Consider the following 277,207-nt stretch of genomic DNA (forward strand, 5'->3'; position numbering starts at 1 on the left):
CATTTATGACAACATACATATAATGATCATATATGGTTCCAAACGGCATTATATAACCCTAAGATGTAATTCTAAAATTTCAAGGCTTTTCGACACCGAGCCTTTAAATTAGCCTTTAAATTTTGGAATTTTTAAACTTTATTTCGCCCGGAAATAATAATTGTCGAAATGTTTACCATGGTCCCTAATATCCTTTAGGAGTCCAATTGAGTGGGAGGAACCATCCAATACGCCTTTAAGCGGCCTATTTACCGGTTTATAACTTGCACCGATTTCATTAACTCAATCCTACCGCGAACATTTATGACAACAAATAATTATCATATATGGTTCCAAACGGCATTAAATGACCCCGATATGTACCCCCTAAAATTTCAAGACTTTTCGACACCGGACCCCGAATCCTCCAAAATTTCTCAAAAGCGTGGATATTAGCCTTCAATTTTGAAATTTTTGACTTTTTTTTCGCCCGAAAATAAAAATTGTCGAAATATTTACCATGGTCCCTTATACCATTTAGGAGTCCCATTGGGTTGGTGGAACTATCCAATTTGCCTTTAAACGACCAACTTACCGATTTATAATTTGCACTGATTTCATTAATTCAAGCCTACCACGAACATTTATGACAACAAATAATGATCATATATGGTTCCAAACGGCATATATGACCATGAAGATGTATCCCTTAAAATTTTAAGGCTTTTCGCCGCCAGGCCCCGAAACCTACAAAATTTCTCAAAAAGCGAAGATATTAGTCTTCAATTTTCGAATTTTTTGACTTTTTTACGCCCGAAAATTAAAATTGTCGAAATGTTTACCATGGTCTCTAATACCATCCGGGAGTACAATAAGGTTGGTGGAACCATCCAATTTGTCTTTAAGCGGCCAATTTAATTACTGGTTTACAACTAGCACGGATTTCATTAACTCAAGCCTACTACGAATATTTCTGACAACATATAATGATCATATATGTTTCCAAACGACATAATATGACCCCGAGATGTATCCCCTAAAATATTAATACTTTTCTACATTGGGCCTGAAACCTCCAAAATTTCTCAAAAAGCGTGGATATTAGCCTTCAATTTTGATTTTTTATTTTTATTTTTTTTGCCCGAAAATAAAATTTGCCGAAATGTTTACCATGGTCCCTAATACTCTTCGGGAGTCCAATTGGGTGGGTGGAACCATCCAATTTGCCTTTAAACGATCAATTTACCAGTTTACAATTTGCACCGATTTCATTAATTCAAGCCTACCACGAACATTTATGACAACAAATAATGATCATATATGGTTCCAAACGGCATATATGACCGCGAGATATATCCCATTGAATTTCAAGACTTTTCGACACCGGGCCCCGAAACCTCTTAAATTTCTCAAAAAGCGTGGATATTAGCCTTCAATGGAATTTTTTGACTTTTTTTCGCCCGGAAATAAAAATTGCCGAAATGTTTACCATGGTCCCTTATATCCTTCGGGAGTCTAATTGGGTGTGTGGAAGTGTGGAACCATTTAATTTGCTTTTAAACTGCCAATTTACTGGTTTACAATTTTCACCAATTTATCGGTTTACAACGGGCAATTTGATTAGCTTGCACCGAACCCGACTCGAACCGAAATTGACCCAAACCCGTTTTAACCCGTTAAAACCCGAATTTAACCCGACTTAATTGTTACTAACCTGACCTGAATTCAACCCCACCTGTTCCTAACCCGACCAGAATTTAACCCAACCTGTTACAAACCCGACCCGAAATCAACCCGATTTGTTATTGACCTGACCCAAATTCAACCCGACTTGTTATTGACCCGACCTGAATTTTACCATACCTATTACTTACCCAACCCAAAAATTCAACTGCATCTGTTACTAAACTGACTCGAAATTAACACGACTTGTTATTGACCCAACCTAAATTCAACCCAAATTGTTCTTTACCCGATTTCAAATCACCCTAAATGCAATTTAGACCACCTTATTATTGTTGATCTAAGCATTTTGTCTATGGAGACCAAGTCGGGCCAGGCAGCAAAAGAAAGGAGCATCATCCTCAAATTTAAGAGTTAAATATAGTATATATTTGTTATATGGTCAAAGGAGATAATTATCTTCTTAAATTATAGACTATAGTTCCCTAGTATATTGCCATATATATTATAGTCAAAGGAAATAATTACCTTGATAAAAATGATAATTATCTATTTATAGTTAGTTGAACCCGAACATGACCTGACTTGGAAATGACCTGACCTGATTGTAACCTGCAAATTATTGACTTAAACATAACCCGGCTTGAATTTGAGAATGACCCGGCTTGAAAATGACCCAATCTGATTATAACCCGCAAATTATTGACTTGAACCGAACCTGACTTGAACTCGAGAATGAACCGACTTGAAAATGACTCGACCTGATTATAATTCGCAAGTTATTGACTTGAACCGAACCCGACTCAAACCCGGGAATGACCTGACCTGATTCTAACCCGCAAATTATTGATTTAAACCGAACCCGACTTGAACCCGAGAACTACCCTAACCCGTTTTAACCCGTGAGAACCCAAATTAAGCCCGACCTATTGATCACCCGACCCGAATGTAACCCGGCCTGTTATTAACCCAACCTAAACCCGACCCAAACCCGACAAGAAGTATGACCCGACTCAAGCATGAGTCAACCCAAAACCGACATGCATAGGTTGTGGAATTAATCTAAAGTGACCCGACCCGACCCAAACCCAACCCGTTTACCCGAATTGACATCTCTACTAATTGCACATTTGCACCTTCTTCTCTTTTTAAGGTTGAATAAAATAACTTTTTATTTCCACCCATTTTATTTATTTATTTATTTAAGATCTTGTTAGTTTTTGGAGTGATGACAAAAGATTAATTAAGCAAAAAATGCAGCATTTGTTCAATCTTAGAAAGTAATCAATTATTCCACAGTATCAAGTACGAAGTACAAATTTGCATAATATCTGTGCATCCATGTTTTTTGCCATTTATGTTACTAATGAAAAGCTGAAACAAAAAGATTAATTAACCAACCTCCTCTAATTCTAAGCATACGGAATGAAAAACTTCTTAATCTATATAGTATATACTACAACCTTCAACGCCTAATTAAATAAGGGAGCATCGCTCTTGATATAAAAGAATAGATTGACTATTCAAAGAACATATGACTAAGCTGCTCATCTAGTCATCCTAAAAATAAACTGCTAAGCACCTCAAGATGTAGCATCAAAACAAAACTCAACAGCCTGAAATCAACTTCGTTTGAATCGATCTGGGTGTCATTTGAACTCGATCTGGGTGTCATTTGAACTCTCCATAGGCAGCTAACGGTTGGGTGTGATTTCCTTTACAAAGCTTAAGATACTCTTGTGAAACTGGAAACGGCTCCCAAAGGTTTCTTAGTCAAGATTTCCAGAGGAAATGGCAAAATGGAGAGGGGAGCAGTCTCCCATCTGCTAACTCTATGGCACTTTGATAGGGATCCCATTCAATGGTTCATCAAGGGTTCCCCAACAGCCTGACACCCTCCCCTGTGGCTCCACAACCTATGTAGCCTTAGATTGTAGAATTCATTGGCACACAAAGACCTATATGATTTCACATTTCAAACCTTACAAAAAATTCAGCCCTGGGAGTCTGATTTTGTCCCTAAACGGTCACTGGAATCTGAAGCAGCACAAAGCGCCTTCCAAATTGGCAGCAACATCTTAAGCGGGGGTTGCAATGTCTGGCAAAGTAGAGCAACAATAAGTGGCACTCAAGAAACAATACTACATGCACAGATAGTATTCAGAGATTTTCCATCACTAAAGCTAAAGAATGAGCGAGAGGCCAGATATAGCATACCTTAAAGACTAACATCAATTCATCTTCTTCACGTAAAAGTAATGCCAAGCTCCAATAACATGTCACTGGAGTCACACATTCATTCAGAATAGGCTTCAATATCTTGTCAATGGGGACAAAGCAACGGACAGCTCTCCCACTATGAGCAAAAACAGGAAAAAAAAAATATGAAGACAGATAAAAAACAAAAGAAGTAAAGTTCAAGCTACATAAGATTCAGCCAAAAATGTTAACAGCTACAGCACAAGATAATGCGATGTAATAAGTAATTTCATCAGTATTACGTCTAATTTCAAAATACAGATTTAGGTAGAAATCTAGTCTAATCTGCACATTGCAACCTTTTTCATTTATTTGCCCTCTGCTAAGCGGACCAAGCTTATACTGTCTCACTAGTCATTACCATGCAAAGTATTGTCCAATTACAGGAAAATAAAATATGATCCAACATAATTTCAGTCTACATACTGTGTGAACTTGATTATCCTGTATGAATTTCATCAAATTAAAGATTATATTCTAGACTTTTTCAAGACCTCATCCTCTTAACATAATGTTGATTACACAACTTCATATAATCTGTGTTAAGTCAGGAAAGTACCTTCTATAATGGGTTTCAAGTTGGACTCCAAATGATGGAATGATCACGACAGACTCTGCCACATAAGAAGATGGAAGTTAGAAGAAAAGTTAATCTTTAAGAACCTGTAAATTACGGAAAATGTCCTTCCAGAACTTCAGACATCAGATAGAAGCAGCATTCTCTAAAACAACATTATTTTCTTTGCAGGATTCACATACCCAACACAAGTAACATGCAGCATTTCAAAGAAGCAGAACAACAAAACTTATACTACTCCTGTCAATATGTCAATTCGCTTCAATAAATGAAACTCGTCTAGTATTTCGAGCAAATATATCAATCCCATATGGGATAATGCAATCTAAGGGTGCAATTCACAGAAAGCAACCAAAAGAACAAAAATCGAGTGCATCCTCAGTTCCCTCACCTTTCTCAACAATATTCTTACGCAATAATCTGAATACGACCACACCAGTAATCAAGTACAATAGAAGAACAGAAACAAGCATATCCTGCAACAAAACCGGAAATCAATTCAAAATCTTTAATTACAATCCAATCTTAGTCCAACATAGACTAAAAATTGCACAACAAGTTGACAATTAAAGAAACACGAAGCGACGTAGCTCGAAAAATACAGCATCATACCTGTGCTAGTATAAGATACAAGGCATTTAACAGTAAAACAACAGCTGAGAAGCAAGCAAGCATAATCCATCGACGATTTTTCCTGATAATTACATGATGAACATCAATTGTTTGTGAAGGCCATTTTCCAGCCTCATGAATGTACATGTATTTTGAATTGACAATGCGTTTCTCAGCCATTGCAAAAATCTGTAAATTATTCAACACTTCATCAATTTATTCCGGAAACTCAGCAAATTCAAAATCTGAACACCGCGAAATCGATTAATCTATCAATCTAATTGATTATGAGTCAATTAAATAGCTCGATTAGTATGAAAATTTCGACCTAATTTTGTTGATTTCTGGATTCATACATCAATTGATATTGAAATGAATCAAATGAAAATTAGAATAAAAAAATTGAGTAATGAATGTGATACCTAGAGGTTGAAATTCGGCGGAGATTAGAGAATCAGTTTTCTGTCAACAAATCTTGACAATGAAGAAGCCAATGGAGAGGCGGAAGTGCCTGAGTAGATCTGCGGACGACGGCACCACCGAGAGCCACCGTTGGCGTAACCGCGTTACTACCTACTTTGGAGAATCACACTTGATACTTGACATACACCTTTTCTTTTTACCCTCTTAGATTAGGGGTGACAATTCAAGTTAGCTGCTCCTCGCGGTCGAGTTCGGGGTCAGATTTTAGGTCGGCTTGTGTTTAAAAACTATTAAAAATAATGTAAAACTAATATTAATACGAAATATGAAATTTGGATCAAATCATGTTGAATTCGAGTCGTTCGAGTTACTCTAAATAACTTCAGGTCAGGTTCAGGTCGAATTATCGTGTCGGGTCAGGGATTGTCAGCCTTAATATTACATCCTCTAGGCTCTCAGTAGGTGCAAAAAGATGGTTTTGTTTTTTTTGTTTTTTTTTCATGAATGAGATGGTTCCAAGCACTTAATGTGTAACTTAATCGAGTTTAAAAGTGTTCTTTGGACACTAAATTTAAGGCTAATCACGAAATTGAACTATTTATGAAGATTTTGATATCTATTGTTGAAACCTCAAATTATGATAGGAGTGAATTATGGGTTCATGTGACGTTGCTTGGAACTACACGGGGTCACTAGTCAATTACAGAAAGTCACAAGGGGTGACATTGAGTTATTGAAAAGAAACATGTATGTAATCGACTAAATTGATAGTTAAGAGGTAAAGTGGATGATTTCAACCACCAAAATTGTCACTTAACTATCAATAACGCAAGTTATGTACAGTCTCCGTTAACTCAAGACCTCCATAGACCCTTATGTGATCAATAGTCATAGAGAAGTGTGTCAATGAAGGGTGAATGTAATAACTTGTGGCGCCACCAGAGTCCACAAAGTAGTATCCTTCTGTAATTAGTTAATTACATACCCATATAATGATTTACAAGAAACCGCAGTCCTAAAAACTGTGTATGAAAAAACAACATATAAGAAAATGATTTGGGAAGAAACAGTGCAAATCCATTGCATTAAAAACCAGCACATGGAGTACAAATATATAAGATAGACACAAGCCACACCACTCTCCACTTCTCCGGTTAGCGGGGAGTTCTATAAAACAAAAAAGTTGTCATGATTCTCATGAATCAGCCAAGGAAATATACACTTCTAATATATCAGACTTCAAATACTGAAATTAAATCCATAAACAAATTCACACACAAAGTTTGATCAGCTGTATCATTAGACTTCAGAAGAGCAACCGTGAACTATCAGGGCGTTGTTCCAAACTCCAAAGGTTCCAATTACTTTCTGAGGGGTGTCACTACTGCTACCTAGCTCAGTAATCTCGGCTAGAGACCCGGCTTGGCTTCAAACTGCAAACATGGTTTTTTCCATGAAAATTAAATACTCTGGTATATTATAGCACAAGGACGAAGGATAAAAGTCAGCCAGTCATGCTGTAGTCCTCTGTTGACTGATAAGAGTTATAACTACCGGGCACTTCAATCTTACCGATCAAGTCATCAATTCCTGCATTTACAAAAACAGGAACCCATAAAAAGTTTTTATAAGTACTTTGTCATAACTCAAAACTAATAGCAAAAAATTCCTTAAAATTCAAGCATATCAACAATGTAAGCATTTGCCACCAAAAGTTCTCATACACGAGCTCAAATGAAAACTCAACAGTGAAGGCACAAGCAATAGCAGCAAACTGGATTACTAGAGCCAAGATTGTTTTAAAAGGCCAAAATATTAGACTCTCCAATTTTCCGCTGAAGTTATACCAATATACCCTGTCGTTTCAACATCAGAATTCTATCTTCTTTCAGACAGACGATGAATAGGACACAAAGTACTATCCCCATTCAAATATATGAAGAGCTATTGGAATTTTTAGCCAATTAAAAAAAGAGCATGATATGACTAAGCAACAATAAACTGCCAGGGAAAGAAGCAGACACAAAAATATTTGTCTCAGCTTTCCTTGTAGAAGCAGCTGTTAGCTGTGGTCAAATTTCTGAAATAAACAAAAAAATTAACAAGAGAAGCAAAATTGAAGTATAGTCAAAACTCAAAAGGAATTTATTAAGGGGAAGTAACAGTTTGGTTTAAAAGAAAATTAAGACAGGGAAAAAATAATTCTCAACAACCCAATGCCAAATATACAATAATCCTAAACACAATAGAAAGACTGAAGCACAAGGTGAAAGCTGTGACTCAAGATCATTGCTTAAATGTATGGCACGACTAAATTTTTCCCAATTCTACTTCTTGAAATCTCAAGTAAGATAACAGAACGGACAATTCACATCATCTTAAACAAAAGAAAAGCATTACAGTAATATACTTGGCCAACATAAGCTCTTTTATATATATATATATATATATATATATATATATATATATACAGTATATAATTATAAACAACAAAAAGGAGCAAAAAAGTGAATTTTATAAACAAGCAGAGGGTGGGGTTGGGGAAAGAACTTATTGAACATATATAGGCATATAGCATTCATGTAACTACATACTTGGATTATGCATAATGCTTTCATAAAATCCTAGGTGGCTGAGACTCTGGCTCGATTTTGAGCTGCCATCAGAAGCAAACACAGAATCCATTTTGCCCGACTGTGAATCGATTGTGTGCATACTAGAACTCATCTCCTGATTCTGAAAACAAGAATCATCAGTCCTCAGCATCGAGTTAGGCTGAGATTGGAAATCCTCAGGCTTTGTCTTTTTGTCTTTGGGTGATTCTGCATCTGTCTCCACCTCTGATTCAGCATTGTTTTGTGCATTATTGTTTAACTGCTTTCTTTTTGATCTAGCACGCCTGTTTTGGAACCAATTATAGACATTTGTTTCAGAGATTTGTCCATGCTGAGACAATTCAATAGTAATTTCTTTGATCTTCTGTTTGCTTGGAGTTCCTGTGCCTTGGTCAAAGATGCGCTCAAGGATCTGGAGTTGCACCGGTGTTGGAGTCCATCGTTGCCTAGCAGTAATTTTGTGTCCCATAGCTGTGACCAATGGATCACAGTACATATTTCCTAGCCTAACTCCTGTATTATATATAAACAAAAAATGTATCATGAAGCTATGTAATTAAGGACACAATCATCCAAACCAGCAACTCAACCAACCTTGGTACAAGTACATTTTACAATATCGATCACACATGATATGATTTCTCAACAGACATGATTTCTCAATTGAAGGACTTAATGGTACTAGTACATTTTACAATATCGATCACACATGATAGATATCATATCATGACAATCCAAACTGATCCAATTGACATATGAAGAACATTGTTTGATAATTATTTTGAAAAAACATTTAGATTGTATTTCCTGTCTTTACTTTATACAAGTAGCTTATAACTTGATACACCATCAATGGAAACCTGGTCTGAATTAATTTTACTTGAAATCTCAAAAAGTTGTTAATTTGGACAAATGGACCAGCTTTTAAAGATCTACCAGTTCATAATTAATGCACACAAAGACCAGAATCCAAAAATAGGCATGGACTAGAGTATACTTAATCAATGATGATCTACCTTGACAATTGTGCCAATTTAATTCAATTAACAAAGTACAAACATACCATAACATTTATCACATGTACACAATCTCTGAACAAGTAAAACATTCCCACACCTAATTCACACTCTCCTTGTCAAACTACAACGTCACTCATCGCTATATAGTCGTCACATTACTAAATCAAATTAATTACCATATCAATGTAACTGTTAATTCTAGAAGGAGGATATTACAAGATGGAGTACAAAGATCACATGAAAAGAAGGTGAAAACAAGAAGTTTAACATGATCAATTCCTACTTTTCACTGACAACTGACAAGAATAACACCTAACCAAATTACTAGAGTATAAAATTACAGCAGAAAATTCCAAAATTAAGACTTGATCTATAAACAAATACTCTAAAAATGCATATTGCCAGACTCATAACCCAATGAAATTAAAAACCCAGAAAAATAAAAAGTCAAAAACCCAGAATTTGCAGCAGATAATCAATAAAATTAAATATAAAAAAATACCCAGTTCAATAAATGAAGTAAAAAAAGATGAAATTCTGAAATAAAAACAGAATGAAGAGAGAGAAAAACCAGCAAGATCTTGTTGCGCAGTAATGGCTTTATGCATATCAACAAGCTGCTCACAAATTGTAGCATAAACCGCAATTTGAGTCCGAAGAATTTCAAGCTGTTCATCAGTCATTACTTTGACATACAAAACCCCATTAATCCCACCATTATTACTCGCATTTCCGTCAACTCCGCCATTCATCAACCCATTTCCGGCGTCGTGTGGCGGCAATTGCGGCGGAATTTGCTGGGGATCCATCATTTTCTTCACACAATTTTCCAGTAAGAGTAGTAGCAGTGGTAGGAGGAAGACGAGTTGAATTGGGAAAAACTCGTTTTCTTTTCTCTCTCCTCAAAAAAAGACAAAAAGGAAAGAGGAGAAAAAAGGGGGGATTTAGAATTATTTTTAAAGGGGATTATTAAATAAAGAAAGAAAAGATTTGGAATTTGTTTATACTTTGTACATTTCTACTTTTTCTGGGTTTGCTGCGTATTACACAATACACACTATATAGTGGTAGAAGAAGAGGAGAGGATGTAAATTTTTTATGAGAATGAGGGATCGTGTTCGCATGTGGTTAACTTAAAACGGGCATCGAGGTCAGGGTGCAGCTTTTGTCCGTTTCTCGAGAGATTTTGTTCTTCTCGAATGGGCTTGACAATACTGATTTGTATCCGAATTATTTTATTCAATATTGCGTGTATCCAATTATTGTATTCAATATTGCGTGTGTATCTGTATCATCATATGTGTAATTTAGTAAATTATTTTGCGGACGTTAGTTATTTTAGACTTGCGATCGTTGTATTTAGATCAAGAATTGAATTTGACATATTTGATTCTCCAATCGAGTACATAATAAAGACTATTATCGGTTGAATTACTCAAGCAATCACCTTTTCTTGTAGTGCAATTGTTTTCCTAACAAAAAAAAATGATTTTGGTGCATGGTTTACTTTCAATCGTTTGTCTATATCCAATTGTCCAGCATTCGTTATGGTTTTAAGTTTTCAAAATAATCAAGTATAACAGAAAGGTACTTCGTACTGAGTAATTATTGTGTATCTAATACTTATTGCGCGTAGTAAGTTATAGTTTGTGAAACTCGTATGAGATTTTAATCATGTTAAATCGGCCAACATAATAGTATTCTTGACTTACTGTTCCAATACGCACACACGTTCCTGATACAATGCACCCAACACATCAGTCTACTAATCAAACATTAAACATAATTTTGACATGAAGATAGAATATTCCAACTACAAAACTATAGCCTTGTTAGTTATTATGCCCATAAAATATTTGTTTTAATGTTAAGGTTATTTTCGAAGTGTTCGCAGTAAACCGACAAATCATGTGCTTCTCCAATCCTCCGCCGTACGCCAATTGTTATTTGGCCGAATAAACCTGATCATACATGTTTTTATAGGACTATAAAAAACATACCAAGTAGTTAATAATAATAGCAATTAGCAATTATGTAACCCAATCTCTCGACTACTTAAATTACAAAACATGTTGTAATCGGTGTTGACACCGAAATTTTGTTAATTATTAGGTGTCAGATATATGTAAATAAGGAGATAATATAAAAAAATTATAAGATATTTATCTTCAGAATCTCATAGATTATTATCTTTTACTCTACGACACTCTATATAAAGAGGGTCGAATCTAGAGTTTAAGTAGGCTCAGATAGAATAAGTCACAAAGACCCCATCTCCTCCCAGTCGTCGTTTCTAGGTTTAATGATGTTCAGATGGAATAAGTCACAAAGACCCTATCTCCTCCCTACTACCAAACATTGTAGGTTGATAAGAGAGGAATCAAGAGATCTTTGAGAGTTGTAACCCACAAATTATCAATAAAATAATTGTTCCCGTATATTTTTCTACCTCTTTAATTATATATTGCAGGTTTGAATTTTTATGGTTTACAATCAGTTTTGGACTTAAATGGGGGCGCATGTTCTACTATTATTTTACAATTCGAACACTGCAGCTAGGGTGGCGTATAGTCTATTATTCAATTAGGCACTGTGCAGCAGTGTAGGGTCGCGTTTGTGCCACACGTGTAACGTGTTTGACTACTATATGGATTAAAATATATCTTAAATCAATTAGCCCTCTTCAACAATTATTATGCTTATGTAGTCTCGCTGCTCAAAAAATAAGGTGTACCCTAGTTAAGATGAAACGTAGTCAAGATATACTCGGAAACAACAAAGAATTTAATTTACATGTTTAGAGCGGCAACATGCTGACCAAAATGAAACATAAACTAATGTAAGATACAGGTAGTATAATACATCATGATATGAGGAATGTGAGGATGACAAAGTATATGTAAGAAAAATATATCCTCCTCTTTTTGCAAAGTTGACTGATGGATTAAAGTTAGCTATACCAAAGTTTAAAAAAGCTAGTAATGTGGAATTATTATTTGTTATCCACTTCATGAGTCCCTTAAAGTAGAGCCCTTGAAAGTGAAATGTTGGGTCTTAACTTGACCTATTGTTTTTCGGGTCTCTAGACTTCCCTTGAACAGGCCCAAGGCCAACCTTTTCATATCTTTACTTCTAAGGGATACTATCATCTGCAATTTATACTGTCAATGCCAAATTAGCTGGGGTTTAAGAAATTTCAGTGATTATTATTCCTGATGTTTCAATAGGCTACCCAACTAAAAGAGATTATATGTGCACGATCTTTACAATCATCCCATTTGTGCATTATAACTTTACGTGAGATTTCATCATATAACTGGTTGTACCTTGTACTGTTGTACATGGACAAAGAAATAACTTTAATTGTATGGGATATCATACTTAAGGTACAGTTGGTTGTACATACAAAATTATTATACAAGTACCTTTAAATAAGTTATGTATATAAAAGAGCCATGTGAGTGATACAACATCCAACTTAAAAAAAAAAATGTTTTTCTAATGTACATACCAAATTTACACGAGGATGTAGGAGATGGAAGGATGGTTAGTCCTTAGTCTCTCCATCTCCCCCCCCCCCCCTCCAAGTGGTTGGGTGTTCGACTCCTCATCCTCCCATTCCTATGATAGGGTGGGGGCCCTTCCCGTGTACCTTACAGATTAAAATAAATAAATAAGTTTACGCTTTGCAATTTGTAATTGCTACAAGAAAAAAAAAAGATGAAATTTCTTTATTTGTTGGATGGAGCATCATTTAATGCGTTTATTGCTCAAGTCTACAAAGTTAGACCCCTAAAAAAAAAGTCTAATAGAGAAATAGGTAAACCAACCTTCGGCCGCCCAAAAAAATGATGAGTTGCCTGCAGATAAAGGCAACTCTATTCATGAGCTCGATCAAGTCTTCTTATTTTTTTGATGGTCCTCTTTACCAACCTCTTATGTCACTAACACACAATAAGCTAGTCTTTGGTTATCTTATTTGGTTAGGTCCATTCATTTTTAATGTGACTAGGATAAATTAACTTTGTTTGTGGTATATGTTCACCAATTTGTACCAATTATATATGATCTAAGATTGAAACAATCAATAAGTTTTGTGTCTTCTTACAGTTTACTTTTGCTCTTCCAAGTCTTTATATCAGTTTGTGGGCCATTTGGTCCATCTTCTTATGTAAGACTTAATAAGGCCCAATGACAAATGGAATTTGATGAGATTGGCATTGTATAGACTGTATTGAGGGGTTTTCAAGTCAATAGGTGGGTAAACGGGGTTAATCGGTCAAGGTTGAACTTAATTCATGGTTGGTTTTATCTCAATCGGGTTTGGTCAGATCGGGTGTGATTTAATGATATTTTTAGCAGGTTAGGCTTGGTTTTTTCAATCTGAATTTCGAGTTTGTATTGCAATTTGAAGCTAACTTGTCTAGGTAAGTCAATTTAATCAGATTTTTCTTAGTTGAGTTTGGGTGGATCAGACCAATTTAGACAAGTCATCAAGTCAAGTAGTCAGGATTTGGGTTAAGCTTTGGCAGAATAGCAGATTTTAATACAGTATTGATAAAATGTGATTACTTTGTTTTGCTTCAGTGAAAAAAGTGAGAACAGGTTGCTGAAATGTGAACTGTATGAAAAGAGCAAATTTCTCAAAGCAGCAAATGTTAAAGTTTCCTGGAAAAAGTTCTTGCACATCCTTCAGAAAGATAAAGCAATGTACAGGACAAATTATTCAGAATTTCACTCAGATTATCAGCATTTCCTGTTTTCATTGTATATCAACTTGTCAGGAAAAAAAATAATAATTAGTGATACATGAGAAAATTTACAGTCATTGGTTAAATCCCCTACCTATTCACGAACACCTACAATCATCGTATGACATATACGTAAATTTACGAACACTGATCACAGCATTGGTGAGTCCATACTTCACCCTTATACACAACGCTATCCCACGAGTTAAAACTGTGGTATCTGTACACAATCGTCACAACCAAAATTTAAAACTACATATCCATCAGAAGCTCTTCCACAAGGTCCCCTATAATTTGATATTCCAGCTCTTTACCCATATCACACATCTCTTCGTCCAAATGACTAGACCAAGGCATAACATTCAAATCATGAGCCACCAAATCGTCGAATGAATAACAGGATGTGTAGCTCGAGGGGTATAAAAATTCACATACCATATCCCATACCTGCTCCAATAGTTTTCTGCCCCGAGGGTAGGGCAACATGGCAACTTCAGTTATCTTCCTCTTAAACTTGGACAATGTCCTAGGGGGCCCAAGTACAATTGCGAGTGCCTCATTCAATAAATCAAACAATAATTTATGCTCCAAACTACTGTCATTGTAGCTTGCAGCTTCATATTCGTTGGTTGGTTTTTGGTATGATTCTTCCACCTTTTCGAAGACCCAATTTCCCATGGGCTTCACATATGGATCCCATCTCGAAAAAGATTTAACCCACGATCCATCATACAAACCTGAAGCAACAAGTAGGTTCTTGATATAGACTTCTGCTTCACTTTCCAATTCAATCATCTCTGATTCTGAAGAATCCTCGGTAACAGTGGTGATTTGACTGATTTCTGATCCTTCATAATCAAGTTGATTCAACTGCTTTCGCAACTCTGTTGCACATAAATTGATGAAGAAAAAAGATGATCAATTTGAGTTCTTAAGATGATGAAATACAAATGGCAAATATCAAAATTTGTCTACAAATGGAGAGTGGCATGCACAAACAACTTCCTGATCAGACAGCTTATTGGCCAATTCATCTATTAAGTTCAAACATAAATGCATTTCCAAATTTCAGCAGCAATGTTCCTAGATTAATTTCTAGGTAGCTAATAACGATCAATTAACTTATGCATGGACATTCATTTGACAATCAATAGGCAAGCCTCTATGCAGATTCAAATGATAAGAGTGATATGATCGTATTGGAAAAAAAATTGGTATATACTCATCAAATTCCAAATGAAGACACCAGAAGTGGATGAAGACATATTTGACACAGCTATGGTATACCAGGATAGTTTCCTTCTTAAAACAATGAAAACATTAGTCTGACAGATATAGCTAAAATACAATGATATACGTTGACTATGGTGTCGGTAATATTAACATTAACCAATCACTAGGCAATGATGTACTTGACTATACAACTGACAAGAAATTGTATAGCAGTGATGTGATATATTTATTCAAAGAGCAAAAACCATATGTACTTTGTATTAGAAACCAGGAACATAGTAATTTGCTACCCAATTATTGACCATAATTATAAAATATAAAAGGTATCTTAGTATGTTCCAACCTGTAAGATTGGAGCTGATGTCTTTAAAAACATTGCCCACACCGTGATCTTCTACTGAGGTCACGTCAGAGATTGATGCTGGACTGGTATGGTCTATTGGCTTCCAAAATTCTTCTTGATAGCTACTGCATATGGATGCAGGACTAGGCGGAAGCTCAGTTGAATTGTCCTACAATGACAGCAGATGAAACAAACATGAATTAATGATCTTTCAAGGTGAGCCACTACAAATGGTATTTATCTGAATCCTGAAAATTCAGGCATTAATAAATACTTCAATATTTGGATAAAACATTTACTTACATTTCTGTCATTAAAACTTGATATAACTGAGGGTCCATTCATTATATCTTTTGTTGAATCAAATTCGTTGCTCTCAGAGAAATCCATTGACTCGAGCTTTTTGCTAAACAACATCCTTCTAAGAGACAGGCTATGTTTGAGACTAGAAACCTTTTCTCGCAAATTAAACCTTTCTTTCCTTTGGTCTTTATTATCAAATGAAAATTTATCAAAGGCCTCGTGCTTCCTTTTAATATGTGCACCTGGTGAAACATATCTGTCCTCTAGAAGAAGCTTCCCAAATGACATTCCTGATACCGGAGCTGACAAAGATCGGATAAGATTCCTGGGAGATGGCTGTTCTTGAGTATTCCCATCGTCTTTTAGCTCATACCGGAAGGACCTAGCTCGTGTATCTGCACCATAGTTCCCATCACACCAAGAGTGCTTTCCATGTTCAGCATTCAAGATATCCCTTGCTTTCTCTAATCGTACCCTAGCATCGTCAAACAAGGGTTCCCTGGGAGAACCACCAGAGGTGAGATGATGAATTGGGTGTTTTTCCCTATCCAAGATATTCCTCAGTCTCTCTGACAAGAATTTTTTGGTATCTTTGTTCATGTACTCTGGCGATGATGGAGCCAGCTCACTCATCAGACTTTCATTTTTATAGAACCTTGCTGATTCTGATCGAAAGAACTTCCTGCCCAGGTCACCATTGGTATTCTCTATCACACATTTAGCAACTGGTTGACAGGTTTGTCTTTCATATGCTGGTTTTTCCTTAAACGGAGTCTCAATCCCACCTCCTCTAACCATGGAACCCTTATTCAAGGCATTACCCTGCATTTCATATCTCAGCCTTTCCCTCACTTCCTCGAGAAGATCCTCAATACAGTCTCTATCATCCATTGAGCTAGAAGAAGTAACCCAAGACTCATCATTGGCACTAAAGCTATCAGGACCAGGCTTTAAAACTACAATTTTTGAGGGAGCAGAAGATTTCTCCGAGTCTATATCAGAATCCCTTAAAGAGAGCTGCTCAAGGTCTCTACCTGAGCGTACTCCACTGAAAGAATATGATTCCTTGTGCTTAGGTAAGAATGCATTCTTCTTGTATCCAAGGCGCTCAAAATCATCTCTATGTAGAGACCTACATCTCTCAGAGCCTATATCAGAATCCCTTAAAGAGTTCTGCTCAAGGTCTCTACCTGGGCGTAATGCACTGAAAGAATATGATTCCTTGTGCTTAGGTAGGAATGCATCCTTCTTGTATCCAAGACGCTCAAAATCATCTCCTTGTAGAGACCTTGATCTAATTGCGTCCCTCTTGTGCTCCCCAGATTTATCCATAGCATCTTTTCTGGAAGTTTCATAGATAGACATCTTTTCCTTCGTAAGATCTAACTGTGCAAGCCACTGTTCAGGAATATTGCCGAGTTGAACCACCCTTGCACATTCAAGGAACCTGGATGCCTGCCAGGCTTCAAAGTCTTTCTTAAATTTCTGAAGCTCTTTCTCTTGAGGATGTATTCGAGGACGTGGCTTTCCAAGATTTTTGCTACTGCTCCAGTACCTAAAGTATGTGTCTTTATATGAACGGTATTCCTTTTTGCTAGACGACTTTGACTTTTTAGGGGCACGAACAGATGATACCTTTTCTACGAGCTGGACTTTTTTGTCAATGAATTCGACCTTGTCTTCTTCATCCTGACGAGGTTGAACTACAGGCTCGGAATCCACTGGCAATAGATCCATCCCCATCAGCCTTGCAACAATACTTGGTGAATTCTGTTTATTACTTTGTTGCTTTGATAAGTCCTTGCTAATCAACTTCTTCATTGAGGCATCGGTTGGATAGTAGCTCCTCTTGGGAAAATCCTGCTGTTTTCAATGAGTATTGAAAAATGAACCAATGCAGTTAGCAACAAAATAAGCGAGTTGAGCATTTGAATTATGGTCGTGAAAAACTAAAATGTGATACTCTTGCCTAATATGCTACTAGAATTTTCTTTGTTTTTTGGATGGGGTTGAGAAGAGACCAAGAAAACTGACAGCACCGGATTGATTCTTCATCGAGCTATGTAAAATGAGACCACTGACAACAATAGAATACGGTGTAGGCTGTAATCACTCAATAAGGAATGAAAGCTCACTGACAACAAAGGACATTACTCATCAGAAATTGAAGGCAGGATCATCTTCAAAACAAGTGTGATCGACTGATCTGGCTACAACTGACTGAGTACCCTAAATTAACACTTCATTCTGAATTGGTCAGATTTAAGAATGTGTAAGTTAAAATGCAAGCAATCATAGTTAACTTCAAGTTCTCATGTTAATGAATCATGAACTAAGATGAGGAAAGACAATCTATGCCAAACTGGCAGGCAACATAGCTACTCGAAAGGTCATGTATCGTTCTTAGAAAAATTGCAATACATTGTAAGGAATCAGGGCAAATCACCTGTTCATAGCTTTCGGCAGCATAATGATTCCGCAAAGTTTCAGCTGCCATCTCTAAACTATTGCGAGGAGCTGCTACATCGGCTACATACATAAGCCAATTTACAAGCAATAATGCAATATCAGTCAATTCTGTTTTGATAGAATTACATAGATCACAAATGCCATATATACATGTTTCTAATTCTTAGATTTAGCTAAATTTCTAGCCAATTTCAATGCATAATCAAGTAACAATATCAAAACAAAAACCAGTACACAACAAATGCAACGATTTCGTGTATGATGAGATTGAACACATACCACTCCCTTGTTTCTTATGCCTCCTTCCCATGGACCCTTGATGAAAATAAAAAAGGTGCAATAATCCTCCCATGCAGCCTCCAGTTTATCAAAATCCAATTAAATCCTCAAAATCTTAACAATTCATCAACCCATTAAAACCTCGAAAAATCGAAACGTTTCCTCAATGTCTCAAGCATACCACTTAAGTCAATCATATAATCTATACAACAACATGAACACAAAAAATTACAAATAAGCTTCAATGCTTTTGGTAAAACCATATAATATACAAAAATTAAATATAAACCCACATAATTAAGGATTGTCACACTCGATATATCTCAATGAATTCATAATCTCATTACTCAATCCCAAAAAAAAAAAGTATTGTAAAATCTCATAATCTTTCATGTCTAACATTAAATCAAGTTTATTGATTAACCAGCAAAAGGAAAAATTACCTTCGTTTATGTTCAGATTGTTCCAGATGATTATGATTTCCAATTGCAACTTTATCAAACTGCAGATATGAAAAAAAAAAAAAAAAAAGAAGCTTAAATTAGAAAATTGTTAAAAGTATCATAATCGACTAATCTGAACTATCATACTCCATACTAGATAATTTAATTATGCTCTTAATCAATGTGATTAATCATTAAAACATGCATTAATCACCAAATTGTTAGTTTACAGATTCTTTAGCAACTAAATTGATGAAGACTAAAATATTGAAATAAAATCCAACAAATTACAAAATTGAGAATTAACGCACCCAATAAATGACAGGAAAATGTGTTGAAGTTAAGGAGAGAGAAACTGCAACAGAAAATGTTGCTGAAGTTTAGCAATTTTAGAGAGAGAAAGTAATGAAGAGAGAGAAAGAATGGAGATCGTGGGGAAGAATTGAAGATTCAAAGCAGGTAATGGTGGATATGAAACTGTAATAATAATTTAATAAATGATGATAATAATAACAATAATAATAATAATATGTTAATAACGTTGAAGTAGAAGAAGATGATGAGAATAAAAATTAATGATGTAATAATAATATATTATTCGGGGTTGAGAGAGTAAGCTTTTTCTTTTGTTTGAGTAAACGAATATTTAAAAAAGTGTTAATATCTCGTGTATTAGTACGGGTATAATTTAATTAGTGTATTATCGTGGGGATTAAAGAGTGGAAAAGTAAAGGTGAGGTTGAAGGTGTAGAACCCCACAACCAGCTAAAATGTGGGAGGCAAGGGGGGGTTTTTTGCATCTTTAGGAAGTTGATTATTGTTATAGGAGAAGTACTCTTGCTGTGTTTTTTATGGGTAGTTGTTAAATGGCCCACTAATATTTACTTCCCTAGGTGAGATAGACATAGAGAGGTTTGTATCATGAATGTGATTTAATGGCTAACAAACATGTGCCACGTCATTTTTAAGGAGAAGTTAATGATTTACAATTCTATCATAAATTTGAAAATTTGAAAAATACAAAGTATAATTAGATTGAGCTTACTCATACTAATGACTTGTACTTATACTATCATACGTCGTTGTTTTAGATCTTAATGTGTATTTTACTGATTGAAATTCAATTGAACTTAATTAGACTATTTAAACAGAAGTTAAGTCATCCTGCACCTTAATAGTACGATAACTAAGGCTATATTCAAATGCATAGATCAATCGAGATGAGTAATGTACATGAGTAATGAAATCATTTTTTTTTTAATTAAAAAAAAATGGTTTTAAGTTTGAACAACCCATAATTATGAAGAAGTGATGAGGATATGAGCAACAACTCAGAAAGGTCCATGCATGTGATTAAATGATGGCAGTGCTATATATCCTTGACCATTGACCGCAGTTTTTACAGTTCTTAATTTCAACAGAACTAGAAAATCTGTCTGGTTTAATTAAGCCAATAATAATATTTTGACTTAAATTAAAGAATAAAAAAAAAGGGGTAGAGTAGTTGATAAATTAATTAAACAAGAGGTGTTTAAGATTAAATTAATTAATACAGCTAATAATTAGACAGTTGGTTTAACGCACGAAGTCATACAATTGGAGGAGAGAGAAAGAGAATTGGAAAGAAAGAAAAGAATATGGACGACGTGCTACTCTTTTTTGTAATGTTAGCGTGTGTGCCGTAAACTGGACTACCAGTAGTATTTCATTACTCTTTCACTTAAATTTCAATTAGATACGAATTATTATTAGTTAAATAAGGAGCACTTTACAGTTAGCAGTTTGCACAATTAGTCACCAGTAGAGGTGGTTATTGGACAGGGTAGTCCAATGATAATAGGGTCAGGGCCAAGTTTATACGGCTTTTAATGGATAGGGCTATTAATGAACAGGGCCCTTATTGCCTTATTGGGTAGGGTCAATATAGGGCCAACATGTTTTTCCAATTTAGTTGATAAAGAAAATACAGTGTAAAAATAATTGTATAGATTAATTTGTATTCATATGTATTTAATAATGGCTTTATCCAATATTTATTTTAATTGATATTTTGTAGGCCCGCCCATTATCATCCCGCGACCCGCATTGGCCCGACCCTATATTGACCCTATAAAATGTGACCCTCTTTGACCCTGACCCGCAACCGACCCGCACCGACCCTGACCTGACCCACCCAATAACCAGGTCTAGTCACCAGACTCACCATATAATCGCACCTCTATTTTGTTTCTGGGTATAAATAAGGCCTATAAGTAGACTTAGGTTCTGTTCTTTTGAACTGATCTGCTCTGCTGAAATCTATCCTATCCTGCCTTGTTTTGCTCTGTATTGTGTTGAAAGTTCTGCCCGACCCTGCTCTACTTTGCTAAAATCTGACCTGCTCTGCTGTACCCTGAAACTCAAAAGAACATAGTCTTAAGAACTTGCACCAACTATTGCCTCCTTATTAGAATTTGTAACCGTGGGTATAATATTAGGAACCCTTGGTCATAAATTTGTAGGCCCGATTCACCTTAAAAATTTCAAGGTTTAGGAACAGTAATTGTTACCAAATTCAATGCATATTTTGAAATAAATTCCTACAAGTATTAAATAAGTAATGATTTCATGTTGGATAGATTTGGGGAACATGATGAACCCTTATTAGTTATTATGAAGTACTCTATTAAAAAACAAATTACAATATATTCATATTTAGAAAAAACTTAATGTGAAATCATTAAATTCAATGTCTACCAAAGCTTTACTTTTTTTATTATTTGGTGATGACTTGGTGCAAGTGAAGGGCAAGGCTCAAATGAAAATGGAGTACAAACTAAATTAAACAAGATATTATACATGGCATAATCGAACACTAAGGGTCTGTTCTCTTACGTTGAAATTCAGTGCAGTTCAGTTCAGTTCAGTTCAGCTCAGTTCAGTTCAATTCAATTCAGTTCAGCTCCTAATTTCCTTCTCTTATAAAATATTCAGTTCAGTTCAGCCGAGTTCAGTCAATGAGAACAAGCATTATGCCTTTCTAATTTAATTGCCGGAGATTCAAATTAGAAGAGGATAATGAATGACAATATGCATCTTGTTTGTTTGAGTATGAGTAGTACATTAATTCTCTAACCAATGCTATCATAGAAAATATTACACACTTGTTTGATATAAATAGATTGATATGTGTTTGTTTATAGCTTGTTTCCATTTTAATTTGTTTATGTTTGGTTTTTATCCGATTAGTTTCATATGTAGGTCTAGTTCATTATATGCGCTTTTCTGGGTTCACGGCGCACTTTCTATAAGAGCTTAAGAGCTTGATTTTATATGTTGCTTAGTTGTTTTATGTTCCGTTACATCAAATTAAAGTCGATACAGGCTGATCAATGCTATAATTAGCGTTTCACTACTCTTTTGTCTTACTGCCTAGAATTTGTTATCTCAAAACGTACGAATTTAATTCATACAAAAGGACAATAATTCAAGCTATCCCGCCTTTGCTTACTTTTCTTTCTATAACACCGTCCCTTAATCCAAGTAATCTATTGTACTAATTGAAACCTAAAAATGATGGTAAAATGAAGTCCAATCGTAGGGTAACCCTTAGGTTGTGATGAATGATATAGGAATTAGTTCATATATGTGAAATGTGAATGTCGTAGTTGGTTGGCTAAAGTATTAGCAACATTTCACTATCTGCATTTGGACAAAAGTGCTTTAATCACATGCATACTCAAGTGTACTGGTCTACATGCAGACTCTATATATACTATTCATCCATGTAATTATTATTACTATTATAGAGTACTAATTACTTTGTATAATGCACAAAATTAATGATTAATATACTTAGCAACTTAGCACCATAGTTTAAGCTTCTTAATGTAAGAATGGATTATTGGAAGTAGAGAGTATATAATAGCAAGGGGAGAAGTTATAACATATTTATTTATTTCTTTTTTTTGTTCCACCCGGTTTACCCATTAGGTTAATCTGAATTCGGGTATCAGTTCTAGGTGGTTCCACTAATGAATAAAACAAAAAAACTCCTAGTTTTGCAAGAGATTATTTTTCCGCCTACTAATGAATTTTTTAAATCACTCATCGAAAAAAAAACACTGTTTTCAAGAGTAATAATCTCCAATATTTGTCAAATTCTAATTAGTAAGGGAGCGCACCCTAGTCCTCACTAACAAACAATAATTAAGTGCAACATCATCCACAAATAAAAAACATAAAACAAAAGGGTCAAATCAAAAAAATGAGCTAACGAGAGAACACTCTAACCTAATACGTGGTACTTAAGAAACAACTAAAAAAATGCAATAATTTAAATTGGTGAAAACTCAAATGCAATAATGAACAAGCTGTTTTATTGGTGGGGTTTACGTTGTTAAAGGCTAAGATGATGATATAAAGTGGGCGGAGTCATGTGCACAAACTCCATCGATCATTCATTGAGATTTGAGATGCAATTCAACAATTTGTAGGGAAAGGTATGATTTAGCCGTCTCCCATCATTGCTATACATACGTGCTACATTGCTTGTCATTGCTAGCTACAAGAGCTTGGTATCTAAATCCGATTCGAAAAATTTCGAATATTTGTTTGAATGATTCTTCTAAAATTTAGATTCATGGATTGGATCTTTGCTATCCAATATTCGGATATAAAAAATATCTGATAGGCGTGTCGCGTACCTAACAAAAATAAACCTAACTAGACCACTACTATGTAGACGGGCAAGCAAGGGTCGGATCCCAATAGACTATGGTTCAACTAATTAAATAGACTCAAGCAATTACTAAGCAAGTAACCAATTCAAATAAGTGAGAATCAATAACTAAAGAACTAATTAAAACGATTAATTCAAAACAATATGACAAATCAATGCTAAAAACATCCAAGATCAAGCTTCACCACGAATACAATTAATGCAATAGTCGTTCTACCCCTAACACATAATTCAATTGATTTAAGAGGAAAAGTAATCCATGAATAATACCAAAGGTCTCTCTCGAGTTATCAATGGCTTCTCTAATCACAATCAAGCCTACTTCCGTGGAATCATGTAAATTAGAGACCTTAAGCACATTACTCTGACTTCCTAATCATCCATTCAACTACTCCCGTGATGAACTTCAAACCCTTAATTGATTTATTCAAATCCGTCAAAACCCAACTCCCGTTGTGATTAAAACAAAGGATTAATAACAATACCAATTATCTCTAATCTAGTATTGGCATAAGCATAATCAATTAAGCATATCAATTACAATTATTATCAGAGAATTTAAAGAATTAAATCATGCATTAATCATATTCGGGTTCCGCTAGATCTTGGAATAAAGAACTACTCACACATATTAATGGAAGCAAAAACAATATTCAATAATGAAGAAAACATAATTAATAAGCAATTAAAAGTGAGAGAAGAAATAAAGATGAATACCAATTGCTTGAATGAAGAAAAGTACCAATTGTTGATGAATAAAGATCAAAACTTGAAAGTGCAAATTAATCTAAATCTAGAGAGAATATTAGGGTTCTAATGAATGTTTAAAAGCTAGAAAATAATAACTAAGTAAGTTAAGTCGAGGTTTACAAAGGGTATTTATATCCCTTAATTAAGAAAACCCGAAAAAAAATAGGAAAATGCGGTTCGCGAAACTCCGCCCGGTCGGGCGCGACAAACAATTTGGCTTTAAATACGATATTATGTTCGCCCGATCTGCCAGGGCAATGCCGCCCGGTCCGGGCGGACGGGGGCTGAACTTCTTCGCTTCTTTTCTTCTTCGCCCTGGCTGCCAGGGCAATGTTGCCCTCAAGGGCGGACACGGGTAAAATTCTCCTCCATCTTAATAAGCTTTCGTGGCTATCTAAAACAAGTCCAAATCATCCGGAAATCTTCATATGCCTACAAAATCAATCAAATAGACCAAGCCACACTAGAGAGGAGGATATTAGCGAGAAATAGCTCCGTAGAGCTTAGAAATCATACGAACATAGCTATGAAATGAGGGTAAAATATGGTATAGAATGTGTACATCAATATCTCTCTCAAAATTGATATCCAAATTTTAAAATCGAACATTTTAAATTATTAGATTGGATACAAATTGAATTTTTGGATTGTTTTACTCAACCCAATTAGCTTTTTCAAAACGATCCATTATCCATTATATTTTATCCGATATAGACATTTCTAATACATTTGTACCAAACAAACACCCCTTACCTTAGAACAATCTGAAAAAATGATTATTAATTTAATGATCGTTTGATCAATATAACATTGCATATGTTTGTATAAATATAATTTTGTATCAATAATTCAATATAAGTATATAACATTGCAATGTTTTTCATTTGTCAAAAGACATAAAGGGAAACTTTTCACAACTAAGCAAAGGAGATTCCCCTTTTTCATCCTTTTTGAGGTTAGGAAATGATGCAAGGCTTGGATACTGTCAAAGGTAGGGTGCTCCTAGGGTCATGGTCAATCAAGGCCATACGAAGATGGTGCCAGTCATGGCGGGGAAAGGGTAGAGTAACTACACCTACACCTCCCCCTCCACCCCATAATACAATCACAGTGGAACTTGATTTTATAACCTTAGGTGCCGAGGGACAAGCTTTGGTCCTCTAACCATCGGGCCAAGGCAAGCTTGGTACAGAGACCGAGTATAAGTTTTTATGTTGTTATTAATAAGTTTGTGGACTGGGAGTCAAATATATAGAGTGATATTGATGTAGCACATTTGCTCATAAATCATAGTAAGAGAACCTAAACAACTCCACAAAGATCAAATGGACTTTTGAGCCTTGAAGGCTTTGGGCAGGACGGATCAAAATTGCTAACCATACATCTTGCTTTTTCCCAACAATATAATATGAAGTATTATCTTTATTTTTTTGGTAAATTAAACTAGGCTTTGGTTATGCCCTATTAGGCTACTATCCTTCCTTCTACTCCTTCAATCCCTTTATTTTTGCACCATATGACTCGTAAAGTGAGCCCATAATGTCAAAAAAAAGGATAGGGAGTAGTCAAGCCCATACACCATGAGGCAGGGCGGGCAGACAGGTAAAGAAACCCCACCCTAAAATGTTCATAGTGAAACATGAACTTATAATATCGCGCTCTTGAGGAACAAGCTCTAAGGCGAGCTTGATAAAAATGACCATTTATCCCAAATAAAAAGTGTTCTGAATCTACCCCTGGTCTCTGGGGCACATCCTGGCTCAAAAATAAGTAGTGTTGGATTGCCTGCCATCCGCAGCAGCCTATAGGGGAGGCCGGGAGGGTATAGGTCTAGGATTCAGAGCTTCTGGATCTCCACATTATGATTACATACTTCACATTTTTGCATCAAACATCATTAGACCGAATATATGAGCAATGTTCAATGAGCCTACAACATTGCTCATAAAAATTTGTCAGTCCAGATTTTAGTATACCAAGCCTCACCAATGCACCATGAATCCATGATTCACTTAGTTGACTGCACCATGTATGAGTGAGCCTACTGCCTACTACATTGCCTTCATATATTTATTGGATAGCACTAAGATAATGATTTACAAAATTGATGACGTACACAAATATGCCTACATCATTTACATGTACATACATACATCACACTCAGATGGATAAACCAACTTTCAAAAATATAATTTTCAAGTCCATAACAGTAGGGGCAAGCATCGGAAACAATTGCATTGCTGCTGTTATATACAAAGTTTCCTGTTGAGGGAGGGCGCGGTTCTTCAAGAATATATCAAGCTATACATGAAGTGCAATAATAGTATTGCTGCAAACGCACCTTGATGGGCTGAAAAATTGATACTTTATCGGTTAAACTAAGATGGCTGTCGAGGACGACTGCACCATAGGGAGCTTAGAGCCCTTAGACGCTGGAAGTACTCTCCTAGAGCTAACAAGCCTCGAGCTGCTTGACGTACAGTGAGGATCCGGTGCATTTGCTGCAGGGTCTCTCGTCGAAGATGGTCTGCCTGGTGGACAAAGGAACAAAGGTTAACTGACCTACACTGTTGAAACAGGAAGCGAAAAGGGTAGATACTAGTTCCCCACCAAAATAGGCAGAATGCAGTGGGCAGGAAAAGAAATTGTGAATAAGGTATGGAGGATTTTATGATGAAATTATAAAGTTATTACCTGGTTTACAAAGCTCACAAGAGCTTCAAGTTTCTCAATTGCATTGTTAGCCATTTCTGAAGTGTAAATCCCTTCGCCTAATCGATCTGTACCTACGGTTTCTGCCAGAGTCTGCTGGAGTTTATCCATTCCCTGTGACAGTGCCTCTTCTGCTTGCTCACATGACTGTTTGAGGTTGTATACATCCATCACTTGTTGATTTGTCAAGGGTTCAAGCTGAGGCCCAAGTACCTATATGTGTCATGAAAGCAAATATTGTCAAATTTCGTAATATTTAAGAAGACTAACCAAAACAATCAGCATGACAGCATTACATCTTTCATGTACAAAACAATCCTAAAACATGACCAAGCCTAGCACATCTCTCTATTTTTTAAAAAGGATAGAAGGGAAGTCAACTGATTTAATCTGAATTTGTTAAATTTCACCAACATATTGGAAGCATAACATGGAAAGAAAATGCTTCACCTTTAATAAATCCGATGGACGGAACCCCCCAATCCACAAGAAAAAGCGTTCAGTTGACGTTTTCCACATCCCAGACATGAGATAGAATACGTCGGCCTTTGCTGCACCTGCCTTCAATTGAAAAAGATCAAAATAGTGCTTCATGCCACTATCTACCAGAATCCGAAGTTCAACATCGGTTATATGGGTATTCAATGCATTTCTGAGTTCGCAAATCTGTTTATTCTGCTCTTCAACCCAATGTCCATACTCCATCTCAAATGCAACAATCCCTAAAAAGAAAAAAAAAAACAATTATTAAAGAATGCATAAATCTCATGTTTTAAAATAAAAGTAAGCTTAATAGGTATGCACTAAAAACAACCCCATATTGGTAAATCCGGATGAATGCATAGGATCTAGTAATGGAGATAGGAAATGAGATCAAGAGACACTTTGGAGTCACAAGTTCCCAATAGTCTGACTCTTTTTTTCTTTTTTTTTTTGGCAGCAATATAGTCTGACTTTACTTCAGTATAGTTTCATAGTCTATCTCAATATCAATTAACAATAAAAGGCTATACTCAGCACTCCGGTTACAACTTTCAAATGACTTAAATTGATCTTGGTTGAAAATAGATTGCTGATATATCAAGCTATGAAACAGTACCCACTTCTACAATTCAACAAAATAAGAAGGCTATTTATTCAAAAGACTCCTTACTTTTAATTTATTAAACCTTACTCCACTTAGCAGTTTTTTTTATTTTTTATTTTTTTAAATGATTGAATGAGCAATACGTGCATTCTTAAAATAATGATTTAATTTGCAGCTATATATTACACAAACAACTAATTGAAATAGCAATTTATCAAAAGACAAAAATTTTAAGTAGAAAAATGCTAGAAGCAGACATATTGGAAGGCAAACCTGAATTTACAGTGGCAGAGAAAGGAAGCGGATCAATACCACTGCTCACAAGCGTACCCTGGAATCGACCATTCAAGGATGTCTTTAGCATTTTGATTAAAGAGGCAGTCTTTAGGAAACACATCTATAGTAGATAAGAAGGGCAATGAGAATTATGTCAATTATCATCATACCTGTTGTCTCACTCGTTCAAGCTCTTGCTCCATTTGCATCAATTTCGAACGGCTCAACTCTAATTGCTGAATATAGACCTATAAATAACGAAGTTCCAAGATGCATTAGATCATCAAAAAACAAGTACCACAATTCATTAAACTTGTAACACTTCTCTTCCCACCTTTTTTCGCATACGACTTTTGCGAGCAGCCTCACGATTTTGTGCAAGACGTCTTTGTACCTAAAAAAGGCAGAATAGTAAAGAAATTTTCACAAGACTGGAGTAGAAAATGCAGATCAGCATCAAAACCATCTGTCTGGCAAAATGCTCATTTTAGTGTCCAATCCATGTTCTCCTCAGGGGCCAGTGAATGGCAACACATACAAATGTTACTAAAACATAACTAGTAGTGTCACATAAACTAATCGAATATAATCTGATAGCAACAAGATGAATTGTGTAATCACAGTTTGCAAGCAATTTTGGGAAAATACTAAGCAAGGCTTTGTCTTAAAACCAATTGGCAACAGATAAAGTGACTTCCTAGAAGTAGAAAATGGTGATTTTGCTCTTTTTTTCCAAAATGTGGAACAACATTCAAGTGCATATATGGGATTTGATTGTTCAAAATCCCCAAATGGGAATACAAATAAAATGGGGGTTACGACTGAGGGAACACATACCCTGTAAAGAAAATATGTACATCATAGTGAATTCTACACTTAAGGACGACCATTTAATCAGGAATGTTCAGATTTCAAAAAAAAAAAAAAAAAAAAAAAAAAAAAAATCACAAAAACAAACTTGATTTGTAGGCAAGACTTTTGATCGTGTTATTTACACAGGAGTTATATATTTTTCAAGGGAATGTACCAAAAGGGAGTGTGCAATTGAACTCTCAAAGTAGCCAGTAGAAAAAGTAAAGAACATGATATTGTTTTGACAAAGAAAGCGGACATTCAAGATCTTCCGGATCAAATAAGAATAAGAAAACAACAATTAACAAGAAGTGGAATCATTAAATCAAGTTAAGACAAACAAAATCTTGAAAGCCAACATGTTATCTTAATAGAACTCTGGTAAAACACTAACAGTAATTATTTTTACCTTGTCAGTAGGTTTAGATGCTTCCTGGTCATATCTGTTTGAAGGTACCTGTCCTCCATGAGATGAAGTGTCCTCTGACTGTGAATTAACGAAAGTGAAGGTTAAAAAAGTGCCAGAGAACATTATGAGATTAACAATTGACCAGAATCAGAATGTATGAAGTATGAAGAGAATAATGCTGATCAAATGTACCAAGGTGTCTAGTCTCTCGTTTACTTCTACAACAGTGGACGGAGATACATTTGGAAAGCCATCATCTCTGAAACTGTCTACCCATGAACTAATCTGGTGAAGAGGCTCGTATATATTCATCCTTCTTGACACTAAAAATTGAGCAGTAGGCGAATTCATGTTCATATGAAGTAAAAAACGACTATCAACTTCTCTAGCTACTAAAATCAAACTTCAACAACCCAACAAATCTGCATTACCTGAAATGCATGCCTTACATCAGCTCAAGGTATATATTAGAATAGATTCTTGTTTTTTTAATGGAAATCATGTCATTAAGTAGAAAACACATGTAATTTGCAAACCCAATACACAGCAATATGTAATTTTAGCCAAACTATCAAGTTACTGCTGTAGTAATTCTAAGTAACCAAGAAACAAAGTGCAAACTACCCAAGCTTTATCGCACAAGAACACACTTTAGGTGATCAAATCTTTTCCGCTCAATCCATCCTGATCGAAAAAAACGAGCACCAAGGTTTCACTGGTGACACCAATTCTAGTTCACAATATATTGCAATGTCACTTGAGCTCCTGATGAAACATCCACCTTAAACAGCAATCTTTAACGGAAATTAACTGTCTCAGTTAATCATTTATCAGTTACTACACCAACATATTCCCAATCAAGTTAGTGTATGTCCCTTTGTGATATTCCAAATGCTTCCATAGATACATGCTATAGCGAAGTCCTTCAAATCTTGAAAACCACCATCAAACTCATCACATAAATTAAACCCTAATCTAATCAATACAACACAACACAACACAAGACACTTAATTCGCTCTTCGGTCTTCAACACTAAATTAAACCCTCATCTAATCAATACTATTCCATGTGTATATATGCAATCAAACTCACATGACTAAGATCATGATACACATACATAAAATCGCCGGTGCAATATTTGATGTATGGTAATAATTATACATCAAAATTAGGGAGTACAAAACAAAACATTTCTAAATCCTTGTAATATTACTCAAAATTATTTCCAACAAGATTGAAAAATCAAACAATATAACTTCTAACTAAATTAAGTATATAATATGAATTATAGGATCACATCTAAGAATAAACATGTATTCATATAACATCCCATCAACTGGAATCAATGATTATTATTCCCACTATATTATGTTCTACTTCACCATTGATTTAATATCATCCAAATTGACAACAAAAACATAAATATTTTAACAATATTTACCATCATCACCTTCGAGTCAGCTCGAAGGTGATGATTTAAATGTACGCAACTTTATCCTTAACTCGCGTTACAGCGAATAAATACATAAAGTAACGATTTTTAGGTAAGAAATCTGAAAAACAGCAAAGGAAATTTACAATTCTAATAGTAGCAGTATTTCTAATTGTAGTAATACAATAGAAAAAAGCAAAAAATAAATAAATAAAAGTAAGTACAAAAATTAAAGTCTATGACATGCTATATCAAATCATAAGACAAAAGCAAATCCAAAAAAAAAAAAAAAAAAAAAAAGAAGAATTAAAAAGAAAAAAAGGAATCATATTATTAGTTAGCTAACTAACTAAAATAATTATCAAATTTAAGGATAAAACTTGTATTAATGAAGTAACAAATTACCTGAAACTTGGAATTATCTCAAGAACATCGAGAAATACAAGGAGAATTGGATTGTAGGAAGAAATAAATGTGGGAGAATCTTCCAACGAAACCCAGAAATGGAATCCATTTTTTTGACAAGTGAGAGAGAATTAATAATAACAAGACGAACGCAAGGTTAGCTTAAAAGATACCATCATCATTATTTTATTTTATTTTTCGGGTTTATTATAATCGAGTATTCTATTCTACTCCCTTCGTCTCTTAAAAATAAGTAGTCCCGACTTTAAGTGGTTTCAACTATTCAGATAAAGGGTAATAAAAAAGAAAAATTAAATTAATTAATAATTAATAAGTAGCAAAAGTAGGAAGAACTTTATGAAGCGATTTGAATGAGAAGAGAAGAGTACTCGTGGAGTCGTAGTAGTTAACGAATGAATAATTGTTTAAAAACTGATTTGTCGTAAACGAAGAAAATAAGAAATAGGTGGGATGTTGTAATGTAATTGGACAAGTAGTGATAATATATAATAATGTTTTATGAGGAATTTAAAATGAAGAGGATTCATAATACATAATAATAATAACAATAATAAGTGGACTGTTATATATTTTTGAGTTATTATCATTTTGAATGATGAAGTAAGCGAATGAACATATGATACATACATCGTTATTTTCTCTCTCCTAATTTTATTTTTATTTTTTTCGTTGTTGATAGTAGTATTAATAATTAAATTGCTGTTGATGTTGATGATGGCGTCATATTTCCACTTTGTTGGTAATATTTATATGATCATATCATGCGCACCAGGTCATTGATAAAATATGGTGTTATCCTACGCGCACTAGGCGCATGTTAGATGACCCTACAAAAAGGGTTGACGTTTTGGCGGGTGGATAAGACACTTATCCACGCGCTTATTTTGGCGCGTGACTTTTTATGTGGTTGCCCACGTATGTTGTGTTAGCTTTTTTACAATTGTTAGGTTTCGTGATGGATTGATCGTACGTATTGTTGTTGTTGTTAGTTTCGTGTTAAAGATACTAATTAATTAAAATAAAGTGATTGTGTTTGAGTTTTTAACTTTTACAAGTAATTTATTTATAGATTTTGAAGATGTAGATAAATCATTAGTTGATTGTTTATTGTTTTATTGTATGGTGTAAAAGTTAAGGTAAGTTTAGTGAAAGTATTGATAATGACTACAAGAAAAATTTATTTATTGTGTTTTATGGTCTCGTCTTTATTTATTTTCATACTTATATGTTAGTTCTTGATTGTTTTACTTTGTGTGTGATGTGTGCTGTCTATATTGTATTGTTGCGGTATATTGTTAAATTGTACTCGGCACATTATTATGTTTCATTACTCTCACGTACTTGTAGATAAGATGTGATATAGGCTATTTTTCTCCTAAATAGGTAAAAAAAAATAAAAATTATGTTATTGTGTAGAGCTTTTAATTTTCTCATTAATTTTTAATTAAATGCAAAAATGACAATTTTTGTGGGACTAAAAAATTTCAAGTCACATATAAAAGTTTACAAGAAAAAGACAAATAGAATTCTGTGGAACATTTTGTGGTAATAACCCTGATGATACTTCAGAAATTATAATGTACAACAAGACATGTCATGTGGTACGTTACTATGGATCTGTTTTGATCTCTTCAGTTTAATTTCAAAGTTATTAAAATCCTAATTTAAATCTTAGAATCTTATGATTTTACGATTCATGTATGTCATCCGATTTGATTTATGTTTCTTCCCGATTTTACATGTTTTTTATTAACTAGCGAAATCCTTACAAGTTAAAAACATGTTTATTATATAGGTTTTATAATTATATATTATCAAGTATTGATTGCTCAATGGGTAAATAACTATTATCTATCAATAGTTAGGTTTCAAACTCATAATTTCAATATATTTAATTAAATTTAGTTTTGACGTCTTGATTATGCATGTCGGTAGAATCTTACGATTCGATTCCGATAGCCCCTTCCGATTCAAAGTAGAATCCCGATTTTAATAATTTGGTTCAGTTTAATTCCTAATTTCCTACTCTCATAAACAGTTTAATTCAACTCAGTTCAGTAAATAAAAATAGTCCTTATATCATACAAACTAGGCAAAGAAAAAAGCTATAGCTGAATTATTATCATTACCAAATCGTACAAACTAATAATCGTAGAACCTTAGAAATTATTTGCACCTTAATACTTTATCCAAGTATCAAATTAGTTGCCAAACACTTCATAACTACTCATAATAATTCATAATGAGACAAAAACTTTACATACATGTATTAAATTTTTTATATATTTGTATATATAATCTCTCAAATATCTCCTTTATCCAAACGCCAAATTAATCTAGCTTAGGGGGCAAATAGACTTTCAACACCAGCTAGAGTATTAAACAATAGTTAATTAATAAAAATAAGTACAATATTAGCTAGCTTAGAAGAGAAAATTAAAAAGGTAATAGGTGCGTGAAAATCACGCATTAAGATGTGTTTAGTGTTTGATTTGAAGCTTTATAACCTAATTCTTTATGTAACAGTAATATTAGAGCAATGGTAGTAGTGTGAAAATGGGGGTAACGGATAGTGGGATCAAAGGGCCAAAACCTTATATTCATGTCACGACTTTTGAGTGCACAGAAGCGTCATTATGTCAATTGATCATTCTTAATTTCTATTTTTATATATGTGCTTATTCATTATTGGTTTTTCTTTTTTCCTACCGGATCAAGTGAATCATCATGCACTTTGGTTTTCTTTTTTGATTCTATAAATAAAAAATTCAATTATTTACGACGTAATACTCCTTTACCTCGTTCTTAAATAAAAATCTCGTTTTTCCTAGACATAGAGGAAGTATAATTGGACATGCACTGATGATTATGATTAAGGTTTAATAAAGAAAGACGATAATGAAATAGTTTATAGAGACAATACTTCACTCAAATTGAGAAATAATGTTTTAGGGTGCGTTATATTCACTTGATTGTTTTTTAATTTACTTGAACTTAATTGAAATAGTGAACTTATTAGGTAGTTACAATATAAACTTGGATAAACCTTCATAAAACTTAATCAAAATTTAATTTAATTTTTATAAATATATTTTATCTGGACTAATTAACTCTTAATTACTTGAACTTATATTTCTTAAATGATTAAACTTAGTAAAATAAAGTGAATGATACGAGAATTTTAGTGACTTTTTGACGTTAAAAAAGTTTTAGGATACGTAAATTTTTTTTATGGACAGTTGGAATTTATTAATTGTTTTTTTACTGCTTCGTAACCCAGTTAAGCTACGAGGGGTCATTTCTTATCATTCGTGGTCTTCGGCTTCAATCTACGAAGAAAAACAACAAGTACAGTTTTACTTTATATGTTAGTTAATTAATTAGGTGGCCTGACTTTTTTTTATATTATACTCCACATAACAATAACAAATTTAAAAAGTCCAAACTTTATTGATTCTTATTATAGTGTTCTGTATTCTATTTGTTTGAATCGAATCATGTAACAAAGTCTTTATAATTTTTATTTCCTAGTTGTCTTGAGAATCAAGTTTTCTATTAGTAACAGAAATATGAACAAAGTTAGCTAGTTGTACAAGGGAATAATGCCAATCCACTTATCCACCTCTACTATTCTTTACAACGGTCCATGTTAAGTTACAACTTCATGCCAATAAGCCACGTCTTTTAGGTTGAAGATTGATAAGTTTAAGTTAATTATAACATTAGAGTATAAGTTCGACATGTACTCTGTATTAAATATATAATGGATTCGATTTCATTAATTTATTATTATGTTCGTTCTTGAGATTGATGTTTAATGTTTCATAATCTTTCATGTTCCATGATATATTGATTTGATTCGAACGGGGATTAACTCTTAATCATATTTTAATTGTAGCAAGAACTTAGCCCATTAGTCATCAAGTCTTGTACAGATTATATATGCTTTGCAAAGTATAGATATTGAACAATCTTGCATGTAATATGATTGATACTATATATTCTTGGGGATAAAAAAAAGTTCTTAGGCATAGGGCCTGTTCACTTTTAATAGCTTAAGGGTTATGTGTGAGAATAAAAGTAGATTGGGTCATATATGTGTAACTTTTGATAGTTTTATAGTAATTTTGTGAGAATAAAAGCAACTGAGTAATAAGGATAGCTTGTATGGGATTAAGATTAACTTTTATGATAATATGGGTAACTTTTGATATACAATAATTTACATTAAATTTACCTTACACCCAATGCATAACAAAATTAAATGGGAAGCTGAGACCTCTTACATGCAACGATGCAAATGTGAGTCTTTGGGTCCTTTGACCATTGTCACATTGCGAGACATGTGACACCTATTATATTGTGATACATATACTACTATACTAGTTAACATTGTTAACTTGTATCCAAATTTTAGTTGTGGCCAACTTTAAAATACTACCTCCGCTTTTTATTCCAAAGTTGCAAATAATAAAAATCGGAGGTAGTATAAAGAACCATGGAGTTGGGCCATGCATGGAGGCTTCCTTTAGGATTTAGCTTCACCCTTGGTTGTGGTAGGATCATATATAATGTGGTATAGGGATTAGACATGTGAAACATGTATGAGAGTGTGCCCTAGGTTTGGAACTTTGAATTAAGGGCGTGTTCTCTTCAAATTATTTTCAGTTTAGTTCAGCTCTAATAAGTTCAGTTCAGTTCTTAATTTCCTTCTCTCATAATATATTTAGTTTAGTTCAGTTCAGTCAATCAGAACATGCCCTAAGTCTAAAACTACATAATCCTTACAATTAGTCAAAGTCCATATCTATGCTTCTTCTCTTTATAAAAAAAAGTACAAATCAACCATTAAAAGTAGGTGGATCTTTTTCGATGGAAGGTGGCATTGGTTTCAATTACAAAGGTTCTTAAAGCCTTAAAGAAAAATATTTAATTTTAGAGGGATTTTCCAAGATTATGATGCAATAAAATTGCCCAAATGTGCCAACTTTTGACTAGGACTTGTACGAACATCAAACACAAAATTTTGAGCATTTGAAAGTGCTCAAGTTCCTAGCTTAGAGTGTAAAGTTTGATATGCATCAAGATTGGATTTGGCCTCCAAAGGACCCTTTTCAAATTCATGAATTTGAATTTTTTTTTTCCCCTTCTTTAATTTTGAGCTTATAAGTGGTGTACATTATATTCTAATGGAGTAAGTAAGACAATGCTTTCTTCAACTTACTTATGTCGAATTTAATTTATTTTTTTTTTAAAAAAAATTAATTCTATGAATAAAAAAACTAGTAGCTATTTTGTTAAAAAGTAACTACTATTTGCCAAACTTTACTTAGATTGTTGAATTATTATTACTCTTTATTAAATTAGGCTCATATATGCCCAATTAAGCACCAAAATTCCAAATTATGAAAATATTCACATAAACCTAATTAATGTACATGAGTGCATCTAAACAATAAAACAAATATCCCTCTAAAAAATAATAATACGACAAAACAAGTAGGGAAATTAGTAGAGTTTACAAAAGAGGCTTCAATTTGATCAAGTAAACCCAAACTTTAGAATTTAGAAAAAGTTCAACGCTAACCTTAATTTGATACTTTTATGCATAAAAATGAAAAAGGTAGTTTGAGACGAGACTTGACCACGTTAAGATTGCAAATTTAAGTAAAGATCTTTGTTAAGTCAAGGCCTTAGGGAGATGCATGTACACCTAAGTAGATCAATTTGTATCAGTTTTATTCGGTTGAGGAGTCATTGACTTAGGACATGTTCTCATACGTTTATTTTCAGTTCATTTCAGTTTAGTTCAGCTCCTAATTTCCTTCTCTTATAAAATATTCAGTTCAGTTTAATTTAGTAAGTTAGTTCAATTCAATTTTATTCAATTCAGCCGAGTCCAGTCTACGAAAACAGACCTTTATTAATTACAAATTGGAGTTATACTTGATCAATAAGTCATTCATTTTTTGGTTTTAATTTCGGGTTGGGTCATTGACGGGTCTATCTAGACGTCTACCAACTGTCTAGTAGCAAGTAGGTGAATAGACGAATAGTTCGGAGCCGTATCGCATTCCGCCAACAACGTATTCTTTGCGTTGAGCAACACACTAGTTCCGAAACACAAGTGATCGGGCCGTTGAATCCAAAATTCAATTCATAACATTTCCGATTCTCTCTCATCGGAAAACAAACACAATCACACTTTCAGAGGAGAGAGAAAGAGAGAGAAGCTTCGACCTTCAAGAAGCCCGTCAATGGCGGGCAACGCCGATGATGATGATGCTGCTCCTCTCATTATGTCGCCGCCATCTCCCATTCTTCCTTCGGCCGCGATCGACATTGAAGCTGGTCCTTCTGAACAAATTCAATGCCGTATTTGTCTCGAAACTGACGGTCTCTTTCTCTCTCTATTTCTCCCATTTTTTAGGGTTTCATGTTGATAGTCAACTTGGTCAATTTTTTCCAATTTTGCTTTGGGTTCACTGATCTTTTTACAAATTTTCGATTGTTAATCTGGAAATTGGGAGTTTTTAATTTCTTAGTCGTTGGAAGTTGCAATGTGTTTGAATCGTTGTTGTTTAGTTTTTTGGTTGTTGATCTGTGGCGTAATTTAGAATTGAAATTGGTTGATGTTGGGTTGATTTAATCTATATCTATAAATGGCATAAATTCAAGAATCAAGCTTGATGATTTAGTGGTATGATCATGATGTTTAATTTTCTGGCATGAATTATGTGAAGTGATGTATTCTTTATGGTTGTTTTGCTTGAAGCTTGTGATTTTGTTGATTTGAATGGATAATTTTGGTTTGGATTGCTTGGATTTGTTTGTTATAGAACTGAAATGCGTTGATTTTCTCAGGTCGAGACTTTATTACTCCATGTAAGTGCAAGGGTACATCAAAATATGTACACCGAGAATGCTTGGATCAATGGCGAGCTGTGAAGGTATGTCTAATGTCTTGGTTGTTGAGTGGGATTCCATTTGTGTAGTGCATGATGCATTGTACTTCCAATTTGTCTCATAATTGTCTTATGGTCTTTTTTTTAATTTTTTTTTTTAATATCTTTACCATTACATCCTCCTAGAATAAGCTTTATACCATGAACATCCCCACCATAAATGTTACAAGCTTTAGTATACATGATGAGTACAGTTTGTCTTCACTAGAAATTGATGTGAATATTTGTTGCTATTAGGCATTAGTTATATGCTTAGATTCGTAGTGGGAGCTTGTTTTGGATTTTCTATTCTTGTATAGAAATTGTGATATTTTGTATCCACAATTTTGTTGAAGTATTACATAATGAAAATTACTATTCTGGCTATTCTGATAAAAAATGCCCCCGAGGCCATCCCTGATTCCCTGACACATGTATGAATTTATAATTACTTTGGGGCAGATCAGAATCACACCCATGGGCCATAAGCCCATAACTATGAGTCTTCTCAACCTGGTCTGATTAGAGGCAAGTCAAGGGTGCTTCCCTATAACCAGCTCTAGTTGGGCCTATAACTTTTGCAGGCATGGTGGCTAATTAATATCCAAACTGTAATTGGGAGCTAGAGATATCCAAGTGGGGGAATTGATTATAATAGCCATGGTATGAAGAAAATACTTGAGTGAACTTGATTTCTTCAAGTTTCTATCAAATTTACCTTTACTTTTAGGATGACTTGCCCTTTGTTACACCTCTTCGATCATTTTCTAGTTGTGTTTTCCATCTCTAAATTAATTTTGTCTCATGTAATTCTCCCAGTAATAACTCTTCGTTCAGTGAGGACTTTTTCTTGTTTGACTTAATGTTTGAAGTTTTGAGTTTTGCTTCCATGTTAGAATATGGGCATTCTATTTTCTGAGCACCCAAAAGTTTACTTATTAGTGAATTAAGCCCAGGAGTATTTAGTGGCATTTTATTCATTTATCTGGATTGTTCCATACTTCCATCTCATATTGTATGCATTTGTTGTTTGCAGGAAGGGTTTGCATTTGCCCATTGCACTACTTGCAAGGCTCCTTATTACTTAAGGGTTCATGCTCTTGCTGACCGAAAATGGCGGACCTTGAAATTTCGGTTTTTCGTGACAAGAGATATTCTGTTTATATTTCTAGCCGTTCAGCTTGTAGGTCACCCAGTTGCTGCATCTTTTTTTTTTTTTTTTTTTTTTTTTTTTTTAAAAAAATAACATTTATGATCTTTACATGTTCTACTTTTGTCCAGGTAATTGCTTCACTGGCATATATAGTATATATGATTGATGGCTATCAAGATTTTTGGCTACAGCTTTATTGGGGCTTTGATAAACATTTCAGCTTTTACTACATTTGTGGTAAAGTATCTGGATTCATTTGCATTCTAGTCCCTAGAGTTAATTATTTGCTTATGGGTTGTCATTATATTTCGTATGTTTTTTGGGAATGGAATTTTGTACGTATGTGCCTTGTTTTTCTTTGATGGACTTTAGGCAAATAATATATGACAATAAGGAGACAAAATTTGACATGTTTGAGACTTTATGTGTATGTAGATGGCTTCCAAAAAATATTTTAGTCTATATGTTATATATTAATTATCTAAGTTGTTGAAACACGATTATATTTTAGTCCATCGTATGTGGCTATTGTGAAGATAATTTAGTAATTATGGTGGAAAATTGTATTGGAAATGGCATTAATATTTAATTTGGCGATCAAAATTAGGAGGTAGAAAGTCATTGTGAAATAGAAGGTGACACGTAAATGAAATATAAATTGGCTTAATTCGTAATCACCATTACTCAGTGAAAGAAATTTAAGGTTTAAACTAGAATTTCTGCAGCTTCATTCACCAATGGTTGATTTAGATTGTTTAGATTGTTTTATTAGATGCACTCACCTATTCAAATGAAAGTAATGGTAACTTTTGTGAGGATTCACTCTCGTAAAGCAAGGGTACTTTGTATTTTGCTTCACTTATAAACACAAAGGAAGACAAACCAAGCCAATACTTAAACAACTCTAATCTGAAGTATTGACTTGATTAGTTGATTGTCATTTGATGGGTGCTTAATTAACTACTTATCATTATTTTTTCAATACAGTTCTTCTCTCAGTTCTATTTCATATTTCCTTGTGGATTTGGTTTATGTACAGACTCTTGTCGTGGGAAGTTTTCTGGGTTTTGGGTTATCTGGCCATTATGGGCCTTGCATTGCTAGTCTTAGCAGTTTAGTATTGGTCTCTGCATGATGCTCCTTGCCCCACCACCTTTAGAATTGAAACGTAGGCCTTGGCATGTGACAAGTTTGGTGGGGTTGATTTCATCATCTCAGAAAAATCAGTTAAAAGGACACCCTCATAACTGAATCTTGCTTTTCTATGCACATGAACTTGAATTTAATATTCACCATCTCTTTTCCAATGTATGTGAATTCTGTACCTATATTGCACCTCTTCACGATTTCAAAGTCATGGTTGAATCCTATCCAGTGGATTGTCTGCTGTTGCAATATGACTTGCTAATTATCCTGCTGAGGGACAATATCTTATATGCAGCGAGGATCCTCTCTTCTTTTTTTTTTCCATGCCTCTGCATATCCGCGTGAGATCTCTTTAGTTTATTAGATTATTACTCTGCAAACCTATACTCATTAGCACATGATCAATGTTGATACCTCTATCTTAAAAGTCTTGCTTTTCTTTTATTTTTATCATTATCTTTGTGAGAAGGCAAATCATGTTTTCTTTGGATATTTAATTATCTAGAATTTGATGTTTGCATCTTTCTTTGTCGCGTTATTAAACATGTGCAATATATTCTGCTTATATTATGCTTGGTGGTTTTCAGGTGCACTTTTGTTTTTTGCTTTGCTTGGTTTGTCGGGTTGTTTCATAACTTGTTATGACAGAAGGGTGCGGAATGATCTGGCACAACCTTGTAGAGAACTTTGTCTTTGTTGCTGCCATCCAGGGTATGCCCATTTTTTTTCTTTTTTTTTTAAAAAAAAACTTGTTACACTATTAGCTAGCGGTCTGTGGTCAAATTTTGCTGATTTTTTAAACTAAGTTGCATAGAAAAATTATATGGAAATATAAAGTTAAAATACTGTTTTAAGTAGTAGTTGTGCCTTATGTACTCTAAACTAGCCCTTGAATGCCTTGATAGTCCGTCAACAAAGCCAGTCATTGTCAGTAGTGGACTAGTGGAGGTATTAGTTACAATCATTCACTCATTTGTTATCTAGACTTGGATTAGAAAACTCTCATTAACTTGGGAATAGAGGATATACATGGTAAGAGGGACCAAATATTTATAGGAGTCAAGAGTATATAAAGAAAAGGAACCCTAATCACATGCTACCCACTTATATGCCAAAACAAAAGTATTTGGAAATTGTGTGCCCTCCACAAAGGCATCCTTGCTAAAAAGTAGAAATTAGTGGAGAGGTTTCTTTGCTATGAAAGAGTGGACATGAACCTGAACCACCGTTACCACTCCAATGTTCCGAAAAGCAATCTTATAGGCTAGACAATAGCTTTTAGTGTTTTGACTTGGTGAAAGTCAAACTACTAAATACAACTTTATAAGTCACTACAACACAAATCGTTAGCCTTGCTATTGAACGCATGCTCATTGGGATTGAAGGTAATGGACACATTGCATATGGGAGATTGAAAGCCTGGAAATCGTGGCCTCAAATTACATCAATCTTTAACATGAAAATCTAGGAAACCGTGACCTCATATTGTCTCTAAAATTTTGTGTTCTTTGAAGGGGGAAAAAACAGTTGATAACTTGATATATTTATTAAAGGAATCAGAAGTGGATTACTTTACTTGGTTTCTGCAGACTGCAAATATAGCAACTTTTGCCTGTCAATATCATTCAGTATTTTTTTTTTTTTTGTTTTGTAGATTATGCGCGGACTGCCATTTACCTGGAACACTTTGTATGTGGACCGATTGCACTGCATGCTGCCAAGGCTGTGCCAGTTCAATTGGTGAGTGTGGGAGCTGTTTGGGAGGTGCTGGAGAAGCCGGATTACCGTTGTTGTTTATAATGGCTCTGATTGTATTGGGATTGTTCACGGTGATTGGGATATTCTATAGTGTACTTGTTGCCACTATGGTTGGGCAAAGAATTTGGCAACGACACTATCACATTCTTGCTAAAAGGATGCTTACAAAGGTGACATCTCCTTGTCAATTTAGTGTCGCATGTGCATATAATGATGTTCATTTATAATTTTGATAAGAAACAGCTAATTGAATATTTTGCATTTACATTATGCATTGGATCTTTGCACTGTTCTGCTGACATCCTAGTTAGCTTTCTTGCATGTATTCTTTGTGCTAGAACTCACCTAGAAATCAATAACCCATGTAAGAGGTGTTGCTAATCAGAATTTACAGTTTGTCTAGTTTGGTACAAATGCTTCTTGATGGAATATATTATGCCTTTTTTAAGAAATGGTGTTAAGTTGGTTTAGGTCTAGGCATGCAAATCCCGAACCTAATTATTTTCGTTATTGAGAAGCTGCTGTTTGTCTTGTGTTTCATGTTGCCAGTCTATTTTTTTCCTTCTTTTTTTAGTATTTCTCGGTCATTATTTTTTTCTGGTTGGATTGGGAATCTTGGGATTGGAGTGCGTTGATTATTAAATTTAATGAATTGTGGACATTTGCAAATAGTTGGTTTACACACTAACTTGAGGTACACACATACACAATGCCATTGCCTAATAGATGAGATATTCAAGGCAAAATTACACAAACTCATTATCATTATGATGATTTATTTGTCTTCCAAATATGCTGTTAGTGTAATCCATTCTATTCCAGGAAAATTTTGACTTAATTGTATGGTTTCGCATTTGTGTTTGGTTGTGTGATTAACTCAATGTAATCCCCTGATAATAACTTGTTCCTGGGAAGATATATTATTTCTGAATTAGATCATTTTGTTTTTGTGTGTTTAAATTAGTGGATAGAGGTTCCTGAGGTTATTCAGGATCAGGATAAGGAATCAGGGCAGTGAGTGGCTTCTGGAAATTATCTTGTTGGTTCCTCTAATGGCATTAAGCACTTGAGCATATATGTGGTGATGAAGATTTTTTTTTTTTTTTTGAGGTCATTGAAGAATGGAATATAGAGTGAAGGAGCGATATATGCTTAATTGGTAGTGGGAAACAGGCACCAAATGAAAAATCTGTTTTGTAATATTCAAACTGTTTAAATCCCCTATCTTGAATAGTACTTGCCTTGGCGTTGATTTTATATACACGAGTAGTTTTCAGCCACGTTTTTTGGTTGCCTTTTGATTATTAGGCATAAAGATGAGGCTAAGAAATGTGCAAATTTCAATAATACTAGAGTTCACATGATGAATTAATGTACACCATGGCTGATATTAATTGCAACCTGTAAGATAATACGGGTAGATAACTACAGCTGATTCTTAAGTGATACATACACATGGGACTTAAGTGGGGTATCTATCCTAGTCCCTAAGACCACCTGAAATCCATATAAGCTATGAGCACGCAACTTGTTGTTATCTCAAGTTCGGAAATTGGTGGAACTACCACATCCCATCTTATGGCTAATGCATCTGGTGGTTGATAGGATGGTTGAGCATAGCTTTTGCTTGTTAACCTCTTATGTAGACTAATTTACTTCTCTGCAGATCGAAGCTTTGTTTTGTTTAAGCTCTTTTTTGTTTTTGCTTTTGTTTTTTTTAAAACCTTTTTCTTGAAATGGTTTCCAGGAGTATGTAGTTGAAGATGTAGATGGTGAGTTGCCAGGATCTGATTGGACTCCCCCACCTCTCCCACCAGAGCATGTGCAGCAGCTTAAATCTCTTGGGCTTTTGTAAGCTAATTTAAGAGAAGCAGGTAATGTTGAATTAGAATGTACTCTGAAATATGGATAGGCAGTCAACTGATATTTTACTAATTCGTCATAGTAATGTGCTTCTGAGAGAGCTTGACATTTATTTTGTTTGACATATGTTAGGTGGTCGAATGATCCTTTATGGGAGCAAACTTTGGTGATGGTTTTCGCCTGCTCTACTGTCTGTACAGGTATAATCTGTTTCCATGCACATACCGAGTTACCAATATGCATTACAAAATGATAGATTGTCATCATTTGGCACATGAAAGTGCGATATGTTTTATAGGAGAGCATCTGGTTTGGAAATACAAATGTAATGTCTTCTTTATAAAACCAAACTGGCTCACCTTTGGGTCTTTTCTGAGGGGTTAACAGTTCAAGTCTTCTGGTTTTTGTTTCCCCCTTATCTGATGCTGACAACTCCTGTAGATGTACATGTAGTCTATTATTAACAACCATTGTACAAGTAGATTTTTCCAGCCAAACGAAAGGGAAAGTAGTGACTAGTGAAATATGCACTCAAGATTTACCAATATTATGTATCGGATATTTTATGTATTGAAGATTTGAAATCAGTAACCTGCTTCAATGATTGCATTTCCTCTACGTTTACTTTCTTGAACTCCTATTAGCAGAGAGGAGAGAAGAGCCGGGGGAGAGGGGAGAGGGGAGGGGGGAGGATTCATGTTTAGCCCGTGGACCAATATTGGCATTACATTCTTTCGATTTTGTAGGAACACTATCATATCAGACCGGAATCTCTCATAGAAGTACAATGCTGTGTGACTTGTTCAGTCATATTCTGAGAGCGATATGTTAAAATACAACCGTGATATATGCATGTTGACCCACTGACCCACAACATGGCAAATGAAGAAAGAGGTGCAGACTGCACTCTCCGCAGATCAACATTAAAAATCATACGTACTGTTCTCGTATGGAACAAATCGAAGGGATCAAGTTCATTAAACAATCATATGATTCATATCAACTAATAGTGGTTCCCAATTTCCCATCATAACAGCCCACTGGAAAGCACATGCAACTGCTCCCAACAGTCTCTATCCATTCAAACATGACCACGTTTTTCCTTGCTTTCACTAATTACATCAATTTTAAGTAGTTTGAGCCTTTGAAGTGAGGATTAGATATTTCCACCCAAAGTGCCCTAACTGGAGTTTGACCACAAGACTTTATAATTGTGAGATAATTTTCACCCAAAGTGCTCTAAATAGACTTTGATCACAAGACTTTATAGCAGTGAGATATCACTAATTGGATGTTAGTGTATTGGTAATTGAGACTACACGGATGTACTCCCTCCGTCCCATAATATAGTTTCTGCTTTTCTAGTTTGGAGATCCAAAATGTTGTTCCCGTTTTCATTTTCAGATACGGAGTAGTATGTAAAGACCATTATACTCTCACTTTTATAATTTTATTCATTGTACGTCCTATTTACCCTTGAATTTTGCACTTGTTTGTACTTTTTTCCATTTTCTCTCTCTAACTTTTGTCTACGATTGTACTTTTCACTTCTATTAATGTATTTTATCCACTTTCTTCTCCAAAATTTTAATTACGTAAAAAAGTATAAACAGAAATTATATTATGGGACAGAGTATAAAAGTTAAACTGACAGCACTTATAAAGACAGTAGTCAGTGCTGAGTGGGTGTAAAAACCTTATCGATGGGCATCCACCGAATAATGAAGAACACGTTTGACGTCATTGATAACATCCACTGTATGCATGCACATTGCCATTGGTAAACAAGAAAATGGGCGGATCACCAAAACCATTATCCAAATACCATTGTCCAACTAGCAATATAATAATATACCAAATTAATACAAGTAATTGAGTGTACGTTGAATCTTTCCAACTTTTTCTTAGTCTTATCCATAATATTCACCGACTATATATGTACTCAACCAATTTGCTTTGTTTCCTTATCATAGTACACACAATTATCTCCTAAACAAGTTTTAAACAAGTAATTAAGTTTGTGTTTAAGCTAGAAAAAAGAAAGATATGGCAGATATTGCTATGTTAGTTGCTGAAGAGTATGAGAGAAGGGTGAAGATGATGAAGAAGATAGGTGCTGATGAAGCGAAAACGACATCGTTTTTGGCTTCAATTGAAAGGTTGAAGGAATACAAATTGTTCCATGAAACCCACATACAAATTAAGGTTGTTGATCCAAAAAGTGAAGTGGGTGTTGCTGCTCTTGATGGATCATTTTCTGCTTAGTTAAGAAATTATTGTTCTGTTTTTTTGTTTTTGTTTTCTTTATTTTGGTGTACGTAGTTGTAAACTTGTAATTAATTGTTCATGTTAATATGAAATCTTTGAGTTGTACGAGTATTGATTAGGTTGTTGAATCTTGAATCTGAAGAAAAGGGTTGGATTAATTAGTTTCATACTTTCATCTTTGGATCATTCTTCAGTCATAAATATGCTGTCATATCTTTCTTTTCTTTCTTTCTTTTTTTTTTCTTTTTTTTTTAACGAAAATATGCTGTCATATACTCATATAGTCATATATGTAGAAAGTAGTACATTGATTGTGCATATCAACATTCGACATTTAATTTAGCTCAATCCTTTAAACAAACCGCCAAAATAATGTATTACCTCCGTTTTATATATATTACGATTTAACATAGGGTAGAGATAAAAATGTCTAATCATTGCAAATAATATGAAATAGGTATGATACTCTTTCGAGTTAGCTTCTTCGCAGTAGTAGTCGATAATGGTTTATTCGGCAAAGATTCGACTCTATCTACATTAATTCTAATAAAAATAATGAGAATAAGATAGATGATTCATATACAAATGACAAGTCTAATGTTACATTAATAATAATACTGCCCAACACATAATTTTGTGATACTCCATAATTCTTTTTTTTGAAGGCAATACTCCGTAATTCTTAAACTAATAATAATTATATTGTTTTAAACAACGCTGTTTAATCTGAAACCTTCAAAAATTTTCAAAAAGTATAGATATTAGCCTTTAATATTGGAAATTTTTTGACTTTTTTCACCTGAAAATAAAAATCGCGGAAATGTTTAGCATAGTCCCTAATATCCTCCGGGAGTCCAATTAGCTGGGCAGAACCATCCAATTTGCCTTTAAACGACCTATTTATCGCTGTACAACTTGCACCGATTTCATTAACTCAAGCCTACAACGAACATTTTTGACAACAAAAAATGATCATATATGGTTCTAAACTGCATTAAATGACCCCAAGATGTATACCCTAGAATTTAAAGACTTTTTGACACCAGACTCCAAATCTTCCATAATTTCTCAAAAAGCATGGATATTAACCTTCAATTATGAAAATTTTGACTTTTTTTTCACCCGAAATTAAAAATTGCTGAAATGTTTACCATGGTACATTGTTACCTAATATCGTCTGGGAGTCCCGTTGGGTGGATGGAACCATCCAATTTGCCTTTAAACGACCAATTTACCGGTTTACAACTTGCACTTATTTTATTAACTCGAGCCTACCACGAACATTTATGAATAAAAATAATGACCATATATGGTTCCAAACGGCATTATATGACTCCGAGATGTATCCCCTAAAATTTCAAGACTTTTCGACACCTGGCCCCGAAACCTCCAAAATTTCTCAAAAAATGTGGATATTAGTCATCAATTTTGGATTTTTTTGACTTTTTTTCGCCCGGAAATAAAAATTGCCGAAATTTTTACCAAGGCTCCTAATACCATCCGGGAGACCAATTGGGTTGGTGGAACCATCCAATAAGCCTTTAAACGACCAATTCATTTACCGGTTTACAAATTGCACGGATTTCATTAACTCAAGCTTACTACGAACATTTATGACAACATATAATGTTCATATATGGTTCCAAACGACATTATATGACCCTGAGATTTATCCCCTAAAATATTAATACATTTCTCACCGGGCGCCGAAACCTCCAAAATTTCTCAAAAAGCATGGATACTAGTCTTTACTTTTGAAATTTCTAATTTTTTTTCTCCCGTAAATAAAAATTGCCGAAATGTTTACCATGGCTTCTAATACCATCCGGGAGTCTAATTAGGTTTGTGGAACCATCCAATTTGCCTTTAAATGACCAATTTATTTATCGGTTTACAAATTGCACTGATTTCATTAACTCAAGCCTACTACGAACATTTATGACAACATATAATGATCATATATGGTTCCAAACGGCATTATATGACCTCGAGATGTATCCCATAGAATTTCAAAACTTTTCGACACCCAGCCCCGAAATCTCCAAAATTTCTCAAAAATTGTGGATATTAGCATTAAATTTTGAAATTTTTTGACTTTTTTTCGCCCGGAAATAAAATACATAAATGTTTACCATGATCCCTGATACCTTCCGGTAGTCCCATTGGGTGGGTGGAACCATCCAATTTGCCATTAAACGACCAATTTACCGGTTTACAACTTTCACCGATTTCATTAACTCAATCCTACCACGAACATGTATGACAACAAATAATGATCATATATGGTTTCAAACGACATTATATGACCCAAATATGTATCCCCTAAAATTTCAAGAGTTTTCGACACCAGGCCTCGAAACCTTCAAAATGTCTCACAAAGCGTGGATATTAGTCTTCAATTTTGGAATTTTTCGACTTTTTTTTTCGCCCGAAAATAAAAATTGCCGAAATATTTACCATGTTCCCTAATACCTTCTGGGAGTCCCATTGGATGGGTGGAGCCATACATTTTGCCTTTAAACGACCAATTTACCAGTTTACAACTTTCACCGATTTCATTAACTCAATCCTACCAAACATGTATGACAAAAAATAATGATCATATATGGTTCCAAAAGACATTATATGACCCAAAGATGTATCCCCTAAAATTTCAAGATATTTCGACACCGGCCCCCGAAACCTTCAAAATGTCTCAAAAAACGTGGATATTAGTCTTCAATTTTGGAATTTTTTGACTTTTTTCGCCCGAAAATAAAAATTGCTGAAATATTTACCATACTCCCTAATACCATCCGAGAGTCTAATTGGGTTTGTGGAACCATCCAATTTCCCTTCAAACAACCAATTTATCGGTTTACAACTTGCACTGATTTCATTAACTCAAGCCTGCTACTAACATTTATGATAACAAATAATGATCATATATGGTTCCAAACGGCATTATATGACACCGAGATGTATACTCTAAAATTCCAAGACTTTTCGACACCGGAACCTGAAACATTTAAAATTTCTCAAAAAGCGCGGATATTAGTCTTCAATTTTGGAATTTTTTGACTTTTTTCGCCCAAAAATAAAAATTGTCGAAATAATTACCATACTCCCTAATACCATTCGGTAGTTTAATTGGGTTGGTGGAACCATCCAATTTGTCTTTAAAGGATCAATTTATTTACCGGTTTACAAATTGCACGGATTTCATTAATTCAAGACTACTACGAACATTTATGACAATAGAAAATGATCTTATATGGTTCCAAACGGCATTATATGACCCCGAGATGTATCCCATTGAATTTCAAAACTTTTCGACACCCTGCACCGAAACCTCCAAAATTTCATAAAAAGTGTGGATATTTGCCTTCAATTTTGGAATTTTTTTGACTTTTTTTCGCCCGTAAATAAGAATTGCTGAAATGTTTATCATGATCCCTAATACCTTTCGGGAGTCCCATTGAGTGGGTGGAACCATACAATTTGCCTTTAAACGACCAATTTAGCGGTTTACAACTTTTAACGATTTCATCAACTCAAGCCTACCACGACCATTTATGACAACAAATAATGATCATATATGGTTCCAAACGAAATTATACGACCTCGAGATGTATCCCCTAAAATTTAAAGGTATTTGACCCCAGGCCCCGAAACCTTAAAAATTTCTCAAAAATCATGGATATTAGTATTCAATTTTGGAATTGTTTGACTTCTTTTCGCCCGAAAATAAAAATTGCCGAAATGTTTACCATGGTCCCTAATACCATCCGGGAGTCTAATTGGGTTGGTGGAACCATCCAATTTGCCTTTAAAACGCCAATTTATTTATCGGTTTACAAATTCCACGGATTTCATTAACACAAATTAAACCTACTTCGAACACTTATCACAATTAATAATGATCTTATATGGTTTCAAACGGCATTATATGACCCCGAGATGTATCCCATTGAATTTCAAAACTTTTCGACACCCGGTCCCAAAACCTCAAAAATTTCTCATAAAGTGTGGATATTAACCTTCAATTTTGGAACTTTTTGACATTTTTTCGCCTGAAAATAAAAATTGTTGAAATGTTTACCATGGTCCCTAATACCTTCTGGGTGTCCCGTTGAGTTTGCGGAACCATCCAATTGGCCTTCAAATGACCAATTTACCGGTTTACAACTTGCACCGATTTCATTAACTCAAGCCTATTACGAACATTTATGGCAACAAATAATGATCATATATGATTCCAAGTGGCATTATATGACCCCGAGATGTATCCCCTAAAATTTCAAGGCTTTTCGACACCGGGCCCCGAAACCTTTAAAATTTCTCAAAAAGCGTGGATATTAGTCTTCAATTTTTGAAATTTTTTACTTTTTTCGCCTGAAAATAAAAGTTGCCGAAATAATTACCATGGTCCCTAATACCATTCGGGAGTTTTATTGGGTTGGTTGAACCATCCAATTTGCCTTTAAACGACCAATTTTATTTACCGGTTTACAAATAGCACGGATTTCATTAAATCAGGCCTACTACGAACATTTATGAAAACAGAAAATGATCTTATATGGTTCCAAACGGCATTACATGACTCCGAGATGTATCCCATTGAATTTCAAAACTTTTCGACACCCGGCCCCGAAACCTCCAAAATATCATAAAAAGTGTGGATATTAGCCTTCAATTTTGGAATTTTTTGACTTTTTTCGCTTGGAAATAAAAATAGCCGAAATTTTTACCATGGTCCCTAATATCTTCTGGTAGTCTCATTGGGTGGGTGGAAACATACAATTTGCCTTTAAACGACCAATTTACCGGTTTACAACTTTCAACGATTTCATTAACTCAAGCCCACCACGAACATTTTTGACAACAAATAATGATCATATATGGTTCCAAATGAAATAATATGACCCCGAGATGTATCCCGTAAAATTTCAAGACTTTTTGACACCGGGCCCTAAAACCTTCAAAATTTCTCAAAAAACGTGGATATTAGTATCCAATTTTGGAATTTTTTGACTTTTTCGCTTGAAAATAAAAATTTCCGAAATGCATGTTTACCATGGTCCCTAATACCATCTGGGAGTCTAATTGGGTTGGTGGAACCATCCAATTTGTCTTTAAAGGATCAATTTATTTACCGGTTTACAAATTGCACGGATTTCATTAATTCAAGACTACTACGAACATTTATGACAATAGATAATGATCTTATATGGTTCCAAACGGAATTATATGACCTCGAGATGTATCCCATAGAATTTCAAAAAACTTTTCAACACCCGGTCCCGAAACCTCAAAAATTTCTCAAAAAGTGTGGATATTAGCCTTCAATTTTGAAATTTTTTGTCTATTTTACGCCCGAAAATAAAAATTTCCGAAATGTTTACCATGATCCCTAATACCTTTCAGGAGTCCCATTGGGTGATGGGTGGAACCATACAAATTGCCTTTAAACGACCAATTTACCGGTTTACAACTTTCACCGATTTCATTAACTCAAGCCTACTACGAACATTTATGACAACAAATAATGATCATATATGGTTCCAAACGGAATTATATGATCCCGAGATGTATCCCCTAAAATTTCAAGACTTTTCAACACCGGGCCCCAAAACCTTTAAAATTTCTCAAAAGCATGGATATTAGTTTTCAATTTTGGAATTTTTTGACTTTTTTTTTGCCCAAAAATAAAAATTGCCGAAATGTTTATTATGGTTCCTAATACCGTCCAGGAGTCTAATTGGGTTGGTTTAACCATCCAATTTGCCTTTAAACAGCTAATTTATTTACCGGTTTACAAATTGTACGGATTTCATTAATTTAAGCCTACTACGAACATTTATGACAACATATAATGATCATATATGGTTCCAAACGACATTATATTACCCCGAGATGTATCCCCTAAAATATTAATACTTTTATACACCAGGCGCCAAAATCTCTAAAATTTCTTAAAAAGCATGGATATTAGCCTTCAATTTTGAATTTTTTGATTTTCTTATCGCCTGAAAATAAAAATTGCCTTAATGTTTACCATGGTTCCTAATACTCTACGGGAGTCCAATTGGGTGGGTGGAACCATCCAATTTGCCTTTAAACGACCAATTTACCGATTTATAACTTGCATCGATTTCATTAATTCAAGCCTACCACGAACATTTATAACAACAAATATTGATCATATATGGTTTCAAACGACATTAAAGACCTCGAGATGTCTCCCATAGAATTTCAAGACTTTTCGACACCGGGCCACGAAACCTCCAAAATTTCTCAAAAAGTGTAGTTATTAGTCTTCAATTTTGGAATTTTTTGACTTTTTTTGCTTGGAAATAAAAATTGCCGAAATGTTTACCATGGTCCCTAATATCGTCTGGGAGTCCAATTGGATGTGTAAAACCATTGAATTTGCTTTTAAACTGCCAAATTACCGGTTTACAAGTTGCACCAATTTACCGATTTACAACGGCCAATTTAATTAACTTGCACCGAATCCGATTTGAATCGAAATTGACTCAAACCCGTTTTAACCCTTCAAAACCCAAATTTAACCTGATTTGTTACTAACCTGACCTGAATTCAATCCGACCTGTTCCTACCATGACCCGAATTTTACCCAACCTGTTACAAACTCGACCTGAAATCAACTCTATTTGTTATTGACTTGACCCAAATTCAGCCCGACTTGTTATTTACCCGACCCGAATTTTACCATACCTATTACTTACCCAACCTAAATATTCAACCTGATCTGTTATTAACCCGACTCGAAATTAACACGACTTGTTATTGACCCGACCTAAATTCAACCCAAATTGTTTCTGACTCGATTTCAAATCACCTTAAATGCAATTTAGACTACCTTATTTTTGTTGATCAAAACATTTTGTCTTGGGAGACCAAGTCGGGCCAGGCCAACAAAAGAAAGGAGCAGCATCCTCAAATTTAAGAGTTAAATATAGTATATATATTTGTTGTATGGTCAAAGGAGATAATTATCTTCCTAAATTATAGACTATAGTTCCCTAATATATTGCCATATATTGATATATATTATAGTCAAAGGAAATAATTAGGTTGATAAAAATGATAATTATCTATTTATAGTTAGTTGAACCCGAATATGACCTGACTTGGAAATGACCCGACCTGATTGTAACCTACAAATTATTGACTTGAACATAACCTGACTTAAATCCGAGAATAACTCGACTTGGAAATCTCCCAACCTGATTAAAAGCCGCAAGTTATTGACTTAAACTGAACTTGAGAATGACCCGACCTGATTATAATCCGCAAATTATTGACTTGAACCGAACTCGACTCAAACCCGAGAATGACCCGACCTGATTCTAATCCGCTTATTATTGACTTGAACCGAATCGGACTCGAACCCGAGAATTAACCTAACTCTTTTTAATCGAATTAAACCCGACCTATTGTTCACCCGACCTTTTTATTAACCTGACCCAAATCCGATAAGAAGTTTGACCCAACGTGACACGACTGAAGCATGACCCAACCCAAACCCGACTCACATAGGTTGTGAAATTAATTTGAATTGACCCGACCCACTCTTACCCAACCCAAACTCGACCCCGACCCGTTTACCCAAATTGACAGCTCTAGTGGTTATACGAAGCATTTTAGTGTTGCACAAAGTTTTATAAGTGACTAGTCACACCATATAGTCGGGTTTACTTGAAAGATTGCTTGATCAAGAGTTACTTAAGCAATTACTCACACCAAAAAAAAAAAAAAAAAAAAAAAAAGAACTTGAGCAATTACTCAATCAGGGAATTTACTTGTGTTAGCCGGCCACACTATATATAGTGTAGCACAAAGTTTTATAAGTGACTAATCACACCATATCATTAGTTTCATGCCAGATGAGCTTGGGAAGATCCTCCAAGAGGATGCTAGAGAGGGGTATCAGCGTATCACTGCCTCGCTTAGTTCCTCCTTAATTGCTTTGTAGTTTAGTTTAAGATGTTTGTTTTTTCTGCCTTTTCGTTTCTTCTTTTTCTGTTCTGTCTTTTCTAGTCTTTTTGCTTCTGTTAGCTAGGGGTGAAAGTTCGGTATTCGGTTTGGATTATACCCCAAACCGAATCCAAACCGAATTATTTCGGTTTCTGATTCTTGGAACCGAATCCAAACCGAATTTGGATTCAATCCAATCCAATCCAAACCGAAATAATTCGGTTTTGAAAAATGGATCCAATCCAAACCGAATTTTTTTGGGCTGTTGATTTGGGCCTTAAAATTGGGCTTTTAATCGGAAGTTTGTTTTGGCCCTTTTGTAGGCCTAAATTGGTGAATTACAATGGTTGGTCTTTAAGCCAAAAATTTGCCAAATTAAGGGAAAATCATAATAAAAAAATTTGTCCAGCCACTAGAATAAAATTACAAACACGATAAAAGTCTTAAAATGGAATAACAGTCTACAATGAGTCTACATGCAGCTAAAACCATAATAACATCAACTAAAATCAATATGGTAGATTGACAGCAGCTAGAATCAACATGGCAGGCAGCAACTTCTTCATTTCTTCAACATGGCAGCTTCAAACAATCAAGCTCAACTATATCTAACAATAAAAAAAATAAACATGTTACATAATATATATAAATAAATCAAAGGAAATCAATATAATCAAACAAACAAAACATCAATGTCGCCAATTTAAACATTATAGCATATCAATGTCATCATATTAGCCAATTTCGAACAGATCGAACAACAAATTAACGAATTCAAACAGAACAGAACTATTGAATGAAAACTTGAAAAGAGAAGTGGGAAATGAGTACACATCTAAGAAGAAGAAAAGCAGGAAAAGATAAGTGAAATTAACAGAACGAAAGTGAAATTAATAAGAAGAAGAGAAGCAAAAAAGGAGAATTCTTACCCTTGAGTGACTGAGTGAGAGGAGATAGTGAGGGAACGCGAACACGAGCGGCGCCGCGGCGGTGAACTGGTGGTAATTTTAGGGAGCACAAAACCACGAACACAAGCGGCGGTGAGAAACGAGATCTGCGGGAGCACGAAGCCACGAACACAAGCGAACTGATGGTGATAGACGTTGACCGGATATGTGGTGAGCGGACTGAGGAAGGTGGTGGTCGGAGCTACTGAGGTGGTGAGGGAGAAAATGGGGAAATTTTGGAGGATTAGGGTTTGGTGAGGAATGTGCCGCAGAAGAGGGGAAAAAAAGACTGGGATAAGAGAGGAGTATTTTAGGGCTTTAGTATATATATGTAGGGTAGGAGAAATGGGCTGGGATATTTGGGCTTCATAAATTTCGGTTTGGATTTTCGGTTTTCGGTTTTTGGAAGCCCAAAACCGAATCCAAACCGAAATATTTCGGTTTTGATTTTTTGAAACCGATCCAAACCGAAAACCGAAAAAAACCGATCCGAATTGCTATTTCGGTTCGGTTTGGATCGGTTTTCGGTTTTTATCCAAATTACTTTCACCCCTACTGTTAGCTTGTTTTTTCTTATTTCTTGTATGTAATTCACTAATTCTCATTTGAATCAAAAAAAAAAAAAAAAAAAAAGTGGGGCCTAAGAAAAAAAAAACAATTTTAATTAAAAATAATACTGTGTCAACATCTTCAACAAGAAAAAAAAAATATCTTCTTCTTTCTTCCTCAAAAACCTTTTATAAAAATACGCAATCAATATTTCTCTCTCCTCCCATTTTAATGGCGGACAATAACCAACAACAACAACCACCAGTAGTCCTAATCACTGGTTGCTCAGATGGCGGCATCGGAAACGCTTTGGCACGTGCTTTTGCGGCGGAAAACTGCCACGTGGTGGCCACCAGCAGATCTCTGACAACCATGTCATTATTGGAACAAGATCCTCGTTTTACAGTCAAAGAACTGGATGTGTTGTCGGAGGATAGCATAAATCACGTGATTTCCAGTGTTTTGGATAAGTTTGGAAGGATTGATATTCTTGTTAATAATGCTGGTGTTCAATGTGTTGGTCCTCTTGCTGAGATCCCTATTTCTGCAATGCAACGAACATTTGATACCAATGTTTTTGGTATATATTATATACTTACCTTGTTAATCTATCGTATCGAGTTTTTGTGATTGTATATATTTAACTAACACGACATTCTGTTCACTTTTAGTTGTAACGTTTGGAATTTGTCATTTTTATTTGACCGCATTTGGTGATTTATAATATGTTTGACTAAACATAGTTTTCTTAGATTCCTTTCAATGATCTTTATAAAAACAAATTTTAATGTTTTTATTTTTACTATTCTATCACTAGGGATTGGATATGAAGGATTTAAATTATGTATTGGCAAGCGTGGAACTCAAAACGTTTGCAACTAAAAGGGGGCGGAGGAACCGAGGAAGTATGAAATGTAGTAAATATGTGGGTTTGATTGAGTAATACTTGTGTATGTTTTTTATGTGAACAGGTACGATGAGATTGATACAGGGGGTGGTACCAAACATGGCGTTGAGAAAAAAGGGAAAGATAGTGAATGTTGGGAGTGTTACTGTACTGTCACCTTTACCATGGGGAGGTGTTTATACAGCGTCAAAAGCTGCTATACATGCTCTTTCAGATTCTCTAAGGTTTGTGCTCATATAAAGTCATATTTGTTATTCATTTGAGCAGATTACTGAACTAATTAACTGCTATCATATGAGTGAAATTTTCTATTAGATACTCTAATGACCTACAGATTTGTTAGAAGGGACCCTTATTAGATCAGATGCGCGGATATGGATAGGCCGGTTAGAGGGTAAGCTAGAAAAGATTATAGATTTTTCTGACAAATTGTACTTGCAGGTACTGATATTCTGTCTGAAGTACAGTTGAAATCTCACTTTCTCAGACAAAATTTGGTAGAATTCAGAGTTAAAGCTTTAGAAAACAGTAATATGGACTTCATAAATGATCTAACTGTAAAACTTGTGAGGAGTCACTTATGGTCAAATCCTTAAACTTCCAGAAAATACACAGATCAGTAATGTGAACTTCATAATGTGATCTCACTGATCTGAATGTAAAAACTCTTGAGCAGTTTGGTATTCTCGGAGGTCTGTTGGCCTTCTGATGTTCGAGCCTAGTAACAAGTTTAAAAGGTTCCTATCGCGTGATTCAAATAGGATCATCAGCCTTGATCCTGTATTATGAGCCCGTTTCCCATGTTTGTAAAAATGTGACAAATTTGATGATTATAACTTGTAAATCTTGCCATTAACAGCCTAATAGAGTTTGATGTCAATAAACTTGCTAGAAAATACAAGGAGAAGAATTTGTAGAGCATTGTTTTGCTTTAGTTTTCTTTTGGGTTATGTCTGTTTGTACATATCAAATGACTGCTAGAAAACAATTGTATTATTGGCCTAGAAAAAGTTGTTCACTATTAACTTCTAGTCTTCTACTCCATTGTGCAGGTTTGAACTTGGGCTTTTAGGTATTGATGTTATCAATGTTGTACCTGGTGCTATCAAATCAAATATAGGGAAGGCCGCCATTGCTACCTATAGCCAATTTCCAGAGTGGAAGCTATACAAGCAATATGATGCAGCTATACGCGAAAGAGCTACCATTTCCCAGGGCCCTAAGTCAACACCGGCGGAAGAGTTTGCAAAGAAAACTGTCACTCAGATAATGAAGAAAAAAACGCCTGCTTGGTTCTCCTATGGCCATCAGTCCACTGTGATGAAAATTATGTACTATATGCCAATTTTTGTCCGGGATTTCATTATGCGGCTTGTAATGAAATGTTGATTTGTTTTTATAAGAATTTTGTATTACTTCTTACTCCATGTAACAGTTGATTGAAGCCTCCATTAATCATATCTATGGAAGTCTGGCCTGGTATTCTGCTCACTCAAAGTTTCTCAGCAATCTTGGTATAATCATCCTGCCTGATGGTGAAACGCCAGCAGACTCAGGTGTCATTCGCTTCACGAACATTGGGTTACCTTCGTTGCCAATCAGGACAATAACAGAGTATCAAAGGAAGTCTAGTATTCTGCTCGCCCAAAGTATTTTGCTTGATTTTTACTTTTTTTTTTTTTTTTTTTGAGGGGATGCTTGATTTTTACTTTCTAATCTCATTTGTATATACTTACACGTAGTATGTAGATTTTTGGAGCAATTAAGCTATTAGTTTAACGAGTTATAAATGAACAAATTAATTTAGGACCTCTAATTAACGAGTGAGTCAAGTTTGAACAAACGGATCCCAAATTTAGCTGAAGATCAAGATTTAAAATCAGAAAACATGGACATTAGATACAATTTTAAACTCTATATGAGAGTGGTAATGCGAGTACATAACTTTTTTTTTTTTTTTTTTTTTTTAACACAGTAAGATACAAGGGGTACCCTTCCTATCACAATAGGGGTGGGATGAGGATCAAACCCAGGTCACTCCTGGAGGAGATGGAGGAACAAAACGTCCCTCTACAAGTGATAATACGAGTACAATACATAATACGGAGTACTATTTTGCTAATGCTTTTTCCGGGCAGGGCCAGCACCATGCTGTTTTCCATCAAAGTTAAACTCTTCATTAATTTGCAACACCCTATGGGATCTGTGAAGCTTTGATCATTACGATCATTTGTACTCTCATCACCAATCACATCAGTTGCCTTGCTCAGATACTTACATATTGGGTGAAGAACAAAATTATTCAAATTTAAAACACATAATGGTTAAAAAAAAATGCCACAATTTTCTTAACTATGAGAGCAAATCCAGCACCAAATAAGTCAACTTAAGTTTTCCAAACTATGTGCTATATTTCCCTATTATCAATAAAACTACCTAACCAGAATATGCTTTTTATGCATACTAATACTTAAACACTAATTAAGGTTAGCAACTGGGAAACTATAGGGACCGAAATCCTAATCAGGCTTAATCAGTAATTACACATTACACAGCTCTACCTGCACTGAATCAACAGTCAAGAGCTACTATCCTATCACCATTATTCCTTCCTGTATTAATGTATTAATAAAAGCTCAACCTTTTTCCTACTATTATGCCCCCTTCTGAATGGGGACATTTCGAACAAGGGAATGCTTCAATAGGGAAAAAAGGAGTCCATCTAAATAAATTATCACAAACTAATTTGAGAATCCCCATCATTGAAGCTGATGGGTTTGTGTGTAATACACCATACCAGGTGGTTGAAGCGGACGAAAACTTGGAGGAGCTGGTGGTTGCTGTTGCATCAACATCATCGATTGTTGCTGTTGTGACAATTGAGCTGATTGTTGTGCCATTGGCATCATCTGCTGTTGATTCATTTGCATTTGGTTTTGAGCCATAGGCATCATCGGATGCATGACATGAGGTGGTGGTGGGCCTGGTGGAGGAAGGCCCCCATAACCATAAGAATTGATCCCTCTTGGTGTTTGAGCATATTGTTGGGAAGTTGGATTTGAAAGTAGCTGATACTGGGTCTGAGGGTTTGGGCTCATATTTTGCATGTTTTGCTGGTTCACCAACATTGATTGATACTGATTCGGGGGAGCAGCTGCCAGTGATACTGATGATGGCTGTTCCTGCGTCGACATAGAATTAAGGGCCAAACTGACAGATTGTGAGGGATAAGAGCTCGAAACTGAGTTTGGTTTAGCAAGGCCAGCTTTCTTCTTAGCTTCTTCAGCTGCAAATGTTGACAGGACAGAAGTCATGATCAACTGAGATGAGCTAGAAGCAGTGAGTTTGTCAGCAACCTCAGCTGCAATGTCTGCAGCAGTCTTCTTGGATTTTCCCGCATTGGCAATTGGAGTCGCAACATAATTTTCATCATTGAGCCGCTTTCGCATGTTGTTAGCCTCCTCGGCTTGTGCTTGTGCAACCTGAACATGAAGATAAACCAATTATTATTAATGAATTTACTTTCCAGAATCAAAACTATCAAATCTCTCCACCAACAAAGCTGCAAGTCTGCAAGTAATAGTTAGTATTGGCGTGATAGGTAAGGCTACCAACTTTTCGTTTATATCTAATATAGAGCATAAGAAAAAAAAAAGATAAAAAAAAAAAAAAGTCGAATTATACTGAAATAAGAGAACACAAGGGGCTTCCAATTTTTCAAACATCAGCTGCAAGACATCGATTGAGGGCCATAGAAGCAGAAGAGTAAGGCTCTGTTCTAACTAATAAGTTATAACATTAATTTCAGCAAATAGGATAAGATATGCATAATACTTCAAAGAGTTCACACCAAGAGGATCTGGGATGAAATATACAGAAATACAGAATACCCAATCAAGTTCTCACCAAAAGGATTATTGTTGATAAATACACGATAAGCCTAAATTCTGTAAAAGCAGAGGCGCTATTTGCATACAAGTATTACTATTACTGTTACTATTATTATTGTATCAATCAATAAATCAGAATTAAAATCAAAGTGTACCCTTTCCACCATTACTATTTGCACAACCATGTAAAAGAAAACCTTACTGAAGCAAACACAATCATCATAACTATGAGAATTAGTGACAAGAGCACTAGCAAGTACCTGCATTTGTGTACGAACATTCTCCAATTCAGATTCCTGTCAATGTCAGACACAGTGATCGTGTGTTAGACCAGCTAATAAAAGACCAGAGCTAAGAACATGGTATCCATTTCTTTCTGATTTTTAAATTTACTCCTCTTTTCAATTAAAAAATAAATAAATAATCAACATTTCTTCTGCCTACTGTTAAAAAAAAAAAAAAAAAAAAAAAAAACCATGATTAAAAAGCCTTAATTCATACCTGCTCTTGTAGCGCTTCTTTTAGCTGAGTAACAAGCACTGCTCTATTTGCTTCAATAGACTTCAGTTTCTCAACACACTCTTTCAAAATAGCCTCTTCCTCCTCCAATTCTTTAGCCAAAGTTTTTCGCTGAGGATCCTTGGCTGAAATGTAAATTGTCACGCTAAGCTTTCCTTATAACAAGAAATGCATCACATTCCACTAATAAAACAAATTTGTTCTATATTAGACACCAATCAGCATTTATTTTCATAATGGATACATCAAATTAATTACAATCCCGGCAAATCTACACTTTACCTTGAGCACAAGCTTTTTCAACATCATGATCCATTTTCCTCACACGGTTAACTGCAGACTTGCATCTACTCATCTCCGATTCTTCTGTGAGATGTTCATTAAGAACTGAATGGAAAGCTGTCACAATTTTCTCTGCGGGGCCCCCAATAGATAATTTCTGTATCAATAATTGTGAGTTGCATGGTGATTAAAACTTGTGTTATAACAAGAGAATAAAACAAAGTATGGACCATCATCTGGGATGCCAATGGCCTCAGCACATAACAATAAGGAAATCGAAGTAAAAATAGATTATTACAAACATGAAAGCAAAAGGACAGCAGGATCTCACCGTCCTTATGGAACGTGAATCCCTTCGTACAATCTTGACTGTCCGTGATCGCTTCTTACTGAACTCAAGAGGAGGAAGTGCCTCATCTTTAAGCATTATATCTATCAGATTTTGTGCCTTGTTCCCAAAAACTTTTCTTTCATCCCAAATTGTAACCTGCAAAGCAAAAATTAGAGCTTGGAACTACACATGTTCTAACTCAAATTAAAAATTCTATCTAGCTTATTTAATTTAGTAGTATAATGATTGAAAGTAAACTTAAGATGTTCAGATTTCAGAACGAGAAGATAATTTATTCCATACAAAAGCAATTTATCATAATTGTAGAGGCAAGAATGTATAAGGCATACCAATCTGGAGACGACCTTCTTTCCTTGATCATCACCTTTGTTATGGACATCCTTGAGAGCCTGAGGAAGTACCTTCCAGAACTCAATAACAAACTCATTACCTTTACGTTTGCTGTTCTGTAGTATGTCATTGGCAAGATATAGAAGGGGAACTTTCAGAATCATCTCAGAACTATGGAACTGTTGGTTCCATGTTGCTACAACCACTTCAGCTTTGCTTCGATGAAATATACACCAGTGCGACAATGCTATTTAGGAATTAAGGTGACAAGTATTCTAAACGACTTGCACAAACAATAGATGAGCTATTAATCTAACCAACAGTCTTTTAGCACCATTATGGAGATGACAAAAACTTCCAAGACATAGCAAGATCCAAGCAAGAAAAACATACAATCATACATAAGGTGTAACAAACACAACTAACAGATTTGAAAGAAACCGGAAATTTATGCACTTCAACAGTAGTTGGCATATCTTATATTAAAAAAATAGAAAACTGTTAACCACAACTCTCCATAACCTCAATCCTCAAAATCTATTTATTCTCTCCTAATAAAAGTAACAAAACTCTTTGTACCAAAAAGAAAATAAATAAACTTCTCATACACCCAATATAGCCCATGTTTACACCAAAAATGGGCTACCACCAATAACTTCACCTTTTGCTACCAAGATTGGCTTACTGGACTACCACAGGTTCTAATTAAGCCAAAGAAAGAAATCATACACCGTAAAGGATATTCCTCATATGTACAGTATGGTCTCATTTTATGCAGATTATTCATTAAGGCAGTGTCCAACAAAGTGCATTCTTGTTGCAAAACGGTATTGGAAGAGCTTAACATAGTAAGTGCTTGCACCAGAAGAAAAGGACCACTAAGGGGAACACTAAAATATTACACTAGAAATCATTAATCTGGGCAACCTTGCCGATTAAGCAACCACACTTACATTTGTTTTCTAACATGAGGACTCAGCCCTCAATGGCATGGTATAAAAATTATATATGTCAGATAGTAAGAGAGGAGATTACAGTATTAAACAGTCATATGAAAGCAACACTTCAGCTGCCAATCATCATAAATTGCTACAAATGTCCCAAAATCAACCACATCTTAAATCAAACGATCTCCTTGTAGCTTATCAACTTGCTTGAAGATCTTCTAGATGGAAAATTCAAGTGAAAATTTGAATACAAAACCCCTTAACAGTTTCCATGGTCTTCCTTTACAGTTTACACCACCACAATCCTTTTCTAGAATGCTAATTGTTGGCACAAAAATGTATATCTGGATTTCTCTCATCAGCTTGAATGTCTTAATCCCATAAGTGGGGTCGACTACATGAACCAACATGAGGACTTCACAGTAAGTCACCCGTCAAGTACTACTCTCAATTATTGTGGCTCATGTCAAGCGATGTGACAAGGTTTTAAGTGTCACGGGCCTAACGTAACTACTCCATACATATAAATTCATAAAATCCAAGATCCACATCACCAAATATCTAGATAGAACCAAATCATTCGGTGAAGTAAAAAAAAAAAAAAAAAAAAAAAAACTAACGCATAAAAGGCATGAAAAGATGCTCTAACTTTGAATGGCATTGAAGTCCACCCACAGTTGATAAATATCTGCAAACCTTTGATTTCCTTTCAAACTACACAGCCTAAACGTGGAATCAAGTTTATCTACATACTCATTGCCTATAGTAATCAATAAAAACAACTCAACATCCGCAAACCGTTGACTTCCTTTCAAACTACACAGCCTAAACATAGAATCAAGTTTATCTACATACTCATAGCCTATAGTAATAAATAAAAATACCTCAACAATCGCAAACTGTTGATTTCCTTTCAAACTACACAGCCTAAACGTGGAATTAAGTTTATCTACATACTCATAGCCTATAGTAATCAATAAAAACACCTCAACATCCGCAAACCGTTGACTTCCTTTCAAACTACACAGCCTAAACATAGAATCAAGTTTATCTACATACTCATAGCCTATAGTAATAAATAAAAACACCTCAAAATCCGCAAACCGTTGATTTCCTTTCAAAACTACACAACCTAAACGTAGAATCAAGTTTCATCTACATACGCATTGCCTATAGTAATCAATAAAAACACCTCAGCTACATACGACCATACATCATCGTTTCACAACATAAAACTATCCACATATAGGTCGGGATTATCAAAAAAATCCATTGCCTGCAATGATCACAATCGAATATAGAATAATAACACCTCCACTACACGTGCCATACGTTTTCATTCCACAACACTAAATATTTGTCTTGTAGACTAGAAACACAAGTGACGATGTAAAATTAAAACATCATCATTTACTACTGGATTGGCCATAAGTAGTACCACTACAAACATATCGCCATTACCACCATTTATAAATTTATAACCGCCTACCAAACGAGCTGTAAATAGATTATACAAATCAAATAAAAAAAATTCTGAACAAAGGTATATCAAGTAACAAACAAATGAATTCATATCATTAAATTAAACATTTAAAACTTCAAAATTTAAATAAAAAAATGGCATTAATTCCAGCAAAAAAATAGAGAAAATGAAGGATACTTTCTATACATTGTTGAGTGCTATTGAGCTTGGATAGCTTATCAGCTAATATCTGTTCACTGAAAACACTATTCATCCCAGCAAACCTGAGCTCTCAGCTGTACAAAAATGAATAGTTTTTACCGCAAATGAAGAGCTTTTCGGGTGAAAGTTCTTCGATTTATTCGCTTACAAACTTTCTTTCTCTCTCCTCCTGGTTCAATTGAATTCATGAACCAGAAAACCTAATAAACCCTCGGAATTGAAGCAAAACATGGAATTCCAACATCAATTATTTTTCGATTTTTTCAAAATTTCAACAATGGTATACAAAACTATTTCAATACACAAATCAGCACATTCGATTTATACAAAAAAAAAATGAAATTAAAAATGAAATTTGGACAACAAAGAAAAGAACAGCAAAATTACAGAGGAAAATTTGAGAAATGAATTAAAACCCTTACGATTTCGAGCAAAGACGATTCCAATGAAAGCGAAAACAATGCAAAAGGCGAAGAAATCGATTGACTGAAATCAGTATTAATTCAGTTCAACGATGATTGAAAAAAAAAATCAAGAAAATTTTCAGAGATTCAAGGAAGAAGAAGAGGAGGAAGAAATTGAAAGGGAAAGGTAGAGTTGAGGAGAAGAATGAATTTGAGAGTGAGAAATGAATCGAAGAATTGAGATTTCGAATGTTTTTTAGAGCCGCAAAAATGACAAGAGTTGAGAGTGTTGTTGCAGAGGAGAGAGAAAGAAGAGAAAAGAGGGGAATTTTAGATTTTAAAAACAAAGACTTGAGGATGTCTGTGAATGACTATGGGAAACTGAGAAAACTCCTGTTCTTGCTACTACTTTCAGGGCATTTTTGTGTCAAGGTTTTCAACTGGAGTTTGGATCTTCTCATTCATCATAATTTGTCCCCCTCTTGTGCTTGTCATAAGGGTTTTTATGATATTACGATTTTGCATTTGTGAGATTCACCAAAAACACCGATCTTGAGTTATGCGGGATTTTTGAATTTACACTGTGTTAGTTAAATCTGTTGTCTCGTAAAATTATTGAGATTATGGTTTTTGAGCCAAAATAGGGGGATTTACTGATATAAATTACGACTTGACACCTACTAGTGAATAAGCTGCTTTCTGACAACTAAACCACCGTATCTATCAACTAAAGCATATGAAAAAAAAACTTTAAAAGCTTTTATTGCAACGAACTTTTTAAGTTTGACTGTTTGGAATATTTAATTAAATCAAACAAAATTTTGATATTAGCATTTTATATCATCAACAAACAATTGAAATGAGATTACAATTTAAGTGACATGATTTTGACAATATGAATAGTGGAACTACCTTAAATGAAACTTTGTCCGTTTCATTAGTCCCATGTGTCCCATATAAGTCAAGTTCGAAAATTTTAAAACTAAATGCTTGGATTGATAATACGAAAATAAATGCCCATATCACTTGAATCTTTTTTTAAAAATAATAGTCAAATTATTAGTCCCATACAAAAGATTAATTGATGATGAAGCCAAAAAAACTACTCTTACTCAGTAGCACTCATATGAGCCCGTCAGTAGTTTTCCTACTCCTACAGGTTTATGATTAATTGAACTTCACAAGAAACTCCCGATAATCATAAATTTGAATAACTATATATTAGATTAATCTACTTTACATCTGATTTTCAGAGCTCTTATTAGAGAATTAACTGGTTAGGGAGGTTTAAAGGCTCCAATCTACCACCCATAGTGCCATATATACATCAAATTCAACAACAGCAGGAAAGGATGCCATTCAAGCAGATACGGGGATTACAAGTTTATCACTCCCGCAAAAGACCACATCAACCAGCAAACAAAAAACAATTCACCTTTGTCGTAAACTTTAGAAACCAGTAAGTAAACTTCCCAAGTTGATCTGACTGTAAGATCAAACAGGAAATGCATGTTGTTGGACAGATAGATTCTGACATACTACTTGAGTATGAACATACCACTGTATATAACAAACTCAAATTCTTAAACATCTTAACACAAGTAAAATAAAATTATGTCCTACAGAAGGTTTCAAGAAAAACAGAGTAAGCTGTTCAATAAAAGAAAAAAGGGAGACGGGCCAAAGCCACAATCCAGCCCAAAGGATGAAGGTTCATTCATATGGGGTTCGCTCAGACAATTTTCTCAACTCGAACAAAAAACTTAAGGGAGACCCCAAACAATAAGCAAACATCCATCAGGATATCCTCAACTGGACAAGTTTCATCCTAATACTAACTATTGTGTTGACCAAGAAAGCTGCAAATACATCATTTCTTCCTCAACATTTACATCCTAACACATGAGCAACCAGTTACCAACCTGGGTCCTACTGCTTAGAGTTTCTACTCCGAGCTTCAAGTACAGCAGCCACTTGCTCATCGGACAAAGGCAAGTAGTAGATCCGAGGTGTTGCCTTTGTTTTCCTAAATAAATCATCCAAGGTCACTATAGGAGCCTCTACTTTTTCCATTGGTGGGGGTGGAGGTGGAACAGCCCATTCCCTAGCCTGAGGCGGGTTCGTTAAAGGAGGTGGCGGTGGTAGAGAAGGTTGTTGTGCCATCTGCTGTCTAAGGCTTTGTTGGCGGGGTGAAGGCTGCGTCACTGTAGGAGATAGTTCAGCAACAGCCGGGCCAGAACTCACAGGAGCTGCTGGAGATGGAGCTGGCTTCTCTGAACGAGCTTTAACCTCCTCCGGATCAACAAACTCAGCTAAGAGTTGGCGTCCACCATTTGGAGGCCACTGTAAGTTGTACACAGCATTCCTTGTTTCCATTGCCTCTTCAATGGATGAATACTGCAAATGAATAACAAGAGCAACAATTACATCACTGATAACAGTCAACTGCACCAAGGTACATCCAAGTACAACACAAAGGATAAGAACTTACTGTGACATAGCAATGTGTTTTAATGTGGTCCATCCAGAAACTAGTGACAGTCCCTGTTTTGGACAAAAGTTCTTGGACAGCTTTCAAGGTAAAAGGACGCAGAAAACGATCAATCCTCAGAGAATTAGTAGCAGGTTTTGACGAGGGTGGAACTGTAAATAATTGAACCAATATGTTAGTAGACAAAAATCTGGGTGTGTGAATGATGACAGAACTATTTACCACAAAAACATATTTGCCCAACCTTCACGCTCTTTAGGGGGCTCATCAGCACCACTAACTGATTTAGATCCAGAGAGATTACGTTTCAAAACAGCAGGTTGTGCCACATCCTTAACTGCAGCGCGGGGTGAATTGTTCGAGATTTGAGGCTCCTTAACCTCATTGCTTTCAGTTTTCCATCTACGCTGCCTCTTTGTGGGCTCATTATTCAAAACTGCTTCTTGATCTGTATAACAGAGAACCATGTTGAGATATCATATTGAACACAAATACAAAGACTGGTGTAACAGAGCAACACAAATGAATCCCCTATCAATTATCACAACTCATATAACATGTTCTCGGTTTTAGAGATGACGACCAATACTTCAAGCTGTTGCAAACTTCAAGAAAATACAATCTTTTAATATTAAAGGAGCTCCACCCTGTGGTCTCCCAAAACTGGGGTGGGAATGTGGGATCTATCTGACTTACCTCTATCCAAAAAAAAAAAGGGGGGGGTAGGAACCCGCTTAATATACTTCTTCCATTCCTTTTTATTTAACACCTATGCTTTCTTGGGGAATTCCTTTTTAGTTGACACACTTTAGGTGAGCTTTGTAATGTTAAATGTCAAATCTGCCCTTCACTTTTCTCTCTCCTCCTCACAATCGACCCAAGCCTCTCTCCTCCATAAACCCCTCTCTCTCTCATAGTCATCACCACACACAAGTGACACAACACCTTAGTTTATTTCTCCTCCCTCACAACCACCACCATCCCATTTCCTCACACATACTTTGCCATCGGTGTTCTCTCTCCTCTCATTCCCGCCACCAACTTGCCTCCCCTCCATCGCCATCTTTCTTCTCTCCTCCCTCTCCTTTCATTCTCATCGCCTAATCACTGTATTCCTCTTCCAATGGCTGAGTAAAGCAAATTTTGATGCCACATCGCCGCATCTTATAGAGATCTAAAAATTGTAATATGTTGGTGTCAAAGAGAGATTAATCTAGGGTTTAATCCTTAACTGGGTTTTGATGTGGTTCAGTTCACTTCTTTGCAGAAGGTTGATGATGGGAAAAGGGCTGACGAAGGGGTCTAGTGGTTACTAATTGAAAGTGGTGGGATTGAGGAGTGGGGTGGTGGTGGTGGTGGTGATGGGCCAAGTGGCTGGTTCTTCAATCGTGAGGAAGGCTAGTTGAAAGGGGTAGGCACTAGGCAGGTTAGTTTGGATGGGCAAAATAGAAGGGGTATTTTTGCAATCTCTATCTCTCTCACCTCACCTCCTTATTTTGTGTGCCAAAACCAAACGAGTCAAAAAAAAAATAAAAAAATAAAAAATGAGAACAAAAGGCATAATAAATTGTTATCTATATAATGCCGATCAACAAGAGCACCAGGGGAGGTGGTGCAGAGGGACCCAAATGAATCTTGCTCCTTTTTATTCACACATCCTAAAAGATATCAGTGCCACTGCCACTTGTAGCTAAGCAATTCAATTTTCTGAATAACAACAGCAGCTGCATAATATTACATACCTCCATCTCTCTTCGCTATTATAGCTTAATCTACCCAACTTAATGCCATCACCCAAAAGTTCAGATACAGGAAACTCAGTTCTTACCATAACTCCAACCATTGGAAAAAACTAAACTATAAATAATAAAGATTGATGACGATTGAAGAAATTAAAATCTCTAGATATTTTGAAAATAAACAAATCTAAATTTGGATGCAGTAATGACCAATAAAGCAAAACATTATGGATGGTAAAGAGGATGCAGATCAGCACCTGTCATTGCTATAAAGGCAGCAATATATATATTGTTCATAGTGTAACAGTTGAATATCAAAATTTTACTAACACTAGAGAAATGAGAGCAAGGTTAATAAAACGAAGGATATACCATGACCAAATTCTCACCTGCAAGCTTTCTCTTGTCAGTTGAAGCAGCAGCAACAACATTATTTTCATAATCAGTACCTTTTTCTATAATAGGAACATCAATATCCATGGTTGCAATAGGCCTTTCTTCCTCAATAGTAGTGACCTCAATTTTCTCATTCTTTTCAACAACTTCTTCAAATTTATAATTTGAATCAATATGCTTACTTTCCAAAGCATCTTCTTCCATGGAATCATCACCTGAACTTCGATCTAAGTTTAATTTTTCAGAAGAACCCAAATCTGCACTATAAATTTTCTGGCTCACATCCGCATTTGTAACACTGTTATCTGTCTCTTGAACAGAAACCTTGTTTTCGTGTGGCTCCTCAACATCACTTGGATGTGAATTGCCACCGTCGGGGAATAAATCGCTTGATGATGGTTGCACCATCTCAGGCTTAACATCAGATTCTAATTTAACATTATCAGCAATTATGTTATCCTTTAGGTCATTCTTTTCATTAAAAGACACAGAATCAGTAGAAATAGAATTAGATTTTACGGGAAACCCTAAACTAGAGCTGACCTCAGATACCTGGTTGTTTGCATCAGAAGATTCCAGCTTCTCATCATCATGTAGTGGCTTTATATCCTCCGATTGCTCCTGCGCTCTTGAACCCTCATCAACCCTCTCGATATTACCATCTTGCGAACCCTTCCCGTCCACTGCTATATCAGATGACAAACTCTCACTAATCTCATTGCCTAAACCAACAGAAGGTACATCATTTGCAGCTAATGCACCCACCTCTGGAGGTTGATCGTTCCCTAGAACTACCACAGATTCCTGCTCTTCGATAATAACCTTGCCCTCGACTGGTTGTTCAATACTAACCTGTCCCTCAACTGGTTGTTCAATACTAACCTGGCTATTACCCTGAAGTGACACATCATCAAACTTTGTGATTTCGACATCAGCAACACCCACATTAACCTCAGCATTAACGGGAATGCCTAATCCTAATTCACCGATTACACTACCAGTTTGTTCAGTTACAGCGACTTGAGATACGTTATTTGGCTGTATATTCTGAGCACCATTGTCAGCCTCTTGTTTCTCAGCTTCCATTTCATTGCGCAGAGATTCATCCAACCGTCTCACTAGTTCTTCCTTCAAACCCCTGGTGGTCAGCTTTCGCCTTTTGAGTTCTTCCTTCAATTCCGTAACTTTCCATTGATCAATCGATCGGTTATCCAAAACAGGGAACCCCGACGAAGCCTTCATCTTCAAGCCTACCTTATAAGATAGACTATCTTTCAGAACAACAGCAAGACAACACTGATAAAAACAAAACCAATAACTTATCCACAATATAAACTACCCCTAACAAGATCAAACAATAATCAGTGCAAAATAATTAGACCAGTGACAAGTTCCCACATGCAAAACCCTAATTACAAAAACACGAAACCAAATAACAATTAACCGACATTGAAACCCTAAATCAAAAACCCCAGAAAAAATTGTCTATACACCAAATCAAAATTCCAGCACAATTCATTTTTATTTCCTCGAAATTAGATAACGGAGAGCAAAATGCGATTCCTTCCATAAATTTTATTCCAAAATAAATAAATAAAATAAAAATCCAAAATTGATAATCAATTCACGGAATTTGAGTTTTAGTCAACCAATTCGTAACAAAAATGTAAGCAAATGAAATACGAAAATTTAGGTTTTCTGGAAAAAAAAATTAAAAAAATAATAAGTAATTTGAGAAAAAGAAAAGAATCTAGAAAAATAGGAATTGGAGAAACGTACCAGAAAAAGGATGAATATAGGACGTCGAGAAAGGAAGAGCACCGATGCGGCGGTTGCGGTGACGGCGACGGCGGTTGTTGTTCGGCGGTTTCTGTTCGACGACGACAGCGGCGGCGACGGAGAGAGAAATGGTGAAGAGGATTGTAGAGAGAGAAAGTAAATGGAAATGGGAGAAAAGGGGAGGAGGGGTGTTGTGAAGGCTATCAAGATCCGAGAGATCGTGACCGTGAATTTCACACTCTATTTGGTCTTACTTCTTGTGTTTGGGAAAAAAAAAAAAAAGTAAAGGCCTAAAGGGGCAAAGGATAGGCAAAATAGGGTTTTCAGATTTTTGCGAATATTACGGAATTTTATAATTCGTTTTTTTTTTTTTTTAAGTTATTTCATTCGTCTTTTTTTAGTTGATTCGTCTCTTTTTAGTTGACACTTGACACGGTTCTTTTTTTTTTACAGAAACGGAGCTTAGCATTTTATTAAGTAAACAAATTAGCGAGATCATTACAAACCGCCTCTTGAATTTCAAGAGGGTACTCCTCTAACCAAATACGACTTTCATTAAAACTGCTACTAATATTTGCTAAGAATGTGATTTCGAGTTATTTTGGGAAGCTCTTCGCTACTGACTATCCGACCAACTTTGAGGCTGCCATCGAGGGTATTAGACCACTCGTGTCTGAAGAGATGAGGCTTGTGCTTGAGAGAGAACCTACGGGGGAGGAGATTAGAGCTACACTATTTCAAATGCATCCTAATAAAGCACCCGGGCCGGATGGAATGCATGCATTGTTTTTTCAGAAATTTTGGGGGACTGTGGGAAGCGATATTATTTGTTTTGTGAAGGAGTGGTGGAGGGGAGAAGTGGATCTTCATGAGGTAAACCGCACTTGTATTGTCTTGATTCCGAAATGCAATGACCTTATGAGAATAACTGAGTTTAGACCGATAAGTTTGTGTAATGTAATTTACAAAATTATTTCTAAAACTCTTGCTAATAAGATGAAACCGATGCTAGAGTCAGTCATTTCTGTGAATCAAAGTGCTTTTGTCCCTAATCGTCTGACTACGGATAATGCACTAATTGCTTTTGAGGTGTTTCATTATATGAAGAGGAGGGGGGAAGGGAAGAATGGTACGGTGGCTCTAAAGCTTGACATGAGTAAGGCGTATGATAGGGTGGAGTGGGGTTTTCTTGAGAGGGTGATGAAAAAAATGGGTTTCCCGACTTCTTGGATTGCTCGAATTATAAATTGCCTAATGAGTGTCTCTTTCTCATTTAAATATAATGGTAGCATTTTAGGCTCTCTTATTCCTACCCGGGGTTTATGTCAAGGTGACCCTATGTCTCCGTATCTCTTTTTAATATGTGCAGATGCTTTCTCTACGTTGTTATCCAAAGCAGCGGAGGAGAACCTTATTCATGGGGTACGTGTGTGTAGGGGGGCTCCGAGGGTTTCCCATCTCTTCTTTGCAGATAATAGTATTTTATTTGCTAGAGCTACATTGCAAGAATGCTCTAAAATTGCTGATATAATCAGTACTTATGAAAGGGCTTCCGGTCAGAGTGTCAGCCTAAGCAAGACAGAGGTAGCTTTTAGAAAATGTGTGTCTGCTAGTCGTAGATTGGAAATTGTTGCTATGTTGGGTGTTAGGGAGGTTGAGAGACATGAGAAGTATTTGGGTTTGCCTACCGTCATTGGAAGATCGAAGAAAGCGATTTTTGCCGGATTGAAGGAGCGTATTTGGAAGAAAATGCAAGGGTGGAAAGAGAAATTGTTGTCTAAGCCGGGTAAAGAAGTGCTTATCAAAGCGGTCGCTCAAGCAATTCCCACATATATGATGAGTATTTTTAGAATTCCGGATGGTTTGATCGACGAAATCCATTCAATTCTTGCAAAATTTTGGTGGGGGTCGAATGGGACGGAACGTAAAATGCATTGGCAGTCATGGGATTCCTTATGTCTTCCCAAAGCTATGGGTAGGATGCGGTTCCGGGATTTGAAGTGCTTCAATCAGGCGTTGTTAGCCAAACAGGCTTGGCGCTTGAGTAGGGGGTGCAACTCTCTACTTGGGGGAATTTTGAAAGCTAGATATTACAAGAATACGGAGTTTCTTGATGCGGCAAGGGGTTTTGATCCGAGCTACAGTTGGCGATCTATATGGGGTGCAAAGTCTTTATTGCTTGAGGGACTAAAGTAGCGTGTGGGGAATGGGTTGAACATCAGAGTTTGGGATGTTGGGCTGGATTCCTGGTCAAGGGGCTCACTTTGTTCCTAATCCAAATGCTAATAGTGATCTGAATATGAAAGTGGTTGACTTGGTGGACTTCGCTATTGGCAATTGGAATTTAGAGCTGCTCAACACTACTTTTACAAGGGAGGATGTACAATCTATCCTTAATGTTCCCCTGTCTGTTTTTGGACCGATGGACACGCAATATTGGTGGCCAACTTTGTCAGGTATGTACACTGTCAAGAGTGGGTATTGGTTGGGACACATGGGCAGGCTGCGAACTTGGGAACTTTTCCACGAGCAGAGTGATAAGGATGTATGGAAGGTGGTGTGGAATGTTCGTGGGCCTCCTAAGCTAAGTCATTTTCTTTGGAGAGCGTGCAAGAGTCAATTGGGTGTTATGGATGTGCTGTATAAACGTCACATTGCTGGGACAAGTATGTGCAATATTTGTGGCCATGGGGTGGAGTCAATTTTGCATTCACTTTTTGAATGTAAATACGCATCTATAATTTGGAGCACGAGTGATTTTGGTGACCTTCTAGTAAATGCTCCGCAATCCTCTTTTGCTGATAGACTTATGTGGATGAGCAATTCAATTGACAGTGAGTATTTGCGAGTGTTTGTTGCGTTGGCTTGGGCTGCTTGGCATTGTCGCAACACACATATATATGAAGGGGCTGCTGGCATAAATGCAACTATGGTGGCTGCAGGTTTTGTGAAGCTATGCGCTGATTATGTGGATAATAATCAGAAGATTAGGGGGGCTGCTGTGGTTTCTGCAACAATCTCTCCAACGTCTTGGTCCCCTCCTCCCTCAAATGCCGTAAAGATTAATGTGGATGCCCATATTATCAATGGAGGGGGAGTGCAATTTGGTGTGGTTATGCGTGATAGCAGGAAGGTTTTGGTGGCAGCAGCTGTGAAAAGAGTAGGGGCAAAATGGACCCCTAATCTTGCGGAAGCTGGAGCAGCACGCTATGGGGTGGAACTGGCTCGTAGGCTGGGGTATGTGGATGTCGTACTGGAAAGTGATGCTTTATATGTTGTGCGCGCGATTCAGAACAAGCAGCAAGGGGCATCTCCAATTTATCTTTTGTATGATGATATTAGGCAAATGTGTGAAAGCTTTAATTACTTCTCTTGCTCTCATGTTAAGCGAGCTGGAAATACCGTGGCTCATAAAGTTGCTAGATGGGACACGAGTATTTCCTCTGAGCGTGTTTGTTTAAACTCTTTTCCCCAAAGCCTTATTACTCTGGTGGAAATTGATTCTATATAATTTAATCACTCGCTTTGCCTAAAAAAAACGCTATGGGCTACAGCATTGCCGGAGCGTTTGACGAAAGAGAAGGAAGCAGAGCGACAGTCCCTCACCAGCCTTCTGATATCCCTTAGAACATTGCCAAACTCATTGGGTGAGGAAGTGCCTTTCTTCAAGTGATGGAAGAGTTTGATATTATCCGTTTCAAGCACAAGATCGTTGAAACCAGCTTCCCTTGCAAACAATAGGTTCTGTCTCATGGCAATCGCTTCCCCTACATCCACCTCGAAGGCACCGTGAAGGCACGAACAACAGGCCAACACCACGTCTCCTACAGCGTCCCGCGGAACACCACCAATACCAAGCACCTGCTGCCCAAATAAGCCAACATTTGTGTTGAGTTTGTACATCCCACTGGTAGGTGCTTTCCAAGTAGAATCGAACTGCGATCCCGGGGGTGAGATTGCAGCCTTCTCTAAAGCGGACAACATACTCCCCAACCATGCTAGCCGCCTTGTGGATAACTTCAATGACAAGTTTCAATTTTCTTTCAAACACCCACTTGTTTCGCCTATTCCAAACCCCCCAAGCTAGAGACCAAAATTGATCCCACCAAGCCGAGTCTTTAATCATATCCTTCATGACATTGCACCAATTCCTGAAACCACTTTCCACCATCATAGTTGTATCAAGTCTGAGCACAGAGTATTTCCAAATTGCATCGACAGACGAGCACTCAAAAAATAGATGCACCAAATTTTCCTCCGATTTACCACACATTGGACATCTGACATCAATCTTCATACCTGTTCCCGCAAGAACAGCCCTCACAGGTAGTCTTTCTTGGACACATCTCCACGCAAAGATTTTGATTTTTGGGGGAATAAGAGAGTGCCAAATTGATTTCCAATTGAAATTCTTCTGCCTACCCGAACCAGATGCTCTAGATCTTTCTTCCTCTTCTATCAACATGTTGTATGCACTTTTAACATTATAACATCCATCTTTCGACACATGCCAAGACCACCCATCCTTATCATCAAACAAGGGAATAGGAATGCTGCAAATTTCCTTCACTTCCCGCTGAGAAAACATTTCATTTAAGATGTTCACATTCCACTTCCTGTCGTCCCACAACTCTTGAACCAATACAGGAACATCAGCCCCCTCACCCTTAGGAGTCAAAACACGAAAAGCAGGAAGGTTAGGTACCCACGGGTCTTCCCAAATGTTAATTGTATTACCCATACCAATGACTTTCCTTGCTCCTTTTTCAATGACAACCCTCACTCCCAATATAGACCTCCATGTGAAACTCGAGTTTGATGCTAATTTTGCCTTAAAATTATTGGTCGAGGGAAAATATTTGCCCTTTAACACACGAGACATAAGAGATTTTTCGTTTGTCACCAATCTCTAAGCTTGCTTGGCTAGCATTGCTTTGTTAAAGAGTTGCATATTCCGAAATCCCAACCCACCATTATTTTTTGCCCGATACAACTTATTCCAAGCCACCCAACATATTTTCCTTTCATCGCCCTTTTGACCCCAAAAAAAATTCCGACACATTTTTTCCACCACAAGTAAAATGCTACTCAGGATTTGGAAACATTGCATCGCATATGTGGGGATATCTTGGGCCACCGACTTAATAAGAATTTCCCGACCTGCCTGAGATAAGAAATTCCCTTTCCAACCTTTGAGCTTTTTCCATACTCTATCTTGGATACTTAGAAATACGGCTTTTTTAGACCCCCCAATATACATTGGAAGACCTAAATACTTTTTTGTCCTTCGACAGCCTTAAAAGATAACTTCATCTGAAGCAAATTTTTCTTTTCTTGATCAACATTTCGGCTAAAAGACACCTCCGATTTCTCCATATTCAGTTTCTGACCCGACGTTATCTCATAAATTGCAAGAATATCCAGAACTTTATCAGTTTCATCCTCATTTGCCCGAACAAAAAAGAGACTATCATCTGCAAAAAATAGGTGAGAAATGGGCTCAACATGTCTTCCGATCTTAACTCCATGGATGATCTTCTTTTTCTCAGCATCTCGCAGAAGAGCAGAAAAACCCTCCGCACACATAATGAACAGAAAAGGGGATAGAGGATCACCCTGGCGAAGCCCCCTACTTGGTCTGAATTCCCGAGACGGTTGACCATTCACCAAAACATCGAAAGAGGCAGTAGTCACACAATTCATGATATTCATCACAAATCTCTCCGGGAAACCAAATTTTTTCATCATTTTTTCTAGAAACACCCACTCAACTCTGTCATATGCCTTGCTCATATCTAACTTTAATCCAAGATAGCCCTGTTTGCCCGTCTTTTTCTTCCGCAGATAGTGAAAACATTCATAAGCCACTAATATATTATCAGTGATTAATCGCCCCGGGACAAAGCCACTTTTATTCTCACTGATAATAGTAGGAAACTTTTTTGAGCCTATTTTCCAAAACCTTCGACACAACTTTATACAAAACATTACATAAACTAATAGGTCTATAATCAACAGGAGACTCACACTCTTTTTTTTTTTTCGGGATTAGAACAATGTGAGTCTGATTAATAGCACCTACATCACCTACATTATTCAAAATATGCAAGACTTTTTCCACCACATCACAACCAACAATATTCCAGAATTTTTGGAAAAAAATTGCAGACATACCATCGGGGCCGGGAGCTTTTGTTGGGTGCATTTGAAAGAGAGCTTCACGAACTTCCTCACCCGTAAAAGGTTCTGCTAAATCAGAGAATTGCGTTTCTGAAATTACAGAATCCACTGTATCAACTACATTTTTTGCTTCCACATGGCCACCGGACGAGAATAATTCGGCAAAGTGATTAACAAAGACCTCCGAGATTTGCTCTTCTTCTTCGTAAACATTCCCAGCAGCATCTCTGATTTCTTTTATATGATTTCTCGCCTTTCTTTGATTGGCTTTTTGGTGAAAAAAAAGATGAGTTTTTGTCACCATTTAAGAGCCAATCTTGTCTGCTTCTCTGTCTCCAGTACAACTCTTCTCTATTTTCAAGTTCATCCATCCTGTCATCCAAGGCTCGCATTTGAGAAATAACCTCGTCGGTTTGATTTCCCCCCATTAAAGTTTCCATACGGGCTTTGCAATCCTTTAGCTCTGTGAAAAAATCACCAAATTTATTACGACTCCATGCGCTCAAATTTATCGAGGTGTGTGCAATTTTTGAGCAAATGTCACCTTCTTGACTCCAAGTATTTGCAACAATGTCTCCACATGATTCATCCCTAAGCCACATTTCCTCGAACCGGTATAACTTCCTCTTTTTTTTCTTCTTCTGTTTACCAATATCCTCACTAATACACAAGAGAAGGGGTAAGTGGTCTGACTTGCGTTTCGACAGGTGGGAAACAAAAGAAGCACTGAACAACTCCTTCCATTCTTTGTTTGCAAGAAAACGATCAATTCTCTCCTGGACATTCTTATCTCCCCCTCTATTGTTGGTCCAAGTGTAATTATGACCAACGAACCCCATATCTTCGAGCTCACATAAGTCTACAGTTCTTCTTAAAATTTCAGCCTCTGCCATGTTAAAATCTCTCCCTCCCTTTTTTTCATCTGAAGTGAGCATAAGGTTGAGATCACCACCACATAACCACAGCCCCCTATGATTGTGGTGTAAATTCTCAAGTAACAAGCCAGTCTTATATTTGTTTTCCTCCTCTGGGAACCCGTACAGCCCTGTGAACCTCCATTTTCCTTTCTTTGCCAATTTCACCCATGCATCAATATGATTAAGGGAATATGACTTTATTTCCACATCAACCCCGTCCTTCCACATCAACACCAAACCTCCACTTCTCTTCCTCCCATACCCTTCATAGTCCACTGCTATCATATTGCTAAACTTGATCTTTTGCTTTATCTTCTCAATCTCATGTCTTTTTAATATAGTCTCACTGAGAAAAATAATTTGGGGTTTTTCAAGAATAATTACATTTTTAAGAGCCGTTACCGCCGAGGCATTCCCCAAACCTCGACAATTCCATGATAGGATGTAATTCATTGGCCACCAAGAGCCCAAGATGTGGGGCCCGCCACGTTTTGAGAAGAAGCAACTGTTTTGCATTTCTTGTTCGGTTCATCCATATCATCATTGTCAACCATCATATCCTCATCATTCCCTTCCATCTCAAAATCATCACAACTTCCTGACAATTTCATTCCTCCTCAACCTTCTTTTTTCCTATCCCTCAAAATCATCACTTTCCTCAAGGATCTCCCAGGAGAACCTACCAATCCCCCCTTCTCTACCTTATTATTAATAATTTGCCCCTCCTTACCAGATACAACCCCCTCATTACACTCACCCATATCATTGCAACCTTCCTCACCTTTCCCAACTGTTTGATACTCTCCTTCACCGCCACTTCCCTTATTGTTCTCACTTATTTTTTTCCCTCTCCCATACTATCCTCCTTCCCCTGTCCTGCTTCTCCCACTGCTCCGAATTCCCTATCCTCCCTCTCTGCTTTCCCCATTGTTCTCAGAACAAAATTCATGCTTCCTTCCCCCTTCACAACCCTTAATTCAGCTTCCCTTTTTCTCACTGGGCTCTTTGGGATATCAGGTTTATGATGGGCCATTGTTGGAGAAAAAACAAGCTTCCTCGCTGCACCAACTGGTCCCAATTTGATGACATTAGGATCGTTGTATGAGGGAGCCTTCTTACTGCCTGCCGACTGTCTAAGCTTTTCAATCCAAGCTCTTTCAAACTCCCTCTCTGCCATATCTATCCTGGTTTTCTTTTTTGGAGAGGCACGTAGCCATGGTCCGTATTGATAAACCATCATAGGTTCGCTCCCTTTTGCTTGTTCTTTATGTTGACACTCCTTTTCTGTATGATCAAGCCTTCCACAGAAAAAACAAAAATCGGCCAATCTTTCGTATTTTACATCAATCCATCGAGACGAATTTTGGTCAGTTGCTAGGAACAATCCCCTTCGTAAAGGCTTATTTATATCCACCAAAACCTTAATCCGCATACTTTCACTCCATCCTAGAGGATCCGATTCATCTAGTTCTATAAATTCACCAATGTCATACATAACTGATATTGATCGTTTATTCAGAGGTACATCCATCAGGCGTACCCACATTGGAGTATTTTTAAAGCAGATTTCAGAAGGTTGTTCTTCGCCATACACTTCCTGTAATAAGAGCAATTTCTCATCGAAAAACCAAGGTCTGCCTTCCAGAACACGAGCTTTGTCTTCCTCGCAAAAGAATTGAAAGGCGAAAAGATTTGTCTCCACTACCCTAACTGCGAACTTCTCTTTCAACCTCCAAACATTCATTAAAGTGCGCTTCATTGCTTCCAGATTATACGGTTTAACAGTCCACAATTTCCCCATTAAAGTAAGGTTCAATTGCGCTTTGGTATCCTCTGTCACCGTCTCGATATATTCACCTCCTAACACTACCCCTTCATCCTCTGTCAATCGTAACTTCTCCCAGTCTTTCACAAGGTCATCCTCCATCATCGAATTAGGCAGAAGCACTGAAAGCAGGATCAAATTTGCGACAAAATTATTGAATTTTTGTTGTTTTTTGGAACTCACTCGCAAACCCTAGAACGGGACTAACTCACCCAAACGAGGGATTTTGTTTTCCGACACGGTTCTTTAGTTATGCACAAATTCAATCGTATATTTTTTTTTTGACACAATTTATATCTTTAATTACCGATAAGTAAAAATTATAAAAAGATTAAACTTTGAAAATATATACTATAACAAATCTAACAAGACCCACATGATTATATCTTTCATTATATCTTTCTTTAGGTATAAATTACACAACATGATAAAGTGTGTGAATATTAATAAAGTCAAAACGTGTCAACTAAAAATACGAAAGTAGTATTACAAACACAATAATGCATTTATGGTTTTTTTCACTTTATTTTTTATTTTTTTATATATTTTTTATACTTATTGATATCAACTTTGTACGGAGTATATGATTAAGATAAAACCAAAGTGTATTAACATGTGTGTTAAGTTTAGTTGTATCATATTGTCAACAACAAAAAAAATTACAAAAATAAAAATAAAAATAATTGTATCAATTAAACAACACGGTCGTGTTTTAATAGGTGTAAACTGGGGAAGGGGTGGTTGTAAACAGTGGCGGATTTTGGGCGAAAAAGTTAGGGAGGCCAAGGTTTGATCCCCTCACCTCTTGTTCAAAAATATCAATATTTAACTAGTATGTCATAACTTTTTATATGCAATAAATAGACATTAAGTTACTTATAATGAACAATTCAAAAATACTTAAGGGGGACAGGCCCTTACCGGCCCAAACAAAGGTCCACCCCTGGTTATAAGGGATGTCGAAGGACAACTGGTAGCGGAAACGTTCTTCATGTTGTGGAGATGGTGGATAGTGGAATAACTCTTATTCACTTATGGGTCGTTTGGTTCATTAAGCTGGAATTGATAGGTGTGGACTCTTATACTTAGGTGGTATGAATTCTATATCTCATACCAATCTAAAGTTGTTTGATTTAACCATTGAATGGATTCTCATACTTGAGAGGTGGTATGGATTGTGAATCCTTGAGGGGAGGTGGGTTTGAGATTCTAAGGGAATGGGTGAAGTTAGAATCATCCAGATATGATATTCCATACTTGAATAGCTTAGCCAAATAAATAAAATTAATTCCAACACATTCGAAGAAGTTAAACCAAATAGCCCCTTAGTTTATGTATTAGAAATGCTAGCATACTGTTTAAAGTAGCTCATGTATGTACTTTAGCTCATATTAAAACATCATGTAATATGGTCACTCACCTAGTGGCAAGGTGGGATACTATTTGTAATTCCGAGCTTGTTCATATAGGTTATTTCCCTCAAAGCATTATTTCTTTCACAGACTTGGATCTCAATTAATTACATAACATGGCTATCTTTATTTTTTTTTAAAAAAGAAATATAACTTCATTATTATTTCACTGCACTCAAATTGTTAACCACACACTACTTCAAACGCTACCATTAAATAGGATCATAGTGTTTTTGTTGTACTCCCTTGATATTTAATGTATACCAATGTAAAGTTTTAACGGATAATATTTTTAATTATCAATAAGTAAAAAAATAAAAATATAACAATTGAATATTAATAAACTATTTATTGAGATGATTCCAACAAGTACCTTGTAATCACAAGATTGTATATATTGTTATGAATAATTATATAATGGCAAAAGCTAACGAATGTCTTAGGGGCGTTGGATAAGATAACTAAAAGTATAAATATTGACTAAAATGAATATTAATTACATCGATCGACGCGTAAATTTGACATGCATTCCTAAATTACTACCACTTTAGAAATTATTTTAAATGCTTATGTAACGCCGTCAACAAATTTGTTAGTCAAAGTGAATCCGTATACCAAATGAATAATGCAAAAAATCAAAACGTTTAGTAATTTCATATTTAGGAAAAAAAGGGGAATTGAAGTATTGAGCAGAATCACTTAGGCCCTGTTCTCTTCACCGTAAAAAAATAATATTAACTAAAAATAATTTCAGTTCAGTAAAAATAAGTTCAATTTAGTAAAATTAATTTCAGTTCAGTAAAAATAAGTTCAGTTTAGTAAAATTCAGTTTTCTTAAAGAAGAATTATAATAGAAAATCAGTAAAAATAATTTCAGTTCAGTAAAATTAAGTTCAGTTCAGTAAAAATAAGTTCAGTTCAGTAAAGATAATTTCAGTTCAGCAAAATTAAGGTGAATCAAACAGGGGCTTACAACTTGTTCTCTTCATATTATTTTCACTTCAATTCAATTCTTAATTTCCTTCTTTTATAAAATATTCCGTTTAATCTATATCTATATCTATCTATACTTAGTATTTAAAAACACAAACCATAATTTTTCATATGACACATGTCATCACAAGTCACTCCCTACCACATATGACACATGTCATCCCTTTTAATCTTTTTGTTTAAGTCTTTATACATTCCATAACTTGCAAATTCAATTAAGAAAATGAAGTGTTTCATTTCCATCATAATAAAATAAAGTTGAACCAATTAATATACATTACATAAACATATGAATTGAATTATATTAAAATTGTCTTTTCAACTAACAGACTTAAAATATAACTTAAACCAATATGTCATTTCATATCTTATAATCTTCATGTATATATATGTAACTAAATTCTTTTATCTTTTTTCCCATTTCTACCCTCATTCTTTTTTTCCATTTAAGTTTTAGCAATGAAACAATTACTTCGTATTTCATATCAAAAGTTTCAACTATTGAAAAACGTACCTACATATGAAATAACCTAAATATGAACCCGTGCATCGAACGGGCCAAAAGACTAGTTCAGTTCAATTAACGGCCCCTGAATTTTTCTCACATTCCCACAAAAAAAAAAAAAAAAAAAAAAAAACGGAAGTGCTACCCTTCCATCAGCAAGCTAAAAAGCTTTTCAGTTTCGAGTCTTCTCGCGTACAAGGTTCTTCCAATTTGAGTCCCCAAAGATAATCTGTGAAGATCGCTCAGTGATTTGAATTTTTCAAATCCCCAAAATTTAGGGTTCTTATATGTGTTAACTTGTTACCTTTGATAATGTTGCGAAGGTATGATTGAAATTTTGGTGTTTTTCTTCTCTTTTGTATTTCAATCTTAGTCTCTAATATCAATTAGCTTTCATTTTATTAAGTAAGGCTCTATTAACTTAAATTCGCCCAATTTTATTTCACTATCTTCGAATTTTGTGTTGTTTTTGATGTTATTTCTTTGTGAAATTGTGTTGAAGGGTCTTGCATTTTTAAGCAATTTCTAGTTGATGCATATGATTTTGACTATCAATGTCGATTTTAGTTGAAGATTGTGTGTTTGCAGGTCTGCTTTGGCTCTTTCGCGTCGTCGATCGTTCATTGGGAGAGTATCAAGGCAGTCTTCAACTCCTCAGGCAAGTCTATAATTTTTGCCAAGCTGTTTGCATTTGGGTTAGCAATGTTGAATATCTTGGATTAGTGCAGGTTTTACTCCCTTTGTTCTGTAATGTATAGAATTTAAGGCTGGAAGTACAATGTACTCGTAATGAGGAGCAGTTAATTATGGATTTATTAATTCTGAAATGACAAGTTCTATTGGTTGGAACAGCCGCTTTGAATCGTTGCATTCGGGTAATTCGATGGTAATAGGGGAATATAAGGGTGGGAACCAGGAATTAAGGGGTGTTAGCAATTGGGAAGGATCAAACCTTAGATTTTCTTATATGGGTTTATATAATGGAATAGAGGGAAATAGGGAATTGATAAAAGGGTATTTGTTTTGTTTAAATTGATACTATCTTGTTATTACAAGTCATTTTGGCCATGGGCAAGCCCTGGATTGGTTGGTTCAAAGTATTGGATGTCCAATGTAGGTATATGGCGTATCTGTTGTGTTCCTTTTAATGGCAAAGCTACAAGTATAAGAGAGGAGGGGTTGGGGGTGGAAGGTGGATGGGTAGAGAAGTTTTTGTTTGCAATTGATGATGGTGATGATTAATCAGTTAAAGGATGGAAGATAATTTGTTTTTGCTTGTATAGTTTAAAATTTAAGGCTTAATTCATTTTATTTGGAGTTGATTTGTGCATTGTTTAGGGTGTAAAGGGGGAAAGGGAAGGTGGACTCATGACATTTGTGGTTTGTGCTATTATATATTTGGTATAGATTTCTATTTATACATTGCTCTTACATAAATAAATGGTATACTCGTCAAAATATCATATGTAGTAAATCAAAAGGCATTATATGCCCCTTATAACATATGATTTGTATCAATATGGGTATGCCATAGCTGTACCATGTTGGCTTGTATTGCTTTTTATGTAATTGACTTGTATTATTTGAATGTGCTTAGTCATTCCTGTTGGATAGTGAAACATAGTGACTGAACTCTTTGAATTTTCTGACTTTGAGCAGATACATTCATCTGTATACCCTAGGAGGGAATTTTCCTCTATTCCTCAGCAAAATGCATCTCCGGGTCCTAGCTCAAAAACCAAGCCAATTGGACTTTTTATCGGAAGTGTTGCCTTTGGTGCGTGCTTCTATGCAGCTTATTCCAGAGGATATATTAATGTTTTATTAGGCCAGAAGGAGCAGAATTCTGATCTATTGAAGGTTGACAATGGGAAGTCACCAAAAGGTGATGAAGGCCTTGATTTCCAAAACAATAAAGATGCTACACCTGTACATACCAGCAAAGACTCTGAAATTCTCAATCATCATGTGAATGATGAGACTGAAAGACAGTCCACCATGGACCCTATTGGAGATTCTGGCAAATTTGAAGGTGAAAATGATTCAATTGTCAAAGATTTATCAGAATTGGCCAATGAAGCATTTACTCATGCCAAGGAGGAAGATTTGCCAAAACATTCTGGTGATGAAATTGCAAAAGGAGAACAATTGTCGAAATCTTCTCTGGAGGAAACAGCAAAGGATGAATATTCAAGCTCTCAAAAACCTTTTGCAGATAGTGCAGACATGAATTCTTCAGGGGAGAAATCTCACTTTGAGCAGCATGAGACCGATGTAGACCGGCCGACGATTACTAATGTCGATGCTGTTCTCCAAGGAAACAATACGGATAAAGACGACATAACAGAGCTCAAACCACAAAATGAACCTAAGGTATGTTCTTGTTTCATAATTAGTCTTAACTCTCTTGTGCTTGAATCCATGCTTTGTAGGACTCCAGCAGTCCACGTAGGTTGTTGATGATGTATCTTGTTACAATTAAATGTGTTGAAAATTTGTTATGTACTTATGTGTATGTGCTCATTCATCCTTATGCTGTTCTTTTTCATCATTCCTTCCCTGTTAAGATTTTATAGGACGAAAGATTTTTCTCAAAATTTAGTCACATATAAAGAAATGTATCCTGGAAATATATTCATATATATGAAGGAAAAGTCTCTAGCCTTTTGTTGTTGTTGTTGTTGGTTTTTATTTTTAAATTTTTTTTTTTAAAAAAATATTTGTTCCTGTAAGTTGAAGTCATCCTTTCCAGGTGGAGTCATCATCATCCCTTTTAGATACATATCATCTGGAAGACAAGGTTGATGATGGAGCTTCAACCACAAGTGGGCATGCCAGTAATAATTCGTCTCCTTTGGAAGAGGTATACATATTGGATACATCTTAATTTAGCTCTATTATTATTGTGTATGATTTATGTGAACATTTATGGTGTTTCAATGCTTGTTCTGTTTCTAATTACTTGGGCTCTTGTGATTCAAGACTTCATCCAGTGCATTAGGAGATTCAGAAGATGCTTATGTATCTAAGGACGGAAAGCTGATTTTGGATTTCCTGCAAGCCATCCATGCAGCTGAACAAAGGCAAGCTGAGCTGGATGCACGTGTCTTTGCAGAAGAAAAGAGGACAATGAAGGTGATATCTCTCATAAAATTCATATAACAGAGCTCTTATACTTGGATTAAGATGTTAATAGTGCTGATCACCTGTTCAGTCAAGTGTTGATAATTCTACTCTATTTCTTTTGGCAAGATAAAGTTAATTCTGTTAACTATTGCTACATTTGTCCTGATTATGGTTTTCATTATTTTCATGGAAAATGTAGGACAAATATGAAAAAGAGCTGAAGGATGCAAGGGCGAGGGAACTCATGTATGCTGAAGAAGCAGCTATGTTAGAAAAGGTTATTATGATTTCTATTTTAGGCTTGTATTATATGGCTGTTCTGTTCTTATTTTGCAATTGCTTTGCACTAGACAGAGCGTGTGTTTCTATTTTATGCTCAGCTGTTACTGTTAATTAATAAATGTGTTACTGCTGTGTGCTGTAGCCTTAGGGCCTTCTGTTTAGGACCTTTATTCACAAAAAAAAAAAAAAAAAGGTAAGTACAACCACTGTATTTATTGACGTGTTGGTGATGAATATTGCCTGAAAAGTAATAATTAGGAATTTATTTGTGCGCTCTGTTTGGCCTCTTTATTATGTCCACTTTGTATTACTGATTGTAATGTTGTTTAAATAATAATTTGGATCTTTTCTTGCTGTCTGTCTTACCCTTGATGTAATCATTGACTTGTAGGAGGTAAATAAAGAAAAAGCTAAAGCTGCTGCAGCCCTAAAGTCACTTCAGGAAAGGGCTGAAGAGAGGTTAAAGATGGAACTTGAAGAAAAGGTGCAATATTTAATCTTCTACTGCGTTTCATTGCAATGAAGCAATTGTCAATTTCTATATCCGGATAATTATCTTGTGCATTGCAGGAAAGAGAAGCAGAGTTAAAACAGAAAGAAATCAAGGATCTCGCCAAAGCTGAACTAGCTGCATCAATTGCTCTAGAAAAGGCAGCGCAGATTGAGAAGATGGCTGAAGCAAATTTAAATGTATGTAAGCGGCTTTTTGCTGCTATATATTCTGTAAATTTATTGAAACATGAAGATGTTTTATGGTTCAGATTCAATGATGCTGATAGGTGTGCACAAAAAGTATGTCAGATGCAATTTTTGATAACTGATACAGAGCATATTTTAAGCTAGTTTCTCAGTATGCTTTTGATTTAACTAACTGTTTTGAGCACTCCTGACAGTACTTGGCATGGATCAAAACCAACATACTATGTAATTAATTTGATAGACAATTTAATTACTCCTGAAAAAATGGAAGTGGTTCTTGAGTCCTATAAATAATTTTTTGACCCAGTTCCTTCTTGCTCGGGAAAGGGAAGATCTATTAGATTCTGTATTTTTTTTAGTTGTAGATCTGCATCTTTAGAAGACTAAGTTATCCTGGACTTCTAAATAATGGTGTTTATTACCATATTAATGTATTGGAGAGTGGAGACTCCAAGAAAGTCCTATTTTGGCAGTTTAAAATTGTAAAATAGGCTTCGGAAACTCTTTTGTTAAGTTGTTAGTTTGTTACTGACGTGCATGTTGATGTATTTTGTGTATGTAGTAATTTCTGTACTAATTGGAAGCACTTCTCAAATGTGTATGTTCTCCTGCTAGTATCTACTTCGTGTTGCAATTGATTATAGCTTCTTAAGACAAGGGTATTTGTAACTGGTAACCTTACTTTTGCAGATAAATGCCCTGTGCATGGCATTCTATGCAGGATCTGAAGAGGCTCGTCAAACTCATTCCATGCACAAGCTTGCTTTGGTAATGTGCTTGATTCCACTTCTTTTTTTTTTCTCCTCTTATTGTTTCCATCTCCTGGTAGTGGAGAAAAGAATTCAGCATATATATCGTTCACGTGCTGCTTGATGAGAAAATTATATGCTCTACTGGCCCTTGATCTATGTACTCTGTCATGTTCAGGGTGCACTTGCATTGGAAGATGCACTATCAAATGGGCTACCAGTTCAGTCAGAATTAGATGCATTGCATGTGTGTGTAGATAATGTTGATAAGGACCCATTATTGCAGTTGGCCCTATCATCTATTCCTGAAGATGTTCGCCTTCATGGCACCGATACTATTCTACAATTAAATCGGAAGGTAACTTTCACTGTGTGTTTGGTTAATACATTGAGGGGGTGGGGGGGGGGGGGGGGGGGGGGGAGGGGGCAGAAGTAGAGGAAGAGGAGGTGGAGAGGAAAGGGGGAGAGTGCTTCTCTCCCATATTTTTATTTCTTTTTTTTTTCTTTTTTTTTTACAAGCTCCCATATTTTAATTTCAACATTGGAAGGATTTGGTTTATTTTATACAGAAAGAAAATGGCTCCCTCTGTTCCTCTTCACTTTTTATTTTATTTTATTTGTTATTTGTTATTTTTTTTATTTAAAAACAATCTAAAATGGATATCCCTTCTCTTCCTCTCTACAATATCTTTTTTTGAACAGTAAGACTCAACTTTTGGATCTGTTTGCATATCACCGAGGTCTGGGGAGAGTTTCAATGCCATGTGCTTCCCTCCCTATTTTTCTTTCGATGTTAGCATGTCCATTTCTCTTCTTACTTTATTTTTCATTTGTATATATATGCAGTTTGATGACTTGAAAGGGACATTGCGGCACTTCAGCTTAATTCCACCAGATGGTGGTGGTATTTTGGCACACTCATTGGCTCATGTAGCATCCTTTTTGAAGGTGTCAATCCTAACATTAAACATTATGCTGGCCGATACTTCCCACAAGAAGGGATGATAAAAAAATAGAAAAGAAAAAATTATGAGCAGAAGCATTTTGCTATGACATTACTCTTTTTTCACTAGTGTACCTCACATCATTTTAATTTTTATCATTAATTTTCAGGTCAAGGAAGCTGATCAATCTGGGGATGGTATTGAGTCTGTTTTAAATAAAGCTGAGAGCCTACTAGCCCAAGGGAAGCTCGCAGAGGCAGCTGATGTGCTTGAAGATGGTGTCAAAGGCAGCAAAGCCTCTGAAGTTGTAGGTGACTGGTTGAGAAGAGCTAGAAACAGAGCCATTGCTGACCAAGCATTGGTTCTCATTCAGTCTTATGCTGCTTCTATCAGCCTTACGTGAAGTTGTCCTCACTCCTCACCAACCCTGAAGACTCACTGAAATAGTGAGTCATTTGTAGAAGACAGTGTTTGATCATGATTTCTTTCATTTATGAGAAAATAACAAAATAGAACAATTATACTTTACACAGGTACTGTATAAGGCTGCAAAGAGTTTTGTGTAGACTCACTGAAATTCTTGTGTATCATGACAGTGTAACCAACATGTAATCAGCGCTGCTGGTTGCGATTCAAGAAAAGGGAAAAGAATGAAGTTTTGATTCTTATCAGTATTATTCCCTCCTTTTGGTTGTTAGTTCTGTTTATTTTGTTTAGTATGAAAGAACAATGTTTCAGGTAGTTGTATTCTTGCTGTCAACTATAGCATCATCACAGAGGCGACTGAGACTGAGTGACATGATGAGATGGGATAACTTGTATGGTGAAGTATAGCTTTCTTTGTTCTGGTGAGTGACATTGACAGGCGACTCAGTCCATGAGTATTAGTTGAATGCTTACATACTGTTTTTGACCGAAATTAACAATGCAGTATTAGTTGTGAGCTTATGACTGCCAGTGTTGATATTTGATAAATTGCTTGCCATGCTTGGTATTTTAGGGACCTGAATGGTTTTCATTGTCGCTCCGAGTTTTGGGTTTTCAGTTTTGTTAGGGAAACCAGTGGTAACTTTTCATGAATTTTTCTGGCTGTAATTTCCTATATTTAAGAGGGTTTGTACTTACCATGAAGCAAAAATGATTAGGCTGGAAATCGTTGATAATGAGAATTAACAATGTTATAATACTTAGATTAATGAATTGTTTAACGTGGTTGATTATTATTAAACAAAGGTCTCAATGATTAAGCTGAAGAAGCATGATTAGCACGTGAAATAGTGCAGTTGACAACTTTAAGTTGGCTGGAACACTATTATGTCAATTATGGTAGCGGTCTAGCGGACAAAATTGTTGGAAACCATATTGATTTTGTTTGTCATTAGCTAAACTTGAATGGTGGCAAATCAACTTCATTTGCAAGTAATTACTAGTAAGTTGTTATACTACTGTACTATGAAATAAAAATCATTTAATTAGATTTTGTTTTGCAATTGGAATGTAGCAACTCATTCTACAATAATGACTATTGATTACCCACGAAGGAATAAAAACGACTTGTGATTGAACTTTGTATTTTCAATTACATTAACGGCTCATCATTATAGGACGGAGGGGATATGAGGTATTCGTAACATTTAAGCCATCATCAAGTTTACTTAATAACTACAATATGAAAAAATGGACATGTATACACTAGATGTCTAGTACAGTAATAAACTTTTATTTTTGGAATTAAAGCAAAACAGTATGAACTTCAACAAAATTATGACTAATAAGACTCCTTTACTACAATCACTTGCAACATATAATAACTCACCTTTATGCTTTATCCTGAGGAATATGTGAAATATTCATACAATAATATTCATTACAGTACTATTTATACAAATCACAATTAGTAAACTTTTGTAATTCACAAGACAATAAACAATCATATCAAATCTTCTTTTTTTGTGTGTCCAACTACCTTTTATAATATTTAGACAAAGAAGTTTTTAACCCATAATCTTCTCTAAAGTGGTAAAATATTTTAGAAGCCGATTAGTAATTACTTGTAAGTGATTCGACATTAAATTTTATTTAATACGAGTATAAAACAAAATTGGCAAAATTATACAAGTAATCATAGAAAAAATAATTATAATTGCAGACATTCGGATGGTGTCGGTGGCGTTTCTGTAAAACTGAAAGCTCAAGCTTCTCTGTCAGTAGTCTTTTCTCCCACTCGTATGCATGTGTGTTTCTTCAACTACACCCCCCCTTGAAACTTTTTAATTTAACTACAATTAATTTTCTCTAATTTCAGATTCTCTCTTTCTCTCTCTTCTTTTTTCCCCCTCTTTCTCTCTCTAAAACCTCTACTAATTTGGTTTCTCTTGTTTGTTACGCAACAAAGTTTTCATTATTACTACTTCTAGTGGATGCTTCATTTTGCTACTTCCTCATTTTCTCACTCTCTCTCCAGGTTTTTACTCTTCTGCATTCAATTCATTTCAATTCCTTGTAATTTCTTCTGATCTGCTTATTTTTACTCAATTTGTGTTTGATTTTGTTTGTTTGATTATGCTTGTATTGATTTTGATTTTGTTACTGCATTTTTGCATAATTCAATGATTTAAGTTCGATTTTAGTGATGAACTTGCATGATTTTGAAGCGAAATGCGGCTCAATTTACTCGATCTACTCGCTTTTGATTCAGATTTGGATTAGTTCGTTTGATTTTCTATTGAATTTTGCTTCGTTTTATTGATTTTGGTTTGATTTGTGATTTTTTTGTTTAATTTGATTGGCGAAGTAGTGGAAATACCTAAAAATTAATGTGAATGAATAGGATCTGGAATTGATACTGTTTGAGTGATGATGATGTTACTGGAGTTTACTTACTGAATTATTTTATGTTGCTGGACTTTACAGGATGCTTCTAGATTAGACGCAGATTCTGCATCTGGAGAGAGACAGCTGAAGCTAATATCTGCATCTCTGTGATTTATTTTAAAGCCTGTCAAGCTGGCGGCCGCGACTGCTTGGAGGTTTGCTGGCAACAATGGCAATGGCCATGCTGCCAATGATCTGGTAATGCTCCAACTGTATTTGTAGTTTGGACTGAAATGCTGGTGTCAGTGAAATTAAGAAGTTTGTTTGCAGATCTGTTATGACTTCTAGTTTGTTATGTATGGGCACACTATTAAGTCCATTGTGGCACTTGTCAGTGTTGTGAACTCTCACTTTTTCGTGGCTGTTTTTTGTGGCTGCATTACTGGTTTGCATAATTTGATTTCTAGCAACAAGGATTATGGTTCGATTTACACCATCTTTAATTTGATTGGAGCCTTTTGTTCTTGTGTAACATTAACAATTATGCTTTGATGTGCTGGCGGTTGTTATACTACATCAAGTTAGTTATTGATCTTGCCTGCATATACCTTTTATTATCGAGGCACACTAGATTTCTGATTTTCACAATTTTGTTTCTGACATACGTGATTCAGGTTCTTTAAATGGAGTTTTGGACAGAATAATTGGTCTTATGATTTGGGTACACCTGTATAGGAGTGTAATATTGTAAGAATGATATAATCCTGAAATTCGGTTTCTGCTGACGTTGATAATGAAGAAATAGTTGATGTAGTAGTAATTGTATTTTTGAAAGTTACTACTTCAAGCTAGGACTGTTTGATATAATATCAACTCATGACAGATGCCATAGTGGGATATATGATCTTGAGGTCATAGGCGTTGAAACCTATCATTGTTTCCCTGTGTCTATCTTTCTAAACTTGTTCAACAATTTAAGTTAGTTAATTTTGTCCAGTTATGTCATCAACTCTGTTGTTTTTCCTTACAGAGAAAGTACCAATTTTCTTGTTTCTAACGTCTGTTGCTACTAAATCTTTTGATTTATGCAGGAAAGAAATATGGATGGAAAAATCCAAATTTCAGAACCTTCATCCCCACGATCGGTTACAAAAATGGGATTGAGGTTAGTAGCTTCATTTTTTTAAAAAAAAATTATGTTGGACTTGTTCATTTAATAGGAAGGGATCAAGGGTAAAGAACTTTCCACTTTTAAACATGCATTTTCTTAGACATATAAGATCCTGCATCTTGCCTTATGCTCATGTTATAAACTAAATCTCACTTGGTTAGTTGGTTGAGTGAAATACCAAAACGTCATATTATCTCATTGTGAATGTAATTTGTAAGCAAGATTTTGTGATGAAGTGAAATAATAAATCTTTCACTACCACAGAGACAAGTATACTGTGGTTTACAAAACAATGTATATTATTCATTTAGCGTCATATGAGATGTACAGAGAAAAAATTGGTTAAACTCCTGTTTCTAGTAGTTGAACTGACTAGAGAAGTTTAAGTAGTGTTCTTTTGTCTGAGAGCATCACTTTTCTTTTTCTGTAGTTTTGATGGTTTCCTCTCAAATGTTTAATTTGGGTTATAACTGCTGACATAAGCCCTTTGTCATCCCTTCTCCTGGGTTTATGTATCAGGAGTGTCTCTTGAACTATCAGAGAAGTGTTTAGTGATTGAAAAAAAATTGAACAAGTAAAATATTTTAAGTTCTTGCATTTGATGGCACTAATAACTGGGATTTTGATATTTTGTCCTTTAATTTCAACGTGTAGAGACCGTACAACTAGTATGGAGGATCCAGATGGGACACTAGCAAGTGTTGCCCAATGCATTGAGCAGTTGAGGCAGAATTCTTCCTCGTTTCAAGAGAAAGAGTTTTCTTTAAGGCAGTTGCTGGAACTCATTGAAACACGGGAAAATGCGCTGAGTGCTGTTGGATCTCACTCACAGGCAGTCCCAGTGCTTGTTTCTCTTTTAAGGTCAGGGTCGCTAGTGGTCAAAATTCAAGCTGCTCGTGTATTAGGGTCCCTCTGCAAGGAGAATGAACTGAGGGTGAAAGTTTTGCTAGGTGGTTGCATACCTCCTCTGCTTGGGCTTCTTAGGTCCAGCTCCTCTGATGGTCAGGTTGCTGCTGCAAAGACCTTATATGCAGTCTCTCAAGGTGATGCAAGGGATCATGTTGGCTCGAAAATTTTCTCCACTGAAGGGGTTGTACCAGTGCTATGGGGACAGCTAGAGCGAGGGCTGGAAGCTGGGAAATTGGTTGAAGAATTATTGACTGGAGCTTTGAAAAATCTTTGTGGAAGCACAGAGGGATTTTGGCCAGCAACAGTGCGAGCTGGAGGAGTAGATATACTTGTGAAATTGCTGACAACTGGACAGCCTGGTACTCAAGCAAATGTGTGCTTTCTTCTTGCTTGTATGATGATGGAGGATGCATCTATTTGCTCTACTGTCTTGGCTGGCGAGGCAGTCAAACAACTCCTGAAGTTGTTAAAATCTGGTAATGAAGCAGCTGTCAGAGCAGAAGCTGCGGGTGCTCTAAAATCTCTTTCTGCTCAGAGTAAGGAGGCAAGGAAAGAGATTGCTAACAATAATGGCATACCAGCTCTCATAAATGCTACCATTGCTCCGTCAAAAGAATTTATGCAAGGAGAGCATGCCCAAGCATTGCAGGAAAATGCGATGTGTGCTCTGGCAAACATATCAGGTGGGTTGTCTTCTGTCATATCCAGCCTTGGAAAAAGCCTTGAATCTTGCACTTCACCAGCACAGGTTGCTGATACTTTGGGAGCTCTGGCTTCGGCTCTTATGATATATGATCAGGAAGCTGAATCTACAAAAGTTTCAGACCCTCAAACTGTTGAACAGACATTGATTAAGCAGTTTAAACCTAACTTACCTTTTCTCATCCAAGAGCGCACCATCGAGGCACTTGCCAGTTTGTATGGGAATTCTGTACTTTCAAGAAAACTTGCAAATGCAGATGCTAAGCGGTTGTTGGTTGGTTTGATCACAATGGCTTCAAATGAGGCTCAGGATGAGCTGGTAAAATCACTGTTGAAGATTTGTGATAATGAAGGTAGTCTCTGGCATGCACTTCAAGGGCGTGATGGTGTCCAGCTACTAATATCCCTTCTTGGATTGTCATCAGAGCAGCAACAAGAATGTGCTGTTGCATTGCTTTCCCTTCTTTCAAATGAGAATGATGAGAGCAAATGGGCTATTACTGCAGCTGGTGGAATACCGCCGCTAGTTCAGATTCTGGAGACTGGTTCTGCCAAAGCCAAAGAAGACTCTGCAACTATATTGGGAAACCTGTGTAATCATAGTGAAGATATACGAGCATGTGTTGAAAGTGCTGATGCTGTTCCTGCTCTCCTGTGGTTATTGAAGAATGGGAGCTCAAATGGGAAAGAGATTGCAGCCAAAACATTGCATCATCTAATCCACAAATCTGATACATCTACCATCAGCCAACTCACTGCACTTTTAACCAGCGATCTTCCTGAATCTAAAATTTATGTTCTGGATGCATTGAAAAGTATGCTGTCTGTGGTACCCCTTAATGATATTCTGCGGGATGGTAGTGCTGCGAATGATGCTATTGAGACTATGGTTAAAATATTGGGTTCTGCAAAAGAAGAAACCCAGGCAAAATCCGCCTCTACTCTTGCTGGAATCTTTCATATTAGGAAAGATTTACGCGAGAGCAGTATTGCAGTTAAGACTCTCTGGTCAGTAACAAAGCTCCTGAATTCAGAATCAAATAAGATGATAGTTGCAACCTCTTGTTGTCTTGCTGCTATATTTCTGTCAGTAAGGGAAAACCCTGAAATTGGTTCTGTTGCTAGAGATGTTTTGCCTCGGCTACTTGTTCTTGCAAGTTCTTCTGTTCTTGAAGTTGCAGAGCAGGCAACATGTGCACTTGCAAATCTCCTATTGGATGATGAACTTTCAGAAAGAGTGGTGCCTGAAGAAATTATTTTACCTGCTACAAGGGTTTTGCGTGAGGGTACACTTTCTGGCAAAACTCATGCAGCAGCTTCTGTTGCTCGTCTTCTGCATAAACGTCTGATCGATGATGCTCTATGTGACTGCGTGAATCGTGTTGGTACTGTTCTGTCTTTAGTTTCCTTCTTGGAGTTGGCCAAGGATGGCTCCCTTGCCACATCAGAAGCATTGGATGCCCTTGCATATCTGTCGCGAGCTGGAGTTCCTGGTGGAAAAGTCCGACCAGCATGGGCAATTCTAGCAGAGTCTCCAAGCCGGATCACTCCAATAGTTTCATGCATAGCTGATGCTGCTCCAGCATTACAGGATAAAGCAATTGAGATATTATCTAGGCTTTGCCGTGATCAGTTAGTTGCACTAGGGGAGATAATTTGTAGTTCATCTGGCTGTATTGAATCTATTGCTAGAAGAGTTATTAGTTCTAGTGACACAATTGTTACAGTTGGGGGTGCTGCACTCCTTTCTTGTGCAGCAAGAGTTAATCATCAGAGAGTAGTGGAGGATCTGAATGACTCAAAATTATCTACTTATCTCATACAGGCTCTGGTGGAAGTGGTTACTACCTCTCAAAGCTCACTGGAAGATCAGGAGGATAATGAGCTGGAGGCACTGCCAGTGTGCATTTGCATTCAGTGGGTTACAGAAGAGGGAAGGGATGCCGAAGCCACTCCTGGCACGAAGGTCATGTGTGGTCCCAATATTGCTGTGTGGTTGTTGTCTATACTTGCTACTCATGATGAGAAAAGTAAACTTGCTATCATGGAAGCCGGAGGAATTGAGGCTGTCACAGAGAAAATTTCACTGTTTACTCAGGTAATGCTTTTACTCAGTTTAATAATGGGATTTTATGTGCTGGTAGATTTGATTTTCTGTTGGGCTGAATTATATCATTAAATGTTCATTTGTATGTTGATTTTTTTCCTTTTCTTTGAGTGAGGATTTGCATAAATAATTCCTTGATGCCTTTGTTATATATGTTGCAGACTGACTATATTGAAGATAGTAGCATATGGACGTATGCTTTATTGCTGGCGATTCTGTTTCAAGATAGAGATATCATACGAGCAAATGCAACCATGAAATCCATTCCAGTGCTTGCAAATTTGTTGAGGTCGGAAGAGCCAGCTCACAGATATTTTGCAGCACAAGCATTGGCCAGTCTAGTCTGTAACGGTAGCAGAGGAACTCTCTTATCTGTTGCAAACTCTGGTGTAGCTGGCGGGCTTATTGCTTTACTTGGCTGTGCTGACGAAGATATATACAATCTCTTGAAATTGTCGGAGGAGTTTTCTTTGGTTCGTTATCCTGATCAAGTGACGCTAGAAAGATTGTTTAGAGTTGATGACATTAGAGTTGGAGCTATGTCTCGGAAAGCAATACCTGCCCTTGTGGATCTCCTTAAACCAATTCCTGATCGTCCAGGGGCACCATTCCTTGCTCTTGGGCTTCTCACCCAGCTTGCGGTTGACTGTCCATCAAATAAGATGGTGATGGTAGAGTCAGGAGCACTTGAGGCAGTGACCAAATATCTTTCACTTGGTCCTCAAGATGCAACTGAAGAAGCTGCTACTGATTTGTTGGGCATTCTCTTTAGTAGTGCTGAGATATGCAGGCATGAATCTGCATTTGGTTCAGTAACCCAGCTTGTAGCTGTCTTGCGCTTGGGTGGAAGGGCGGCTAGATACAGTGCAGCCAAAGCGCTGGAAAGCTTATTTTCTGCCGACCATGTAAGAAATGCAGAAACAGCTAGACAAGCTGTGCAGCCATTGGTGGAAGTTTTAAGTACTGGCTCGGAGAGAGAACAGCATGCTGCAATTGCAGCACTGATCAGGCTGTTAAGTGAAAATCCTTCTAGAGCCCTAGGAGTGGCTGATGTTGAAATGAGTGCAGTGGATGTTCTTTGCAAAATTCTGTCATCAAATTGTTCAATGGAGTTAAAGGGTGATGCTGCTGAGCTGTGCTCTGTTCTCTTCACAAATACAAGAATCAGGTCTACAGTAGCTGCAGCACGTTGTGTTGAGCCATTGGTCTCTCTTCTAGTTACAGAATTCACCCCTGCCCAGCATTCAGTTGTTCATGCTTTGGATAAGCTCTTGGATGACGAGCAATTGGCTGAACTAGTTTCAGCTCATGGTGCAGTCATTCCTCTTGTTGGCCTTCTATACAGCAGGAATTACTTGCTTCATGAGGCTGTTTCAAGAGCTTTGGTGAAGTTGGGAAAAGACAGACCTTCTTGCAAGACGGAAATGGTGAAAGCTGGGGTCATCGAAAGCATACTTGACATACTCCATGAAGCACCTAATTTTCTCTCTGCCGCATTTGCCGAATTGCTACGGATATTGACAAATAATGCCACAATTGCCAAAGGCCCGTCGGCAGCTAAAGTGGTTGAGCCACTTTTCATGTTGCTGTCACGATCAGACCTTGGCCCAGATGGGCAACACAGTGCTTTACAGGTTCTTGTTAATATTTTAGAACATCCGCAGTGTCGTGCTGACCACACCTTAACCACTCACCAGGCTATTGAACCTGTTATTCCATTACTAGACTCAAATGTACCGGCTGTACAACAGTTGGCTGCTGAACTTTTATCCCACTTATTGTTGGAGGAGAATTTGCAGAAGGACTCCTTGACACAACAAGTTATTGGTCCACTTGTAAAAGCTCTTGGATCTGGGATACACATTTTGCAGCAGAGAGCAATTAAGGCTCTTGTTGGTATTGCACTTATTTGGCCAAATGAAATCGCAAAGGAGGGCGGTGTTATTGAGCTATCCAAGGTGATATTGCAAGTTGAGCCACCACTTCCTCATGCTCTGTGGGAATCTGCAGCCTCTGTTTTGTCTTGTATTCTGCAATTCAGCTCAGAATTTTATTTGGAAGTGCCCATTGCTGTGCTTGTAAGATTGCTTCACTCTGGTTCAGAAAGTACTGTAACTGGAGCATTGAATGCTCTTCTGGTTTTGGAAAGTGATGATTCAACTAGCGCTGAGGCCATGGCTGAAAGTGGTGCAATTGAAGCTCTGTTAGAACTTCTTAGATGCCATCAATGCGAGGACACTTCTGCAAGATTGCTTGAAGTGTTGCTGAATAATGTAAAAATCAGGGAGTCAAAAGCTGGCCGATCTGCTATCTTACCTTTGTCTCAATATCTTTTAGACCCTCAAACACAAGGTCAGCAGGCAAGGTTGTTGGCTACTCTGGCTTTGGGTGATCTATTCCAGAATGAGACTCTAGCCCGTTCTGCTGATGCCGTTTCAGCTTGTCGTGCCCTGGTTAATCTACTTGAAGATCAGCCTACTGAGGAAATGAAAGTGGTAGCCATCTGCGCCCTTCAGAATCTTGTGACGTACAGCCGAGCAAATAAAAGAGCAGTTGCAGAAGCCGGTGGAGTTCAAGTTATACTTGATCTGATTGGTTCCAGTGATCCAGAAACTTCAATTCAGGCAGCTATGTTTATTAAGCTTCTCTTTTCCAACAATACAATCCAGGAGTATGCTTCCAGTGAAACTGTCCGGGCTATAACTGGTAAATTTCCTGAACTCATGGTAAAAGTTGCTAGTACTCTTGTTAAAATGTTTGAGTTACCTCGGTCTTTGAACAGAGAAAAATCTTGGGTAATCTAGTCACCTTGTTGTCTACTTGCTGCAGTCCCCTTTTGTTTGCTCTCCACTACATTGTGTCATTATGCTTGATCCTTCTTTGCTTTAAACATGTCCACCTTGAAATCTTCAAAATTAAATTTAGAATATATTCAGTGGTCCCAAACTTTGGTGACGCAATGAGTGGAGGGAAAAAGGGAGTGATGTCAACTTTTCCCTTGGCAATTTCTATTATCAGCATTAGATGGTTATCCATTTATAAAGTTCTGTTTTTGACTAGTTTTGATCTTGCAGCTGTTGTTGAAAAGGATTTATGGGCCTCTGGAAATGTAAATGACGAGTATTTGAAAGCCCTGAATGCACTTTTTGGCAACTTCCCACGTCTAAGAGCCACTGAACCTGCTACCCTTAGTATACCACACCTAGTGACCTCACTCAAAACAGGCTCAGAGGCAACTCAAGAAGCCTCTTTAGATGCTCTAGTTCTTTTAAGACAAGCGTGGTCAGCATGCCCTGCAGAAGTATCTCGTGCTCAATCTATAGCTGCTGCAGATGCAATTCCTTTGCTGCAGTATTTGATCCAATCTGGCCCTCCTCGTTTCCAAGAGAAGGCTGAATTTCTGCTGCAGTGTTTGCCTGGAACTCTTACTGTAATAATCAAGCGTGGAAACAACATGAGGCAATCAGTGGGAAACCCTAGTGTATTTTGCAAGCTTACATTAGGGAATACTCCACCCAGACAGACAAAGGTAAGATTCAACTTAGTTATTTGCTAAACCTTTTCTTCTTTTCTATATTTAATCATTAGTTTTGATTATAAAGACATTGACCAGCTGGCTATTTAATACTCCATACATCCATTTGAGACTGGTTACTCTCGACATAACTTGCATTGGTACTTTTAGTTTGTGCATATTTTCAACATATCTTTGTCATATTATGGGATGTACGAGAGTAGCTTGTTTCATCGCATTCAATCCGACCTAGTGTTTTTTCCTTTTGCTATCAGCTAAACCCTGCTTGTTTTGACAGGTTGTGTCAACTGGTCCTGCCCCAGAATGGGATGAGAGCTTTGTATGGTCGTTTGAGAGTCCTCCAAAGGGCCAGAAACTACACATTTCTTGCAAAAACAAGAGTAAAGTAGGAAAGGTAAATGAGCATTTAGAGGACATTGAATAACATCATTTGAACCATGATTGTATTATTTCTTACCTCAATATATCTTTGCTTTTGCAGAGTTCATTTGGTAAGGTGACAATCCAGATTGATCGAGTAGTTATGCTGGGAGCAGTAGCTGGGGAGTATACACTACTACCTGAAAGCAAGAGCGGTCCCTCAAGAAATTTGGAAATTGAATTCCAATGGTCTAACTAATAGCAGGATCCTCCAATTACCCCTCATTAATTTTTTTTTTTTTGCTCGAGCTACAAAGATAATGATATTACACCTGCGTAAGGGCTGGTAATATATACTTACCTATATTGTGAGACTAGCTCTCCGTGAGATATCTTCTTCCTACTATTATTCTTTTGTCGATCAACTTTTTGCCCTTAATAGTGTTGGTCGTGGTCGTGTACATAGTATTGTCGAGATTGTATTTGTATTATACCTGTGTTTTGTTTGTAGTATACATGTTTCTTGACATTATAATCATTGATTCATGAATTCTTTTGTAAACTGAGTTGAAAGACACTGTTAATAATGTAACAGTTTTTGTTTAGCGGATTACTTTTCTATGTTAGTGGCGCCACATGATTTTCGAGGCTAACAGACAAAGGATGACCACAAAAATTGCCATAGGAATATAGGAAAGCAAGGATCACGATACGTTCACTCTGTATGCTGTACCACGAAATTGAAAAAAGGTTTTTTTTTTTTTTCGGTGTTCCAAGCTCCACTAAATCCTGGTTCAAATAAAATACTACTCCGTAAATTGAGACAATACAGTGATACAGATAAGATCTTTACTTGGGTTGTCTTGAATGAATACGAACATGCTTGACCTCAGGGATACAAGGAAGCAATATCACTGTTCCATCACCTTAATTTCACAAATACAAGGATGCTACAGTTAAAGCTGTCAATTCGGGTAAACGGGTTGGGTTTGAGTCGAGTTAATGTGAGTCGGGTCATCTCGGGTTGGGTCAATACGGGTTAATGTCATAACATATGCGGGTTGGGTTCGGGTTGGGTCATGCTTGAGTCGGGTCACGTCGGGTCATATATACATCTTATCGGGTTTGGGTCTGGTTAATGTCGGGTTACATTCGGGTCGGGTGAAAAATAGGTCGGGTTAAATTCGGGTCTTTGCGGGTTTAAACGAGCTAGGGTCGTTCTCGAGTTCGAGTCGGGTTCGGTTCAAGTCAATTATTTATGGGTTATAATCAGGTCGGGTCATTCTCGAGTTCAAGTCGGGTTCGGTTCAAGTCAATAATTTGCGGGTTATAATCAAGTCGGGTCATTCTCGGGTTCGAGTCGGGTTCGGTTCAAGTCACTAATTTGCAGAAAACATGTTTCGTCCCTAAAAACATGTTGTGAAACTAACCTCTTAAAATTCAATGTGAAATATTGAAGGAATAGAGTTAGGATTCAATTTCCGTTCCAATACCAACATGAGATAACGACCTATACATATTGATTTAATAACAAGTCGGGTTGAATTTGGGACAGGTCAATAACAATTCGGGTTGATTCGGGTCGGGTTTGTAACAGGTCGGGTTGAAATTCAAGTCGGGTTTGTAGCAGGTCGAGTTAAATTCGGGTCGGGTTAGGAACAGTTCGGGTTGAATTCGGATTTTGACAGGTTAAAACGGATTTGGGTCAATTTCGGTTCAGGTCGGGTTCGGTTCAGGTCAATAATTTACGGGTTATATTCGGGTCGGGTCGTCTCTAGGTCGGTTAATGTTCGGGTTCGAGTCTCAAATACTCGGGTTAAGTCGGGTCTAGAGTTGGTTTCAGGTCGGGTTCGAACGGATCGGTTAATAGGTCGGATTAGGGTCGATATTTTGGATCGGGTCAGCTTTTGACAACTCTAGCTCTAGTATACGAGTATAAAATTATCAATCACATGATAGCTCTTAAAAATAAATAAAAAAATCTAAATGATAGTGATGTGTGCTAAGGAAAATGACAATTCCTAGCTTACCCTTTCCATAATTAAATAGGTCCAACAAAACAATAAAGCAAAATTAAAAAAAGGTGATTTGGACTTGGGAATTACGATACACATGGTTGACGGAGCGTAATTAGCGTAAACACCTCTTTTTTGTTTTCTCTCTCCTCTTTTTTTAAACACACTTTTTATCACTCCTCTTTCTCACTCACTCACTCTCTACTCAGTACTGCTCATTTCTCCTTCCTCTTCACTTCGATTTATTTCCAGATCTCTGCAAAACCCTAGATTAATAACTTTGTTCATCGATTAATCGCCGAAAATGGCGAAGAAATTAGCTCTATTGTTATGGATGTTGTTGATTTTGATTATGATTAGAGAGAGTAGTACGATGTATACATCCAGATTAGTGCACCGATTTTCCGACGAGTTGCCAGGGTTTTCCGGTAAGAAATTGTGGCCGGAATTTAAGAGTAAAGAGTATTATCAGAGGTTGTCGATCGGCGATTTTCAAAGGCAGAAGATGAAAATCGGTCATCAGCATCAGTTGGTTTTTCCTTCTCAGGGTAGTCAAGCTCAGTCTTACGGCAATGAACTTGGTTGGTATGTCAATTTTTATGCTACAATTGTTATTTTCTGCTTTAATTTTGTCTGATTTATTTTTGCACCAAAAAAATGTATTAGTTTATTTGCTGTGATATGTATTCACTCTGTTCCGCTTTAATAAGCCACATTTAATTATTAGTCATCGTGTTTAAGTAAATGATTGAAATAACTTGGTTATTCTTCGAATGTTTACTATGCTTGATAACAAGCATTATATGATGATACTCCGCTTTGAACTCTTAAAATAGTACTAAGAGTAAATGGGAGAATTCTTAACAGAACTTATTAGATGCCATATGAAGAAGACTTGATACAGAAATACATTATGAAGATTGTGGCATATTAAAGTGTGACGGAGGAGATTTTCTAATTGCCGGAATTTAACAATGGCATAATCACATTTACTATTTTAGGGCTTTTGTAGAAAGTTGTCATCTTATCGAATATATTTTGGGATGCCCTTGTAGTATACTTCCTCTGTTCTGTTAATATTGCAACAACAAGGAGGATATCTATAATTGTGTAAGAGTAAAAATTATAAAAAGTTGATATTGTAAAAGTATTATATGAGACGAATCCAACAAGATCCCACTTGACTATATTTTGCTTAATGTATAACTCATATTATATGGTCAAACAAGAGTGATGAATAGTGCAAAAAGTCCATTGTTGCAATATTAATAGAGGAGGAAGTATATAACTTCTATAATCAGAACAACATTATACTAGCTCTCCTGCCGTAGGTAATTTTCCCATTGGCTTAACCCCACGTTAGTGAGGATATGACATCGTTTTGCTAGAAAACTTTACTGAGTCATTACTACACTATTTTTTCATGATTTCAGAACATACAATCGTTAGTCATTACTATTTTAAGTAATGTGATGACTATTGTCAGTATGTGATATTTTAGGGCATTACATTATTTCACTATATGTTATTCTTCCTTGACTATTTGTAATTGTTTTAAATTCTCAACTGATCACAATTTAGGGCATTACATATTTACATTATTTCACTATAATTAGTGTAATGAGAGCTTAGAACCTTAAATATTACCACATTTTTTCCATTGCTAAATCCAAGTAAGGATATCTTAGGAAGCATTATAGCTCCTCTGTTAGTAGTGTATGACAACTTTGGGGGATAAAGCTTACCAAAGCACAATTTCCCGCGATATCTTGAAAGTATATATCGAGACAAATCTAATGAAATCCTACATGATTATGCTTTTCCTCGCATATAAATCACAATAGATGGTTAGAGGGGAGCGTGTATGTTGTGTAATAGTCCAGATTAAATTGTTTATGATTAATTTAGGACGTCTTTAATAGTATATATGACAATATTCAGTTATTAACACATTGAGGGGAGTGATGAATGGACATTTCTACATAATTTTGCAGCAGTCTAGTTAATGTGGTTATGCTTCCGGTGTTTATTATTTGAATTATGAGCGGTTCATTTGCAGGTTATACTATACTTGGATTGATATAGGAACACCAAATGTATCTTTTATGGTTGCCTTGGATGCTGGTAGTGATCTACTTTGGGTTCCATGTGATTGTGTCCAATGTGCTTCTCTCTCGGCTACTCATTATGACAGTTTGGTATGCTTTTTTATTCTTTCTGCCCGTATTCTTTTGTTTTCTTTCTGTTTATTTTCTTCATTTACACACACACACACACACACACATATAGTTCTAGAAATGGTTTTATGTGGAGTATCTTATAAGTTTTAAGCCATTATAATACAGATTATATTGATTTCAAAAGATAATCTCCTTTATCTTAATTCATGTTCTTTCCACATTAGAAAATATAAGTTTAAAAAAGAATAATTATGTTCGCATAAAGACTAGTAAGTTCATATTTGGGCTACCAAGTTCATTTTATCACTAGAAGCAATTAGTGATAAGTTCATTGGTTTAGGTGAGGGCTAATAAGTTCGAATTAGCTCTAATAAGCTCAATAAGTTGAGATAAGGGAGACTCATGTGAAAAGAGCTTGAATTCTCTTCTTAAATTGAATAATATTGACAAGAATGAGTAAATAGAGCTGAAGGGCGGTGTTTGAAAGAGAAACTGAAAGAATTTGACACCATTACCAATGAAAAGGCTGATAAGGATTATGGAGTATGTGACTTGCCAACCTGATTTGAACACTTTTATTTACTTGCAAAATTATTGTTTTATAATTTTTGCTGTTGTAATACGATTTATACCTGTGCTTTGTATGATTAGTACCTGCTAATACTTGGAACAGTGTTAGCACTTATTTCCAGTGATTGATTGGCAGGTGCTCCTTGGTCTATGGGGGCATCTATTATGCAGGATAAGAACCTCAACGAGTACAACCCAGATAGCTCAAATTCCAGTAAGCTTCTGACTTGCAGCCATCGGTTATGCGCACAGCAGGAAAACTGTAAAAGTCCCACTCAGTCATGCCCTTACAGTGTCCAATATTTTTCGGAAAATACATCAAGTTCGGGCCAGCTTGTTGAGGATGTATTACATCTCTCATCTAGCAGTAATAGCCCATCAAGTATAAAAGCTTCAATTATATTTGGGTATGCTCTGATAATTGATTTTGGGTCTGATATTTCTTATTACATACTTCGTTTAACTTGCTAGATATTTGTTAATTGCTGCTATGTCCAGGAAATTTGAACGCCATCTTTATGGGCTGTTTGATCTTGTACAGGTGTGGTAAGAAGCAAAGTGGTGTTTATCTGGAGGAGGGAATTGCTCCTGATGGTCTGATGGGTCTAGGTCCTGGGGACATTTCTGTGCCAAGTCTTCTTGCAAAATCTGGATTAATTAGAAACTCTTTCTCATTGTGTTTTAATGAAAATTTTTCTGGGAGAATATATTTTGGTGACCAAGGACTCAATACCCATCAGTGGACTCCATTTCTGCCTTTAGATGGAAAATAGTATGTTTCTTATACTTAATATACTATCTCCTCATTATATAGACCAGAATCTTGTTGGACTAATACACTTGTGTTCATTGGTGTTGGCTCTCTTTCTCTCTGCCCTCTTCTATTCAGTTCAACTTATGTTGTCGGCGTGGATTCTGTCTGTATTGGGAAGGGCACTTGTCTCAAACAAACAAGTTTCCATGCTGTTGTTGATAGTGGGTTTTCTTTCACTTATTTTCCAGATGATGTGTATAAAAAAGTTACTCAGGAGGTACTTATTGTCTGTAATTCAAATTTGAATTCTAGTTTAGTTATAGATGATTCAGTGTTGAAGCAAATGCAATATCTGACAGTTTGACAAAGAAGTTAAGGCTGCTAGAGTGAATTATGATGGATCTCCATGGGATTATTGTTACAAGTCAAGGTTATTTTATGTGACATCTTAATAATTCATTTCTTGGACTCTGTTTTATTCTTTGTACATTTGACTAGTCTAAAATATTCTTGTTGAAACAGTGGAGATGATCTGCGTAATTATCCTTCTCTGGAGCTGATGTTGCCATCTGACCAGAGTTTTGTTGTCCAATATCCTATGTACACTGTCAATGGAGATCAGGTTGGTATCTCATTACCTCCCCTTCTTCTTCCCTGCTCCCCTAAAAATATCTGTGATCTTCAAATTAAGGAAAAAAGAATAATATCTGCTGAGTTACATTCTGTAGTTACTAGGATAAAATTACGCTGCTGGAAGTCGTTTAAAACTGAGTGAAGGTGTGCAAATCAATTTATTTTATAATAGGGATTAACATCTCATTTCTGAATGATTCAGTGTAGTATAATATTATAATATATAATAATTGCTGATTGTTTCTAGTTATCCCAAGTTCCTATTTCCGAAGCTGTGTTGATTTTGGCTTCCATTGTTGGGTATCTGTAATCTTTCTTCCAAGATTCTTTCTCAATATGCTGCTAGCATATAGACCATAAATTTCGAATTTGCTTGTTTTCACTTGAGTCTATTTATTCAAGTATCATGTTTATGTGAACAAAAGTAGCTATTCGTATGAACTTGAATTTAGCTTCAACTTTTACCATTGTTGTTTCTTTTGAAGAATCTGTATGATTTGGCACAAACCACCCTAAGAAATGAATAATTTCATTCAGGTCCGACATTTTAGGCATAATGAAGGCTTGGGTTAAGGTAGCTTTAATTAATGTCTGAGAAAGAACGGAAATTTACTATTCTGTATGAGGATTAATAAAAGTACACCATGAATCGATTCAAAGAGACAAGCAAGCTAGCTAAAACGATTTGTTAGCTTATTGCTATTAAGTTTGCTTGGTTTGGTTGTTTTTTAATAATTTGTCAAAGTTTGCATTGGCTGAGATGAAACGCTAACCAACAACCTTATCAAAATTCATTACCAAAGCCTTTTAATTTTTTTTACAACATGTGCTTGATTGGTCTCACTCATCTCAGTAGCTTATTGCTTATAAGTTTGTTCGGTTTGGTAGATTTTCAATAACCTGCCAGATTTTGGGTTAACTGTAATGAAATGTTTTATCCAACAAACTTGTCATAATTCAACATCAAAGCCTTTTTATTTGATGTGGGCTTGATTGGTCTCAGACTCTCAGTAGCCTGCCCTGTGCGTGTGTTTTTTTTAATTTACTTATTTCTCTGCTCTAGGTTGTGTCCTTTAGTAAAACTATTTTGAAATAAGCATATCAGTAACCATTATCCAGAGCTATCTCCTTGTTGAAGATTGGACTCGCTATATTACTGTCCATTGAAGCATGTTCTTTATATGTGAACTCTTATTATATATAATGTCGATGGATATCATTGATGTGATTTGTAAATCTTGCTAAGATATTAAATCCGCGGAAACCATGATTATCTTTCAGGTTATTGTTCAATATCATAGCTATGAATTGAAGCATCTTATATTCCTACTTTCCTGAACCTGATGGCCTTGCTAAGTTATTGGGATGCTATGCTGCAGGGAATTGTGGGATATTGTCTTGCTGTAGGACGTGCCGATGGAGATATTGCAATTATTGGCCGTAAGTGGAGGCCTGTTTGATTTTATAATTACTTTAACATGCATTAACAGGTATGTTTCTTATTTGGAATTAAAATATTATTTTGCAGAGAACTTCATGACAGGATATCGCATGGTGTTTGATAGGGAAAACATGAAACTTGGCTGGTCTCATTCCGATTGTAAGTATTTAATGTTTGAAGTCTAATGCTTTAATTTGCAATCTGCGTTGGTGAGGCCCTATGGAGTTTTGCATTTGGTTTCTTTATCATGGTTTATAAAGGGATCTTTTATCATCTACTTATTGTTTCACGTATCTCCTGCAAAGCTCTGTCTGTCTGAATGAAGGTTGATTGCTCTTTAGCTGATCTTTTATCAATGATAGGTTGATAGCTGATTGTTCTTCCTGACAAGTTTTTGCTACGAGTATGTGTTGATATATAAACTTGCTTTTATGATGCATGAACAAGTTCTTAGGGAAAGAAGGCTGTGTCAAGGCATAAAGCTTCATTAATTACGTGCTCAAATTAATCTACTTTCAATGTGGCCGGCTAGATTTCTTTGCTACTACTGGCTGAAGTCAGGAAATGCATAAGAATAAAAAAAATAATCTAATTACACCTGTGGCATATCTGTAGGTCAAGATCTAAGCAATCAGAACAAAACGCCATCAATGCCACCAACAGGGGGTAAACCACCTAATGCATTGCCTAGTAATGAACAACAGAGCATTCCTGGTGCACAGGCCGTGTCTCCTGCTATTGCTGGCAGGACTTCTCCCAAAGCCTCTGCTGCCTCAGCGATGCATCCACCATTTTCATCTTGGATGCTGCTTTCCATACTAGCTATCTCGATCACGACCTTTCATCCACAATGGTATTTTGAATCAGTAATTTTTCTACACCTGATGTAAATACCATCCATGCATTTATATCATATCGATCCAATGCCTTTACATTTTTCCCTATAAGTCATTGGATCTGTAGTATACCTGTATCCCTCTTGCCTCCCACTTAGGTCTTCTATAATTCTCGATTAAAGCCGTGTATATATAGTTAGTATTTTTTCTCTCTAGATGGAGCTATGTTATTACTAGGTTCTCTTATATACAACTGCTTATTCATAGAATTTTGAAACTTCGTATGGAGTATATAATGAGCCTTTTTTGTGGGTTGTGGAACATCGGTTTCTGGCATTTGTTGAATTTACTTGCTCAATGCCGTGGCATTAGACATTAACTAGTGAAATCAAGCTAAGAATTCAAAAGCTTCATGTGTACCTTTGATTAAAGAATTTTACATTCATTGTAGAACGAACTGTAGATATTTTTGACATTTCTTAATTAAGTTCTTTGTTTGTATGAGTTTCGTAGGTAATTTGACATTCTCTCATTTATAATTGTTGATAAAACAAGACGTACTTCCCAGCTACATCAAAATTTGTTATATATATTTGAGTGCACGATCTTATTTTGATGATTAAAGGATGATTATTGCTCATTTAATCATCAAATGAGCAAAAATAGCATTGTTGCATCTTATACTCTGGTATTTATAATGTTATTTACACCTACATGAAGACAGTATTTGGTGTATGTGGACGTAAGATAAGTTAATTATATAGATTAAATATTAATATTATTGTCATTTTACAAAAAAGCTAGTATTAGGTAAAGCTGTCAAAAGTTGACCCGACTCGAAATACCGACTCACACCCAATTATTAACCGACCCATTTGAACCCGAAAAAATGGTGACTCAAACCCGACCTGAAACCAACCCTAGACTCGAATTGACTCGAGTATGCGAGACTCGAACATGAACTGACCTGGAGATGACCCGACCCGAATGTAACCCGTAAATTATTGACTTGAACCGAACCTGACTTGAACCGAAATTGACCCGAATCCGTTTTAACCCGTCAAAACCCGAATTTAACGCGACTTGTTACTAACCTGACTTGAATTCAACCTGACCCATTCCTAACCCGACCCAAATTTAACCCAACCTGTTACAAACCCAACTCGAAATCAACCCGACTTGTTATTGACCGGACTCAAATTCAACCCGACTTTTTATTGACCCAACCTGAATTTTACCAACCCTATTATAACCTGATCCAAAAATTCAACCCGATCTGTTACTAACCCGACTCGAAATCAACACGACTTAATATTGACCAGACCTAAATTCAACCCAAATTGTTACTGACCCGATTTTAAATCACCTTAAATGCAATTTAGACCACCTTATCATTGTTGATCAAAGCATTTTGTTTAGGGAGACCAAGTCGGTCCAGGCCAATAAAATAAATGAGCAACATCCTCAAATTTAAGAGTTAAATATAGTATATATTTGTTGTATGGTTAAAAGAGATAATTATCTTCCTAAATTATAGACTATAGTTCCCTATATATATTGTAGTCAAAGGAAATAATTATCTTGATAAAATGGTAATTATCTATTTATAGTCAGTTGAACCTGAGAATAACCTGACTTGGAAATGACCCGACCTGATTGTAACCTGGAAATTATTGACTTGAATATAACCCGACTTGAATCCGAGAATGACCCGACTTGAAAATGACCCAACCTAATTATAACCTGCAAATTATTAACTTGAACCGAACCCGACTTGAAAATGACCCGACCTGATTATAACCCCCAAATTATTGACTTGAACCAAACCCGACTAAAACCCGAAAATGACCCGTCCTGATTCTAACCCGCAAATTATTGACTAGAACCGAAACCGAGAATTACCCTAACCCATTTTAACCTGAATTAAACCCGATCTATTGTTCACCCGACCCGAATGTAACCCGACCTGTTATTAACCCGACCTAAATTCGACCCAAACCCGATAATAAGTATGACCCGATGTAACCCGACTCAAGCATGACCAACCGAAACCCAACCCGCATAGGTTATGGAATTAATCCGAATTGAGTTGACCCGACCCACTCTTATCGACACAAAACCGACCCATTTACTCGAATTGACATCTCTACCCGAAACCTCCAAAATTTCTCAAAAAGCATGGATAATTAGCCTTCAATTTTGGAATATTTTTACTTTTTTTCACCTGGATATAAAAATTACCGAAATGTTTACTATGGTCCCTGATACCCACCGGGAGTCAAATTGGCTGGGTGGAACCATTCAATTTGCTTTTAAACTACCAATTTACTGGTTTACAACTTGCACCGATTTCATTAATTCAAGCCTACCACAAAAATTTATAATAAAATATAATGATCATACATGGTTCCAAACGGCATTATATGACCCCGAGATGCATCCCCTAAAATCGCAATGCAATTCGACACTGGGCCCCGAAACATTCGAAATTTCTCAAAAGCGTGGATAATTAACCTTCAATTTTGGAATTTTTTGACTTTTTTTCGTCCGGATATAAAAATTGCCGAAATGTTTACCATGGTCCCTAATACCCTCCGGGAGTCCAATTGAGTGGGTGGAACCATCCAATTTGCCTTTAAACGACCAATTTACCGGTATACAACTTGCACCGATTTCATTAATTCAAGATTACCACGAACATTTATGACAACAAATAATGATCATATATGGTTTCAAACGACATTATATGACCCCGAGATGTATTCCCTAGAATTTCAAGACTTTTCGAAGCCAGGCCCCGAACACTCCAAAATTTCTCATAAAGCGTGGATCTTAGCCTTCAATTTTGGAATTTTTTGACCTTTTTCGGCCGAAAATAAAAATTGCCGAAATTTTTACCATGGTCCCTAATACCCTCTGGGAGTCCAATTGAGTGGGTGGAACCATCCAGTTTGCTTTTAAGCGGCCAATTTATCGGTTTACAATTTACACCGATTTCATTAATTCAAGCCTACCACAAACATTTATGACAACATATAATGACCATATATGGTTCCAAACGGCATTATATGACCCCGAGATGTATCCCCTAAAATCTCAAGCCTTTTCGACACCGGGCCCCGAAACCTCCGAAATTTCTCAAAAAGCGTGGAATTTTTTGACTTTTTTTCGCCCGGAAATAAAAATTGCCGAAATGTTTACCATGGTCCCTAATACCCTTCAGGATTCCAATTGGGTGGGTGGAACTAACCACTTTGCCTTTAAACGACCAATTTACCAGTTTACAACTTGCACCATTTAATTAACTCAAGCCTACCACGAACATTTATGACAACATATAATGATCATTTATGGTTCCAAACGGCATTAAATGACCTCACGATGTATCCTCTAAAATCTCAACCCTTTTCGACACCGAGCCACAAAACCTCCAAAATTTCTCAAAAAGCGTGGATATTTGCCTTTAATTTCGGAATTTTTTGACTTTTTTCCGCTCGAAAATAAAAATTGCCGAAATGTTTACCATTGTCCCTAATACCCTCAGGGAGTCCAATTGGGTAGGTGAAACCATCCAATTTGCCTTTAAACGGCCAATTTACCGGATTACAATTTGCACCGATTTCATCAACTTAAGCCTACGTACCACGAAAATTTATGACAACATTTAATGATCATAAATGGTTCCAAACGACATTATATGACCATGATATTTATTCCCTAAAATCTCAATGTTTTTCAACACCGTGCCCCGAAACTTTAAAAATTTCTCAAAAAAGCCTTCAATTTTGGAATTTATTGTCTTTTTTTCGCCCAGAAATAAAAATTGCTGAAATTTTTACCATGGTCCCTAATACCCTCCGGGATTACAATTGGGTGGGTGTATCCATCCAATTTGCCTTTATACGACCAATTTAACGGTTTACAACTTGTATCGATTTCATTAAATCAAGCCTACCATGAACATTTGTGACAACATATTATGATCATAAATGGTTCCTAACAGGTTTATATAACCCCAAGACGTATCCCCTAAAATTTCAAGGCTTTTTGACACGGGCCTCGAAACCCCCAAAATTTCTCACAAAGCGTAGATCTTAGCGTTCAATTTTGGAATTTTTTGACTTTTTTTCTCCCGAAAATAAAAATTTCCGAAACGTTTACCATGGTCTCTAATACCCTCCAGGAGTCCAGTTGGGTGGGTGGAACCATCCAATTTGCTTTTAAACGACCAATTTAACGGTTTATAACTTGCACCGATTTCATTAACTTAAGCCTATCACGAACATTTATGACAACAAATAATGATCATATATGATTCCAAATGACTTTATATGACCCCGAGATGTATTCCCTTGTATCTCAAGGCTTTTCGATACCAAGCCCCGAAAGCTACAAAATTTCTTAGAAAGCATGGATATTAGCCTTTAATTTTGGAATTTTTAGACTTTTTTTCGCCCGGAAATAATAATTGCCGAAATGTTTACCATGGTCCCTAATACCCTCCAGGAGTCCAATTGAGTGGGTGGAACCATCCAATTTGCCTTTAAACGGCCTATTTATCGGTTTATAACTTGCACCGATCTCATTAACTCAAGCCTAACACGAACATTTATAACAACAAATAATGATCATATATGTAGGGCTCGCAAAAACTGCCCGACCCGAAAACACGACCCGAAACCGACCTGAAAATAGCGGGTTAGGGTTGAGGTTTTCGACCCAAAAACGTAAATGGGTTGACACGAAGCCGACCTGAAATTTAAATGGGTTAGGTTAAGGTTGAAAATCCCAACCCGAAATTAACCCACATAACCCGAAAAAAAAATAAAAGCCTAAATAAATCATAAGCCAAGCCCAAAATTCAAAATGAGCCCACCTAATAACTTCAAAAACCCTAAACTCCTCTATTCTTTCTCACTTTCACTCAGCCGTTCTCCTCTCCTTCATTCTCTCTCTCTTAAATTTTCTCCCTCTTCATTCTCTAAAATCTTCTCCAACCTTTTTCAAACCTTAATTTCTATTTAATCCTTGTTTTTTTTCCATCAATCTACACTTCCTCTCTTTATCTCAACCTCTCCTTCATCAATCCAAGGTATTTTTTTTATTATATGTATAAGTTTTCTGAAAATTACGATTACGATTTGTTCCCTCGGCGTTTTGACGTTTTCCACCACCATCACATCACGCTTTCTTTGCTTCATCAGCCTCACACCGCTCGATCGGTCTAGCAACAACAAGCATCAACCTCATCGTCGAACAATATCTGAATGATATTTCCGCAAATCATTGAAATTTGAGACACGTTTATTTTTTTTTTTAATTTAAGATCTTATGTAATGTAATTTAATTTGGTATTTTATTATCCAAGACTCTTTCTAGGAGGGAAGTTGTTATATGTTTATTATCTTCACTTTTAATTTGTTGATGGTATCAATTTGATTATTTATCAATGATTTTCTTTATAAAATTAAGATGTTAATATTTAAAATTGAAATGGGAAATATTAGATCTGTAATCTTAAGTAAATTCAGAGTCGAAAAAAAAAAGATCCAAAAAAATAAGGTCAGATTCGGGTTGACCCGAACCCGAAAAAATCAGGTTAGGGTTGAGCTTTTTGACCCGAAAAGTTAAATAGGTCAGGTTCAGGTCAGGGGTATTCGACCCGAAATTGAACTGACCCGAACACGAACCCGACCCGACCTGATCCGTTTGCTAGCCCTACATATATGGTTCCAAACAACATTATATGACCTTGAGATTCATCCCTTAGAATTTCAATACTTTTCGACACGGGTCCCGAATCCTCCAAAATTTCTCTAAAAGCATGGATAATAGCCTTTAATTTTGAAATTTTTGACTTTTTTCGCCCAGAAATAAAAAAATGCCGAAAGGTTTACCATGGTCCATAATACCCTCCGAGAGTCCCAGTTGGTGGGTGAAACCATCCAATTTGCCTTTAAACGACCAATTTACCGTTTTACAACTTGCACCAATTTCATTAACTCCAGCCTACCATGAACATTTATGACAACAAATAATGATCATATATGGTTCCAAACGGCATTATATGACCCCGAGATGTATCCCCTATAATTTCAAGACTTTTCGACACCAGGCCCCGAAATCTCCAAAATTTCTCAAAAAAGTGGATATTATCTTCAATTTTGGAATTTTTTGACTATTTTGCGCCCGAAAATAAAAATCGCCGAAATGTTTACCATGGTCCCTAAAACCTTCCGGAAGACCAATTAGGTGTGTGGAACCATCCAATTTGCTTTTAAATGGCCAATTTATCGGTTTACAAGTTGCACCGATTTATCGGTTTACAACGGCCAATTCAATACACTTGCACCGAACCTAACTTGAATCGAAATTGACCCAAACCCGTTTTAACCTGTCAAAATCCGAATTTAACCCTATTTGTTACTAACTTGACCTGAATTCAACCCGACCCGAATTTAACCCAACCTGTTTTAAACACGGCCCGAAATCAAACTGACTTGTTATTGACCTGACCTGAATTTTACTAGACCTATTACTTACCTGACCCAAAAATTCAACCCGATCTGGTTACTAATTCGACTTGAAATTAACACGACTTGTTATTGGCCCGACCTAAATTCAACCTAAATTGTTCCCGACCCAATTTCAAAACACCTTAAATGCAATTTAGACCACCTTATTATTGTTGATTAAAGCATTTTGTCTAGGGAGACCAAGTCGGTCCAGGCTAGCAAAAGAAAGGAGCATCATCCTCAAATTTAAGAGTTAAATATAGTATATATTTGTTGTATGGTCAAAGGAGATAATAACCTTCCTAATTTATAGACTATAGTTCTCTAGTATATTGTCATATATATTAATAGTCAAAGGAAATAATTAGCTTGATAAAAATGATAATTATCTGTTTATAGTTAGTTAAACCCGAATATGACCTGACTTGGAAATGACCCGACCTGATTGTAACCTGCAAATTATTGACTTGAATAACCCAACTTGAATCCGAGAATGGCCCGACTTGGAAATGACCCAACCTGATTATAATCCGCAAATTATTGACTTGAACTGTAACCGACTTGAACCCGAGAATGACCCGACTTGAAAATGACTCGACCTGATTATAATCCGCAAATTATTGACTTGAACCAAACCCGACTCAAACCCGAGAATGACCCGACCTGATTCTAACCCGCAAATTATTGACTTGAACCGAACCCGACTCGAACCCGAGAATTACCCTAACCCGTTTTAACCCGTGAAAACCCGATTTAAACCCGACCTATTGTTCACCCGACCTGTTATTAACCCGACCCAAACCCGATAAGAAGTATGACCCGACATGACTCGACTCAAGCATGACCCAATCCAAACCTGACCTGCATAGGTTATGAAATCACACCGAATTGACCCGACTCACTCTTACCCGACCCAAAACCGATCCGTTTACTCGAATTGACCACTCTAGTATTAGGGTGGCCTGCTTAGGATATTTACATGATAATCACCACTGGCGGAGCCAATTAAGTGACATGGGGGGACAACTGTCCCCCCAATTTTAAAAAAAATAAAAAAATAAAATTGCATTATTTGGTAAGAATGACAAGAACACTGCAAAACTAACCCCCAAGTAAGTTGAGTAAAATGTCTGGTTTTTTAATTGAGTTTCTTCTATGATTGTTGATGTTGTTGATGCCGCCATTGAAGAAGTTGGGGGAAGAGAGATAAAGAAACAGAAAGAGAGTGAGGAGGAGAGAGAAAGTGAGAGTTTATCAGTTTTTGTGGGATTGGAAAATGTGATGGATTAGTTTTTTATTTGGGGAGTTGATTTTCTCGGCTTTTTTATGGATTGGTGGTCTACTTTTTTAATGCTTTTATCTTAGGAAAAATTACCAAAGGAAGCTTCATTAAGAAACTATACTCCATATTAGACGCGTGGTAAAACTATTTATCAAACTGAGTTTGAGGGTAAAACGCCATCTAGGGTAGCGTTTTACCCTTTGGCAATTTTTTTTTTAAACATTTCAGTAAGGGGTACAGCGCTACCCTGGATGGCGTTTTACCCCTGACTGAAGAACAATGAAATAAACTGAAGTGAAGTAGCAGTTTTTACCTGATGCAAAAACTACAGCGTGGTTGGCGTGTTATGAAGAAGACAAAAACGCCCTCCACGTCGGCGTTTTACCCTTTGGATTTTTTTTTTTTTTTTACATTTCAGTTAGGGGTAAAACGCCATCCAGGGTAGCGTTTTACCCATAACTGAAATGTTTTAAAAAAAAATTTGTCAGGGGTAAAACGCTACCCTAGATGGCGTTTTACCCTCAGGCTTAGTTTGGTAAATAGTTTTGCCACACGTCTAATATGGAACATTGTTTGATAATTAAGCTAGATTGGTAATTTTTCCTTTATCTTATTGAGTAATTAGAAAAGAAAATTTTTTTTTTGCCATATTCTTTGGTCAGCTTTCAACAAGTCTAGTTTATTAGTTTAGCTTGCTTTGTGTTGGCTTTAAATATGACATACTCGTATTGACATAAACGTAGTAACATGGGTGATCAACTTATAAATGATGATTTGGTTACTTTTATTAAGAAGGATGTCTTCTTACAAGTTTCCGATGAAAAAATTATTGATCGCTTTCAAAATACGAAGACTCAAAGGATGCAAGTGTAATTTTAATTTAATATTTATGTAATTTTTTTCATCATTTTGAATTGTATGACTAAGTATTTTATTGTATTTTGAAATTTTAAAATTAACTATTAACCAATTTGTGTGTTTGAGTTTTTTTTTTGTTAGATTTTTGTCAAATTATATTATATCCATAATCCGTCCCCCCAATTTGAAAATCCTGGCTCCGCCACTGATAATCACACCCCACCTATGACATGTTGAATCAACCAATCAGAAGACAACCTAAATATGAAGGTAGCCAGCTTCTGATGATCTTTGTGATCTCAACTGTTGGATGCTTAACACGTGTCAAAATGTATGTATTTAACGATGTTCCGCGTTTTAAAACGTGACTACGTGACAACATCTTATTTTCGAGACACCTTCTCAATGTTTTAGGTTCTTTCATACCTATATTTTAACATTTCAATATTTGCTTTGTGATCTGTATTTTCCACCAGCTGACCATCTTCACCTTTTTAATTAATTTGTTTTATTGAATAATTTCCAACTTAAATTAATCATGTCTACTAAACTTTGTCCTTTTTGTCTTAAATGTATATATTTTTTTTGTTGTAAGCTACTTTGATAAAGTTCTAATGTCTTAAGCAAAGTGTAATGGTCTAATGGATGCTACATTGCTACTTTTAGTGAACTTACTACTTGGGGAAGGTAGGGGGTTGGGGGATTGGGTGAATTCTTGATCAGGACGGTATGTTTAGGAGTTTCCAATTTTGATTGTAGTAAAGTCGATATGAAGGTGAAATGTGTACATAGTATGTATTGATCGAGAATTCAAGATTTTACCTATAAATAAACAATGATTAATTTTTAAATTCAGTGTTTTTTTTACTAGCATTTAAAAATTATACTATTGTGTATCGAGTGAAAACATAGTGTTAAACAACTTTCTCAAAAATTTAAACTAAGTAGGTGTTGGTAGATCATGATACACGTGGGAATTAGAGCCGTAAGAGGTATGTAGTGGGGCAAGGTGAATATAAGTGGATAATAGGTATTCCAATGAGTGGATTGGGTATGGTTTTTGGTTGTGTGCTAGTCGGATCAAGTATAGTGGTTAGAGTTTGTACCTTCCAACGATGGGGATAGGTTTGGGGATGAGAATACATAAATCTTCGGCACTTTCTCTATTCTCTATAAGTAAGTTTCTTTGGTACAAAGTAATCAAGCCATGATATACATGTACTGTACTTACAATTTTTAAGTATCTCTTTTAATAATATGACTGATTAATCGATCTTTGATCACCTTTGTGCTTTCCTTAACCCTGTTATTTAACAGTTCATGTGTTTGAACTTTCGAACCGCCCACAATCCAGTCTAAAAAAAGCCGTTAGAAGAAAGCTAGTGAAGAAAGAACAGAGATAAAAGGTAAAGTTTCTACATTACACATTTGTAGCAAAAAGGGAAAGAAATAAGATCACAGTTTCTTTATTTTAAAAATTAAAAGCAGTCCAATTTATAGTTTATTTTATACTATAGTTTTTTAGTTGGTACATACCCACTCGTATTTGTTATGAAAACTGAGATTTCTACGAGGCAAAGAAAGGAATCTAGTTTGTTGGAGAGAAGTTTCCTACAAAGTCTCTCCCATGTCATTTTAGCTATAAAACTTCACCTGCCTCCCTCTCATTACACATATGATTTGATCATCCTACAAACATCTACAACATAATAATACATCATATTTCTTGGAGAAAATATTTCAGTTACAATACAAGATTATTACTTTTTGTGTGCATTCATTTCGCAAATCCTTGGTTGCAAAAAGACTTGTCTAAGGCGATAGTTTGAGGGGGTTGATAAAGCGATAATACTCTGGTTAGGAGGGTTTCCGAGTTTGTATTTTACATTACTTTTGTACAAGAAAACTAAGAAGTATGGGAGTTGGAGGTACATTGGAGTATTTTTCAGAAATGATGGGTGGTGGTCATATGCACAAGAAGAAGAGGAAGCAGTTTCAAACTGTGGAGCTCAAAGTTAGAATGGATTGTGATGGATGTGAGCTTAAAGTCAAGAAAGCGTTATCTTCACTATCTGGTAATTTCTTCTTCCAGTCTTTTGCTAAATTTTGTTACTGTTAGTAATTTGTATTCTTGGTTTGTGTAAGGACAAAGTTTCGTTATTGTTGTTAGTTAAATGGACTCAGTTTGTTGCCAAATTCTGATATTCGCGAAATATAATTCTTATTCCAGGGGTGAAGTCAGTGGAGATCAACAGGAAGCAGCAGAAGGTGACAGTTACAGGGTATGTGGAGGCAAATAAGGTGCTGAAGAAGGCAAAATCAACAGGGAAGAAGGCAGAAATATGGCCATATGTGCCTTACAATTTAGTGTCTCAGCCTTATGCCTCGGTTGCTTATGATAAGAAAGCTCCTCCTGGACATGTCAGGAAGGTGGAATTTGTCGAAAACCCAAAAAATGGTACAGTCACGCGATATGATCAGGACCCTCTAATGACCATGTTCAGTGATGATAACCCAAATGCTTGCTCTATCATGTAGATCACTTCTGTTTTTTTCTGCCAATTTTGATAGTTTGATCCTGGTGTTACACTTGGATATGTTATGTAAAATTTCCTACACTAACATCTGATGACTAATATACTTTAATATCATTTCCTATTCCAGTGTTCATGATAATCCTTGTTTGAATTTATTTATTTTTGGTTATCAAAGCTTAAAAAGGGCCTCTTAAGTCTAAAAGGCAATTAGTAAGAACAATACTATCTGAAATCAAGCTTGCAATAAAGGTACCTAAGACTAAGTACATCAAGTATATATGAAAATAAGTATGGAGTATGTGCAGAACAATAGCACAGTAAGAGAAATTTCCCGACTTTTTCAATGAATACCATATTGATGACATAACTGTAGGTTTTATACACATTACGCAGAAGGAGGAACTTCTACAACAGGATACATACATGTGTAGCGAAAATGTAATATATCTGACAGTCTCTTACCAAAACTAATCAGTAGAATCTGAAATAACAAAAACATTCCAAATTCTCAGCATGCCAATTCTAGAACAATGTTTGGTAGGCATCTGTTGGGACTTGGGGATACCAAAATGGTGTCCTCCCTTGGAGCAATGGAAGCTGCTGTTTGAATTACCTGTTAGTCTATCATTACAATAAGATTTCTGAGGGGTGGTTAAAGCAGAACACATATTCAATTTTATTAAAACAGTCAATCAGACAACTGCAACTTTTTGGTTGCTCTAGCAAATGGATGACATTTAAGAGATTGGAACATTGCTGTTATCTATATAGTCTTAACTCAGCAGGTAATCATTTCCAGGCCTGTGCCGAAAGATACATATGTGTAATAGTCTGCTTTTTACCTGAGCACATGCTAAGGTTACTGATACAAATGTACAATATCTAGTTACAAGAGAAATTTAGTGAGGGAGAGGAGCTCACTTGGACTGAACTTTCTTGGTGCATTGAATCAAGTATGATCAAGTGTGCATTGAGCAAGATTATTTGTTCACTTTGCCCTATTTCCGGAGTATATATTCACAAAGTTAATGTCATAAAGCAGAGTTGCATTGGCTGGTATGTTGCAATCACCTGCAGAAGTAATTAGTTCAATTGTTAGAAGTATTGCAGTCACAACTGAAGAACACAAGCCGAGGTTTTAGGCAAGCTGATATACTTTTTTTCTTAAGAAATGTTCTGATTTGAGACTTTTTTCTGACTGCATATTTCAATGAACACAGTTTTTTGCATTAATACCTGAAAAACAACCAGCTGGTTCTGGTCCATAGGCTAACTCTGGAGGAATACGGAGCTTGCGCTTTCCACCTGCATATGAATTCAGAGATTTAACTGCAGAGAAACACCATATAGAAGCACTGCAATACATATTATGCAAAAATTTAATCTTTTAAGCTGGCATACCAACTTGCATAGGGGGTACCCCATCACCACCAAAAATCCCTTGATCCAATCCCCTAATAACCTGCAATTTGAAATGAAACATATATATTCATACATTCAGCACAATTATATGGTGATCAGAATTATATATGCATTCCCTGAACAATATACTGCGAAACCAGTTTAGTGTAAGAGAAGTTCCAATTTGATTATGCAATTTTTGCAAATTACAGCCCCACACAAACCATAATATACCTTGTGATATGCAGCAGAAAAAGCTTACAGTACATGAACAATAAATTAGGCTAGTCTTAGGTAGCTTAAAAGTATCCTAACTCTCAACTATTCCTCACATTTTATAAGTATAAGAAACACATAATAAATTCACCAAAAGAAAGAAAGAAAGATTTCTTAAGAGTGGAAGGGAAAGAGCAGAGCAGAACATACTTTTCCTACACCAATGCGCATAGTAAGAGGCCTACCGCGTTTATAACTGCTATCAAAGACAGTCTCATCACCAAATCTTGCAGTGTAGTGCACCTAAAATCCATAAAACCAATCAAAATTGTAGAGCATCAAATAAGTTAGGCTATAAGGAAAAAAGATTCTCAATGAGATTAGTACATTGATAAGGGTGTTGTAAGGAGCTGCAGGACCGGAACCAACAGCAATGTCACAGTAAGCTAAACCAGAACGAACGACATTGAGTTCACAAGAAGGCTCAGCAGTAGTGGCATAGTATTCTACTCTTAAAGCATCTGCTTCTGATGGAAACCCGAAAGCCATCGTAGAAGCAGCCATAACTCCAATAAGTCCCATTTCTAGTACTTTTCGCGCTCCTGCAACATTTGCTGAAATTTTCTTATCAGTATCATCAAACCAATTGGTAGGACTACTTGGGTTCAATTTGTTTGAGATTGGTTTCAGAGTTCGGAATTGGAGTTTTGATATTTTTTTTGATGTGCTCGAATTGGCATTTGCAATGGCTGTGAGTGCTGCTGTTGTTGCTGCAGTTGCACATACCGCCATTTTTAATTTTTTTTTTGTGCTTCTTCTGGTTGGAGGAGATGTGCTCACTCACACACTCTTCTTATCCCAAATACATGGTAATTGACAAAATGACAAATACAGGTAACATTTAGATAACAATTATATGTACTCTAAAATTGACATATTCTGTATTCCATTCAGGGCTACCCAAAAAAAAATGTAACCTGCATATGCCATCATATTTATGTTAATGTGAAATATAAAAGTTCGAGGAGATATAATGAAAATATACATAGAGACTAATCTAAAAATATTTTATTTAGCAACACGAGTTTTTCTTATATATACACGGAGTATATAGATAATGCAAAAGTCAAATTATTACGATTATTATGAAACAAATATGGTATGTTTCAAAATTTCAATAGGTTAACCATCACATTTGTACGTGAATATGCGTGTTTATTAAAAATAAAAATAAAAAAAAAAATCATTGATAAATTGTACTGTAGTACAACACTACAACATCTATTGGAAATTTTGTTTGTTTCATTCCTAAACCATTGGGAAAAAAATTATATACATGTGGTTTCCAAATCACCAGCCATGACAGTTAATTTAACAACAAATAAAATAAAAAAAATGATGAAAATTTGACTCAAACTCTTTAATTCCTCAGCGTAAATCCTTGCTCCTCTCCTCTTTCATCGCATCTCTCTTTTCTCTTGTCCCTTCATTTTTCTTTTCTTTTTCATCATCTTCATTTCGCCTTCATAATTTTCCTTAATTCTTCCATTTTTTTAATTTAATTTTATTTTTTTATCTTTTTTTTTGTACAGAACATAAATTAACCTAAGTACAATAATTTTATCATGGGTCGGGTAAAACTTCAAATCAAAAGGATTGAGAACAACACGAATCGTCAAGTTACGTTTTCAAAACGACGAAATGGACTCATTAAGAAGGCTTACGAGCTCTCTATCTTATGTGACATCGATATTGCACTTATTATGTTTTCGCCTTCCGGTCGTCTTAGCCATTTTTCTGGCCGTAAAAGGTTAATTTTTTCCTAGGAAACATTTTTCATGTGTGATATTTGCGTAACTTTGGCTAATTTGTTTATGATTTTTGATATTCATTTTATTCGATTTTGTGCAGAATTGAAGACGTATTAACGCGTTACATTAATCTTCCCGACCATGATAGGGGAAAGTATGATTATTTTTTTTTCAATTTTTATTTGTTTTTTCCTTCATTGTTTGATTTTACCTTGCATGGATTTATATGCAATACTTACTGACATTTTAGTGGATTTTTCTTTGTTTCAATTCCAATGAACAGCTTCGTTCATAATCGAGAGGTACGATAATATAAGACTTTTGTTATTTATTTTATTATTAGGAGGATTCTCCCCGATTACTAGACTATCTAATCTAATTTAATTTTCGAAATGACAATGGGGAGATTTTTAACAAATGAGAAATGTCGTATTCACAAACCCCTCTCTAATTTTTACAATAAATGGGTCGTCTAGTTATTGGAAAGAATCTCATTCAATTTAATATCTAAGCTAGCAATTGGCAAAGGGTCATGTACTAGTATTAATCTCCATGTTCTTGCAGTACTTAATTGGTACCCTGAAAAAGCTCAAGACGGAGAATGACATTGCTCTTCAACTAGCCAAGTTTGTATTTCTCATCCTTTCTCTTATTTGAACTCGTTTAGAAAGTAAGCATACACAAACGCGTACAATTCATCATGTAGCTTTGAATGATATGTTTTTCACATGTCGCGTTTTTTTTTTTAATTTTAATTTCATTTTTATCTTTGCTGACATCTTAAGTTGATTTTACTGCAGCCCTGGAGGATGTAACTCAAACTTGGAGGTATAAATTTATTATCTTCTTTCCTAAATAAATGTAAATGGATTTCTTTAGGTATTGATTTGGCTTGAGTTTATGTTTTTTAGCAGGATCTTCAACAAGAAGTGAATAACTTGCAACACCAACTTCAGATGGCTGAAGATCAATTAAGGTTATAATTAAACTTTGTTTACTGACACAATGTCTAACATTCTGTTTTTTTTAATTTTACATCTTGATACTTTCAATGTTGCATTGTTTTACTTTATATCGCAGTTAATTAGTGTAAGAGTGATGATAATGTATGATTTATTGAAATGTGTTTAACTATTTTCCTAAGAATTAGTCCCCTGCATAATTCATGTCCTGACTTATTTTTTGTTTAAAAAAATTTATGATCAGGATTTATGAGCCTGATCCAATGGCTTTCACATCAATTGGAGAACTTGAATCATGTGAGAAGAATCTCATTGATGCTTTATCACACGTCTCTCAACGAAAGGTATGTACTGCACTACTGCGAATGGACAGACTGATGAATCGAGTTCAGTATCAAATCTTTATTAAGACTTGTTCTAATTAACATAACTTCTTGTGTAACACTTTAGTGCTCTTTCTTCATGAGGTGCAATTTTCCTTTCAATAGTATTAGAATGAAGGACTTAAAAGTATTGTGAACTATTAAAGTTGAGGATTCTGTTTTTGTAGTTGCTTGATTATTTTGTGTTTTACTTTGCAGAAATACTTGTTGAGTAATCATATGTCAAGCTATGACCCTTCAGGTGTCCAGGTAAATACTAGTTATTGATATTGCCTTGTCTTTGAACTTTGTTGTGCATATAATTCCTTGGCTAATATTTTGATCATTGTAAAATCGCAAGATTTTCTTGGACACGAGTGAAGGGATGCCAACGTCGTTTGAAGACATAGGTTGGTTGCCAGAAAGTGGTCATAATCAAGGCCAAATTTTCACTAGCTCTGACCCTTCTAATACCATTGCCATGAGGTAAATGCTTTTCGCTGTTTCTTAAAACATCTTACATTTTGTGTGTGGAAACCTGTAATGAATGACTATCCTCTGTCTCAATGCTGTATTGGTACAAAATGAAGGCCAAACCATTCTTCAGCAGCACCGGGAACAACAACTATATACGAAACCTTGAATCATGGACAGGGGGGCAATGCCATAAACGCTGTTATGAATCAACATAACACTCAGATGGGAGGCACAACAGTTGCTCAACATCATCAACAACAGCAGCAGCAACAACATCAACAGCAGCAGAAACAGCAACATCAACATCAACAACATCAACATCAACAGCAGCAGCATCATCCTCATGATCAAACAGGTGGGAACGGAGCACTTCAAACGTGGCATCAGGCTTACACATCAACTGAGCTTCTCAATGCATTGATGCAGTCTAACACCACATCATATTCTTCACTTATCAAGGTTAATGATATCCTTTAGTATTTTTTTTAACTCTTCATAACGTCAAATAAGTACTAAATTGAATTGATTGTTCATTGGCAGCAAGAATTGGCAGGGGGGCTGCTGGTGTAGGGGGAGCAGCATCCGCGATGGTTACAGGACAGCAAGTAGAGGCGATTCCTGCAACCATGGGATGCGGTATAGTAGAAATTGGAGTAGGAGGGCATATCCAATGCAGTGAAGATGCTTCTGCTACCTCTGCATCAAATTTTGACCATAAAATTCCACAACTCAATATGCAATGAAGCAAATACTCCCAAAAGTTTCTGTAATCCCATGATCCTCCTATCCATGTATTACTAATGTTGTATCTTACTGCTGGCTCCTGGCTGTCTGAAGGCGTTGCAGGCGTACGTGTGCTCCTGATTCTTTACATTAGTTTATATCATTCCAAATTGTAAATCCGAGACAAATTTAAAGGTCCCTCCTCCATCTCCCATACCACAACCAGTAGCATCTCTAAACAAAATGTGCATGGTACTGGACTAATAGATATATACACACAGTATTTAGCATTTTGCAACTTATATTACATAATACATACACCGTAAGTAATATTACATTTTTTATGTAATTAGCGTTACCAAAGTACCTATCAGAACTTTAATTTCAAAGGAGTTATGTATGATCATACATCAAGGTTGTTACTTGGTGGGTATGGCACGCGAATCTTTGACTGTTTGAAAGTACAGCTAACTAGTCCTAATCATCTATTTGTAACTCTCAATCAGGCCATAATGATCAATCTAACCCTTATCATCACGGGCATTAATTAGATGATCTTGTCAGGTTGTTTTTTTTTTTTTTTTTTTTTTTTTTTTTTTTTTTTTTTTTTTACACCAGCTTAATAGACGAAATTAAAATTACCCAATGAAGCCTTACTAGCTCCAATGGTACCAATCATCATGTTAGTTGTGGTTGCAGCAACGATAAGCAACGTGTTGGAAATTTGTCTGTTTGATGAAGTAAATATAAGTTTCAAGACTAATCAGGGTTGATCAGCTCCGATCAGATCGAGTGTATAAACTATAACATTAAATTAGGGTTAATGAGGAATAACAAATTAAGTTTAAATTAGTGCAGGTGAAAAAAGAAAAAAAAAAAAACGCACCTGTATAGATTACTACGTTTGGCTAGCTTAATACGGAGTACACAATTTCAATTGCGATCATTATCTGGAGTCTTAATCAAATTAGCCCAAAGATAAGTCATTGTCCAACTTAGCGATGTACATTAATGCAATATGTCAACTGTAGGGTTGGAACATGGGAATAAAAATTGGAAGAGAGTAAGGTGGTTTATTTAAATTACCACAACGTTATTCAAACACCCATATTATACGACCAAATTAAGTTTGGTTTAGTAGGAAAGATTGTACATTTTAACCTTGAGGTTGGGGGTTTAATTCCCAGTAGAGGCACTTTGAGGGTGGGGATCCCTCACCATTTCTCCCTCAAAATAACTCAAAATAATTGCGCAAATAAGTGCTTTGAAGGGAATTTGCAAACTATTAACTCAAAATGATTGCGCAAATACGTGTTTATTAATGGCATTTAATGGAAAATTTGTACAACTAAAATTTGCCAACATAACTTACACTCCTAATACACGTATGTACAATTGTACAAATTTAGAAAGACAATATTTCATTAAAAAAAAATTACAAAGAAAAATGATCCCTTGAATTTAGAGGGATAAAATTAAAGTAAGAATAAAAGAATTTTCAAACATTGAAGTTAGGCTAATAATTAAGGAACTAAGGATTAATGAGGCGTTTGGTAAGTCCACAACCCATAATGTTGTTAGGCAATTTACCAACTCTTTCAATTCCTTCCTCAAACACAATGCCCATACCCATGGCAAAATGGGCATCTATATGACAATGAAACAACCAAACACCCGGGTTATCGGCCCGAAAACGTATGGCGGTCCACCCGTATGGATGAAGAGGAACCGTATTCTTCATTATCGGGTTTACCAAGTTGTACTTTTTCGGGTCATTGAAGGGGTCAAACTTGCCTTTACCGTACCCTAACACCCAAAAATCATGCCCATGCAAATGCCACGGGTGAGTTTCACTGTAATTAGGGTTGATCATGTTTGCATTTTGTAACACAATGTCAATAGTCGTGTTAAACTTGTTACGGTAGATACCGTTACTAGAGGTCGCATTGACATTGGATTGGTTAACGTGGATGTCATAGTTTAGCCAATCGTAGCCGGTTGGAGGCGGTGTTTGGTCAAACACGTGGTGGAGTTTGTTCCTCAACCTGTTATCCTTGAGAGCCACCAAGTACGGGGTGGTGGGCAAGGTGAAGGATACATTATTGATGGCCCATTTTGTGAACCCATTGACCTTGTTCTGCGTGTTAAGGAGAATAATCACTTTATCTGAGGTGGCGGGTGGGGGTTGAATAAACCCCTCCCGCGCCTTAATTGCTAGACTCTGGGCTAACCTTGGTTCAGAGTCGTTCCACATGGGGCCTGTGGTGGGGGTAGTTGGTGGATCTTGTTCTGGTCGATTTGGGTAGTAGTTAAAGATGGCTTTACCCGTGGGAGTTCCGGGCTTTCGGCTCACAACATTAGTTGTAGCCCAATAGTTCCTTGATGGGTCTTGGTTGGCCTTTACTAGAACTGAGTAGGTTTCTCCTGAGTAGATGAATAAGTTTTTAACTACAAATGGCTCAACAAAATGTCCATCTGCCTCGACTACCGTCATGTTATGCCCCTGGTAACATATACAAGTGTGCATATCATCAGTTTATAATCAATAATATAAACAAAATAATTAAATATAAAAAAAGTAAGAAAAAAAAAAAAAAAGTAAATTACACATGAAGTATGAATTGTTACCTCAATCTCAAAGTTTAGTGCAGACAAAGAAGTTAAGCTAGCAATGCGAAGGCGATAAGTTTTCCCAGGAACCACAGTCAAGGCAAACGGGGTGCATTCAGGACGTGTAGCGTTACAGACATCTGGATCCGAAGCAATGCTGACGGCTGAGCAATTGAAATTGCCTCTTCCTTGTATAAGGAGCGACTATAACATATTAAACAAACATGTAACGAATTGAATTAGCCATTTGAATTTTATAGCTAAAGGCCTAAAGTAACACGAATATACATTATTTTTTATAATATAAAATTATATTCTCGTATAAAGACTGTTAATTAAGTGAGAAAATAAAATTCTAATTAACATGTTTGACTAATACCTGAGGTTCACCAACCCAAACAAATGGATTGGAATTCAAGCCTACGGTATGATCAAGAGCACTCTTGTGGTACCAATCTGTTAGCAAGATGCTACGATCAAAGTCATAAGTGAACGGCTCGGATTGTCCTTTAGGAACCGAAACGACGATCATACCGTTCAATCCTTCTTCTCTCTGCATCCCGTAATGGGCATGGTATAAGTATGTGCCCGCCTGTTCAATTTTGTACACAAACACGTATATTAGATTTAATAAAATGACAAATAATATTTACTAATCTTTAACTCGGGAATTTTGTACACAAACACGTAAATTTGATTAAATGAAGTCTAATGTTTTAGTAAAAAATAAATAAATAATTAAAAAAATTACCCTATCAACAACAAATTTGTATACAAAAGTATCTCCGGGAATAATTGGACATTGAGTAACGCCTTCGGTACCATCAGCCCATGGTGTTCCAATCTATAAAGCACGTAAACCAATTAATAAAAAAGAGCATATGAAAAAAAATACACATAATACTAAGGTAAAATAAAATTAAAGATAAAAGTACAAAGCTAATAAATGAGCAAATTATTAAGTAAACTAACCTGTCTAATACCATGCCAATGAATGGCAGTATTTTCAGTAACCAAGTTATTGGTAACTTCAACAACAATAGTGTCACCTTCTTCAGCAGTGATGGTAGGTCCAGGGAACATGCCATTTATAGTAATCACTAATTTCTTGTAACAATCTGGTGACTTGAGCTCATACTTTACATCCCATTTGTAATATCTTGTTTTGGCTTCTACGGTACATGTACTCAATATTATCATAAATAGCACATAATATAGAGGACACTTTAAACCCGTTCTACATCCATTGGTCGCCATCGTCGACTAACTAGATTTTTTTTTTTTGTTAGTCACGGTAATCGTCGCGGTCGTGGTGGCTGGGAGGGCAGTTAGCTAGCACAAGGAGTAGAGGGAAAAGCTAGCCAAGGGTGGTTTGGTTTTACAAGAAAGGAGTGCATATATTTTTGATAAGCTTGAGTTTGCGTAGTTTATATATATAGTTTGTAATAAAATATCAATACACTTGTAGCTAGCTGTCCTACGTAGTAGTTAATACATATTGATATTTCTGGGTTACTTCATAATGTCTACCATTTTTGATAGTCAAATATCTTGACTTTAACTTTGCACTTTTTATTAAAACAGATGATTACGATTACGTAGTATTATTATATTCTTAAACCGTGTTTCTATTTGTTTATGGTATCTCCTAGATGGACGGTAAAGTAATAGCTAGTACTCCGTTTATTAGTTTGCAGCAAAAGGCAATTAGTGTTTGTGTGACTGTGTGCCCATACTATTGTATAATATAATAAAATTGTATGTAATGTCTGTATACGTATGTGTATGTTTGACTACCGGATAGGGACTAGAAAAGTTGGTTTTGAAATATACATACAATTACACACCTATACTGCCTCCGTCCTACTATACTTGGGTCTGACTGTCCAAGCTAGTGTGATTTATATGTCTTGGGCTTATTTAAGCTTCAACCCAAAACTAAACCTTGAGGTGTCAAAAACATACCCGATCCGACCCGATCTGATCCGAAAAATATTCGATTCAGATTTGAACTCGCGTGAACATAACAATTTAGTATGACTTAACTTTAAAAATTGACCCGATCCGATCATATCAGATCTGACCCGATCATCCGAATTGACACCCCTAACTAAACCTACCAACTTCATGTTATGTCCATATTTTTTAAAAAGTGGTTCATGTATTATTTAAGTCCATGTACCAAATCACTATAGCGTATTTATATACTTGTATTTAATTTATTCGTGCACGCTTTGTGGGAACTAATTGTATCGTATTGTGTTTTCTTAAACATATAATATTCGTATAGTCCTACTCACACAATAACATATCTTGTCTTGTCATGTATGTTATACTTTTTTCGTGTTGGATTAAATCGTGTCACGGCCAGTCTACTGAATAATAATGTTATCTCTACGTCTCACTAAGCTAGGTCTCTTCCGTTTTCTATTTTGGCTATTCCGTCGAATTTGCCCCATAGTCTTGAGGAGGAAAGAGAGAGAGACTAGAAGATAGGGAAAGAAGTGATACATAACCTCACCTACTTTGTTTGGGATTTTTTACGAAACTGAGCCCTATTAGCAAACTATTTACGAATATATACGCGTGGCCAAACTATTTACGGAATTGAGCTTCTGAGGTAAAACGCTGCCTCTGTTATTATTTTTTTAAAATTTCTTATTTAGTGAAATACAAATTTTTTTTAAAAAATATGGAAATACATTAAAACGCTGCCTCAGTCAGCGTTTTTGTCAGCCCTTACAACGCTGACTGAGTCAGCGGTTTTGCCTGGTATATTTTTCGCGCACTCACTCTTCCTCAAAACTAAAAACTCAAACTCACTCTTCCTCACGCAATAGCCTATCTTCCTCAAAGCTCTGCCGTCGCCGTCGCCGCCGCCGCCTGCTGCCTGCCGCCGTCGCCGCCGCCTATTGCATGCTGCCGCCGCGCCTCTCCTCTTCTTTATAATCACATTGTTAGTACTTCTCACTTATTTGTTTTTAAAATTTAAAAACCTAGGTTAGTTTGATAATTATATACTACATTGTTTTAATTTGATAATGTTGTTGTTTATTCTAAGTTAGTTTGATATAAATTGACAATTATGTTGATAATTCTAAGTTGGTTTGTTGTAATTTGATAATTGTCTAGTATAAAAGCCCTAAATTGGAGTGGTACATGCGGATTACACGGCGTTTCATCAACCCCAGCTACACACCGCCATCCGCACATTACCATCCATCCTTTGACGTGATCAGGGGATATGTAAGTGTATTTGATTAACTTATTTTTATCAATTTTAAATTTGTATATCATTCAACTAACTCATCCTTAATTACTGCAGGCGTTGGATATGACGGCGATGGTTGACGCACTGTCGGACGTCCTTCCAGGCATACCTGAGCCGCCCAGAGCATAGGTCGAGCGGGTGCGAGATATGGGCATGGCTACCTTGCAGAGATATGGTCACGCCTATCTCGTCCACCCCCGGGACGATCATGGCGGCCACTCTAGTCACTCACAGTTCGAGGCTGGCCAGAGTAGCTGTGGGGGTGATCCTTCGTCATTCACGGGCGCAGAGGAGTACGACATTCGCAGTTCCGCGCCCCTACGTCATCCTGATGACCCATCTTCCAGCCAGCTGACTCCGCCAGTACGCCCGAACCCATTTACCACGGTCCGTCACTACAGCCGTCGTCAAAGGCCGAGAGTGGACATACAGGATAGAGACCCGTTACACCAAATTGATGAGTCAGAATAGGATAGAATTATCTGATTTATTTGCTGTAATGACCTTCTCTAGTTTGTTGTACATAACACTTACATTACATTATTATTTGAATAATTGTTTGAATGAATTTATGTCTTGTTTGAATTTCAAATTCCTTATTTGTCCACGTTTGACTCATTTCGTTCAAAATAAATTGTGGATGTGGAGGTGGTGGATATGGAGGAGGATGGGTGGTGGAGGTGGTGGATGTGGAGGAGGAGGGTGGTGGAGGTGTTGGAGGATATGGAGGAGGAGGGTGATGGTGGTGGTGGATGTGGAGGAGGAGTGTGGTGGTGGTGGTGGTGGATGTGGAGGAGGAGGGTGGTGGAGGATGTGGAGGAGGAGGGTGGTGGTGGTGGTGGTGGATGTGGAGGAGGAGGGTGGTGGAGGATGTGGAGGAGGAGGGTGGTGGTGTTGGTGGATGTGGAGAGGGTGGTGGATGTGGAAGGGGGCTGCACTGGCTGTTGTTGGGGGCCTGCTGTTGCTGCCTTCAGCCAGCAGATAAAACGCTGACTGAGGCAGCGTTTTATGCTTAGGTGTAAAACGCTGACTCAGTCAGCGTTTTTCTCTGTTATGGATACAAGAAAAACGCTGACTGAGTCAGCGTTTTACTGTATTTCCAAAAATTTTTTTAAATTTGTATTTCACATAATACGAAATTTTATAAAAAAAATAATAACCAAAGGTAAAACGCTGACCGAGGCAGCGTTTTATGTCAGAAGCTCAGTTTCGTAAATAGTTTGACCACGCATCTAGATTGATAAATTATTTGCCAATTAAGCTTACTTTGGTAAAAAATCCCTTTGTTTGAACCAACTCTTAAAAACTGAAAACGTAGTTGGGGAAATCTGTGTACCAGTGTACGAGTTTTCAGATTCAACCACTAAAGTAAGATCTTTTTTAATCTAATTTTATTATACTCGGTCAATTAATCAATCACATGCGTGTATTATTTCTTTTAAAGAAGGTTCAATAATTGACATGTTCGTTCCAAAGAATAATTCACAAACTTTTATCATCTTTCTCATTATAATAGTATAATCTATTAATATTGGAGATAAAATAAGTTCCAGAGTACTACTTTCTATTTTTATATTGTATGCAACTCACACTCTCAGACAGTCTCAGTCACTCATTGTAGTAGTTGACACTAAAGTACAAGACAAGACGATCTAATTTACGCGTTATTCAACAATTGATCTCGCATATAGGGAATACAATTATAAAATAATACTTCCTTTGTATTTTAATCAATGTTACACTTATCAAATTCGGTCATGTTTTAACAAGTGTTATACCACCTTCGATTTTTATTAATTTTAACTTTGGAATATTTTATATCTCGCAAATTCTTTTATGGCAAAAAACTATTACCTCTGTTTTGAATTATTACATCAATCTTTTGTAGCATCATTCTATCTCCCTAGAATCCTATGTGTTCACCCTGTAGTCACTTGACAGTTCTCTTATCATGACTAAGACTTGCAAATGCCAAAGATGTACTCTTATAACATTTATTAAAGTCAATTAAATTGTCTAAAATTATATAACGGTCAAAGTATAACATTTATTAAAACACGAGGAAATACACTTTTTTTTTATAGTTTTATATGAGGTACAACATGCATGATATGTACAAGTAGATATTATCTTGTTAGTCGTTTTTACTGAAATACTGTTTTTTGTCTCCAAAATCTTTCTTAATGGGTTTATGGCTTGTGGGGCATATTCTGATCTTATCTTCTTCTATTTCAATTACATTTCAATTAAACTTATGCCGTTTATGGATACTCAATCCCAAATGTGAAGTCACTAGAAATTTCACACGTTAAGTCAACTATAAGATATACAAAGTATATAAGTGTATGTGCATCACAGGGGGTTTAAGCCTTTTTTTTTTTTTCCTGATAAAAATGAAAGCGTTAAATAGTTGAGAAGTATAGGCATACATTTCTTATTAAATTACCTAAGACGATGAAGTGGCAACTAAGGTAACAAAATTTTCGTTTTTCGTGATTAGAATATAGGTAGAATGAAATTAGATCATAGATTAGGTGTATATAGTTTGACCCATACACCAGTAATACTTCACTAAACTTGTGTCAAGGATCTCCTAGGACCGAGAAAAAAGCTTTAACCACTTGAACCATCCCTGATCACTTTCGTGTCATATTAATCTTTGATGCATACTAGTTGAATAATTTTGATAATGTTACTTTTGCAGTTGTAAAATCAAACAGTTAAAATAATTTAGTTAAGTTCGTAATACAGTCAAAGTCTCTACATTTATCGATCGAATATGCTTCATTATTATTATGCAAAAAATTGATTCTAGCATGTTCAAATCAACATTAACTTACAATATCTTTTAAAGTCTACTCAATTCTTCTTGCTTGGTCTTTAATTTATTGATTTCATGCAATTCTTCAACTATCATCACATATTAAACAAAATAAAAAAGGATTGCAAAACACCTTGTAATTGGTATACACTAGACCCTAGTGTAGGTAGGGATACCTACACCCCCCTCTAAACGATGCGTTTATCATGTTACCCACATCCCATAACCCACTAACCTACTGTAACTACCTACCATTCTCTCTAAAACCTTCTTCTTCATTTCTCTAGACTTTCTCTCTCATCAAAACTAGAAAATATGAACCAAAATTGCTTCAAAATACTACAAAATTGCTTCAAAATACTACGAAATTGCTTCAAAATATTGCTAAATTCCTTCAAATGTCTACATTTGCGAAGAAATTCAACAATCGCAACAACATTCACAGAAAGAGTAAGTAATTTTACTAATTTTTTTTGTATGAACCTATTTTTTCTACTACGTATTTCATTTTGAAATTACATGTTCAGAAACATAATCTAACTTGATTAGAACTATTTTATGCAAAAATCATTAAAATCTACTATGTTTTGTGTTTTTTTATTTTTTACAGAACCGAAAAATATATTTCGAATTAGAGAGATAAAGAGAATGATGATTCAGAGAAGAATCATGTTCGTTGAACATAACAAGGCATAGTCTGAAGAAACGTAAGTATTATTTCAAAAACCTATTTAAACAAGAGTAGAAATTTTTTTTTAAAAAAAAAACAACGAACAAAAGTCTCAAGTTGTAGATCTAGAACTTTTAAAAGATATTAAAAAGTCTTATGGTATAGATGTTAACATTTCTACGATTCCGAGTTAATATATGAACATATATAGAATTATAAATGTTCATTTGTATATTTGAGTTTATTTGAGTTTATATTTGACTTTATATGCCTAAATAAATAATGTTCATTTTTATGATATGTTATGCACATTTATGAAATGCATAAATAATCATTCATTTGAGTTGAGAAACTGACTTATTTATTCTATCAAATCTTTTGATCATTTATGAAATTCATAATGTTCATTTACATATAAAGTAATGTTCATTTTAAAATATATGTTAATATTGGTTCATTTCAGTTTACATATATATTTATATGCCTAAATAACGAATGTTCATTTCTTTTATACATTATCCTCATGTATAATATTGAGAATGTTCATTTGTATGCATTAAAACTAATATCTTACAACCAATCTAGCTATATTGTAGTGATGTCCAAAGTTACACATTTGATATAAATTTGCACATGGAATTGAAGAATACGTAGTTGTTTTGGAGAAGATAAAATGGCTTAACAACGCTGATTATACAAACTGCGGAGTATAAATTATGAAGCATATAGAAACATTCACTACTAAACTTAATGAGAGTTAGATTTGTGATTTGAAACCAAATAGTGTAAAAGTGATAAATGTTCAATAATGTAAGATATATTGTTCATTTATAAAGTAGTGTATATAATAATTAACATTTGTTAATTCATTTTGTTCAACAGGTGAACCAAATTAGGAAGCAAGGATGCGGAACTGATGTTATTTGAAGAAAAACACTAAATATAGGTTAAATCGAAGATAAGCAAGGAAGTTTGCAAATGAATAGTACATGTTATATGTTCATTTATGAAAGTGTATATGTTCATTAATGAATGTGTATATGATCATATCTTAAACTTCCTCCATTTCTTTTTACTTGCAACACAGCCTTGTGGCACGTGTTTTGAGGTCGGGTTTATATAATGTAAACGGATAAATTATTCATTATAATTTTTACAAATGATACTTAACCCTATTCTAATCTTCGTGTAAAAATTATATTGATAAAATAGCTCGTTTACCCTCACTAATCATCTCCTAAAATTGCGTGCCTAAAAGGTGTGTTGCAAGTAAAAGAAAACGGAGGAAGTATATAGTTTTATAGATGATTTTTTTTGGAGGAAAATAGACTTATAGATATTATTTGTTAAAAAAATTATTGTAATTGATATTTCATTTTAATCTTTATTTGTATGAAAAAATATATATAATTTTTAGGTTTTATGAATTGGTTGTTGGTTCTTTACTTTTGTTCATTTTCAAATTGATAAATAATCATTTACATATGTTGAATTTTAAAAAAACAATATACTAAAAAAGGTACTATATAGAAACAAATTCTTATGTCTTTAACACTTGAAGAACTTTGAACAAGAGCACCTTGATCATTTATTGGAACCGTGGGAGGAATAACTTAAACATTTGTCGATTGAACATTTCTGGAATGGGGTTTAAACATTTCTAGATTGAAGTTTGAACAATCCTGAGTTGAAGTTGGAACAATGCCAAGAACTACGGGTGGAACAAAATATCTAGTTTGAGATTTTGTAGACGCATTAGTACTCTTGGATTAACTTGAGCATCATTTTTAACACCAGCACCACCTTTATTTATAGGAACATTACATTGAGCTTGAGCAGCAGAAACACCAGCAACACTTTTATTTATAGGAATATTTAAATCCTTCGACTGCAAAACAAATTAAATGATCATATTAAAATATATAAATGTTCAATTACAAACACTTAAATAAACAGATAAGAAAAACAAAACTTTAGCAAGATATGAAATATCAGCTTTTTTTCCCACTGCACAAAGTTTTAATATACAATTATAAATGAACATAACAAGTTTCAAAAAATGATCATATTAAATCCTTTAAACACTAAATCCTTCGCCTTCAAATAAAAGTTAAATGATCATATTAAAATATATAAATGTTCAATTTCAAACACTTAAATAAACAGATAAGATCAAAACCTTAGCAAGATATGAAATATCAGTTTTTTTTCTCATTGCACAAAGTTTTAATGTACAATTATAAATGAACATAACATGTTTCAAAAATGAACAATAATTAACAAATACAATGTTCAATAGCAAAATTGCACATGATCAATATGGAAAATTTTGACACATAATATTATCAAGAAAAAATGGTAAAAACAAATAATCATATATGACATAAAAAAATTAAGAAGTACAAATGATAACACATAATTGATTAATTTTAAATATAAAAATGATCCAAAAAAAAAAATAAAAGCATAAAAACAAAATCACGCAATTTTCAAACATAGAGCAATGAAATAAATTGAAGCAGCGAAATATTCATAACAAAGTATGAACAATCCAAAAACGTTCATCATAATCATAATCAAATTTTGAAAATTGAAGCAACGAAAAGAATAATAATACATAAATTAAGTTGAAATAAACAGAGCATTATAACACAACAATGTATTGATGATAAAAATTACAAAATTATGATTGTAATTACTCACATTGTTGATGAACAAACGAATCAATCAATCGAACTCTAGAAGACGGAAACACACTTTCGTAATCACGATCGAAATTAGCAGAGGAAGAATCAGCCATTGACGATCAACAACAATTATCAAAATCGTAGGAAAAATAAACGGCAAAATTAGTATAAAATCAAATGAAGAAGATGAATTAACTAGAGAGAATGTAGGTAGAAAAATGGAAATTGATCAATTGAGGAGAGAGAAAATATTGGGTTTAAAATCATTTATATACATAGCTTGAATAATAAGAAACAAGGAATTAAAAAAATAAATAAAAAAAAGGAAAGAATTGAAGCATGAATTAGCTCGTGAGTACTCCCCGCAAGCTACAAAATGGCGTAGCATCAGGGGTGTAGGTAGACCATCCTACACTAGGATGTAGGGTATAATTTTCAAACACCTTGATCTACATAATTAAATGCAAACCCATGAAAGCCCATACGGGCCATAACGGGCCATCAGATTAAGATATAAATATGTCTCCTTCAATCATACTCGCCAGTAAGTATATACAAGAAATATTCTTATTATAAAGTACATTGTTACGTAATTTGTGTATTAACTACGGAGTTGTTGGATTCATTCGTTGCTTCATTTCGTTGCTACTTGGCTACTTGCAATAAAAATATATAGTTGCTTGAAACATGCATAAATCTATTTGTTCTTTAGTCAAACAAATAATCAATGAGATCATACTATAAGATTATTGTATGTGTATTGTGTATGGGATAACAACCTCTAACTATAATAAATACAAATTGATGTGACTATAAATAAAAGTTATTAAGCTATTGCATGGATTTGATTAATATGATAATGATAATGATTAATATTCCTCCATTGATTTTTTTGGAAGAATTTGAACAAGTAAAGCCAACATTTTGGAATAATAAAAGAAAGTCTTTTTTAAAGAAAGACTTGTATAATTTGGTGGATAACTACAACAATGAGCAATACTGTATAACAAATGGCAATGACCTCCATATTAAGTAGTCATAAGACTTGAAACTATTTCATTAGAGATCATACAATCAATGCAACAATTTTGATGTGTTTGAATAAGAGGGTTAAGTTTAAAATAAAGAATGAAGAGAAGGGGCGGTATAAAAGATCAATGTGAAACGTGTATTAATTAAGTTTAGGGTTTTTTTTTTTTTTTTTTTTTTTTTTAAGTTTTTCAAATGAAAATAGTAGAAGACGAGATGCTTCCCATAGATTCCATAAGATTATAGAAGATCACTTTGGTGGTTGGAACCATTTACTTTGCCACATAACTTAAAATTAGTTAGCTACTAACTGCAAACACACCTCTCGTCATTAACTCAAAGTCATCTTAGTTTTTTATGTGACAGACTAGTTAACCTATAAGCGATATATAATCTCAAACAATCATTTATCACCGCAGAGACATCCCTCACCATTACCTGAGCTTTTGACACCAAATTCCAAAAACCTCCAAAAATTATCTAATTTTATGTATTATAGTCTTTATTACAACCTCCAGGAAAACATTTTCAAATTGAACAAGGTTAGACATTGAGCTATTTGACTATTTCTCATGCTTCTCAAAGGATCCCATACTTATTTTGGTGGCTGAAACTATCCCACTTCATATGTATGTTGTCCTATCTCTCAAAGTTGAGTTCAATTAGTAAGTTCAAATAATATAATTGGGCCGAATTGGGCCGACACAACAGCCCATTTCACTATTACCCAAAAAAAAAAAAAACCCAACACCCCCTGTTATTCAACTCAGATCCCACCATCAAAAACCTCCTCACAAAGTCACGATGGAAACCTCCGACGCACAAATCACCACCACTACCGCCGCCGCCGACGGCGTCGCCGACACTAAAACCTCCGATAATCTAATCACCGACGAAATCAACTCACTCCACGAACTCGCACTTCGAGGATCATGGAAAACAATCCTCGAAAAAGTATCAGCAGCAAGATCATTCTCTCAACTCCGATACCCTCACGAACACCTCGTCTACCTCGCCTTCAACGCCGTCGCACTTTCCAAACTCCGTCGCTACTCCGACGCATTGGACGACATTGAATCTTCCCTCGAAAATCTCGACAATTCTTCTTACCGTTACGAATCATACCCGAATGTTTACCCGAATCGAACCGGGTCGATGATTCCCTTTTCTCTTCGATGGCTTCAAGCTCTTCTCCCTTCTTTTCTGGGTCGTCGGGCCGATTCTCTGGACCGGTTGTATCTTCTTCTGCAATTTGTTCGAGCTCGCATTGATGAGGGTTGTAATGGGGAGGTTTGGAGGAGGAGAGAGAATTTCGTTTTGTCGACGATTATTAGTCAACATTCGAATCAAAAGGAATTTGGGGTTTGTTTTTCTTTGGTTAAAGAGATGTTGAAGAAAGATATGGGTAATTTGTCGTTGATTTCGAAATTAGGGTATGTGCAGTTGCAATTTGGGGATTTGGAAGGTGCGAAATTGTCGTTTCAGAAGGTTGAGGATTTGATGAAGGAGAAAGAAGAGAATTTGAGTGTTGAAGTTCAGAATTTGGTGGGGAGAAATAAGGCGTTGATTTATATGGTTGGGAAAGATTATGTTTCAGCAGTGAGGGAGTATGATGAATGTATTGAAAGAGATGGTTCCGATGTTGTTGCGATCAATAATAAGGCTTTGTGTTTGATGTATTTGAGGGATTTATCGGATTCGATTAAGGTTTTGGAGAATTCGCTTGAGAGGGTTCCTACTGTGGCACTTAATGAAACTTTGATTGTTAATCTTTGTTCTATGTATGAATTGGCTTATGTTAATCACACTGATATTAAGAAGACTCTTAGTAATTGGATTGCTCGGCTCGCTCCTGATGATTTTGATCCGTCTTGTACCCGGATTTGAGGTAATGAATCATTCTCATTGCTTCAAATTTAGTTGAATTTAGCTACATTTGATATTGGGTTGTTCTGAATTGTGATATCCGATTTAGATTTTTGATGTGGATTATGAGTGTGTTCTGGTTGTAGTTTTGAGTTTGAGATGATAGATGTTATTGTATGAGGTCAATGCAGGTGAAATAAGCTGGGTTTCTTTTAAATTTTAGCTGCTGATGCTGTGTTACTCTAAGTTGTGTGTTTAAGACGATGATATCACATTGGCTCTTGAAACCATGCTGTATTGCTGTGTGCCTGTGTGTAGTTCATTTGTTTACTGCTCGAAGTTATTGTTCTGTGACTATGAAACTCCTTATGCAGTAATTTTTCTATGACAAACATAATTAGAGGGGTGATCAGGACCAAGTATTTACCGGTAATCTCCTTGTGTTAAGATGTTAATGCCTAGTGCCGTTAACTTTAGAGCGAAAGTTTGTAGTCAGAGTGTGTAAATTGGGATCTTTGTGGCAAGACAAAAGCGACTTTGACATGGTGGGATGAAAGTATGAAACTTTTGTAGTTATGTGCTCAGAGTCATGGTATTATTTTTGGAGGGTGGCAATGTCAACTGCTGAATAGGTCGGACTGGCTTGCTGATTCACAATTTTTGGACGACCTTTATATACTTGTAGATGTAGCGCTTTGGTCTTTTGGCCTTTTTTTCTTACATGGATTAGGAGACTGCTTGGTGGCACACAAATTGACAAATACAAGGTAGTAGGTTTGCTGCCAACTTGGGTGTATGCCTCTGAGTCATGCACGCATTAGTTTCTCTTTTTTAGGGTTCGTTTGACATTGCTGTGGTTTTCTGGTGTTTTGTTGTATAAAAATATATGATATATGTCACATAATGAATAAAAAATTATTTAAACTTATTAAAATCATAATAATTTTGAAAACTGACAACAAAAAAGTGAAAACACCTTTTTCTTGTTTCCTATTTTTGGTTTTTAGTTTTAAAAAAAACAGTAAACTAAAAACCAAAAATGATGTCAAACAAGCCTTTAAATGTTTGGCTATGCTTGCGTTGGTAGTAGTTAAGTGAATAATGAACTAAGGAAAATTGGGAGCTTGCTTTCCCCTCTCTCCTATGGGTTTCTTTCTTCCAGCTTAAAGAATAGGGGAAAAGACTATATAAGTGAGGAAATATCACTGGAGTACCCTATATAAGAACTTCATCAGATAAGAAATTTTGTCAAGAATAAGCCAACCTTTGCTCGGTTCACTCAAAATAAGTCAACCTTTTAATTATATCAGAATAATCCAACCTTTAAAGGGTATCCACTTTAAATGAGTTAGAACCTGTTGTAACCGGTTATTAAGGTTTATTGTGACACGTGTCAGAATTTGGTTCGTCATTTTTCTAATAATAATTAATTAGGAATAATTATATGATTAACTATTAAAAAATCTAATAATTATAAATTTCAAAAAGAAAAAAAAGGAAAAAAAATCCCCAACCCCCTCCCTTGCAAGGCTACCGGTGGCCGGCGACCATAAAACTCCATGGCGCCGACACCGACGGCCTCTCCCCCACCCACGACGCTCCCCTTCCCCTTCCTTTCCCCAGACACGACACCACCCCCTCCCCTTCACCCTCCCGCCGAAAATGCGACCTCCCTCCCCCGCTTTCCCTGCTGATGTCGACCCCGCCCTCCCCTTAAACCCTAACGAAACCCTAATAAGGGGTTTAAAGGTTTTGGAGTGTCGATTGACGATGGGGAAGGGGAGGGAGGGGTTGACTCCGGTGGGGGGTGGGGAAAGGAGAATATGGAAAGGAAGGGGAAGTGGGTGGGGGGAGAGGCAGTCGGTGTCGGCGCTGGGGAATTTTGTGGTCGCCGGCCACCGGCAGCCACGGGAGGGTGAGGGGGGTGGGTTGGGGATCTTTTTCTTTTCTTTTTCTTTTTTTTGAAATTTATAATTATTAGATTTTTAATAATTAACCATATAATTATTATTAGAAAAATGACGAACCACATCCTAACACATGTCACAATTAACATTAATAACCGGTTGCAGGTCACGTGACTCATTTAAAGTGGATACCCTATAAAGGTTGGATTATTCTGAGTTAATCGAAAGGTTGGTTTATTTTGAGCGAACCAGACAAAGGTTGGCTTATTCTTGACAAATTTTCCTTTTACATATAGACCCCTTATGTGATCGATTAATATCCCATATATGGTTCCGGGCACCATTCTGTGACTCCGGGATGTGTCCCCTACGATCCCGTGAGTTTTCTACTCGGGTCTCTAAATCATTGAAGTTGGTGCGATTTTGTGTATTATTTCTTCCAAATTTGGCTTCTAGTGAACGTTTTTGGACCTGGCAAAATTATGCATCGAGGTGCTTCTAGAGGCTCCCCTTACACCCTCTAAGAGGCCAACTGATGCCAGAACCATCTCTTTCATGCTTTGGTCCATCTTTTGCCACCAAGTCTTAGATGTCTACCCTTGTCCTGCATTGACCTGGTTACTTTGTCTTGGCCTTGCCCTGCCTTAATTAACTTGTAATTATTGGTTTGGAATCTGGTGAACTCTCACAACTTCTGCCTTTGAAGATTCTTCCTTGTTACAGGAAGGGAGTGGAGGGACTGGGAAAGGTGTTTTATGTTGGGTTCAATTGTTATCATGAAATCCTGGGGTGTTCAGTAGCCTTTGGTTTTACACGTGACTACATGAGTATTGAAAATGAAAATTAGAAAACAGCCTTGCTCAGTTTGAACTACTCAACTTTCATAACTACGCTTGACTAATAAAGCTTTTTATGTTCACATGGCTTAATTTAATGGCAAAGAACTGACTAAGAATCTTCTGTATTTAATCTCTGGGGATGAATGTTGTGTTGACAATACATGTTTTTTCTGGGTTTAGTGGATCCATTATCATAGAACTTTTGCTGCATGTTTCAATCAAATAGAATACCAGTTATCCGGGGTTGTAAGGGTTTAGATTTATTTTCAGTAAGTTATAATCAGCATCTTATAGTTGTGCCTCCACCTTGGCCAGGTTTTGATCAATATGGAGTGACAGAATTGATGAAGATCTCTTTCGTAGCCCAAGAGCTCAGATGTGTTTCATACACGACGTCAATTTTCCCACCTCTGATGGTCTACTGGTAACCATTGCTCTTTTAACCCGGTAACAAGAGTGCCATGCTGGAATTATAGTTTTGCTTGATTTGTGGAAGTATAGCTGTAACAAGCATATAAAGGCTCAAGAAAGAAATAAGCTGTACAGGGTTGTGTAGTTTCATGTGCTGCATCTAAGTATCTGAATTCGAGCTCTGTAGTTCAATACTTCAATTGATGTAGGCCTGTAACCTGTAAGGGTGTTTTATACGGTTTAATTTACTCTCTTTTTACTCTTTTTTAATTTTTTGGAAAATTGTGTTTTGCTCAACTATTTGTTATAGACTACGCGGAGAACATCAGGCAGAGCTTTTGGGCTTGTTGTATACCAGGTATATAGTTTTGAGTTATAGTTTACAATGTAATTAAATTTATTTGTGCTCTTCAACTGAAAATTTGTACTCCCCTACCCCTATTTCCCATATCATATGAGCACCTTCTTCCCCCATCATTTCAGATTTTGTAATATTTTACAGTACTGATTTTATGGCTATCTTTTGATCTTTTCCAACCCAATTTCGCTCACTATAATATTTATTTGCATATTAAAAAGAAAATAAAAAATTAGAAATGAAGAATAATGTAACTTCAGCAAGGAACAATCTTGTGAATTTTTTTCTCTCAAAAAAAAAAAAATCTTGTGAATTTTTAATACAGCCCTTGCCCTTCGTTCCTTTCAAGTTTCAAGGAGTGACATGTTTTTTGAACTTCTTGTACTACTAATTGTAAAGTACTCCATACATGATTTGATGACATTCTTTAAGATAAAGATTCGGGCTATAATCATGGTTGTATATTAGTAAATTTGGTGGTGTCACATTTCAAAAATTAAGGATGAACTCAACAACGTTATAATCAAAAATTAAAAATGACGTCTCAAAAACGTGCAAATAAAGATGCCTTAATTGCTGTGGAATTCCTGTTGGTATATTCTCAATAGCCTGACGTATTAAAAATGTTGATATAAAGCTTCCAAATTAGATAAAGGTCTTTCTTGTCACCTAGTATTTCCTCTTAAATATCCCTGTTTTTGGTATATATCCAAATACTCAGCTTTCGTGCATCAGATCATTTGATTATATGTAAACTTGGCTACCAATCTTCCGGCATAACAAGTAGTAGCTTGCTTTCGTACCATAACAAATGTTTTTATGTTTTGGACTTTCTTTTGCTTCTGTTTTCTTCCCTTTGGAAAAGTCTTCCTTGTTCATGTGTTTTACTTGCATAAAGATCTCACCTTCACCCAGAAGGACAAATATTCCCTCCTCTGCTGTCATACCCAAAAAAACCTTCCTAAAACAGCTAACTGCATCTTTCGAAACTCATCCCGGCCCCAAATAGCATTATAATATATTTGGTGCTCTGGTTAGGTAGATTGTCTAATATTTCTGCAACTAATAAAGGTGTAAAGCCTATCACGCCTTTATCTATCCCCTCTCCTTTCTTTAACAAAAGCTACCTCTAATTTGATTCATCAAGGACATCATCATAGGTTTATTGTCCGGTATTAGTTGCCTAACTTGTTGGACAAACAGACGTTTTCTAATAAACTGCTTTCTTCAATTCCCCTTATCTCAAGATGACTTGACTTATACTCCTTTGACAGTTAGCCTTGCCTAGGAAGAAATATTCTCTTCTTATGCCTATAAATATACAGAACATATAATGGATTATCAATCATTTTATATCATCATTCTATATATACATCCTTTAAAAGAATAAGCTTTAAAACCGCACCCAAACCAAAACTAGTACCAAAAAAACCAGAACCAACTTGTTCATACGTATTAAAAGAGCAAACATCAGAGCATTTGAAAAATCAGAGATCATGGCAGCTTCATATAGAGATGAAGAGCGCGTACCAGAGATAGTTTTCTTCGATATAGAAACATCAGTCCCAAATAGAGCAGGACCAGGCCATGAAAGAAGATTCTGGATATTAGAATTTGGTGCAATGGTAATATGCCCTTCAAAGCTTGTGGAGATAGAGAGCTATTGCACCCTCATTAAGCCGGGAGATCTCTCAGTTGTCGCGCTAAAGTCTACACGAAGTGATGGCATCACAAGAGAGGCAGTGATAAAAGCACCAACCTTTGAGGAAGTTGCTGACAAAATATTTGAAGTCTTAGATGGAAGAATATGGGCTGGTCATAATATTCAGAGATTTGATTGCCTTCGGATTAAGGAAGCTTTTGCTGAGATTGGTCGTCCTGCTCCTCAACCAATTGGCATGATTGATTCTTTGGGTGTTCTTTCTGATAAATTTGGAAGAAGAGCTGGTGATATGAAGGTACTTTTACATTCAACAATCATGTCGATCTTTAAGAGCATTACATACATTAATATGATTCCAATACTTTTAATAATAATCGCGCATTATGTTAAACTAGCTTGTTGATGAGTCTCTTCATTTTAATCGTTTCAGATGGCATCATTGGCCAATTACTTTGGACTTGGTCAGCAAAAGCACAGGTATATCGTATGTGTATGTAAAACCTGTTTGTTTCAATCTATGATGCACGGAAACTCTCATGAAGATCATGTTTCATGTTCTGTTTATGTTAAGAAAATTTTACTGATATCTTGTTATAGTTTGTGTTCCACGTTTCCTGAAGATTGTTCCATTTTCGTGCAACAAAGTTTTATATATATGCAACTTTTATTAACTACAAACAACAAAGGCTAATTTATTCTATCTTATATCTTACTGTTTCATGCATGTAGGAGCCTTGATGATGTTCGTATGAACTTAGAGGTCCTTAAGAATTGTGCAACAGTCCTCTTCTTGGTAAGCTAAAAAAAATCCGTATTAATTTCATCTAATACAATGCAGAATTGCTAGATGATTTCTGAGTAATTCGATCAGAGATCTTATTGTTGAAATGATACTACATTTTGCAGGAGTCAAGCCTACCAAATATGTTGAGTAATAACAAGCTGCATAATGGCTCTTCTACAATTATAACACGAAGTAAAAACGTCGATAACAAAAGAACTGTATCAAGTTACAATAAAGAAGAATCGAGTAGCAGAAAATCTCCTCCTCCAGCTTCAATTGGGTATATAAGAGCTGTGCCATATCCAACAAGAGCGAGTTTAAGAAAGGTTTTTACCATTCTTTTGTTACATTGTGTTTATAAAAACTCTGTTATTTTGCAAATTGAACTAACATATTCTTTTGATAATATACAGATGACTGAAAGAGTGAAGAGTCTATGGTGCAAAGCTCCGAGCAGCCAATCTATCAACAACTTGATCAAGCATTCTCAATCAATTCTTCGATAGTTTAGCAACGCTTTGCTAAGAAAGATTGATCCTTGTATGTTCGTGGATTTTTATTACACGAAGCTATTCTTCAAATTTGAGGCTACTTTTGAAATTTCAAGGGATTCAGATCAAATTTTAAGATGAAGGCTGCACTATTTGGTGAAATGGATGTATGATTGATCACCTGATTTTAGAGGCAGCTGCAATTGAAGTGCATAATGAAATTTCCAACAGAATCATAGCAATTGTTCTAGAACTTTTTTTATTTATTTTGTAAATAATGATTCTTTCAATTCAATTGTAAATATTAAATATAAATATACTCTTCTATTGATACATAAATTCTGTTAAATTATAAAGATGACAATAAAATGCATAATGTGTGTAGGCTTGTATGATTAAAAGAATAGAAACCCATATGTTGATAAGACCTTAGGCCCACAATATGGCCTCATTGAACAGCATGAACTACAGCCTATCTAAGACTTTTGAGATCTACTTACACAAACAGTGTGTATTTCATTTAATCTTGTCACTTTAGATTAGATAAATAATTTTTAAATACTACTTATAGCACTGGTAACAACTTTATAAGATCAATTGATGCAATTCACTTACAAATTTGTGTTCAAGTAATATGCAAATCCAAAAGCCCAGTAAGCTTAGCCCACGTAAACAGTAGTATACTTTGAAGGTAAGTTTTGGTGCTTGAGTAATTAAGACACTTTTTTTTTTTGCAATTAAGACACATAATTAAATTAATGAGACACATGATTTAATTAATGAGACACATAAATTAGCAAATTAACAATAAAACGACGTAGTATACCTGTGAATTGAATATGGTAAATTTTTATAAAATAATGTAACATAATCAATTTAATACATGGTATACACCCAAATCCCAATTACATCACTTCTATTGTCCCACCTACATTCCTATTTTCTATTCCTTTGATTTCTCTGACATAACTGTATAAATAAATGACATAAATATAAGAAAAAACTTTAGCTAAAGCTATAGAAAAGTGTTGCCACCAAGGCCATGGTGCAACAAATGATGAGCAATTTGATCTCTAGCTTGGACCGCCGTAGACGACTTTGCAACATTCTCCGACAACACCTCGTCGTCGAAAAGCTCGAACGAGTTCCCGGGATCATCCACAATCTCATCCTTCCTCGTCTCACAAATATTATGAAGTACACAACAAGCACCTAGTACAATAGGCAACTCTTGTAACTTAACTTCGGTCCTTTTTTGCAAACAACCCCACCTCTTCTTTAGTCTATAAAATGAGTCTTTTGCCACCTTTTGAATTTCCCCAACTTTCTCGTTAAAAGCATGTTGTGCCCAAGTTAAGTTTTGGTGACTATATGGTACCAACACCCAATCCATTAACGGATAGCTTGAGTTCCCCACCATCCACATATCCTTCATCAAGCCGCGGCTTGCCCGCTTGAACAAGGCCGATTTTTCTAACACGTGTTCATCGGAGAATGACCCCGGCCACCCGATACAGACATCGGTGAATATCCCGCTAGGATCCACCATTCCTTGTAGTGTTACGGTGTAACTCGTCTTTTGGTTACGTTCGGTGTGACGCTTGTTAAAGTACACACCAACGTTGGCCTTTGGTGCTATGACCGGAATGTGGGTGGTGTAGATAGCACCACCCACATTCGGGATTCCGGTTTTCGACTTGAACTCCTCCTTGATGGCGTCCAATTTAGTGTCGTCAGGCCATTGGAGAAAACGCGCCATTAGCGTATTTCTAATGGCGGTACAAACTTCGAGTACGAGTTTGTGGCATGTGGATATTCCCAAGCCGAACCGCTTCGATACTTCTCGAAGCGGTTCGCCTGTTGCTAGTCTCCAGATACAGACCGCGACCCGGTGACGAACCGGGATTGCGGCTCGTAGCATTGTATCTTTTTTGTTAATAAGAGGGTCGAGTTCTTCACATAACATGTTGAACGTAGCCTTACTCATTCGAAACGACTTCTTGAATTCCTCGTCTGGGTAATCCGGGTGACTGCATTTATCCCACCAGTCCTTCGATCGATCCTTCACCCACATTCTTCGGTTCACCGCCGATGCTGGTGCTGGTGCCGAGGATTGACCCGCATTGCGAGAGCGTTTCAATCCTCGCTTCGGCTGAGCAGCAGTAGTAACTACTCCTGTTACTGCTGCTTCAGTCGACTGAATTTGATTTTGGTTTTGAATTTGATTTTCATTAGTAAGGGTAAAATGGTAATTTTCGGAAATCATTCCTATTCCGAACCCGGGTTGGGAATGGGAATGGGAATGGGAATGGGAATGGTTTTGATCATCCTCGTCCCCGAACATAAGAACGGAGGCGAGGATATCCTTAATCGTACCCGTATCCGTATTCTTTAAGAAAAAATCAACACTCTCGCTTTCGGATCTCTGTTTTTTCAACGGAGAAGAATCAACGGGAGAATTAGCTGCAATTTGAGGATAAGGTGTTGGGTAAAACTGAGATAAATCGTCAAAAGGGAATGAAGAAATTTCCATGAGATATAAAATTGATGAGATTGATTATATAAATATAAATTAAAGTAAAGAAAAGTTGAATTTATTTAAAAGAAATGGAGAAAGATGGAAAAAAAGAGCACAAAGCAATGTGAGCGGAGAAAGATAGAGTTGAATTGAATGATAGAGAAAATGAGGGGAATTTATATGCAACAAAAATGAAAGGGAAGCGTGTGAAGAAGTGTGAACGCGTTGAAGGAAGATTCCAGTGTCTCCGATTGCGACTCATGCTAGTCATGTATGACCATATTTTGATTCCTTTTTATTTTCATTTTTTTACATACTCGCTATTTATGTGGACCGGGCATTGGCGGCCTACACGTGTGCCAAAAACAAAAAATTTAAAAAAAAGAAGAGGTAAAACGCGTGAAGAAAGAAGGCAACAATCAACCAGCCGACCAAACACCCCTAAATCAATTTTCCCACTCTCACTCCTATTTTCCTCTTGCAAATTCCATCAATTTCTTCTCTTTCTAATTTACCCCATGTTACCAAATCAAACAATAATGTCTTCAATCAATTTAATCTTCTCAATTTTAAAATTTCAACCATTTTTTTTATCCAGAAAATGGGATTATTGTACGAAATGGTTGCCCGGGGAGCGGTGGTTCTAGCGGAGTAAACGGCGGCTGCTTCATTGTGATTGGTTGAATTTTGGAAGTTTTTGTTGAATTTATGTTTTAATTGATAGTATAATTAATGAATTAATCTGAAGTTAGGGTTTATTTTTGCTTTAGTGTATACTTTTAATGAATTTTAAAGGTGGGTTTAATATTGGGTATTCATGATTATGTTTAATTGAATTTAACTTTTGTTGATGCAATTTGGTTGTTCATCGTTGTGTTTCATTGTAGTATTGGTACTTTGGTAGTGTTGGTTATTTGGTACTTTGATTTGTTTCAGAATTAATTGCTATATGATTGTGATAATGTCTTGAATTGAATTGCTGAATTTCTATGAATGTGTTGAATTGCTGAATTTTTTATTAATTCTTTTAAAAAATCTGTTAATTTTAAGCTTAATCTTTTCAATTTTTTGCTGCTAAAATTTGCAGTAATTCTAAAATTATTATTCTTGTTATGGTAAAAAAGATAGATTTAGTCCATTGAATGCTAATGGACTTATCTTAAAACTAGTTTCCAGTTTCCTTGACTGTTTTTCCAATCAAAGTTTTCTGTTTTGGCTACCTCTCTGAAAACTGGCAAATCTGATGCTGATTTGTTAGTGAGTTGGTGCTTGGCAAGGCAGTAGGCAAACTCAGCTTATGTATTATGTGGTTTCCTTATTTAACCGCTCTTGTTTGGCAAATGATTGGTTTTTGAAGAAGGCATTATTAACCGTAGGGACTGTTTTCCGTGAGCCAATCTTGTGTAAGAACATTCCTACGATTGTTTCTGGTATGTTTATTTGCCTTTCAAATCGTTCTTACCGTCATGCTCTTTTAAATCATAACACTTTCACTCATGTCCTTTGGCTTCTTTTGTATTGGCAGACATGCTTTTGGTGATCAATATCGGGCCACCGGCCACTGATACACTCATCCCAGGTCCTGGAAATCTTAAATTGGTATTCCGTATGAATTTAGACACTGTCGTCTCTTTAATTGTGTCTGCATTTTATAGTCAATTCTCAATAGGAATGCAGCACAGGTAAATCACTGTCTACAGAATATAATATAATCCTTGATAAGTGGATTTTAATATCATGCAGTCCCAGAGGATGGAAACTGGAAAGGATCATGATGTACACAACTTTAAAGGGCCTGGAGTCGCATTGGCAATGTATAACATTGATTCGGTATGTCTTATTGCTCTAGGCTTTATGTTGCACACAGAAACAATGCAGTTCTTCAATTGCAGCTGCCTCTAAAATCAGGTGATCAGTCATACATCCATTTCACCAAATTGTGCAGCCTTCATCTTAAAATTTGATCTGAATCCCTTGAAATTTCAAAAGTAGCCTCAAATTTGAAGAATAGCTTCGTGTAATAAAAATCCACGAACATACAAGGATCAATCTTTCTTAGCAAAGCGTTGATAAACTATCGAAGAATTGATTGAGAATGCTTGATCAAGTTGTTGATAGATTGGCTGCTCGGAGCTTTGCACCATAGGCTCTTCACTCTTTCAGTCATCTGTATATTATCAAAAGAATATGTTAGTTCAATTTGCAAAATAACAGAGTTTTTAGAAACACAGTATAACAAAAGAATGGTAAAAACCTTTCTTAAACTCGCTCTTGTTGGATATGGTACAGCTCTTATATACCCAATTGAAGCTGGAGGAGGAGATTTCCTGCTACTTGATTCTTCTTTATTATTACTTGATACAATTCTCTTGTTATTAAATAAGTGATACAATCCATCTTATGTACGATTGTCCACACTGTTACCGATTGTAAATGAACAAAGTAATTCCTATAACACTAACTGAATCGCCCTTGTAACACTGACCAAATAACCCTTATACAACTGAAGAAGTAATCTATATAACACTGATCAAGTTATTTATATAATACAGACGAGTAACCCCTGTAATACAAAGGTGACATAATAAATCGAAGATGCTTGCATCACATGACAAATAAACACAACTAATGAAAAGAACCGCGTACATACCATACATGACTTGGATAGATACAGCAAGATACAAGGACAATAATGTTGCATAACATGTGTAATGTGCTAAAGACTTAATGTTGACCACCAATACTTGTTTTTTGCCACTATTAAAATTTCGGCTGTCAAACAAAACGGTCAACTGTTTACACTTACACCTTAACTTCCTCATATCCCAAATTCATTGATTTTTGGGGTTTGAATTTTATTTATTTAGTCAAATAGTTTAATTAGTCAATATCCGTAGTACGTTTTTTTTTTTTTGAACGTCGTACTATTGCATTGCATAATTAATTATTGTCATTTATGGTTGATAATCACATGAAGTTTCTCTTAGTTTGGAGCCCACTTTTATGTTGTTATGTTAATTTGTTATTCCTTCTAAGAATCATTTCATTTGATTTCAACAATTTTAAGTTAGTAGTCAATGTGTTGTGTAGCCGTGTAGGGAATGGGATACGGAGTAGGGGAAATTATTATTGTGTGCCATCTTTTATGATTGCTATGTGGAGTAGTAGTAGTTTATTGTGTGGCCACCACGGTATAATTCCTCTTAACCATGTTATACAAAATTGGCAATGGTAGCTATTCATTAATAATAAAGTAAATTATTGAAGTAGCTATTGATTAATTATTTTATTACAAAAATTGCAATGGTATTGGCACATTCGAGAATCTTGATCTTTCATCCCACACTTCCTCGAGCACTAACTAGGTTGAGTTTCTTTTTGTAGCATCAATCAATTAAATAATTGAAGTGTAGTATGTGTACCTTTAAAATTAGTAGCAATATTTAGCATAAAAAAATTATTATAAGCTTTATTTCTTATGTTTATAAAATCGATACTAATTTAATACTCCGAAAATCTTTTCAAATTATAACAATAAGAAACCAATAAATTGTTTAATTTAGCTTGAAGAATTTCTTTCCTCTTAGATTTATTTGAAAGTGATTCAACTATTCTTAAATCTTAATTAAACCTTATAGAGTATGTGGTGATGTTTGTACTACTCTCACTCTTCCTCAATTATGTGGTGATGTAAACGAGATTTCGCCTTATATTTGAGTATCACTTCATACTTTTTAAATTTTGATCACATAGAACTCTTAAAAGTAAACAATATAATAAATTACTAAAATATCATATTTCATTCAGTATAACTTGCGTGTTCATGAGATAGTTCAATATAACAGGTAATAAAATATAGAATGAGTATACATCAAAGTATATATAAGGTCGTGTTTAGGTGGGGTTAATAACAGGTCGGGTTATATTTGGGTCGGGTGAACTATATGTCGGCTTTAATTCGGGTTTTCACGTTTTAACACGAGTTAGGGTAATTCTCGGGTTTGTGTTGGGCTCGGTTCAAGTCAATAATTTGCGGGTTAGAATCAGGTCGGGTTATTCTCGAGTTTGAGTTGGGCTCGGTTCAAGTCAATAATTTGCGGGTTATAATCAGGTCGGGTCATTTTCAATTCGGGTCATTCTTGGGTTCAACTCAGGTTCGGTTCAAGTCAATAATTTGAGGGCTATAATCAGGTTGAGCCATTTTCAAGTCAGGTCATTATCGGAGTCAAGTCGGATTATGTTTAAGTCAATAATTTGCATGTTACAATCAGGTTGGGTCATTTCCAAGTCAGGTCATATTCGGGTTCAACTAACTATAAATAGATAATTATCATTTTTATCAAGCTAATTATTTCCTTTGACTATAATATATATGACAATATATTAGGGAAATATAGTTTATAATTTAGTAAGATAATTATCTCCTTTGATCATACAACAAATATATACTATATTTAACTCTTAAATTTGAGGATGATGTTCCTTTCTTTTGCTGGCCTGAACTGACTTGGTCTCCTTAGACAAAATGCTTTGATAAAAAATATAAGGTGGTCTAAATTGCATTTAAGGTGATTTGAAATCGGGTCAGGAACAATTTGGGTTGAATTTAGGTCGGGTCAATAACAAGTCGTGTTGATTTCAAGTCGGGTTAGTAATAGATCGGGTTGAATTTTTGGGTCGGGTTAGTAATAGGTCTGGTAAAATTCGAGTCGGGTCAATAACAAGTTGGGTTGAATTTGGGTCAGGTCAATAACAAGTTGGGTTGATTTTGGGTCGGGTTTGTAACAGGTTGGATTAAATTTGGGTCATGTTAGGAACGGGTTTGGTAGAATTCAGGTTAAGTTAGTAACAAGTCGGGTAAAATTCGGGTTTTGACGGGTTAAAACGGGTTTGGGTCACTTTTGGTTCAAATCGGGTCCGGTTCAGGTCAATAATTTACGGGCTACATTCGGGTCGGGTCATCTCCAGGTCAGTTCATGTTCGGGTTCGGATCTCACATACTCGGGTTAACTCGGGTCTAGGGTTGGTTTCAGGTCGGATTTGGGTCACCATTATTTCGGATTCAGATGGGTCGGTTAATTATTGGGTTTGAGTCGGTATTTCGGGTCGGGTCAACTTTTAACAGCTCTAATTAAACCCGACAAAACGGGACATGTAGCCTAAATAGCACAATAGCATAATAGCACTCACCCTTCCTAAAAGATGATGATATGGTCTACAATGTTAGATATAACACATAGCTTTGGATAGATGTAGATCTGATCTAATAATAGATCACTAAAATCTCAGCTCAGTGAAGGGAAAAACTCAAGTTTAAGCTATAGGTAGAAGATGCTAGAAGAACGTTGTATGTACGAGTACTATTAAACAAGACGTGGATAGGGGCTATCTATCTATTAATCTATGTCATAGAAAAAGGTACGAGTACAAAAATACGAGTTCTTTTTAATTATTGATGTTTCCAGTGTATGTATTGCACGAATTATATTATGTGAACATAGCAAATATTGTCAGACATTTTTATTGCTGATCTGACTTCAAATGGGCATACATAAAATTAAGGAACGTCATTATCTTTTATCTATAGATTCAAGACCATTATTAAACTTAAGTGATTAAAAAACTTGCTTGACTTCACCAATACAAGTACTTTAAAATTTATTAGCAACTACTCCGTAGATAATGGAGTATTATTAGTGATTTAGTATAGTACTGTAGAGTGTAGACTGTAGTGTAGTAATGTACTCCATATTACTCCAAATTAGTTACTCCAAAGTATCCTTACTCTGTGATCAATACAATATACTATACAATATAGGTAATGATGTACTCGTTTCAAATTAAATGTATATGTTTCATTTTGCTGTTTCTGAATATAGTGTTTGCATTTCATTTTAGGTTTACAAATCTTACATATTACTACCTCCGAATCATATTACATGCAACTTTGGAATTTTTTATATCTCACAAATAATACCCCAAAGTTGTATATAATACGAATCGGAGGTAGTATTTTAAAGAGGAGTGGGCAGTGGCCAGTGGGCACAAGTTGCACAATGTACGTAGAAAGATGAAAATGAATATAGTAAACACAAATTGCATGCATGTGAACGATCATTCTGGATCCTTCTCGTCACCTAATTGTAATTATGTCTCAAATTATGGACCCCACCACGGTATAATTCTTCTTAACCACGATATACAAAATCGGCAATGATAGCTATTCATTAATAATAAAGTAAATCATTGAAGTAGCTATTGATTAATTACTTTATTACAAAAATTGCAATGGTTTTGTCAAAAAAAAAAAAAATAAATAAATAAAAAAAAAATAAAAAAATTGCAATGGTATTGGCACATTCGAGAATCTTGATCTTTCATCCCACTCTTTCTCAAGCACTAACAAGGTTTTCTTTTTGTAGCATCAATCAATTAAATAATTGAAGTGTAGTATGTGTACCTTTCAAATTAGTAGCAATATTTAGCATAAAAAAATTATAAGCTTTATTTCTTATGTTTATAAAATCGATACTAATTTAATACTCCGAAAATCTTTTCAAATTATAACAATAAGAAACCAATAAATTGTTTAATTTAGCTTGAAGAATTTCTTTCCTCTTAGATTTATTTGAAAGTGATTCAACTATTCTTAAATCTTAATTAAACCTTATAGAGTATGTGGTGATGTTTGTACTACTCTCACTCTTCCTCAATTATGTGGTGATGTAAACGAGATTTCGCCTTATATTTGAGTATCACTTCATACTTTTTAAATTTTGATCACATAAAACTCTTAAAAGTAAACAATATAATAAATTACTAAAATATCATATTTCATTCAATATAACTTGAGTGTTCATGAGATATTCGAGGTAAATGACTTAACAACCCAAATAATCTGTACAATTATATGTGCGAGCCTCCAACGTGAAACTTGACATCAACTAATCAGGGCATGTTCTCATTAACTGAACTCAGCTGAACTAAGCTGAGCTAAACTGAGCTGAGCTGAACTAAGCTGAACTGAACTGAACTGAATCTCAACGTAAGAGAACAGACCCTCAATATGGATTAAAAAAAAAGTTAAAGAAATCTTTAGCTCCCGATCGACCTAAGAACTTGGAGGACCTACAAAAGTAGTTTTAACTGTTATTGAAGCTAGGTGTTACTAGAACAAAAATGAAGTGAATGTATGGTCGTCTATCAAAGGGAGATGTACATTAACCAATTGCTAACCGATATGGCCCCCCTATACTATGCACCACACATTTCATTTGATGGTCTTCCTCATAATAGACGACAATTTTTAGCTTAATTATTTTCTAGCTTTCTCTTTATATATCGTTTTTTTTTTATTTATCACTTGGCTGTTAGTTGCCTATAATATGTCACTTGTATACCTCATTGGTCTTTTGGTGTTTGATTAGAGAGTCACAAGGACAAGCGAAAGGAATCAAACCAAAGATTTACTGACATTGGGAGGAAAGATCTAACCATTATTTGTGATATCCTTCTCTCTCTTGTATACTCCATTAGTTAAGCACGTTTCTAAACTTTTTTGTTCCAATTCGCATTTTGCTCATTGAATTCATCTAAATGGACATAATATACCAATTTTGAATTCATCTTAATGAATAATTGGATACTTGTATTTTCAACATAGTAACTTTTTCAGTTTTTCACGATAATTAAATTAAGATATACATAACTAATCAAACTTGCATATTACGGAGTAACAAGTATGGCAATCAAATGAATATATGATGCATATAATTTGAAACAAAGGAAGTAAATACAATTGTTTTGATTTGGGTAGTTCATTCAACCTACCAAAATCGGGAATGGCCTTGAGAAACAAAATTGAACAAAAAAATTTGAATGAAACGTTAATTCCGAGGGAGGAACGAGAACGAAGTGTTGTAAAAAGACGGTCATCACTAGAGTTACCTTTTTGTTTTTGGTGTTACTTGTCAAATGTTTGCTTCGTATACTTCATAATGCTAGTACGTGTCCTCAACGTGATATGCATTGTTGCTACTCTTAATTTGGAAATAAGCTAAGATGTTTAAATATGGATTAATATAATAATTTCTAATAAGTTCATATACAATATTAAGATTTGCTCCTTTTATGCTCTTTTAGCATGATTAAGATTAAAATTGATGAAGAGTATTTAATATAAAACAAACTTAATTTAATGGATATATTTTTTATTTTATATGGAGTATTATTATGAAAGGAGATACCTGAGAGTGTAAAAAGTTAGGGTCTGTTCACTTCAGTTTAGTTCAGCTCCTAATTTCCTTCTCTCATAAAATATTCATTTCAACTTTATTCAGTTCAGCTCCAATCAGCTTAGTTTAGTTCAGTTCCAATTAACTTAGTTTAGTTCAGCGCAGTTTAATAAATATGAACATACCCTAATGGATAATTGTTTAATATATAAGGAAGAGAAAAACTTGTTATTTACTTTCTACGTGATAACTACATTTTTTTCCATATTTGTTTGGTTATCTCCACAAAATGGTCCAAATTTATATATGAAGTATATCATCTTAATTTTTTTTTTCTTTGATAAAATCGGTCTATTAATTTTAATCCCTGGTTAGTGTGTGACTATGTGGTCTTAATAAGCCTTAGCTTGTGAGCTACATACATGCACCGACATTACTCTAATGAGTTTAATCACACCTGCTTATTTATTAGAATATACTCCATACTACTTCTGTTGTATAACGCTCTTAAGTCTTGACACATCTCATAATATAATATCTGTCTAATATAAATATTAAATCCAATGTAACATAAAAGTTACAAATTTAAATTTTATTCATCATTACACACCTCCTTTTAAAAGTAAACTTTAACCTAGTTGAATCGATACCTCTAATAAATCAATTTTCGAGCTCAAATTGAAAAGGAAGGAGTAAAAAGCAAGAGGGAAAGGAGGTGGGGACAAGTAATTCGAGGAGCTTCTGTGTTAGACTAGGGTGACCCATATTTAAAAAAAAAAAAAGAATATGGATCACCAAGAATTGCCACGTTGCAAGCCGTATGGTTTTATCCTGAGTGGTGTGACTGGTGTCACTACTCACTAGGGAGAGAGCACCCTGCGATTAACATTTTGACATCCATCCTTATTTGCCTAATGTTAACGCTATTAAATTATGGGACCGACCCTATTGTTAAAAATAAAAAATGCAAGTTTCGAATGGCAATGTCAATGTCCTTTTTTCATTGCTTATTTTGTAGAGGATCAATTTCTTTCCTCTCGTGCCTTTGGACCACTTAATTATCAATCAATCATATTTGTCTTTCTGTTTCCTAATATGGACTATGGAGCAACTTTTTTTATACTATCGTACCAATTTTATCGAGAAAGAAAATTATATTGATGGATCAAAGTTGAATCTTGATTGTTGAAACTTGAGACCATGATTGTGGAGTTGAGGGATATAGAGTACCCTCCTTCAAATGTTCTAGTATTCAAAAGATGTTCCTTTGTTGAATGGTTGCAAATCATTCTTTAGATTACATTTTTTCAAGTTTGTTGGCAAATTGAAAAAGCATTAGATCTTCCTCTTACTTTGGTCTTTGGCTTTAGACCATCGTGTTATTTATGACTAAATTAATGGCATTTTTTATAATGTATTTATTTTCAATTTTATAAGCTGTTAACATTTATTTATTTATTTAAAATCATCTAATCACCATGGGCGAAGCTACATGGGGCCATGGGGGCTGGTAGGTGCCCGGCCTCCGTAGCCCATTCTCGCGGCCTTTAAAATTTTTATTTGGCCCCTGTAAACTTTTATAATATATACAAATTAACTAACTCATTTGTTAATGATATTTCCTTGGCTTAGTAGTTAACATCTATTCTTGTGTCAAGTATGTTAGGTCTGCTAATCACTAATGGCATAAGTTGATTACCTTAAGTATACCACGTCATTATGTACATATATGGAGAGCAATTTGCCAATTGGTATACAAAGTTTGAAAATTTCCATAATTGAAACATTTTTGAAAGAGTATATTAAACTGTTTTAAAAATCATATATTTAAAATATGCATTTCACTATATATTGTATCATGGAAGGATACATCAAATATATAACTTTGTATTTTACTATTTTTTTTTCTCCATTAGTGCTCTCCTCATATTATATTTTAATATACTACCTCCAATTTTATTTAATGCAAATTTGAGGTATTATTTGAGAGATACAAAGCATAAAATATTTCAAAGTTTTAACTTGAAAAAATCGGAGGTAGTATTTAATTTTAACTCTCCTCCACACTATTATTACTCACTCTTGTTTTTTAAGTTTTTATTTTTTTTAATTCTTCAATTACTTCCACTACCATTATATTTTATTATTTTACGGTTTACACTGTTTTTCTTAAAACTATATACTCCGTATACAGAAAAATTGAACAGGTTACAGAAGGAGTATACATCAAAGTATATGAGGTCAAATTAGTATATTAACACGTAGGACAGAGAGAGAAAGAAAAGTGTGAAAAGGAAATGAAGAGAGCCAGTAAAAGGTAGCCAAGTGGACAAGCTAGAAAACGAACTCGTAGGGTCTATAAATAGGAAGCCAAGAGGTGAGCATTCGACTCACTCCCAACCTTCTCAAATTCAGTCGAAGAAAGAGAGATAAAACAGCGAATACATACTTCTCGTCTTTCTTCACAGCTGTTCTTTTCTTGTTCCTCATTTCAGTCTTTATCTCTTTCTCTCTCCTCTTATCTAATTCTATATTAAAGAAAAAAAAAAAAAAAAAAACAGAGATCCTTAATTTTTTAAAAAAAAACAAAAATGTTTATCGAAGATTTTAAGGTTGAAAGCCCAAATGTCACATACAGTGACAACGAAATTCATTCGATTTATAACTATGAAACTACTGAATTGGTTCATGAAAATCGCAAAGGTTCTGGTTATCAATGGATTGTTAAACCCAAATCTGTCAAATATGAATTTAAAACTGACACCCATGTCCCTAAACTTGGGTATTTTTTCTTAATCCCTTCATTTTTTTTTATATATAATATAATGTTTTTATGCGTATTTTAATTTTATCATATGGTTGATTTAATTCAGGGTGATGTTGGTGGGTTGGGGTGGCAACAATGGCTGTACCCTCACCGGTGGTGTCATCGCTAATCGCGAGTAAGCTTCCATTTTCTTGCTTTTATCGCCCTTTTTGTTTAATTTTTAAAGTACGAGTAATATTTAATTCAATATTGCATGTTTGTGTTTGATTTATTAAATTGAAGATTCAACATTAAAAAAAAATAAATATTAAATTGAGGGATGATTGGATTTACAGGGGAATTTCATGGGCAACAAAGGACAAGGTTCAACAAGCCAACTATTTTGGATCCCTTACTCAGGCATCCTCTATTCGTGTTGGCTCTTTCAATGGCGAAGAAATTTATGCTCCTTTTAAGAGTCTCCTTCCTATGGTATGTATTTTTCGACTTCGTGCATGCCATTTTTTTTTTTTCATCGTTTAAGGTTATGCACAAGTTTTATCATGCGCAAGTTTTTTGAAGGTGTCCATAGCTTGTATAATTGTATCATGTTTAATCGTATAAGTAATAATGCGTTGATATTTTATAATACGAGTTAGTTGATCAAATCGAGTCAAGTGCTCAAATAATATGGAATAAAAAGAATATTTAATTTATGTGGTCACTTGGTGAGTGGTGGCCATTTTGTGCGTGCTTCATTTTTATTCCCAAAAAGAAACTTTTGAGAAACGAATGGGGCATAAGTGAAAGGAGGGTCAACATCGATTATTGGATTTTTATTCTATTTTGCATCAACTTGTGCAACTAGTCAAAATTTTGATCTTGTGGTACAAATTTGCTACCTACGTTGGATTGCCCCATTAGACAATTGATTCTCACCTTGGTAATGTTTCAAATGGGGGTATGTAATTTAGCGGGTCAATTGACTATGACCATGTACAAACTCTTAACAAAATAAGTAATCTACTAATCTTATATGTGTAAATTTCTATAAAGGGTTAAAAGCTTATGTTGGCGATTGTAACAATGTATCTTGTCTGTTCGGAATTAATAGTCGTGTTGATATGATATATATCAAACTAGTATGGTTAATTAAGGTGTCTTGAATGATAATGAAGAATTTATATTTGGGATGAAACAGGTTAATCCGGATGACATTGTTTTTGGGGGCTGGGACATTAGTGACATGAACTTAGCAGATGCAATGACCAGGGCTAAAGTCTTGGACATTGATTTGCAAAAGCAATTGAGGCCCTACATGGAGCACATGATTCCCCTTCCTGGTATTTACGACCCGGATTTTATTGCTGCCAACCAAGATTCTCGTGCTAACAACATCATTAAGGGCACTAAGAAGGAGCAACTTGAGCAAGTCATTAAGGACATTAGGTATATGCTTGTTTAATTAATTGCCGATATTTCTTATGTTAAATAAGTATTGCTAGTGTCACCTTTTTTAATTAGTTCAGATCATTAGCCTTTTTATTGTTAAATTTGTTATTTGTTGTTAATGTACACATGGACTCTTATTCGATATCAAATTGTAGTCTTGTACCCGTAAAACATGGGTACAATCACTTGGGCGTTTAAATTTAGGCAATAACATGAATTTTTTAGTGAAATGGCGGGAGGAAAGTAGAATCAGCAGATATAATGCAGGGTTAAAATTTTATATTGACAAGTTGCATCTGAATTGAAACTGAAGGGAGTTTAAGGAGAACAACAAAGTGGACAAGGTTGTGGTGCTTTGGACAGCAAACACAGAAAGGTACAGCAATGTCGTGGTGGGGCTGAATGACACCACAGAGAACCTGATGGCAGCTATTGATAGGAATGAGTCCGAGATCTCACCATCGACTTTGTATGCAATCGCCTGTGTCCTTGAAAATGTGCCTTTCATCAATGGTAGTCCTCAGAACACCTTTGTCCCTGGACTCATTGATCTGGCCATTAAGAACAACTCTTTGATTGGAGGAGATGACTTCAAGAGTGGTCAGACTAAGATGAAATCCGTGCTTGTTGACTTCCTTGTTGGTGCTGGTATTAAGGTATACCTTTTGATAGTAATACCTAATAACTTGTATGTATAATTGTTGTGAATATGTATTGATTAAAGTATTTGGAATGACAGCCAACATCAATTGTGAGTTACAACCACTTGGGAAACAATGACGGGATGAACTTGTCAGCACCTCAGACGTTCAGGTCTAAAGAGATATCAAAGAGTAATGTGGTTGACGACATGGTTGCTAGCAATGGTATCCTGTATGAGCCTGGTGAACACCCTGACCATGTTGTTGTCATCAAGGTATATATATTGCTCTTTTGCCAAAGGAATGTGATTTTTGTGTCACTGTGTTTTGCTAATGATAATTGGACTAACATTTTTGCATGTGCTCTGTGTAAATGAAGTATGTTCCATATGTGGGAGACAGCAAGAGAGCCATGGATGAGTACACATCCGAGATATTCATGGGTGGTAAGAACACCATTGTCTTGCACAACACCTGTGAGGACTCGCTATTGGCTGCTCCAATCATCCTCGACTTGGTTCTTCTTGCTGAGCTTAGCACTCGTATCCAGTTCAAGAGTGAAGCAGAGGTAATTAGTCATAGTAATGATGCACGGATATGTCAAATTGTCATTCATTATCTTCTCTGTCAATTGTAAATTTGTCATATTTATTGATGGTTGATGGATTTTGCAGGACAAGTTTCACTCCTTCCATCCAGTAGCTACCATACTCAGTTACCTCACTAAAGCACCTCTTGTAAGTCCAATTTACTTTCTTATCAATTTCTTTTGTTAGTTTCTGTTGATAGTTACCAGTTTGATTGCAAATTTGGAGGTGTTGCGCTAGAAAAAGCCACATGTAAACTAGTACATACTACATGAAACATAGGGATGTCTCTAGTGCAACTACGCTTGTCTTTGATGTGAAACATTGAATATAACATGTCCCACCAAAAAATTTGTAGTCATTTTCGCATCTTTAGTATTACTTATGTGTAATAAGTTGTGTACTAATAAGTTGTTTATTTAAAATCAATGTGACAGGTTCCACCAGGCACTCCAGTAGTGAACGCACTCTCAAAGCAGAGGGCAATGCTCGAGAACATAATGAGGGCGTGTGTAGGTTTGGCTCCTGAGAACAACATGATCCTTGAATACAAGTAGAATAGCATGTCACAAGCAGCACAGCAGCTGACGCCGCCACCTTTTTAAGGCATTGCCAATAAGAAGAGATGATCTGAAAGTAGTTAATTTGTGTTTAATGCTGCTGTGTTTTTGTATTAGTGTCTGAAAAGGCAGCACCCATTAATCAAATTTTAGCTTTTGTGGTGGTTATGCCCCTTGTTTTTTCATAATTTATCTTTGTTAATGTTTCTCAGGTTCAACAACCTTTTCAATTAGTGGTACCATTTTCTGTCTTTGTAATGTATATTTTCTGGTGTAAGCAGCATTCAGAGGCAAGCAGTTTTTTCCTGCTTAGCTTTAATCTATGTAATTAAATGTCTGAATTTGAAGTGTCTTGTGCATAACCTCAAGAGCTCAGCTCTAATATTTTCATATGATCATATAAACCGCTTGCAAAAATTTAACATAACTATGAACTACTTAGGAAGAATGTGAGACTCTGGTTGTTTTTGGATGCAATTAAATTACTAACCGGTAGACTAGTAGTAATATGAACTTGGAATCTTGGAAATAGTCCTATTTGATGTGATAAAATTGCTTGTAGGACTCGATTTAAGATTTGAAGCGACGGTATGTTTGAAATTTTGCGTAGAGCATTGTTACTTACTGCTGAAAATGTGAAGAGTATTTCCAGACAATTGAAATAGTGGTAAATTTGGAAAAGTGTCTGGAGTCTGAAGTAGCTAGAAAGTGGTAAGCAGGGACATTGGAAAGAATTAAGCATGTGCAACATAGTATTGATTATTGAATGAGACTTCCAGAGTTGATGGATGCTACATTTACACCACTGATTATGTATGGCTAACCCATTAACCTACCACGCTCTTGGTCCCGCTTGCTTGTGTGGTCCTCTACTACGACTCCACAAGTACTTTCTAGTAGTATTCTTTTTAGTGATGGACCGGTGGTGGGGCTGGTTTATTAGGAAGACCTTAGCAAAGGAACACTTTCCACTGTATTTCTGTATATGTGTATTGTATTGAGCCAAAAAGAATACGAAAAAAAAGAAGAGGAAATTACAGCTTAAAGGACTGAATCGTATGTTTTGGGCCAGCCCAACTATTGGGGGATAAAAATTGAAAGGTTCAATAATGCAACATGCCAGTCCTTTGGGCTCTATCTCTTAAATAACAGCTTCAACAACTGTTTTATTTGGATTTTGTGATTTTGGAGTTCCTTTGTTTTTATTTACATATGTTGTAACTTGTTTTGATTAATTTTTTTTAAATTGAAAACAAATATCAATATACATAAAATAAAATTAGGGGTCTGTTCTGATTTACTGAACAGAATTTGAACTTATTGGAGTTGAACTAAACTGAACTGAACTGAATTAATTGGAGTTGAAATGAACTGAACTGAATTATTTATGAAAGAAAGAAATTAGGAATTAAACTGAAAGTAAATTGAAGAGAACAAGCCCTAAGTTAAACCAAATTGATATAGAAAAAATTTTAAATCATAATTGTGCAAGTAGGAGATAAAATCAAAATAGTGCAAGGGTGTAAGTGGGTTGTGAAGCAAAAGTGGTACTCTATATTGATTATGATTTTTTTTTCTTTTTTTTTCTAGGATTGGCTCTTAATCAAAATATGTTACCTAAGGACAAGTTATGTTATTCTCATCTTTTTTTTGTTCTACCTAGGACCTGTTCTAATTTAGGGCTTGCTTGGTTCAGCTTATTTTTGTTAATGTGATCTGATTGGAATGTCAAATTTGACCAAACTTTGACCTTAAATATACGATAATCTACACGGAAAAAATTTATCAAGTGGGATGTGTTAGATTCATAATATTGTGTATTTTATTAATATGTGATTTTCATAATTTTTTTTCATTTCAAAATTAAAGATATTTAGTGATAAAAATTGCACATAAACCGATGATCTGATCTGAACTTATTTTTTCTGATCTAAAGTTATTTTTTCTGATATGAATTTATTTGTTTTGAAATAAGTAAAAATAAGGTAAACTAAACAAGGCCTTACTGAATTGAGTTGAACTGAACTGAACTAAATTGAATTAAACTGAATTGTTTATGAAAGAAGGAAATTAAGAACTGAATTGAACTAAACTGAACTGAATTGAATTGAAATTAAGCTGAAGAGAACATACCTTTATTTTATAAAATAACAAATCTAGATTAATAGATTAAAAAATATACTACTCCTTAATTGGTTTTAAGAAAGCCAGTATTGTATTTCATAAATTCAGGTGAACATGATACGGATTACGCGCTAATATGAAGCAAATTAAATGATTGACATTCATGTGTCTTAAAAACCTATGAATATAATATTTAAATTTGAAATGGGATATGAATCATATGATAGATATGACTATATGAGTTTACATTTGAATTCAAGCCAAATCATCAAAATGTATGTATGTACTTCCCCAAGGTGGTGCTCAACATCTTATCATAGGCAGCAGGTTCATAGGATTGACTTTAGGAAGATGGTGCCACACTCTACTGCATGCACTCTACCATTATTTCAAAATAATATGTACTCGTACTACAGTAGTATATTTAATGTTTGTTTTGATAATAAAAAAATGAAGGCTTGAAATTAGACCAAGTACTAGAGTTATGTTTAGGTCTCATAGCACATGGGAGCTTCAAAAAAGAAAAAAACAAGTAAAGCAACAAAAGAGGTTCATATGACAAAGGTAGGCATATAAGTTAAGCTTAAAAGGGTAAAAAAGAGGGAATGAGGGGGTAAAATGGTAAATGCAAAGGCAGAGGAGGTGAAGATGTTGAGCCCATTCAATATTATTGGCACAGTAAAAAAAATAAAAAATGGGAATGGTAAATGAGACTGACATGTCAACCAGCTCAAGTCACTTCCTGCATTGCCATTGTTAATGCACTTATACACAAACAGAACACCTCCTTGGACTCCCCCCATCTATACTTTTCTAGCTTTTTTTTTTTTTTTAAAAAAAAAAAAAAAAAAATCATACTATTAATTTCTTAGATGTATTTTCCTTAATTAAGTATTAATAATTAAATGTTTGTAAAATTAATAAAAAGTTAATACTATAAAACTTATTAATATGTATACCTGTAACAACATTTTACTTGATACTACAGTAAGTCAATAACGTTTACTTGAGTATGTTAGTAAAAATATAGTCAATGTTTACGTATAAATGGTGAAAAAAGTCAACTTATATCGATTATTATACTAGAATAGATGGAGTAATTTATTTGTTCATACCAATAGTTTACTAACCTAATCAATACAACTCTTATTAAGCAATCTCTTAAGCGAGGAATAGGGTGATACTATTTGTTTGGGTATCAGGTAGAATATTGTGAGGAATAGGTTTAACCTCCTGCAGTTCTGTAGCAATGTTATTGGGGTATGTGATAAGCCTGACACCTGTTAACAAGTTGACTTTCTTAATTTGTGCAACTTCTTGTATTATTATTGCTGCACTTTTTTAGAATCCAGGAGTACATAGATTGTAGTATTAGAGAAAATAAATGGATGATTTATTCAATAAATAAAAAGGAAAAAATGGGTGCACATTTACTGAAAATCTATACTGCAAAGTATAATAACTAAAAAGGTCCTACCGGGAGTCGAACCCAGGTCGCTGGATTCAAAGTCCAGAGTGCTAACCACTACACCATAGAACCTCTTGATATTTGTAAATAGCTAAAATAATTTAATAAACGCAAATTTGGGAGATATCATTCAGTATCAAACAAAAATAACATATGTGCACTTTATTAAAATATAGAGGGAAATATTTTTATCGTGATGGATAGAAATGCTTGATGAATGATGATAGAATATAGATCCATCCTGAAATATAGATCAAGTTAAATAAGCAAGGTAGACAATTTAGAAGAAAATTCACATTAAAGTTCGGATTATTAAAAAACAATCCAAAGTTGGAATTATTTTGGGCAATCGAGTAAAGTTGAGATTATTTCTGTTAATTTTTCTTTTTTTCTCTTTTTTTTTTTTTTTTTTTTTTGAACTGCCTAGGAGATGCATCATGCATGCATTATACTTGTTATGTAAAGCATTGCCATGACCATGCTATAATTTTCTTGAAGAGAAGTCAAATTATGGATAGTCAATTATACCTAATTTATACTTTAGTATTTAAAAACCCAAATCATCATCCTCATAATGCCACATGTAACTAATATTTTTCATCAATGCCACATGTCATCTCATTTAGCCTTTCTCATATTAAAAATAATACACTAGCTTTAATTCAATACATGAATGAATGTTTGGTTCACTTTCCCTCAACTTAATATCTTCTACAATTACATTCAATTTTCACCTCTTTTTCTCCTTTATAAACTATTCATTTTCCAATAAAAAATATATTATAAAATTAAAAATTATATTATATACCTATAAACAATCCGTGCATTGCACGGGCCAGAAGGCTAGTTTGCTCTTTCAAAGGAGATGCATTATACAGTTTGTATCCAAATGTCCAATTTTGCTAAAAAACGAACATGGTCTTTTCGTACATTTGAAATCATGTATATATGTAAGACCGTAACTATTACTCTTTCAATCCCTCTCTAGAACATCAATTTGCCTTCCTAATTAGTCTGTCCCTTGAAATTGCAAAAATTGCTCCAATGTATATGTACTTATACATCATCCTCTATGTAACGTCTCTTTATTTATCTTCAATTCACAAATTTACACTCAATTAGTACAACTCTTAATTCCATCCTATAGTCCTTAACAAAATGAGAAATGAGAATGCGACAACAAATGAAAATGACAAAGAAAGAATCCATGATACCAAATAAATTACACGAGGGAAGCATTAATTTTGACGAGTACTAGGACAACAATCTGGAGTAAGGCCCTGTTCTCTTCACCTTAAAAAAATTATATTATTTAAAAATATTTTCAGTTCAGTAAAAATAAGTTCAGTTTAGTAAAATTAATTTCAGTTCAGTAAAAATAATTTCAGTTCAGTAAAAATAAGTTCAGTTCAGCAAAATTCAGTTTTATTAAAGAAGAATTATAATAGAAAATCAGTAAAAATAATTTCAGTCAGCAAAAATAATTTCAGTTCAGTAAAATTAATTTAAGTTTAGTAAAAATAATTTAAGTTCAGCAAAAATAATTTCAGTTCAGTAAAAATAATTTCAGTTCAGCAAAATTAAGGGGAAGAGAACGAGGCCTAACTACATAAAATTACTCCTAACTATTTTTAGTTCAACTCGATCTTTTTCAAGCATTAATGCATTACTACGTATTGATTTACATATAATTATTACACTTCAATTTTTGCTTGGTTAAGCTATACACGTACTTAACTTAGGGCATGTTTTCTTCAGATTATTTTCAGTTCTAATAAATTTAGTTCAACTCAGTTCAGTTCCAATCAATTCAGTTTTTAATTTCCTTCTCTCATAAAATATTTAGTTAGGTTCAGTTTAGTTTAGCTCCAATCAGTTCAGTTCAGTCAATCAGTACATGCCCTATCTATTTTTTTCTAATTAGTATTTTAAATTAACTTATTATAGTGCAAATTGAATTACTTACTCTAATTTTGTAAGGAAGTATATTTTTACTTTATATTCCGTATAAGACTAAAGTTAACTTTATTAACGGCCCATATTAGTCAAAAGAAATAAATGAGTGTGATTTAATCTAATTTAATAACTACAATTTTATCGTGGCTATTTAAAAATTGTCCTAAACAAACTTCCTTGTATAAAATCAATTCAATTATTTGGAGGGATTACTCATTCATGAAGTCATGTACCTGAGATTTGTTCGAAGAAGCTATGCGAATTTTCCTCTATAGATTTGTTCGAACAAGCAACTGAGCAAGTACCTCATACTACTCATAGGCGCATAGCTAGACATATAAGACAGCAAACATTATAATGTGACCATCTGATTCATAGTACTCGTAACTCCTAATTCCAAAATCTACTGTTTTTTCTCTTTTTGTTTTAATTTTATTTACATTTTTAATTCCCTTTTATCCCAATAAAAATCCAGGAAATAACGCGACACGAGGTTTTGTTATTTCACTTTCAATGTCTGTTTTCTTCCCTTCATTAACTCTTGTTTAGAAGACAGAAGAGATCAATGTCAGTGTATATAAATATCAGAGTATTTTCTCTGTTACAAAACCAACATTATTTTGAAGTTTAATGTATACACTTTTTTTTTTCAACTTGATTTGTTAGAAGTTGAGAGATGGATAAAGTGGAGGTTGGGAGAGTAGGAAGATCCTCAACAAGTGAGAGATTAGTAGAGGTAAATTCGATTAGTCCGACCCCGGATAGCGCGAAATTAACATCAATTGCCAGAAAAAGTTGTCATAAACAAGTTCAACAACATGAACAACACCCTAAAAGTAGAGGAATGAAGATGTTCAACAAGGTTCAAGTTGTGTATTATCTCACTCGGAATGGGCAGCTCGAACACCCTCATTATATGGAGGTCTCCCACTTAGCCACCCAACCCCTTCGCCTCAAAGGTATGCAAATAACATACTCGCTTTATGTTACTCCCTTCATCTCATTTTATTTTTGGTTCAAATGGGACAAGTAAAATTAGATGATAATAAGAGTATTTAGTTGATTAATTTTTATTAATTGCGAGTAGTTGTGGATAAATGTTTATTATTAAGAAGAATTTGGCTAGTACGTACGTATTATTTTATATATGCATCCTGATTCTCAAGTCAATTGCTCTATCCGAAGCTTGTTGTTACACCCGGCCCTATAATATGGTCCTCTCCTATAATGTAATTAACTGATTAATTGTGTATTAGGAAATAATCATAAACCATGCATGTATCTTGTAATTTGAATAATTTTTTCGGACACTTTTTATGTATAGTATACTTCGTATGTTATTATTAACTATTTCAGGACGGAGAGAGTATATTTAGTCGACTTTTGATTTTTATATCATGGGGATTATAATATGGCTTTAACTAGATACAGAGTACAGAGTATATAATATGGTTTGTTAGGAAACATGCATGAAATAATGTGTTATACATCTGAATTGGCACATGATACAGATGTCGTAGACAGATTAGCGGTGCTAAGAGGGAAAGCAATGCCTAGTCAATATTCATGGTCTTGCAAAAGGTAAATCTATTACTATTTCCATCACTATCACTCTTTGTAACATGTATCATGACAGATTAATTTGAGTTTATTTTGCGTAATTGTGTAAGAATTTCGATGTTAATTGTATAATTTGTATGTAGGAGCTATAAAAATGGATATGTATGGAATGACTTAACGGAGAATGATATTATCTATGCTTCTGAGGGATCTGAATATGTGCTCAAAGGATCTGAACTCCTACAAGAGAAAGACTACTCTGGTTAGTAATTTCTTGTTACACTATGGTAATACAATTATTGAATTATATGTGAAATCAAAATAACACTTTTCGGATTTCGGAAAAGGGTAACATTATCATGTGGTGTTACTGTAACAAGACTACGCCAGAGTTAGTATGGAGTATGTTGTATGCATAACTTTTGTTATTCAACTACATGGTGTTTGTTTTTGATGTTGTCTTCTTATTATGATAACAACCTTTTGTCATACACTTCCTTTTGGTTATGTTTAGGTTCATTTTTACCTGTCTTTTTCTTGGTCTTGATACATTCCTTCTGTTTTTTTTGGTATTATTTGTTCTAGAATTTGTTGGGCATGTAAGTTTTTAAATTTGCTAATTTATGTTTGTCAGAATACTAAAGACAGAGAATACTTATATACTCATAATTGTTTCTGCTTTTAGCTTTGAGAGAACAATAACCTCTGCTGCTTTTTGCTAGCTAAACTATGAATATATTTGGTGGAGTATGTTATGAAATATCATCAGTTAACACATCCTAGTAATGATTTATGAATGGCAGAGATAAGATTAGAAGAGCTTCAAATCAAAAGGGGGCAGCAAAGGCAAGACAGTCGCATAAAAACAAATGGATTGGTGATGAACAAATCAAGTGGCACACATGAAGGACAGAGTTATAGACAAGTAGCAACCAAGCATCAGGAACAAAATGCTATTGTTAAGAACTATGAGCATACTGACAATAACAACGATGATGATGAGGAGGAGGAAGATGACGAAGAGAAGGGAAGCTGCAATAGCTCAAATGCGCCTTATCCAGCTACTCAGATGGAGCAAGAAGAATCTTACTCCCTGCCTTCCACTTCTTCCACAAACTCGGACAAACAGCCGCCACCACCAACACAAGTAGCCAAAACAACTGCCTCAGAATCCAAAAGATATGATGAGAAAGGAACTACTAGAATCATTGAGGAGGATGGGGAACCAGCAGTTTCCACAAGCTTGACTCGCAACAGCACGGTCCTCCTCCAACTGATAGCATGTGGAGGAGGTGGGATAGCAGCTCCCCAGGACAAGGCCAAGGACAAACCCAAACCCAATGTTGGGAGCAACAGAAACTTTAACTTCAGCATGAAGAGTAGTTTTATGCCATGCTTGAAGCAGCAACTAAGTACTCGAGCTGTGAGTACAAGTAATAAGGCGATTCCTCTACGTGTTAAAGCAGGAGCAACAGGAAATGAACAACCACCCTGCAGCATTAATCAGGAAGTGAGTAAGGAATGTGAAGACGAAGATATGATGATGGTAAGGTACATGTCTGAAAATCCCCGGTTTGGAAATTTACAATCAGAAGAGAAGGAATACTTCAGTGGTACCATCGTCGAGGCCATGAGTACTCATCATCAGCATACTCATTCTTCGGGCTCTGCCTCTAGTTACCCTCACCTCCCTCCTGTCTTCACCAAGTCTTCCTCCTACAACGAGCAAAGGTATGTATATTAAATTAAGCATATGATCAGTTTGTTACAATAATGTTAACTATTTTTTGTTCAATGTGTTTACAATTTGGTTGTACCTTACAGGAGCTGTAAGGCAGGACTACAAGCAGAAGCATCAGTAGCCGACATTGATGATGAGAAAGAAGACGCGAAAGTGAAAGGGTTTATCAAATTATGTATTCCTAGAAAGAAAAGTTTTTCTTCCACTGCTACCAAACATAATGCATAAGTTATGAGTTTATGAATCTCCCCCTCCCTTGTCAAACAACACATCAGGTGTACTAGTTAGTTCCTTAAGTTGTTGTAGCAGCCTAGCAGGTGTAACATACTAAATGTCAGAGCAATGTTTTTCTTAGGAAAGTAGGAAACTGGCTAAATGTTCGGCAATATTTTTGCAAACATAAACCTTATTACAAATCACAGGATCTAAAACTAAAGATTAGTAGAAGCATACATAATTAAGTAATTGGCTAATTGGGCCAAAGTTTTGGCAAAAAAGCATCTTTTGAGCGGGCTTTTGATGATCTAGCATATGTGAAACTATACAATCAGCCCACATTGTAAACAAACATTCTATAGCCCAATGTGGTTGCTTGTGATGAATCCGAAGATAATTGCTCCCTCCGTATTATAATAATTTCAAATTTTATACCATCATCTATTTAAGGTCAAGATTTGATCATATAACTATATAAGTTTAATTACTCGTATGTGCAAATGCAAATACTCGGTATGAATGTTATAAATCAGATCTGTGCTCTTGTTAGATTTGTTAGTATAATTTCTATATACGAGTATTAATTTTTCCTAATAGATTGTAAAAAGTCAAACAATGAAGGTAATTTTAAAACAAATGGAAATTTTATAGAGTTACAAAAAAAAAAAAAAAAAAACAAATGGTACTATTATAAGGACGACAACACATGAATTGTCAAATTTGTCATTGAAAGTAATGAAAGTTTATAGAGTGAAGACCGTCCACTTTCTTCTGTCTGAAGTCTGAACACTAATCAGAAAAATAATACTCCAAGATCCAAAGTCAACGGCATAAAAGGACTTATAGAAAGTTAGAATTGAGATCTGCGCCTAGTTTTTATCAATTGGGCTTTTTTAAAATGAGATTGACATACTTAAGCACTACTTCAGCTCACTAATTTTAGTTGTAAATGGTACTTTAAGGAATAAGGGTGAGGGACAAAACAATATCCGTTCTATACTAAGAATTTACTGTAGTATTATAAAATTAGTTTGTACATGTAGTAAAAATAAGCAAGAAGAGACAGAAGCGAAGTAGAGGGCGGGAGAGTAGGAAGCGGCGAGCAATACGGTTAAATTGGTTAAACTCTGATTCACATTATTCTCATTTGAATCATAAAGTCATTAAAGAAGCAGCACCTTCCTATTGCATCAGTGATCAGCACCCCCATGTGATTGCATGCCACAACTCACTCATCTAAGCTACTTCCCAATCTACCACTATATATCTACTTGTATTTCTATACATCATCTTACTTTCACCTCTTTTCAAATTCCTTCTACTTTTCTCTTACATATTGTGTGTCCATATAATTGTGAAGATGTCCAAGTTGGGGTTGCTCCTACTCGTTGCACTAGCCACTTTAGCAGCTACCACTGTGGCACTCGATACGCCTTACCAGCTCTCCGGTAGAGTCTACTGTGACACTTGCCATTTTGGTTTCGAGACTAACGTTACTAGATACATTCCTGGTAAACCCTTATTACCTTTCTATCCATTCCCTAATCCGTCTTTTAGAACATATTCTTACATGCACTCGAGTGTACATAAAAGTAGATGTAGAACACTCAGGTGCATAAAAGTGTTTTTTTTTCATCATCAGTTTTTTTTTTTTTTTTTTTATAAAAGTATTTGATAAATAACTGTTGATGACAAAATGACAGGAGCGGAAGTGCACCTAGAATGCAAGGATGAAAAATCGGATACAAAGTTGGTTTTCCGTGACGCAACCAAGACAAACGAGAGGGGAAGGTTCACCTTCCACGTAGGCGAGGACCACGGTGATCAGTACTGTGATGTAGTCCTAGTGAAGAGCCCTTGGCCACACTGCAAGAACATCGATCCAGTCCGAGGCCGATCTCGAGTTATTATTACAGACCTTAACGGCATCAGGTCTTTCCGTCGTCATGCCAACAACATGGGTTTCTTCCAGGATTACGTCTTTCCAGTTTGTAGCGACCTTTACAAGTTCTACTTCCATTCGGATGACATGTAAGAAGCCAAAGCCAGTAACATCAAAAAAACATAAGAAACCAGAGTTTTTTTATTTTTATTTTATATTTCGTTTTGAATAAAAATATATAAAAATTCTTGTACGTTCAAAAGAAACAAAAAAAAGAAAATTTAACTAAGCTAGATTCTGAAGAGAAAAGGTGACAAATGAACCAATCTTCTCATTGGTTTAAATTTATCCTATCTCCATAATTAGTGTACTCAACATACAATTAGTAATGCATTATTACTTTTATTAGTCTACTGCTATTCTGCTAGTCAGTACTCAGTAGTCGTTTAATGAATATATAGGTACTTTAATTGTGTTTGCTCATAAAATTTAAGGGTTGTAATGCTAATTCATACGTACACTTGATTAATTGCGCTTGAATTAGGTTTCGAATGTGTGATTAGTGTTATAGAATTTTTGTTGGTTGGATAAGCTGATTAACTGATCCAGGGTAGCAAATAACTAATTCAATAGAATACATATACATGTAGATGTGCGTGCGTGTTACATATTGCATAGTCACGTCTTTATAATGACAAATAATCACCATTAGACTTTTAATCAAAGAAAACACCGACTTTATACTATTAATAGACCTAATATAATGGTGTTCTGCTATTTCACATTGGATAAGAGATGCAAATAATTTGACAAACCTATTTCACTTTGAATTATAATCTGACTTGAGATGATTTAAAATTCTAAATTAACTACTTGGATTGGACTTTTTAGCACATTTTGACTGGAAATCTTGTGTTGATGTCATAAATTGATCCAGTTGGACAATGGCAACCTTCAGCTACCTTAGAAAGTTAGAAGGTTGCTTGACATTTCTCTTGTTATTTTTCTTCCATTATAAGGGTTGAAAAGCTAATTGTTTTGGGGATTGGTGGTGCTAATATATGATATAAAAATTTGAAAATTAAACACGTATCTAAATTTTATACTCTTAATTTAATAATAAAAATTAGACATTCACAGACTACACTGATAACACCTAATATGTTGAATACAATGATAAAAATAGACTGGACTAAGGGCCTATTCTAAATTACTGATTGGAGTTGAATTGAACTGAACTTTAATTAAGTTGAACTGAACATACCCTTAATACTAACAAAAAGATGTTCAATGATGTCTAAAAATTCAGGTGCCCAATTTGCCTATCATTGGGACAATGATCCGTATTTCTTTAATCCATATAATTATACTTTTATTGTATTGTACTCCGTAACTCATACTGTACTTCGTAGTTTGTATAATTTTTGTAGTATCTAAAAAAAAAAAATCAGGATCCCGAAACCCATGGCGGGAAATTCTGAATGCAGGTCACCCCCTCTCCCCTCAACTCATTCGGAAGCCATTGCCTTTGCGGCAGAGATAAGACAGAGAAATCATTTTTTCGGTAATAACATTTTCAAAGAATCAACAAATTACAGGAAATTTTTCATTTTTTCCATAATTTTCAATTTCAAACAATCAAGATCATTTTTTTTTTTAAATCATCTGAATCTCAATTTCCAACATTATTTTATACATTTTGAGTCCAGACAATTCATTTATGTATTACTACATTGTTGATCCAACTTGAAATATTATCATTATTATTAATAAAAAATTAAAAATGTCAAAAACAAGTCCTGCAGAAAATTCATCCACCTCTCCAACCTCCTCCTCTAATGATAACTCGTTTTCTTCCGTCGATAAACCTGTCAAGACATTCAAGAAAAAAAAGGTTCTTTCTTTTTCCAACTTTTTTTTAATCTAATTTTATTGAATTTCTTGTAATTTTATCTTTGTAATAATTTATTTTTTTGGTGGTGGGGGCATTAGTCCATAATACCAAAGATTTTCACCTCCAAGAAAAATGGCAAAATATCAGATGAAGAAGTTTCTGAATCAGGTCAATCAATCCACATCCTTTTGTTCTTTTAACTTCATCTTAATTTCTATCGGTTTGTAATGTACACCTTTAATCATTAAATTTTCACGTGTCAACTTAATATTGTTGTTTACGTACTTGTGTTAAGTATTAATTCCGTCAAAAAGTTACTCTGTAAATGATAAAAAACAAAAATTGCTTTGTATTGTAAGTCAATATAATACGTACATATATTTTTCTTGTACAATTTTGCTTGTATTAATAAGAAATTAGCCTATTTTACAGAAAGTGACAAAAAAATTGGTGAAAGAAAAAAGGCTTTCCTAGACGACTCTCGATTGATAAGAAAGAGTTTCTCAGGTGGGCCTTCTTATCATTTACGTATAGCTTTAAATCATTACGAGTATATGTTTTTAGTCTACAAAATAAATTTCTTGTCTTATGTAAATACGAAGTATAAATATGTAATGAATTAGTCAAACTTTATTTGAACAATATATATTTCCAGTTCATAATGTTATAGTCTTTGATTAGCTAACCTACTAGATACCAATTTTCCATATTGCGGCCCAACCAGGCATTAATATGTTTGAGGAAGAAGCAAAATGAGTAATGTCAAACGTGCTAAAATTGGTTTGCCATATAAAATCAAAAACTGAAATATATGACATTGCGAAATCAAATTATTGTACAAAATTGTTCTTGTTAACAGTTAACTTTACTAAAGTCTAATGTTTTTGTGGTGTACTAAAATGTGTAATAAATTTTCAGAAAGAAAGACTAATTCACATATTGAAGGGTTGGATTTGTCCAATTTTGATTCGTCTTTGGCATCAGTAGCACCTGTTACGGACAGCATAGATTATCGGTATGCATATATTTTCCTTATAATCTTATTGTTATGTATTTTAATCCTCCTCACTTGTTGAATTAGTTGCTTTGGATTGGATTTTGTAGGATATTTGTGGGAACTTGGAATGTAGGTGGGAGGACTCCAAATAATGAGCTTAACCTCGACGATTTCTTGCAGGTTGAAAGCTCTTCAGATATATATGTAGTTGGGTATGATTCTCTAGCTAATCTCCTTTCTAATGTGCCTAAATAGCAGCTTGTATGTCATTGTTTTATTCGAGGGATTGGTTAATCTCTGAGTTTTGTGAATATTGTCATGTCTAATTACAACAATATGAGTTTATGTGATTCTATTTAATTTTGCCATATAATAAAATTGTACTCTTTTCTTTCAGATTTCAGGAAATAGTACCTTTAAATGCAGGCAATGTTTTGGTGGAGGATAATGAACCTGCAGCAAGATGGCTAGCCTTAATAAACACAACATTAAATCGGAAAAATTATGATTCCTTGCATTCCCCGGGAGATTCAACTCATCCAAGCCCAAACACGAAAGCATCCAAGGACTCGAAATCCAACTTCTTTCAGAAGCCTAATCTGAAAGTTCTTAGTAAGAATTTCAGAGTAGACAGCAGCCTTGTTAAGACCTGTAATTGCTGTTTTGATTCAGTGACAGTACTTCCAGAAAGGCATAGACCACGGCGTATACATGACAATCCTTTCCAAACTCGTTACACAAGTAGCATGGAAGAATTATGTTCAATTGTTCCAGAATTACCTGCTGTCCCTGGTCTTAATGAATATAATCTCATTTCAAGCAAGCAAATGGTTGGCCTCTTTCTTTCGGTTTGGGCTCGAAAAGAATTAGTTCCATATATTGGGCATGTCAGAGTATCTACAATGGGCACCGGAATAATGGGCTATCTAGGGAACAAGGTACACTTTGTTTACATATAAAAAGCCTTAGTCTTAATTACTAAGTTTGCATTCGGAACAAATATACTACATACCGTCTTAAACAAATTTGTGAATCGATGTAATGACTTGTGTTGGATGATTTATGTGCAGGGATGTATATCAATAAGCATGACACTCCACAAAACTAGCTTGTGTTTTGTATGTTCTCATTTGGCTTCCGGTCAAAAGGAGGGAGATGAGCTTAGGAGGAATGCAGATGTATCTGATATATTAAAAGGGATGCAATTCCCAAAGATATGCAAGAAATCCGAAAAAAAGGCACCTGAGAAGATCATTGATCATGAGTATGCTTGTATTTACCTACTTTTCATATAAGCTTATTTAGCTCAATGTATACAACTCATTCACAACTTGATGTATAATATAAGATTGAATTGATTGCAGTCGAGTCCTTTGGTTTGGAGATCTTAACTATCGCGTGTCTTTGCCTTATGAAGAAGCTAGGCTTCTCCTAGAGGACAATGATTGGGATACCCTCCTCGAGAAAGATCAGGTTTGTGATCCTCCCATTTTAATTAATCAGATATTGTTCAATTCCTATTTCTTGAATAAAAATTACAAAATTGCTGTCTGTTACTCTGCGTTACATAATTAGTGTGACTTATATGCAGCTGATCCTAGAGAGAGATTCGGGTAGAGTGTTTAGTGGATGGAAAGAAGGACGAGTAATGTTTGCACCTACATATAAGTACACTCAAAATTCAGACATGTACGCGGGAGAGACTGCAAAATCCAAAAAGAAACGGCGAACCCCTGCCTGGTGTGACAGGATATTATGGCATGGACAAGGAATTAAACAATTGCACTATGCAAGAGGAGAATCGAGGTTTTCAGATCATCGGCCTGTATGTGCCGTGTTCTCTGTAGATGTGGAGGTGAAACGTAAAATAGGCACAAAATATAGGAAAGGTCATTCTTGCACTGGCTCCAGATTAAGTGAGTCTATGCCTCAACGTACAGTTTTTATGAGTACTGAATTCTAAGTTCTAACCACAATATAACAATCTTTTTTTTTTTTTTGTAAAGTTCATTAGATCATTCTTGTTGTAATTACTGAGAAAGTACAGCAGCAATAGCAATCTAAAATTTTGATATAGTTACACTAGTTTTATGTTAGTCTGACTGTACTAATAATTACTTTAATTTTTTCATTTCAGTTATAATAACTTGAAATTGAGTGTAGTTTAAAATGAAATAATTCGTAACAACTTTCTATATGTGTTTTTTTTTTTTTTTTTTCCTTTTTGCTAACTTTAAAATTAAAGGATTAGGAAGAAAAAAAAACTTTTAATAGGTGAAAAAATAAAAAGAATGCATAAAAAGAAGTTGGATTCACTTTGGGCCGCTCCAAAGTGTAAAGGCACCTCACTTGATTGATTACATATGCTGATTGCGCGGACTTCTAGTGGCTAACTGGCTACTAATGGAAAATGCTACACATAGAATCAGAGCTGTCAATTCGGGTAAACGGGTCGGGTTTGGGTCGGGTAAGAGCAGGTCGGGTTAACTTGGGTCGGGTCAATTCAGATTAATTTTATAACCTATGCGAGTCGGGTTTGGGTTGGGTCATGCTTGAGTCGGGTCACGTCGGATCATACTTCTTATCGGGTTTGGGTCGGGTTTAGGTCGAGTTAATAATAGGTCGGGTCACATTCGGGTCGAGTGAACAATAAGTCGGGTTTAATTTGTGTTTTCACGGGTTAAAACGAGTTAGGGTAATTCTCGGGTTCGGTTTAAGTCAATAATTTGCGGGTTAAAATCAGGTCAGGTCATTCTCGGGTTTGAGTCGGGTAAGGTTCAAGTCAATAATTTGCGGATTATAATCAGGAAGAGCCATTTTCAAGACGGGTCATTCTCAGGTTCAAGTCGGGTTTAATTAATCAATTTCAAGACGGGTCATTCTCGGGTCCGAGACAAAATGCTTTGATCAACAATAATAAGGTGGTCTTAATTGCATTTAAGGTGATTTGAAATCGGGTCAGGAACAATTTGGGTTGAATTTAGGTCGGGTCAATAACAAGTCGTGTTAATTTCGAGTCAGGTTAGTAACAGATCGGGTTGAATTTTTGGGTTGGGTAAGTAATAGGTGCGGTAAAATTCGGGTCAGGTCAATAACAAGCCGGGTTGAATTTGAGTCAGGTCAATAACAAGTCGGGTTGATTTCGGGTCGGGTTTGTAACAGGTTGGGTTAAGTTCAGGTCAGGTTGAATTCAGGTTAGTATAATAACAAGTCGGGTTAAATTCGGGTTTTGATGGGTTAAAACGGGTTTGGGTCGGTTCAAGTCGGGTTCGGTGCAAGTTAATTAAATTAACCGTTGTAAACCGGGTAAATCGGTGAAAGTTGTAAACCGGTAAATTGACAGTTTAAAAGCAAATTGAATGGTTCCACACACCCAATTGGAACTCCCAAAGGTTATTAGCGACCATGCTAAACATTTCAGCAATTTTTATTTCCGGGCGAAAAAAGTCAAAAAATTCCAAAATTGAAGGCTAATATCCATGTTTTTTGAGAAATTTTGGAGGTTACGAGGCCCGGAGTCAAAAAATCTTGAAATTCTATGGAATACATCTCGAGGTCATATAATGCCGTTTGGAACCATATATGATCATTATTTATTGTCATAAATGTTCGTGGTAGGCTTGAATTAATGAAATCGGTGCAAGTTGTAAACCGGTAAATTGGTCGTTTTAAGGCAAACTAGATGGTTCCACCCACTCAATTGGACTCCCAAAGAGTATTAGGGACCATGGTAAACATTTCGACAATTTTTATTTTCGGGCGAAAAAAAATCAAAAAATCTCAAATTGAAGACTATACACGCTTTTTGAGAAACTTTAGAGGTTTCGGGGCCCAGTGTAGAAAATTATTAATACTTTAGGGGATACATCTCGGGGTCATATAATGTCGTTTGGAACCGTATATGATCATTATATGTTGTCATAAATGTTCGTAATAGGCTTGAGTTAAAGAAATCCGTATAAGTTGTAAACCGATAATTAAATTGGTCGTTTAAAGGCAATTGGATGGTTCCACCTACAAAATTGGAATCCCAGAGGATATTAGGGACCATGGTAAGCCTTTTGGAAATTTTTATTTACGGGCGAAAAAAAATTCAAAAAATTCAAAAATTAAAGGCTAATATCCATATTTTTTGAGAAATTTTGGAGTCTTTAGGGCCCGGTGTCTAAAATTCTCGAAATTCTAGGGAATACATCTCAGGGCCATATAATTTTGTTTGGAACCATATGTGATCATTATTTGTTGTCATAAATGTTCGTTGTAGGCTTGAATTAATGAAATCGGTGCAAGTATTAAACAGGTAAATTGGTCGTCTAAAGGAAAATTAGATGGTTCCACCCATCCAATTTGACCCCCGGAGAGTATTAGGGACCATGGTAAATATTTCGGCAATTCTTATTTCCGGGCTAAAAAAAGTCAAAAAATTCTTAAATTGAAAGCTAATATCCACGCTTTTTTAGAAATTTCGAAGGTTTCGGGGCCTGGTGTTGAAAAGAAATAAGATTATATTAGATACATCTCGGGGTCATATAATGACATTTGAAACCATAAATGACCATTATATGTTGTCATAAATGTTCATGGTAGGTAGAGTTGTCAAAAGTAGACCCAACCCGAAATACCGATCCGAACCCGATTATTAACCGACCCGTCTGAACCCGAAAAAATGGTGACCCGAACTCGACTAACCAACTGTAGACCTGAGTCGACCCAAGTATTTGAGACCCAAACCCGAACATGAACCGACCTAGAGACGACACGACCCGAATGTAACCCGTAATTATTGACTTGAACCAAACCCGACCTGAATCGAAATTGACCCAAACCCGTTTTAACCTGTCAAAACCCTGATTTAACCCGACATGTTATTAACCCAATCCGAATTAGACCCGGCCTGTTCCTAACCCTACCTTATTATTGTTGATCAAAGCATTTTGTCTAGGGAAACCAAGTCGGTCCAGACCATCAAAAGAAAGGAGCATCATCCCAAATTTAAAAGTTAAATATAGTATAAATTTGTTGTATGGTTAACGGAGATAATTATCTTCCTAAATTATAAGCTATAGTTGCTTAGTATGTTTCCATATATATTATAGTCAAAGGAAATAATTAACTTGATAAAAATGATAATTATCTATTTATACTTAGTTAAACTCGAATATGATCCGACTTGATTGTAACCTGCAAATTATTGGCTTGAACATAACCCGACTTGAACCCGAAAATGACTCGTCTTGGAAATGACCCAACCTGATTATAGCCCGCAAATTATTGAGTTGAACCAAACCCGAGAATGACTTGACTTGGAATTAACCCGACCTGATTATAACCCGCAAATTATTGACTTGAACCAAACCGAATTGACAGTTTAAATGCAAATTGAATGGTTCCACACACCCAATTGGACTCCCAAAGGGTATTAGGAACCATGCTAAACATTTAAGCAATTTTTATTTTCGGGCGATAAAAAGTCAAAAAAATCCAAAATTGAAGGCTAATAACCATGTCTTTGGAGAAATTTTGGAGGTTTCAGGGCCCAGTGTTGAAAAAACTTGAAATTTTATGGGATACATCTCGGGGTCATATAATGACGTTTGGAACCATATATGATCATTATTTGTTGTCATAAATGTTTGTGGTAGGCTTGAATTAATGAAATCGGTGCAAGTTGTAAACCGGTAAATTGGTCGTTTAAAGGCAAATTGGATGGTTTCACCCACTCAATTAGACACCCGGAGAGTATTAGAGACCATGGTAAATATTTCGACAATTTTTATTTTCATGCGAAAAAAAAAATCAAAAATCTCAAAATTAAAGGCTAATATCTACTACGCTTTTTGAGAAATTTTGGAGGTTTCGAGGCCCGTGTAGAAAAAAATTAATACTTTATGGGATACATCTAGGGGTCATATAATGCCGTTTGGAATCATTTTATGTTGTCATAAATGTTCGTAATAGGCTTGAGTTAATAAAATTCGTGCAAATTGTAAATCGGTATCTAAATTGGTCGTTTATTTAAAGGCAAATTGGATGGTTTCACCAACCCAATTGGACTCCCCGCGTGTATTAGGGACCACGATAAAAATTTCGGCAATTTTTATTTTTTGGGTGAAAAAAAGTTAAAAAATTCCAAAATTGAAGACTAATATCCTCGTTTTTCGAGAAATTTTTGGGGTTTCGGGGCCCGGTGTCGAAAAGTCTTGAAATTTTAGGAGATACATCTCGGGGTCATATAATGTTGTTTTGAATCATATAAGATCATTATTTGTTGTCATAAATGTTAGTGGTAGGCTTGAGTTAATGAAATCGGTGCAAGTTGTAAATCAGTAAATTGGTCGTTTAAAGGCAAATTGAATGGTTCCACCCACCCAATTGGACTCCCGGATGGTATTAGGGACCATGGTAAATATTTTGGAAATTTTATTTTTGAACGAAAAAAAGTCAAAAAATTCCAAAATTGAAGGCTAAGTTCCATGCTTTTTGAGAAATTTTGAAGGTTTCGAGGCCCGATGTCGAAAAGTCTTGAAATTTTAGGGGATATATCTCGCGGTCATATAATACAATTTAGAACCATTTATGATCATTATATGTTGTCATAAATGTTCGTGGTAGCCTTAATTTAATGAAATCGGTGCAAGTTGTAAACCAATAAGTTAGCCGTTTAAAGGCAAATTGGATGGTTCTACCCAACCAATTCGACTCCCGGAGGGTATTGGGCATCATGGTAAACTTTTCCACAATTGGACGTTTAAAGGAAAATTGGATGGATACACCCACCCAATTAGACTCCCGGGGGGTATTAGGGATCATGGTAAATATTTCGACAATTTTTATTTCCGAAGAAAAAAAGCCAATAAATTCCAAAATTGAAAACTTATATCCACTCTTTTTGAGAAATTTTTGAGGTTGGGTACGGTATCGAAAAATCTTGAGATTTTAGGGAATACATATCGGGGTCATATAATACCGTTTGGAATCATATATGATCATTATATGTTGTCATCAATATTCGTGGTAGGCTTGAGTTAATGAAATCGGTGTAAATTGTAAATCGGTAAATTGACCATTTAAAATGAAAATTAGATGGTTCCACCCACCCAATTGGACTTCTGGAGCGTATTAGTGACCATGGTAAACATTTCGGAAATTTTTATTTTCGGGCGAAAAAAAAGTTAAAAATTTCTAAAATTGAAGTCCTATATCCATGCGTTTTGAGAAATTTGGAGGTTTTGGGTCCCTGAGTCGAAAAGTCTTGAAATTTTAGGGAATAAATTTCGGGGTCATATAATGTTGTTTGGAACCATATATGATCATTATTTGTTGTCATAAATGTACGTGGTTGGCTTGAGTTAATAAAATCAATGCAAATTGTAAACCGGTAAATCGGCTATTTAAAGACAAATTGGATGGTTCCACCCAGCCACGTGTACTCCCGAATGGTATTAGGGACCAATGTAAACATTACGACAATTTTTATTTTCGCGCGAAAAAAAAGTCAAAAAATTCCAAAATTGAAGTCTAATATCCACGCATTTTGCGAAATTTTGAAGGTTTCGGGGCCCGGTGTCGAAAAGTATTGAAATTATAGGGAATACATCTCAGGGTCATATAATGCCGTTTGGAAACATATATGATCATTATATGTTATCATAAATGTTCGTGGTAGGCTTGAGTTAATAAAATCAGTGCAAGTTGTAAACCGATAATTTGGTTATTTAAAGGAAAATTTGATAGTTCCACCCACCCAATTGGACACCCGGAGTGTATTAGGGACCATGGTAAACATTTCGGAATAAGTAAAAAAATTCCATAATTGAAAGCTAATATCCACGCTTTTTGAGTAATTTTGGAGGTTTCGGGGCCCGGTGTCTAAAAGCCTTTAGAATTCGGTGATACATCTCGGGGTCATATAAAACTGTTTGGAACCGTATATGATCACTGTGTGTTGTCATAAATGTTCTTGATAGGCTTGAGTTAATGAAATCGGTGCAAGTTGTAAACCGGTAAATTAACCGTTTAAAGGCAAATTGGATGGTTCTACCCATCCAATTGGCCTCCCGAAGGGTATTAGGGACAGTGGTGAACATTTCGGCAATTTTTATTTGCGGGCGAAAAAAAAAGTAAAAAAATTCCAAAATTACAGTCTAAGATCCATGCTTGTTGAGAAATTTTAGAGATTTCGAGACCCGGTGTTGAAAAGCCTTTAAATTCTAAGATTACATCTCAGGGTCATATATTGACGCTTTGAACCATATATGATCATTATATGTTATCATAAATGTTCGTGGTAAACATGAGTTAATAAAATCGGTGCAAGTTGTAAACTGGTAAATAGGTCGTTTAAGGGCAAATTGGATGGTTTCACCTACACAATTGGACTCCAGGAGGGTTTTAGGGACCATGGTAAGCATTTCGTAAATTTTATTTACAGACAAAAAAAATTCAAAAATTGAAGGCTAATATCCACACTTTTTGAGAAATTTTGGAGTCTTTAGGGCCCGGTGTCTAAAAGTCTCGAAATTTCAGGGAATACATCTCGGAGTCCTAATGTCGTTTGGAACCATATGTGATCATTATTTGTTGTCACAAATGTTCTTTGTAGCCTTGAGTTAATGAAATCGGTGCAAGTATTAAACCGATAAATTGGTCGTTTAAAGGAAAATTGGATGGTTCCACCCACCCAATTTGACCCCCGGAGAGTATTAGGGACCATGGTAAATATTTCGGCAATTTTTTTTTTTCTGGGCGAAAATAGTCAAAAAATTCCTAAATTGAAGGCTAATATCCACGCTTTTTTAGAAATTTCGAAGGTTTTGGGGTCAGGTGTTGAAAAGAAATAAGATTTTATTAGATATATCTCGGGATCAAATAATGACGTTTGAAACCATAAATGACCATTATAAGTTGTCATAAATGTTTGTGGTAGACTAGTAGGTTTGAGTTAATGAAATCAGTGCAAGTTGTAAACCGGTAAATAGGCCGTTTAAATGCAAATTGGATGGTTCCACCCATCTAATTGGACTACCGGAGGGTATTTGAAACCATGGTAAACATTTCAACAATTTTTATTTTCGGACGAAAATATGTCAAAAAATTCAAAAATTGAAGGCTTATATCCACCCTTTTTGAGAAATTTTGGAGGTTTCTCGGCGTCGAAAAGTTTTGAAATTCTAGGGGATATATCTCAGGGTCATATAATGCTGTTTGGAACCGTATATGATCATTGGTTGTTGTTATAATGTTCGTGGTAGACTTGAATTAATGAAATCGTTGCAAGTTGTAAACCGGTAAATTGGCAATTTAAAGGAAAATTAGATAGTTTCACCCACCCAATTGGACTCCCAGAGTGTATTAGGGACCATGGTAAATATTTACGGGAGAAAAAAGTAAAAAAATTCCAAATTTGAAGACTAATATTGTAATACCCCCAAATTACTCTTTAATATTTACAATAATAATAATCCAACTTTAGGGAGTAACATGGGAGTATTACCGCCACGTGATTACGTAAGGCTTAACAGAGATTTGCAGCGGAAGAAAATACTTGTCATTTAATAATAATAATAATAATAGTTCAAGAATTTCTAAAGTAACACAACACTGATACTATGTCTACTAAATTTAACTAGGTGATCACCGCCCATTGTCCCCAATGCAGCATTTAATTCACGTCTTCTGATCGCCATCACCTATCTACTCATCATTAATGATAAGTAGGGCCAATCCAAAACAAAAGAGAAATACGTATTAGCCAAAATGCTAAGTACATACAAATGCTAAACATGTAAAATCAATTTAGTTCATTAAACATGCTTTCAAAAGTTTCGACTTTAATCAATCACAATTGATTTAAACCACTCGTGAATATAAATTCATATATTAAAATATATCAATTTCCGAAATCAATAATTTTCCAAAAATAGTCTAAGACAAGCATGGATAGATCCAATCCTCATTTCACAAATCATTTTTCCACCTAAGTGTGCACACCCCCTCAAGCTAGTAACTCCTTACATAGTGCTATCAAGGGGAAAGACTAGGTCATACATAGTCCATAGTCTTCAATTTTATCTCCACATAGTGGGAGTCATAAAAATCCAATATATATCTTTGATAAATCAACCTTCCAATTCCCATGTATGGGATTTCAACAACATTTGCTCTTTAAAATGAATTTGAAGTTAAGTATGTGCATAAACAGCTTTTAGAACATTGAAATTATTTCCAAAGATCAAACAGTAAAACATTTCACAATATTCATTTCATAAACATTCATAAATCCTTGTTCAACATTCAAACATATTTCATCATTCAAAACACAAAACACATTTGTATAAAATCACATATTTAAAGATCTAGCCACGAGTACGTACCTCGATCTTTTGCAACAAACACAAATTTTTTAATCTCGAACTTGCAATTCCCCCTACAAGGAACCAATAATCCTAAATCAAAAACTCTTCAACCCATGAACATTAAACCATTAAATAACGACCCTATACTAGTTGTGCATGAACAATTATATTGACTCTTTACAACTATTCACCTAGATTTACTACCATGAATTATCTCCTAAATAAACATTATATGGAGTAATAAAAATCAAATATAAAACCTTATAATAAAAAAAATTGAAAATAAATATTAGTTTTAGAATACTAACCGCAAAACAATCTAAAGTAGAAAGGTCCACGTTGAAAGGGAGGAGTCAGATCTTGCAGAGGCCATATCTCATAGTATATAGCTCCAAACTGGGTGATTCTTAAGCCTAACCTCAAGGATTTTTCAAGAAGAACAACTTTGTCTCAAATATCAAAACGCTAAAAATGAACAGAAGTGGATGAAAAATGGCCTGGAACATATACGGGATGAAGAAGTACGAAAATGGGAGGAAGAGAGAAGAAAGAAGGATGGAACTTTAAGGGCAAGAGACTTTTGGCTTAAAATGGCTGAACTTTGGATCCTATTTATAGAGTTTGAGAGTTCTATTGACATCATGTATGATGTCAACAACTTGGGGGTCAAGGAAGTTTATGAGGTCATGTTATTGACATCATGTATGATGTCAACAACTTGGAGGCCAAGTATTCAAGTTTGTAAGAGAAGTTTGTGACTTTGGTCATGCTTTAGGAGTAAGAAATGGACTTGGGTCCTTTGACTTGGAGCAAAGAAATACTCAAAGTAAAAATATGATTTTCGAGTATTACATTTCCGGCTTAACTCATACGTATAAAATATTTTATAAATGTAATTATTATTTCCGTAAAATTATATATTGATAAGTTAAATAATGCTATTGTATTATCTAAATACATATTTATATTTTTAAAATAATTTGGAAGGAAATCGAACATTATTAAATTAATAAATTTGATTAATATAATTAAACGGGTTTAAAATATGGGGTATTACAAATATCCACGGTTTTTGAGAAATTTCGAATGTTTCAGGCTCGATGTCAAAAAGCATTGAGATTTTAGGGATTACATCTCGGGGTCATATAATGCCGTTTGGAACCATATATGATCATTATTTTTTATTATAAGTGTTCGTGGTAGGCTTGGGTTAATGAAATTGTTGCAAGTTGTAAACCGATAAATTGGTCGTTTTATAGGCAAATTGGATGGTACCACTCACCCATTTGGACTCCAGGAGGGTATTAGGGATCATGGTAAATATTTTGGCAATTTTTATTTCCGGGGGAAAAAAATCATTAAATTCCAAAATTAAAAGCTAATATCCACTCTTTTTAAGTAATTTCGAAAGTTTCTGGCCCGGTGTCGAACAACCTTGAAATTTTAGGATTACATCTCAGGGTTATATAATGCCGTTTGGAACCATATATGATCATTATATATTGTCATAAATATTCGTGGTAAGATTGAGTTAATGAAATCGGTGCAAATTGTAAACCGGCAAATTGGTCGTTTAAAGACAAATTGGATGGTTCTACCCAATTAATTGGAATCCCGGAGGGTATTAGGGACTATGGTAAACATTTTGTCAATTTTTATTTCAAGGTGAAAAAAAGTCAAAAAAATTCCAAAATTAAATGCTAATATCCACACATTTTGAGAAATTTTAGAGGTTTCGGGGCACGGTGTCGAAAAGTTTTGAAATTCTAGGGGATATATATCGGGGTCATATAATGTTATATGGAACTATATATGATCATTATTTGTTGTTATAAATGTTCGTGGTAGGCTTGATTTAATGAAATCGTTGCAAGTTTTAAACCGGTAAATTGGCTGTTTAAAGGCAAATTGGATGGTTTCACCAACCTAATTGGACTCCCGGAGAGTATTAGGGACCATGGTAATTATTTCGGCAATTTTTATTTCCGGGGAGAAAAAAAGTCAAAAAATTCCAAAATTAAAGGCTAATATCCACGATTATTGATAAATTTCGAATGTTTCGGGCCCGGTGTCAAAAAGCCTTGAAATTTTAGGACTAAACCTCAGGGTCATATAATGCCGCTTGTAACCATATATCATCATTATATGTTGTCATAAATGTTTCTGGTAAGCTTAAGTCAATGAAATCGATGCAAGTTGTAAACCGGTAAATTGGTCGTTTTAAGGCAAATTGGATGGTTCTACCCAACCAATTAGACTCCCGGAGGGTATTAGGGACCATGGTTAATATTTCGGCAATTTTTATTTTCAAGTGAAAAAAGTCAAAAAATTCCAAAATTAAAGGCTAATATCCACCCTTTTTGATAAATTTTTGAGGTTTCGGTGCCCGGTGTCGAAAAGTTTTTAAATTATAGGGGATATATCTCGGAGTCATATAATGCCGTTTAAAACCATCTATGATCATTATTTGTTGTTATAAATGTTCGTGGTAGGCTTGAGTTAATGAAATCGTTGCAAGTTGTAAACCGGTAAATTGGCCGTTTAAGGGCAAATTAGATAGTTCCACCCACCTAATTGGACTCCCGGAGTGTATTAGGGACCATGGTAAACATTTTGGCAATTATTATTTCCGGGCCAAAAAAAAGTCAAAAAATTCAAAAATTGAAGGCTAATATCCACGGTTTTTGAGAAATTTCGAATGTTTTAGGGCCCGGTGTCGAAAAGCACTGAGATTTTAGGGGTTACATTTTGGGGTCATATAATTCCGTTTGGAACTATATATGATCATTATTTGTTGTTATAAATGTTAGTGGTAGGCTTGAGTTAATGAAATCGTTGCAAGTTGTAAACAGGTAAATTGGCCGTTTAAAGGCAAATTGGATGGTTCCACCCACACAATTGGACTCATGGAGGGTATCAGGGACCATGGTAAATATTTTGGCAATTTTTATTTCCGGGCGAAAAAAAGTCTAAAAATTCCAAAAAATGAAGGCTTTATCCACGTTTTTTGAGAAATTTCGAATGATTCGGGTCCGGTGTCGAAAATCCTTTAAATTTTAGGATTACATATTAGTTTCATATAATGCCGTTGGGAACCATATATGATTATTGTATGTTGTCATAAATGTTCGTGGTAAGCTTGAGTTAATGAAATCGGTGCAAATTGTAAACCGGTAAATTGGTTGTTTAAAGGCAAATTGGATGGTTCTACACAACCAATTGGACTCCCGGAGGGTTTAAGGGACCATGGTAAACATTTCGTTAATTTTTATTTCCAGGTGAAAAAAGTCAAAAATATTCCAAAATTGAAGGCTAATATCCACACATTTTGATTAATTTTAGATTTCAAGACCCTGGTGTCGAAAAGTTTTGAAATTCTAGGAGATATATGTCTCGGTGTTATATAATGCCGTTTGGAATCATATATGATCATTATTTGTTGTTATAAATGTTCGTGGTAGGCTTGATTTAATGAAATCTTTACAAGTTGTAAACTGGTAAATTGGCCGTTTAAAGGCAAATTGGATGGTTCCACCCACCTAATTGGACTCCCGGAGGGTATTGGGGACCATGGTAAATAATTCGGCAATTTTTATTTGCGGGATAAAAAAAGTCAAAAAATTCCAAAATTGAAGGCTATATCCACGCTTTTTTGATAAATTTCGAATGTTTCGGGTCCGGTGCCAAAAAGCCTTGAAATTTCAGGACTACATCTCATGGTCATATAATGCCGTTTGGAACCATATATGAACATTATATGTTGTCATAAATGTTATTGGTAAGCTTGAGATGATGAAATCGATGCAAGTTGTAAACCGATAAATTGGTCGTTTAAAGGCAAATTGGATGGTTCTACCCAACCAATTGGACTCCCGGAGGGTTTTAGGGACCATGGTAAACATTTCGGTAATTTTTAATTCCTATTGAAAAAAAGTCAAAAAATTCCAAAATTAAAGGCTAATTTCCACCCATTTTGAGAAATTTGTTAGGTTTCGGGGCTTGGTGTCAAAAAGTTTTGAAATTTTAGGAGAGATATCTGAGGGTCATATAATGCCGTTTGAAACCATATATGATCATTATTTATTGTTATATATGTTTGTGGTAGACTTGATTTAATTAATTTGATGCACTGAAGGTGAATATACCTACTCTTTATTTCATGCACTAAAACAGAAACTGTACTAAATGACTTAAATGGAGGAGGCTATACAGTTGGAGAAAAGGCAAGGTAAAGTGGATTTGTTTGGACGTGAGAAAAAGGCAAGAATCCCACCCATCAACAATTCAACACCACCAAGGCGCAAGGCCACAAATCCATAATTTTACTTTCATAGTGTATTACTTTTGGTTTCTCCAATTTCATCATTCATCAACTCAATCTTACTAAATACTCCGTATTAAACGTCTTTACACAAAATTATGATAAAATACTTAACAAAAAGTCAAAGATGAAAAAAGAACAAAGAGAATACAGGTACAAAACTTGTCAAAATTACAACTTTTTATTATGGGTTCACATAAAATTCTTTAACGATTTCGTGTCCTGAAGAATTGAGACCTCAAAAAGTAGAGTTAACTTAGTAAGCCATAATTTGATTTGTGATAATTATAATTACGGTACTACTATGATTTATGCTTAAATGAAGCTAAACTTAAGATAAAAAAAAAAAAAAAAAAAAAAAAAGAATAATAATGGTAATTAATGTGGGAATCTTAACAAACAAAATTAAGACAAAACGAGCCGTTGGAGAGTTATTAGAGTTCCATTAAAGGCAGTGAAATAACAACAGTTAGTAAATTGTACAGTACTGGAATTTCTGCTTGGGTCCCCACCCTTCTCCCAATTCTTACTGACACCTTTGAATTTTCTCAGAGGAAGGTTTTCCCTCTTGGCTCTTCTCCTCTCCACTCAAACAAACATCCTCCCTTTTCCATTAATTTAACTTTTCCCATATAATCCCTATTATTTCTTATTACTACTGCATGTTACGGATTCTAATAAACTTACCTAAAACTTGTGGTCAAATTTTGTCATCCTTACTTGATTAGGTAATCAATCCGCTACTCTACTCAACACATATTCATAGATTACGATTATATTTAGTGTTGGTTAGATTATCATACATTAATCAAAAGCTCACTACAAGTACTAGTACTAAAAATGAGTAATTTATCTACTTACTCGTAGTAGATTAACCAAAATATTTTCATTAGTGAACAGTAATTAGTAATTGCACACTTTTCGAGGCCTCATATATCATCTCTCTCACTCTTTTCACTGCTTTTTTTTTTTTTTTTTTTTTTCAACTTTAAAATCACTTTTCCCACTAATACCACCATCATTCTACATGTCAGCTAAATCTCCCTAAACCCTCATAACCTCATTATTCTCAAAATTTCTTACATTTCCCTCAAAATCAAAACTTTTTTTTTAAAAAAATGGGAAGTTCAAACTCAAGACCAGAAAAAACAGCAGCACTAGGAATGTGTAAGCAAAGAAAACGCCTAATTAACCAAGCAATTAACTCAAGATACAATCTAGCAGCTGCTCATATTTCCTACATTCAATCCCTCAAAAACATCGGCATTTCACTTCGTCGATTTGCAGAAGCTGAAGTTTTGATTGAATCTTCAATTTCTCTCTCTCCTACTCACAACACTGATCAACTCGACAAAACCCCTTCTCATCACTCTTCTTCTTACCACCCTTCTCCTTCCCTTGACGATGTTGTCGAGGTTTGTTCCTCGGAACCCAGATTAAGCTGCATGAAATCCGGCGTTGTCGGCGGAAGTGGCGGTGTTGCTGTTACTTTAAGGTATAATCCTAGTACCAACATTCATAGCTTCGTTGATAATAATGATGATGATTCCTTGGTTTTTCCGATGCCTCCGCCGCCACCTCCGCCGCCGCCGCTTATTCCTGAATCGGAAGCTTCTTGGGATTACTTTGAGCCCGCAGAAGAAAAGCCCAAGCCCGAACCCGGATCCGAACCCGAACCCGAGAGTTTTCGGTTTGTGGGTTTGGGTTGTAATGGGCCTGAAAGTGGTAGTGGTGGGAGTATTAGGTTGTGGGGTGAAGAGGGTAGTGTTGGAAATTTACAAAAGGTTGAGGGTGGTGTTAGTAAAATAGGGGGTGGTGATAGTAATTCTGGGCAAAAGGGGAAAGAATTGGGTGAAGAAAGGGAGGATCCGTCTGAATATATAACACATAGAGCTAAGGATTTTGTGTCAAGTATTAAGGATATTGAGCACCGGTTTTTTAGAGCTTCTGAATCGGGTAAAGAGGTTGCTAGGATGTTTGAAGCTAATAAAATTCGGGTCGGGTATGCCGAGGCTAAAGGTACTACTGAATACTGATCTTTGTGTTTGATTTTGTAAGAATTTGAATGTGTTATTCATGTAGAAATGTAATGCACTTTTTTTTTTAATTTATGTTTAGGAGGCTCGTCTTCATCGGAGTTTTTAGCGGCTTGTCCTTTGGTTTTTTGTCGTGGCAAAAGTGTTCATGCTGCTAATGGTGAGCTTTAATCATCTTTTGCTAGATAATGAATATACCCGTGTATTGGTGTATAGTAGTACTATTTTAGGATGTTCGGAAAAAGGGTTTTTGAGTTACCTAAATTGTGTGAGTTGTGATTATTGGGTGATAGACAGAGGGAATGTCTAACAATTACAAATGTTTATTATTATTGATATTATATCATACTGTTGTGTGATGGTTATTTTTATCCTTAATTGGATTAATTGTGCTTTATGCCTTTTGATCATGCTTGAATGAGTAGGGTAAGGGTTATAGAGTCTACATTGTCTTCAATTATTAATCTTAGTAAATTTGGTTTCTTATTCAAGATCAGTAGCCGAATCAAGGCTTGACTGACATTCTTTCCTATTTTGATTTATGAGTAGTGCTTAATTTGCTACTGCAATTTTGTAAATGATTGATCCGTCTAGTTCATATTTGATGAATATTTTGTTGTTGCTATTCATAGATCTTCAGCAACAAAATGTGCCCAAGGTGATTGTATGGAACAGGTCTACATCTTCACAATCGTCATCATCGAGGAATCCTCTTGCCTCTGCATCTAAAGATGATGCTGATGACAGCGGTAGTGAGTGTGTAGAAGATTTTTGCATGATTGCGGGAAGTCATTCCTCCACTCTAGACAGGCTCTATGCATGGGAGAGAAAGTTATATGATGAAGTCAAGGTATTTCTACTTGCATTCTTATCACGTGAACTGAATTTTGATGTTTTCTAGTTGATAGGGTACGCAGGATCATGGAAGGTTAAATTATTACTAGTCTGTTATCATTTGTGTGAGACCATTTTTTAGAATATTCCACTTGGGTGATCTGTTTCTCAATTTACAAGCAAACTTGACTAAGAACATTGCAACGTTGGGATGTAAGATGATTTATTTCCCTACTAGGGATTTGTTTACCGTGTTTAGCTTTCCAAAGAGAAGTGTACAAGTATGTTGACCTTTGTTGACATATATAGTTTCTAGTCAGTGTAGCATTTATAGATCCTGACTTTCATGCACAGACTACACTAAAAAGACGATGATATAAACATTGTTTTTGCTCTTTAGGGATGAGAAATATGAAAAATATCACAAGTTTGTGAGGTATTGTTATTTGATCAAACATCATTGAATTGTTGGTGAGGTAGGTTGATTTTGTTCTTCAACATTATGCAACCTAGGCTTATATGGAAAGGCTACCACTGATGTGCGGGTTCCCTATCACCATCTGTAAGTTACGGAGTGATTATGATACCGTGAAATATTTAGCCCCTCTAGGTTTGAAGCCTGACAAGAAATCAGGAATAATCCAACTGTAGTAGGACTAAAATTAGAATATGGTGAAGCCCTGTACCGGTTTTATACAAACAGAAAGGAATGCACTGAAGGAGTGTTCAAAGTCATCATATATGGACAGCGAGTTTCTTTATTGCTCTGTCTCAAAAATAGATGGTTTGCATCTTTTGAATGAAATTTCAGAAAGTACCTCAGATAAGGGTGGTGGTATAGTGATGTTTTACGCGTAACATGTTACTATAAGGAGAGATAGGGGAGCTAGTGCAAGTATTCTCATTTTTACCTTTTATCTGTTTTATAGAGTTTGTGTTTCTATGATTTAGTAATTTTGTCTTATTAATCATTAGGCCAGTGAAGTCATCAGGAAGCAGTATGAAAGGAAGTGTGATCAACTCCGGCATCAGTTTGCAAAGGATGTTAGTACTCATGTAATCGACAAAACCAGAGCAGCTGTAAAAGATCTGCACTCACGTATAAGAGTGGCCCTTCATGCTGTTGATTCCATAGCAAAGCGCATTGAGAAAATGAGAGATGAAGAATTACAGCCCCAACTTACTGAATTGATTACAGCGTAAGATACCAACTCAGTTACCTTTTTCTGGTAGGAACTTGTGATAGGAAAAATATCAAATGATAGATGTAATAAAAGAAATTTGGAATAATAGAAAGCGAAATAGATGGCTCAATCATTTTCCTAACTAATTGGCACAGCCATGATGGACCGTTAGCTCCTCTACCTAGTCATAAACCAGGCCTTATCATTCCCATGTCCTGTATTGTCTTTCAAGTAAAATGATTTATTACCATTTTCCATCAAAATATGGAATGAGTTAATGATTTGTGAATTTCGTGCAGATTTATAAGGATGTGGAAAGCCATGTTGGAAAGCCATCATGCACAATACATAACAATATCATTGGCTTACCATGCTAAGACTGCTATGGGGACTTTGGGAAGCGAAGCTCATAAGCAAATAATGTCTCAACTCCAGTATGAATTCGAGTGCTTTGGTCTCAGTTTCGCTGACTGGATGAATAGCCTCACATCATACGTGGAAGCAATCAATGGGTGGCTGCAAAACTGTGTGCTGCAGCCACAGGAACGTGGTCGAGGTAGCAGAAGGCCATTCTCCCCTCGTCGTGTCGTGGCCCCACCGATATTTGTCCTCTGCCGAGATTGGTCGGCAGGGATCAAAGCATTGCCTTCTGAAGAGGTCAGTGATGCAATTAAAAACTTCTTGTCCGACCTGCAACAGCTGATAAAGCAACAGCAGCAAGCAGAGGAGAAAAAGGAGAGAGCAGTTTCAGAAAGCAATGGTGAAATACAAGGGAAGGATGAAGATGCCAATGAGGGTAAATCTGAGAATTTGGGCTCTATCCACACAAGTTTAACAAAGGTGCTCGATAAACTAACCAAATTCTCCGAGGCTTCCCTGAAACTCTACGAGGATATTAGACAGAAAAATGAAGCAGCTCGTCTTGCATATTTGAATCCTAGACCACCTTTCAGATACTGAAACTCTGAAAGGTCCATGTAATTACTACTGAAAATATATCTGAGCGTTTTGCTTCTAATACACCAAGTTTGAGAGTCTGCAGCATCTGCAAGACTGCTAGAACAATTAGCCAGAAAAGCATTCATCATCTCAAATTAGTGCTTGTCTTTTCATCCCTATTTAATATCGAGTTTGATGATTAAAATGCATTCACATCATCTGTTATCCGAACAGGCACTTGGTCTGCAGGAAAGGGTCACGTAAATAAAGACTGTTGACATTGATTGGGAAAACTTGTATCTATTAGTTGCATTGCGTTGAGATGCTTGAGAACTTGCACAAATGTAATTAAACAATAAAATAATCTCCTCTCATTTTCCTATTATTCTATGTCAAGCCTGAGATTGAGATGCCAAAGAAACTGCATGCTCATACAAACATCAGCACAGCATCTTAGAAGACTTGTGTCAAAATAATGTCTAATGAGAGCCAAATGTAACTGCAGCTCCTTTATGCTAAAATGTATCTGAAATGTTATCTTTTGAAAGTCTATTCTTCAAAGAAATTAATGATTTTTCATAAAAGAATTGTTTGAACCAAACGAATAGCCAATATAAATAAATATTTTAACTGGCAATACAATATGCTCACTTAGGTATACCAAAGTGCATAAAATGCAGAAGAGTTAGATGATTTAGATACATTTGCTCCAAGCCAAAAACAGCAAGGGCGTCTTCTACTGTCACATAGTCACAGCCTCATAGGGACTTCTACTCCAATCCTTCACACACCCAAAGATACCACGAATGAAAAATGACTTTGGCCGTGGGAAATACCTTCACATTTCTTTAAAAAATATACAGACACCGATCCTCCAACAAAGTTATAGAATATTTTTCTCCGCTTTATGGGCAATCAATCCCTGTTTCCAGATCTAGAATCCAACCTGTTGTGTATACTGAGTATAAGCTTCCTTTTGCATTGCTATCGGGGCACGAGTGACATCGTCTGGAAGGTCAAATGCATCAACTAGCTCCTTTGCTACATTCCTTACTTGGAAGCTAAGATAGTCTACCAGCTTATGAATAGCCTGCAAAACCACCGTTGATCTGAGCATAAGCACTGCACTATTTTTTACTTGCCAGAAACGTATTAAATTGCTCTTACAGAAAATTAAACAAATATTTTAGGCATATGAAATACTGTTCCTTTAGAATGATAACATGATTAATATACCCTCTATTGATAAGAAACCAGTTATATTCAAAATATATCAGCAAAATTTTACTTTTTCTCTTATTTTACCAAATAATATGAAGCAAAGTAAGTAACATCCTGCATAAAGAAAATAAACAAATTTGAAGTAATCATCTAGAAAACAATACCTTAGCTTTGTTGGGAGCTACATAATCCACATTGCGATATGTTCCTATGTCATTCCAGATACGGTCCAATGCATATAGATCGCAGGCAAGTTTCAAAGCAGCACGGCTGCTCTCATCGGGACAGCTAGGGAAGAAAAGGATCACAGAGAAGCATCAGTAAATAAACATTTAGGAGACTTGAAAGAAATATAACCAGAAATAGGGGCTTGAAATATCATATGAGGTCAGAGAAAGAAGGTGAAAAATAAACCTTTTTACAGCATCAACGAATTTTGCAAGTATGACAGATTCAATGTGAGACTCTGCTAGTGTAAGAAGGTGATTTAAGCATCTATTCCAAGCACCAAAAGTGCCTAGAGTTTTGGAGTGCTTTCGGAGACGCAATGCAGCACTATGAAGAAGCCTTGATGTTCGGTACTGCAACAAAAATTAAAAACTCAACATTAATACAAACATCCTGTTTATAGGTGAGTAACAACAGTTATAGACCATAATGTCAAGCCAGTTACCCTGAAAGCGTCCAGCTGAAATTGTGGATCTCTAAGATGCTCTTCACCTTCCCAACGAGCGGTCACAGGATTCGGAGCAGAGAGATACGCATTCATCGACTCTCTCAAATAGTTCCATGTCCCTGCAATAGCACCCCCTTGGAACTTCTCCTGGTACCTTTTCAATAGATCCCCTGCAACCTGTGTTTTTGGCAGCAAGTCAGCTTTCTGAAGTCATTATATACCCCAACAACTACTCCAGCAAACGAGATTAATGAAATTATTTTGTAGCAGTAGAAATATTCAATGGTAGTACAGTCAGTGTAGCAGATCAATGAAAAACGAGACAAGACAGCGAGAATCCAATCTGATCATGAACCTACTATACAGTGATTGAACATGCAGGCTCCAATTACATCTTATTATTAACTTATAAATCTAAACATCAATAGAAATCTTTTACTATATAAGAAAACAAATATGCACATGGGTAAGCAAACAAATTATTGGCTCATTAACAAAATACTAAGGAGTTTGATCATACCTGTTGCAGAAGCACTGTATTATCACCTTCAAATGTCTGAAATATATCATGATCATTCCTTAAGCTGCCAAACCTGTTCACAGCAGCATAACCATGACCCCCACAGGCTTCTCTGCAGATACTTATCGACTTTGCAGTAAATGAAGTCACATATGCCTTTAGACCAGCAGAAAGAGCATGGACCTCACCCACGAGCTCATCATCGTGTGTCTTCTTCATCTCGGAATACTTATCTACCAGATCTAGTGTTGCAAAGTGGAATGCATAGGTTGATGCCAACATGGGCATCAGCTTATGCTGCTGAGATTGATAGTCAAGAATACTAACTTCCGGTTGCTTTGGAGGCCCAAATTGCTGTCTTAAAAGAGAGTATCTAATGGCTATAGTGGATGCAATCTTAAGCACACCAACGGAGGAATAAGCAAGGCCAACTCGTCCCCCTACAAGTTCTCCTAAGGTGGCTGCAAATCGTTTGTTGATGGTGGGAAGACTGCTAGTATACTTGCCATCACGTGAAACATCCCCAAAGCGATTTAGCAGGTTATCTCGGGGGATTCTCACAGAACGGAATCGCAGAGCTCCATTATCCACTCCATTCAGGCCAACCTTATGACCACAGTCATGTATTTCAATCCCTGGAAGAACTTCATGAGTCTTCATATCCCGAATAGGAACAATGAAGGCATGGACACCCATATCAGTAACACCTTTTGCATCATGAGATGGCAACATTAGCTTTGCAAAGACTGTAGCAAACTTGCCATGAACTGCTGCATTTCCAATCCACCATTTGATGGCCCCATCATTAGGTGTGTCTACAATGAATTCGTCTGTGATGGGATCGAACATTGCAACAGTCTGCAGGCCCTGGACATTTGAGCCTTTCAAACACAAAACATAAGTTAAATTTCGCCATAAAAAGATATTCTATCATACCAATAGACAGCAATGTGTTCAGAAAATCAGTTTCTCAGATGGAAACCTTTACACAGTCACGGAGTATAATCAATCTGTTCACAATGAAGATAAATTTTATACACTCTACACAAAACTACGACTATAAATAAAGATATACCAATAATTAGATTGTCTTGAAAGAATTATGCAACATACAAAACATATTACAAGTTCTAACAACTAGATACTGTTAATCCAAAATGACAAGTTAAAAGAATCTACAATTCTACACCTTACAGGTTCTCTAAAACATAATTTCAATTTTTATTTTTTATTTTTTATTTATTTATTTATTTTTATTTTTTTTTTGCTTTATTGTACTTCCTTTGTCCAAAATTAAAATTATTATTTACATTGATTGTGTAATTTACGCTAAATTGGACAATCAAATTTGGACACAAGGAGCATAAATTAAGTTCTAGTACAAATTGTAAAAAAAAAAAAAACCTCATGTCATCATATAGTAAAGGGAATGTTGATTTACCGTGATGAAGTTCTGTCATAGCAAAACAACCCATATAATCAAGGTTGTCAATTCCATCAAAGTACTTATCTTTATGTTTTTTAGTTCCCAAATTCAGCACTGAGCCTCCCCATAAACTGCACCACATCCACAATTACCAAACAAATCAAACCAAATCAACCAAAAGACACAAAATTATAACAATACTCTACCAAGATCAAAAGTCTTGCATACAATGGATACATTACCTCTAACCAAAAACTTGGTTATAGGTCACCCCAAATCACATTAAAGTCACACCTTCAAAAAAGTCGACTTTAATGTGACTCGAGCCTAATTAAATACACCCGTTGTATACAAGTTTCCGTGATGGCAACATTACACATAAAACAAAGTTTAATATACCTGTATTGAACACCCATTTTAATCCCAAGAGACATATCAATACCCCCAACAGCTTCAAGAATCGCAAAATATTTAGAAGGTTCATCAACAACAAATCGAAAAGGTCGAATTCCAGCTTCTCTAACCAAACCCAGAAGCTGTTTCAAACACAATTCTCTATGATCATCTTTTAAGATTTCAATTGGGGTTTGAAGTTCTGGTCTTCCTTTAAAATATTCATACACTTTTTCTTGAATATCTCTGTATTTTCCTCTCATATAATCTGATAAAGCTTCCATATTTACTTCCATGGATGCCTTCTTCCCCTTCTCTCTCTCTCCTCCTCCTTCTCCCCTGCATCTTTCGACCTCCATTGATGATTCAATTTCATTCTTGATGATTATTGGGTGCAGATGCAATCTCAGCCGTTCGATCCGACGGTTCATGATTGATAAATTCTCTGACAAATCTTCTTCCTCCCCGGTATGATTCATCTTCTCCGATCTTCTTTGCATTTTGACTGATTTTTTTTTTTTTTTTTTTTTTTTGGGATTTTTTCGAGATTTTTTTGGCGAAAAGTTTCTTTGATATGAATTATGGATGACTTTCTATATTTAAAAAAAAAATAAAAAATTGCGTGGTAATCCGGTAATAATTTGAATACGTGGAATCGCGTGATAGGATATAGTTTTGGCGGGTGTAATTTATACTACGTATTTTCTGTCATAAAATTAAAAATAAAAAAAAAATTAAGGTTGTTAGACGCTCCATCCAATGTAAACATTGAGAGAGGTATGAATGAAGATATGATTGTTGAGTAGGACATTATCTGTGTTCTTCGGTCAAGTGGTCAACCCATCCTCATTATCTCATCTTCATCACGTCCAAATTGTATCCTTCTTTCCAACTTATTACGTATTTTATTTGGTAAGTTGCGGCGAGAAAACAATAATGTATTGAACGTCGGCTCATTTAACTAGCTCAAATAATAAACTAGATGAGTAGTGTTCATGTTCAAGACATGAGATTAAATTGTACGGTGTAATACTATATTTTGTACCATTTATCCAAGTACAACATTTAATTCGATTGTTCACTATTATAATGACAAATTTTGAAATTGTTTCAATGAAATCCCAAATACTACAGAGTACAAAATACAAAAGATTAAAAAATATAAATATAAATATAAATGCAAGATATGAACAAAAGAGAGTTTAATATTTAACTCAATTCCTTAAAATGAATCTTCATATCAAATTTAATTTTTATTAACGGACTAGTATGAATTTCAAGAAAATACTTTGAAAATAATCAAATCTAATTTAACAGCAAATAATCAAATCTAATTTTACAGCAATTATTGGCAAATCTATCAAAGGTAATGAAACGGAAAATAAACCCGTATCCGTATTGACCCACTAATTGGCATATTTTGTTGGCCCAAATAAGCAAGTTAAAGCCCAAATAACGTACACTCATGATTATGAATACATTATACACACTTGGTATTTTGTTGGCCCAAGTAGGCTAGCTAAATGCCTGAATTACATAACCTTAAAATACATACTTGGTATTTTGTTGGCACAATTACAAGATTCTTTTTTACATACATCGTTGACAGAAATAAACTCACTTTAATACATGTGGTATTACCACTACAAAATACAACGTACAATGTGGTGTTCAATTAAGCAGGCTAAATGTGCCATCAACAACTTTTTGATGAGTGAGGCGCTTGATTAAAAGAAGAGGGTGGGCGTGGATTGCGATTGAGGAGGCACAAAGGGCAATGGAACGGGTGTAGGTGGTGACATGATAGGAGTAGTTTAACATGGTAGACGGCACAACATTGGTGCGAATGGAACCTGACAATGAGACATCGGTTGGATTTGAACACCACCACCAAAACCGCCTTGTCCAAGTATTGGATATCCGGTTTGATTGGTTACTTGAGGCCCCCAAAGCCATGGTCCGGATCCAATTCCATGGAGGCCATGGCTGCGTCATCATTTGGGCTGCATATGGAGCTTGAAACTGGCCCTGTTCACTTCTTAATTTTGAAATCGCCTGCATTTTGCAAGTCCAATTGTTATAAACTCATACATGTCATATAGTTATGTGCAATATTGCAATAATGTACTATATCTTATTATAAGTTATAGCTTTAAATACGAGGTAGTTGACAATCACATATATAAGTCCAATACAAATTTGTGAATAAAGCAGTACTAAGACGTAAGTATTTATTTACATGAATGTGGAGCTTCAAGGATTTTATATACTCAATGGCACGCTCGAGGATGATCGCATGATTCCCCTACAACATTACGCCACAAAAACTCATAAATATATGCATAATAATAATACGAGAAGCAAATAACTATGTCATGAATTCATGATGATATTTATACGACTATGAGAACCTTGATTATACCTTGCCGCAAGGGGGAATCAACTGTTAAATGGCTTTTATGTTTGCATTGATGCGCTCCCTTCTTCGTTTGTTCCCGCTACTTCGTTTCTGTGTACGTTTCTATGTACATACAATTGGCATGAACAATTATGAGAATTCATCAATTATGTTGGTGAGATAACAAAACAAGACTACAGTTGACGTAAACAATTTGGCGCAATCATGACTCATGAGGAGTTGGCACGCAATATTACTGCGATAACATAGATTTTTATGATTGCAACATTTATTATAATTTGTCATCAGATAATGCTTCTTAATATGGAGTATTTATACTAAATATGATTTAATATTTTTTTTTAATAAATACTTATTAATGATTGAAATTATGCTTAATAAGTATGAGAATATTATTGTAACTTTAAATATTGATGAATTGAAGTACATTCCTATAGTGACTATATATAGTCATCGTTTTATTGATCTTGGTTCTAACATTGCATGTTACGTGATTACTTACATGCACTTATTAGGTTTTTCTTAACAAACTTATAAGGACACCGTACCAATGTATCATACTATCATCAGCATGTTGCCATTTATGAATAAGCAAGCGAAGATTGCGATAAACTCACTTTAAATGAATCTTGTAGATGATGATGACCGTCCCTTCGCTCAGGTTCCGCCGGAATAAGCTGCTTTCCTCTAGAATCATCTATTGCTTGATCAGCCACATTTTTTATTTCTGCTCCCTGCTCATTTTAATATGTGAGATCGATGTTTTATCAGAAAATATACACTTAAAAATGCACTCCATGTATATTTTTTGGGTCATATGATTTTCTTGCTCGATTCTAAATTTAAATGAGTGAATAAATCATACAATGAGCAAAGTATACCCTTGTGCTCTTAATAGAGGTTTTGAATTAGGATTGTTTTTAGTACAGGAACAAATGATCACTAACTAGTAATCTGGTTAAAAATAATATCATGTACTGTTAAAAGCATATATGAAATTTCAGGAAATTCTGACAAAACTTGAAACTAGGTATATTAGGCATCCTGGCGGCAATCTGTAGGATTTGTTTGTGACGTTAACAACATTTATCAATTCTTGTAAAGAGTATATTGTTAAAAAATAAAATTTAAATACTTTTAGAATAGGTATGAGGAAAATGGGGTAATTAGTCTAATAAACAACCTAACACTTTGAGCAATATTTACTTCATAAAAGATATACCTACGAATTAAATTATTTTGTCCTTTAAGACTACTTGTATAGAGATGAAATTACTTTCGTTCTAAATCACAACACTTTATATTATAATTCAGCATTATTCTAGAAAAGAGGTTATTTAATCAATATTTAGTTTATATTATCATTATGAATTTGTATTAGACATTTATAATTTCTCTATAAGTAATTAATAATTAGTACTCTACATATATACGATCCTCCTAGCTAAACATGCATACTAACCTCATGAGGAAGTGTATGGATGGGTGTGGGATCACACCCTTCTTGAAACAAATCATATTCTATCGTATATGGATCATCCAAGTGATGATACTCGGGTTCGGGTTGTGGCAGGGTAACTTCAGAAAGATATTGGTCAATATCATCAAATAATAATGATTGATGATGATCATGAAAATGACCCCCTAAGTTTTCAAGGGACGTCGTAGTAAAAATATTATTATCTTTAAAAGTTTCGAAGGAATAAGGAGGAGTCATACTTAGTACTGCTGGTTTGATCTTTCATTTTTTCGAAGAGTTATACATCTCCTTATATATACAATCCAGTGGCTCAAATTCCTAGTTCAAGCACTATTCTAAGTTAATTTTACATTGGTTGTATAAGCATTATATTTTAGAATGTTCAAATATATTTATCCTCATATTTTAAGACTGACGTAATGTATTATGTTAAATAGATTGCCACTTTGTATATTACTGCGTAATGGAACATGTTACATATATTGCCACTTTCTACCGCCTTTGTATTATATTATGCATCATTTTTGAGGAATTGTCACTTATATTCTCGGTTATGCAACATGACTACGATAATAATTGTTCGGAAAATGATGATGATAATTTAATAATTGTTCGGAATATGACGATGATAATTTAATAATTGTTCGGAAAATGATGATGATAAATTTTTTGGTAAGATTGTTTGCGAGGTGATGACCGAATCTAGGATTCCAAATTCAATTGCAGTGATATACATTGCGGTGCTTAATCTGTGTCCTGGCCACACCGTGTGATCGGGTTACTTAGTCGATTGACGCATTTTCTGTGTGAGAGGAACCCCTAACCGATCGAGTAACCCCTGACGGACCGAGTAACCTGGCCTTGAATAAGTAACACCTAACTTATCAAGTAACTCTTGACCGACCGAGTAAACGCTAAATAAGTAGCCCAAAATAAGTAATCCCAAGACCATACGGTGTGGTTAGCCACATATAATAAAAAATTGTGAAAACATTGTGGAATAATCCTATGAAACAAACCCCCACGCCCATGTACACGAGCAAAAAAAAAAAAAAAAAAAAAAAAAATTGATTCGGTTTCTTTTTTAATTTGTTCCACTAATAATTACTTCCATAAATTTTCTAGAAAAAGCTATCAAATAAAATAAGAATATGGCAAATTAATGCTGTTGCCCAAGTAATATAAATTTAAGAAAGATATATAAGTGCAAAATATGGTTTGATAAGCTTGTCCATATATTCAATTTATGATTACTAAAATAAATTTTGATGAATTTATGTGTTAATGTAAGTTTATATAATTAAAAAAATCATGCCAATTGAACGCATTTTTAAACTATATTATAGTATTGTATGTTAAAAGATTCAGTTGAACCAAAAAAGCATTGTGGCTTACATAATATAGTAATTATTCATTCTGTATATAGTAATTAATGTTGACATGTTATTAATTATTGATTTAATACCTATCCTGACTTAAACTGAGAAATTATAACTTAACCTATATACAAACCGACTGGAAGCTTGGTCTAACAAACAAAGAATAATGAGAATAAGATTTTGTCAAGTTAAATTAATTAAATAATTGCATGGTAGAAGACAGTTTCAAGTGAGAGATATCTTGTTTGATATATAAAAATCAATATATATCGACCAATCAAGTTAAGCGGGGGAAGACGAGAATGACAGTTTTCATGTGAATCGCTTGTGAAGTCAGGCTAACTATCAATGAAAGTATCAGATTTTGTCTCTCTATTCCGTTTAGTTTGTTTTTATTAGCTCATCATTACAGCCAACTACTATGCGAGTAGTAAATAAATGAACAACATTTGGCTCATCATCTCCGCCTCCACCGGCCTTCACCTTCACCCAGCCGGCACCACTACCCCGGCCCTCACCCCGATCCGACACCAGAAGAAAAGGTCCAGGTTTGGGGTTCGGGGTCGTAGGGTTCTGTGTTGAGTAATTTAGAGTATGTGACAATTTTCATGATTGCTTTGCTTAATTATAGGTGAAGGTGTTAATAGGTGAAGGTGTTTAATTAAGTATAGCAAGTAATTAGAAGCAAATAACCTTGGTATAGAGGGAACAAACTCAGTAAAGAGGAAGCAAACAAAACAGCCTTTAGCCGCCCGGTCTGGGTGGTGGTCGCCCGATCGGGCGCGAGGGGGTGGTTCCGGGACAAAGGTCTGCCGCCCGGTCAGGGACATCACCGCCTGATCGGGCGCGAGAACGGAGAAGAAATGTGAGAACTTGCTGTCAGTTTTGCGGCAGTTACTTCGTATTTCTTCATAAGCTATTTGCTTGGTTTGGTTGTTTTGTCAGTTACTTTTGTAACTTTTGGCAGTCACTTTGTGACTTTTTGCTTGATAAAAATTGCTTCTATATATATGTAATGTGAGCATATGATAAAAGGGAGGAAACTAATTAAAAAAAGTGGTTTTGTATTTCTCATACAAAACTGGAAGAAAATATGCAGTTTATTTTCTTTGAAATATTTTGCAAACTCTATATTTATCATCATAACAAATCACATACACTTATCTACATTGTATTGTAATCATCCTATTTGTGATTACAATTGTTCTTCGTTGTATCTCCTAAGTAAATTTCCGTGAAACCCGGTTGTAGTATAGGGTCGGAATTATACTTTTGGGAAAGTGATTTCGTTCACGCCTTGAAGATTTTACCGGTTTATTTTGTTTGCTTTCTTTGTGACCCTTGTTTAAACGTAAAATCCCCAACATTCTGGGCGTGCAGTGGTCGATGTCAGGGCGCACGGTACTCGTGTTTGGGAGGTTCTGGAACAATTGGTCGTGCAGTGGTCGGATCTGCTGGGTGAGGGTGGAGGTTGTGGAGGTGTTGGCTGGTTTGGTAGTTGTGAAGATTATATTCCATTAAAATCCACATCATTTTGTTGTGTCAAAATTTATGGCACCGATCTGTATACTTGTACTGTTGAAGCATAATGGATTTGATGATGAGGAACTTGAACTAAAGCAAACTCAACTAATAAAGATTCTCTAGTGTATGATTAGCTTAGGTGAAGATTGATCTTGGTGATTGAAGAAGTATCTGAAACTAAGAAGACATGAAGAAATCTTTATTGAAGAAGTTAAACAAATCAGAGGAAGAGTTCTCTAACAAGAACTAAGTTCCCTAACAGGAACGTTCCCTAACAGGAACTTGAAGATTTTGGTGGAACTTATTACACTTGGGGCCCAAGTAATCTACATGATCAAAGTGCGGCGCAGCTATAATATTTAGTTAAGGTTTTTATCTTATTAATTATTGTTAATATGTTAAGTAGGTTAGTGCACGAAATTTATTAGAAGCGTGATAAGTTTGCTTGGTAAATAAAATAAATATGGAAAATAATAAAAGATAGATTTTAGGAAAAGATTTTCTAAAAATATTATTTGCTTTAAATCGGTTTGTTAAAAAGATAAATCTCTTTAATAAATATCTTTTTAAACTTATTTTTCGGAAAAGATTTTATCCCACTTGATTTACATAAAACCGTGTTTAAAGATAAGTTAAGTTAAGTTAACTTATTTATCTTTTAGAAAACCTACTTTTTATACGAGTGTTACTTGTATAAATAGTAGAGAACAAAATGGTTTTAGGTTTTTGTGAGTTTATGCGTGGCGAAATCACAGTGCTATAATTGTGTAAGTTTATCAAGCTTCTAACTTGTCATATTAGTTTCGGATTTCGTGCATTGCTTACCTATCATACTAGGTGTCATATATTTGTATTGGTTGGGTTATTTGGGTGAATTTATAGTTTGCTTTATATACAGTTTTGTGTTGGCTTCTAAGTGAAGCTGTGAGTCTTGTACTTAGGTGGTACAGGTATTTAGTACTTTGACAGTACGGGTAGTGCTTTGGTGGTACAAGTGAATTTAAGTGTGGTGCTTAAATTGGGTAGGATAGGGTCCTATCAAGTAGCAAGTCCAGTGAGGAACTTGTGAAATAAAGGTCTGTGTCTAATAGGTTGTAACTTGGTGTTTGCCCTATTATAGTGAAGTGGTTTGTGTTTGAAATCCCTAAGGTAGGGTCGAGGTATTACTTCCAGTTGGGCCCTAGAATGTTTCCTCGTAAAATTTGTGTGTTTTAGCAAGTTCCTACATGCATTGTTTATTCATCCGCAAAAAGTGGTCATTAGGAACTCCATACAATTCACCCCCCCTCTTGTATTAATCGTCTCAACTAACATGTACATTGCAGGTGACATCATAACGGGCATATATAATAGTAGTATGTGGAAATTTAAAAACAATTGATACAAATGAAAAGATGTATATAAGATATATGGAAGATATATTTCATTATAGGTTTTTACTCCGTACTAGGTTAAGTCCCGTGTCATGCACGGTCATAATTAAATTTTACAATAAATAAATAATAAATATGGTGTTAATTCAACAATAATTTATCCAAAAAAATTATTTGTAACAAAATAACTTAAATTAAATGTAAAGATTATTAGATTGGATTGTATAAAAAAAATATATAAGAAACTTAGAAGATATAAGGTTTTATATAAGAAAATTAAATTATTAGCTTAGGTAATTAGGTAAGTACCCATATACGGACTCATATACATTTGTCCTTAAATTTTTGACACACTTTGATCGGCATAATATGAAAATTTATTTGAGTTCATTTTACTTTAGGATAATTAGAATTCTATAATCAACTTTTTAAATATATTTTTAGTGAGTAGTAGGTTTTTTTTAAATAAAAAAAAATAATCACATAAATGTTTAGAACAATTAGATTTAATTTTCCAATATATATTATGTACAAAGTATACTATAACAAAATTATTTTGTTCTTATAAACGTTATGTATAGTTTTAAGATTAATACTCCGTACAAAGTATGCTACCAAAATGTTTTTTCTGTAAAATTGATATTGATAATATTATAATAATCTTGGAAAACGATATATATTCCAATACCTTATTTTTTTAAATCTATGTTAGTATTTTTGTAATTAAAAGTTTCCTAGTATATAGAGAATATTTGTAAATAAATATTAATTGAGTAATACTGGATTAAATATGTTGTCAAAATGGAAATGACTATTATTATAGGTTATAAAATATATAGATGTCATTAAAATATGGCAAAAAATTAAAAAGGAAAGAAAAAAAGGCGGGAAAAATTTTGACAAGGAAATGACAAGTGTCATTCCTGGTTTCGCCTTTATTATAAGTTTATTGATAGATTTAATTTTCCAATATATATTATGTACAAAGTATACTATAACAAAATTATTTTGTTCTTATAAACGTTATGTATAGTTTTAAGATTAGGATAAATTGCTCCCATTAATCTGAACTTTGCCTCGTCCGCCGAAATTAATCCCAACTTCCGTTTATTATCTATCACTCCCAACTTTAGGGGGTATTAATTTCTATTGCACCCAATTTACCTTAAACTGGTTAACCAGGTTAACATTTGTGAATTAAATTTTTTGTACACGTGTCAATATGTAATTGGTTGGAAAAAAAAAAGAAAAAAAAATGAAAACAAAAAAAAAAAAATTCCTAAAACTAATCTAGCACTTGCCCCACCTCCACCACCGCACCACCACCACCAGTGCACACTCTCCCCTCACGCAGCCCCGCAGCAAGCCACCACACGCACTCCCTTCGCCACCAGCCACCACACGCGCTCCCTTCACCCACCACAACCGAAAACCCATCACAGCCCCCTCACCAAATCGACCACCACAATGGCCGAAAATGGCCAACCACCACCGCACCACCGCACAACTGTTTCCCCACCATAAAACAACCCCCTTCCCCAAAATCGACCACCAAAATTGGCCACAAATGGCCGAAATCAGTCGATAATGGTCCTGAATGGTTGATTTCAACCCTTTATCGGCCGATTTCGGCCATTGGTGGCTGATTTTGTTGCCGTTTTTGTAGTGTTTTGAATGTTAGGGTTAAGGGTTAGGATTTGGGGGATTTTGAGTGGTTTGCAAGGTGATCGAAGAGGAAAGGGGAGGTGGTTTGCAAGGTTGTTGCTGGTGGTCGTAGTTGCAACGGGAAGTTGGTGGAGTTGCAGGGAAAGGGAAGCAGGGAGGTTGGTGGAGTACGTGTGTGAAGTGCGCAAGGGGAAGGGGAAGTGGGGAGGTGGGCTGGGAGGCGGCGATACGGAGGTGGGGGAAGGGGAGGTAGTGCTGTCGCCGGCTGATTGCGGGTGGCCATGAGGGAAGGGATATGGGGAGGAAGCAGAGAGGGAAGGGGGAGAAGGGAGGAGAGAGAAGGTGTTTTTTTTATTTAATTTTATTTTTTTTAACTTTATTTATTTATTTTAATTTTAATTTTAATTTTTTAAGCGAATCATATGCTGACACGTGTCTAGGTAACCTGCTACATCAGGTTGGGTGACCTGTTGGGTGCAATAGAAATTAATACCCCCTAAAGTTGGGAGTGATAGATAATAAACGGAAGTTGGGATTAATTTCGGCGGATGAGGCAAAGTTCAGATTAATGGGAGCAGTTTTTCCTTAAGATTAATACTCCGTACAAAGTATGCTACCAAAATGATTTTTCTGTAAAATTGATATTGATAATATTATAATAATCTTGGAAAATGATATATATTCCAATACCTTATTTTTTTAAATCTATGTTAGTATTTTTGTAATTAAAAGTTTCCTAGTATATAGAGAATATTTGTAAACAAATATTAATTGAGTAATACTGGATTAAATATGTTGTCAAAATGGAAATGACTATTATTATAAGTTATAAAATATATAGATGTCATTAAAATATGGAAAAAAAATTAAAAAAGAAAGAAAAAAAAAAGGCGGAAAAAATTTTGACCAGGAAATGACAAGTGTCATTCCTGGTTTCGCCTTTAGTATAAGTTTATTGATATCTCATTATAGTAATGTACTAATGTGGTGATATGATACTCCGTAATATCTTTACATATATTGCAATTATATAAATCATACCCAACAATTTTTTATATTATTATATTTTACAGTAAAAAAAAAAAAAAAAATACATGATTTTTTGGTAAAAAAATATGTTGTGAAACTATTTATTTGAAAAAAAAAATCTCAGTTGTGAGTAGTTAAGATTTTTTTCAAAATAACAATTTATATTATTTTTTTAGGGAGGGAAACAAAAATAGCAAAATAAATTGTGTTCTAAAAAAATATGTGAATTCTGTTAAAAAAAGTGAATAATGTTATGAAATATTGTGTGGATATCCATTATCCTCTTTTATCATCCGGAATGTTCTAAATCTAGGGTTTATTGTTATTTAAACAAACCCTAGTTATATTGTATGTATATATATATATCCCCACTATATGGAATAATATAGACTGATATATTCTATCGCAATCCCTGATGTTTTCCCTTATTCCTTATTTTTAAAACACGTTATCAGCACCAAGCTCTAAGCCACCAAAAACCAACCTTTAAATAATTCCTTCAAATGCTCAAATTTATGTTCCAATTTATGCAATAATTGGGTCACAATAATCAGTCGGGCTGATTATTGTTTTGTGGTATTATTCTAAATATAATACAATTTTGAGATAATTAAATTGATTTTAGCTTTTTCATGCTAAGTTCCGGGAGGATGTGGAGTCCATGAGTGGGGAGAATCTTCAATTTTATTAAATACATCTGATCATATCGTTGAACCGAGGTAAGTTAATATTATTCTACAATATTACTTCTCTAATTGCCGTTGAAGATATTATGGAGTACGTATGTATGTGTCAATATAATGACCATGAATTTATGATTTGATGATTTGGATTGTTAATCTTAAATTTTGTGGACTTGCACCACTATCAGGGAAATACTACGTATATTAATTTATTTCTCCTATATTGATCACACCTGCTATGATTTTGCATATATTGAATAATGATAAGGTACTAGATTTTGATTTTGCATATAATGAAATCAAAGTTGCAAATATGCATGTTTGTCAATCTTCTAGATCATGGAGTATTGGAGTACAACCTGTTTAATGGTTGGTTAATTAATTAATTCCTTGCATGGCCTAACTTTGATTATACTTGTTTAGTTGTTTTGCTTGGACGTTGAGTGTATGTGTTCATGCGCTTTGATATTCTATTTTCTTATCTTTCCTTTAAAGGGAGTTAATCCATGTTTTGTTTTGTTTAAATATGCGTTTTATCCAAAAGGATAAATTTATCTCATGATCCCAATCTCATTTGGAGAAGAAAAAAAAAAAGATATTTACATATTTTCTAAGAAAAATATTTATTTACTTTCTATCTTTTTAAGATAAAGCAATATTTACATATCATAATAATATAATCTATGTATTTTGTACTCGTAGTATACGATTGTTATTCTTAATTAGTTCATGTTTTTCTCACAAATTTTTGGAATTCCTAAAACTTGACTAAATCTTTTCAGTTATGTACATGTGATTATAGTTTGTTAATTCAGTCGATTCACAATTAATATTTTTCTATGTAGCAATATGTATTGAATTAGAATCTTACAGAAATTGAATTTGTGACTTCTGACTTACTACACTATAAGTGAAATATATGGACTTGTTTCTAGTATTGTTTATTAGAGACGGTAATACAATTATCAATTATATATAAACCGCCCCTAATTGTTTGAAACTTATATGTGACTTTTTATAGTGATAGTGAACAAGGTAAAGTTTGTTAAGGGGATATGCATCATTGTGCAACTTAAAGCATCGAATAATATAAAATTATGAATTGCGGCTTAAAGTGTATATACTATTAACTTGCAAACTAATACTCTATAAATGCGTACTCCTTATGTCTTAAAACTTGAAAATGTTAATTTGCGTATGATTGATTTTTCTTATATATGTAACACCCTAGAAATTCCTTTTCTTTAGATACACACTTTACTCTTTTAAAAATACGTTTTAGGAATATCTAAGACATTACCACCACCGTGAAAACAGCTAAGACAACTATCAAAGATACACAGCGGAACACTTTTAAACCAAAACTATTTAAATAACACAATTTAAAAAGCAAACCCATGAAAGTAAAGTTGAAAATCAACAAAACCAAAGTCAAATAAAATCCACTACAACTTGGAACCATTTAAGGCCCTTATTCAAAACCGAAACAACCAAACTTTTGAGTTAGTCCATAAGGTAATATAATAAAATATTCAATGCATTAAACACATCATATCCTAATGGAAGCTAGCATGATTCTCTCTTCACTCATGCCCCGTCAAGAACATGCTTCAATACCTGAAAAGTGTATCTCTACTTGCCCCCACTACTCTCCATTAAAATGGATCATCGTAGGGCCAAGATAAAGACATAGCCACACAAACAACACACACAATCAGCAAAGCTGAGTACATAAGCGTAAATAAACACACTAACATGCATTCTCCTATCATCACACACACTTACCTCATTGCACCTGTTTACAAGCACACACAACAATCAACAAGACACTTTAACTAGACACTAAATAATTCATTTAGCGTTGATTACGCATCGAACGGGTTTCCAACTATACCTATCCCAATAAATTGGGGTTAACTGACACGGGAGCCAACCGTGCCAGCAACAAACCTGTGCCACACATAGGTGGCGGAATTCCAGCGCATAATAATAAAAAGGAATATACAGCGTCCTGTACTCCGTTAGAAGTTATGATCAAATATAAAGTCACATAATTCCCCCCATATGTTCATACTCAAGGTATATACGTTCCAAGAGTTTTGGTGCGTAATCTCTTTCACTTTACGTTATTTACATATTATTAGACTTGGTGATGACTCTCAAGGCATAATAAGTCAATCAACAATAATTATTCAATCAAACAAATATACCAATTTAATTCTTGAATAATTAGTGACCACATAATATTTAATGTTGAATCCTTTTTAATTCTACCTCAGTGTCGAAGACACCTTAAACGCATAAAGCGCCAACAATCCTATACCTCGGTGTTAAAACACCTTAAGTGCACAAAGGCACCAACATACAATTTATTCCTTGTGTACATAGACACTTATATAGCTCATTTCTCATGCTTAAAGCATCAATAAAAATTATATGAACCATAATAAAATTTCTTTTCAATATTCCAAACATAATTAAACAATTAGTTTAATTAAACATGCTCTCTATCATGCCATAAATAAATATGTAGTCCATATAATCATGCCAAAATATAATTTTCCAATCCATAAACCATCACAAATAATTCATGCTTCACAATTCAATCACCAACACCAATAATTCACGATTCAATACATAAACCTTAGCATGATACTACTTGTAATTGATTGAAATTAAACCTAGCATTATTCTACATCATCAAAATATGCTAAGTACGCGAACGTACCTCAATAAAGCCCTTAAAGTGGCCGAAAACACTACAACAATTCCCGAATCAAGTCTCCTACATAAAGGGACAATAATACTAAATTAATTACCCTTATATACACAATTTCCAGCAACTTAAACTCACTTTAAATAACTTATAATAATCTGAAAATTATTTAAAAACCCCTAATTAAACTCCTTTTTAATGGATAATCACACCCTTTTATTAAAAATCACAATTATACTACTTTAAATAAAATTCCAACATTTTAAACTAATAAAAAATCCTTTAAAACTTCATCAAAATACATCTTTATACTTAAATTATCCATAGGAACATTAAATTATCTCTTACCCCTTTTAAACTCAAAGATAAAATTTAAAGCATAAAAAAAAACTTCGTTAAGAATCAAAAACTGCTCGAAAATCGTATTTAGAGGCTGAATTTGGCCACGAGAGGGTAGTGCTCATTACCAAAGGTAGTGAGTCTTTCTTAAAACGTTGTTTCCACTCGAAAAACACTACTTTTTTTTTTATCAAAATCGGATGAGTTTAGAACCTGATCGGGATTAAAACGAGATTAATATTAACGAACGGAAATCTAATTATTAAAACATGAATTTGCGTGTTCAAAATAAATCTGGAATTAAGTTAAACTAATAAGTAGTTATAATCACCAAAATTTCAAAACATCATTACTATAAAAGCCCTAATCAATTATTTATAAAAACCCTAAAATCATAATTTTCAATAATTAAAAACCCTAGGTTATAAAATTTACAAAATCTGAAAATTATAAAGTTCAATCATCAAAATACCACCAAAACCGCCTTGTCCAAGTATTGGATATCCGGGTTGATTGGTTACTTGAGGCCCCCAAAGCCATGGTCCGGACCCGATTCCATGGAGCATCTTAGGAGGCCATGGTTGCGTCATCATTTGGGTCGCATACGGAGCTGCATACGGAGCTTGAAACTGGCCTTGTTCACTTCTTGATATCGGAAACGCCTGCATTTTGTAAGTCCAAGTGTTATAAACTCATACATGTAATATAGTTGTATGCAATTTGGCAATAATGCACTATATCTTATAAGTTATAGCTTTACATTGCATACGAGGTAGTTGACGTAATTAAATTAGCTAGTTGACAATCAGATATATAAGTCCAATACAAATTAGTGAATAAAACTGTACTAAGACGTAAGTATTTATTTACATGAACGTGGAGCTTCAAGGATTTTATGTACTCAATGGCACGCTCGAGGATGATCGCATGATTCCCCGATAACATTACGCCACAAAAACTAGCTCATAAATATATGCATAATAATACAAGCAAATATCTATGAGAGTGAGGGAAATCTCAAGTGGTTAGAGCTTCCCTCTCGATTATCACCCGCCCTTATGGCTCTCTAAAAAAAAAAGTCAAATATCTTTGACATGAATTCATCTTGATTACCTTGCCGCAATGGGGAATTAACTGTTGAATGACTTTTATGTTTGCATTGATGCGCTCCCTTCTTCGTCTGTTCCTGCTTCGTTTCTCTGCACGTTTGTATGTACGTACAATTGGCATGAACAATTATGATAATTCATAAATAATGTTGATATATATACACATACATTCATAGTGATTCATCCCTTAAAATAAAGTATTGAATCAGTTTGATCAGCACATTTGTTGAGACACAACTTTGATCTTAATATTTTAAATTGTCTATTAGTAATAATTGTAACAAAATTATATACAATTATCCATTTTAAAGAAGTGAAAAAATTAAGTCAACTATGATGTGTAAATAGTGTAAAAATCAAAGTGAAACATTTAAAAAAAAAAACGGAAGGAGTACATTCATTCATATGGTGACTGACTATATATGTTTTATTGTCTCGTTTTAACATTGCATGTTACACATGCAAGCATATATTGTTCTAGTATATTAAGCTTTACATTTCACAATCTTGATTCTTGAGGTTGTGTGTCATGACAACGGGTCGGATCCAAATCCGTTTTTGTATCTAGGATTTAGATTAGACCCGGATCCGTCAAGTCTGGAAAATGGAGACCCGAATCCAACGGATCCGGGTCTAATATATTTTGCCTAATTTTTTGCAACAAATGTAATGTTTGGGTAAAAAAAATACATTTTAAACTGCTGTCGGGGTTATTAAGTTCAACCTAGATTAAAGTTATACAAATGAGCAAGTGAAAAAACAACGATTATGTATTCGATATGAGCATCCAAAATTCATTTCTTAGGAGGGCTAATCATCGTCAGTTCTAACATCATCAAAATTTTTAATAAAAAGACTAAAAAATTAGTTTTTTGTAAATAGGAAAATTAAAAAATGGGTAAACGGATCTGGGTCCGGGTCTAGGGGCCAGCCCAGATCCAGATCCGTTTTTTTCAACAGGACCCGAATCTAACAGGTCCAAAATTTGAAGACCCAGATCTATGAGGATCCACGGATCTGGGTCGGGTCTAGATCCACTGTCATCCCTAGTCAAACCTCCTACTAGAGGCACTTTGGGGTGGGGATTCCCTTACCTCCCCCCACTCCCAAAATGCCTAAGCTAGCCCACTAATCCAGGGCGGGAGAACCTATGAGAGGTTCGGGTCTGTTAGGGCCCTTCTCCTTACCAATTAAACCATAAAAAATAAAAATACAAAACATTGCATGTTACACAATTACTTACGTGCAATTAGGTGTTGACAAACTTATATCGACACCCTAACTAAGTGTGAATCAAATCCAAATGAAATTTTGCGTTGGATCCATAATTATGTACAACGAATGAATCATAAGACTAATCAATATATAGATTAGGTATACACACAATAACATCAATGATCAATGTATCAGCATGTTGCCATGCATGTATGAAAAAGCAAGTGAAGATTGAAGATTGCGATAAACTAACTTTTAATGAATCATGCAGATGATGAGGACCGTCCCTTCGCTCAGGTTCCGCCAGAATAGGCTGCTTTCCTCTAGAATTCTCTATTGCTTTATTATCATCCACTTTTTTGGTTTCTGCTTCCTGCTATATGGGAGATGTTTTATCAGAAAATACACACTTAAAAATGCACCCAGGTGCAGGTGCAATTTTAAGTGACTTGATATTCTTGCTCGCTTCAAGATCTTACATTGATTTAAATGAGTATAAAAATCATACAATGAGCAAATTAAAGTATACCCTTGTGCTCTTAATAGAGGTTTTGAATTAGGATTGTCATTAGTACATTGAAAAATGTAACTAAGCTAGCTATCAAGCTGGTCAATAAAAATAAAATCATGTTACGCATACTTTAAAAAATTGGGACAATAAAACTTGAAACTCTATTTTTTTTTTCTGAGGAAGGACAAAACTTGAAACTAGATATATTTGGTATGTTGGCGGCAATCTGTAGGATTTGTTTGTGACGTAAACAACATCAATTCTTGTAAAGAGTATACTGATAATAAAAAAGAAAAAATTGATACATAATATACTTTTAAAATATAGAATAACAACTTTTTTAACAAAATTTCAGCTGAGGTATTAGTTAATTTTCATATAGTATAGTATAGTATAGTCTAGAAAACTACCAATTGTCCTTTAAGACTACTCGTATGGAATTGAAAGTAGTTTCTTAATCGACGTCTAACTAATATTATCATACAGTATTGGATTTATAGCAAATTAGCAATCTAGAAAAAAGGTTATTTTTCTTTCAAATTAAAAAAAAGAAAAAAAAAGAAGAGGTTATTTAATCAAAAGACTACATTTATTATCATTATTGGTATTAGACATATAATCTGTGTTTATACGTACGTAATATTTAGTACTCGATCTACATACGATCCTGGCTAAGCATGCAGACTAACCTCATGAGGAAGTGTATGGATGAGTGAGGGACCACACCCCTCTTGAAAAAAGTTATATTCTATCTTATGGATGAGTGTATGTTCGGGTGTTGGTAATACAGTTTCGGGTTTGGGTTTGGGTTGTGGCGGGGAACTTGAGAAAGATATTGGTCAATATTATCTGGTAATAATGATTGATGATGATCATGAGGATGACCCCCTAAGTTTTCAATAGACGTCGTAGTAATAATATAAGAAGAAGTCATACTCTTACTCTCTTAGTTGTTTACTAGTTAGAACTGCTGGTTTGATCTTTCAGTTTTTCGAAGAGCTGTACAACTTATACCTATATACTACAAATCCCTTACTTTCTAGACGCTATTGACTCGACGCTGTCTATGAGGCGTCAGTTGAAAAATATATTTCCGCTTTTTGCCGACGCTTTTTTAAGTCGAAGTAGTTTCTCGACATGGAAAATCGTCGAAAATATTGTAGGACTCAGCACGTGACTCACGCAACCCATGACTTCAATAAAGCGGTGTATGAATTTTAAAAACATAAAAAATAAAAAAAATCATAAACCGCCCCTTCTACCCACACACGTAATAGAAACCCTCTCTTTCTCTCTCTCTCTCCTCTTACTCTAGCTTTCAGATCTGAAAAATTCATACTCCTCTAAAACTAATTGTTCATCACGATCCTGTATTCTTTTATAACCGTAGTTTTCCTTTGAAGGCGCCTGAAATTTAGCAAATTTGGGTCGAAGTCGTGTTAAATTTCTTCTGCCGCTTGTTAATTTCTTCAATTTATGGTAATACCGTTCTTTTTCTAAGTAAATTGCCTGGCCATTGTGCTTGAATATCATTCAGATGTACTTGGTTTTATTAATTTGATGTGAAATTACATTGATTTTTTATTTATGTGTAGTAGTAGAAAGCCATTGTAATTTTCCTTCAAAAAAAAAAGCCATTGTATTTAAATCTAGGGTTTAATTGTATAGTTTGTTGCGTGCATATAGTTTATTAAGCGTTTTAGTTTATTTACACTTCAATTATTATAGGTTTTAGTCGAATTGATAATCAATCTCAATTATTGCAGAATGTCACTTTATTTGGTCTTGTTTTATTACTCAGATAATCCCTTTTCATTTTATCGGTTGGGTTTTGAGCTATATGATCTCAAGAATTGGCCTCGGTAGATTGGGTTTCAATTTTATGGGATTTCAGTAATTTCACTAGTTAGGTGGATTTTAAATAAGTACAATATCATTTTACATGATTGCTTAGAGATATATAGTATATAATAAAATGGTTTTAGGTGTCAGAGAAAAAAGAGAAGTTGAATACATTTCACTATTTCAGCTTTTATTAAAATTTTCTTTGTTTTTTATTTACTTGGACTAATCAATCATTTGATGTTGCAGGGATAAAAAACGATAAGCTTTCAAAGCTTTTTAAGTTTGCATTGACTTATTATCAATATCATCTGAATTTTGAACCAGCTTTGATCTTATTACTTTGGTAAAAAAAAAACATAGTTATCATAAGTTATATTCAATTTACATTCAAAAAAGTTAAGATACCAAGCTGGATATCTCAATATTTCTCATTATAGATGTGTTAGCATTCCTGTTTTGGCTAGTTGATGAAATGTTTGATTTTGTTGTGTAGTTGACGATGGCAGGATACTTTTGAGCTTTATTACCTTTATGTTTAAGCTTTAGCTTATGATTAATTAGTTTTTCATTAAGCTCATAAAATAGGATGCATACATGTGCCACGGTTAAGGAGTCATTAGCAAAATTATCATAGCTAAATCAATTAATTTTTGAGTACATTATTTAAGGATACCATAACCCACTATCATATCCCTCTGACAATGGTGCCTCATTGCCTCCCTATCCAAATAATTCATCAACCTCATTGAATAAGTTTGTGGGTTCAGTAGATTCATGAAAATTAGGCTACTTAATTTCTTGTGTTGAATTGCCAATTAGATGATACATCACACAACGAGTAGGACTCATGATTCAGAGGTTTTTTATGAGCTCTTTTGTCCTTAATATTTTATTTTGTTGCGCAATAACTTTAAAATAACTAAATACAAATTTCATCTATGAAATAGGATTGCTATATTAGTGTTGTTTAATTTATGAAAACCATCCATTTTGATGCTGACTGCTAATGAATTATTGTTTGTTGTATTATCTGAGGTATATATCATAACAATTATATAAAATTGCTGGTATGTTTTGCTTATCTTGAGTTTTTATTTTTAATTTTAAATTGCAAGATTATAAGATTATCTCAAAAATTTTATTTTACAGTTGCTTTTAATAGTATGACAAAGTATCAAACATGTTTTGTACTTTTGTTTCGAAAATTCCTCTATGCCAACTATATGGAAGTGACCAACTCTTTTTGTGCGTTTATTTCATAATCTGATTGTAGTTTTTGTATATGTTCTTGGCTTGATATTATTTGTCTTTCTTTCTGTGTGTTTTTGTCCAAATAAGGAATATGAATAAAACAAATTCTCTGGCATTGTTAGATTCCTGTTGCTTTGTATGCCATGTTGTAGTGCTACCCCTATCGTTTCGTTCTACTGCAGTGCTTTGATGTTTTTTGGATGCTATAACTTAACTCTTTTAGTATATTCTAGTTAGGTGATACATCACACAAGGAGTAGGACTGATGCTTCAAAGGTTTGCAATGAGTACATTCATTGTTTCTCTGAATTTTTTATTTTGTTTCTTTGCTGAATTGTAGAGTTAATTTACTCAATCAGTTTTCGTTCAGGTATCTTCGTTCTTAAACATGTGAATCTTATTTTGATTTTAAAATTCCAAGTTTCCAAATGAAATTACTACTATTAATTTAATTAGAAACCCCCTAAAAATTCATATTGGATTAATGAACAGGGAGTTAGTAGTAGTGGTAGTAGTTTAGGTGGGAGGCTTATGAAAAAGTTAGGGGGCGGGGTTAGATCGAATGGGGCGAGGGTTAAGGAATTCAGTTCTAGGGGAGTGGATAATGATGGTGCCTACCTTTTTGTGGTGGCAATGGGGAAGAATGTGGTGTTCATTGAGCTGAATTCAGGCAGTAGTAAGCATGATTGAGAGGTCGATGGGAAACATGGGTTGTTCGTGGTTTTGAAGGAAATGTCGTGTATTGATGGTGTGAAGAGTATGCCTTGGCTTGATGATTCATTGATTTTAGGGACTGATAATGCTTATAGTTTGATGTCATGTATTACATGGCATGTTGATTTGATATTTTCACAGGCTGTAACAATTGCAGATCCATGGAGATCAATTACTGTTGGTGGTACCCTGGTATTTGGTAATTCTGGTATTTGATTGCAGATCAACTAGGTACAAAAACCCATCTGATTGAAATGCTGTAATGACAGTTGGTAAATTAGCTGAGTTTGGCATTGTATGTGTGGGACCTGTGTACATTAGGCTGTGTTAATTACCGTTTCCACTACGGTAAATCTGGTTGTGTTTATTTAATATTTTGGTGGTGACAGGCTTCATATATTTTCATGCTCATTAAGTCATTTTAGTGTTGAGATGGTTTGAGCTCTGGTATCTTTACATGTTTGTGCAGTTCATTTTATGTCTGCCCTTTGGATCTTAGCATTTGTAATCTGATGAAAATATCCAAACTTCGGAACTTATATTGTTTTGGTCATGAATAGTTATTGGTCAGCAGCTGGGATTTACTTTTTAGTTGACAATGATATTTAAACACACCTCTCTATTAAACTATAAGCAGCTGTTGATGAATCAGTAATCTTTCAGGAGATTAGGATGCCATATCCTTAAGAATTTAGTTTATTAGGAGAATGAATATTAACTGAAAGAGGGTCCTGTAAATATAACATGTTGAAAAACTTTGATGCTCAGTGTTCATGGATTTGGGGTTAACAACAGATTATTCTGACAAGTTTCATTCAGTGTCAGTAATGTGGCATTCTGAATTAATCTATACCTGTGAGACAAATTATTGACCCACGAGGTTATTCGGTTCAGTTTTCTTGATCCATGCTTTGTTCAGTTAGGCTTTGGATTTGTACGCAATACTGATCTAGTTAAGAACTCGTGATGAAAGACTTGTTGGCTTTTTTGTTCATTTATATTTCTAAATAAAATTCTAGCATCTACTCATTACAATTGTTTAACTTACAATTCTATGTTTAAATACAACATGTTGAATCTTGAGCCTATAATGTGTAATGTACTAATTTATACTTTGTATTTTTTTATTTTTTTTTTGAAGATTGGAAAAGGCAATGTAGGTGCAACAAGAGAATAGGCCGGGACACTTGAGCATCAACAAGCGACTATATCGATCAATTTGGCCATCATCTATCTATTTTGGTTTTTAGTCTTATATTAGTGATGTATTTATTTAGGGACAAGCTACTATAATATGCGACTTTTTTTTGACTCTTTTTTTTTTTAATATTTGTGTTGATGTTTTCTTTTATAAATTTGGTAATTAACTACGTACTCTTATTATTGTTGATTGCTTATTATTATTTTTTTTAATCTAGTTATATAGAATATTTGTTTATTTTTATTTTAATGTTATTAGATTAATTTAATTTATGATAAATTTAAATTACTATAATATATGTATGATGGTAATAATTTAATAAACGAAAAAAAAAGCTTAAAAAAAATTCTAGACGCTTTTTAATGTCTACATATTTGCACATTTTCAAATTTCAAAGAGTTTCCCGCCATACCATAGGCTGACATGAATAAAAAGCAAGACAACAAAAAGCGTCGCTAAATTTGAGTATGTGGACAGGTAAAAGCGTCGCTAAAAAACTACACACATTTGGGATAATGCGTGAAATACGTAATTTTCGACGCTTCTTATTTTAGTTAGGACACAAAAAAGCGTCGAGAATGTCGACGCTTTTTTGTGTCCCTGAAATATTTTCGACTCACGTATTTTCGACGCTTTTTAACACGTCGAGAAATAATTTTTCGACGCTTTGTAGCGTCGAAAAAAGGCCTAAAAAGCATCCAGAAAACACGCTTTTTGTAGTAGTTATATATATACTCTGTATAGTCCAATATGCTTGTGTATAGTGTATTTTATGTGTTCAATTATATTTATCCTTAATTAGCTTTTTAAGATTGTATATTACTAGGTAATGGAATATGTTACATATATTGCCACTTTCTACCGTCTTTGTACTAAGTATTATATTATGCATCATTTTGAGGAACTGCCACTTGTATTCTCGGTAATGCAACATGATTCTGATCATAATAGTTCTGAAAATGATGATGATCATTTTTTTGGTAAGATTGTTTGCGAGGTGATAACAGAATCTAGGATTATTCCAAATTCAATTGCAGTGATATGCATTGTGGAATCCTATGAAACAAATCCCATATACACGTGCAAAACCAAAAAAAATATATATATATATTTACTGCACCAATTTGTATACTTGTACATGGCGGGCGGCATCATAACTGGCGTAAATGTTGAAGCATATTGAAACTAGACTTGTCAATTTGGGTAAATGGATCGGGTTTGAGTCGGGTAAGAGTGGGTCGGGTGAACTCGGGTTGGGTCAATTCAAATTAATTCCATAATTTATGCGAGTCGGGTTTGAGTTTGTCATGCTTGAGTCGGGTTACGTCGGGTCGTACTTTTTATCGGGTTAGGGTCGGGTTTAGGTCGGGTTAATAACAGGTCGGATTACATTCAGGACGGGTGAAAAATAGGTTGGGTTTAATCGGGTTATCACGGGTTAAACGGGTTAGAGTAATTATCGGGTTCGAGTCGGGTTCGGTTCAAGTCAATAATTTGCGAGTTAGATCAAGTCGGGTCATTCTCAGGTTTGAGTCAGGTTCGGTTTAAGTCAATAATTTGCGGATTATAATCAGGTTGGGTCATTTTCAAGTCGGGTCATTCTCGGGTTCAAGTCGGGTTCGATTCAAGTCAATAACTTACGGGTTATCAGGTTGGGTCTTTTCAAGTCGGGTCATTCTCGGAATCAAGTCGGGTTATGTTCAAGCCAATAATTTGCAGGTTATAATCAGGTCGGGTCATTTCCAAGTCAGGTCATATTCGGGTTCAACTAACTATAAATAGATAATTATCATTTTTATCAAGCTAATTATTTCCTTTGACTATAATATATATAGCAATATACTAGGGAACGCTTTAGTTTTCAATAAGTACTTTAGGCTTTTAAGATAGAAAGGGCTTTTCTCGCTTGTTTAGTAAAGTCAAGTTTTTGGCCTTATCTTGCAGGTGGCGACGACGTCGAGTTGGCGGCGGAAAAGACTCGGCATTCAGGCGAGCCGCCCGGTGGTGTGGTACGTAGTGGGTTTAGTACGCTCCGCCAAAACGGCTCCGAAACAAACAAAAAGGTGCGTGCCGCACTCACGAGGGACTGCCAGTGATATACTGGAGGAAGGTGGGGATGACGTCAAGTCCACATGGCCCTTATGGGCTGGGCCACACACGTGCTACAATGGCAATTACAATGGGAAGCAAGGCTGTAAGGCGGAGCGAATCCGGAAAGATTGCCTCAGTTCGTATTGTTCTCTGCAACTCGAGAACATGAAGTTGGAATCGCTAGTAACCGCGGATCAGCATGCCGCGGTGAATATGTACCCGGGCCCTGTACACACCGCCCGTCACACCCTGGGAATTGGTTTCGCCCGAAGCATCGGACCAATGATCACCCATGACTTCTGTGTACCACTAGTGCCACAAAGGCTTTTGGTGGTCTTATTGGCGCATACCACGGTGGGGTCTTCGACTGGGGTGAAGTCGTAACAAGGTAGCCGTAGGGGAACCTGTGGCTGATTGAATCCTTCGCGATGGAAATGCCCTCTTCCCCCAATCAACTAAGGGCAAGCACCTACTCCTAACAAAATGAAAAGCAGCAAGCTCCGCAACAAAAGCGAAGCGAGCCGCGCTAGAAGAAAGATTCGATCTTGTCCTCTCCCTTTCCAAAAGCATAGCTTTAGCTATTACAACCCTTAATGATTTGCTTTAACTAAGTAAGTAAACTGCCTTTTCAGCTGGCTTAAAATCTATTGACTAATAGGTTAGGGAAAAGCCCTTATTTTCTATTAGTAAGTAAACGCCCTGCAATCTTTCTAAAGCGCTAACGAGCTATACTCAGCATCAGGAGAAAAGTTAGATGAGGTCCCTTCAGGCTTAGTAGCAAGGGCAAGAATAGAGGAAGAGAAGGAAAAGGTATAAGAAAAGAAAGAAGAAGAAGCTCGTACCTCACTCCTCTACTTGTCTTGGCCCTAGTCGATGGGAGGCTAGCGTGCCAGTTGGTGGCGGGCGGGCGAGGGGTGGCCTTTGGACACATAGCCGGAGGCAAGTCAAAAAATCCAAAAGTTCCATTTTCCTTCTTGTTCATCAATCGGAAATCAAGACAAACCGGGCACTACGGTGAGACGTGAAAACACCCGATCCCATTCCGACCTCGATATGTGGAATCGTCTTGCGCCATATGTACTGAGATTGTTCGGGAGACATGGTCCAAGCCCAATGAAGAAATGAAGAAAAATGTAAAAGATTCTGCTCGTGAGCGAAATGGTAAAAACCTGCCTGACTGTGCCTAACAGAATCTTTTTTCTCAACCCTATCAGGAGGCCCAAGCAATGCCCAAGGACTCCCATGCCTATCCGGATCATTGGTCAACTACTTTCTCTCTATTTTAACTAGTCTATAATTTAGGAAGATAATTGTCTCCTTTGACCATACAACAAATATATACTATATTTAACTCATAAATTTGAGGATGATGCTCCTTTCTTTTGTTGGCCTGGACCGACTTGGTCTCCCGAGACAAAATGCTTTGATCAACAATAATAAGGTGGTCTAATTGCATTTAAATTTAGGTCGGGTCAATAACAAGTCGTGTTAATTTCGAGTCGGTTTAGTTCAGATCGGGTTGAATTTTTGTGTTGGGTAAGTAATAGGTATGGTAAATTCGACTCGGGTTAATAACAAGTCGGATTGACTTTGGGTTAGGTCAATAACAAGTCAGGTTGATTTCGGGTCGGGTTTGCAACAAGTTAAGTTAAATTCGGGTCGGATTAGGAATGGATCGGGTTGAATTCAGGTCGGGTTAGTAACAAGTCAAGTTAAATTCGGGTTTTGACGAATTAAAATGGATTTGGGTCAATTTCGGTACAAGTCGAGTTCGGTGCAAGTTAATTAAATTGGCCGTTGTAAAGCGGTAAATCGGTGCAAGTTGTAAACCGGTAAATTGGCAGTTTAAAAGCAAATTGAATGGTTCCACACACCCAATTGGACTCTCAGAGGGTATTAGGGACCATGGTAAACATTTCAACAATTTTTATTTCCGGGCGAAAAAAAGTCAAAAATTCCAAAAATGAAGGCTAATATCCACGCTTTTTGAGAAATTTTAGAAGTTTCGGGGCCCGGTGTTAAAAAGCCTTGAAATTCTATGGGATACATCTCGGGTCATATAATTCCGTTTGGAACCATATGTGATCATTATTTGTTGTGATAAATGTTCGTGGTAGGCTTGAGTTAATGAAATCGGTGCAAGTTGTAAACCGGTAAAATTGGTCGTTTAAAGGCAAATTGGATGATTCCACCTAGGGATGTCAGTGGGGCGGGTCAAGTAGGAGACCCGCCCCATCCCCGCCCCAATGGGGCGGGGATGGGTCTCGGTTTGGCGGGTGGTGGGGCGAGGATGGGGATAAAAACCATACCTGCCATGGGTGATGGGGCGGGGGTGGATTTTAAGTTGTACCCGCCCCATCCCCGCCCCGCCCCGCCCCACCCGCCCCACTCGTACCCGCCCCACTCGTACCCGCCCCATCCCACCTCATACCCACATCTATATATCTTTTAAAGCAAAATTACATACTTTTATTCTATTTATAAAATAATTACATGAAATACAATATTAATTATAATATTTTGTACGACACTTATATTATAACACAAAAATGTGTATAGAATGTTTTATTTTATAATTCGTATTAATTATGTAAGATTGTGTATTTGAGATGCGAATATTAGGTGGATCTTGTGTGGGGATTAGGCGGGTCTTTGGTGGGGATTAGGTGGGGATGGATATCCAAGTGGGGGTTGTGGCGGGGATGGTTTTGGAGTTGTACCCGGTGGGGAGGGATGGGGATGAAAATTGGACCCGCCGCGGGGATGGGGATGGGGATGAAAATATTAGGTGGGGATGGGGATGGGAATGCCAACATCTGCCCCGCCCCGCCCCATTGACATCCCTAATATTTCCACCCACCCAATTAGACTCATGGAGGGTATTAGGGACCATGGTAAACATTTCGGCAATTTTTATTTCCGAGCAAAAAAAAGTAAAAAATTCAAAAATTGATAGCTAATATCCACGCTTTTTGATAAATTTTGGAGGTTTCGAGCCCGTTGTCCAAAATCCTCAAGATTTTAGGGGATACATCTCGGGGTCATATAATGACGATTGGAACCATATATGATCATTATATGTTGTCATAAAGGTTCGTAGTAGGCTTGAGTTAATGAAATTCGTGCAAGTTGTAAACCGGTAATTAAATTGGTCGTATAAAGACAAATTGGATGGTCCACCAACCCAATTGGGCTCCCGGAGGGTATTAGGGACCATGGTAATCATTTCGGCAATTTTCATTTTCGGGCGAAAAAAAGTCAAAAAATTCCAAAATTGAAGACTTGATATTTTTTGTCATAAAAATTTGGGGCCCGGTGTCGAAAAGTCTTGATATTTTAGGGGATATATCTAAGGGTCATATAATGCCGTTTTGAAACATTTATGATCATTTTATGTTGTCATAAATGTTCGTAGTATGCTTGAGTTAATGAAATACATGCAAGTTATAAACCCGTAAATTGACGGTTTAAAAACAAATTGGATGGATCCACCAACCCAATTGGACTCCCGAATGGTATTAGGGACCATGGTAAAAATTTAAGCAAATTTTATTTCTGGGCGAAAAAGGTCAAAAAATTCCTGATTGAAGACTGATATCCACACTTTTTGAGAAATTTTGGAGGTTTGGGGTCCGGTGTCGAAAAGTCTTGAAATTCTAGGGGAAACATCTCGGGGCCATATAATGTCGTTTGGAACCATATATTATCATTATTTGTTGTCATAAATGTTCATGGTAGTCTTGAAATAATGAAATCGGTGCAAGTTGTAAACCGTTAAATTGGTCTTTTAAAGGCAAATTGGAAGGTTCCACCCACCCAATGGATGGGACTCTCGAATGGTATTAGGGATCATGGATAATATTTAGACAATTTTTATTTCTGGGCGAAAAAAAAGTCAAAATTTTAGAAATTGATGTCTCATATCCACGCTTTTTGAGAAATTTTGGAGGATTCGGGGCTTGGTGTTGAAAAGTCTTGAAATTCTAGGGTATAGATCTCGGGGACATATAATGTTGTTTGGAACAATTTATGTTAATTATTTGTTGTCATAAATGTTCGTGGTAGGCCTTAATTAATGACATCGGTCCAAGTTGTAAACCGGTAAATTAGTCTTTTAAAGGCAAATTGGATGTTTCACCCACCCAATGGGACTCCCGAACGGTATTCACGCTTTTTAAGAAACTTTGGAGGCTTCGGAGTCCGATGTCGAAAAGTCTTGAAATTCTAGGGGATACTTCTCGGAGTCATATAATGTCGTTTGGAACAATTAATGAAATCGGTGCAAGTTGTAAACCGGTAAATTGCAGTTTAAAGGCAAATTGGATGGTTCCACCCACCAATTTGGACTCCCGGAGGATATTAGGGACCATGGTAAATATTTCAGCAATTTTTATTTCCGAGCGAAAAAAAGTCAAAAATTCCAAAACTGAAGGCTAATATCCACGCTTTTTGAGAAATTTTAGAAGTTTCGGGGTCTGGAGTTAAAAATCCTTGAAATTCTATGGGATACATCTCGGAGTCATATAATGACGTTTGGAACCATATATGATCATTATATGTTGTCATAAATGTTCGTGGTAGGCTTGAGTTAATGAATTCGGTGCAAGTTGTAAATCGATAAATTGGTCGTTGAAAGGCAAATTGTATGGTTCCACCCACGCATTTGGAGTCCCGGAGCGTATTAGTAACCATGGTGAACATTTCAGCAATTTTTATTGTCGGGGGAAAAAAGTTTAAAAAAAAAAAATTGAAGTCCAATATCCACGTTTTTTGAGAAATTTTGGAAGTTTCGGAGATCGATGTCGAAAAGTCTTGAAATTTTAGGGAATACATTTCGGGGTCATATAATGTCGTTTGAAATCATATATGATCATTTTTTGTTGTCATACATGTACGTGGTAGGCTTGATTTCATGAAATCGGTGCAAGTTATAAAACGGTAAATCGGATGTTTAAAGGCCAAATTTGATTGTTCCACCCAACCAGGTGTACTCTCGAATGGTATTATGGACCATTGTAAACATTAAGGCAATTTTTATTTTCGGGCGAATAAAAGTCAAAAAATTCCAAAATTAAAGGCTAATATCCACACTTTTTGAGAAATTTCGAATGTTTCGGGGACTCGTGTCAAAAAGCATTGAGATTTTAGGGGATACATCTCGGGGTCATATATTGCCGTTTAGATCAATATATGATCATTATATGTTGTCATAAATGTTCATAGTAGGCTTGAGTTAATTCAATCGGTGCAAGTTGTAAACCGGTAAATTGGCCGTTTAAATGCAAATTGGATAGTTCCACACACCCAATTGGACACCCAGAGGGTATTAGGGACCATGGTAAAAATTTCGGGAATTTTTTATTTCCGAGCAAAAAATAAGTCAAAAAGTTCTAAAATTGACAATAACCACGTTTTTTGAGTAATTTTGGAGGTTTTGGAGCCCGGTGTCGAAAAGTCTTAAGAATTAGGGGATACATCTCGAGGTTATATAATGTCGTTTGTAACCGTATATTATCATTATGTGTAATCATAAATGTTCGTGGTAGACTTGAGTTAATATAATGAAATCGGTGCAAGTTGTAAACCGGTAAATTGGTCGTTTAAAGATAAATTGTATGGTTCCACCCATCCAATTAGCCTCCCGAAGGGTAGTAGGAACCATGGTAAACATTACGAAAATTTTATTTTCGGGCAAAAAAAAAGGTCAAAAAATTCCAAAATTAAAGTCTAAAGATCCATGCATGTTGAGGAATTTAGGAGATTTCGAGACACGATGTCAAAAAGCCTTGAAATTTTTGGACTACATCTCAGGATCATATTATGCCGTTTGGAACCATATATGATCATTATATATGTTGTCATAAATGTTCATGGTAAGCTTGAGTTAATGAAATCAGTGCAAGTTATCAACCGGTAAATAGGTTGTTTAAAGGAAAATTGGATGGTTCCACCCAGACAATTGAACTCCCGGAGGATATTAGGGAACATGGTAAACATTTCGGAAATTTTTATTTACCGGCGAAAAAAAGTCAATAAATTCAAAAATTGAAGGCTAATAATATCCACACTTTTTGAGAAATTTTGGAGTCTTCGGGGCCCGGTGTCTAAATGTCTCAAAATTCTAAGGAATACATATAGGGGTCATATAATGTCGTTTGGAACCATATGTGATCATTATTTGTTGTCAAAAATATTCGTTGTAGGCTTGATTAATGAAATCGGTGCAAATAGTAAATCGGTAAATTGGTCGTTTAAAGGCAAATTTGTTAGTTCCACCCACCCTATTGGACACCTGGAGGGTAATAAGGACCAGGGTAAGAATTTCGGCAATTTTAAGAAATTCCTAAATTAAATATTAATATCCACGTTTTTTGACAAATTTTTCGAAGGTTTCGGGGCCAAGTGTCGAAAAGAAATGAAATTTTATTATATACATCTCGGGGTCGTATAATGACATTTGAAACCATAAATGACCATTATATGTTGTCATAATGTTCGTGGTTGACTTGAGGTAATGAAATCAATGCAAGTTGTAAAACTAATAAATTGGTCATTTAAAGGAAAATTGGATGGTTCCACCCATCCAATTGGACTCCCGAAGGGTATTAGGTACCATGATAAACATTTTGGAAATTTTATTTACGGCCGAAAAAAGTCTAAAAATTCCAAAATATAGAAGGCTAATATCCACATTTTTTGAGAATTTTTTGAGGTTTCGGAATCCGATGTCGAAAAGACTTGAGATTTTAGGGAATATTCCTCGGGGTCATATAATGTCACTTGGATCCATTTATAATTATTATTTGTTGTCATAAGGTGCAAGTTGTAAACTGGTAAATTAGAGGAAAATTGGTGGTTCCACCCACCTAATTGGACTACCGGAGGGTATTAGGGACTATGGTAAATACTTCAGAAATTTTGATTTTTCGGTGAAAAAAAATTAAAAAAATCCAAAAATTGAAAGCTAATTATCTACGCGTTTTAAGAAATTTTTTAGTTTTCGGGACCCAGTGTTGAAAAGATTTGAGATTTTAACATCTCGTGGTCATATAATATTATTTTAAACAATAAATGATCATTATATATTGTCATAAATGTTCGCAATAGGCTTGAGTTAATGAAATCAATGTAATGTTTAAACCGGTAAATTCGTCAATTAAAGGAAAAATGGATGGTTCCACCCACCTTTTTGGACTCCCGGAACGTATTAGTTACCATGGTAAACATTTCGGCAATTTTTATTTACATGCGAAAAAAAGTAAAAAAATTCCAAAATTTAAGGCTAATATCCATGCTTTTTGAGAAATTTTGTAGGTTTCGAGGCCCGGTATCGAAAATCCTTGAGATTAAATGGGATAAGTCTCGGGGTCATATAATGACGTTTGGAACCAAATATAATCATTATATGTTATCATAAATGTTCGTGGTAGGATTGAGTTAATGAAATCGGTGCAAGTTGTAAACCGGTAAATTGGTCATTTAAATGGAAATTGGATGGTTCCACGCAGCCAATTGGACACCCGGAGTGTATTAGGGACCATGGTAAACGTTTTGGCAATTTTTATTTTCGAGCGAAAAAAGTCAAAAAATTCCAAAATTGAAGGCTAATATCCACACTTTTTGAGAAATTTTGGAGGTTTCAAGGCCAGGTGTCAAAAAGTTTTGAAATTCTAGGGTATATATATCGGGGGTCATATAATGTCGTTTAGAACCATATGTGAACATTATTTGTTGTAATAATGTTCGTGATAGGCTTGAGTTAATGATATCTGTGCAAGTTGTAAACCGGTAAGTTGGTTGTTTAAAGGCAAATTGGATGGTTTCACCCACCCAAATGAACTCCCAGGGGGTATTAGGGATCGGGGTAAAAATTTGGACAATTTTTTATTTCCAAGCGAAAAAAGTAAAAAAAATAACAAAATTAAAGGCTAATATCCATGTTTTTTTTAGAAATTTTGAAAGTTTCGAGGCCCGGTGTTGAAAAGAAATGTGATATTAGTGGATACATCTTAGGCTCAAATAATGACGTTTTGAACCATAAATGATCATTATATGTTGTCATAAATGTTCGTGGTACGCTTGGATTAATGAAATCGGTGCAAATTGTAAACCGGTAAATTGGCCGTTTAAAGTCAAATTGGATGGTTCCACCCACATAATTGGACTCTAGGAGGGTATTAGAGACCATAGTAAACATTTCGGCAATTTTTTTTCGGGACAAAAAAAAGTAAAAAAATCCAAAATTAAAGGTTAATCCACACTTTTTGAGAAATTTTGGAGGTTTTGGGGCCTGATGTCGAAAAGGCTTGAGATTTTAGGGGAAACATCTCGGAGTCTAATTCTGTTAGGAACCATATATGATCATTATATGTTGTCACAAATGTTCGTTGTTGGCTTGAATTAATGAAATGGGTGCAAGTTGTAAACCGGTAAATTGGTCATTTAAAGTCAATTTGGATGGTTCCACCCACCTAATTGGACTACTGGAGGGTATTAGGGATCATGGTAAACATTTACGAAATTTTTATTTTTTGGCGAAAAAAGTAAAAAATTTCCAAAATTGAAAACTAAGGGTTCGTTTGGCATTGCTGTGGTTTATTTTCTGTTTTTTGATTTTTTGTTGTATAAAAGTATATGATATATGTCACATGATGAATCAGAAATTATTTAAACTTATTAGAATCATAATAATTTTGAAAACTGACAACAAAAAAGTGGAAACACCTTTTTCTTGTTTCCTGTTTTTGGATTTTAGTTTTAAAAAAAACAGGAAACTAAAAACCAAAAATGATGCCAAACAAGCCCTAATGTCCACGTTTTTTGAGAAATTTTCGGGGTTATATAATGTCGTTTGTAACCATATATGATCATTATATATTGTCATAAATGTTCGAGGTAGGCTTTAATTAATGAAATCGGTGCAAGTTGTAAATCGGTAAATTGGTCGTTTTAGGCAAATTGAATGGTTCCACCCACCTTATTGGACTCCCAGAGGGTATTAGGGAATATGGTAAATATTTCGGCAATTTTTATTTCCGGGCGAAAAAAAAAGGTCAAAAAATTCAAAAAATTAAAGGCTAATATCCACGTTTTTTGAGAATTTTTGGAGTCTTCGGGGCCCGGTGTCAAAAAGTCTATAAATTCTAGAGAATAACGGGGTCATATATATAATGTCGTTTGGAAGCATATATGAAAATTCTCTGTTGTCATAAATGTTCGTGGTAGGCTTGAATTAATGAAATCGGTGTAAGTTGTAAACCGGTAAATTGGTCGTTTAAAGGCAAATTGGATGGTTCCACCCACCCAATAGGACTCCCGGAGGATATTTGGGACCATGGTAAATATTTTGGCAATTTTTATATTTGGCGAAAAAATGTCAAAAAATTCCAAAATTGAAGGCTAATATCCACGCTTTTTGAGAAATTTCGAATGTTTTGGGGCTCTGTGTCGAAAAGCATTGAGATTTTAGAGGATACATCTCGGGGTCATATAATGCAGTTTGGATCAATATATGATCATTATATGTTGTCATAAATGTTCGTAGTAGGCTTGAGTTAATTTGATCGGTGCAAGTTTTAAACCGGTAAATTGACTGGTTAAAGGCAAATAGGATGGTTCCACCCACCCAATTGGAATCCCGGAGGGTAGTAGGTACTATGGTAAACATTTCGGCAATTTTAATATCCGGGCGTAAAAAAGTAAAAAAAAAAAATCCAAAATTGAAGGCTCATATCCACATGTTTTGAGAAATTTCGAATGTTTCGGGGCCTTGTGTCAAAAAGCATTTAGATTTTAGGGGATACGTCTCGGGGTCATATAATGCCATTTGGATCCATATATGATCATTAGATGGTGTCATAAATGTTCGTGGTAAGCTTGAGTTAATGACATCGGTGCAAGTTGTAAACCGGTAAATTGGTAGTTTAAAGGCAAATTGGATGGTTCTACCCGGCCAATTGGACTCCTGGAGGGTATTAGGAATTGTTTTGATAATTAGAACGTTCAATTCTTAGTTCTAGGAGTAGTCTGAGATTTGATCATCAAAATACTTAGTTCAAGGAGTAGTCTAAGTAGTTTGAGTAGTTTTGAATTCGTTCCAGGAGTAGCCGGATTGATTTTAGATCCTTTATTAAGTTAAGGGGCTTAAATACACATCAAGCAACAATATTTATTGAATTTAACCAGTAACTAGGATAAAAAATGTAATAACATTATGTGAAATCTTGTTACATATTTCTTAAAAAAAAAAAAGATTTAACTCTATCTTGTTACATATATCTGAAAATAATAACTTTTGAGATAATACACATCGAGATGATCGAGTCAAACACACATGACTGTACACGAGTAAGTTTTCCCTTATTATATCGCAACGCTAGATAGATTCTACTCCGTATTAATAAATTTGAATCTTGAATATATAAAGATAATGAAATAGGTACGAGGGGAATAATAATTTTAACTAGATTAAAATCTTAGATATTAATCAAAGTAAATAAATTATGTGTTTGTGTCAATTAACTAGCTTCAATTTTTTTAAATGGATCTGATTCACTCTAATTTATTGTGGACCACTAATATTAGAGACAATATGCTTGTTCTATTAATAAAAAAAAGTTCACTATAATAAAATAAAGGTACTATGTTGAAATAAAAGTTATTATGTTGAAATAAAAGTTAGTTTGACATTATAAAAGATATAAGAGTTTAATTTTATTAATGAAATTTTTAATATAATGGTCAATATGATTAAAAAAATCACTATGTTAAAACTAGGTCACTATTCAACATAATGTCGTAATTTAAGTTCATAATAACATTTTTTTTTAAAAAACGAATGGTTCATAATAACATTAAAGGTCACAAAAATGTGTAATATACTTTGTACTCCGTAAAAGAAAATCATCAAAAGATTAAAAACTAATAAGACTGAGTTTAAAGAAAAAAAAAATAAAAAAAAAATCATGCTTCCATTTCCGCAATGAGAAGATGGAAGAGAAAGGGGTAAGCCATAAGATGCTAAACAAAATAGATTGATTTCAATAATAGAGAGAGAAGAAAAGCCATTGAAATCATGGATTAAATAGCAAACCGTATTTGTTGATGAGATTTTTTTTATAATAGAGAGAGTAAATTATGCTTTGTTTGTTACGGACTACTGTAGTTTGATATTGGAGAAGGTGTTGGCTTAGGTCGCACAATATAGAGTTATTGTTACTAAAACCAGAATAGTCTACCTCATTCAATCAACTATAAGATCAGAGATGAAAAAAAATGATGTCAGCAATCAATTTAGGCGGGAAAATATTGCACCACAGTCCGACATGTGTACAATTTAGAAAAAATATGATGTCAACGGTTGTTTCTTTAGTTTTTTTTATAGATTTGAAATTATTTCAATGAAATCACAAATACTACGGAGTACAAAAAAAAAAGGTGAGTTAATTTAATTAACTCAATTCCTTAAAATGAATCTTCATATCAAGTTGAATTTTTATTAAGGGATTAGTATGAATTTCAAGAAAATACTTTGAAAAATAATCAAATTTAATTTAAGAGCGGCAAATCTATCAAAGTTAATGAAACGGAAAATAAACCTGTATTGGCCCACGAATTGGTTATTTTGTTGGCCCAAGTAAGCAAGTCAAAGCCCAAAAGAACATAACTCATGATTAAATGCCTGAATTACATACTTGCTAGTATTTTGTTGGCCCAAGTAGGCTAGCTAAATGCCTGAATTACATAACCTTACTATGATTTCAGGCTTCTAGGCACAACTACAACATTTTTTTTACATACATACTACATCATTGACAGAAATAAACTCACTTTAATACATGTGGTACTAGTGTACTACCACTAGTCTACTGCAAACTACAACGTACAATGTGGTGTTAATTAAGCAGGCTAAATGTACCATCAACTACTTGTTGATAAGTGAGGCACTTGATTAAAAGAAGAGGGTGGGCGTGGATTGCGATTGAGGAGGCACGTAGGGCAATGCAATGGGTGTAGGTGGTGACATGATAGGAGTGGTGTAACATGGTAGACGGCACATTATTGGTGTGAATGGAACCTGACCATGAGACATCGGTTGGATTGGAACACCACCACCAAAACCGCCTTGTCCAAGTATTGGATATCCGGTTTGATTGGTTACTCGAGGCCCCCAAAGCCATGGTCCGGATCCCATTCCATGGAACATCCTAGGAGGCCATGGCTGTGTCATCATCATTTGGGCTGCATATGGAGCTTGAAACTGGCCTTGTTCACTTCTTGATATTGAAAACGCCTGCATTTTGTAAGCCCAAGTGTTATAAACTCATACGCGTAATATAGTTATTTGCAATAATGTACTATATCTTATAAGAAGCTTTACATTGAGGTAATTGATGAAATTAGTTGACACTCACATATATAAGTCCAAGCTAAGCATTATATATAAACTCATACTTGTAGTTACAATAATAAATATATATAATTACATGCAATACTGTATTCCATCTTATAACTTTACATAAGGAGTAATTGACTAAAATAATTGACATTCACATATATATATTTATAATGTCACATATTGTATACATTTATCATTGATATTTAATCAATTACAGTCAATTGTGGTCAAAACCAATATAGTGTGCAACAAAAGAGATGCAATAGTGCCGCAAATAAGGTAGAAGTGAGTTATAACTTATAACACAGTATAGTATATTACAATACAAACTAGAGAATAAAAGATAACTAAGACATAAGTATTTATTTACATCAATGTAGAACTTCAAAAATTTTATGTACTCAGTAGCACGCTCGAGGATGGTCGCATGATTCCCCTACAACATTACGCCACAAAAACTCATAAATATATGCTTAATAATAATACGAGAAGCAATTATCTATGGATCTATGTCATGAATTCACATGATGATATGTATACGAGTATACGACTACGAACAATTGAACCTTGATTACCTTGCCGCAATAGGGAATTAACTGTTGAATGACTTTTATGTTTGCATTGATGCGCTCCCTTCTTCTTCTGTTCCCGCTACTTCGTTTCTGTGTACGTTTCTATGTACATACAATTGGCATGAACAATTAGAGCATTCATCAATAATGTTGATGAGATAACAAAACAAGACCACAGTTGACGTAAACAATCATGAGGAGTCGGCATGCAATATTACTGCAATAACATTTTTATGATTGCAACATTTTTAAGTATATATTTTAAATATTAACTTTTATTATTATTATTATTTTAATAAATACTTTTATATTCATTGTCTAAAATTATGCTTAATAAGTATGAGAATATTATTTTAACTCGTAGTATATATATAAATGAACTACCTTCGTATATTGATCTTGTTCTAGCATTATATATATTGCATGTTACGCGATTACTTACTTGCTAGGTTTTTCTTGACAAACTTATATCGACACCCTAACTAAGAATCGAATACAATTGAGAATATACGTCTGTATTATAATCTTGGATCCATAGTTAATTATGTACAATGTATGAATTGAATCATAGGACTTATATATAGATAAGTTTTACGTCGAACACACAAAAACTGAAAAACACCAATGTATCATACTATCATCAGCATGTTGCCATTATGAATAAGCAAGCGAAGACTGCGATAAACTAACTCACTTTCAACGAATCTTGCAGATGATGAGGATCGTCCCTTCGCACAGGTTCCTCCGGAATAGGCTGCTTTCCTCTAGAATCCTCTATTGCTTCATAATCCACATTTTTTATTTCTGCTTCCTGCTCATTTTAATGTATGCAAGATGTTAGTTTTATTAGAAAATATACACTTAAAAATGCAACCAGGTGCTGATACATTCCATGTACGTATATTCTTTATTTCGCGTCTAACTCTAATATTGATTTAAATGAGTGAAAAAAAAATCATACAATGAACAAAGTATACCCTTGTGCTCTTAATAGAGATTTTGAATTAGGATTGTTTTTAGTACATGGAACAATGTGATCACTAACTTGTAAGCTGGTTAAAATTAATATCATGTATTCATGTTACGCAGAAAACTTAAGGAAATTCGGACAAAACTCGAAACTAGATACATTAGGCATCCTGGCGACAATCTATAAGATTTGTTTGTGACGTTAACAACATATATCAATTCTTGTAAAGAGTATATTGTTAAAAAAATATATATATATTGTTGAATTGACTACCTTAATATTTTGATGATTGACTTACGTAAAACAAACTCTGACTAATGATGTTTATGAGTCTTGGTTGAACATAAAAATTCAGGTACACAAATACATGTTCCGGAGTAGGAACAACAGAGTTTGGAAGACTTGATGATGAATGCAAGCTTTCAAGATGTCCTCACAACTCTATATACTTAGTTACTCAGTGTACGAGCTTAAGAAACAAAAGTGTTGGAAGGAATGGAAGGAATTAAGAAGAAACTCGAAATTCCTGAAGGAACCTGAAGTTCCCGAAGGAACTTGACGATTGACTCATAAAGTTTTAAACGAAAGTTTTAAAACAGTTTTCATATCCCTTAATTTAAGGAAGTGATAAAAATTAGTTTTGAAAAAGATTTAAAAAGATTTTATAAATAAATAAATAATTAATTAATTTAAAAAGATAAGTTTTAAATTAATTAATTATTTATCTTTTAATTAATAAATAAATAATTATTTTTTTTATTAAATAATTATCTTTTTGAATAACTGATTTTTTGACTTGGTAAATACTGGCTCCTAGTATTAAGGAGAACGTTGAACTTGGGAGTCAAGCTAAGGAAATCATGTTCCTAAATTTCCTCTGCCTACATCCCAACTTCTCAGTCAAAGAGAACGTGGGATTAAGGGGGAAGTGGGAACTTGATGGAAGCTTGGTTTAACTCCTTATAAAAACAGATCAACGTTAAGTTTTGAAAGCGTGGAAAAAACAATCTTAAGTATTCTGAGCATAGAGTTTCAAAGTGTTTAAAAGAGAAGTTCCTTCCATCCTTAATCTCTTAAGTTCTTTAGGAAATACTTGTAATCATTGTGTAATTGGGTTTGGGTTGTGAGAGTTGTAAAGTGTGAGACTTGAGAGAGTTGTTTACACTGTACAAGTGATTCGGAGTAGAATCACAAAGTGTGAGAAACTGTGATTGAGGGATCACAGTTGGGTAACTTGAGTTCCTCACGGAACTTGAGTCTAGGCAACGTATTAGTGATTGTAAATCATTTTTACATAGTGAATTTATTAATTGCCTATCTCAGTGTCTTTTCTCTTAGTAGTAGATTTAATTCCGCAAAATTTACCATACTTTACATACACTACAATTCACTCCCCTCTTGTAGTATACATTGTTCTATCATATATATATATATATATATATATATATATATATATATATATATATATATATATATATATATATATATATATATATATATATATATATTAAAGCGTACACTTTTAGAATAGGTATGAGGAAAATGAGGTAATAAGTCTAATAAATAACCTAACACTTTGTGCAATTTTGTCCTTTATTTAAGACTACTTACTTGTATGGAGATGAAATTAAAGTACCTTCGACGTCTAATATTATCATGCAGCATTGAATTAATAGCATTCTAGAAAAAAAAGGCTATTTAATCAATATTTATAAAAGGCTATTTAATCAATATTTATAAAAGGCTACATTTCTTATAATTATTAATTGGTATTTGTCCTAGACATATAATTTCTCTATTTAGTACTCTACATACGATCCTAGCTAAGCATACAGACTAACCTCATGAGGAAGTTTATGGATGGACCCTTCTTGAAACAAGTCATATTCTATCGTATATGGAGCATCCAAGTGATGATGCTCGGGTTCGGGTTTGGGTTCAGGTTCGGGTTGTGGCAGGGGAGCTTCAGAAAGGTATTGGTCAATATCATCAAGTAATAATGATTGATGAGGATGACCCCCTAAGTTTTCAAGGGACGTCGTAGTAATAATATTGTCTTTAAAAGTGTCGAAGGAATAAGGAGTAGTCATACTTAGTACTGCTGGTTTGATCTTTCATCTTTTCGAAGAGTTATACATCTCCTTATATATACAATCCAGTCGTGCGTGGCTCATATTCCCAGTTCATGCACTATCCTAAGTTAATTTTATATAGTATATGCTTGTATTTATAAAGTGTATGTTTACATTATATTTTAGTATGTTGAAATATGTTTATCCTTAGCTTTTAAGACCGTAGTGTATAATACGTAATGTATTATGTTACATAGATTGCCACTTTGTATATTACTACGTAATTGAATATATATGTTACATATGTTGCCACTTTTTACCGCCTTTAGACTATATCTTATGCATCATTTTTTAGGAATTGGCACTTGTATTCTCGGTAATGCAACATGACTATGATAATAAATGTTCGGAAAATGATGATGATGAATTTTTTTGGTAAGTTTGTTTGCGAGGTGATAACCGAATCTAGGATCTATTCCAAATTCAATTGCACTAATATACATTGCGGTGCTTTTCTGTTTGCTGGCCACACCGAGTCGCTGAGTCACTTATTCAGGGATTATTTATTTAGGGGTTATTCAATCAGTTAAGTGTTACTTATTCTAGGATTACTCAGTCAATTAGCGTATTTTCGCTGAGATTTCTTATTCAAAGGTTACTCAATTACTCAAGGGTTAGTCGATTAGCACGTTTTTTGTGCCCGAGAGTAACCCCTAACCGATAGAGTAATGTAGCCCCTGACCAACTAAGTAACGTAACCCTTGATCAACCGAGTAACGTAACCCCTAACCGACTGATGAGTAATCCTTGAATAAGTGACCCCTAAATAATTAATCGTGACCGACTGAATAACCCCTTATCGACCGAGTAACCGCTGAATAACAGAATAAGTAACCTCGACCACACGATGTGGTTAGCCACATATTAAAATTTGTGTAAACATTGTGGAATCCTATGAAACAAACCCCTGCCCCCATGTACAGGGAAAAAAAATGATAATTGATTGCTTCTGTTTTAATTTATTCACCTAATAATTAATTCCATATATTTTCTAGAAAAAGTATTAAAAAAAATTTAAAAATTAAATATGGTAAATAAATTTTAATGCCAAAATAAGATAAATTTAAGAAAAATAAGTGCAAAAAAGGGTTTGATGGAATAGCTTGTGCAAGTATTCAATTTATGATAACTAAAATGAATTTCGATGAATTTATGTGTTTATTATGTAAGTTTATATAATTAAAAATCACGTGAATTGAATGCATCCTTAAACTATATTATAGTATTGTATGTTAAAGAGACTCAAGTTTGAATATTGAAATATAGTACAAAATGAGTTATTTTTCACCTCTAACGGTGATACTATACTCACTTCTCAATTTAGTAACTCATGTGAAGTCTAATTTTCCGATGGGGAGACTCTCTAAAAATATACAAATGTCACTTTCAATTTATGGCCCACCAAATCCATTTTTTTAATTTCAAATATTATAAGATTAAAAAATTATTTAAAAAAAAAAGGTAAAACTTAAATATATTACAAAATATATTATAATACTAGGTTAGATCGTTTATATAAAACCTATTTTTAATTTGTACATTTAATGGCTATTATACATGAATATAAATAAGAATTATGTACATTTTGTAATTTTCAAATTTTTGATTTTCATCAAAATGATGACAAAATTATGATATATTATTTGTTCAATGTCGTCTAATTCATTGTTCAATGTAGGATGTCATTTATTAGTATGCTATTTTTTTTAAAATTGTTTCAATTTACTACAATAAATTTCAAAAATGTTAAATATGATAGCTCTTTCAAAAAAAAAGGATGACATCATCATTGCGTTTAGGCGAGAAAATTTTTATTTAGGAATGACACGTGGGCAGTGGCGATGTCAGCATCTTTTGTTTTAATAATAGTTAATAAATTGACAAGGGTCCCACAGTTTTTGTCAAATGAGACTCAAAGTTGAGTATATACTACGTATATAAACTTAGCAACATTCTTTTGGAGTTGCTAAGTTTAGATACTAACTTAGGGCTTGTTCACATTTACTGAACTGAGTTAAACTAAACTGAACTGATTGAAGCTGATCTGAGCTGAACTGATTGTAGCTGAACTGAACTGAACTAAGCTGAAATGAATATTTTATGAGTGAGGGAAACTAGGAGCTGAACTGAACTAATTGGAGCTATACTGAACTGAACTAAAATTGAGTAATTGTGAACATGCCCTTAATAATTGTATACATTGCAAAAAATAATCTCTCTCCCTTAAAAATACTCACTTGAGTCTCACCATTGAAGTGAGTCTTTATAGTATTAATTCGATCACTCTGTATATAGTAATTATTGTGGACATGCATGTTACTCCGTATTATTTAACGTCCTAACTCGAACTAAGAAATAACTTGATAAATCACCTACATAGAAACCGACTCGAAACTTGGTCTAACAAATGTACACCAACTAATTATACAAGAATAATGAGAATAAAATTTTCTCAAGTTTAACTGAATTATTGCATGCATGGTAAAAGACGCTTTCAAGTGAGATATCTTGTTTGATATTTCACTAGATAAAATTGTCCCATCCAATAATATTTAAAGAATAACATAAAATATATACTGTTTGAGTCCAATTTAGTCCAATTGGGCCTAGACATTAAATGATCCAATTAAAAGCCCAAGGTCAAGGTTCAACTCTCCAATTGTGCTAAAGTCAATACCAGTCCACAAGGCAAGTCAATTGGGCCAAAGCCCACATTCTCCATATATGCAAAGGTATAAAAGCCATCAATATTACATTTGTACGCACATTCACACAAAGCCTCAAACAATTAATTCTCTTGCATAGCTTTCTCTCTCTACACACTGTACTGACTTTAGCATCGGAGGGGCCTTCCTCGGCAACACCCCCGAGGCTAGTTTACGTGTGTTTGCTGTGTAGGAAACCTTCGGCCCAACGTCACTTGGACCGAATCCAGTCTTCACCACTTCATCGGACCTTCGGCAAGGTCCCATTGTTTTCACCCGAAACAATTTGGCGCCGTCTGTGGGGAAGACTTTCAAAAATCTTTAAGCCAAATCTTTAATCAAAATCATCTTGCAATCATCTTAGTAGCAATGGCTAAGAACCGCAAGAGCAAAAGACTCCGTCAAGGAGCAGGCGAAAAGCCTAAAACTCCTACACCGTCACCCTCACCGGACCGAAACTCTCCCAAGGGTACCAGTTCGGGGGGAGGATCATACAGGGAGGATTCCCTTTCTCCCGTAATTCACAACTCTCATCATAGGCCGAGTCCCTCTCGGTCTAACAGAGGTCAGTCCGATCATAGGACTCATTCAGTGCCCCAAAGCCAACCATCGACCATCCGCTCTCATTCCCACACTCAGCCGAGGACCCCTTTGACGGGGCCCAGCTCGGAGGAAGTGGCGAGAGCGCTGGCAGTGCTCATGGAGGCAATAAGGGCACAAAATATGCCTCCACCTCGCGATCGAACTCCTCCGCATACCCGGCATCAGCGGAGGAAGCTAGACCGCGATGGGGAGAAACCTCCCTCCTTCCGGGAACTGGAAAAGTGGGAAGAGGATACCTGGAGAACTGAAAGAGGGAGGAAAAAGAACCCTCAATTTTTCAGAGGATCCTCAACCTCTCGACCAGAAACGCATAAGAGCAGCAGCTCAACTTCTCGGCTAGAATCGGCCCGCCGAGAGCAACCTGAGACTGTTCGCCGAAGCGTACTCGACCGACTCGGCGGCAGGGAGCCGAGCGTGCACAGCTGCCTCTCGTTCCCTGTAGCCGAGGCCCAGACTTCCCAGCCAGGGACGAAAACCACTCCTACATCTCTAAGAGGGCGGAGCGCGGTCCCTTCGGCCAGGAACAAAGGCAAGGCCGTTATGCTACCCACCAGTTCCCCATTCGAGCAATGGATATTGGAAGAGCACGTGCCCACGGTTAAAATACCGTCGCACATCACATATGATGGGACTTCGGATCTGAAGGACCACATTGCCTCGTATGAGGCTCATATGCATCTTTGCCCCAGGTCTGAAGTGACATGGTGCAAATATTTTCCAACCATTCTCAAGGGGGTCGCGCAAGCGTGGATCTCCAAGGGAGTGAAACAAGGCTCTATAACAGGGTGGGACGATCTGTCCTCTAAATTTAGGAGCAAGTTTTCCACGGCAAACCGCCGAGAGAAGACTACCGCAATACTCATGGGTCTGCAACAAGGGGAGGCTGAAAGCATCCGAGACTATCTGACCCGTTTCAGCAACGAGCCATCCAGCGTCTCTCAGCTGGACCAAGGGCTAGCTGTTTTTGCACTGCAGAATGGCCTTCAGCCTGGGAAGTTCTTACACTTCATGGTCATGCATACCCCGCAGACCTTGGAGGAAGCTTTGAACGCCTCGGATAAATTCATCCGAGCCGAAGAGTGGAACAAAACAAAAACCCAACCTCAATCTAGGGGAGGGAAGCAAAAACAAACACCCTCGTCTGAAGGCCAAGGCCAGTAGACAAAGGGAAAGGCGAAAGCCTCGGAGCAATCTTCGGCCAACGAGCCGAAGAAGGGAAAATCTGCCCCATTCACAGGCAAATATGAATCCTACACTCCACTCTCTCTTCCACGCGCCAAAATTTACAGCGTGACAAAGGAGGAGCAGAGTTACAGAAAGCCGAGACCACTCCCAGAGTGGTATCAGCGAAAAAATAAAAATCAGTGGTGCGAGTTCCATGAATCACCGGGACATAACACCGAGGAATGTATCCAGCTGAAGGACCAGATCGAGGACATGGTCCGGAAGGGATACTTGAAAAAATACATCGCGGATTACCGCGAGAAAAAAGAGGCCGAGAAGTCAGCAAAGGACTCTCGGTAGGACCTCGACTTCCCCCGGAAGAACAACAAAAGTGCGAAGGGAAAATTCTCTCCAATCAATGTCATCTCGGGAGGAATATGTTCTCGGAGGGAACACAAGCGGCACCTTAGGGCTCTGACCCACCAGGTGAACAACGCTGGCATTTAGCCTCCCCAGTCGCCGATGCCGAACATGACGTTCAAAGCCGCCGACTGCCGGGGGGTAACGTTCCCTCACGAGGATCCGTTGGTGATCATCGCCACGGTGGCCAACCACGACGTCAACAAAGTTCTTGTTGACGGCGGAAGCGGAGCAAACATTCTATTCCGAAAGGCCTACAATCAAATCAAGCTGAAGCCCAAGCACCTTACGCCGGTACCCTACCCGGTATCCGGATTCAACGGGGCTTCAACTTACCCAGATGGGAAGGTGACACTTCCTGTCACCATCGGCTGCGATGAGGCAGTCAGGAATGTCATGACTGAATTTTTGGTCATTGACGCTCCTTCAGTGTACAACGTGATTTTGGGGAGACCCATAATTCACGAGATCCAAGGGGTCGTCTCAACTTATCATCAGCTGATGATTTACGTCTCAGACGCCGGCTTCCCCGAAAGGATCCAGGGCAGCGAAAAGGACGCCCGAAGGTGCAGCTACCTCAAGCCATCCACTAGTCGCCCAGATGACGACGACAAGGATGAGGAGGAGAAAGAAAAAGAAAGAGAGCCCAACACAAAAAAGCCGAAAAGCCTAAGTGCTTCGGCCCAAGGTTCTGTGCCTAGAGAAAAAGGGCCAGAAAGGGAAAAGGCTAGCTCTTCATCTAAGCCGAAAGACTCAGAGAGCCAGCCGAAGAACAAAAAGTCTGGGACGCCTGCTGACATAGACAGCAGGCCAGATTGTGAAGAGTCCAGTCCATCAGCAATGGACATGGACCAACAGACTGAAACGGTCGAGTTGACCGAAGGAGACGCTGAGAAATGTGTAACAATTGGGATGGATCTTGATTCGAACACCCGTTGTGAACTTATTCAACTCCTTCGGGACAACAGAGATGTGTTTGCTTTCTCGGCAGCTGATATGCCCGGGATAAGTCCAAACCTCATCTCCCATAAGCTTAACGTTGACCCAACGTGTCGACCAATTAAGCAAAAGAAGCGGAATTACTCCGCAAATAAGAACCGAGACATCGCAACCGAGGTCAAAAAGTTGCTGGAGGCAGGCTTCATCGAGCCTTGTCAATATCCAGAATGTGTGGCAAATGTGGTGATGGTTCAGAAGGCCAATGGTACCTAGAGAATGTGCGTTGACTTCACGGACCTAAATAAGGCTTGTCCGAAGGATTTCTATCCCTTGCCGAGGATCGATCAGCTAGTCGACTCAACGAGTGGCCATGCCTTGCTTAGTTTCATGGACGCATTCTCGGGATATCATCAGATTTTCATGCACCCTGACAATCGAGCAAAGACGACATTCGTCACGAAAGCCGGGGTGTACAATTATAAAATGATGCCCTTCGGATTGAAAAATGCGGGGGCAACCTATCAAAGGCTGGTGGATCAAGATTTTGCCGATGAAAAAGGCCGAAACATGGAAGTCTATGTTGACGATTCAATCGTCAAAAGCAAAAAATCTGAGGACCATGTTAAGGACCTGGCCGAAACTTTCGCCACCTTAAGAAAGCATCAAATGAAGCTGAATCCGAAGAAGTGTGTCTTCGGCGTGAAGTCAGGGAAATTCCTTGGGTTCATGGTCAGCAAGAGGGGGATTGATGCCAATCCCTCCAAAGTCAAAGCAGCGCTCGACCTTCCTGAGCCAAAAACAAAGCGGGATGTTCAGCGGCTCACCGGAAGAATGGCACCCTTCTCGAGGTTCATTTCTAGAGCTTCGGATAAGGGGTTACCTTTTCTTCAAAGCCCTGAAACTCCCGAAAACAAAAGAGCTCGTTTGGGAGGAAGAGCAAAAAGAAGCCTTCAAGCAGCTTCGGGAGCATCTGGCTAAACTCCCAACGCTGGCTAGCCCAGCAGAGGGAGAAACTTTGTATCTGTACGTGGTTGTTAGCCCAGCCACCATCAGTGCAGTACTGCTGAAGGAAGAAAGCAAAATTCAGCAACCGATCTACTTCGTCAGTCACACTCTGACGGATGCCGAGACTCGCTACCCTCTACTCGAGAAAGTCGCTTTTGCAGTAGTAGTAGATGATCGGAAGCTGAGGCCCTATTTTGATTTCCATCAGATAGTGGTCTTAACTGATCAGCCGCTGGAAAAAGTTCTCGGCAAAGTTGAAAAATCTGGTAGGCTGGCCAAGTGGGCTTTTGAGCTCACCGAATTCAGCATCAGCTACCAGCCGAGGGCTACCATCAAGGCTCAAGCTCTAGTGGATTTCTTGGCCGAATGCTCATACCAAGAAACTCTAGACAGTGAAAAGAAAGTCTGGACCGTGTTTACGGATGGATCCTCCACCGTAAATGGTTCGGGGGCAGGGGTAGTGATAACCTCTCCCGAAGGCAAATCCTTTGAGTATGCACTAAAATTTTCTTTTAAGGCTTCGAACAACGAAGCTGAATATGAGGCAGCAATCGCTGGCTTAGAATTATGCATCTCTCTGGAAGCCGAGCATGTCTTCCTGAAAACAGATCAGTGAAAGCTACGAGGCCAAAGAGCCCTCCATGATAGCCTATCTTGCCAAGATCAAATCAGTCATTGCAAAGCTGAGAACTTTTGAGGTTCAGCTGATCCCAAGGGGTCAGAATACTCAAGCCGATGCACTCTCCAAACTTGCCAGTTCAACTCTCACTGAGCTGAACAGATCTGTATATGTGGAAGTGCGTCGAGAAAGAAGTGTCGACGAAGCACCTGAAGTGTGTTGCGCTGACCCAGAGCCCAGCTGGATGGATCCCATCCTAGCTTTCAAGCTTCGGGGAGAAATTCCCGAAGACAAAATTTTGGCCTCCAAGCTGAAGAGAACCAGCTCAAGGTTCATTGTCTTCAGAGGGGAGCTTCTGAAAAAGTCCTTCTCAGCCCCATTGCTGAAATGCGTGGGACCAACAGATGCAGATTATATCCTTCGGGAGATTCACCTCGGCATCTGCGGGAACCACATCGGGGGAAGGACCTTAGCCCACAAGGAATTGAGGGCCGGATATTACTGGCCCACCATGATCTCAGATGCTAAGGAGCTGGTCCGGAAATGCAAAAAATGTCAAAAATTCGCACCAGTTATCCATCAGCCAGCTACAGACCTTCAGCCGATCCTTAATCCACTCCCGTTTGCCCAATGGGGACTGGATATACTGGGACCATTTCCAGATGCTACATACCAGAAAAAATGGCTGATAGTCGGTGTCGACTATTTCAGTAAATGGATCGAGGCCGAAGCAGCCTCGAACATTACAGAGCAAACTGTCAGAAAGTTTATTTGGCAGAATATCATCACTCGTTTCGGCATCCCGAAAGTATTTGTCTTCGATCATGGGAGGCAGTTCGATAACTTGCCACTGAAGCGGTATACCGATCAGTTCGGTATCAAACTGGCATATTCAGCGGTATGCCACCCGCAAAGTAACGGACAAGACGAAGCTGCAAATAAACAGATCCTGAACGCCCTCAAAAAGAGGGTGGAAGATCAAAAGTCCAAGTGGCTGGAGGAGCTCCCAGGAACCCTCTGGTCCCTTCGGACAACTGAAAAAGAGGCAACGGGCTATTCACCTTTTGAGCTGGTGTATGGTGCCGAAGCCGTTCTTCTAGTGGAAATCGGCTCTGAGAGTTTACGAGTGCACCACTTCTCGGCTGAGAATGAGCAACTGATGAAGGAATCTCTCGATTTCCTCGACGAAGTAAGAGACTCAGCCCGAGACAGAAGGGCTGCTTATAAGCAGAGAATCAACAAATTTTACAACCGAAGGGTCCATGCAAGGCCTCTCAAAATTGGAGACCTCGTCCTTCGGGATGCGGCTGCGGTTCAGAAAGGCCGAATCCATGGGAAACTCTCAGCTGCATAGGAGGGACCCTATGAAATCTGTGATGAGCTTCAGCCAGGGACATACCGACTTCGTCAGTTAGATGGAACTGAGCTGAAAAATCACTGGAATGCTGATGTACTGAAGAAATATCATGTGTAAACCCTTCGGGCAGAACAATCTTTGTAAGTACATTTTGAATCAATGAAGGGCCTTGGAGCCTCCATTTATATAAGTATTTGCAACTTTTTATTCTTTCAAAGTTTTCTTTATTCTATCTACTCTTTAAGGGTTTTTATTCAGCCTCGTCTGAAACCTTCGCCTCCGGGTAACTGGGTTTCAGATTGCTGACAAACTCGTCTTTTTAAAGAATACTGGTCTTTCAGCTGAAGTCAAACTTCAGTAAGACTTGTTCTCCAAAGACATGAGTCCATGGACAGTTCTGGGATATTGCCTTAACTGAGCCTTGTATCCTAGAAAGCCATTATCCGAAGCATTGCCTTCAGTTGGCCCTGTGTTTCGGGTATCCATTTTTAAAAGATAGACAGAAAATCAAGGATAACAGCAACTGTTGGAAATTTTTTATTCAGCCTCGTCTAAAACCTTCGCCTCCGGGAAACTGGGTTTCAGATTGCTGACAAACTCGTCTTTTTAAAGAACTCTGGTCTTTCAGCTGAAGTTAAACTTCAGTAAGACTTGTTCTCTAAAGGCAAGAGTCCATGGACAAGTCTGGGATATTGCCTTAACTCAGCCTTGTATCCCAGAAAGCCATTATCCGAAGCATTGCCTTCAGTTGGCCCTGTGTTTCGGATATCCATTTTTAAAAGATAGAGAAACAAAACCCAGCTCAGTAATCCAAAGACTTGAATCTTCAAATTTCTGGGGGGCAAGAGGCACTACCAGTGCAAGTTTATGTTCAGCAGAATTCTTCAAGCCGAAAGCTTTGTACTTAGCAAATTTTTGCGAAAATTTCAAAGTTCAGAAACAGCAAAGCATTCAAAATAAGACAAAGCAGTTGAAGAAAGGAACATCAGATTTATGATTCATGCTCAGAAAGTGAGCTACAAGTTCAAATAAGTTAAAGACTATATCGGCAGCCGCCCACAAGCGGAAAATAACAGCTGCCGAAATACGTACATAAACAAAAATAAACTGTTTGTACGACAAGGCAAGCTGAAGCAAAAAACAAGGCAAAAAATTCAAAAAGCGGCAATTCTAAAGTTGAGCGCACGATGAAGCGCAAGATTCTGAAGACGACCGCCCGAGTTCCTATGCTTCAGCCCGAGGATCAGACTGATCAGCATTGTTGGGCCCCATGGTGGCCTCAGCCCCAGCAGCAGAAGAAGCAGGCTTTGCACTCTGCTGAGCCTCCCTTTCCCTCTATTCAGCCTCCAACTCCTTTCTCTCAGCTTCTTCTTCGGCTTCCTCAGCCTTAAGGATTTCAGCTTCGATTGGAGTTGCATACTTCATGTGAGGGTCTTCGGAATCCTGGACCCATTCAGCACATTTGGACCAGTCGAGCTTCGGCTCAGCATGTAGACAGACTCTCCGGCACACTCTGAACCCGTTTCTGAAACCCATTTCATACTCTTCTTGGGTGTAGATGCGAACCTTGAGTAGAGCCTCAGCGTCAGCCAGTTTCTTCTTCGTCTCCTCCAAGTCTTCCTTGGATTTCTTTAGCTCATTAGCGAGCTTGGAGGAAGACTCTTTCTGCTCGTTCAGCTCCTGCTGAACTTGGGAAGCCTCGGACTGAGTTTGGGTCAGCTTATCTTCTTTGGCCTTCAGCTGATCCTCAGCCTCTTGGAGCTTAGCTAGTTGAGCTTCAGCGGCAGTAGCAGCCTCTGAGAGTTGGACACTCCGAGCCTGGAGCACCACTTCAGCAGCCATTATGCTGGCTTCAAGAGCTTCCAACTTCTGCTGCACTTCAGCTTGTGCAGCAGCTCCTTCTTGGATTCGGCTCCCAATGGCAGCTTTGAATTTGGAAATATCCACTCCCATGTGCTCCTGAAGGAATTTTTCCCCTTCCATCAGTGGGGGGAAAACTTCCTTCTCCATAGCATCGCAGAAGGTCTGAAGGGCTTCAGCAGCTTTCCTTTCATACTCCTCACCCTTCTGCTACTTCTCTTCAGCTGCTGCTTGCTTCAGCTTAGCTAGCTTCAGCTCCTCCTCAGCTACCTTCTTGTCATACTCAGCAGCGTCTACCCTATCCTGTAGGGTATCTATCAGCTCTACAGTAAGAGTCTGATTGTGCACAAACTGGAAATAGGAGCACAAGTCAGCCAAAAAAAAAAAAAAAAACTGAACTGAAGAGCTGAATTGAAAAAGAGATAAAGGCAAGGAAAGAGATTCACCTGCATCATCAGCAGTTGGTTAGACCTGGCTGGGTCTGGAACTGATCTGCAGGATTCGCCCATCCCAGCAGTGGCCTTCAGCGACCTGATCCTTGCCCTATCTACTTCGGACATGCCAGCAAAATCGCCGAAGTAGGCTGCAGCACCTTCTCGGTTTTGGCCCCATATGAGGTCCCAGATGTGATCTGGGATTGGCATTCGGGGGGCCGAGAAACCCATTTCTCCAGAATGCAGCGTCTGGAAGGAAGGGAAGGATGACGATGGAGCTTCTTGAGTCTTAGATGGCTCGGCATCCTCCTTCTTCTCAGCAGAGTCAATTATTATGACTTATGCTTCTTCTTCAGGTGTGAGGACGAAAGCTTCAACCACTCTTGCAATGTCAGCTGTGAAACCCTCAGCATAAGGCATCACAGCATCCTCAGCTCTGTGCTCAGTAGCACTATCTTGAACCTCCTCTTGAACCCCTCCCTTAGGTTCGGGAGTTTTCTGATCCACCTCCATCTCGGGAGGCGACAAAGGGGTTCTTCGGCGGTGATTGATGTGGTGGCTGAGGGACCCTCGGCGATCCACCGCCTTCCTCAGGTTCTCTTATCTCGATGCCGATAGTCATCGGCCTCCTCTGAAAGTCATGCGGGCCGATGATGGCCATTCTTCGTCGCCTTTTCTGAAGAGGCTGCTCGTCCATGTCTGACTCTTCGGACTCTTCTTGTACCTGATCTTCGGGACGAGCAGGAGCTTTCCCTTTTCTCTGTCTATTACTCTCTTCAGACTGTAAAAGACAAGGGGGATGAAGAAAAAAAAAAACAAGCAACAACAAAGCTGAAAAGCTAAGTCAAAAAAGCTCACCGAGGTCTTCAGCAAAGCCTCGTCTTCTTCAGCTGCCCTAGCTGCAGCTTCTTTTTCAGCAGCCCTAGAGGACCCTTTTCCTCCTTCACAAGCTTCAATAACCCGTGCAACCTCTTCGGTCGTACGGGCAGCTTCAGCTTCTTCGTTTAACAGCTGAAACCAGGGATCCCTCTTCTTCCACCAAGGCTTCTGCCTCTGATATAGAGCAACAACCTCAATTTGGAAATGGGAAGAGTCTAGATGAACCTCCCTATGCTTCGATTCAGTGATAGAAGGGGCCCGGTCAGTTACAACTCGCTCTCGGTTGACGCCGAGACGATCGTAGTTAATGCCGACGTTGGTCTCGTCCCGCTCTGAAAAAGAAGAGGAAAAAGATCAGTTCAGCTGGGTTGGCACAACAGAGAAGTGCGAAGTGAAAACGTAGAAAAAGAGATAATTAAAAGGCCTCGGCCCCAGCCGAAGAAGCTTACCATCCCTAAACTTTCGGCTGAGGCCGACAGCTGCTAGCATGTTCTCTTGGAAGACATAATGCGTATCGGGGAGCCAAGTCTCCGGGATATGCTGCATTCGACCGCTGCCCCCCCGGTTCGGCAGCTTGCCGAAGATGTTCTGTTGATTAAGGTTCGGATCTGGGCCGTTATCTTCGGGGGGACCTAAGCTTCCCATGTCGGGACCAGGCTCGGCAAGATACCTGGGAGCGCTGAAGACACAAGGGTGGTCCGGGTCCGTGGGCGCCCTAACCCAAATCCATTGACCTCTCCAGTCCTTGTCTGAAGAGTCGTTCGGCCACATGGTTAGGTACTGGGGCCGAGACTCAATCCGGTACCACCCAGAACCGTGATTTCCGTGCCCACTTTGAATATTTGGCACTAGCCGATGGAGCTTTTTGAAGCAGTGCAGGTTCGGCACATACCTGAAGAACTTGCAGACCCATAAGTATGTCATCACCCTTCGGATGCTAATGGGAGTCAGCTAACATAGGGAAATATTATAAAGGATCAGCAAGTCTCGGACGAATACGTCCAAAGGGAACCTCAGCCCATACTGAAGTTGTCTTGTGTACACCCCCACATACCCCGGGGGTGGACGATGAATTCTATCGGATGCCACAGGCATTCAGCACCAATACCCATCAGCTTCGAGGATGCCGTAATGCAACTCAATCTGCTCGGCAAACCGATACTGTTCAGCATTCTCTACCCACCACGAGTAGGGGCGGTTCTTTATCATGGCCGAAGCTACTTCAGCATCCTCCCACTCCAAAAATCCAGGGAGGATATCCCAAAGGATGGCGGGAACTTCATCGTCCCGCCCAGAAACGCTCGGCCCCTCCGTTCCCTGAGGAGGAGCCGAAGAAATGGGAGTTGCCCTAATCCCTTCAGCAGGGTCAGACTCTGCTCTCTGCCCATTCCAGGTCCCAGTCCTGTTCCTAGGATCGGGAATCGGCCTTGCTCTTCTTGGAGCACGGGCCTTACCTCTAACTCTTCTCACCATGGGTAAGTTTCGAAGAAAAAGTCGAAAAAAGGGGAAAGAGTTCAAATTCGAAGAAAAATAAGCTAAAATCAAAGGAAATTACCTCAATCTGAAGCGGAAGTTGCCGATTTACAAGTTGGTAGCAGCGAATTTCAGTTTCTAAGCTTAGTACTCGGGGAATTTGCGAAGTTTTGACGCGGGTTCTTGGGTTTTCTCGAGAATTCTAGGTTTGTGTCGGTGAAGAAGTGAGGAGAGATGACGCGCCTCTAATTATATCTCCAGAAATGGGAATTCTGGGAGTCCGCGCTTCAATTTCTCTTAAACACCCCACTAAGTAACCGTTAAACACACGATCTCATGATTAAACCGCCCATTATCCGTCCAACTTCCACAATTATTTGCCCAACCGTCATTATTTCATTAATTACGGTTTAAATTCAAATTTATTGGATTAATTAAATCATTTGCTTCCCTCCTTTTCTGATTAATCAAACCCGACCTGTCATCCTTCCAAATCGGGTCTGGGGGGCAAGTTGTTTGGGTCCAATTTAGTCCAATTGGGCCTAGACATTAAATGATCCAATTAAAAGCCCAAGGTCAAGGTTCAACTCTCCAATTGTGCTAAAGTCAAGACCAGTCCACAAGGCAAGTCAACTGGGCCAAAGCCCACATTCTCCATATATGCAAAGGTATAAAAGCCATCAATATTACATTTGTACGCACATTCACACAAAGCCTCAAGCAATTAATTCTCTTGCATAGCTTTCTCTCTCTACACACTGTACTGACTTTAGCATCGGAGGGGCCTTCCTCGGCAACACCCCCAAGGCTAGTTTACGTGTGTTTGCTGTGCAGGAAACCTTCGGCCCAACGTCACTTGGACCGAATCCAGTCTTCACCACTTCATCGGACCTTCGGCCAAACATATACTACCTCTGTTTTTTTTTTAATTGGAACTTTGGAGTATTATTTGAGAGATATAGAATATTTCAAAATTATAACTAAAAAAAAATCAATATCGGAGTATATACCCATCAATCAACTTTAGCAGTGGAAGACGAGAATGACAATTTTCATGTGAATCGCGCGCTTGTGAAATCATGCTAATTGCTAACTATCAATGAATTTGTTTTTGGTATTTTGGTGGATGTCAATGAAAGTATCAGATTTTGTCTAAATTATAGCACTTGGGGCTCTCTATTCCCCACAAAATTTAGTTTGTGTTTAGCTTTCCTAGCTCATACTAGAGCCAACTAGGAAATAAATGAACAACATTTGGCAAAATCTTTGATTGCAAATAATAAAAATCTTATTAATGGAAGCATATTTTTTCAGGTCTATTTACATAAAACAAGCAATTCGATCAAACAGATACATATATATAAATGCTTAATATATATATCCACTGTAATACTATTCTTAATGTTACAAAACACTTGTGAATTAGTAAACCTTACATAACATAAACATACTACTATTTTACAATTAATTTACTACACAAATGCATATAAAACGAAAGCAATATATTGACCATGTGATGTGAAACAATCAAGTTGCACCCCATGTTATTGTTGTGGTATAAGAATAGTGTTGATAAGTATATTAGGTGACTCGTACTTCGTAGCTTTGTCCGCCCGATCGGGCGGACATTGCCCGGTCTGACCGGGCGGAAGAAGAAGAGGTGCCTGGCAAATTCGTTGAAGAAGCTGCTCTCGCGCCCGACCGGGCGAGCCTTCGCCCGACCGGGCGAGCCTTCGCCCGATCGGGCAGACCTTGCCCGGTCTGACCGGGCGGAAGGGGTTTTTTGGAGTACTTCGGTTGTTGGAAAAGACGTGTTCTCGCGCCCGATCGGGCGGGCCTTCGCCCGACCGGGCGATCTGGGTTTTTTCAGCGATTACGAATTTAATATTTATCATATTGTGATATTGTAACCTAAGTATATCTTAATTAGGAATCACTACTATATAAACTTCCTATTATCATTATTAGGGTAACGGAGAGAGAAACACAAGAGAGACAGAGTGAAAGCCGTTCTTGAGAAATACAAGAATCATCTTTGTAATCTTTGCAGTTTATAGTGAAATCATTCGATCTCGGTGCCCGTGGACGTAGCTATCACATCGATAGTGAACCACGTAAATTCTTGGTGTTGTTCTTATTGTTTGCATTGAATTTCTTTATTGTTTTCTTGTTTGTTTACGACCTTTGCTTCCGCTGTCGCACAACAATTGGTATCAAGAGCTCAGGTTCAATCCTTGGAGAGTTTCTTGAAGATAACAATGGCAGGAGATTCAACAATAAGAATTGAGAAGTTTACCGGGAAAAATAGTTTCGGGCTATGGAAAATTAAGATGAAGGCTCTGTTAAAACAACAGCAGATATGGCGTCCGTTGGCTCCAAAGAGTACTACTTCGGAGTCAGGAGACGGACCGACTGACTCGCAGTTAGAAGTTATGGAAGAGAAGGCACACTCTACCATATTACTTAGTCTTGATGATCAAATCATCACGGAGGTGGCTGATCAGGAAACGGCGGCTGGATTGTGGCTGAAGCTGGAGTCATTGTATATGACTAAGTCGTTGACCAACAAATTATTACTGAAACAGCGGTTGTTTAGCCTCCGGATGCAGTCAGGTACTTCCTTACGGGAACATCTAGAAAAACTTAACTCTATTTTGCTTGATTTACGTAATTTAGATGTTAAAATTGATGATGAGGATGCTGCGTTGATTTTACTTGTATCTCTACCGTCTAGCTTTGAGAATTTTGTAGAGTCTTTTGTTGTTGGTAAGGATTCTATAACCTTAGAAGAAGTGAAGGCAGCACTTCATACTAGGGAACTCAGAATGAAAGCTACGAGTGATAATGGGGATAATGGTAGTGGGTTATTTGTTAAGTCCGGAAAGTCTAAAAAGAATAAGGGGTTTAACAAGGGGAACAATGCTGGGTCGGGTGCTGGAAACGGCAAGGATGGATCTAGTAAAACTACTACTAAAACATGTTATTACTGTAAAGAACCGGGTCACTTTAGGAATAATTGTCCGGTGAGGAAAAACAAGTCCCAGGCTGCTGTAGTTGAAGAGAAACCGAATGAGAGCTATAATTCAGAGGAAGATTTAGCATTAGTCAGTTCTGCTAGGTCTGATGATTTATCTGATAACTGGGTTCTAGATTCGGGGTGTTCGTTCCATATGTGTCCACGTCGAGATTGGTTTGATACATATGAACCTCGCAATGGGGGTATGGTTATAGTCGGTAACAATGCTCCATGTAAGGTCACAGGTATTGGTTCCATGAGGTTGAGGACTGTTGATGGGCGGAGGTTAACTTTGACTAATGTACGGCATGTTCCTGCTTTAGGAAAGAATCTGATTTCATTGGGTACCCTGGATGAATTGGGGTACAATGGTGTGTTTTCAGATGGGGAGTTGTGTATTTTCAGAGGTTCTGAGTTGGTACTTAAGGGTATCAAAAGGAACACCCTCTATGTTTTTGAGGGTGTTACACTGCCTAGTTCTGCGGTTTGCGCATCTGTATCTCACCAGGAGATGACTAAGATTTGGCACATGAGGCTTGGTCATATGGGGGAGAAGGGGATGCAGCTATTGTCCAAGAGGGGTCTTCTATCCGGGGTCAAGGTTGCCAACCTTGAATTTTGTGAGCATTGTGTGTTTGGTAAGAAACACAGGTCAAAGTTCAGCAAGGGTGCTCACATTACTGATGCAGTGCTCGATTACATCCATTCAGATTGCTGGGGTCCATCTAGAGTTGAAGGTATGGGAGGTTACCACTATTTTGTGTCATTTGTTGATGACAAGTCCCGATACACATGGCTTAGGTTGCTTAAGTCAAAGGATGAGGCCTTCAAAGTTTTCAAGCAATGGAAAGCTTTGGTGGAAAATCGACAAGGAAGGAAGATCAAGAAGCTACGAACGGACAATGGGCTAGAGTTTTGCAAAGACGAGTTTAATCAGTTCTGTGCAGATGAGGGTATAGGTCGGCATCATACTGTCAGGAAGACACCACAGCAGAACGGTGTAGCAGAACGGGTTAATCAGACACTGCTAGAGAGAGTTCGATGCATGCTCTCTAATGCAGGGCTTGGGAGGAGGTACTGGAGTGAAGCTGTGTTAACAGCTTGTTATGTCATTAATAGGGGTCCTCATTCTGGAATTGATTCCAAAATTCCGTTTGAGATCTGGAGTGGTAAGTTGCCTAATTTTTCGAATTTGAAGATTTTTGGTTGTGTTGCTTATTATCATGTTATTGAGGGTAAGCTGGATCCACGAGCCAAGAAGGGGTGTTTTGTTGGGTACGGGGATGGTGTGAAGGGGTTTAGAATTTTTTCACCTTCGGAGGGTCGGGTCATTCTTAGTAGGGATGTTACTTTCGATGAAAACACCATGTATTCAATTAAAAATGCAGAGATTTCAGATTTGAGAAGGGAAGGAGACAATTTATTACAGACAGATGGGGTACTTGAGGTACATCAGTCTACCATTGCTGATTTACCTCGGGTACAATATATTGATGATGATGCTGATGTTCCAGTGCCGGGTACTCCTGAACCTGAGATTACTCCTACTCATTCTAACTCTGGGGATGAGGTGGAGCAATCTAATCAGGGGTCATCTAGTCAACCTGACACCATTCTTGAGATGCCTAAACGAGTTATCAAGAAGCCTGTTAGATTGATTGAAGAGATGGAGGGAAGAAATTGCTGTGTTGATGCGATGACAGGTTATGCATTGAGTGTAGCTGATGATGTAGAGTCATTTGAACCTGCCACATATAAACAAGCAATTAGTTGTAGTGAGTCTGCGCAATGGCTTGCCGCAATGGGTGAAGAGATGCAGTCCCTTTACAAGAACAGAGTGTGGGAACTGGTAAAGGTACCGGAAGGGAGGAAGCTTGTGGGTTGTAAATGGATTTACAAGAAGAAAGAAGGGTTGTCGGAAACTGAGCAAATACGTTTTAAGGCTAGGCTAGTTGCTAAGGGGTTCAGTCAGGTAGAAGGGGTTGACTTTGTTGAGATATTCTCACCTGTGGTTCGACATACTTCTATCCGTGTGTTATTGTCAATTGTAGCACATTTTGATCTTGAGCTGGAGCAGTTGGATGTTAAAACGGCCTTCCTTCATGGCGATTTGGAGGAGGAGATTCTGATGAAGCAGCCCGAAGGATTCGAAGCTCCTGGAAAGGAACACTATGCCTGCAGATTGCTAAAGTCATTGTATGGACTTAAGCAATCCCCCCGACAGTGGTACAAAAGATTAAAGGAGATGCTTAACTCGGAGTTTGACATGAAAGACTTGGGTGCAGCTAGGAAGATTTTGGGTATGGAGATCTACAGGGATCGGGCTAGAGGTAAGCTTTTCTTGACTCAGAAAAGCTACATTGAAAAGATTCCGTCTCGTTTTGGGATGGAAAAATCGAAGCCTATAAGTACGCCAACTACTGTTAGTTGTAAGTTGTCTTTGTCTATGTCACCTCAATCAGAGGAGGAGTTGTCTTATATGTCTAGAGTTCCATATGCAAACGCGGTTGGTTGTTTGATGTATGCTATGGTCTGTACTAGGCCGGATATTGCGCATGCTGTTAGTGTTGTAAGCAGGTTTATGGCTCGACCTGGGAGGGAACACTGGCAAGGGGTGAAAAGGATTTTTCGCTACCTGAGAGGGACAGCTGATATTGGTCTTGTGTACGGGAATGATAAGGAATGCTTGGTCACTGGGTACAGTGATTCTGATTATGCAGCTGATGTGGATACCAGGAGGTCTGTGACTGGTTATGTGTTCACTTTGGGTGGTTCTGTGGTTAGTTGGAAGTCTACATTGCAGTCATCAGTTACGTTGTCAACTACTGAAGCTGAGTATATGGCTTTAACTTCTGCAGCTAAGGAGTCTATTTGGCTCAAAGGCCTAGTAGGTGAACTGGGTATTGCACAGGATTTTGCTACAGTGTATTGTGATAGTCTAAGTGCGATTTGCTTAGCTAAAGATCAAGTACACCATGATCGGACGAAGCACATTGATGTCAGGTATCATTTCTTACGTACTGACAAGAGGATTAAGGTGAAGAAGATTGGGACTGCTGACAACCCGGCTGATTTCTTCACTAAGCCTGTTCCGTTTAGCAAGTTTAAACATTGCTTAGACTTGTTAAATATTGATTACTACGTGATGTAGTAGGCCCTGAGGGGCGAAGTTGGGGAGCTCCTGGTGTAGGTGTGTTGGCCTTAAGGTGGAGCTTGCCCGGGGCTTGTGATGCAGGTGGAGCATTATGAGTTGTTATACTTGGAGACGAGTATGTGATGGGTCTTGGTTGAAGACTTATCGGGATGTATGGCTTATGCATGAGTCTTGCATCGGGTTTGGCTTGAGATGTTTTTTCACTATGTCTTGATGGGGTCGTTTGCTGACTACGAGTTCTCGTCAAGGTGGAGATTGTTGATAAGTATATTAGGTGACTCGTACTTCGTAGCTTTGTCCGCCCGATCGGGCGGACATTGCCCGGTCTGACCGGGCGGAAGAAGAAGAGGTGCCTGGCAAATTCGTTGAAGAAGCTGCTCTCGCGCCCGACCGGGCGAGCCTTCGCCCGACCGGGCGAGCCTTCGCCCGATCGGGCAGACCTTGCCCGGTCTGACCGGGCGGAAGGGGTTTTTTGGAGTACTTCGGTTGTTGGAAAAGACGTGTTCTCGCGCCCGATCGGGCGGGCCTTCGCCCGACCGGGCGATCTGGGTTTTTTCAGCGATTACGAATTTAATATTTATCATATTGTGATATTGTAACCTAAGTATATCTTAATTAGGAATCACTACTATATAAACTTCCTATTATCATTATTAGGGTAACGGAGAGAGAAACACAAGAGAGACAGAGTGAAAGCCGTTCTTGAGAAATACAAGAATCATCTTTGTAATCTTTGCAGTTTATAGTGAAATCATTCGATCTCGGTGCCCGTGGACGTAGCTATCACATCGATAGTGAACCACGTAAATTCTTGGTGTTGTTCTTATTGTTTGCATTGAATTTCTTTATTGTTTTCTTGTTTGTTTACGACCTTTGCTTCCGCTGTCGCACAACAAATAGCATTATGTCCGTAGGTAGGTATAGCTTGTACTTGCATATTTTTGGTCTTGTTAAGGTTTAAAGCTCGTGTAGCTTAGTGTTTCCCTTTAAAATCCACACTAGTTCGTTGTATCAAAATTTACGGCACCAATTTGTATACTTGTACATGGCAGGTGACAGAAACTGGCATATATTTTAAAGCATATTGAATTTGATGGAGTCGCCTCTTTTCATTCCATTCTAACATCATCTGTGTCAAAATGATATACTTATTAGCTAGCTAGCCTTGTCTTACTTGAACGACATCATCACCTCGTGATAGTTATAACTTAGCATTCTTAGAACACGGATTCTTATATTTGGTTGGCCACACTATGTGGCCAGTCATCATAGAGGTTACTTGGTCGTGTTAAAGGAGTTATTTCGTCGGTGTTATAGGATTACTCGGGCAGTGATATAGGGGTTACTCGGTCAATATTACACGGGTTACTTGATAAGTGTTATAGGTGTTACTTTATTCTTTTATAAGTGGTCATACGGTGCGGCCAACCACACACAAAAGTGACGGTTCTTAGAATTGAAAAATCATAGGAATAGAAGGAGTAATATTAAGTTTATAGTAAAAAGACACTTTTGTCCACAATTCCATATTCAAAATAACAATAATTGATATTTAGAAGTACCTATCAAACTATATTCATGAAGACAAAGTTGCATTGCCATGACTAGGGATGTTCGCGGTGCGGTTTGTATTTTTATCAAATCACATCAAACTGCACTTGTAACCAAACTGCACCGCAAAATACAGTTTGGTGCGGTTTAGCCACATTTATAAAAAAGAATATAAATATTTTTTTTCAAAAAAGACTTAATTTTATTTTGTGATTATTAATTTATAATTTAAATACGTAGTATTAAACTCTTTTTTAAGCTTTTAGTTATCTAATTGTAAAAAAAAAAAAAAAAAAAAAAAATACATCATATTTTTAAGCTATTTTATACTTCGTATATTTTTTAATTGAAATAGTATAAATTGGTATAACGGTTTGCAGTTTGACGGTCTAAATTGCAAATCACTTCAAATGCGCGGTTTGCAGTGCGATTTGTTCTAAAATGTTCCGGCAATCGCACTAAACCGCAAAAGTGCAGTTAGGTCATTTTCGAAACCGCACCGCAATTTCCAAACTGCAAACCACACTGAACCAAAAAATTGCGGTTTGATTTGCAGTTTGGTGCGGTCTAGATCGCACTCTAAACAGCCCTAGCCATGACATATGAATAACGTTATTATTAGTATGGAGTATAATTTTAGATTTATATGAAGTATTATTGATAATCGTTATCTCCTTTTATTATTATCAGTCAAACAAGTCATTAATACTTACAAAATTAGTATAGCGATATAGTATCAAATGGGAAAAGAAATCAAAGAGTTTTTAAGAGAATGCAAAAGGATAACAACTTTACAAACTATATCCTCCGTCCTTTATTATTTGCATTATTTGACCTAAAAAGTTCTCATAAATAGTGAGTTCATGATGCAAATAAAAGGAAACTAAAGGAGTAGCTACCAGGCCATGGAGTAAGAATTACCTCATTTTGGAGCTTTAAGGATTTGATATACTCAACTGCATCATCAAGGATGGATACTTGATCTTTCTGCAACATCGTATGATATAGCAGTTATTAATTTAACCTTAATTGTCAAATGTTATGTAAGATCTTGTTACATACGAAGCTGATACTATAATTAGTATGATAAGATAACACATGAGTAAATTCTTTTTTATTGTAGCACAATGTGAGAGATTAGATTCTATTAAATTGGAATCTATAAAAAGTTAAAAACAATGAATAAGAAACGAGGGGATTAATATTTGATACATATTATTCAAAATTGATGATTTCAAAATTTGGGATCATATATGTCTCGTCTACATCCTTCATCGTAAATTCCTAAGCCACATCCTTCATTGTAAATTCCTAAGCCTCTCTTCATTTACACCAAAAAAAAAAAATCTCATATAACAATTGATTTCATTCCCTTGTATATTTTTTATTAAAAAAAAAAATCATTAAAATTAATCTAGAAAAATCAAATTTTGCAACGAACCTTTTGAGATGGTTGATGAGGAAGATTAAATTCCATCTTATGGAGTACATTAAAATACAAACAATATGCATTCACGAGAGCAAAGGGTCTAGGTAACATAAAAGGTAGGATAATGTAGTATAACAAGATTCAAGAGGCTTTTAGTTAGAGACGACCTTACTCTTATCAAAAAAAAAAAAAGAGACGACCTTACAAGTTACAAGACTTTACCTTATAAGAATAAGGAATTAGATTCTGCAGATCTTGTAATATGTCACCAATTCGCCTCTGTCTTTTAATACGATTCTAGGAATAATAAACAAAAGACAAACAAGTGAATTATAAACAAAAGACAAACAAGTGAACAGCAGTTACCCTTCTCGTCAAAATAAATACTTCCTCCGTTACGAATTACTCACAAAGGGGTATTACTTGTGAGACATAAAATATTCCTTTGTTGCAAGTAATATGTAACGGAGGGAGTATATAAAGATATATAATCACACCCTAAATGTGAAAACTCTATGATATAATAGACATTTTTAAAATGACTATCATTATTCTAATTTTTTATGCGTTGATTTTTTATTTATTTTTTATGCTAAAATTAATTATAAATATTTTTTCTTATTTTTAAAATTTATCTTTTATGGTTTCAAAAAAAAAAACTTTTATTTTATCATGTTTTCATAATTAATTTATGAATTTTTTTATTATAGTAATATAAATAACTGAATTTTGTAAATTAATTAAGAATTTATAAAAATAAAAAAAAAATCAAATATAATTAATTTTTTTTTAGGGAAATCAAAATTAATAAATGAATTTTTTAAATTAGGTAATTGATTTATTATTAATTTTAATATTACAAATAAATCAAAATCAGCTATTATTGGTTAGTTTTTTTTATATATACACAAATTTTTATTTATTTTTTATGTCAAAATTATTATTTTTTTTTAAACCATTCAAAATTAATTTTTTTTTACCAACAGTAAAATTAATTATAATATAACTTTAATGTTTAATTCCAAAATCATTAATTTTCTTAAAAGGAATACCTATTTATGCCAATTAAATTAAATAAAGAGAGATGCATGCGGATTATAATGATAAATAATAATAATAATAATAATATATACTAAAGTAATCATCAGGAATATTCTAGAATTACATGTTTCATGTTTACATTAAAAAAGTTCCTGCCAATTTTTTTTTTTTTTTTACTTTCTTAGAAAATAAAAAGATAATTGATGAAAAAAAGATATACAACCTTATTTAAAAAAAAAAAAAAGAATATACCGCCTAAATAATACTTCGTAGAACAATAACAACAAATTAAATAAATAATATATTTAAAATATACACAATCTATAAACAAATACAAACATATAATAATATATAAATAAAAAAATTTCGTGTCAATATCCGAGCGTTGCTCAGGCAAAGAACTAGTAATAATAATAACCCTATATTTATATGCACTCAAAACAAGTTCTTATTATTTCCTTCAAAAAAAAAAAAAAAAAGTTCTTATTGAACAATATTAAATGTAATAGTTCATAACTTAGCAACAACAAACTTAAATACATAAATTCACAATTTCACATTTAAGTTCAAGTTAGCAAGTCTACTCGTTTGTATCCTTTTTAACTTTAGTGTCACATTATCAAAGGACGGTGTGTTTTCTTTCTTTCTTTTTTTTTTTTCTTTTATTGTTTTATGTTTTGAGGAAAATCTAGGGCTAGGACAGTGGCTAACACATAGTAATTTTTACTTATATATGCAATTGGAATTTTTTTTATTTATTTTTTTTGGTTATGAAATTATTTAAGAAAAAAAAAATTACTTTTGCATTGTTCTCTCACCTTAGACACCTTCCTTGTAGCACCATAATCTCCGTTAGTTGAACATGTTTGTTTGTGCTTTATAAGCTCTTTTCCCTTAGATTTGTCACCATCAGCACTTTCTAATATTGTACCCTACACCAAAAAGTATCAACTCAAAATTAAAGATATTAAATAAATAATAAATTAAGTAACAAATTATAAAAATTATCAACTATGAGTACTTCACATTTGACTTTTTATTTTTATAATAAAATGCATGTTGAACATAAATGAATTGATCTATATAGTTTGATAAAAAAAATTGCATATGATAGTATGCTTTATTAAATAGTAAGTATTCATAAAATCGAATTTTAAACTATGACTTTTCACTAAATCTATTTCTTTTTTTTTTTACATGACACTAAATCTATTAATTTCATCATGCTTAAAATTTATAATATGAGAAAGCAATTACATACCTCATTTCGTAAATATATCCCATGCATTAGACGATGATCATAATGAGATGGTAATGATGTATCAATTTCAGGTTCTGAGTGACCTTGGAAAACATTATCATCACACAATTGATGGTCTTCATCGTTAATAATTATACTTTTTTGCTTAAAATCAGAAATAAGTTGAAGATTATCATCAATGTATTCAACATCTAAGTTTGGTAAAGCAATTTCCAAATTAGTGGAAGGAGTATTGATAGTTTTAGTAGAAAATGATGAGGTAGTACTAGAAGCCCTAATGAGTCTCACTTTTTGCTTACGATTCATGTTTATTTAATTTGTGTTGATAAAAACAGAATCCTAATAACTACATAGTACTATATATACACCTTACAAGTTAAGATAATCCAAAATATGCGTCACTTAATTCTAACCGCCAATGTCATCAAATTTAAACTATTAATATAATTTTTTTTTTTCAAAGTTGAATAAGTATAAGAAATAAAATATTGAGTGGTACTTGTTTTTTTGGGTTCAAATATTGAGTGGTACTTGTAGGCCGAGGTACAACAAGTAGTTGGACAGAAGCTTAAATTGTTGGCTAATAAGCTAGAGTAATAAAAAAAAAAACCCAACACACACCAAGCAAAGCGAAAAGTTCTACGATTAGATATCATGAAAATGAATGATGATCAAGTCGCTCCAAGTAGCTAGTTCACTAGAATGTATGTTGCCTATTCGGGTTAAAGAAGGCTAACGAGTAATGAGAAAGTAAAACTTGACTCGAAGAACTTGTTCTTCAAAAGCCATAAAAACTCAATTTGTATAAATTCGATAATAACACATACGAAGTATGTACATTGTACATACTCGTATATAAATTCGATAATAACACATACAGAAAATGAAGTAAAACCGTAAATAAATCAACAGAAATATCCAATTAGCATGACATTTTTGTATTTTTGTTTTGGGTTAATATTCAATAACAAGGATTTATTTATCATTTTATAGTGATAAACTTGTATTTTCACTATATTTACCAACAAAAAACTAATCAAATTGTTGAAAGTATCAAATATTCATATGGCATTGATTAGATTGGAAGAGCTCGGATCGGAGTTTCTATCAAATGGCTAATGGCATCGCGCCATCGCATAACACATACAATATGTAAAATTATATTTGTTTTTTGAATTCTTGTTATGTTTAGCGAAATTGTGAATTTTTAAGATGACTAGATGAGAATGAGATGATATTAGAGTACGTACTTTCTGATCTTTTCTCATTTACTTTAAATCCATTTATTGAAAAATCATCTAAAATAATTGGATTTGAACGTATTTATAAATTATAATATCAACTCATCCAAATTATTAGAGTCGGTTTGGTGTGTTTATGTTATGTTTGTATATTTGGCAAGTTTATCTTGTTAGGAGTTTTAGGCAAATAAGGTTATATTTTATATTGTGTATACATATGTGATTAAGATCAATACAAAGGTTAAGTCTTTTTCTCCACAATATTCTTGAATTGGGTTTAACATGGTATCTGGCCTCTCTAATTTCTAGAGATTTTATACAATCTTGATTGATTCTTGATTTAATTCCGCAATTTAACAAAAGCTTAAACTTTATCACGCCCCTTCAATAATTCTCATGAGTGTCCCTTAAACTTCTAATCTTGAAATATATATACTGATACGGACATACGGTATCTCATATTCAATGCTAAATATTCTAATCTGAACTCAATATACATTCTAATTAATACCATATTAAAGAAGCAGTTCAATAAAAAAACTTAAGATAATTATTAAAATTTAGATAAATTTATACTACCTAATATATTCTATTAGAACAAATGTGTCTAAACTTACTTGAATTTATTTTATCTCTAAACTTATTTGGCATATTTTGTTCAAATTAATTATAATTAATTAGCTCGAGAAAACACACCCTAAATGAGTGTTTTAAACCAATTACATCATAATCTTACGCTTTATTTCCTTTGTTTTAAGTAAAATCTAATATATATAAATAAAGTAGGCATTTTTCGGGAGCATTTGACGCGCCACATAAGAAAATGTATTATTTTTTCCAATGAAAAATTAGATTAATAATTTATTTTAGAATTAAAAAATTTACTCGCCACCTAAGCAAAAGTGACGAATAAAAGTTAAGAATTTTGACACATAGGTAAAAACAACGAATAGTGAATAATTAAAATTTAAATTACTTTTAAAAACCAATAGTTATCTTTTCTAAAAAATACAATAAAAAAACTAAGTAATAATTATTTTTTTTACATATATGGATGCAAATTTTTAATCTCAAATATCTTTAATCTCTCCCTAGAATATATTGTAAAAGTCTGATTTTAATAATGTACTCATCAAGACGAATAAAACTAAATCTCATATGACTAATTTCCCATAATATTAGTTAAACGATTATAAATGAGACTAACATTTTAAACAGAACGAGTATATTAAATAAACGCATAGGCAAAAGACTTATTTTGATCAATTAAAAAACGAGATTTGTCATTTCTTTTTTGAATTAAAATTTTAAATTGTCACATAAGCAAAATTAGTGAATAAGGTTTGGGATTTTAAATTCAAGCTTCGGTGCGTCACATAAAATAAATAAAACAACAAAAGATAACTTTAGTGTTAAAATTAAAAAAGTATCTTATGATATTAGGAATTTTATCCATATAATGAATGATCTTCATAAATATACACAATTTTAAATTAAATAAAATAATTACTAGAACCGTGCATCGCACGAGCTTACATCTAGTAACTTACTAAGCTAGATATCTTAGTATTCAATCCTCCTTTTTACTCCTTTCTCTCTCCAAAACCCTAGCCTTCATTATATTGTTGAATTTTGAAGGGGCTTCCATCGATTTTAATCGGTGGAAAGCCCCAATCCTTGTTTCTTTATTGTTTTTTTAGGTTTATAATAATACTTCCTCCTTTTGGGAGGAACTTTTCTCCCTCGAAAGAAAGGGTTTCCGATCTCTTTCGAAAGACAAGGGTTTTTCGACCTCCTTCGAAAGACAAGGTTTATCTCCTCTTTTCGAGGGAGAAATTTCTTAGTTTTGAATCCATGGTAGCAGATCTAATGTATTGTCATGAAATTATTTCGTTGGTGAAAAAGTTATCAAGTTTTTGAATACGAATAGATGAATCAGAAGGAAATCATTCTCACGGCTACAAAGGATCGTTAGATTGTCTCTCTAACAAGGCTGTAATTTTCAGCGATATAAGCGAGTGATGCTCCGCAGTGCAAGATCTACTCGACGATCATAGTTTTTATGAAGGAAAATTCTATTTGATTCAATATCTTATGTATTTGTTAACGTCGAATCTCTATTGTATATGTCGTATGACTTTTAATTAATGAAATATTTTTGCTATTAAAAAAAAAGTAAAATAACTTAAATTAGCTACATACTGACTTTTTCACTCGCTAAATTACACCATTGATCATTACTAAATTTAATTGGAAAATTTGCAAATTGCAGCCATTTAAATTTCGTATTTTGCAAATTGCAGCCATTTAAAAATAAAATTGCAAATTGCAACCCAAAAGTTCATATAAATTGTAAATTGCAGCCCGATTCAACTTTTTCATCGGTTTACAAGTTGAAAAATCTTCGATTAAGATTTTAGGGGCCATTTTAGGCCTTAGGGAACCGAATTGAACTCGGAATTAGCAAAAAAATAACGCAAGTATCTCGTTTTGCGTAACAAAAATGTATCGATTTATGGGAAACTGTAAATATGAGACACTTACGTTATTTTTTTTGCTGATTCCAAGCTCAATTCGGGTCCCTAAGGGCTAAAATGACCCCCTAAAACCTTAACCGAAGATTTTTCAACTTGTAAACCGATGAAAAAATTGAATCGGGCTGCAATTTACAATTTATACGAACTTTTGGGCTGCAATTTGCAAAATACGAACTTTAAATGGCTGCAATTTGCAAATTTTCCAATTTAATTATATATGAATATAAATTATAAAAAATAAATAAATAAATTGATTATATAAACTAATCCAACAATTTGTACTACTTGATCTAACTATCGTTTATTACATATATGATGAAACTAATACTTGTATCAATCAATGGATAATAGTCTTATTCTCGTAAGTGAGGAAAAGTAATACTTGTATATGATCATTATTTAGAAGTCAAATTCTTACCAATTCAATTTGATGACTTAGGACTTCTTCTGTTTACCGTACCTAAAACAAGGAAATCTGGTCTAATTTTAATAAGGTATGATATGTATTTTTATCATCTGGTCTGATTTGATTTGATTTAATAATTTGACAGAACTTTGACTTCATTTTACTAATAATCCATAATAAAAAAAAACACCATCAAAATGAATCTTGTTAAATTTGTCTCGTTATGAATATTTTAAATATATAATTTTCGTAATTTTATACATAAAATTATGAAAATTATATATTTAAAATATTCATAACGATATTAGTAAATTATTATTAAAAATTCTAATATAAACTTATATGAATTTGTTAAACAACACGTAATAAATACTCCCTCCGTCCCCGATTGATAGTCACTTTTGAAGAAAAATCACGGGAATTAAGGAGAATTAAAGAAAGTACATTGAAAAAGTAAATTTACATTGGGTATGAAAAAAAAGTATAAAGAGAAAGTAATTAAAGTACATGAGAAAGTAAAATTTACATGGAAAAGTTAAATTTGCACAAATATTTTTGCAAATATTAGAGAATTTTGATAAAAAAAAAAAATAATATTAATGGTACTTGAAAAAACAAATGTGAGTAACATTTTGAGTCACAAAAAATGACAAAAGTTGTTAGGGCCTATTGTGTGTATAGTGTATAGTTATCGGGCCTATCTCATGTGTCCTATTCTATTTTGTATATATACCCTTGCTATACTTTAATGAAAACTACGGAATTATTTTCGTGACATGGTATCGGAGCCTAAATTACTCTAACCCTAACACTCTAATTTTTTTTTCCTAATCTCTAATTCTCTATTGATCGACAATGGTGGATGGATCCAAAATCGATCCCTCTTCTCCATTTTTTCTTGGCGTCGGTGATCAACCGGGGAATTCAATCACTCATGTCGTTTTGAAGGGTGAAAATTACCTTGCTTGGTCTCGGGCTATCACTTTATCATTGAAATCTAGGAGGAAATATGGTTTCATTGATGGAACAATCTCTAAACCTATTGAGAAAAAGAAAATGCTAGATTGGGAGACTGTCAACTCGATGTTGGTTTCCTGGATATTGCGTGTTGTTGAACCTAGACTTGCGGCATCCTTTCCATATTTTGAAGAAGCCAGAAAACTCTGGGAATACTTGGAGAAGAGATTATGTGAAGCAAACGGTCCTCGTCTTCAACAACTCCGGGCTGCTATTACCGGCTGCAAGCAGTCCAAATCCATGGGCATCGAGGATTATTATGCTTTGCTTATGGGGCTTTTTGATGATTTGAATCGTCTCAAACCTCCTCATGGTTGTGAATGCGGCAATTGCACTTGCAATGTGGCTGAAAAATATGAACTTGATAAGGAAGAAGAAAAATTGCACCAATTTCTAATTGGTGTAGATGATGATAAATTTGCGGCAGTGAGGACCAATTTATTGTCTCAACAGCCTCCTCCGACTCTCGATCGCGCCTATCAAGCGTTTCTTCAAGAGGAACGCTCCCGTGGTATTGCTCAAAGCAAGGAGAAGGATGCCGCACATGTGTTTGCTTTGTCTTCTGAACGGAGGATTTTTCAATCAACACCGAAGGTAGATAAGTCGAAGCTCTTTTGTTCTCATTGCAAGCGTCAAGGACACGACACTACGGGCTGGAGCCTGATTGGAGCCGGTGAACGGATAGATGGACTATACTACTTTCGGCGGGTTCCTAAAGTGTGTGCAGTGACAGATCCGGAAATTTCTTCATTTGATCTCTGGCATCGTCGTATGGGGCATCCGTCGGACAAAATTGTCAAGTTAGTTCCTGCTTTAAGTGCTAGTTCTAGTCGCAAATTTTTAAATAAACCTTGTGAAATTTTTCCACAAGCTAAACAGTCTCGGGATAGTTTTCCCGATAGTGATAGTAGAGCTAGCCGTATTTTTGAGATGATACATTGTGATTTGTGGGGGTCTTATAAGACACCGTCTACTTGTGGTGCTCACTATTTTTTTGACAATTGTCGATGATTTTTCCCGTGGTGTTTGGGTTTATTTATTGAATGACAAAACTGAAGTTTATTCTTCTTTTTTCTCTTTCTTTGATATGGTTAAATGTCAATTTGATGTCAATATTAAATGTGTGCGGAGTGACAATGGCACCGAATTTAAACACATGATCCCCTACTTTAATGACAATGGAATTCTTTTTCAAACCTCTTGTGTTGGTACACCTCAACAAAATGGTCGGGTAGAGCGTAAACACCAACATATTTTAAATGTGAGTCGTGCATTGATGTTTCAAGGGAATTTGCCGATTTCTTTTTGGGGTGAGTGTGTGCTTGGGGCGGTTTATCTCATTAATCGTACTCCCTCCGCTTTACTAGCAAATCAAACTCCTTTTGAACTTCTCTTTGGAAAACCACCAAATTTTGACGAGTTGCGGGTGTTTGGGTGTTTGTGCTTCGCCCATAATAAAAAAGCCAAGAATGATAAGTTTGCCCCTCGAAGTCGGAAATGTGTGTTTGTGGGTTACCCTCATGGAAAGAAAGGTTGGAAATTATACGATTTAGAAACCGGTGATATTTTTGTTTCGCGTGATGTCAAGTTTCATGAGAATGTTTTTCCCTATATGTCTAAGAAGGACTCGAGTGATACTATTGTGGGGTGTGATACTAATGTGGGGTGTGATGGAGTGTCATCGTCAAATATTGGGGTTGATAGTGATTTTTTAGATGATTTAGAGTACGTGTTGGAGGTTGTTGAGGACTCTCTCATGCCTGAAATTGTTGTTGCCCCAGCCCACGGTCTTTCCCCTGCTCACGACACTCCTGTGGTGTCGCCTGTCCAGCCTGCTGCTCAAGGCAGCCTTGATCGCAGCACTGCCACGGCAGGCGGTGCTGACTGCGTCTCCTCCGCGGTGCAGCCTGCTGCTGCCACTTCTGTCGGTTCGGACAGCCTTGACATGGCTTCTCCGGACCCCTCTCCTTCCTCTACTCTTGTGTTGGACCGTGCACAACGTCCACGCCAAGCCCCAAGATGGCACCGGGATTATGTAGCACACACTATCTCTCTGTCTAGTCCATCTATCTCTCCTTGTTCAGCGCCTACTCCATGCTCCTCAAGTACTCCCTATCCTTTAGCACATTTTGTGAATTGTGATAAATTTTCTGTGCAACACCGTGTATTTATTGCAGCTGTTGATACGGTGGTTGAGCCTCGTAATTTCAAGGAGGCAATGCAACATGAGGGGTGGAAAGAGGCAATGCAAAAAGAAATTGATGCATTGGAAAATAATGGAACATGGGTAATGGAAAAATTACCTCCGGGCAAGAAAGCTCTTGGGTGCAGATGGGTTTACAAAGTTAAGCTTAATTCCGATGGCACACTCGAGCGATTGAAGGCTCGTCTTGTTATATTTGGTAATCATTAGGTTGAGGGTATTGATTACAACGAGACGTTTGCTCCCGTTGCTAAAATGGTCACTGTTAGGGTTTTTCTTGCTGTCGCTGCTGCAAAGAATTGGGAATTGCATCAGATGGATGTTCACAATGCATTTCTACATGGTGATCTTGATGAGGAAGTTTATATGAAACTTCCCCCTGGGTTTTATGGTTCTCAATCTGGTTTGGTGTGTCGTCTTCTGAAGTCGTTGTATGGTCTTCGACAAGCACCTCATTGTTGGTACTCTAAATTGGCCGCCTCTCTGAAAAGGTACGGATTTGTGCAATCGTACGCTGACTATTCTCTTTTTACTCTGCAATCTGGGTCTATTCAACTTAGTGTTCTAGTATATGTTGATGATTTGATAATTTCTGGTAATGATTCTTCTGCGATTTTGACATTCAAATCATACTTAAGTGACTGTTTTCATATGAAAGATTTGGGTGTTTTGAAGTATTTTCTTGGTGTTGAGGTTGCTCGTAGTCCGGAAGGCATATTCTTATGCCAACGGAAATATACGCTTGACATCATTGCGGAGTCTGGTTTGCTAGGTGCTCGTCCGGCAGGTACTCTTATTGAGCAAAATCATACTCTGGCGAAATCAGAGTCCTCTTTCTTTTCTGATCCAGAGCAGTATCGACGGCTTGTGGGTCGTTTGATTTATTTGTCTTTTACTAGACCAGATTTGGCATACGCGGTGCATATTTTATCTCAATTTATGCAACACCCGCAGCAGGATCATTGGGAAGCGGCACTTCGTACAATACGATACTTGAAGGGATGTCCAGGTCAGGGTATTCTTTTGCGTTCAGAGTGTGATTTACATATTACCGGTTGGTGTGATTCAGATTGGGCAGGTTGTCCCTTGTCGCGCCGTTCTATTTCTGGTTGGTTGGTGTTTCTTGGTGCTTCTCCTATATCTTGGAAGACTAAGAAATAGGACACTGTGGCCAAGTCTTCTTCAGAGGCCGAATTCCGTTCAATGTCTAAAACTACTGATGAGTTGAAATGGTTGAAGGCCCTTCTTCTGAGTTTGGGTGTTTCACATCCCCGTATTATGAGTATGTTTTGTGATAATCATTCTGCGTTGTATATTGCGAAGAATCCGGTTTTCCATGAGTGTACTAAGCACATTGAGGTGGATTGTTATTATCTTCGTGATGCGATTCAGGATGGTATCATTAGTCCGTCGTATGTGAACAACATATCAATTAGCGGATATATTCACTAAGGCTTTGAGTAAAAGTCAATTCATGTATTTACTTGGCAAGTTGGGCATTTGTGATTTGCATGCTCCAACTTGAGGGGGGGTGTTAGGGCCTATTGTGTGTATAGTGTATAGTTATCGGGCCTATCTCATGTGCCCTATTCTATTTTGTATA

The 277,207-nt window shown here is 35.7% G+C and overlaps 26 protein-coding genes, 3 long non-coding RNA genes and 1 other non-coding gene across 46 annotated transcripts; 16 read left to right on the top strand and 14 right to left on the bottom strand.

The window, feature by feature from the left end:
* Positions 1–2,928: 2,928 nt before the first annotated feature.
* On the bottom strand, positions 2,929–6,312 carry LOC110682164. The gene is made up of 6 exons (XM_021858421.1): positions 5,533–6,312; positions 5,111–5,299; positions 4,890–4,974; positions 4,481–4,535; positions 3,880–4,018; positions 2,929–3,760 (listed from the first exon to the last, which is right to left on the bottom strand). Exons 2-6 carry the CDS (start codon positions 5,288–5,290, stop codon positions 3,656–3,658), a joined length of 564 nt encoding a protein of 187 aa, XP_021714113.1. The 5' UTR covers positions 5,291–5,299; positions 5,533–6,312; the 3' UTR covers positions 2,929–3,655.
* A 276-nt stretch (positions 6,313–6,588) lies between these two features.
* Positions 6,589–10,237, bottom strand: LOC110682165 (WUSCHEL-related homeobox 8-like). The gene is made up of 3 exons (XM_021858422.1): positions 9,739–10,237; positions 8,128–8,661; positions 6,589–7,123 (listed from the first exon to the last, which is right to left on the bottom strand). The coding sequence occupies exons 1-3, from the start codon at positions 9,977–9,979 to the stop codon at positions 7,038–7,040; spliced, it is 861 nt and encodes a 286-aa protein (XP_021714114.1). The 5' UTR covers positions 9,980–10,237; the 3' UTR covers positions 6,589–7,037.
* A 3,641-nt stretch (positions 10,238–13,878) lies between these two features.
* Positions 13,879–19,817, bottom strand: LOC110682166. 4 transcript variants are annotated; one of them, XM_021858423.1, is made up of 7 exons: positions 19,300–19,817; positions 18,989–19,047; positions 18,546–18,747; positions 18,244–18,326; positions 15,798–17,660; positions 15,495–15,663; positions 13,879–14,802 (listed from the first exon to the last, which is right to left on the bottom strand). In XM_021858423.1, exons 3-7 carry the CDS (start codon positions 18,616–18,618, stop codon positions 14,171–14,173), a joined length of 2,820 nt encoding a protein of 939 aa, XP_021714115.1. In that variant the 5' UTR covers positions 18,619–18,747; positions 18,989–19,047; positions 19,300–19,817; the 3' UTR covers positions 13,879–14,170. The 4 variants fall into 4 exon arrangements, with proteins under 4 accessions (XP_021714115.1, XP_021714116.1, XP_021714117.1 ...); XM_021858424.1 differs by having other exon boundaries at positions 15,798–17,657; positions 19,300–19,816; XM_021858425.1 differs by lacking the exon at positions 18,546–18,747 and having other exon boundaries at positions 19,300–19,815.
* Positions 19,818–26,433: 6,616 nt separating this feature from the next.
* Positions 26,434–31,873, bottom strand: LOC110682168 (transcription factor TGA4-like). 3 transcript variants are annotated; one of them, XM_021858429.1, is made up of 9 exons: positions 31,633–31,873; positions 29,987–30,117; positions 29,795–29,872; positions 28,868–28,927; positions 28,704–28,781; positions 28,531–28,588; positions 27,621–27,892; positions 27,153–27,383; positions 26,434–26,989 (listed from the first exon to the last, which is right to left on the bottom strand). In XM_021858429.1, the coding sequence occupies exons 2-9, from the start codon at positions 30,104–30,106 to the stop codon at positions 26,837–26,839; spliced, it is 1,050 nt and encodes a 349-aa protein (XP_021714121.1). In that variant the 5' UTR covers positions 30,107–30,117; positions 31,633–31,873; the 3' UTR covers positions 26,434–26,836. The 3 variants fall into 3 exon arrangements, with proteins under 3 accessions (XP_021714121.1, XP_021714119.1, XP_021714120.1); XM_021858427.1 differs by having other exon boundaries at positions 29,987–30,225; positions 31,633–31,872; XM_021858428.1 differs by lacking the exon at positions 31,633–31,873 and adding an exon at positions 30,419–30,959 and having other exon boundaries at positions 29,987–30,225.
* Positions 31,874–37,678: 5,805 nt separating this feature from the next.
* Positions 37,679–45,129, top strand: LOC110682169. The gene is made up of 8 exons (XM_021858430.1): positions 37,679–38,049; positions 38,518–38,603; positions 39,634–39,780; positions 39,879–39,987; positions 41,484–41,607; positions 42,551–42,824; positions 44,402–44,528; positions 44,650–45,129. The coding sequence occupies exons 1-7, from the start codon at positions 37,911–37,913 to the stop codon at positions 44,507–44,509; spliced, it is 987 nt and encodes a 328-aa protein (XP_021714122.1). The 5' UTR covers positions 37,679–37,910; the 3' UTR covers positions 44,510–44,528; positions 44,650–45,129.
* An 11,236-nt stretch (positions 45,130–56,365) lies between these two features.
* Positions 56,366–58,662, top strand: LOC110682171 (NADPH-dependent 1-acyldihydroxyacetone phosphate reductase-like). Its single transcript, XM_021858434.1, has 3 exons — positions 56,366–56,844; positions 57,236–57,395; positions 58,224–58,662. The coding sequence occupies exons 1-3, from the start codon at positions 56,496–56,498 to the stop codon at positions 58,558–58,560; spliced, it is 846 nt and encodes a 281-aa protein (XP_021714126.1). The 5' UTR covers positions 56,366–56,495; the 3' UTR covers positions 58,561–58,662.
* A 178-nt stretch (positions 58,663–58,840) lies between these two features.
* LOC110682170 (regulation of nuclear pre-mRNA domain-containing protein 1A-like) lies at positions 58,841–66,033 on the bottom strand. 2 transcript variants are annotated; one of them, XM_021858433.1, is made up of 8 exons: positions 65,598–66,033; positions 65,152–65,375; positions 62,544–62,791; positions 62,194–62,349; positions 61,863–62,019; positions 61,563–61,705; positions 61,322–61,357; positions 58,841–60,653 (listed from the first exon to the last, which is right to left on the bottom strand). In XM_021858433.1, the coding sequence occupies exons 2-8, from the start codon at positions 65,225–65,227 to the stop codon at positions 59,931–59,933; spliced, it is 1,539 nt and encodes a 512-aa protein (XP_021714125.1). In that variant the 5' UTR covers positions 65,228–65,375; positions 65,598–66,033; the 3' UTR covers positions 58,841–59,930. The 2 variants fall into 2 exon arrangements, with proteins under 2 accessions (XP_021714125.1, XP_021714124.1); XM_021858432.1 differs by having other exon boundaries at positions 65,152–66,033.
* Positions 66,034–67,121: 1,088 nt separating this feature from the next.
* Positions 67,122–72,145, bottom strand: LOC110682172 (actin cytoskeleton-regulatory complex protein PAN1-like). 3 transcript variants are annotated; one of them, XM_021858437.1, is made up of 5 exons: positions 71,985–72,145; positions 70,199–71,455; positions 68,315–68,518; positions 68,071–68,222; positions 67,122–67,976 (listed from the first exon to the last, which is right to left on the bottom strand). In XM_021858437.1, exons 2-5 carry the CDS (start codon positions 71,445–71,447, stop codon positions 67,509–67,511), a joined length of 2,073 nt encoding a protein of 690 aa, XP_021714129.1. In that variant the 5' UTR covers positions 71,448–71,455; positions 71,985–72,145; the 3' UTR covers positions 67,122–67,508. The 3 variants fall into 3 exon arrangements, with proteins under 3 accessions (XP_021714129.1, XP_021714127.1, XP_021714128.1); XM_021858435.1 differs by having other exon boundaries at positions 70,199–71,459; XM_021858436.1 differs by having other exon boundaries at positions 70,199–71,501.
* Positions 72,146–79,916: 7,771 nt separating this feature from the next.
* LOC110681792 lies at positions 79,917–81,008 on the bottom strand. The gene has a single exon (XM_021857917.1). It carries the CDS (start codon positions 81,006–81,008, stop codon positions 79,917–79,919), a length of 1,092 nt encoding a protein of 363 aa, XP_021713609.1.
* Positions 81,009–83,638: 2,630 nt separating this feature from the next.
* LOC110682173 (MICOS complex subunit MIC60-like) lies at positions 83,639–90,285 on the top strand. Its single transcript, XM_021858438.1, has 12 exons — positions 83,639–84,139; positions 84,405–84,474; positions 85,476–86,189; positions 86,569–86,679; positions 86,799–86,951; positions 87,142–87,219; positions 87,616–87,708; positions 87,795–87,914; positions 88,614–88,691; positions 88,851–89,030; positions 89,519–89,620; positions 89,786–90,285. Exons 1-12 carry the CDS (start codon positions 84,129–84,131, stop codon positions 90,017–90,019), a joined length of 1,944 nt encoding a protein of 647 aa, XP_021714130.1. The 5' UTR covers positions 83,639–84,128; the 3' UTR covers positions 90,020–90,285.
* A 1,474-nt stretch (positions 90,286–91,759) lies between these two features.
* On the top strand, positions 91,760–101,827 carry LOC110682174 (protein CELLULOSE SYNTHASE INTERACTIVE 1-like). Its single transcript, XM_021858439.1, has 8 exons — positions 91,760–92,080; positions 92,530–92,688; positions 93,522–93,595; positions 94,256–97,310; positions 97,481–100,025; positions 100,394–100,848; positions 101,132–101,248; positions 101,336–101,827. Exons 3-8 carry the CDS (start codon positions 93,531–93,533, stop codon positions 101,471–101,473), a joined length of 6,375 nt encoding a protein of 2,124 aa, XP_021714131.1. The 5' UTR covers positions 91,760–92,080; positions 92,530–92,688; positions 93,522–93,530; the 3' UTR covers positions 101,474–101,827.
* Positions 101,828–102,867: 1,040 nt separating this feature from the next.
* On the top strand, positions 102,868–110,050 carry LOC110682176 (aspartic proteinase-like protein 1). The gene is made up of 10 exons (XM_021858440.1): positions 102,868–103,814; positions 105,289–105,427; positions 106,151–106,386; positions 106,521–106,751; positions 106,869–107,010; positions 107,093–107,163; positions 107,256–107,355; positions 108,746–108,806; positions 108,895–108,966; positions 109,423–110,050. The coding sequence occupies exons 1-10, from the start codon at positions 103,534–103,536 to the stop codon at positions 109,695–109,697; spliced, it is 1,608 nt and encodes a 535-aa protein (XP_021714132.1). The 5' UTR covers positions 102,868–103,533; the 3' UTR covers positions 109,698–110,050.
* A 9,835-nt stretch (positions 110,051–119,885) lies between these two features.
* Positions 119,886–120,968, top strand: LOC110682178 (heavy metal-associated isoprenylated plant protein 23-like). The gene is made up of 2 exons (XM_021858443.1): positions 119,886–120,373; positions 120,529–120,968. The coding sequence occupies exons 1-2, from the start codon at positions 120,214–120,216 to the stop codon at positions 120,834–120,836; spliced, it is 468 nt and encodes a 155-aa protein (XP_021714135.1). The 5' UTR covers positions 119,886–120,213; the 3' UTR covers positions 120,837–120,968.
* A 194-nt stretch (positions 120,969–121,162) lies between these two features.
* On the bottom strand, positions 121,163–123,329 carry LOC110682177 (photosynthetic NDH subunit of lumenal location 4, chloroplastic-like). Of its 6 annotated transcripts, none has more exons than XR_002503382.1 (6): positions 122,840–123,244; positions 122,663–122,755; positions 122,237–122,297; positions 122,072–122,140; positions 121,757–121,906; positions 121,163–121,432 (listed from the first exon to the last, which is right to left on the bottom strand). XR_002503382.1 is itself a non-coding variant. In XM_021858441.1 (5 exons), exons 1-5 carry the CDS (start codon positions 123,242–123,244, stop codon positions 121,824–121,826), a joined length of 711 nt encoding a protein of 236 aa, XP_021714133.1. In that variant the 5' UTR covers positions 123,245–123,329; the 3' UTR covers positions 121,492–121,823. The 6 variants fall into 6 exon arrangements, 1 of the variants encoding a protein (XP_021714133.1); XR_002503383.1 differs by having other exon boundaries at positions 121,163–121,435; XR_002503380.1 differs by having other exon boundaries at positions 121,163–121,448.
* Positions 123,330–123,969: 640 nt separating this feature from the next.
* On the top strand, positions 123,970–128,063 carry LOC110682180 (agamous-like MADS-box protein AGL104). 2 transcript variants are annotated; one of them, XM_021858445.1, is made up of 11 exons: positions 123,970–124,262; positions 124,364–124,417; positions 124,547–124,565; positions 124,828–124,889; positions 125,064–125,091; positions 125,175–125,239; positions 125,470–125,569; positions 125,807–125,857; positions 125,949–126,073; positions 126,178–126,523; positions 126,605–128,063. In XM_021858445.1, exons 1-11 carry the CDS (start codon positions 124,078–124,080, stop codon positions 126,632–126,634), a joined length of 1,065 nt encoding a protein of 354 aa, XP_021714137.1. In that variant the 5' UTR covers positions 123,970–124,077; the 3' UTR covers positions 126,635–128,063. The 2 variants fall into 2 exon arrangements, with proteins under 2 accessions (XP_021714137.1, XP_021714138.1); XM_021858446.1 differs by having other exon boundaries at positions 125,178–125,239.
* A 23-nt stretch (positions 128,064–128,086) lies between these two features.
* On the bottom strand, positions 128,087–130,841 carry LOC110682179 (L-ascorbate oxidase-like). The gene is made up of 5 exons (XM_021858444.1): positions 130,370–130,841; positions 130,149–130,241; positions 129,777–129,989; positions 129,416–129,601; positions 128,087–129,290 (listed from the first exon to the last, which is right to left on the bottom strand). The coding sequence occupies exons 1-5, from the start codon at positions 130,652–130,654 to the stop codon at positions 128,319–128,321; spliced, it is 1,749 nt and encodes a 582-aa protein (XP_021714136.1). The 5' UTR covers positions 130,655–130,841; the 3' UTR covers positions 128,087–128,318.
* Positions 130,842–135,506: 4,665 nt separating this feature from the next.
* Positions 135,507–137,340, top strand: LOC110681698. The gene is made up of 3 exons (XR_002503334.1): positions 135,507–135,939; positions 136,100–136,196; positions 137,042–137,340. It is a non-coding gene; the product is annotated as an uncharacterized LOC110681698 (long non-coding RNA).
* Positions 137,341–137,686: 346 nt separating this feature from the next.
* On the bottom strand, positions 137,687–139,321 carry LOC110681699. The gene is made up of 2 exons (XR_002503335.1): positions 138,863–139,321; positions 137,687–138,047 (listed from the first exon to the last, which is right to left on the bottom strand). It is a non-coding gene; the product is annotated as an uncharacterized LOC110681699 (long non-coding RNA).
* Positions 139,322–139,959: 638 nt separating this feature from the next.
* On the top strand, positions 139,960–145,312 carry LOC110682181 (trafficking protein particle complex subunit 12-like). Its single transcript, XM_021858447.1, has 2 exons — positions 139,960–141,763; positions 144,803–145,312. Exon 1 carries the CDS (start codon positions 140,680–140,682, stop codon positions 141,760–141,762), a length of 1,083 nt encoding a protein of 360 aa, XP_021714139.1. The 5' UTR covers positions 139,960–140,679; the 3' UTR covers position 141,763; positions 144,803–145,312.
* Positions 145,313–146,052: 740 nt separating this feature from the next.
* Positions 146,053–148,506, top strand: LOC110682182 (protein NEN4-like). The gene is made up of 5 exons (XM_021858448.1): positions 146,053–147,214; positions 147,350–147,396; positions 147,649–147,712; positions 147,826–148,029; positions 148,117–148,506. Exons 1-5 carry the CDS (start codon positions 146,753–146,755, stop codon positions 148,207–148,209), a joined length of 870 nt encoding a protein of 289 aa, XP_021714140.1. The 5' UTR covers positions 146,053–146,752; the 3' UTR covers positions 148,210–148,506.
* A 511-nt stretch (positions 148,507–149,017) lies between these two features.
* On the bottom strand, positions 149,018–150,858 carry LOC110682183 (protein ALP1-like). The gene has a single exon (XM_021858449.1). The coding sequence runs from the start codon at positions 150,725–150,727 to the stop codon at positions 149,210–149,212; it is 1,518 nt and encodes a 505-aa protein (XP_021714141.1). The 5' UTR covers positions 150,728–150,858; the 3' UTR covers positions 149,018–149,209.
* Positions 150,859–150,984: 126 nt separating this feature from the next.
* Positions 150,985–153,192, top strand: LOC110682185 (isocitrate dehydrogenase [NADP], chloroplastic/mitochondrial-like). Of its 3 annotated transcripts, XM_021858451.1 has the most exons (4): positions 150,985–152,142; positions 152,238–152,311; positions 152,456–152,542; positions 152,658–153,192. In XM_021858451.1, the coding sequence occupies exons 1-4, from the start codon at positions 152,010–152,012 to the stop codon at positions 152,667–152,669; spliced, it is 306 nt and encodes a 101-aa protein (XP_021714143.1). In that variant the 5' UTR covers positions 150,985–152,009; the 3' UTR covers positions 152,670–153,192. The 3 variants fall into 3 exon arrangements, with proteins under 3 accessions (XP_021714143.1, XP_021714144.1, XP_021714142.1); XM_021858452.1 differs by having other exon boundaries at positions 152,238–152,318; positions 152,456–153,192; XM_021858450.1 differs by having other exon boundaries at positions 152,456–153,192.
* An 8,130-nt stretch (positions 153,193–161,322) lies between these two features.
* LOC110682186 (inositol-3-phosphate synthase-like) lies at positions 161,323–165,294 on the top strand. Its single transcript, XM_021858454.1, has 9 exons — positions 161,323–161,728; positions 161,820–161,888; positions 162,049–162,184; positions 162,894–163,141; positions 163,458–163,800; positions 163,884–164,060; positions 164,165–164,353; positions 164,460–164,522; positions 164,810–165,294. The coding sequence occupies exons 1-9, from the start codon at positions 161,538–161,540 to the stop codon at positions 164,927–164,929; spliced, it is 1,536 nt and encodes a 511-aa protein (XP_021714146.1). The 5' UTR covers positions 161,323–161,537; the 3' UTR covers positions 164,930–165,294.
* A 3,230-nt stretch (positions 165,295–168,524) lies between these two features.
* Positions 168,525–168,596, bottom strand: TRNAQ-UUG. Its single transcript has one exon. It is a non-coding gene; the product is annotated as a tRNA-Gln (tRNA).
* A 2,210-nt stretch (positions 168,597–170,806) lies between these two features.
* Positions 170,807–174,159, top strand: LOC110681700 (protein UPSTREAM OF FLC-like). Its single transcript, XM_021857835.1, has 5 exons — positions 170,807–171,439; positions 171,992–172,061; positions 172,184–172,302; positions 172,844–173,771; positions 173,865–174,159. Exons 1-5 carry the CDS (start codon positions 171,157–171,159, stop codon positions 174,007–174,009), a joined length of 1,545 nt encoding a protein of 514 aa, XP_021713527.1. The 5' UTR covers positions 170,807–171,156; the 3' UTR covers positions 174,010–174,159.
* Positions 174,160–175,217: 1,058 nt separating this feature from the next.
* Positions 175,218–176,367, top strand: LOC110681701 (protein DOWNSTREAM OF FLC-like). The gene is made up of 2 exons (XM_021857836.1): positions 175,218–175,508; positions 175,701–176,367. Exons 1-2 carry the CDS (start codon positions 175,358–175,360, stop codon positions 176,030–176,032), a joined length of 483 nt encoding a protein of 160 aa, XP_021713528.1. The 5' UTR covers positions 175,218–175,357; the 3' UTR covers positions 176,033–176,367.
* Positions 176,368–178,450: 2,083 nt separating this feature from the next.
* On the top strand, positions 178,451–180,846 carry LOC110681703 (type I inositol polyphosphate 5-phosphatase 5-like). Its single transcript, XM_021857837.1, has 6 exons — positions 178,451–178,788; positions 178,878–178,982; positions 179,168–179,708; positions 179,841–180,034; positions 180,135–180,243; positions 180,362–180,846. Exons 1-6 carry the CDS (start codon positions 178,652–178,654, stop codon positions 180,731–180,733), a joined length of 1,458 nt encoding a protein of 485 aa, XP_021713529.1. The 5' UTR covers positions 178,451–178,651; the 3' UTR covers positions 180,734–180,846.
* Positions 180,847–188,294: 7,448 nt separating this feature from the next.
* LOC110682187 lies at positions 188,295–189,726 on the bottom strand. The gene is made up of 3 exons (XR_002503384.1): positions 189,434–189,726; positions 189,144–189,196; positions 188,295–188,463 (listed from the first exon to the last, which is right to left on the bottom strand). It is a non-coding gene; the product is annotated as an uncharacterized LOC110682187 (long non-coding RNA).
* A 3,793-nt stretch (positions 189,727–193,519) lies between these two features.
* On the top strand, positions 193,520–198,731 carry LOC110682189. Its single transcript, XM_021858456.1, has 5 exons — positions 193,520–195,465; positions 195,565–195,642; positions 196,115–196,332; positions 197,292–197,515; positions 197,800–198,731. The coding sequence occupies exons 1-5, from the start codon at positions 194,565–194,567 to the stop codon at positions 198,458–198,460; spliced, it is 2,082 nt and encodes a 693-aa protein (XP_021714148.1). The 5' UTR covers positions 193,520–194,564; the 3' UTR covers positions 198,461–198,731.
* A 263-nt stretch (positions 198,732–198,994) lies between these two features.
* LOC110682188 (acyl-coenzyme A oxidase 2, peroxisomal-like) lies at positions 198,995–203,453 on the bottom strand. The gene is made up of 7 exons (XM_021858455.1): positions 202,682–203,453; positions 202,298–202,413; positions 200,857–201,737; positions 200,334–200,513; positions 200,075–200,241; positions 199,825–199,948; positions 198,995–199,529 (listed from the first exon to the last, which is right to left on the bottom strand). Exons 1-7 carry the CDS (start codon positions 203,173–203,175, stop codon positions 199,374–199,376), a joined length of 2,118 nt encoding a protein of 705 aa, XP_021714147.1. The 5' UTR covers positions 203,176–203,453; the 3' UTR covers positions 198,995–199,373.
* Between the last annotated feature and the right edge of the window lie 73,754 nt (positions 203,454–277,207).

This window comes from Chenopodium quinoa, unplaced genomic scaffold, assembly GCF_001683475.1.
Source record: "Chenopodium quinoa cultivar QQ74 unplaced genomic scaffold, ASM168347v1, whole genome shotgun sequence".
Taxonomy (NCBI): Eukaryota; Viridiplantae; Streptophyta; class Magnoliopsida; order Caryophyllales; family Amaranthaceae; genus Chenopodium; species Chenopodium quinoa.

Bases quoted from the DNA above. Each gene is read 5' to 3' on its own strand.
- LOC110682164 (XM_021858421.1), bottom strand. From the start codon at position 5,290: ATGGCTGAGAAACGCATTGTCAATTCAAAATACATGTACATTCATGAG. The intron at 4,975-5,110 runs GTATGATGCTGT...GTTTTGTTGCAG, and splicing joins TGTATCTTATACTAGCACAG to GATATGCTTGTTTCTGTTCT. The intron at 4,019-4,480 runs GTACTTTCCTGA...TTTTGCTCATAG, and splicing joins CTTGAAACCCATTATAGAAG to TGGGAGAGCTGTCCGTTGCT.
- LOC110682165 (XM_021858422.1), bottom strand. From the start codon at position 9,979: ATGATGGATCCCCAGCAAATTCCGCCGCAATTGCCGCCACACGACGCC. The intron at 8,662-9,738 runs GTTTTTCTCTCT...TATATAATACAG, and splicing joins TGCGCAACAAGATCTTGCTG to GAGTTAGGCTAGGAAATATG. The intron at 7,124-8,127 runs GTATGTAGTTAC...TTGTAAATGCAG, and splicing joins AAGCATTATGCATAATCCAA to GAATTGATGACTTGATCGGT.
- LOC110682166 (XM_021858423.1), bottom strand. From the start codon at position 18,618: ATGGGAGGATTATTGCACCTTTTTTATTTTCATCAAGGGTCCATGGGA. The intron at 18,327-18,545 runs GTATGTGTTCAA...TTATGTATGTAG, and splicing joins GCATAAGAAACAAGGGAGTG to CCGATGTAGCAGCTCCTCGC. The intron at 17,661-18,243 runs GTGATTTGCCCT...CATTGAAAACAG, and splicing joins CTGCCGAAAGCTATGAACAG to CAGGATTTTCCCAAGAGGAG.
- LOC110682168 (XM_021858427.1), bottom strand. From the start codon at position 30,151: ATGAACATGAATTCGCCTACTGCTCAATTTTTAGTGTCAAGAAGGATG. The intron at 29,873-29,986 runs GTACATTTGATC...GTTAATTCACAG, and splicing joins ACGAGAGACTAGACACCTTG to TCAGAGGACACTTCATCTCA. The intron at 28,928-29,794 runs GTAAAAATAATT...TGCCTTTTTTAG, and splicing joins CATCTAAACCTACTGACAAG to GTACAAAGACGTCTTGCACA.
- LOC110682169 (XM_021858430.1), top strand. From the start codon at position 37,911: ATGGCGGGCAACGCCGATGATGATGATGCTGCTCCTCTCATTATGTCG. The intron at 38,050-38,517 runs GTCTCTTTCTCT...TGATTTTCTCAG, and splicing joins TATTTGTCTCGAAACTGACG to GTCGAGACTTTATTACTCCA. The intron at 39,988-41,483 runs GTAAAGTATCTG...GGTGGTTTTCAG, and splicing joins CAGCTTTTACTACATTTGTG to GTGCACTTTTGTTTTTTGCT.
- LOC110682171 (XM_021858434.1), top strand. From the start codon at position 56,496: ATGGCGGACAATAACCAACAACAACAACCACCAGTAGTCCTAATCACT. The intron at 56,845-57,235 runs GTATATATTATA...TTATGTGAACAG, and splicing joins ATTTGATACCAATGTTTTTG to GTACGATGAGATTGATACAG. The intron at 57,396-58,223 runs GTTTGTGCTCAT...TCCATTGTGCAG, and splicing joins GCTCTTTCAGATTCTCTAAG to GTTTGAACTTGGGCTTTTAG.
- LOC110682170 (XM_021858433.1), bottom strand. From the start codon at position 65,227: ATGAATAGTGTTTTCAGTGAACAGATATTAGCTGATAAGCTATCCAAG. The intron at 61,706-61,862 runs GTAAAGTGTAGA...TTTACATTTCAG, and splicing joins TGAAAAAGCTTGTGCTCAAG to CCAAGGATCCTCAGCGAAAA. The intron at 61,358-61,562 runs GTATGAATTAAG...TGACATTGACAG, and splicing joins AAGAAGCGCTACAAGAGCAG to GAATCTGAATTGGAGAATGT.
- LOC110682172 (XM_021858437.1), bottom strand. From the start codon at position 71,447: ATGAAGGCTTCGTCGGGGTTCCCTGTTTTGGATAACCGATCGATTGAT. The intron at 68,519-70,198 runs GTGAGAATTTGG...TCTGTTATACAG, and splicing joins TGACAAGAGAAAGCTTGCAG to ATCAAGAAGCAGTTTTGAAT. The intron at 67,977-68,070 runs GTAAGTTCTTAT...ATTCATTTGCAG, and splicing joins AAACACATTGCTATGTCACA to TATTCATCCATTGAAGAGGC.
- LOC110681792 (XM_021857917.1), bottom strand. From the start codon at position 81,008: ATGGAGGATGACCTTGTGAAAGACTGGGAGAAGTTACGATTGACAGAG.
- LOC110682173 (XM_021858438.1), top strand. The intron at 87,220-87,615 runs GTTATTATGATT...ATTGACTTGTAG, and splicing joins AAGCAGCTATGTTAGAAAAG to GAGGTAAATAAAGAAAAAGC. The intron at 89,621-89,785 runs GTGTCAATCCTA...ATTAATTTTCAG, and splicing joins ATGTAGCATCCTTTTTGAAG to GTCAAGGAAGCTGATCAATC.
- LOC110682174 (XM_021858439.1), top strand. From the start codon at position 93,531: ATGGATGGAAAAATCCAAATTTCAGAACCTTCATCCCCACGATCGGTT. The intron at 97,311-97,480 runs GTAATGCTTTTA...TATATGTTGCAG, and splicing joins AAATTTCACTGTTTACTCAG to ACTGACTATATTGAAGATAG. The intron at 100,026-100,393 runs GTAAATTTCCTG...TTGATCTTGCAG, and splicing joins AACTGTCCGGGCTATAACTG to CTGTTGTTGAAAAGGATTTA.
- LOC110682176 (XM_021858440.1), top strand. From the start codon at position 103,534: ATGGCGAAGAAATTAGCTCTATTGTTATGGATGTTGTTGATTTTGATT. The intron at 107,164-107,255 runs GTTATTTTATGT...TTGTTGAAACAG, and splicing joins GATTATTGTTACAAGTCAAG to TGGAGATGATCTGCGTAATT. The intron at 108,807-108,894 runs GTAAGTGGAGGC...ATTATTTTGCAG, and splicing joins AGATATTGCAATTATTGGCC to AGAACTTCATGACAGGATAT.
- LOC110682178 (XM_021858443.1), top strand. From the start codon at position 120,214: ATGGGAGTTGGAGGTACATTGGAGTATTTTTCAGAAATGATGGGTGGT. The intron at 120,374-120,528 runs GTAATTTCTTCT...TTCTTATTCCAG, and splicing joins AGCGTTATCTTCACTATCTG to GGGTGAAGTCAGTGGAGATC.
- LOC110682177 (XM_021858441.1), bottom strand. From the start codon at position 123,244: ATGGCGGTATGTGCAACTGCAGCAACAACAGCAGCACTCACAGCCATT. The intron at 122,298-122,662 runs GTATGTTCTGCT...TTCAAATTGCAG, and splicing joins TGCGCATTGGTGTAGGAAAA to GTTATTAGGGGATTGGATCA. The intron at 122,141-122,236 runs GTATGCCAGCTT...ATTCATATGCAG, and splicing joins GGTACCCCCTATGCAAGTTG to GTGGAAAGCGCAAGCTCCGT.
- LOC110682180 (XM_021858445.1), top strand. From the start codon at position 124,078: ATGGGTCGGGTAAAACTTCAAATCAAAAGGATTGAGAACAACACGAAT. The intron at 125,570-125,806 runs GTATGTACTGCA...TTTACTTTGCAG, and splicing joins CACACGTCTCTCAACGAAAG to AAATACTTGTTGAGTAATCA. The intron at 126,074-126,177 runs GTAAATGCTTTT...TACAAAATGAAG, and splicing joins TCTAATACCATTGCCATGAG to GCCAAACCATTCTTCAGCAG.
- LOC110682179 (XM_021858444.1), bottom strand. From the start codon at position 130,654: ATGGCGACCAATGGATGTAGAACGGGTTTAAAGTGTCCTCTATATTAT. The intron at 130,242-130,369 runs GTTAGTTTACTT...CGTGCTTTATAG, and splicing joins ATTGGCATGGTATTAGACAG to ATTGGAACACCATGGGCTGA. The intron at 129,990-130,148 runs GTAATTTTTTTA...AAAATTGAACAG, and splicing joins ACAAATTTGTTGTTGATAGG to GCGGGCACATACTTATACCA.
- LOC110682181 (XM_021858447.1), top strand. From the start codon at position 140,680: ATGGAAACCTCCGACGCACAAATCACCACCACTACCGCCGCCGCCGAC.
- LOC110682182 (XM_021858448.1), top strand. From the start codon at position 146,753: ATGGCAGCTTCATATAGAGATGAAGAGCGCGTACCAGAGATAGTTTTC. The intron at 147,397-147,648 runs GTATATCGTATG...TCATGCATGTAG, and splicing joins CTTGGTCAGCAAAAGCACAG to GAGCCTTGATGATGTTCGTA. The intron at 148,030-148,116 runs GTTTTTACCATT...GATAATATACAG, and splicing joins CAAGAGCGAGTTTAAGAAAG to ATGACTGAAAGAGTGAAGAG.
- LOC110682183 (XM_021858449.1), bottom strand. From the start codon at position 150,727: ATGGAAATTTCTTCATTCCCTTTTGACGATTTATCTCAGTTTTACCCA.
- LOC110682185 (XM_021858450.1), top strand. From the start codon at position 152,010: ATGTATTATGTGGTTTCCTTATTTAACCGCTCTTGTTTGGCAAATGAT. The intron at 152,143-152,237 runs GTATGTTTATTT...TTGTATTGGCAG, and splicing joins CATTCCTACGATTGTTTCTG to ACATGCTTTTGGTGATCAAT. The intron at 152,312-152,455 runs GTATTCCGTATG...AATATCATGCAG, and splicing joins GTCCTGGAAATCTTAAATTG to TCCCAGAGGATGGAAACTGG.
- LOC110682186 (XM_021858454.1), top strand. From the start codon at position 161,538: ATGTTTATCGAAGATTTTAAGGTTGAAAGCCCAAATGTCACATACAGT. The intron at 162,185-162,893 runs GTATGTATTTTT...GGGATGAAACAG, and splicing joins TTAAGAGTCTCCTTCCTATG to GTTAATCCGGATGACATTGT. The intron at 164,354-164,459 runs GTAATTAGTCAT...TGGATTTTGCAG, and splicing joins AGTTCAAGAGTGAAGCAGAG to GACAAGTTTCACTCCTTCCA.
- LOC110681700 (XM_021857835.1), top strand. From the start codon at position 171,157: ATGGATAAAGTGGAGGTTGGGAGAGTAGGAAGATCCTCAACAAGTGAG. The intron at 171,440-171,991 runs GTATGCAAATAA...CACATGATACAG, and splicing joins CCAACCCCTTCGCCTCAAAG to ATGTCGTAGACAGATTAGCG. The intron at 172,303-172,843 runs GTTAGTAATTTC...TATGAATGGCAG, and splicing joins ACAAGAGAAAGACTACTCTG to AGATAAGATTAGAAGAGCTT.
- LOC110681701 (XM_021857836.1), top strand. From the start codon at position 175,358: ATGTCCAAGTTGGGGTTGCTCCTACTCGTTGCACTAGCCACTTTAGCA. The intron at 175,509-175,700 runs GTAAACCCTTAT...ACAAAATGACAG, and splicing joins CGTTACTAGATACATTCCTG to GAGCGGAAGTGCACCTAGAA.
- LOC110681703 (XM_021857837.1), top strand. From the start codon at position 178,652: ATGTTTTTGTGGTGTACTAAAATGTGTAATAAATTTTCAGAAAGAAAG. The intron at 178,983-179,167 runs GTATGATTCTCT...CTTTTCTTTCAG, and splicing joins TCAGATATATATGTAGTTGG to ATTTCAGGAAATAGTACCTT. The intron at 180,035-180,134 runs GTATGCTTGTAT...AATTGATTGCAG, and splicing joins GAGAAGATCATTGATCATGA to TCGAGTCCTTTGGTTTGGAG.
- LOC110682189 (XM_021858456.1), top strand. From the start codon at position 194,565: ATGGGAAGTTCAAACTCAAGACCAGAAAAAACAGCAGCACTAGGAATG. The intron at 195,466-195,564 runs GTACTACTGAAT...ATTTATGTTTAG, and splicing joins CGGGTATGCCGAGGCTAAAG to GAGGCTCGTCTTCATCGGAG. The intron at 195,643-196,114 runs GTGAGCTTTAAT...TGCTATTCATAG, and splicing joins AAGTGTTCATGCTGCTAATG to ATCTTCAGCAACAAAATGTG.
- LOC110682188 (XM_021858455.1), bottom strand. From the start codon at position 203,175: ATGCAAAGAAGATCGGAGAAGATGAATCATACCGGGGAGGAAGAAGAT. The intron at 201,738-202,297 runs GTAAATCAACAT...TGTGTTTGAAAG, and splicing joins TATGACAGAACTTCATCACG to GCTCAAATGTCCAGGGCCTG. The intron at 200,514-200,856 runs GTATGATCAAAC...CCAAAAACACAG, and splicing joins ATACAGTGCTTCTGCAACAG to GTTGCAGGGGATCTATTGAA.